Consider the following 288358-nt stretch of genomic DNA (forward strand, 5'->3'; position numbering starts at 1 on the left):
ATGTGGTCGTGTGATTGGAGGCCATGGTCACTCTGTAATGCCCTGGACGGGGGTTCTGTATATAGTTTGCTCAGTATCATATATACTAGTTTAGCTGTTAATAAACCTTATAGAGATATTCAAGGAACTGGAATCCACGTACCTCATTGTGTTGCTTAAGATAACACAAGGAAACTCATGATATGGTGAAAAGACAAAATATAAGCTTGAAGACCACGGGTAAAACAGCAAACTAAATTTAACAGCAGCACAGAAAACGGAAGGGAGAATTTGAAACAATAAGCGAAGAAATTTTAAAACAAGCACCTGAAAAGAGTGAAAGAAAGCTTCTTACCTTTGAAGGCCAAGAGTCATAGAACAGAAGCGTGGCTGAGGGGGTAAGCGAGGACTGGAGGAGATTACAGAAATAAGGAGGGTCCAGGCTATTGGAGTATCTTGAAAGCAAGGATGAGAATTTCCAAATTGGGGCTGGACTGATGCTCAATGGAGGTCAGAAAACACAGGGGCTGATGGGTGAACAAGTTAGGATACGGGCAGCAGAGATTTGGAAGAGCTCAAGTTTATGGAGAGTGGGAAATGGCAGGCTGGCCAGGAACAGTCAAGTCGAGAGGTAAGAAGGGCAGGCATAAGCTGAGGAAATGTGGAAATGGACATTGTCACACAACAGGTTAAGAATAGAACACCTGCTTCTTTGGACAGGAACAACTAGGTAAGTGGAGAAATACTGCAAGGCCCCTGCTTTTAGATATTGAAGGTAAAATTCATGCACTTGGTCAATATACAAGAGAAATCTGAGTCACAGTTTGTGGAGGCGTTGAATGAATCATCAATGTGCTTCATTCAAATTTGGCGAGTTAGTGCAAAACCTACTTCTAAATTCCAGGTCAACAGGTAATTAATACCTGAACAAACGTTAACATTGTGCTCATTCAGAAGCAAAAACCTACACATGAAACTCTTGCTATTCAAGAAAAAATGTCCTTAATAATTAAGCAATACCTGATCTCATTTAAGTTTGACGTTGACTCTCATGGAAAGACAGGCTAGCCAAGGTGTCCACAATCATTGTTGTCTTCTGCTGTTCACAAAACCCCATCCTCCCTTATCGTGGAGGAAGCTGAAGACAGACCCAGGCCATGAGACAGATTGGAACTCTGGGCAGGGGATGGGTGATCAAGTGAGTTGGCAGCGCATTCAACTCTTCAGAAACCAGGCTGAGGGATACTTAATCTCCTAGGCCTCATTAAGGAAAGAACTTGCATTTATGTAGCACCTTTCAGAAGTCCGAGTTAAGGCACTGTTGTAATGTCGGAAACACAGCAGGCAACTTATGCCCTGCAAGGTCCTACAATTAGCAATGTCACACCGCCCAGACAATTTGTTTTGGTGATGTTGTTTGATCGATAAATATTGACCAGGACACAGGGGAGAACTCCCATACTCATCTTCAAAATAGTGCCGTGGGATCTTTTAAGTCCTCCTGAGAGGACAGGCAGGGCCTCAGATAAATGAAGCATCCGAAAGGTGGCACCTACAATAGTGCAGCACTCCGGCAGTACTGTATTGAAGCATCAGTCTGGATTGGTGGTTAAGTCTCATACTATCAGTGCACTTTCTGCAGGTCCTAAGCGGGAAGAGAAGGAAACTTTCATGGCCAGTTAGCCACTTGTTGACACAAGGTTGTTACGTCCAAAAAAAACCCACCCAATTTGGTGTGATAATATTTTATTTTCAGACCCTCTAGCATATTGCATCAAAGATTAACAAAATAATTCAAGAAAAGACATTGGAATGTAATTGCGACAATGTTATCATTCCCATCGAGACACTATTTGGTGATAAATTAGCAAGATGGAATTACCATACATATTAGCGGTGGGATGGGTTGAGGGGAGAGTTATAGGGGGTCTTGTCTTTGGGAAGGAGGAATGTCCGGGGGGTGGGGTGCCTAAAATTTCCTTGTGAGCCTGGAGAAGCAAGCCTGCTTCTTTTGGCTTTCCAGAGGAAGGGAAAACTGTCCCCTTTTTTTTTTTGGCCTTTTCACATCCTCATCCTTTAATCACCAGCTTCAACTCGATAGGCAAACCGCAACGGATTCCCTGCTCAGATCAGAGTTAAAATTGCAGTGAGGTCCGAACGACGTCATCAGGACCCAACGCACATTTATAAAGAAGGAACTTGTTGGCTTTGGATGGGTGTCCCTGCTGCCTGTTCAGGAGAACAACTTAAAATTGTGGTCGGCGAGAATTGTGCATCGATGAGTCACAGAATCACAGAATTGTTACAGTGCAGAAGGAGGCCATTCGGCCCATCATGTCCGCACCGGCTCTCTGAAAGAGCAACTCCCTCAGTTCCATTCCCCTGCCTCCTCCCCGTAAGTCCCAATTTACACCGATGATTCCTGAATTACCTCCATGCGTTCATCAGTCTCAGCTAATCCTGGCAATAGCTTTGCCTTAGGTATTATTCTAATCCATCCCTGGTGTCTTGCAAGCATAAAACTGCAGCAGCCCATGCCAATTAAAATATATTTCAATTAGACACGTGGGATTGGTCAGGTGGATTACAGCAAGGATCAAATTCTGTTCGGCAGTTTGGGGAATTGACTTTTGGACAAGAAACTGTCCTCTGAAACTCACTTCTGACCCAAATTTCCATCCAGAAAGTGTGTTGTCCTGATTTCATGCTGGAGAACTGCCAAATATGGCATGGGATTTCAGGGCCAAGGTCTCAAGATTCTCAAGCATAGCGTTTGTCATGGAAGTTATGCCTGAGCTTGGACCTCTGCCAAGGAGCTCTCACAGCAGAGGGCCCTGGCATGGCCACTCACTATGGTAGTCTGTAACTCAGTTAGATGTCAGGTGTGGCACAGTAGCTCTCTCACCTCTGAATCAGAAGGCTATGGGTTCATTTGCATACTAAACTGAGGCCCTGTTTGCTCTCTCAGGTGGACATAAAAGATCCCCTGGCCCTCTTATGAAGTAAAGCAGTCACGTCCTAGCTAATAGTTTTCCTTCAACCAACATCACTAAAACAGATTATCTGGATATTATCTCATTCCTGTTTGTGGGAGCTTGCTGTGCACAAATTGGCTGCCTTGTTTCTTACATTACAGCAGTGACTCCATTTCAAGAGTTCTTCATTGACTATACACCTATTTCCTCCAAACATCATCCATGACAATGTCTCCACCTTTAACCGGAAGCCGATTTCTAAAACCTCCACTTATAGAGTGCCTTATCATGTCTCAGAAATATATTGAAGGGCTTTTTTACTTCAAATGTCCACAACTTGAAGAAACGCTGGTTTTCTCTTAGTTCTGTGATTAAAGTGTTTAAAGTTCGGGGAGTAGCACCTTATCTTTCCCATAGCCACGCTGACCATAACAATGACTTTAAAAACAAAGTCTTTTTTATAGCAGGGGTCACTGGGGGTGTGAAATGATTTTGGGGAGTGGGTAGAGGTGGGTGGGGAAGAAATGGTTGTGCTGGGAATTCTTTGTTGGACTGTTGATATTTCAATATTGAAATAAGGCTGGTGCTCATTTCAGGCGGTCACCAAGGATACCTATAAAAAGGGTCCTGACCGATGTAGCAGTGGCTGGGTGTTGGTCTCTGCCCTGGTAAATTGGTTATTGTTGGGCCTGTTTTGACCCATAAAATGGATCCTGTTGTGCTGGTGAGGAAGTTTGCACATTCTTCTACCCTACCCCGTCTCTCCTATATGTTCCTTTCTTCCGTCCCTCCCTTTGTTCTGTTTCTATTTAAATATGGTTCTATTTTTATGTTTTACAGTTCTGATAAAAGGTCCGCACCTGGACAGATAGTTATAGAACAATACAGCACAGAATGAGGCCATTTGGCCCATCGTGCCTGTGTTGGCTCTTTGAAAGTCATCCAATTAATCCCACTACCCCCTGCTCTTTCCCCATAGCCCAGGATTTAATTTTCTCCTTTTCAAGTACTTATCCAATTCCCTTTTGAAAGTTAGAATTGAATCTGCTTCCACAATCCTTTCAGGCAGTGCATTCCAGATAATAACAACTCACGGCATTTTCAATTTCTCCCTACTCCTTCGCTGGTTCTTTTGCCAATTATCTTAAATCTGTCTCCTCTGGTTAACGACCTTCCAGTGCAAATACTTTCTCTCTATCTACTCTATCAAAGATCTTCAGAATTTTGATACTCTCCATTAAATCTCCCCTGAACTTCCTCTGCTGTAAGGGAGAACAACCTCATTTTCTCCAATCTCTCCACATAACTGATCCTACATCCTTTGTACCATTCCAGTAAGTCTCCGTAGCAACCTCCCTCAGGCCTTGATATCCTTCCTAAAGTGTAGTGCCCAGAATTGGACACAATACTCTAGGTGAGGGCTAACCAATGACTTATATAGGTTTAAGGTAACTTCCTTGCCTTTGTACTCTTTGCCTCTATTTATAAAGTCCAGAAACCCATTCACTTTTTTTTAACAGGCTTCTCAACTTGTCCTGCTACCTTCAAAGATTAGAGCATGTACATCTTCAGGTCTCTCTGCATTAAGATTGCAGCATTCAATTAACATTGCCTCTCTTTGTCTTTCCTTCCAAAATAGATCGTTTCTCACTTCCCTGTGTTAAATTTCACCTACCACATGTCTGCCCGTTTCACCAGTCTGCTTTTTCTGTCCTGATGTTTGCTTCTACCCTCCTTAGGTCCAGCTGTTAAATTAACGAAGCTGTTCTTGCCACAGACGCTAAAGACATGTTTATAAATGATTGAAATTTAGAGCTTTGGATCAGAAATTGGCTAGCTGAAAGAAGACAGAGGGTGGTGGTTGATGGCAAATGTTCATCCTGGAGTTTAGTTACTAGTGGTGTACCGCAAGGATCTGTTTTGGGGCCACTGCTGTTTGTCATTTTTATAAATGACCTGGAAGAGGGTGTAGAAGGGTGGGTTAGTAAATTTGCGGATGACACGAAGGTCGGTGGAGTTGTGGATAGTGCCGAAGGATGTTGTAGGGTACAGAGGGACATAGATAGGCTGCAGAGCTGGGCTGAGAGATGGCAAATGGAGTTTAATGCGGAAAAGTGTGAGGTGATTCACTTTGGAAGGAGTAACAGGAATGCAGAGTACTGGGCTAATGGGAAGATTCTTGGTAGTGTAGATGAACAGAGAGATCTTGGTGTCCAGGTGCATAAATCCCTGAAGGTTGCTACCCAGGTTAATAGGGCTGTTAAGAAGACATATGGTGTGTTAGCTTTTATTAGTAGGGGGATCGAGTTTCGGAGCCACGAGGTCATGCTGCAGCTGTACAAAACTCAGGTGCGGCCGCACCTGGAGTATTGCGTGCAGTTCTGGTCACCGCATTATAGGAAGGATGTGGAAGCTATGGAAAGGGTGCAGAGGAGATTTACTAGGATGTTGCCTGGTATGGAGGGAAGGTCTTACGAGGAAAGGCTGAGGGACTTGAGGTTGTTTTCGTTAGAGAGAAGGAGGAGGAGAGGTGACTTAATAGAGACATATAAGATAATCAGAGGGTTAGATAGGGTGGATAGTGAGAGTCTTTTTCCTTGGATGGTGATGGCAAACACGAGGGGACATAGCTTTAAGTTGAGGGGTGATAGATATAGGACAGATATCAGAGGTAGTTTCTTTACTCAGAGAGTAGTAGGGGCGTGGAACGCCCTGCCTGCAACAGTAGTAGACTCTCCAACTTTAAGGGCATTTAAGTGGTCATTGGATAGACATATGGATGAAAATGGAATAGTGTAGGTCAGATGGTTTCACAGGTCGGCGCAACATCGATGGCCGAAGGGCCTGTACTGTGCTGTAATGTTCTAATTCTAATTCTAATTCTAAAAGAAAGCATGTTCTGCTTTTTGCTTAAGGGCTTGGCCGTATTACTGGGATATGGCCAAGAAATAGTTCCTGAATGACTCATCCTGAAAAACATTATGAGCCATCTGTCGCGTTGGTTTGGTGTACAATTACAGCTCCAAGCTTAAATTTGCTGTGTTAAAGTTGTTTTTCTTTCTCCTTTGAATCTTTTCAAGGGTCAAAATGATGCTGGGAGTTTCCCAGCCCAAATTGTAAGCGCTGCGTGGTGGAAAATTGGGTTCAGCATCGCTGTTTATTGGATGCGACAAGTGCCATTAGAATTCAGAAATGGTGCCCGTGGCATATTTGTGACGTGAAGGGCACCAGATGCCATTTTGTTGTAAGTTTTAGTGCGTGTGGATCATGACACCAAGCAGCAAAGCTTATTTGACTCCATTTTTGCAACTCAATGCTCCAGGCAACACCTCTTAAACCCACCAACCCTATTTAAAGGGATCAACAATGTCTTACAGGTTAGTTGCTGGTTGCTTTCTTCTGGATTTTGCTCCAATTCTACATGTGTTTGCTACTTTCTGTGATTGTTTCAAGATTCAAAAGTCTGGAGGATGTGGTGTGATACTCGCTGAAGGGCATTTTGCTGATCTCAAGGCTCCTGCACAAGACTTGCACAAGTTCTGATGAAAGATCACAGACCTGAAACGTTAACTCTGTTCCTCTCTCCACAGATGCTGCCAGACCTGCTGAGTATCACCAGCACTTTCTGTTTTTATTTCAGATTTCCAACATCTGCAGTTTTTTGCTTTTATTTCTGCAGAAGCCAGTTGCTCCAAGACATGGATGCACTCGTGGGCATTTCCCTTGCAATAGAGCATGACTGTGAATGTATAGAGGTCACACAGAGCAGGAGAAGTTGCTGGAAGAGGGAGGAGGAAGAAGGGGAAAAGGGCTCTCAGTAGGAGGCCATATGCACACAGGTGTTCAGGGATCAATTCTCCTACCTGAACATCAGCAAGGAACAATGTGTGAGATGTCTGCGCTTCGCTAAGGACATCCTCACTGAAATCAGCCACATTCTGTAGACACTACTGGAACCTCAGAGCAGGACAAGGACCGTGGCTGTGAATGTGACCATGGCGATGAACATTTATGCGTCTGACTCCTTCCCATCTGGTGCTGGAGATATTAACAGCATCTCACCATTTGCAGCCCACTTACATATGGGAGGTCACTGAGGGTCTCTGTTCAAAGAGCTTCATTTCACTCTCTCTTGGCAGAGCCAAGCAGTAGGAGCGAGCACGAGGGTTTGCTCGGCATGCAGGCTTCCCCATGGTGCAGGGTACTATTGATTGCACCCACAGTGCTTTGTGGGCTCTGCATGCCAACTCTACTCGACACTGAAACCAAAAGGGATTCCATTCGCTCGACCTCCAGCTGGTGTGTGACCATAGGCAGGTCAATGTCCGGTATCCTGGCAGCAGTCATGACGCCTTCATCCTGTGGCTGTATTTCAGCCGCAAAGGGAAACCAAAGGATGGTTAGTGGGCAACAAGAGCTATCTGCTGACAACGTGACTCATGACTCTGGTGTGCATCCACAGGTGCATAGCATGCATGCAATGAGAGCCAAGCTTCCACAAACAATGTGATAGAGCAGACCATTGGTGTACTGCAGCATTTTTTTCAATTCTTTCATGGGATTTGGGCATCGCTGGCAAGGCCAAATTTGTTGCCCAACCCTAACTGCCCTTGAGAAGGTGGTGGTGAGTTGCCTTCCTGAACCGCTGCAGTCCAGCTGGTGCCGGTACACCCACAGTGCTATTAGGGAGCAAGTTCCAGGATTTTGACCCAGCGACGGTGAAGGAACAGTGATAGATTTCCAAGTCAGAATGGTGTGTGACTTGGAGGGAAACTTATAGGTAGTGGTGTTCCCATGTGACTGCTGTCCTTGTCCTTCTAGGTGGCAGAGGTTTCAAAGGTGCTGTCGAAGGAGGCGTGGTGAGATGCTGCAGTGAATCTTGTAGATGGTGCACACTGCTGCTACTGTGCGGTGATGGTGGAGGGAGTAAATGGTTAAGGTGGTGGATGGGGTACCAATCAAGCGGACTGCTTTGTCCTGGATGGTGTCGAGTTTCCTGAGTGTTGTTGGAGCTGCACCATCCAGGCAAGTGGTGAGTATTTCATCACACTCCTGACGTGTCTTGTCGATGGTAGACAGGCTTTGGGGAGTAAGGAGGTGAGTTACTCGCTGTAGGATTCCCAGCCTCTGACCTGCTCTTGTAGCCACAGTACTTATGTGGCTGCTCCAGTTCAGTTTCTGGTCAATGGTAACCTCCAGGATGTTGACAGTGGGGGATTCAATGATCATAATGCCATTGAATGTCAAGGGGAGATGGTTAGATTCTCTCTTATTGGAGATCATCATTGCCTGGTACTTGTGTGGCGCGAATAATTCCGCTGCCTGAACCTACTGGTCTTCTGCATGCTGTACAACCTCACTATCATGAAGGGACAGCCGTTGCTACCACCTATCAAAATCAATCTATCAAGTAAGAAGCTGAGGTGCAGGAGGTTAGGAGAAGGAAGTAGAAGAGGAAGAAGAGGAGGTTAGGCGACGACCTAGTCAACCCCTTTCTGCCTGGGCTGCACATGAAGAACTAATTCAAATGCGGTACCAGTAATCTCAACCCCAATTCCCCATTCACCAATATTCCCTCACCTTGGGCTGAATTTTACAGACCCCCCCGATATTGGTGGTCTTTGCAAAGGGGGAGCCGGTAAATGCCTCTGGGAGAGGCCCGCCATGGCCCGATAGTGCTGGCGGCAGTGAGGCCTCGTGGTGACCCCACTCCGCTCGGCGACGGGAGCCCAATTTAAATCTTTAAATTAATTTAAATAAACAAATTAAATACCTTCTCGCTCCCGCTGTCTGTCCCGGTGCGATATTGGTGCCTGTGGCCGGCACTCCCCGTCCGGGGATCTGAGGCTGAACACCAGCCACTGGTGGGGAGTGGGGTGCAGGTAATTTTCTCTGTGCAGGGGGCAGGGGGAGTGGAGTCACAGTCATCTCATTGGTGTAGGGGATGGTGGGAAGGGATAAAGTGTACAGCTGATGCACTTTTTCGGGGGAAGGTCAGGTGCGCAAGGTGCTTGGGGGGGGGTGGGGGGGTGCAGGTAATTAACTCTATGGTTATTGGGGGGTCAGGTGGGAGTGGGCCAGGATCAATTTATTTAATTTTTAAAAAATCAACCTATTTTTAAATATTTAAATTGAAATGAAGGGTTCGAAGCCCATTAAAAATGGCATCAGCGCCTGCGCACAGGCAGCTGGTGTCAATGCCAGGGACGGACAGCACCACCCCCCCCCCCCCCAACGTCATCAGGGCACGCGGAATAACGTGGCAGCTCCACGACGTGCAGCCCGTGCGGGCGGACCCCCATTGTTTTCACCCACTGCCCATCTCAGCAGCGGGACTATAAATTTCAGCCCCTTATCTTCCCTCCGTCACTGACCATCGTAGCATCTGCTCGTCCACAAAGCAAAAATAAAAGACACCACTAAGAAAACATTCTGAAGCAAGTTTACAAATGAAATCATGCAATATTGCATACAAAAGTCAACTAATCACCCTTGTTTATTCTCTTAGTTCCTGTCTTCCGTGTGCCTTTGCCTGTCCTGACAGAGGACAGCAGGTTTGGGCTATCCCAGGGTGGCACCTCAGTAATGCTAGTAATCTGTTGGAGGACCGTGAGATCCTGCAAGCTGGTATCCAAGGCTGTGATGGCAGCAGTCTGAGCCTGCGTGACTTCAGTCTGAGCTTCCACTGCAGCACTCAGAGGATATGCAGCCATGCCTGTCCCTTCTGTTAGCTCCTGCTGCCTCCAGTAATGCGTCACCGTGTCCTCCAAGAGAGAGAGGGAAGCGTGCCGGTGAGCCCTGTGCAATCTGTTTGTTTGTCATGGTTGAATAGCTGTCAGTGTGTGCAAGCTGTGAGATGTGGGTGTGAGGTTTGCAGCAGTGCTAAGGTTAAGTGAAGCATAGGACTGTTCGGTATGTGTCCTGATTATAGAGATTGTGGGTCGGTGAGTGATGGGGGATGTAGTGAACTGAGCAGAGTGTGCGACTAATGGTACAGTTGGTAGGACATGACATTTGTGGATGCGTTCACTTGAGCACTCGTATGAGGTCATGGAACTTCTCACAGCACTGCATCCAGGTCCTTGGGGCTTGACTCCTGTATTGGCCTGCTCGGCTTTCTGCTCCCACTGCCTTTTCACCTGTGTCTGAAGGGCCTCCCTCACCCCTGCAGATACAGGACATCCCTCCTACTAAAACCTCCAATGCAGTTGGAAAACATGTGTGACCACGCTTTCCCAAGTTGAGTCATTTTTCTGCCTTTACCTGGTCAGATTCAGTTCACACAGTAGTGCCAACACATAGTCCAGCCGCAAAGTACCTTCCCTTTAAGAGATGCAGGCTAACTTTAAGTAGTTCCAGTAGGTATTGATTTTGGGTGCCAGTTGATGGACACAATGTGAATTCTATATTAATTGAGTGTTTGAATTGGATTCAGGAGGTGGGCATTAACTGGGGATTCACTTGTACTCCTATAAATAGGAGCAGAGTGAAACTGTGGGTGATGGATTAGGAGGTGCGTGTTTGTAATGTGTATCTTTGTAAATAAAAGGTTATAAAATGTGTAAAGATTAGGCTCCAGTTCTATCCACCTGGCTTCCTGGAATAGAATAAGCAGCCTATTTAAACAAAGCCTGACAGCAAAGTGTCTATTTAAACAGTGTCCTAAAGAAAATAGAGTCTCTTGAAACAGTGCCATGAGGAAAACAGAGTGCATTTAAACAAAGCCCTACAGCAAATAGTTTATTTAAAAAGTACCCTACAGTAAACACAGGCTCTTTAAACAGTATCCACATCTCTTTTCAGGGCTATCTAACTTAGCTCCAGTGAAATTTTTAAAAATACTGCCAGGAGTAATTTGCAGGTTAATTACTGATTACAATCAGTTGACACTTTGCTGTAGGGCTTTGTTTAAATAGGCTGCTTATTCTATTCCAGGAAGCCAGGCGCACTGACACGGAACACAAAAGTCCGAGTGTATCAAGCCTGTGTCCTCAGTACCTTGCTCTACGGCAGCGAGGCCTGGACAACGTACATCAGCCAAGAGCGACGTCTCAATTCATTCCATCTTCGCTGCCTCCGGAGAATCCTTGGCATCAGGTGGCAGAACCGCATCTCCAACACAGAAGTCCTCAAGGCGGCCAACATCCCCAGCTTATACATACTACTGAGTCAGCGGTGCTTGGGATGGCTTGGCCATGTGAGCTGCATGGAAGATGTCAGGATCTCCAAGGACACATTGTACAGCGAGCTCGCCACTGGTATCAGACCCACCGGCCGTCCATGTCTCCGCTTTAAAGACGTCTGCAAACGCGACATGATGTCCTGTGACATTGATCACAAGTCGTGGGAGTCAGTTGCCAGCGATCGCCAGAGCTGGCGGGCAGCCATAAAGGCGGGGCTAAAGTATGGCAAGTCGAAGAGACTTAGCAGTTGGCAGGAAAAAACAGAAGCGCAAGGGGAGAGCCAACTGTGTAACAGCCCCGACAACCAATTTTTCCTGCAGCACCTGTGGAAGAGTCTGTCACTCTAGTATTGTCCTTTATATCCACTCCAGGTGCTGCTCCACAAACCACTGACCACCTCCAGGTGCTTACCCATTGTCTCCCGAGACAAGGAGGCTAAAGAAGACCATAAGTTGAACTTGGCCTGGAGGTGCTGAAGCAGAAAGCTCCAGCACTCAAGTGCTAATCAGACACAATTTTTTGGTAGCAAGGATATGTGGGCTCTACAAATTCATTTCTGTTGAAGGTGTGGAGTGCTTTAGCTGGCACACATCACCAGGTTCCAACATGTCTCAGGGATCAGCACTGGAGGTCCTGGTGGAGGAGGCCCAGAGGAGGAGGAATGCCCTGTACCTGCCCTGTACTTACTGTTTTAGGAGAAACCTGCAGAGAATTTCCAGCATTGATGTTGCGCGAGTGTTGATGAACTCTTGACATGGAGCCCCAGAAAGTCTCCCCCTGATGTGTTTCAGAAGTCCTCTTCACACCTCCAGCAGCAATGCCCATGAAATGGTGAGTATCTCTTTAAGCAGTGCTTGAAATTTTTAAAAACTTCTTTCATGGGATGTGAATGTTGCTGGCACGGCCAGTATTTGTTGCCAGAATTCCTCCTCCTCCGGGATACCTCCAACAGGACCTCCATTGCCACATCCAAGAACCAGTGCACCCTATCCTTCCGTCTCTGAGACATGCTCAAAACTGGCAATGGTTTCTTGATTCTGCTAGTTACTGGTGCCCTCCCCATTCACCCAGTTATTGGTGCCCTCCCCTAATTCCCCCATTTACTGGTGCCCTCCTCAATTCCCCCATTTACTGGTGCCCTCCCTTATTCCCCCAGTATTGCTACACTCCTCAAATCTCCCTTTTAATGGTGCCCTCCCAAATTCCCCCATTAACTGGCCCTCTCCGGTTTCCCCAGTTACTGTTCCCTCCCCTAAACCCCCATTTACGGATTCCCTCTTCAAGCTCCCACAGTTACTGATGCCGTCCCCAATTTATTAGTGCCCTCCCCGAATTCTCCCAGTTACTGGTGCCCTCCCCAGTTCCCTTGGCTACTGATGCCCTCCCCCAATTGCATAAGTTACTGGTGCCCTCAGAATTCCACCATTTACCGGTGCCCTCACCAATTTGCTGAATTGCCCATTTGTTTCGGAGATGTCCTTCAGGCACAGAACCTACCAATCTACTAAGGGTTTGGCCTACATGTGACTCCAGGCCAGCAATATGTGATCAACTTCAATCCTCCCTGAAGTGGCCTATCCAGCCTCTCATTTGTAGACACAGCACATCCTGTTGTCTGCTGACCCATCGCACTTTAAGCATTGAAATGACGGCTGGCGTTTGGAAGCTGTGGCGTACATTCACCACTGGAGGATTGGGGACCACGGCAGTCTCGCTTATGGAGTCTGTCGCCAATATCACGATTGCAGCAAATTCAATTCTAGGAGGCAGGACAGAGTCGGAAAAGCCTCCCGGAGCCTCCAGCTCCATTTTACGCCACCATCCGGCTCGTTGGGGTGGCATAAAATTCCGGCCTTTGTGTCTGTCTTCACGGAAGACGATACAGAAAATCTCCCAGAAATACTGGACAACCAAGGGACTTGAGAAAATGATGAACTGAAAGAAATTAGTATTAATAAAGAGGCAGTACTTAAAAAATTAATGGATTGAGTGTTGATAAACCCCCTGGACCAGATGAGCTCCATCCCAGAGTGTTGAAGGAGATAGTGGATGCATTGGTAGTTCTCTTGCAAAATTCTATAGATTCTGGAAATGTTCCAGAACGGAAATTAGCAAATGTAACCCCACTATTTAAGAAAGTGAGAGAAAATGAGAAACTACAGTCTTGTTAGTTTGATGTCAGAAGTAGGGAAAATGTTAGAATCTATTATAAAGGATGTGAAAACTAGACACTTAGAAAATTATGATATGATTGGGCAGAGTCAACATGGATTTATGAAAGGGACATCATGTTTAACAAACCTGTTGGAGTTTTTTGAGGATGTTATTTGTAGCATAGATAAAGGAGAACCAGTGGATGTAGTGTATTTGGATCTTCAGAAGGCTTTTGATCAGGTCCCACACAGGAGGTTTAGTAAACAAAATTAGAGCCCATGGGATTGGTGGTAATGTACTGGTATCGATCAAGAATTGTTTAACAAACAGAAAACAGAGAGTAGTAATAAATGGGTCATTCTCAAAATGGCAGGCTGTTACTAGTGGGGTCCCAGCTGTTCACAATCTATATAAATGATTTGGATGTGGGGACCGAATGTAATATTTCCAAACTTGCTGATGACACAAAACAAGGTGGGAATGTCAGCTGTGATGCAAGGAAGCTTCAAGGGGACTTGGACAGGCTAAGTGAATGGGCAAGAACATGGCAGATGGAATATAATGTGAATTAATGTGAAGAGATCCACTTTGGTAGAAAAAAACAGCAAGGCAGAGTATTTCTTAAATGGTGAGAAGTTGGGAAGTGTTGATGTCCAAAGGGACATGGCTGTCCTTGTTCATGAGTCACTGAAAGCTAGCATGCAGGTGCAGGAAGCAATTAAGAAGGCAAACGGTATGTTGGCCTTCATCGCAAGGGGTTTTGAGTACGAGTAAAGAAGTCTTGCTGCAATTGTATAGTGCCTTGGTGGGACCGCACCTGAAGTATTGTGTACAGTTTTGGTCTCCTCAGCTAAGGAAGGATATACTTGCCATAGAGGGTGTGCAATGGAGGTTCACCAGACTAATCCCTGGGATGATGGGATTATTTTATGAGGAGAGATTGCTGAAACTGGGCTTGTATTCTGGAGAGTTTCGAAGAATAAGAAGTGAGCTCATTGAAACTTACAAAATTCTTAAGAGCCTGACAGGGTGGATGTGGATTGGATGGTTCCCCCTGGCTGGTGAGTCTAGAACCAGGGGACATAGTCTCAGAATAAGGGGTAGGCCATTTAAGACTGAGATGAGGAGGAATTTCTTCACAGAGGGTAGTGAATCTTTGGAATTCTCTACCCCAACGGGCTTTGGAAGCTCAATCATTGAGCATGTTCAAGACAAAATCGATAGATATCTGGAAACTAATGACTTCAAGAGATATGGGGCTAGCACGAGAAAGTGGCGTAGAGGTAGATGATCAGCCTTGATCTAATTGAATGGTGGGGCAGACTCGATGGGCTGAATGGCCTACTCCTGCACCTCTGTTCCTATGTTCCTAGATATCAGATGTCATTTGTGTGTTTTCACATCATGAGGTGCATAGATAGGGTAGATAGGTAGAAACGTTCTCGAAGTTCCGAAGAAGGGTCACTGACCCGAAACGTTAACTCTGCTTCTCTTTCCACAGATGCTGCCAGACCTGCTGAGTGATTCCAGCATTTCTTGTTTTTGTTTCAGATTTCCAGCATCCGCAGTATTTTGCTTTTATTATATAGAAACGTTCTCTTAGCGGAGGGGTCAATAACCAGGGGGCGTAGATTTAAGGTAAGGGGCAGGAGGTTTAGAGGAGATTTGAGGAAAAAAATTTTCACCCAGAGGGTAGTTGGAATCTGGAACACACTACCTGAAGGGGTGGTAGAGGCAGGAACCCTCAAAACATTTAAGAAGTATTTAGATGAGCACTTGAAATGCAATAGCATACAAGGCTATGGGCAAAGTGCTGGAAAATAGGATTGGAATAGATAGGTGCTTGATGGCTGGCAGGGACACGATGGGCTGAAGGGCCTGTTTCTGTGCTGTATAACTCTATGACTCTATTGAGCTGTTTAAGCTCTATTGAGGGTAGGCGGTGGTGTATTGGTATTATCACTGGACTAGTAACCCAGAGACCCAGGTATTTCTCTGGGGACATGGGTTCGAATCCCACCACAGCAGAAGGTGGAATTTGAATTTAATTAATAAATCTGGAATTAAAAGCTAGTCTAATGATGTCCATGAAACCTTTGTCGATTGTTGTAAAAACCCATCTGGTTCACTAATGTCCTTTAGGGAAGGAAATCTGCTGTCCTTACCTGGTCTGGCCTACATGTGACTCCAGACCCACAGCAATGTGGTTAACTCTTACATGCCCTCTGAAATGGCCTAGCAAGCCACTCAGTTGTACCTAACCACTTCGAAGTCAATAAAAAGGAATGAAACAGGACAGACCACCCAGCATCGACCTAGGCACCGGAAACGACAACGGCAAACCCAGCCCTGTCAACCCTGCAAGGTCCTCCTTACTAACATCTGGGGGCTTGTGCCAAAGTTGGGAGAGCTGTCCCACAGACTAGTCCAGTAACAGCCTGACATAGTCATACTCACGGAATCATACCTTACAGACAATGTCCCAGACACTGCCATCACCAGCCCCGGGTATGTCTTGTCCCACCGGCAGGACAGACCCACCGGCGTGGTGGCACAGTGGTATACAGTAGGGAGGGAGTTGCCCTGGGAGTCCTCAACATCGACTCCGGACCCCATGAAGTCTCATGGCATCAGGTCAAATATGGGCAAGGTAACCTCCTACTGATTACCACCTACTGCCCTCCCACAGCTGATGATTCAGTACTCCTCCATGTTGAACACCATTTGGAGGAAGCACTGAGGGTGACACTGGCACAAAATGTACTCTGGGTGGGGGACTTCAATGTCCATCACCGAGTGGCTCGGTAGCACCACTATTGACCGAGCTGGCCGAGTCCTAAAGGACATAGCTGCTAGACTGGGTCTGCGGCAGGTGGTGGGGGAACCAACACGAGGGAAAAACATACTTGACCTTGTCCTCACCAATCTGCCTGCCGCAGATGCTTCTGTCCATGACTGTATTGGTTGGAGTGACCACCGCACAGTCCTTGAGGAGACGATATCCCGCCTTCACATTGAGGATACCGTCCATCGTGTTGTGTGGCACTATCACCGTGCTGAATGGGATAGATTTTGAACAGATCTAGCAATGCAAAACTGGGCATCCATGAGGCGCTGTAAGCCATCAGCAGCAGCAGAATTCTACTCAACCACAATCTGTAACTCATGGACCGGCATATCCCCCACTCTACCATTACCATCAAGCCAGGAGACCAACCCTGGTTCAATGAAGAGTGGAGGGCATGCCAGGAGCAGCACTAGGCATACCTCAAAATGAGGTGTCAACCTGGTGAAGCTACAACACAGGACTATCTGCGTGCCAAACTGCGTAAGCAGCATGCGATAGACAGAGCTAAGCGATCCCATAACCAACCGATCAGATCTAAGCTCTGCAGTCCTACCACATCCAGCTGTAAGTGGTGGTGGACAATTAAACAACTAACTGGAGGAGGTGGCTCCACAAATATCCCCATCCTCAATGATGGGGGAGCCCAGCACATCAGTGCGAAAGGTAAGGCTGAAGCATTTGCAACAATCTTCAGCCAGAAGTGCTGAGTTGTTGATCCATCACGGACTCTTCCTGAAGTCCCCAGCATCACAGATGCCAAACTTCAGCCAATTCGATTCACTCCGTGAGATATCGAAACGACTGAAGGCACTGGATACTGCAAAAGCTATGGGCCCTGACAATATTCTGGCAATAGTACTGAAGACCTGTGCTCCAGAACTTGCCGCGCCCCTAGCCAAGCTGTTCCAGTGCAGCTACAACACTGGCATCTACCCTGCAATGTGGAGAACTGCCCAGGTATCCTGTACACAAAAAGCAGGACAAGTCCAACCCGGCCAATTACCGCCCCATCAGTCTACTCTCAATCATCAGTAAAGTGATGGAAGGTGTCATCAACAGTGCCATCAAGCGGCACTTGCTTAACAATAACCTGCTCAGTGACGCTCAATTTGGGTTCCGCCAGGGCCACTTAGCTCCTGACCTCATTACAGCCTTGGTTCAATCATGGACAAAAGAGCTGAACTCAAGAGGTGAGGTGAGAGTGACTGCCCTTGACATCAAGGCAGCATTTGACAGAGTATGGCATCAAGGAGCCCTAGCAAAACTGAGGTCAATGGAAAACCCTCCACTGGCTGGAATCATACCTAGCGCAAAGGAAGATGGTTAATTTTTTGGAGGTCAATCATCTGAACTACAGGACATCATTGCAGGAGTTCCTCAGGGTAGTGTCCTCGGCCCAAACATCTTCAGCTGCTTCATCAATGACCTTCCTTCAATCATAAGGTCAGAAGTGGGGATGTTCGCTGATGATTGCACGATGTTCAGCACCATTCGTGACTCCTCAGATACTGAAGCAGTCCATGTAGAAATGCAGCAAGACCTAGACAATATCCAGGCTTGGGCTGATAATTGGCAAGTAACATACGCGCCACACAAGTGCCAGGCAATGACCATCTCCAACAAGAGAGAATCTAACCATCTCGCCTTGACATTCAACAGCACTACCATCGCTGAATCCCCCACTATCAACATCCTGAGGGTTACCATTGACCAGAAACTGAACAGGAGTAGCCATATAAATACTACGGCTACAAGACCAGGTCAGAGGCTAGGAATCCTGAGGCGAGTAACTCACCTCCTGACTCCCCAAAGCCTGTCCACCACCTACAAGGCACAAGTCAGGAGTGTGATGGAATACTCTCCACTTGCCTGGATGGGTGCAGCTCCAACAACACTCAAGAAGCTCGACACCATCCAGGACAAAGCTGCCCGCTTGATTGGCACCCCATCCACAAACATTCACTCCCTCCACCACCGACGCACAGTGGCAGCAGTGTGTATCATCTACAAGATGCACGCCAGCAACACACCAAGGCTCCTCAGACAGCACCTTCCAAACCCACGACCTCTACCAACTAGAAGGACAAGGGCAGCAAATACAAGGGAACACCACCACCTGTAAGTTCCCCTCCAAGTCACACACCATCCTGACTTGGAACTATATCACCGTTCCTTCACTGTTGCTGGGTCAAAATCCTGGAACTCCCTTCCTAACAGCACTGTGGGTGTACCTACCTCACATGGACTGCAGCGGTTCAAGAAGGCAGCTCACCACCACCTTCTCAAGGGCAATTAGGGATGGGTAATAAATGCTGGCCTGGCCAGCGATGCCCACATCCCATGAATGAATGAAAAACAATATTGATACAATTGGGGTGAGCCATGAACTGTATCATTTCTTTGATGCACGATTCATCAGCATGCTCACTGTAGCCTGTTCAAATGACTGTTCCACGGGTTTTTGGAGTAGGTTCGTGACAGAATTGATGGCCGAAGCAACAGTCTTTGTTTTCTTCACGCCCTGTCGTGGAAGCTTTGATGCAGATGTAGGGGCCTCGAAACTCCGAGCTTCTTGTTTTCCTGGGGGGCAGGGAGGAAGAAAACAGAAAAGTGAAAAGCAAAAGGAACACTGGAGATGAATTTATTCAGAGGTTGTTCTGCTCACTTTGGCAAGAGTTGCAGGACGGAACTGGAGTATATCCAAGCAGATTCCTGGCAACAGTGTGAGTAATATTAAACAATGCCAAGAGAACGAATGAGTATTTGGAATAATTATTAATGTAAATGACTTCAATAGCCTATATGACATCATCCAATTCCTAGAAAATGGGCTGATGCATTTTCTTCACAGTCTGCTGCTGTGTTGCAATCGTGGGGAAATGCCCTGAAGATTCATAGTGATCTTACAGTCTAGCATGAGACAACCAAAACACAAGGGGGATTCAGTGCAATGCTGGATAATACCGGAAGCACTCGGCAGGTCAGGCAACATCAATGGAGAGAACAGAGTTAATGGGCAGGAATTGGCCTTTCGAGTTGGGATCCCGAGATCAGGGTCAAATGGGAGTTCCGACATTTTTGTCGGGAGCAGTCACACAGCAATGATGTTTCCCTGGATTGGCCAATTAGTGGCCAGAGGGCGCAGTCACCATCCAATTAATGGTGGCTTCTCGAAGCTGGGGGCCAATAGGAGAGCCCAGCTCACAAGGAGCTGCAGGTTAGTGTCTGGCCAGGTTAGGGGGGTGGGAGGGGCAGTGTGGAGGTGCCTGAAAGTCTTCCCCCTGTCTGTCGTCGAAAGGTCGCCTCCAAGCATCTGCCGTGTTCCCGACAAGCATGGGAACTTTCCAGTCGGCCTCTGATAATTGGCCTTAAACTTACCTTAACTGACTACCCACCACGTGTGGCTGGGTTGCCCTTCCACCCCGATCCCGCCTGCAGGAAGATAGCTCAGGGGCGGGATGGTGCTAACAAACTGGCATGGCGGCTGGCAGTGCTAAATTACACAGTGGGCGAAAGTTCTGCCCTATGTTTCAGGTTGATGACCTTTCGTCAGAGCTGGAAGAAGTTAGGGATTTAACAGTTTCTAAGCAACTAAAGAGCCAGTGAAAGAGAGAGAGAGGCGGTGTGGGGGTTGGAGTTTGAGGAGAGTGCAACGGTTGAGGGGGGAAGGAGGAACAAAGGGGAACGTCTGGGATAGGAGTTTGGGGTAGATAGCCTGCTGATCCAGAGTAACCCTGTTACCCCCTGTTTCTGCTGTTATTTTTGGGGATTGTGAAGGCCTCCGTCTGGAGTCATGATGGAAGATTAAGGTCATTATGGGGTTTTTCTTGCATCAAATTTCTCCCCTTCTTCTCCCGTAGGTCCCGATTCATGGACGGCCACATTCCACAGGCCTAGGGTTACATTCAGTGGTCATTGACCTCTTTGGTGTCCAGGATTTCCGTTGGAAAATGGGGACACAGAAGAATTCAATTACGATGCCCGTCAGCAGTTACATAACCTGACACTGGCAACGTAGGCTTCCACATTATGCCTGACCTACATTAGCTCTCAGTCAAGCAACACGTTGATTTTAAAATTCTCACCCTTGTTTACAAATCCCTCCATGGCCTTTCCGCTCCCTAATCTCTGTAATGTCCGACCCCACAGCTCTCTAAGATATATGCACTCCCCCAATCTTAGCCTCTTGGACTTCCCCAATTTTAATTGCTCCACCATTGGTGGCCGTGCCTTCAGCTGCCTGGGCCCGAAGCTCTGGAATTCCCTCCCTAAACTCTCCGCCTCTCTACCTGGCTTTTCTCCTTTAAGACGCTACTTAAAGCTCTCTGACCAAGGTCACCTTCCCCAATATCTCCTTATATGGCTCGGTGTCAAATTTTAATTTATAAATACCTCTGTGAATTGCCTCGGGATGTTTATGCTGCTATATAAATAGAATTTGTTGTTGTTTGCAATTTCAATAATATTTGAAACAACATGGCCTGGAAACTATGCTAAGCAAACAGCCTGCTAATCATTCGTCCAAGCGGCCAGTCCTAATCATTGGCTGCTGACCTATTCTGGGAAGCTGGGACAATATTGGGAATCCAGGACTCCAGTTAAAGGTAGCTAGTATCGCAAGCTCAGATAGCCGCCATCCAGGATTCGGGGAACATTGTTGAAAGGAACTTCCAGAGTGTCACCTGTTCTTTAGCAGAGCCCTAGGAGTGTTGAGGCTCAGACCCAGGAGAGTGGCCTTGTTTCCATAGAAGACTCACCAACTGTCCTCTCTGGGGACAACAACATGCCTATTGCCCTGCCACCCACTCCGCCAGTGCCCTTGTCAGTGGCACACCAGCAGCTAGCTCTGTTCTGCCCCAGCCTAGGCCAAGATACTGCAGCCTGCTGTTGGGTTCTTGAAGCTCGGAGTTGCTTGAGGTCAAAGTGTGTGTGATGGCAGCTCTGGAATCTTGCACCTCCTTAGTTGTAACCTCCAACTTTGCCCTGCAACCAATTCCACACATTTCCTGGATCTTCATTTCGACATACTTACCTCCAGCAGTGCAACCTCCGATGTCAATCCTTCAAATAGCTTCTGAACTCAACCACCTGCCATAGCTTTCTCCAAACCTGGACCTCAATTCATCCATGTTACATGCCGACTCTATCACGGGTTCTCTGACTCTAACTCTGAACTCTCTCCTATTGTTCTCTCTCCATTATCCATCCACAGACAGGATATATGTAGCTCACTATATAACTGGGACTATGAAATTTGAGTTTTCCCTGTGTCCATTCGCGTGCATGTTTTGACTCCTGCTCTGGATCTGCATGCATCATTTAATTCTTTTTTCTCTTGCTTTTAGTCTTCTATTTCTCCTTACCCTGCCTCGACCACTCTATTCATGTCTCCTTTCGTTGCTTTCCTGTGTACTCTGCCCTCCCAATTCGCTACTATAATCCTTCAGCACTCCTCAATCATCCTACTCTTCTGCCACTCTCCCAGATCTGACAACTCAGCTAAGCCTATAACTTCCCTCTGTGCCTCTCTTAGCATCCTGCAAGGGTGCATTGAGGCACTCATCATCGACTCTTTATGAGCCGCAACCAAATGTTCCCATTCTCGGCTCTTGCTGACCTTCCCACCAGCACACCCACAGGGGCCTAATTTTCCAACCTTCCATCTGTCCCATTCACCTTGTGGACCAGTGCTCATTGGTCCTGTCTGCATCTCTCTCCAGAATGTCTGTTCACCAATGTACTGCCATCCATGAGCAAGCAATTAGGAAAGCAAATGGCATGTTGAGATTTATATCAAAGGAGATTGGAGCACAAGAATAAAGACATCCTGCTACAATTGTACGGGGCTTTGGTGAGACCACACCTGGAATATTGTCCAATTTTTGGTCTCCATATTTAAGGAAGGATATACTCGCATTGAAGGCAGTACAGCGAAGGTTCATTAGATTGGTCCCTGGAATGAGAGGGTTGTTTTATGATAAGAGGCTGAATAAATTGGGTTTATACTCTCTGGAGTTTAGAGGAATGAGGGGTGATCTCATTAAAAGATTCAAGATTACTAAGGGGCCTGACTGGGTAGGTAGGGTAGAGGTTGTTTACCCTGGCTGGGGAGTCTAGAATAAGGGGGCACAGTTTGAGGATAAGAGGCAGATCATTTAGGACTGAGATGAGGTGAAATTACTTCACTCAAAGGGGTGTGAATCTTAGGAATTCTCTACCCCAGAGGGTTGTGGATGCTCCTTTGTTGAATATACCTAAGGCTGGGATAGACAGATTTTGGTCTCTCAGGGAATCAAGGGATATGGGGACCGGGCAGGAAAATGGAGTTGAAGCCCAAGGTTAGCCATGATCATATTGAATGGCGGAGCAGGCTCATTGGGCCGTATGGTCTACTCCTGCTCCTATATCTGATGCTCTTATTGTGGATGATTGCATTGAATGGAAACCTGGCCGAGGGGGGATGACACCTTCCTCTCACCTGATTATATCTTCCACCACTTACCCTGCTCAGACTGGCGTGGTGGCGGTGTGGTGCTTATCACCAAATCACCCCTTGGGCTGACCCGCTACTCCTCTGGCACTTTCTCCTCCTTTGAGCATCTCACCTTCCACTCCTCTCACCTCACATTAAAAATTCCTGTTCCCTACATTCTACAATCTACATTCCCACATTCTACACCATGTTTCTTACAAAGATATCTTCACTGTTTTCCTTCGTCACACTTTGCACTGAATGGCTTCTCATCCTCAGGCCCCGTTCTCATCTATTTGCTGCCCCTTGGCAACATCATCTGAAAATGCAATGTCAGGCCCCTCCTGTACACGGACGACACCCAGCTCACCACCAACCACCACCTCTCTTGACCCCTCCGCCATCTCTAAACTGTCAGACTGCTTGCCTGAAAACCAGTATTTGATGAGCAGAAATCCCCTGCAATTAAATATTGGAAAGACTAAAGCCAATGTCCTTGGTCCCAGCCACAAACTCCGCTCCCTAGCCACTGACTCCATCCCTCTCCCTGGCAACTGTCTGAGGCTGAACCAGACGTATTCGACAACAAAATGAACTTCCCATCACATATCTGTACCAACACTAAGACCTCCAATTTCCACCTCCATAACATCACCCAACTCTGCCCCTGCCTCAACTCTGCTGCTAAAATCCTCATCCATGCCTTTGTTACTTCTAGACTTGACTATTCCAAAGCACTCCTGCCCGTCTCCCATCTCCCATCATCCATAAACCTAAGGTCATCCAAACCTCTGCTGCCCTCATCCTAACTCATACCATGTCCTGTTCACCTATCACCTCTGTGCTCACTAACCTATATTGGCTCCCGTTTAAGCAACACTTCAATTTTTAAACTCTCATCCTACATTTCAAATTCCTCCATGGCGTCAACCCTCCCTATCTTAGTAACCTCCAGCCCTACAACCCTCCAAGATCTCTGTGCTCTTCCAATTCTGGCCTCTTGTGCTCCCTGATTTTAAGCGCTCCATCACTGGCAGCCGTGCCTTCAGCCAGATGTGCCCAAAGCTCTGGAATTATCTCTCTAAACCTTTCCGCCTCTACCTCTCTCTCCTCCTTTAAGATGCTCCTTAAAATCTACCACTTTGACCAAGCTTTTGGCCACCTGCCCTAATATCTTCTTGTGACTCTGTCACATTTTGTCCGATTGTGCTCCTGTGAAGTGCCATGGGGCATCTCACGATGTTAAAGATGCTATTTAAATACAAGTTGTTGTTGTTGTTGTAAGCTGCAGTCACTGCGAAAACACTTTGTAAGATGCCCTAGGGTTAGTAGACGTGCAAACGACACTAAGGGCACGAAGGGCTTGCCCAAGGGTAATTAGTCATTTTATTTTGTCAATGCCAACATGACTTGTTTGATAAATGTAATTTTTGTTCTGTATTTGTTTTGGTGAAAGACCAATAAGTTTGGAGTGAAGGAAGCTACTAAATGGCAGTTGCAAGGAGGGGTAAGGGTTGTGAGACTGTTGGAGAATGGGAGGGCTGATTTAGGTGATGCACTCCTTGCGGATTGCCTCTGAGATCTGAGCAGATAGAGGCTCCTGTGGTCACTGCCTACACCTCCTCCTCTTCTCCCTCATCTTCTTCTCCCACTTCCTCCTCCACTTCCTCCTCCCACTCTTGTTGCTAAGGTGGTCCTTCATGACTGTGAAGTTGTAGAGCATGAAGCAGACAATGGCAAAGATGGATACCAACTCGAGTGTGAACCTCCTCTGGAATGGTTGCTTGACCTCATCGACTGTCTTCTTGATAATGTTCCTTGTAACATCATGGCCCTCATAGGCCTGCTCGGTAGCTGTGCCTGGGTTCCCGTCTGGGTCATGAACCATGCCAGAGGGGATATCCCTTGCCACCCAACACCCTGCCCTTAGGTGGCATGGTTGAAATAATGGCAGCACCGCAGACTATCGCAGGATGGAAGAGTGATGACTGCTGCTAGGATACTAGGCGTAGACATTATGCCCTTCCCATGTTCACATTTCAGTTGTGCATTGAGGCAGTTGAATCACCAGCGCAATCTCCTGCACTTGTATGGCGGAAAATGTGCTTCTGACCTCCAGGCTCTTCCTGCCATTTTGGGGGCTAGGTAGACCACTTAGCACCTGAGATATGGGCAATACCAAACAGGATATTGAAAAGGTTAAGGAAGAGAATCGAACGCAAGGAGAAATCGACTGGTTACTGCAGGTCTGAAGATACCATGCAATCAGATGAATGTAAGACTCAGTGAAGGAGAGCCAGGCAATGTGTCCTCTAATTTCCCTCCACTGTGCATGTCCCTTTTGTTGCACTGTGCGTTTTCCTTTAAGATAGCAGTGCGGCCTCACTTGTGTGCATCTTAGAGGGACTGCTGTTTGTAAGTGGTCTGTTGTCCCCTGTGCAGTAAGTTCTGGATGATTTTGTGGCCTGCACCCGCACAGCTTAGAGGGAACATTGGAAATTTTCCCCAAAGAGAGACAGGTAAAGTGTTCCATTGTTTTGATGCGACCTCTACTGGTTGTGTATATAAAGGCAGGTATTGTGGGCTCCAGTATGTGAATGGTAGCGAAATCCATGTAAAATTTAACCTGGTGATACTATAACCTTTTTCATGAATCTAACATACTTTCAGGACCTACATCATTTAGCCCATACACCTTCCAGTTGCATATAGTCCATGGGTATGCTAGAATAGTCTTTATATAGCAGACTAGTAATCCAGAGGTGGACTAATAGTCAGAGACAAGAGTTCAAAACCCACCATGGCAGTTGGGGAATTTAAATTCAGTAAATTAAGCAAATCTGGAACAAAAAGCTAGTAATAGTAATATTGACCATGAAACTACTGATTGTCATTAAAATCCAACTGGTTTACTAATGTCCTTTAGCGAATAAAGTCTGCTGTCCTTACCCGATCTGGCCTATATGTGCCTCCAGCCCCACAGCAATGTGGTTGACTCTTAACTTCCCTCTGAAATGGCCAAGCAAGCCACTCAGTTGTATCAAAAGCTGCTATGACGGACTGCAGCAGTCCAAGAAAGTGGATCACCACCTCCACAAGGGAAATTAGGAATGAGCAATAAATGCTGACCCTTGCCACTGATGTCAGCATACCATGATTAAATACATAAAAAAAATTGATAATAGTCCTTGTCCCAAAGCAACAACAAAGCTACCAAGACCAATTGTATTGTTCCAAATGGTATCAACTAACTTGTTCAAGTGAGAAACGTCACTAGGCTTCAAGCACTCTCACTTGCTCAGGAAGCAGTCATTCCTGAACATCATGCTGTATCTCCTGTGTTACATCATGATGGCAGACACTGCATGTGCCGATTGACACGTTGGCAGTGCCAGTGCAATTCAGTCTGGGCTCCCTGTTAGCATCTTTGTGCTGCTTTCTTCTTCTAGAGAGGGCTTCTGGGACATTTGACGCCTGTGGAAACCGTAACCTTGGAAGAAGGCAACATCTGCCAGGTTGTGGCTGATGAGTCGTCTGATGCAACTCCTCAGGTCATTCCAAAGTAAGTCCTTTTATTTATTCCTGCCAATGTTTCTTGCTTCAGTGGAAAGTACGAGAGAGAGATCGAGTTTGACTTGCCCCACTCAATATTTCTTCTCCCCGTAAGCTGCCATTCCCAACAAGCCAGGGTAAGGTGGGGACACAACACTGTATAGATTGACGTCTGTGGATCTATCACATCTCCCAATACATTCAACATGTTGCAGCAGCATGGAAATGAATGCCCAGAACCACTAGGTCACCACATCCATCCCTTTCTCCATAACCTCCTCCAACCCTCTGATAACCCTCCATCACTCTGACGCTGGCTTCTTGACCATCATGGCCTTCCCTCATCCCACCATTGGTGGCTGTGCCTTCAGCTGTCTCAACTTGAAGCTCTGGAATTCCATCCCTACAATTTTGCTCTCCCAACTCTCCTAATGTCTCCTTTGGTTCAGTGTTAATTTTGCGATCCTGTGAAGCACCTTGGGACATTTCACTACATTAAAGGTGCTATATAAATGAAAGATGTTGTTGTTTCTTATCTGAACTCCACAGAAAACACTGTCCTTTCACCTCTGGGTTTGCATTTATATTGCAGATTAATAGGATGAGACCCTCAGTGTCTCTGCCGTTTTACAGGATCCTCAGTGCAATGGGTTTATATCGTCACAATCTCAGTAAGCAGCTTGGAACCAGCCGTTACAGATTGCCACTAGGCTGCTAATCTTACTCATGAAAACCCCAAAATCAGTAGGCAGCAGAAACCAAAATCTCTGGAGGTTCCTCCAGTACTGGATACTCCTTGAGACTGGGATCAAGGCACATTACAAGAGCAGTGTGGTGTGATCTTTACTTTACTGATAAGCTGTGGTCCAGCTAACCTTCAGTGTGTTTTACCACTGATATCCCTCACAATTCACTAACACTTGTAGGAATTAACAAACCACAAGAGCTAAGCTTGAACAAATACATGTACCACCTGAGCTTCAAGGTTAGAATATCACCCTGGAACCACAACATCACCTCCCTTAAAGTTAAATTTTACAAAGACATCCTCCCAAGGCAGAGCTTAGTTAACAACAACAACATGTGTTTGTATAGCACCTTTAACATAGTACAACAGCCCCCAGCTGCTGTTTGTGAGGTGATGGTGGCGTAAGTGGTAATATTGCAGTGGTCCAGGCTAAAATCCTGCAGATGTGGGTTCAAATCCCACCATGTGGTAGCAGTTTGGAAATATCTTCCACAGTGACAATTGATGCTAGGTCAATTGTTAATTTAAATATGGGGTTGGTTGATTTTTGTTCACGATAGGTATTAAGGAATATGGGTCAAAAACAGTTATGACGTTAGGCCACAGATCAGCCACGATCCTCATTGAATAGCGGAACGGGCTTTTACAGGCTTACTATTACAGTAACACCAGGTGAAGTATGAAAGGGAACCCTAGGCCTCTTTCTCACCTGGTCGTAACAGTAGCAGTCCTCTCAAAGGCAGAGCTCCCAAGTGTGATGACACTAAGCAAGCAGAGGCAGCTTTGGTGGATTGACCACATCCGCAGGATGGATGACAGTCGCATACCCAAGGACCTTCTGTATGGTGAGGTAGCCGGGGTCAGACGCTCAGTGGGGCACCCAAAGGTCCGCCTCAAGGATGCTTGCAAGTTTGACATGAAGTCTCTAAATGTTGATTGTCACACATGGGAGTCAATAGATGGCGGAAGAGGGAAATAGCAACACATCCTGTGGACTGGCGTGCACTACCACGATGACCAGTGACTACAGCAGCTTGGCAACAGGCGTCAACGCCGAAAACAACAACTCACAGCGTCACTTGGCAGCTTTAAGTGTGGCATTTGTGGCAGAACCTGCCTCTCAAGGATTGGCCTTCAAAGCCATCAGCACAGGGGCACCGAGAAGATACCCCATCTAAATGGATTGTTTGCTGCGTGTCCATCATAGATGGAAGGATGGCAACCAAGATATAAAGCCCAGTATACCAGTAGCCTTTTTAAATTTTTGTACCTCTCCATGCCTGTTTAATGATCTATGCACATGAACCCCCAAGTCTCTTTGGACTTGCACTTTTTTTTAATCTTTTCACTATTTAGAAAGTATTTTTCAGATCCAAAGTGGATGACCTCACACATTTTGCACAATTGCTCTTTGAAACTATTCAGATTCCAGCAGAGATCAGGAGAAAAGAGGTTGATTATTGTGACACTGGGGGGACAGGGACAATGACCAGATCTTGGTTTCCTATCCAACCGGGCATTTCACTCATATCGGGGCCGCATCAGAACAAAAATTGAATTTCTCGTTGATTGAGCAGATCCCAAATTTTATTCCTAGTCCATGGTGAGTTGGTTGATCTGAGCTGGACTGTCAGTGTCACTCCAGTTGGCTTCAGGAATGTGGACTATGGCGGGGAAGAGGGAGAAAAATGAATGGGAAGAGTTCCTGCTCCTTACCACGCTGCAGTGACCTTGTGGAAAGTCATTGTGTGGCTCAGGGGCAAGATGAGGATTGGGCCCTTTCTCGTGCCCTCTGCCCCCCATAGCTGAACAGTTTGACAACACTCACCTGCCACACTGTCATGTGACAAACAGCCATGTGACTGAGGAAGAGGAGGGCTGGAGTCATCCAAAATAAATCATTGCCTTTGGGAGAAAAAGGAGACAATTCATTATTCATTATGCAGTTTGAACAATTCAAAGTCTGAGACATCATCTGTTTACAATCCAATTAAGCACGGAGAGCAAAGCTGTAGCCTCCGTCCCAAAGAGGATACATAAGATTGATTTAACATAAGAACTGTGGGTGGACAAAAGCCTACTGAGACATCTATACAGGTTGTCAAAGACATGACAATAATACAGCGCTCACTAGTCGATGTAATTCTCTCGTTTAGTGCTTGCCATAGTGTGCAACTCCCTGCTGCACTCCTCTTCCTTGTAAGTCTATCCAGGGACATTCTTTTGCCCTTTTCCACCTATCTCCTCTCCTCCACCTCTTAACATGCCCTGCCCGAGGAGTCAGTTGGTGGATCTACAGGTTCAAGCTACACATTTAAAAGCCACCTATGTGGAGTACATTGTCTATCCCCCACCGTGGCTTGTTCTTTGGTGTTACTGTGCTCTTTCAATCCCACGGTTACCCTCTATGCCCCTCTCACTTGTTTCTGCCTCCATATCAGCAGCAGCCCCAAGCTGCCCATCTTCCTCTCTTATTATCCTTCCCTGCACACTCAGGGGGTGGGGCTAACAAGCCAACTTCCCTCCCAATCCCACTCACTCCACCCACTACTGTCTCCTCAGACTCTATCAGAAGATTAACAATCACTGCCCCGCTCTACATTTCCCTCCCTCATCACGGCGAAGGTCCCTCCCAACTATGGCCTGATAGTGGATCATTACATTGGCCATCTGGTTTTGCTTAAGACTTGACCCACAGCCTCCCCACCTGGAAAATCTGCCCACCGACTGCCCCACCTAAACCACCGTTGTTGATAATGTGGCACATCACCAAATCTACTCCAATGCTGTCCTGGGTGGCCTCACATCCTCCACTCTCCATCATCTTCAGCTCATCTGAAACTCTGTCCCTCATGTTCTCGTGTTCACACCAAGTCCCACTCACCTAGAAACATAAAACATGGAATATTTACGGCACAGAAGGAGGACATTTGGTCTATTATGTCTGTTTCTCAGTAAGTCCCACTTTCCAGCTTTTGGTCCACAGATCTGTAGCACATATCCAAGTGTTGTTTTCTAAAAAGGTGAGGGTTTCTGTCTCTACAACCCTTTCGGGCAGTAAGCTCCAGACCCCCACTACCTCTTGGTGAAAGACATTACTCTGTAACCCTCCTTTAATCCTTTTTCCAATTACTTTAAATCTATGGCCCTTGCTTTTTGATCTCTCTGCTAAGGCAAATAGGTCCTTCCTATCCACTCTATCTGGGGCTCTCATAATTTTATACACTTCAATTAAATCTCCCCTCCACTACCTTTGTTTCAACGAAAATAACCCCAGCCTATTCAATCTTTCCTCATAGCACCATTTCTCCATTCCTGGCACCATCATCGTGAACCTCCTCTGTACCCTCTCTAGTGTGACCACAGCCTCCCTTTTACCCATCAGCCCTGTTGACTCCAAGGTTTCACAGAGCCTCAAACTTAACATTCTCATTGTAATGCTGAAACTCCTTCATGGAATTGCCCATCTCTACCTCTGTCACCTCCTCCAGCCCTACAGTACCCCACACCCCCAACTACATTCTTTCTACTCATGCCTTTCTCCCCCTTTTCTCCCACTATTGGCAGCCCCTGATGTCAGAATTCACTTCTCTCACCCCTTCCTCTTACCCTTCAAGACCCTCTTGAATGCCCATCCCATTGACCATATTCCTATTCACCCCTTTTTGGCTCAATGCACCTTGTTTTTGATGACACTCCTGCAAAGTGTTTCGAGCAATCTTTCTATGTGAAAGTTGTGATGGAAATACTATTTGCTGTTGTGCAACGAGACAATTTAGATGTTAAATACCTTCAAAGGCAGTGAAGCAGTATATAATTAGGCAGAGACTATTACCTTGAGGTCAAAGTGTTGCATTAGCTTATCTCTTAGCATCTGCCAGCAGTGTAGTTTCTACCTCAGCCTGTGCAGCTGTTACACTGACATTCAATAACAACAACTTGCATTTATACAGTGCTATTAACATCGTAAAACATCCAATTCACCTGTCAGGAGCATTATCAACCAAATTTTGACACTGAGCCACTTAGGAGGTAATAGGACAGAGCTAGGTTTTAATGAGCTCTTAAAGGAGAAGAAAGAGTTAAAATGGAGATGTTTAGAGCAGGAATTTCAGAGCTTAGGGAGTATGCAGCTGAAGGCACAGATGCCAATGGGCAAGAGGTCAGAGTTCAGCAGGAAATATCTGTAGCCAGAATGGACAAAGTCACAAGCGCTCATCCCAGAGTTGCCATCGGACTCCAAGTTCACTCCAGGCTTTTAAATGGAACCAGTTCAGGTCTCAAGTAACCAAATCTGTTGTGTACACATTCTGAAATATAAAGGAGGTATGAAAGAGAGGCTGCAGCTTGGGAACTCAAACAAAGGCTACTGGGAAACAATGCCAACCCTTCTACAAATAAATACAGCGTAAGCAAAATATTTCCCTGCTCTGCTTCCGGCGATTTTTCAGCCACTCCTCACTGAGGACTCTGTCAACAAGACAAGGTCAGACACTGGAGTCCTCTGGATACAGGCAGGGAAAGTAGAAAAACAAGTCTGCTCCTGCCGTTTTGTCGAAGAAGTTACTTTAAAAAGTTGATAACCAGTCATTTATTTACAAACCATAAGCTAAAGTGAAAGCGTTAACTGCTGGAGCTTCTGAAAGGTTGAGAATGAAAAGCGTGGAACTATTGTTGGAGATGGCACCTTTTCGTTGGCTCCGGTACCTCGATCTACAAACCCTCCTGATTTTCTTGGCCGTGTTTTTAATGCTGACATTTGTGATAAAAATGAGGAGACCGAGTGGGCTTCCCCCGGGACCACCCATGTGGTCAATGTTTGGGAATATCTTCATCGGGAAACAAGCACCCCACCTTGCTCTAACTGAGGTAATGACTACAACAGCTCCAAAATTCCTCCCTCTGTGAATTGAATGAGGCCTAAGGAGCAGAAATCCATCTGGGACAGAGGTGCAGGACGGCCGTTGTGGGATTGGCTGCTCTTAACATGCAACTGCAGCCAAAACCCAGTCAGGCACTGTATATAACGAACAGCTGATCCTATATCAGACACTCTGCGCTGCCGTCCCAGATGAATTTCTACCCCAAGTCTTGATTTATAATTGTTTTGGTTGAATTCTGCTTTAAGCTTTGGCAGAAACTGAACTGGACCAGCCACATAAATACTGTCACAGGTCAGAGGCTGGAAATTCTGCAGCCAGAAACTCATCTCCTGACTCCCCAATGCCTGTCCAACATCTACAAGGCACAAGTCAGGAGTGTGATGGAATATTCTCCACTTGCCTGGATGATTTGAGCTCCAACAACATTCAAGAAGCTCGGCACCATCCAGAACAAAGCAGCCTGCTTGATCCCATCGACCAACTTAACATTCGCTCTTTCCACCAGTGACGCACAGTGGCAGCAGTGTGTACCATCTACAAGATGCACTGCAGCAACTCGTCAAGGCTCCTTCGACAGCACCTTCCAAACCCGTGACCTCTGCTACCTGGAAGGACAAGGACAGCAGATGCATGGGAACCCCACCACCTACAAGCTCCCCTCCAAGTCACACACTGACTTGGAACTATACTGCCATTCCTTCACTGTCATGGGATGAAAATCCTGGAACTCCGTCCCTAACAGCACTGTGGGTGTACCTACACTCCAAGAAATGCAGCAGCTAGAGAAGGCGGCTCACCACCACCTTCTCAAGGCCAATTCGGGATGATAAATGTTAGCTTTGCCAGTGACACTCACATTCCATAAATAAAGGTGAATAAAATGGATTTCTAAGACATGTCCTTTGCAAAGATAAATGTTACGCATCTGTCACTTTGTTGCTGCTTCTCATTGCTTGGTTTAGTGGGGGGTGTCAGTGATTTACTATTTTCACAGGGAATATACACACAGTATTAGATGAAGTACTTTAATCATGAGCAAAGATGAGAGGAACTAGGGTATTTTTTCCCATCTCGACAGTGTAGGCTAAGAGGAATTTTGACAGAGGTGATATGATGGGTTTTTGATAAGTGGTGAAAAGTGACGTAAATGCATAAATTAAGATCATCATTGAGGAGCAAAGGGAGAGTTCATTGTATGATAGCACAGCACAGAAGGCCACCATTCAGCCCATCGTGCCTGTGCTGGCTCTTTGGAAGATTTATCCAATTAGTCCCACTCCCCACGCACTTTTCCCACGGTAAATCTTTCTGCTTCAAGTATTTATCCAAATCTCGTTTAAAAGTTATTGTTGAATCCTCTTCCACCCCCCTTCAGGCAGTGAATTCCAGATCAGAACAACTCCCCGGGTAAATTTCTTTCCTCATGTTACCGTTGGTTCATTTGCCAATTTCCTTAAATCTGTGTACTCTTATTACTGACCCTCCCACCACTGGAAACAGTTTCTCTTCATTTACTTAATCAAAACTCTTCATAATTTGGAACTCCTCTATCATTTGTTAACCACAGAGGCTTAGAAATTGATTCCTGTTTGGAAATAGTAGGCCTGAGTCGCAACTGATATTGGACCTGGGCCTCATTTAAAGGAGGCCAGCGAGCAGCAGGTGCCTGTTGGACATCACCAGACAGCTCACTGGCAAAGAGGGTTTGCATCTCAGGGCCACTTACGTTTCTTGTGAGGATCGTTTCTGGGACAGGAGGCGGGAGTTCTCCGGATGCCACAGGGAAAATCCTTGGGCCATTCCAGACCCGGCAATCCCTTTCACTCCCAATGCCAGCAGCAGTTTGCAGAGCAACCACAACCCCCCACCCAATCCCCACCTCATCCTCCCAGGACTAACAATATCTTCTCTTTTCAATCTGGGCAGAGTTTTTGCACCACAGACCTTAGCCCTTTGGTTGAGTATTCCAATGGAAATTGGAATGTGTCTATCCGGTAATTAACCTTCCAACTACCTAACATGGCATAAAACGATGAATCAACCAGGACATGCAAGAAATATATAAAAGAATGTTCGGTTCTTTGAACAGAGATCTTTAAAACTATGAGGGGGTTTGATAGGGTAGATGTAGAGAAGATTTTTCACATGTGAGGGAGATTAAAACTGGGGCCATAAATATGAGATAGTGTCTCATAAATTCAATAAGGAATTCAGGACAAACTCATTTACTCAGAGACTGATGGGAACATGGAATTCCTTGGCACATTGAGACGAACAGCATAGAGTCATAGAGTTATACAGCACAGAAACAGGCCCTTCTGCTCATCATATTAAGGGCGGCACAGTGGCGCAGTGGTTAGCACCGCAGCCTCACAGCTCCAGGGACCCGGGTTCGATTCCAGGTACTGCCTGTGTGGAGTTTGCAAGTTCTCCCTGTGTCTGCGTGGGTTTTCTCCGGGTGCTCCGGTTTCCTCCCACAAGCCAAAAGACTTGCAGGTTGATAGGTAAATTGGCCATTATAAATTGTCACTAGTGTAGGTAGGTGGTAGGGAAATATAGGGACAGGTGGGGATGTTTTGTAGGAATATGGGATTAGTGTAGGATAAGTATAAATGGGTGGTTGATGTTCGGCACAGACTCGGTGGGCCGAAGGGCCTGTTTCAGTGCTGTATCTCTAATCTAATCATATCTGTGCCGGCCATCAAGCACCTAACTATTCTAATCCCATTTCTCCTCTGCACCCTTTCCAGTGCAATCACATCCTTCCTATAGTGTGGTGCCCACAACTGTACACAGTTGCATTGATGCATTTATAGGGAGAAAGCAATAGAAATATATTTTGATTGGGTTTGAAGAAGTAGGTTGGGAGGAGAATCATGTGGAGCATAAACACTGCCCCCAATGAGATGTTCTGAATTACCCTGTTTCTGTGTTGTGTAACTCTATGTAATTTTCGAATAAGTCAGACCCGAAAGCAGTCTGCTTTAGTTCATCATGTAGCAACTTTTGTTTTCAAACCGTTTCTGTTTTGGTCAATTGCAGAGAGTGGGACAAAAGTGTATATCATCTTTTTGTTTTCCTTTCCTGACCTTTCCAAAAAAAAAGCTTTCCAAGAAGTACGGGGACCTTTTTATGTTCTATGCATTCGGGATGCCTATCGTTGTCATCAGTGGGTTTCAGCTCGTTCAAGAGGCCCTCGTCCAACATGGTCGGGAATTTGCCGGACGACCATGTATTCCTCCACTTGATGAAATGACAAAAGGTCAAGGTATTAAATTTTTATCAGTTTATTTCATTTTCCTGGAAAGCTACTGTAACAACAACAATTTGCATCTATACAACACCATTAGCATAGTATAACATTAGAAAGAGATTGTGATATGATTAAGTGAATGGGCAAAACTGTGGCAAATGGATTTTGATGTTGGCAAATTTGAGGGCACCTACTTTGAATCTAAAAAGGATGGGATAGGGCACTTTCTGAATGGTGAAAAGCTAGAAACGCTGGAGGTCCAAAGAGAGCTGGGGCGGGTGGGGGTGTGGTGTTCAGGTACATAGAGGGTTAAAATTTCACAAACAGGTTCTGAAAATAATCAAAAAGACTGATGGAATGCTGGTCATTATATCCAGAGGACAAGAATACAAGGGGTTAAAAATCAGCTGGCGAGACCACACCTGGAGTACTACAAGCACCACACCTTCAGGTGGATGTATTGGCCTCAGAGGGAGTACAGCATAGATTTACCAGAATGATACCTGGACTCTAAGGGTGAAGCTATGAGGAGAGATTAAATAAAAGAGGGTTGTGATCTCTGGAATTTAGAAGATAAGGAGTGATTTGATCGAAGCTTTCAAGATATTAAAGGGAACAGATTGGGTAGAAGGGGAGAAAGTATTTGCAGTCTAGGGATAGGAGGCATTGTCTAAAAATGAGAGCCAGACCTGTCAGGAATGAAATTAGGAAGGTGACCACTGCTGGTACTGCAAGAGGCCTTGGACCCAGGCCCAGCACTGGAGCCCGTATCCAAGGAAGTGAGGCGAGGGTTACCGGGGTGTGGGGGGTGGAAGTTTAGTGCAGGGAGAGGGAGTTTCAGGGAGGTGCAGGTTTCCCTGTGGGTGTCTTTCATGGGCTACAAATTGCCCACAAAAGGGCCCCTCCAAGCCCGCAAGGAAGTCACCTCGATTTCCCAGTGGTAGCAGGAAGAGGCCCTTAAATGGCCTTAAGCAAATGGCAATTGATGCTAGATCAATTGTTAATTTTAAATCTCAGATTGATAAATTTTTGTTAATCAAGTCTAAGGGATCTGGGACAAAGGCTTTTGGATGGAATTAGGTCACAGATCAGCCATGATCTCGCTGAGCAGCAGAACAGACTCAAGGGCATAAATGGCCTCCTCCTTTTCCTATGTTCCTATAAATTAAACAGCTTTGCTATGAGGTCAAATTTGTGCTTTGAACTTTCTCACAGTCCTCAAAATAAAAGCTGGTTATTATTATTTATCCACTGTTTTCCCCCTTTCTGTTAGGCATTATCATGGCCCCCTATGGAAGGTCCTGGAAACAGCAACGGAGATTTACATTGACTGTTCTCAGAAACTTTGGTTTAGGCAAAATCACCTTTGAGGAGAAAATTCTGGAAGAAGCCCGATATTTGTCTGAAGTCTTTAGAGCATCAATTGGTAAGTTCTGTGTGTTCTCTGCGTAATTTGTTATGACACTGTTGCAATAGGGTTACCAAACCTCCAGGAGTGTCCTCAAATCTCCAGGAATTGAAGTTTAATAACTAGGACACTGCTGCAAAGCAACTCAGGAAGATAGAAAATGTCATAGTTGTATTGACATCAATTGTGTTTCTTTTTCATTTCCTTCAAACTGTCATTTGTTTGTTAGAAATATGTTTCACTAACAGCCAAGATTAATCCAACTGGGTAACAAAAGAGTTTGATCCCTTTCCAATTGACGTGGGAAGGCCGCACGCCTGGAGGATGAGCCTGTGGTTGGCGTTTGGGGGAGGGGTAGTTTGAGGTGGGAGGTCATGTAATGAAACCTCCAGGAATACACCCAGTTAGAGTTGGCAACACTACGTCACAAAGATATGACAGAACTCTGCTTTGGGATTCTTCTGTTGAATTTCCTACGTGTTTCCTCCTGAAGCCTCGCTGGGCATCAAGGATCTTCATATAATCCTAATCAAGAGTTACTCTTGAAACATGAACTAATCTTTTCTTCTTTCTGATGGTGATTCTGATTCTGTTGTGAATTTCCAGCATTTTCAGTGATTAGTTCTTCCCACAGTTAAAGAATTTTCCATTTTCAAAGGAAATGGTCCCTGGTGAATGTTTTGAAGAAATGCTGGAACTTTGCAAACAGAACCAGCAGAACCTTCAAACCTTTCTCAGCTTCTGATTTGTGGGTGAAGAGCTTTATCTCCTGGATAAGAGAGAGAAGCCTCCCACTTTACACCTTCTGTAAACTTGAGCTCGTTCAAAACTCTGCTGCCCGTGTCCTAATACGGACCAAGTCCCTTTCACCCATCACCCCTTATGCTCACTGACATACATTGGCTTCTGGTCCACCAACAACTCGATTTTTAAAATTCTCATGATTTTAAAATCACTTTATAGCCTTGCCCCTCCCTATCTCTGTAACCTCTCCAACCGCACAACCCTTTGAGATCTCTGCGTTCTTCCAACTTTGGCCTTTTGCACATCCTGATTCTCAATGCTCCCCCATTGGCAGCTGCACCTTCAGTTGCCAAGGCCCTAAGCTCTAGATTTCCCTCCCTAAATCCCTCTACTCTCCACCTTTAGGACACTTTTTGAAACTTCAAAAAGATCTTAAAAACTTATCTTTGGCCAAGCTTTCGGTCACCTGTCCCAATATCCCTTTACTTTACTCAGTGTCAAATCATTTTTTAGAACACTCCTGTAAAGCACCTTGGGATGTGTTACTATGTTAAAGGTGCTAGATGAATGCAAGTTGTTGTTCTTATTGTTGAGATGCCCAAGCTGACTTCTCCATAAACTTTAGTTCACAGCCATGAAGATTAGTGACCATCCTAAGCAACTCTCGGGATAACTGTCCATTTTTATGGGATTGCTTGATCAGTAAATATCTGGCAGATGTACCACTGATGAAGTGGATAGTTTGCTGCATTCCCAGTCTCCAGAGGCAAGCTCTACAGGGCAGGAAAGAATCCAATTTTCACGACCATTCTCTGCTGCTTCATGAATGGGCCAGAAGGTGCGAATCAATGATCGTGTCAAGGAGAACAAATAGTGTTCTCCAACAATTGCATTGTATCCTATATTTGGATTAAATCTGGATGAATTGTTAAACTAGCACAATGTGGTACTCACTAACATTTTGTTCCTAACTAATGACTTGCTTGAGGTCTACACTCAGGATTACAACATGTTTCGATGTGAATCATGAGATAGAGGACTATACCTGTGATTCTGTCGTCATGGTGAAGTTCTGATTTCACTTACTCCACTATGCACTGTTGCCAAGTCAATGGCAGCCACTCAAAGGAGGAGAAAAATCCACAGGACTAGTTTGGTTGGGGATCTCCCACTTCCTGTGTGGATAACTGAGATAACTAAGCCTCCAAGAGGCTCTTCCTCACTTTGTTAAACGGGAATGAAAAGTTAGGGGATGGAACAGCAATTAACCCCAATTCCGTTAACAACAAAGAACTGGACAGGCCAGAGGCGAGAACAGAAAAAAGAGTTTACATTTAGATAGCGCCTTTCACAACCTTGAGCACTTTGCAGCTAATGAAGTATGTTTGAAGTGCAGTCACTGTTGCAATGGAGGAAAGGCAGCAGCTAATTTGCGCACAGCAAGCTCACACAAACAGAAATGTGAAAATGACCAGATCATCTGTTTTAGTGATGTTGTTTGAGGGATAAATATTGTTAAGAGCGAGGTCACCTGTTCAGCAACCAATGAGCTCTTCTTCAAAGTGTGTGCCATTCTAAACACCTGCTGGTTATGAGTTAGAAACTGCTCCTAAATGATTGTGAGAGTAAAGCAACAAATGTCAAAACCCCTATTTCACCCAGGCCACCTCTTCAGAATGATGGAGTCTTGCTTTGCTCCTTCACATTCACAAAACTTCTTTTCCTTTTGCACAGGTCAACCCTTTAATCCCAATTCTAAAATCACCAGTGCTGTGTCCAACGTGATTTGTTCAGTAGTTTTGGGGAAGCGTTTCCATTATGAAGACAAGACTTTCACACGACTGACAGAACTGATTGATGAGAACTTGAAGATTCAGACAACAATATGGCCACAGGTAGAATAAAAAAGGAATTCCTTTCGTTCGGGACAAGAGAATATCCTTATTAAAACGGAGATTCAGATGTCAAAAATTTGGTTCACAGGGACTGGAACATAGGAACAGGATTAGGCCATTCAGCCCCTCAGGCCTGTTCAGCCAAACAATAGGATTACGGCTGATCTTTATTTTAACTCCATCAACTTGCTTGTGTTCCGCAACCCTTAAAAAATCTCTCAATCTCAGTTTTGAAATTTTCAATTGACCTAGCCTGGCACCTCACTAATAAATCACTGCTCACATACCTTGATAACTGCTTAGAGTCTGGAGAAGGGAGGAGGCAAGAATGTGAAGTAAAAGACTCCCCAGTGTCTAGAGTATCGATTACTATAAACACTCCTGTGTACCTGCGCATTGGAAAGATATATTATGGATGGACTTAAAAAATACTGAACTAAGACTCACAACCGTCCAATTTCTGTGTTAAATATTATTTGCAAACACACAGGTGTACTGTGACATGATGGTCCATATTTAAAAAGGGCAATAGAGCCTTCACTGGCTAAAACAGACCCATTAATTTGACCAAAATGACAAGAAATAAAACAGAAGACTACGGGTATAGAAATAACCAAATGAATGACAGCCAGCATGGCCCTAGCGATGGTGAGTCTTAAATGACCAATACCAGACTGTCTTGAGGCAACAAAATGCAAAATTGATGAGAAAGAAAGGCTTGTATTTATAAAGCATTTTTCATCTCTTCAGGGTGTCCCAAAGCACTTTACAGCTAGCAAAGTATTTTGATGTGTAGTCATGGTAGTAATTTACAAAATGTAGCAGTCAATTTGCACACAGCAAGATCCCACAAACAGCAATGTGATAATAACCAGAAAATCTGTTTTAGTGATGTTGGTCGAGGGATGAATATTGACATCCTGCAGATATTGTCACAGGATGTTTTACATAAACCTGAGAGACTAGATGGAGTCTTTGTTTAACAACTCATTTGAGAGAATGACAGTGCAGCACTCTCTCAGTATTGCACTGAAGTGTTAACTTGGATTATGTGCTGAAGTTCCTGGAGTGGGACTTGAACCCACACTTTTCTAATACTAGTAACAGGAGTGTGACCAACTGAGCAATAGGTGACATTGTCTTAAAATGATGTTTCTATGCTGGAAAGCTTTGTGACTGACTGTGTATTGGAGAACCAAAATCATACACGGTAATTCTCTTGTGCTTTCTGCTAGGTGTATTCCATAGCTCCCTTCATTCGCTATTTCCCAGGGCCTGCTCGGAGGATATTTGAAAACCAGGCTTTAATTGAAACTATGCTTCAGGAATTCATCAACCAGCACAAAGACACTCTGAACGGTGAAGAGATCCGCGATTTTATTGATGCCTATTTACTAGAAATGGAAAAGGTGAGCACAGCGCCTCATGAAATATTTTAGTTTCTTGGTGGGTCTCTGCATTGCAATATGCTAGAGCACTGTTATTTGACCTTTCACCTCAGATGATTGCAGTGGGATTGCCGGGCCCGATCTTCCTGGCGGCAGCTAGTCTCCGTGGCAATCCCTCCGTTGCTCGGCGATGAGGCCCAACTTTAAATATTTGAATAAACCTCATGAATACATTTACCTACAATTCCCTACGATCTTACCGGCAGTCCGGGATCTTCCTTGCAACAGGCGGCGCTCACATGCCTTCACTTTGCGCTTAGTGAAAGCTTGTGCCACCGAGGTGGGGACGGCGGGAACTTCGGACTTTTAGTGAAGTGGGCGGAGGGAAACGGGGTCAACTCTGTATTTCTAGTGTAGGGGGAGGGGAGGGGAAGGCGTGACCTCTGAACTTTGTGCAGTTGGTGGGGAGAGAGGTCGAACCTTCAATGTATGTGTTTTAGGCGGGGGATGATGGGTCAGAGATTTGTTTACAGTGTTGTGGGGAGGGGTGGGGGTACCGGGTCCATCTCTGTTTTCTCTGTGCTGGTCTGGCAGCCCTTTAAAAATGGCACCAGTGCCTGCGCAGAGGCAGCTGATGCTGTTCACGGTGTCACTGAGCCTGCCCTTGCCACAGAATTGGGCGGGGGGGGGGGGGCAGGGCAGCCCACCCTGTGTATTTAAATGAGTGGCCGCGCGCTAGATCACAGCGACGTGGTGGTGTGTGGCCCATGCGTGCGGGCTGCCATTTCTTCACCCTGACGCTCCTGGCAGCGGGTGAGCCCATTGGCTGCAGTAAGCAAGAAATTTAAAGAGACTCTGTTTTCGCTGGCCCATGTGAAAAGCGTCAGGGCAAAGGGCCAATTTGTATTTAGACAAGCTGTTGTGAGACCCAACTCTGGGCAGGACATAGCCTGAAATTACTTTGAGTTCACACCAGCTCCAATGTGACAGCAGCCACCGTGAAGCCTATTCTATAAGAGTACCGTAACTGATAACCTGAGCTCATGGAGCTGGCAGACAACACAGAGCAGGTCAACGGGAAGTCGGTCATCGTCTCCAACCCCTCCGACCACCCCTGCAATATATAAGGAGCTCAACAAGACAATGAATAGGTCAGGCAGACATTCTAGAGGACCCGGGGTCGGAGGCCGGCCCACAGCGGGGCTGCTATCGCATGAGTACAAGGTGTTCCCATTATAGAGGGTGAATTACACCTGTTGGCAAAACAGATCTTGGAATCATTTTGTACATAAACCAAATAATTTAGCAGATAAGGCAGTGTAGTCAAAGAGATTAGTGACAGAAGGGTCTGTAACCAAAGACAGAGCTTTTAGGTAATTGGCAAAAGAACCAGAGATGACATGAGGGAAAAAAAAAACCTTTACAGTGAGTTATGATCTGGAATGCACCATCTGAAAGGGCAACAAGAGGCAGATTCAGTCACAACTTTCAAAAGGGAATTGGATAAATACTTGAAAAGGAAAACTTCACAGGGCTATGGGGAAAGAGCAATGGGGAGAGGGATTAATTGGATAGCTCTTTCATGGGCTCAATGGCCTCCTTTTGTGCTGTATTATTCTATGATTCTATGACTCGTAGGACAAGCTTCAATAGGCTGAATTATCCTGGGCTTATTCTTACATTGTAACCCACTGCATCGGTGTCTCCCTTTGATGTGCAGCCAGTTCACCTGGGTGTGAGTGTTCACTGCTAGAGGACCGGTGATGTTAAGTATTTGAAAGAAGGTTAATCTTCATTTTGCAGGAACAGAACTCTCCTGACTCTTGCTTGACAGAGGGAAACCTGCTCCATAATGTTAACGATCTCTTTGTCGCTGGTACTGAAACCACAACAACTACTCTGCTATGGGGCATTCTATACATGATGGCTTATCCAGATATACAAGGTAAAGCCAGGCCTCCAACTTAAATGGGTGCCTGTACTTATGTTACGATCAGGTGAGAAGGGGTCGCAAGAAGCGGCACAGTGGCGCAGTGGTTAGCACCGCAGCCTCACAGCTCCAGGGACCCGGGTTCGATTCTGGGCGCTGCCTGTGTGGAGTTTGCAAGTTCTCCCTGTGTCTGCGTGGGTTTCCTCCGGGTGCTCCGGTTTCCTCCCACATACCAAAGACTTGCATGGTGATAGGTTAATTGGCCATTATAAATTGCCCCTAGTATAGGTAGGTGGTCGGAAAATATATAGGGACAGGTGGGGATGTGGTAGGAATATGGGATTAGTGTAGGATTAGTATAAATGGGTGGTTGATGGTCGGCACAGACTCGGTGGGCCGAAGGGCCTGTTTCAGTGCTGTATCTCTAAAAAACTCCCCTCTGGTCCTCTTCCTTGTTTGACTGCACAGGGTTTTTAAACAGTGGATATGCTTATCACTTCAGTGAGTGTTTACCTTTGTTGTGATCATAAAAGAACCAATTGGACAGGTTTCTTGACTTTAAACAAGAGGTCAGTTTATTGTACTTAACCAACAACCCAATCTAAGTAAAAAATATTAAACTACACTACACTTTCACACACCATGAGAATCCCACACACATATAGATTACAGAGTGGAGGAATAGTGGTTGGAATAGAGTTTGGTCAAATAAAAAGAATATACAGTCTGTGGTGTCTGTTAATTCAGTTGTCTTCCACTGACTCGGGAGTGCTGAAGTTCCTGGTTAGTTGTTCTTGGAGACAGTGAAGCAGGTAGTCTTCTTCCTGGGGGTGGTGGGGGGGGGGTCTTTGTCTTGGATCTTTTCCAGCCAGCAGGCAAGCTTTGAATGCCCCAAGGTCACCTGGAGGGAGTGACAGAGTGAGAGACAGAGGCACCCCTCTTTAGCTTCTGCACCTTCAAAGTCATAGAAGCTTGTCCCTTAGTAGCAAAAAGACTGTTAGTTTTTCACCGATGGGAAGGCTGATTGTCCAGTGTCCTTGTTTGCAATTTCATTAGATTCAAGTCTAGGAATTCTTTACCTCTCTCAGATCTCATTGTTTCAGTGTTTACCCCTGGAGAGAATTATCTTCAACTGTTAATGTTCCAGGATGGCTTTGAATGTTTTGCGATTAGAAGTGAAGCTGTTAGCTGATTCCAGATTCATGAGGCATAGTTCTAAGACCGCAATTGTTGACAACGCGATCGGTAGGTGGCGCTGTTTTGGCACATGCGCAAATACAGCATGTGCCACGAAAACGTCACAGCTTGCGACTGTAGCAGCTGCCAGGACTAAAGATGGCGCTGCTCAAAGAATCACAGAGATGAAACCTAACAAACACGTGGCAGAATACAATGGCCGGAGTGAGAGAGTGGAGCGGGCCGGGGAGAGCAGCGCGGGGGGGCGGGGAGAGCAGCGCGGGGAGACCAGCGGTAGCGGTGCCGGGGGGCGGGTGGGGGGAGAGAAAGAGTGGGGGAGAAAGAGGGAGAGGGAGCGAGGGAGAAAGAGGGAGAGGGAGCGAGGGAGAAAGAGGGAGAGGGAGGGGGGGAGAAAGAGGGAGAGGGGAGGGGGGGAGAAAGAGGGAGAGGGAGGGGGGAGAAAGAGGGAGAGGGAGGGGGGGAGAAAGAGGGAGGGGGGAGAAAGAGGAAGAGGGAGGGGGGGGAGAAAAGAGGGAGAGGGAGGGGGGAGAAAGAGGGAGGGGGGGGGAGAAAGAGGGAGAGGGAGGGGGGGAGAAAGAGGGGAGGGGGAAGGAGGGAAGGGTAAAGAAGGGGGGGAGGGGAGAGAGCTGGGGGAAGAGGGGGGGTGAGGGGGAGGGAGGAAGGGGAGAAAATTGGGGGGGGGGGGAGAGCAGAACGGAAGAGGAGTGCCTTTACTGTGCATGCGCCATAAACACAACAGCAAAAGACTTACTGGCCAGTCCCTGGACCCGGTGACACCAAGGTCTTCGCACGCTCACTCCCCGCGCTCTCTACGGCCTCTCGCTTCCGGCCCTCTCCATTCAGCCGTTCCCTCCAGCTGCGGATGCCCAATCCAGTTGCTTTCTCCCCTACCCAGTTGCTTTCTCTACTTCTCCACAGTACTTCAGGCATTGCAACTGTCTGGTCCCTGCATTTTGCATGCTCCCTCTCCCCACCCCTCCCCGCACTCCCCACCCCTCCCCCTCTTCACCCACCCCTCCCTCTACCCCCCTACCTCCACCCCTCCACCATAGTTGAATATCTGAAGTGCAGTTGCAAAGTCGGGGAAATAGCATGCAAAACAAAACCTCAACAATTCTGGGTTTAATTATTGAAAAGTTTTATTAAGTTCATTAAGTATCCGAGGAACTGCTGTGCATGGATACATGAGTGTTGTGTCCAGCATTCCCGTTAGACAGACAGGCCGAGTCTCTGCTATGCACAGCTAAAGAGATTGTTCCTGGAGAGCCTTGTGGTGAATGAACACTTGGCTCTCTATTCCACTACTGTATTGTCCATGTGAAGAAGGCAAAGTCACAAGAGTCTGAGCTCAGTCTATTCTTGGTGAATGTTCCCCAAGCGCATCCCAATGTGCATTCCCAATTCATCCATAAATGCAATGTTCCTTTCCACATCGTGATGAGCTCCGCAGCATGATCCAGTTGCCTTCGTTGCTTGAATGCTGACCGTAAGTCTCGAGGATTGTTTTCTCGACGGCATGTTTTACATGAAAAGAAGAAAAGCAAATCAGAGTCAGAGCTTGCCTCCCTCCATCCACTGAAATTACTGTTGCGCACACCTTTTTAAGTTCTGCAGTGAAGGCACCAATTGATAACGTCGCCAATGAAGCACTTATTACCCACCTCAGATGCAGGAATCATCACATCCTTGCGTCATCTCCTGCACTGCCTCCTTTGCTGGAATGCCGTCCTTAAGTGTCAAGGATTGTTTTCTCAAGGGCACATTTTACATGGAAGGAAATAATGAAAGAACATCAGTGTCAGAGCTTCCCTCCCTCCAATGAAATTACTGTTGCGCATGCTTTATGCTCTGCAGTATAGGCCAATGAATCACTTAGTACCCACCTCAGCTGTAGGAGTCAGGATGATGTAACTGCCCCTATCTCGTGATGGTTCAATGCTGCTCTCAGGGAAAACATGAATGATGTGAGGGTGCTGGAAAAAGAAGCACATTTCTTTTGGACTATGAACATAAAGCAGGCCATTTAGCCCAGCTGTTCCCTGCTAGTGGTTATGCTACTCGTGCGTCTTCCCATCCATTCCCATTTAATCCTGCCTACTACTATCAGCATCATCTTCCATTTCTTTCACTCTTATCTACCTTTGCCTTAAAGCAACACTGAGGATGGAGAATGGTGTGGCTGCACTCCCACCTCACCAGTTGTGTACGCAGCAAGAGCATTCACATTTGTGCTACCACTGGACACAGCATGCTTGTTTCTTTTAGTGCTCAGTCTCTTCTTGTTGAATGTTCCCCAAGTGCTTGACCCCTTTGGACACCTTCTCTGCTTGACAGGCAGCAGCTGGCAATTGCGGAGTCTCACAAGGCTCTGCATGGTTGTTTCAAGGGCGGATGGGGAAACATGTGGCTGTGTGTCCACGTGCACTGCTTGGATGGGTGCAGGAACAGTTGGCTGTGTGTCCATGTGCACTGCTTGGATGGGTGCAGGAACAGGTGACTGTGTAACTGAACAGCAAGGAGAGGGTACCGCAGGTGGGGGAAGTGGAGCTTTGAACAGGCAGGCGTATGTATGGTTCATCAGATCATTAGGCCAGGGGGTGAAACGCTCAGGATCCATGGATTGTGGCACGCGACTGATTTCCAGCGCATGGCCACCTCCATCCGAAGGTGCTTCCGGGCAATTGTTGGGCAAATTAATTGGCTCCATCTCATCAGCCAGTCCTTGTGTTTATGGCGCATGCACAGAAAAAGGCACTCCCCTTCCGCTCCGCTGCTCCCCCCTCCCCCCCCGACCTCCCTTCCCCCCGACCTCCCTTCCCCCCTCCCCACCGACCTCCCTTCCCCCCTCCCTCCCGACCTCCCTCCCTTCCCCCCTCCCTTCCCTCCTTCCCTCCCTCCCTTCCCCCCTCCCTTCCCTCCTTTCCCCCCTCCCTTTCCTCCTTTCTCCCCCCTCCCTTCCCTCCTTTCCCCCCTCCCTTCCCCCCTCCCTTTCCTCCTTTCTCCCCCCTCCCTTCCCTCCCTTCCCTCCTTTCCCCCCTCCTTTCCCCCCTCCCTTCTCCCCTCCCTTCTCCCCTCCCTTCTCCCCTCCCTTCCCCCCTCCCTTCCCCCCTCCCTTCCCTCCCTTGAAATGTTTTCAGACCAACAACAACAGGGACTGGAGCACATGCGTTGCCCCAGACAATGTAAATATTTTCAGAGCAACTTACCTTGAAACAATCTCCTCTGTCTAATAAAAATGAAGCAAATGTCCAAAATGACTAAATAATTGAGATAAAATGCCCGACGAAACCTCTCCTCCTTCCATTTTCAAAAACTCGCGCCGAAGCTTTCGGAAGATTGACGCACATGTGCACACGGGCTCCGGCCATCTGCGCATGCGCTGCGGTCCGGCTTGCCAGGACCAGTTTGCGCATGCGCAGAGGCCAACCCGGTGTGTTCCCCGAGGAAGATGACGTTACGCGATGCCGTCATCTGCGCATGCGCAAACTGGTCCTGGCAATCCAGACCACAGCGCATGCGCAGAGGGCCTGAGACCGTGTGCGCATGTGCGCACCGCGGCGCATCCTGATGACGTAGCGTTGTCATCAATCACTTTGTAGTTCTAATGTTGGCTAGCTCAGACATACGTCTCTCCTTTGATGTGTAAGGTATTCAGATGCAAATGGTGGTGGCCATTTCTAGCTGTTTAGCTATGACTTTTATCAGTGTCTTTCTGCCTCTTGTTTTTAAAAGATTAATCCAACTGATGGATTAAAAAGTCCCTATTCAGTATAGCATGTTTTGCCCCTGATAATAGGCATAATAAAGGAAGGCATTTCTGAACTCTCAGTCATCTCATGTTGCACTGTTTTATGCTTTAGATCTGTCAAAGAGCCAGCACTGGCACAATGGAACGAATAGCCTCCTTCTGTGTGTGTATGATTAGGATTCTAGGAAAATGTTTGCTTCTATAGATGTATGGAAATAAGATTAAAGATCCCAAATCTGCTGTCTGCTGGCTGTAAAAACTTAAAGTGAAATATGCATTTGAGCAGTTTCAGGGGTTGCGAATCTACAGAAAAAAAATCTTTCATAATTCAACCTAAGTTAGCATTATAATAAAAGCAAGATACTGCAGATGCTGGAAATCTGAAAAAAAAAAACAGGAAATGCTGGAAATACGCAGCAGGTCTGGCAGCATCTGTGGAGAGAGAAACACAGTTAACGTTTCAGGTCAGTGACCTAAGTTAGCATTAAATTGGCAATCTTAGTGAGAAATATCCAGAATTCCATTTTGGGAAGTGAAAATTTATGGCACTGTATATTCCCAACTAGTTTGAGACCATCCGATTGGATGGGCAATAAAACAGGAAAAACATCATCTAATTAAAAATATAAACATTTAAATAAGCCTTGAAATATCGGGGTTGATATTAACCCAGGACGGTTACCTCAATTTTAAAATTCTCATCCTCATTTTCAAATCCCTCCACAGCTTTGCCCCTCCCAATTTCTGTAACCTCCTCCAACCCTACAAGCCCTCAAGATCGCTGCGCTTCTCCAATTCTGGCCTCTTGTGCGTTCCTGATTTTAACCGCTCCACCATTGGCGGCTGTGCCTTCGGCTGCCTATGTCCTGGCTCTGGAATTCCCAACCTAAACATCTCCATCTCTCTCTCTTTCTTGAAGACGCTCCTTAAAACCTATCTGATTGATCAAGCTTTTGGTAACTTGTATTTATGTCCTAATGTCTCCTTATGTGACTCAGTGTCAAATTTTTGCCAGATGATTGCTCCTGTGAAGAGTCTTGGTATGCTCCGTTAAAGGTGCTATATAAATGCAAGTTGTTGTTAACTGATCACTGGTTTCACCTCTAAGATATACTGATGAATGTAAGTCTGCTTTGTATGCTGGTTGTTGAGGGTCCTTATCAGTTTGGGTGTCTAATTGCTGGGAAGCTTGAGTTCAGAGTCCAAACTAGCAGTAAATTGGTAATCTCACCAGGAGGAGTCCAAGAACATCCGATGTTGGAACTCAATAAAGTCATGTTGGTGCAGAAGGAGCTGCTCTTTTGAAAATTCACTGTTATTACATTGTTGGTTCAGGATAGAGGGAGAACGTGCATCTGAATAAAATATGCCAGGGAATGTATAATATTGATTCTTCAGTGTCGGAACGTGGGAACATAGGAACAGGATTAGGCCATTTAGCTCCTCAATCCTGTTCCACCATTCATATTGTGTTCAGGAAAGAAGCCATTTGGCCCATCGAGCCTGTGCCAGATGATTCAATGAGATCATTGCTGATCTGTGACCTAACTCCATATACCCCCCTTTGCCACATATCCCTTAACACCTTTGGCGAACAAAAATCTATCAACCTCAGTTTTAAGATTAATGATTGATCTCACATCAATTGCCATTGACGGAAGAGAGTTCCAAACTTCTACCACCCTTTGCAAGAAGACGTGTTTCCTAATTTCACTCCTGAAAGTTCCAACTTTAACTTTTAGACTATGTTCCAAGTCCAAGACCACCCAACTAGCAGAATTAGTTTCTCCCAATCGACCTTATCTGTTCCCCTTAATATGCTGAAAACTTTGTTTAAATCATCTAAACCTTCTAAATTCCAAGAAATACAACCCTAGTTTGTTTAATCTCTCCTGGTAGCTTAACCCTTGGAGTCCAGCTATCAGTCTAATAAACCTACACTGCGCTCCTTCCAAAGCCAGTATATACTTCCTAAGGTGTGATGCCCAGAATTGCTTGCAGTTCTCCAGATTTTCCGCTTTGGATACTGTTGGGGGAGATAGCTTCTCAGGGGGATGCAGCAACAGCCCAAGTCTGTGGCACCATGGGTGGCTCAGATGCACAGGAGGGGAGAAAAAAGAGTGGGAGAGCTATAGTGATAGGGGATTGTACCGTAAGTGGTTCAGATAGGCATTTCTGTGGCTGCAAATGTGACTCCAGGATGGTATGGTGTCTCCCTGGTGCTAGGGTCAAGGATGTCACGGATCGGCTGCAGGACATTCTGAAGGGGGAGGGTGAACATACAGAGGTCGTGGTTCACATTGGTACCAATGACATAGGTAGAAAGAGGGATGAGGTCCTGCAACAAGAACTTAGGGAGCTGGTTGGAGATTAAAAAGCAGGACCTCAAAGCTTGCAATCCCTGGATTACTCCCAGTGCCATATACTAGTGAGTATAGAAATAGGAGGATAGAGCAGATGAATGCATGGCTGAAGAGATGGGACGGCTTTAGATTCCTGGATCACTGGGTCTGTTTCTGGCTAAGGTGGGACCTGTATAAGTTGGATGGGTTGCACCTGAACCGGAACAGGACCAACATCCTTGCTGGGAGGTTTGCTAGTGTTGTTGAGGGGGTTGGGGGAGGGGTGTTTAAACTAATTTGGCAGGGGAATGGGATACAGAGTGGAGGTACAGAGGGGGTGATGCACAGTCAAATATAGAAGAGAAACTAGTCAGTCTGGAAGGTAGAGCAAATATAAACCTGTTAAGGCACAAGCAAATAATGCAAGGCTGGATTGCATCTATTTTAACGCAAGGAGTCATACTAGTAATGCAGATGAATTGAGGGCGTTGATTAACACATGGAAATATGCTATTATTGTTATCATAGAGACATGATTGCGGGAAGGGCAGGACTGGCAGCTCAATATTCCAGGGTATAGAATCTTCAGGCGTGACAGGGGAGGGTGTAAAAGAGGAAGGGCCATTGCACTGTTGATCAAGGAGTCAATTACTGCAGTAAGGAGGCTTGATATCTTAGATGGTTCCTCAAATGAGGCCATATGGGTAGAACTTAAAAACAAAAAGGGGCAATCACTTGGCTGGAAGTGTACTACAGGCCTCCAAACAGTCAGGGGGAGATAGAGGAGCAGATATGTAGGTAAATCTCAGAGAGGTGTAAAAATAATAGGGTAATAATAGTAGGAGATTTCAACTTCCCCAATATTAACTGGGATAATCTTATTGCGAAAGGCTTAAAGGGGGTGGAATACTTAAAGTGAATACAGGAGAGCTTTTTGAGCCAGCACGTAGAAAGTCCTACAAGAGAAGGGGCGGTACTGGACCTAATCTTAGGGAATGAAGTGGGACAAGTAGTAGAAGTGTCAGTGGGGGAGCATTTCAGGGATAGTAACCATAACTCTGTCAGATTTAAGGTAGTTATGGAAAAGGACAAAGATGGACCGGAAATAAAAGTACTGAATTGGGGGAAGGACGATTTCAATATGATCACACAGGATCTGGTCAAAATGGACTGGGAGCAGCTACTTGTAGGAAAGTCTACATCAGACCAGTGGGAGCCATTCAAAAAGGAAATAGTGAGAGTTCAGGGCCAACATGTTCCCGTAAAGGTGAAGGGTAGGACCAACAAGTCCAGGCAACCTTGGATGTCAAGGGATACCTGGATGTCAAGGGATATAGAGGATTAGATAAGGAAAAAGAAGGAGGCTTATGGAAGATTCAGAGCGCTGAAAACTGCGGAGGCGCTAGAGGAGTATAGTAAGTGTAGGTGGGTACTTAAAAAGTAATTAGGAGAGCGAAGAGGGGACATGAAAAAACACTGGCGGGCAAGATAAAGGAAAATGCTAAGGCATTTTACAAGTATATTAAGGGCAAGAGGATAATCAGGGAAAGAGTAGGGCCCATTAGGGACGAAAGTGGCAATCTGTGTGTGGAGCCGGAGGACGTAGGTGAGGTTTTAAATGATTACCTTTCATCTGTGTTCACTATGGAGAAGGACGATGTAGGTGTAGAGATCAGGGAGGGGGATTGTGATATACTTGAACATATTAGTATTGAAAGAGAGGAAGTATTAGATGTTTTAGTGGGCTTAGAAGTGGATAAATCCCCAGGCCCAGATGGGATGTATCCCAGGCTGTTATGTGAGGCAAGGCAGGAAATAGCAGGGGCTTTGACACAAATTTTCAAATCCTCTCTGGCCACAGGAGAGGTACCAGAGGACAGGAGGATACCAAATGTGGTACCATTATTCAAGAAGGGCAGCAGGGATAAACCAGGTAATTACAGGCCAGTGAGTCTAACATCAGTGGTAGGGACACTATTGGAAAAAATTCTGAGGGACAGGATTAATCTCCACGTGGAGAGGCAGGGATTAATCAAGGATAGTCAGCATGGTTTTGTCAGGGAAGATTGTGTCTAACAAACTTGATTGAATTTTTCGAGGAGGTGACTAGATGTGTAGATGAGGGTAAGGCAGTTGATGTAGTCTACATGGACTTCAGTAAGGCTTTTGATAAGGTCCCGCATGGGAGATTGGTTAAGAAGGTAAGAGCCCATCGGATCCAGGGCAATTTGGCGAATTGGATCCAAAACTGGCTTAGTGGCAGGAGGCAGAGGGTGATGGTCAAGGGTTGTTTTCACAATTGGAAGCCTGTGACCAGTGGTGTACCGCAGGGATCGGTGATGGGACCCGTGCTGTTTGTAGTGTAAATTAATGATTTGGACATGAATATAGGAAGTATGATCAGTAAGTTCGCAGATGACACGAAAATTGGTGATGTTGTAAATAGTGTGGAGGAAAGCCTTAGATTACAGGACGATATCAATGGACTGGTAAGATGGGCAGAGCAGTGGCAAATGGAATTTAATCCTGAGAGTGTGAAGTGATGCATTTTGGGAGGACTAACAAGGCAAGGGAATATACAATGGATGGTAGGACCCTAGGAAGTACAGAGGGTCAGAGGGGCCTTGGTGTATTTGTCCATAGATCACTGAAGGAAGCACAGGTAGATAAGGTGGTTAGGAAGTCATATGGGTTAGTTGCCTTTATTAGCCGAGGCATAGAATATAACATCAGGGAGGTTATGATGGAGCTGTATAAAACGCTAGTTAGGCCACAGCTGGAGTACTGTGTACAGTTCTGGGCACCACACTATCGGAAGGATGTGATTGCACTAGAGAGGGTGCAGAGGAGATTCACCAGGATGTTGCCTGGGCTGGAGCATTTCAGCTATGAAGAGAGACTGGATAGACTAGGGTTGTTTTCCTTAGAGCAGAGAAGGCTGAGGGGGGACCTGATTGAGGTATACAAAATTATGAGGGGCATAGATAGGGTAGATAGGAAGAAACTTTTTCCCTTAGCGGAGGGGTCAATAACCAGGTGGCATAGATTTAAGGTAAGGGGCAGGAGGTTTAGAGGGGATTTGAGGAAAAAAGAATTTCACCCAGTGGGTGGTTGGAATCTGGAACTCACTGCCTGAAGGGGTGGTAGAGGCAGGAACCCTCACAACATTTAAGAAGTATTTAGATGAGCACTTGAAACGCCAGAGCACACAAGGCTATGGGCCAAGTGATGGAAAATGGGATAAGAATGGATAGGTGCTTGATGGTTGGCACAGACACGATGGGCCGAAGGGCCTGTTTCTGTGCTGTATGACTCTATGACTATATGTATGGTCTAACCAGGGCTTTGTATAGCTGGTGTGACTTGTACCTCCTTGTATTCTCGTCCTGTAGACATCAAGGCCAGCATTCCATTAGCCTTTCTGATTATGTTCTGTACCTGTTCTTGACATTTTAATGATCTGTGTACCAGTCTCTTTGGACCTCCATTTTTCTAGTTATTCACCATTTAGAAAGTACCCTAGTCTATCCTTTTTTGGTCCAAAGTGGATGACTTCACATTTGCCAACATTAAATCCATTTGCCACAGCTTTACCCATTCACCTAATCTATCAGCATCTTTTAATCATTTTACACTTACAGCACTGCTTACAATACCGCCTATCTTTGTGTCATCGGCAAATTTGAATATGTAGCTTTCTAACCGATTATCTAAGTCATTGTTAAATATTGTGAATAGTTGAGGGCCCGACAGATCTTTATGTCTCCCATAACCTTTCCAGTTCTAACAATCCCAACTTTCCCAAGGGTTTGACTTAACAAACTATTGATGCATACATGGAGAATTCCAAATTGTAAAATGACTTGACAGGAGATGTAATTACCAATTTCAAAGCCATGTTGTGGGCCAGAATTTAACAGTTACTCTTTTAAATTTGTCTCCTTTGCTTTCCAGAAAAGTGCCAGAAGGAGATCGACAAGGTGATTGGCTGGTCCCGTGCCCCATCCATGGAGGATGTACCCAACATGCCGTATGTCAATGCTGTTGTTCACGAGATTCAAAGATACGGGAATGTAGCACCATTTGCTGTAGGACACGCAACAATGCAGGACACAAACTTCAAGGGATACACAATCAAAAAGGTGGCTCATTCTTTTCTGTCAGAGTGTTTTTCTATTTCCCCCTCAGAGCCTCACTCCATCCCTCAGCTGAGAGAACTGCCACTGATCGACTGCTTGGATCTAAGCAATGCTATCAGTGAATAGCTAAAGCACATAAAGGTCACATTTGGTAATATTATTTCCTTAGATCAGACATTACCTGAGAAGACAGAACTATTCAATTAGTCCTACTACCCTGCCCTTTGCCTATTACCCTGCAAATATTTCCTTTTCCAGTATTTATCCAATTCCCTTTTGGAAGTTACTATTGAATCTGCTTCCACTGCCCTTTCAGGCAGTGCATTCCAGATCACAACCACTCACTGTGGGAAAACAATCTTTTCATTTCCCTTCTGTTTCTTTTGCTAATTATCTTAAATCTGTGCCCTCTAGTTTCCAACCTGCCTACCAAAAGAAACAGTTTCTCCCTAACTGCTCTACAAAAACCCTTCATAATTTCAGAACACCTCCATTAAATCTTCCTTTAACCTTCTCTGCTCGAAGTAAGTCTCTCATCCCTGGTAACATTCTATTAATTTTCCACTGCACCCTCTCCAAGGCCTTAACATCCTTCCTAAAGCAAGATGCCAGAAAATTAACACAATATTCCAGCTGCCGTCAGACCAGTGATTTATAAAGGTTTAAAATAACGTTTTTGCTTTTGTACTCTATGGCTCTTTTTACGAAGCCCCTACAGCCTTATCAATTTCTTGACAGGAATGGAGGCAGGCGGGGATGAAAATACTGGTGTAGGCTGGTGTCCCGGATTACCAATGCACTTCCCAGCACTGGCAATTTTCACCGGGACAGGGGGAGGGTGGCTCCGAGATTGCGCCCAATCCATTAACCTCAGCGGTTAAGGTGGTTAAGGAGCTCATTGAGAGCTCATTTATGGGGCATGTTCAGATTTTGACAGGGGTGCACAGGCTGCATGCATTGTCTGGGATAGTCCAGGTGCAAGGAGGCAGGCACACAGCGGAGAACATGTCGTGGTTGGCCCAGGGAATTAGGTGGGCCCCATGAAAGGGTGAACGGTACAGAGGCCGACTCGGCCATTGGCATAGGTGCCATCGGGTCAGCACAGGTTGCGGGGAGAGTGACCAGTAATCGCTTGAGCAGTGTTGGGGGGGGAGTTGTCGCCCTGCTGGCATCGTGTGGCCATAAAAAGGAGGAGGCACGGACTGCCAAGAGCAAATCTGAAGGCAGCAGCTGGCAATGGGAGCATCACTCTCAGATTTTGGGCTCAGTGGCGATGAGGAGCAATATTCTCCTCAAGAAGACCAGAGCCACGGGTATCAGGGTGGCAGTGAAGAGGGTTGAGGGTAAGGCAGAACATGGAGGCCATCCCCTCAGCAAACAATCTCACGTCAAAGACAGAGCCACCTTGGTTCTCAGTCATCTCAGTGCCGCAGGAGACTGCGACACTCCAGACAGACAGTCACAGAGATCTGTGCCCTCGTTGCTGAAGACCTCACGCCCCGCAGCACTGCTCATCCTGAAACCATTAAAGTCACTGTGGCCTGGAACTTCTTTGCTTCTGGCTCCTTCCAAGGATCAGCTGCCGACCTCCATGGCGTGGATGAATTACAACAATTGTTCATTCCCGTCTGGTGCAAAAATACAACAGGAAGAGTGGCTCAACCGTGGCTTACAAAAGAAATTAGGAATAGTATTAGATCCAAAGGAGGAGAAACATAAAATGGCCAGAACAAGCAGCAAACCTGAGGATTGGGAGCAGTTTAGAATTCAGCAAAGGAGGACAAAGGGATTGACTAAGAAGGGGAAAATAGAGTATGAGAGTGAGCTTGCAGAGAGCATAAAAGCTCTGTAAAAGCTTCTATATATATGTGAAGTGAAAAAGATTAGTGAAGACAAATGTGGGTCTCTTACAGTCAGAAACAGGGGAATTTATAATGGGGAACAAAGACATGGCTGACCAATTAAATACATGCTTTGGTTTCGTCTTCACAAAGGAGGGCACAAATTACCTCCCAGAAATGTTGGGAAACATAGGGTCTAGTGAGAAGGAGGAACTGTATGAAATCAGTATTAGTAGGGAAATTGATGGGATTGAAGGCCGACAAATCCCCAGGGCCTGATAATCTACATTCCAGAGTACTTAAGGAAGTGGCCCGAGAAATAGTAGATGCATTGCTGGTCATTTTTCAAAATTCTATAGACTCTGGAACAGTTCCAATGGATTGAAGGGTAGCTAATGTAACCCCACTATTTAAAAAAGGAGGTAGAGAGAAAACAGGGAATTATAGACCGGTTAGCCTGACATCAGTCCTTCAATGGAGGTCTGACACCTGCAGCAAAAATCAGACACAATTTGCCTTTGATAAATCCATGTTTTACTCACTCATTTTTATCCAAGTGATAATTCAATTGGTGTCAGATTTGGCCTCCAGAAGCTTCCCCACTATTCACGTTTGACTGACTGGCCGATAGGCCTGATTTTCGCCGCAGGTGTCGGGCCTCCATTGAAGGACAGCGGAATGGCTCCGGATCCTGCCGGCCGAATCAGAGGGCTGGCAGCTCTGCAGCCTCACGAAAGATCTTGTAACAGTCTCTGTCACGAGGGACAAAGTATTTGACAAACCAAAGGGACAAAGGCAGACAAGTTGCCAGGACCTGATGGCCTGCATCCAAGGGTTTTAAAGGAAGTTGCTGCAGAGATAGTGGAGGCATTGATTGAAATATTCAGAACTCATGGATTCCGGAAAGGTTCCCAGCGTATTGAAAAACCACTAATGTGACGCCCCTGTTCAAGAAGGGAGGGAGACAAAAAGCAGGAAACTTTTGGCCAGTCAGCCTAACATAGGTCGTTGGGGAAATGCTAGAGTCCATTATTAAGGAAGAAATAGCAGGACATTTAGAAAAGCTTAACGCAATCAAACAGAGTCAACATGGTTTTATGAAAGGCAAATCATGTTTGACAAATTTGCTAGAGTTCTTTGAGGATGTAACAAGCAGAATTGATAAAGGGGAACTGGTAGATGTAGTGTATTTAGATTTCCAGAAGGCATTTGATAAGGTGCCACGTGAAAGATTATTGCACAAGATAGGAGCTCACGGTATTGGGGGTAATGTATTAGCATGGATTGAGGATTGGTTAACACACAGAAGACAGAGAGTCAGGATTAATGGGTCTTTTTCAGGTTGGAAAGACGTAACGAGGGGAGTGCCACAAGGATCAGTCCTAGGGCCTCAATTATTTACTATCTACATTAATGACTATATTATTTACTGATGATACAAAAATACGTGGGAGGGCATGTTGTGATGAGGACATAAGGAATCTGCATGGGATATTGATAGATTGAGTGAGTGGGCAAAAACTTGGCAGATGGAGTTTAATGTAGGAAAGTGTGAGGTCATGCACTTTGGTAGGAAGAATCAAAAGGCAGACTATTATTTAAATGAGAGAGACTCCAAAAAATGCAGTACAGAGGAATCTGGGTGTCCTTGTGCATGAAACACAAAAACTCAGCATGCAGGTGCAGCAAGTAATTAAGAAGGCAAATGGAATTTTGGCTTTTATTGCTCGGGGGTTGGAGTTTTAAAATAGGGAAGTCTTGTTACAACTGTACAGGGAGGCTGCACCTGGAGTACTGTGTACAGTTTTGGTCCCTGTATTTAAGAAAGGATATACTGGCATTGGAGGCAGTTCAAAAGAGATTCACTAGGCTGATTCCTGGGATGAAGGGGTTGACTTATCAAGAGTGGTTAAACAGGTTAGGCCTTTATTCATTAGAATTTAGATGGATGAGGGGTGATCTTATTGAAACGTATGAGATTCTGAGGGGGCTTGACAGGGTAGATGTTGAGAAGATGTTTCCACTAATGGGGGATTCTCAAACTAGGGAACATAGTTACAGGATAAGGGGACACTCATTTAAAACTGAGATGCAAAGGAATTTCTTCTCTCAGAGGGTAGTGAATGTCTGGAATTCTCTACCCCAAAGAGTTGTGGAGGCTAGATCACTGAAAGTATTTAAAGAGGAGGTAGACAGATTTTTGAAATATCGGGGAGTTGAGGGATATGAGGAGCTGGCACGAAAGAGGAGTTGAGGTCTGGGGCAGATCAGCCATGACCTTATTGAATGGCGGGGCAGGCTTGAGGGGCCGAATGGCCTACTCCTGCTCCTATTTCTTATGTTCTCAGCAATGGCACTGTGAGCGACGGTTGCTTCTGAGGCAGGCAGGAGATCTTGGGAGATCGGCCAGGTCAATTGTAAAAAAACAAAATATATCAGGGGGGTCAAGGATCGGAGGCCAACCCATGTGGGGAGATCGTTAGGGCCACAGAGGCCTCTTCCCTACTCATGTGTCCCTCTTTGGGCATCGACCCTCTAGCTCTGATTGCCCAACAGGCTGCTGCAAGGAGGCCACCTTCCCATGTGGCAATTGGTCACCCCGCTATTGGCAAAATGCCGATTGCCCCATAAAATAGCCCTTAATCGGCAAAATTAAAGACCCAATCGGATGCTCGCCTCCTTGGAGTGGGGAGCCAGTCTGCGTCTTCTCCTGCTGCTGGTAAAATGCCTGGCAGCTTGACCACATCAGGGAGCTGTCCTGAGGCGGCTCCCCATGATTATCAGCCACTGGCCTCCCAGCCTGCCTCCTGGGCGCTGGTAAAGTTTAGGCCACAGCTACTAGTTTGATCCGTCTCGTCCATTTTGAACAATTGCAACACTGCAGTCCCATATCCAAGAAGGACTGAAAGATTTTGGCCAGAGTTACAATATTGAAATCTGTTTCCAATTTTACTTCCCTGAGCATCCTAGTATTTCCTGACCCCCAATCTGACTAAACTGTTGACCACCCAACTTCCCTTCCCGGCCCTTATGCTATTGATACTGTAGATGTTCTTCTCCTCAGGTACGGTACCCCTCCCTTTCAGAACCACTGTCATGTGAAAGAGATGATGAGTGTAACCCTTTGCATTGTGTAACTCAATGCAGATATTTTGTTCTGTTTTTCCAGGGGACCTTTATCTTAATAAACATGGAGTCAATTTTGTCTGAGGAGACACAATGGAAGGACCCGAAACAATTTAATCCAGAGAATTTCCTGAATGAAAATGGGGAATTCGTTAAACCGGATGCATTTATTCCATTTTCATTGGGTGAGTAGACACTTCAGGCTGCCAGGAATCTTGTTTACAGTCAGTTCTAGATTAATTTAATCTTTCACCTATCAACAAGCAGGAACGCTATCCAAAACAACTGAAGTTTTACTCTTTCCTAAGGCAGAGGTGGAGTGTGCAGGCTTCACCAATTGCAAGTCTCTGACTTTATTTCTCCTTTATTTGTGGAAATCTTAGAAATTATCCAAAGCTCTAGTGCCCATTTCCTAATGCACACCAAGTCCCATTCACCCCATCACCCCTGTGCTCACTCACTGACATCGGCTCCCAGTCCAGCACTGTATCAATTTTAAAATTCTCATCCTTGTGTTCTAATCCCTCCAGAACCACGCTCCTTCCCTATCTCTGTGACCTCCTCCATACCTACATTCCTCGGATCACCGTGTTCCTCCAATTCTGATATCTTCTGCATTCCCATTTCCTTCACCCCAACACTGGCAGCCGGGAATTCAGGTGCCTCGGCCCAAAGCTGGGGATTTCCTCCCTAAACATCTCCATTTCTCCACCTCCCTCTCCTCCTTTAAGATGCTCCTTAAAACCTTCATCTTTGACCAAGCTTTTGGTCACCTGTCCCAATATCGTGTTATATGGCTCAGTGTCAAATTCTGCCTGATAGTGCTCCTGTGAAGCACCTTGGGACATTTACCATGTTAAAGGTGCTATATAAATGCAAATTGTTGTTGTTGCTGGAGGCCAACTAGAAGAGCATTGAGATAATCGGGAGGTAACAAAGGCATGGGTGAGGGTTTCAGCTGCAGATGAGTTGAGACAGGGCTGGAGACGGGCGATGTTAGAGGTGGAAGTAGTTGGACTTGGTGATGGAGAGGATATGGGAAATGAAACACAGCTTAGGATCAAACAGGATGCCAAAGCTGTGACTATGAATTGAGTACCGTATACTGCATAGTGTTTTACTAGCTGCTAACAGCATGATTTCAATGTTGTCTTAACACATAAACCACTCCAAATTGGTTCAAGCTAGCGTTATTTATCATCTTGTCTCATTAACGTGTTACATTGAATTTTCTAGGTCTGCGAGCATGCCCAGGAGAAAAACTGGCAAAAATGGAGCTCTTTCTGTTTTTCACTTCTCTCCTTCAGAATTTTGAGTTCTACTGGCCTGATAAAACCTCTACTCCAAACCTGCAAGGTGAATATAAATTGATGTTAGCACCACAGCCGTACAAGTTGGGGATAAGATGCAGAAAGGCGTCAGATGATGAACTGTGATCTCAGAGGCAATCCGCTTGATGGTGTTGGATAGTTTAGCTTGCTTCCAAGTAATTTGGAATTGCTTAATCGGAACAGTGGGATATCAAAATGACAACTCGTCTTTCCCGTGCTGTGACACTGATTGCCCAGGCACATCAACGAGTGTTTTATGAGATAGTGTCTGGATGTCCCGAGAAATTTGTCTTTATAGAAGACCTTGCCCTCGAAACTCAAGCAGGCTTCAATCCTGGCATGTGCCGGGATCCTACCCACCAGTGCCCCAGCACTGACCTCACCGGAGCATTAGGAAAAGGGCAACTAATTAGCATGGGGTCAAGGGGTTCCCTCACATCTCCAGCACCTGCCAGCCCCGAAATGCTGATATAGTCAACCTCGCTGCCAACCCCAGGGAAAATCAGGACCCTCCCTCCAAAAAAATAATCATAAAAGTGAGCCCTGAGCAGTCCTCTTTGTAAAGCGTCACCGCTTCGTAAATAGAAAAAATCTTCCATCTTTGGGTACAGGCCATGATCGCAGCCTAAATATCTCCCCCCAACAACATCCCCCTCCCGCCCACCCCTGCCACCACAATGGGGTCCTCTTCTGCACTCCGTAGACTAATGCTGGCCTGCAATCCTACACCAGATCCTTATGATGCCACGGGCGTGGGATCTCCCAATGCAGAGTGTCTGCATTCAGCCCACCCCCTCTGATACTGGTGCCCTCATAGTGGGTGGAGCTGTCCATCCCACAATAGACCCCACAGAGGCCCTCCACATACGCCCAGGGTATCAGGTCCAGGCACAGTTTCCAACCGTTCCAATGAAGTCTGACTGAATTTTGGCCTATGTTAGGCTGCAAACGCGAATGGTGCACTAATTGTTTCAAGACAGATTGCAAAGACTGGCACCAGCTGACAGAGAAAACAGTGGGGGTTGAGACCCAACGGTTTGAAAGGGACTAAGGGCAGTTCTGGTCGCTTTGCCATGTGCCCCTTAAATAAAAGCAAAATACGGCAGATGCTGGAAATCTGAAATAAAAACGAGAAATGCTGGAGATACTCAGCATCTGTGGAGAGAGAAGCAGAGTTAACGTTTCAGGTCAGTGACCCTTCATCAGTGACCCCTTCACTGTTAGACTGTTTGCCCACTGCTGCCAGATTCAATCAACCCCCAGTCCTACCAGACTTTCTTTTGGTAAAGTTACCTCCCCTGGCAATCTCTCGACATCCCCTATACTCCTAGATCCTGAGTCCATCTCAATGTTTCAAACCTCTAGACCACATTCCCAGTTCATCCTGATCCCACAACAGCCTGCAATTACTCCGAGCCCCTGGAAGCTCCCTCCCAATGCTCTTGTATTGCCCCTCTACAATGTTACCAGAACTGAGGACCCCACTTACAGCACTCCTAGATTCTCTCAAAATACTGCTAGACCATAAGGCCTGTAGAATATGGCCAAGAACAACTTTATTTTGATATTTTTACATTTTGGAAAAGGTAAGTATACCAGCATGTTGTCCCAAGAGGCCCTTGATGAGATCCAGCAAGCTATCAATCTCCCACAATGAGCAGCTATCAATCTCTCTCCCACAAAAGCCAGACAAGCGGGCTGCAAATAACAGGATGAGGGGGGTATTCCTTGATTGGATCTAGCAAGCTATCAATCTCCCACTATAGCTCGACTAAACGGGAATACGAACAAGGCAAGATATAAAATAGTACAAGAAGTTCCACATAAGAAAGACAGAGAAGAAAAAGAGACCTGATGACAAACGTCCTCCCAGTGGAACCTGGTAGTGTTGTGTCTCTTGTATTAATTGCTGTAATTTGAGTTTTGCTCGGGAGTCAGCTTGTTGATTCTGCGACTAAATCTATTGATAAAGTACAGCAGCTACACACCATATTGCCTCAATCTCCTTTGGAATCTCTTACAGACACAATCCCATTATTGCCAGACTCAATTACACCCCAATATGTATCAACTAGTGTTCTTTGTAATATTATTTTGCATAATATCACTGTTCTTATAAATATATCAAACTCAATGAGCAATGTTGCAGGAAATTTGTTTAAATGATTGCCTGTTTGTAAAGTAAGCTGTCTTCTTTCTTATGTGACTCGGTCTGTAGCACATCCTAGGGTTAGTTTTGGTCCTTTTCAAATTAGATTTGTCCAAGCTGGCACGGATGGCCCCAACCCCAGTTTACTGAGCTCCTCAACTCCTGAACTGCTCTGGGAGTGATGCGAATGGCTAGAGCCCATTTGGAGTCCACTCACAAGACTGAATTTGCTTCTCTTCAGGTAAAAACAACATTCAGTTTGCACACTAGCTTCCTGAATACCCTGACTGAATATTAAACACTGCATTCATTTGCATTAAAATAACTACAAAAACAAGGGTCTGTTCTATCCAACACACTGCTACTTAACCAGCTATTGTGCATGTAAGGTCATTGGGAATGAGGGCTCCCTTATTGGAGCATTCCCTGGTGCTGAGCTGAATATCTGGCCCACTGAAGCTCCATGGAGCTAAATCAAGGATTCCTCATGGCTCACCCATTATATGCCTCTATCACAAGTGCAACTCGCATTCATATAGCACCCACTGCAGAAAAATATCCCCAAGCACTTTACAGGGATGCTTACAAATGGTTAAAGCGGGGTACAAAAGAGATGAACGAAGAGATAAATTTGTCGAAGACTTTTCAGAAGACTGAGCAGTGCTCAGCAGTCCGAGAAGCAGAGAATGTGGCTGGAGAAGATTCCTGAGGTGATTCAAAAATGGAATTGGACTTGAAAAAAAAGGCTGAGGAGCTTGAATTTGAGACACCAGGGAACAGAGAGGGAGTGGGAGTTGGTGAGGACAATGTTCACAGCCAGCATGATAACTGGAATTATACGCCCAGTGCTTTATGGCTAGAGATTGCCAAATGTTATGTTAAGAGCATGTACCTAATTAGTTTAATTCTGTAATGCTGGAGTAATCAAACGCTGGCAAGGAGTTATTTTGTAACTGTGACAAGCAGTAAAATCACACACGCAGCAACTATATTCGAATTGAACTTTGACTGTAGACGTCACCCATTTATAAGCACTTTCTAGAACTTTTCAAGCATCCTGTACGTAATTATTCCTGCAGTACTTCACATCCCTCCCTTTATATACCGTTCCATCATCGGAACATCCTTGAAGTGACAAGGGAGCTTTTATGGCAGTGATCGTCTCCCCTCCGCACGAGACCCTTTCTGGCAACTCATTCTCCCCCCACCCCCAACTGACCTGGTCTCTCGACAGGACTCTCCTTTAATTCTTGACGGGAAGGCGTTTTATTTAAATTGATATTCTTTCGATCATAACTTATAAGGTTTTTGAAATGTTAGAGTCAGGTGTTCACAGAATTATTAAGTATTATGTAGAGTTACACAGAACGTACAGAATCAAACCCAGCTGGTCCACACTCTACACAACCCTTCTATCATCCTACTTCATCTCACCCGATCAGTATATCCTTCCATAGCTTTCTCCCTTGTGTTTATACAGTACATGGCACAATACTTAAACATATAATTAAAAGAGTACTGGAAACAACATCAGCAGATGAAAGAAGGGGAATCTAGCTCTGAGCTCAGTTTGAAGGTTGATTAAATCTTTGGTTCCAAATTCTCATTGCAATTTATCACTTTTATGCCTTTCTCTCACCCCTGGTGCATTTCACTATATTACAAGTTATATGGAAAGGTACCTCCCAATATTCATTCTTATCTTGTTGCACTTAATCACTGCTTCAGCATAACTGCAAATTATTAATCTAAATGTACTTTTGCATCTCCAAGTAGAATTTTGAAAGATGACCACCAATGCAGCCATTATTTCTAGGGCCACTTCCTTAAGTACACTGGGATGTATACCATCAGGCCCTGGGGATTTATCAGCCTCAATCCCATCAATTTCCCCAACACCATTTCTCTATTAATACTGATTTCCTTCAGTCCTCCCTCTCACTAAACCCTGTGTTCCCCAACAGTTCTGGTATGTTATTTCTATCCTCCTTTGAGAAGACAGAACCAAAGTATGGATTTATTTGGCCAGCCATTTCTTTATTCCCCATAATAAATTCCCCTGTTTCTGACTGTAAGGGACCTACATTTGTCTTCACCAATCTTTTTCTCTTCACATATCTATAGAAACTTTTACAGTCAGTTTTTATGTTGCCCGCAAGCTTACTCTCATACTCTATTTTTCCCTTCTTAATTAATCCCTTGGTCCTCCTTTGCTGAATTCCAAACTGCTCCCAATCCTCAAGTCTATTGTTTTTTCTAGCGAATTTGTATGCCTCTTCCTTGGATCTAATGCTATCTCTAATTTCCCTTGTAAGCCATGGTTTGGCTACCTTTCCCGTTTTACTTTTGCACCAGACAGGAATAAACAATTATTGCAGTTCATCCATGCGCTCTTTGAATGTTTGCCATTGCCCATCCACCATCATCCCTTTAAGTAACGCTTCCCAATCCATCATATCCAACTTGTGCTTCATACCATCGTAGTTTCCTTTATTAAGATTCAGGACCGTAGTCTCAGAATCAACTACGTCACTCTTCATCTTGATGAAGAATTCTATCATATTATGGTCGCTCATCCTCAAGGGGTCTCGCACAACTAGATTGTCAATTATTCCTCTCTCATTACACAATACCCAGTCTAGGATGGCCTGTTCTCTAGTTAGTTCCTCAGTGTATTTGTCCAGAAAACCATCCCGTATACACTCCATGAATTCCTCCTCTATGGTATTGTGACTAATTTGATTTGCCCAATCTATATGCAGATTAAAATCACCCATAATTACAAATGTTCCTTTATCGCATACATCACTAATTTCCTGTTTAATGCCATTCCCAACATCACCACGACAGTTCGGGGGTCGATATACAACCCCCACTGATGCTTTTTGCCCCTTAGTGTTTCTCATCTCTACCCCTACAGATTCCACATCGTGGAACTAATATCCTTCCTCACTATTGTGTTAATTTCCTCTTCAACCAGCAATGCAACTCCACCACCTTTTCTTTTTTGTCTGTCCTTCCTAAATACTGAGTACCCCTGGATGTTCATTTCCATCCCTGGTCACCCTGCAGCAATGTCTCCGTAATCCCGCCTATATCAGACCCGTTTACATCTATTTGCGCGATTAATTTGTCCACTTTATTGCGAATGCTACCCACGTTAAGGCGCAAAGCCCTAAGGCTTATCTTTTTAACATTACCTGTCCCCTTCCCACTATTGTTCACTGTGGCCCTGTTTGATTCTGGCCCTTGATTTCTCTGCCTATCACTTTTCTTATTCCCCTTACTGTCTTTTGTTCTTGTCTTTGATCCCCCCTCGTCTGACTCCTTGCAAAGGTTCCCATCCCCCTGCCATTTTAGGTTAAACCCTCCCCAACCACTCTAGCAAATACTCCCGCTAGGACATCAGTCCCGGTCCTGCCCAGGTGTAACCCATTTCAGTTTGTACGGGTCCCACCTCCCCCAGAACCAGTCCCAATGTCCCAGGAATCCAAAAGCCTCCCCCTCACACCATCTCTTCAGCCACGTATTCATCGGATATATCCTGCTATTTCTACTCTGACTAGCAAGTGGCACTGGTAGTAATCCTGAGATCACTACCTTTGAGGTCCTACTTTTCAACTTACTTCCTAATTCCCTATATTCTGCTTTTACGACCTCATCCCTTCTTTTACCTACGTCGTTTGTACCAATGTGTACCACGATCACTGACTGTTCACCGTCCCCCTTCGGAATGTCCTGTATCCGCTCTGAGACATCCTTGACCCTAGCACCAGGGAGGCAACATACCATCCTGAAGTCTCGTTTGCACCACAGAAACGCCTATCTATTCCCCTTACAATTGAATCCCCTTTAACTATTGCATTCCCACACTTTTTACTCCTCCCCTGGGTAGCAGAGCCAACCGTGGTGCAACGAATTGGGCTGTTGCTGCTTTCCCCTGAGAAGTCATTCTCCCCAACAGTATTCAAAGCAGTATATCTGTTTTGTAGGGGAATAGCCAAAGGAGATTCCTGCACTGCCTGCCTAGTCCTCTTGCTCTGCCTGGTGGGCACCCATTCCCTTCCTGCCTGTGGAGTCTGAGCTTATGGTGTGACCACCTCTCTATACGTGCTATCCCTGATACTCTCCACCTCACGGATGCTCCACAGTGTCCCCAGCCGCCGATCCAGCTCTGAAACCCGGGCTTCCAGGAGCTGCAGCTGGAGACACTTCCTGCACAGATGCTGGTCCCAGGCACTGGAATTGTTCCTGGCTTCCCACATAGAGCATGAGGAGCACACTGTGGCTTTGAGCTCTCCTGCCATGACATAACCCTTTAAATTAAACCTTTTGGAAGATGCTTAATATCAAATAATATCAATTACTCGGGGGCCCTTCTTCCCTGGTCCTCGTTACTACAGAACTCCCTAAAAAACACTACTTACTATATATGAAAATAAACTGTCGATCTTTCTTACCTTAGTTACTAAGCCAGCTATTTAGAGCTATTCCCAACAGCAGTTACTCATCAACCAACTACTCTTTCTGACAACTCATTCTCCCCCCACCCCCAAACTGACCTGGTCTCTCGACGGGACTCTCCTTTAATTCTTGACGGGAAGGCGTTTTATTTATAATTTGATATTCTTTCGATCATAACTTATAAGGTTTTTGAAATGTTAGAGTCAGGTGTTCACAGAATTATTAAGTATTATGTAGAGTTACACAGAACGTACAGAATCAAACCCAGCTGGTCCGCACTCTACACAACCCTCCTATCATCCTACTTCATCTCACCCGATCAGTATATCCTTCCATAGCTTTCTCCCTCGTGTGTTTATACAGTGCATGGCACAATACTTAAACATATAATTAAAAGAGTACTGGAAACGACATCAGCAGATGAAAGAAGGGGAATCTAGCTCTGAGCTCAGTTTGAAGGTTGATTAAATCTTTGGTTCCAAATTCTCGTTGCAATTTATCACTATTATGCCTTTCTCTCACCCCTGGTGCATGACAAATGACACTTTCACAATATTACAAGTTATATGGAAAGGTACCTCACTATATTCATTCTTATCTTGTTGTATTTAATCACAGTTTCAGCACTGCTGCAAATTATTAATCTAAATGTACTTTTGCATCTCCAAATTATGATATTATGCCCTTTATACACAATTCCAGGTCATTGAAATATATCTAAAAGAATTTTGGTCCTAATTGTGCACTTCTGGGGGACATCACTGTATACTACGCCACTCCCGTCTAAAAAAGCAACCTTTCCCCACAACTCTCTGTTTTCTGTCTCTTAGCCCCTGTAGGACGAGAGTTCTATATAAATGTGTTGTCTCCATCTGTGACACTGTGGGGGACTGAGAGACAGCAGCAAGTTTATGATTATCTCTGTTTTAAAACAGCCATGATCTAGTTGAATGGTGAAGCAGGCTTGAGGATCCAAATGGCCAACTCCTGCTCCTATTTCCTCCATCCTATGTTCCTAATAAAACGTTTAGCATCGAAGTTGCCCTTTTCTTACTGAATGCCTCCTTATTTTATGAAGCCATGGTACATTTGATTATATTAAACTTGCAGGAAAATCACATTCTTGTACTGAGGTATTTTGGCTTTGGTTATTCCTGTGCTGGGCGCAATGCAAGTTTAAGACTCGGAGTTTGCTCTCAGCCGGCATAGACACGATGGGTCGAAGGGCCTGTTTCTGTGCTGTATAACTCTATGGGCTGAATTTTACGCCACCCCAGCGTGTCGGACGGTGGCGTGGGGGCGGCGTAAAGTTGAGCAGGAGGCTCCGGGAGGCCTATCTGCCTCCGGTGAACCTTACGGCGGTTGGGTGGGGTGGGGGTGGTGGGGGAATGGCCCGTCCACCAGATGCCAGTCAAGGCCCTTAAGTGGCAAGTGGGCGGGCTGGGGATGTGAAAGGCCGCCCAGCGATAGCTGCCGGCCTTTCTGCGCCCTGGGGGTGGGGTGGGGGTGGGTGATGATTGAGTGCCGTCCCCACCTCCCAGCCAACCCCCGGGACCCAAGACACCCCCCACCCCCCAAACGACCACTCCAGCCACACCAGGGAGGGACCGATCCCCCTGGTGAGGCAAGTCCAACTTACCTCAGCTCCAGACTCCATGGTGTGAGCTGGGCTGCAGTCCCAGCAGTGGCCACCACTCCTGGTGGCGCTGCTGGGACTAAGAACTGCCGTCCCGCTGATTGGCGGGCAGTTCACTGAGGCGGGACCTCTTCCCTCAAGTGGGTGGAGGTCCCGCCTCGGGACAATTAAAGCCCGGGGACCCATAAAATACGTGACGGATGCCCGGGCTAGGTGGACGCGGGTTCGCCACCGACTTTTACGTCAGTGGTGAATTCCCGTCCGCCTAAGGTAAAATCCAGCCCTATGACTGTGAGTATCTGGGTTAATTTGGGTCAGTGGCTGGTTGAAGTACCACTGCGTTTCTGATGGTGGTGATGTTGAGCTGTTAAAACCCAATTATTCCAACAGTTCCAGGATGGGTTCTGCATCTGGCTTCACTGAAGAAACTGTATTGATCTAAAACACGTAAAAATTCTAGAAAGATAATGGTACTCTTGCAATTAGTGCGCCTTTGGTAGAGGATTTTTTTTGCTGGCGGTTTGTGCGCTCTTTATTTTCAATTCAACAACTTGCATTTATATAGCACCTTTAATCTAGTAAAGACATCCCAAGGCCCTTCACAGGAGCGTTAATGAACAGAATTTGACATCGAGCCACACAAGGAGATACTGAGACAGGCTTGGTCAAATAGGGATGTTTTTAAGAGTGTTTAAAGGTGGATAAAGAGGCGGAGAGGTTTGGAGAGGGAAATCCAGAGCTTAGGCCCTCGGCAACTGAAGACACAGTCACTACTGGTGGAGGAATGATGAGTTGATGCAGAAGGTCAGAATTAGAGGAATGCAGAGATCTCAGAGGGTTGTAGGGCTGGAGGAAGTTACAAAGATAGGGAGGGGTGAGGCCGTAGAGGGAATTGATAATAAGGATAAGAATTTTAAAATTCAGTTGTTGCTGCACCAAGAGCCAGTGTGTGTCAGCAAGCACAGGGGTGATGGGTGAAGAGGGCTTGGTGCAAGTTTTGAGTGACCTCAAGTTTACAGAGGGTGGAATGTGGAGGCTGGCCAGAGAGCATTGCAATTGTCGCATCTGGAGGTAAAAAAGTCATGGATGAGGGTTTGAGCAACTAATGACCTAAGGTAGGGAGAATAGGTAGTTCAAGTCATAAATTAGCATATATGTTATAACATAGTACCAGAGACTGACAGACACAGAATGAATCCCACACTCATGTATAGTAGCCCAGACAGATAAAAAATGCTTCCACACTCACATACTCACTTTCACACTGACAGGTACAGAATAACTTTAAATTCCTATAGAGTACTAGAGACTGACAAATACAGTGTTGATCCCACACTCACCACTGTACCAGTAAATGGCTGATAGACAACAAATTTCATTGACTGCAGACTGAGATAAATAACGATTCTCACTCTCGCAGACAAGTAAACAGGCTGGCTGATGTAACGCATTTATAACTCGTGTTCGTTTGAACAAAATATGGTCATAACTCGTCTCCAACGCGAGTATTTCTAAATCCCCCCTCTCCAATATCGTGTGAACAATTATAGTCTAATTGACTGCCTTTCAGAACTGCAACCTTGGCTGTACCACTGATTAGTGACGTCAACTGGCCAGAAGCGATAAATGCACCAAGAGTGACAAAAATTCATATCATGAGCTGAATTTTTCGCTTCAGAGGCGAGAAACAGGAGGCAGGACTGTTTCCGTGTCCCAAACCCACCCTTGGTGGGGAGGGGAGGGGGCGGTAAAATAGTCACTTTTGGGGTTTTGATTGGGGTGATTAATTTGCATGGAGACATCTTCCTTCTCCAATGAAGGGTGACAGGCAGGCTCTCGAAGCTGGAATAATGGAGGATCACACTGGGTGTAATGTCTTAACTGCCTTCTTGAATGGCATGGAGAACCATTCAGCGGTATCTTAAAGGCAATTAGGGATGGATAATAAATGCTGACCTTGCCAGCAGTGCTCATATCCCGTGAATGAATAAAAAAACAGACTAAAAGATAGCAGTATATATTCCATTACATTATATTACATTACAGACGCTAGGCTATTCCAACATACTCCTGGCTGGTCTCCCACATTCTACTCTCCGTAAATTTGAGGTCATCCAAATCTTTGCTGCCTGTGTCTTAACTTGCACCAAGTCCCGTTCCCCTATCACCCCTGTGCTCGCTGATCTACATTGGCTCCCAGTCAAGCAACATCTTGACTTTAAAATTCCCAGCCTTTTTTTCAGATCCCTCCAATGGCCTCACCCCTCCCAAACTCCGTAATCTCCGCCAGCCCCACAACCCTCTGAGATATCTGCACTAATCTAATTCTGGCCTCTTGAGCATCCTCGATTTTAATAGCTCTACCATTGGTGGCCACACCTTCAATTGCCTAGGCCCCAAGCTCTGGAATACCCTCCCTATACCTCTCCACCTCCACCTCACTTTCCTCCTTGAAGACACTCATTGAAACCTATCTCTTTGACCAAGCTTTTGGACATCTGACCTAATATTTCCCTACGTGGCTCAGTGTGATATAATGTTTGATAACGCTCCTGTGAAGTACCTTGGGATATTTTATTACATTAAAGGTGCTATATAAATGTAAGTTTTTGTTGTTGTTACAGAATGAAACCTACAGTCACACAGCACCAGAGACTGACAGATACAGATTTAATTCCACACTCGCATATGGTAACAGATTAGCAGAGACAGAATGAATCCCCTCACTCTTTTGCACAGTATCAGAGATTTTGAGTTACAGATTGAATTCCACACTCACATACAGTATCAGAGACTGACACATAATAAATCCAAGATTTACATACTATCCCAGAGGGTAAAAGATACAGAATGAATTCCAGTCACATACAGTACAAGAGACTGACATATACAGTATGATTCCTGCACTCCTATACAGTATGAAAGAGACTGACAGGTACAGGATGATTCCCACACTCACACACAGTACTTGAGACTGACAGAGACAGAACAAATCCCATAATCACATTCAAGGCTAGTTTTGACAATGACAGGTATTGACAAATCCCGCAATCACATACAATAACAGAGCTCAACAGAGAGAGAATTAAACTCACACTCAGCTGCTGCACCAGAGACTGCCAGATACAGATTGAATCCATCACTCACACAGTTCCCAAGAATGACAGATACAGAATGAATCCCACACTCATACACAGTACCAGAAACTGGCAGATAATAATGAATCTCACTCTCACGTAAGGACAACTGTTCGATAGATTTAGCACAACATTATAGCTAACGTTTGGTACAGCAAAATGTATGAACAGCTCATCTCCAAGACTAGTTTTTGTAAATCTCACTTGTCCATTATAATGCGAATAATTCTTGCCCGGTGTGTCCCTCTGATCTGTAAACTTCGCTCTATTGGAATGTGCTGACATCTCCTGGCCAGATATGAGAACTGCAACAGAGCAGAAGAAATTCACATCATCAGCGCAATAAGAAGATATAGTAAAGAGGATTAATATGGTAGACTAAAGGCCAGCTCGGGTCTACAAATGAAACCCGACCCGAGCCTGACAGAACTATATCCGACCCCGAGCCCAACCTGGCCCGAGTCTTTCCATTTTTTCCCACGCCCAACCCGTCCCGTCCCGACCATCAGTTAACCTACCTTCTGTTTTTCACTTTGTTGCCGATCTGCACAAGCTTAAAATAACTAATAAAACCACCTTTTTAGTTCAAAAATTACATTAACATTGGAGCCACGTACCTGAGGTTGTGATGGAGCGTGTCTGGCCTGGCCCGACCCGACCCGACCCGAGCCTGAATGCCGGACCCGGAAGTGCGAGCGAACCCGACAAATGTCGTCAGGTCCCCTCGGGTTCAGGTCGGGTAGCCGCCCTTTAGGGTACACCTAGAGATGGTTCAACTTGTGCAGGTGTGCAAAAACGAGTGGCCACCGATATAAAATAGTCACTGACAAATCCACTAAATATATAATTCTTTTCTTCCCCAGAAGTGTTAGGAATCTGAATAATGCCATCACATGGAAAAGTTGAGGTGAATCGCAGAGATGCATTTAAGGGAAAGCTAGATTTGTATATAAAGGAGGAAGGATTTCTAGGATACGCAAAGAGAGTTACCTGAAGTAGGGTGAGTGGAGGCTCTTGTGGAGCAATTGGGCCAAATCAAGGGTGGATATTCCATGTAGAATGAATCCAGACTTGCAAAATGAGACTGACAGATACAGAATGAATCCCACTGTACCAAAGAGGAGAAATACAGATTGAATTGTACAAACACACCACCAAAGACTGACAGATATAGAATGAACCTTACGCTCACATACAGGTAACAGAGACAGAGTGATACAGAATCAATTTCAATTCCGTATCACAGGGCACAGTGTCACAGAATAACATATACAAGATCAACTCCAAACACATAAACAACACCACAGCGCAATTCAAAATAAGTCCCTCACTCACATAATGGCTGGAATTTTATGCCCTCCCCCCTCCAACCCAGGAGCAGGCTAGGAGATGGGGGCAGGCGTAAAATCATGTAGGTTGTTGGGGTGCCTATGCGCCCCCAGTGTTATTTTATCAGCGGTTGTGGAGGAGGCAGGCAACCCACTGGCCCGTAGGCCAATTGAGGCCCGTAAGTGGCCTATTAATGGCCACTTAAGCGCCTCTTCCCCTCGCCACTGAGATTTAACCAGTGGCAGGGGGTGTCTACACCAAGAAGGGAGGTTGCCCAACAATACAAGGTGCCCTCCCTGCAGGCCTGGGGGGGGGGGTGTCCTCCTCCATGGGCAATCTATGACCCACAGAGAACCCCCGCCTGCAAAACCTTTACCTCCACAGACACCCCTCCCCTGGATGGCGCCCACCCTCCTACCCCCACCCACCCCTCTTGCCACAGGGCCTTCTGCACTGGCCCCGGTGACTATGCAGCAATTACCTGAGGTCTAGGGGTTCCAGCATTGGGCCTGGGTCCAAGGCCTCTGCAGTACTGACTTTAAAGAGGAGATGCTGGCGCTGGAAACTTCGCTTCTGGAATAACGGAGGATCATGCCGGGTGGGGAAGGGGTGGTGGTGCGAAAAGGCCAAGGTGGGGTATGCCCCACCTTTTCAGCCTGGCGCCGAAAGCCCCATGAGCTGCACAAAATCCAGCCCATATTGAATACCAGAGACCGACAGATCCAGAATGAATCCCACACTCATATATAGTGACAGAGACAGAGCGACACTGACTGAATCCTACACTCCATACCATACCACTGACTGACCACTGTAGAATGAATTCCAAACTCACACACAGTACCAGCAACTGAGAGATGCATTATGATTCCCACATTCATTAGCTATACCAGGGACATTCAGAATCAGAATGAATCCCACAGTACTAGAAGCTGGCATGCAGAATGATGAGTAATGTAAACTTAAATTGTTGGTTGGCTGCAGCGACAACTTCCATTTCTCACTGAGTCAGTTGCTTTCTGGATGAAGCCCTGCCCCGTGCTGATGTCATGAGGCGAAGGCACGCCCATTAAGTTCAGTCTTCAGCTGAAAGGCTGGTTTATAACGATTTTAAAAACTTTTAAACACTTTTAAAAGCTTTGAACCACTGTTATAAAGACACTTTTTAAAACTTTTGAATACTTTTATAATCTTTTACATACTTTAACAAACTTTGACTGCCCAGTGACTGTCCCTGGGGAGCATCTTGGACAAACTGCTTTGGTTTTCTACAGGAGCTGTACAGCCACAGTGGAGCTTAGAGCTTGAAAAACTTAAAACTATCAAAGAAAAGAGCAAATGGTGTTTCCTTAAAATAAATTCAGACCATCTCACAAGAGGAATACACAAATCTCCCTCTCTCTCTTAGACTGGAACTGCACTAAAACTGTCCAGAGTAATTCAAATGAAGTTTCTTCCCTTCTATCCCAATCCTCTAATTCTTCAAACATGCATTGAGAGCGGATGTGCAAAAACTAGGATTTATAATCCTTAATACACCACTAACACAAAGTCCTTTCAGAAGCCAGTGGAAAAATACAAATGCTTTGTTTATTTTTGTTTCAATGTCCTTTATTAAGGCCACAGTAACAGCCATGCTTGTCATCCCTTCCACTGACAGTTTTTCATATAATTCAATGGTTAACTAATGCTTATTAATGAGTGTAATGTGCTTTATTCATTTAAACTACTCCTAAGATCATATTGCCCAAACTGGATACATTATAAGCCCATATAGTTCAGATTCCCTTCTGCGCACTCTGTACCATCAAGTAAAGATACAAAAATCTTCCATCGAAGAATGTGACTTCAATCCATAATTCTGTGGCTTTTTTTTTGCCTTGTTCAGGATTCTGCGTCTTAGAAAGTCAGGTTTTATTTAATGATGCAGAAGGGAATACACCCTCAGCTGTAATAAGCCTGGAGGCAATCATTTTCACACAGGACGGGAAGTTATTTTGTGTGGAGGCGGCTGGATTGCCATGTGACGTTCAATGTTAATATGCTTGATGAACTTTAGACACTTTAACGTGAGCATTTCAAGCTGCCTAGAGATAATTTTGCATGCACTAATTTGAAAGGTATAATCTGCATTCTCATGCCTGCATCACTCTATGAGAAAACTGACGCTGCTCCTTCAGGCTCTGATAGTGCTAATTTTTCGAGAAGATGACTCAGTTCCTCACACTGACAAGTTGAGAAATGCTTTATTTTAATCTTCTTTTTGGACCTCACTCCTCAGCACCAGTGGGGCTCTCCGGATGACAATCTTCACTTTATAACGGCTCCCCGGATGAAAGTTTTTCTGCACTCACGCAAAAATGGCTGACTGCACCATTTGTCTGGAACGTAAGTCTGGTTAAAATTAGTTTCTACTGAATTTGTTCTTTGATTTTATTGCTAGGATATATAAAAAAGTAAAATTGGAGTAAAATCTTTTTGAAATCCAGTTTGCAACATGTTTGCAACACGGAATCTAAAGATTTTAACCAGTGACATTATTGTTGCAAATTTCAGTGGAAGTTTATAACTATGTTGACTTATTACAAAGAAGAGCTCCAATATGACAATCCAATTCATAAACACTGCTGCTGCCAGTGTCTTCCTAATGCTGCATGGGCTCCTGAGCAGACGCTGTGCCTGCTAATAGCTCGAAAAAAGTCTGAAAATGTGTGTAACTTCTGGGCAAATTGTCAAATTGCTTTACAAACTGGTCCAGTGAGACCATCAGCGTTCACAGTTTATTGGGACCGCAAAATCCGAGCCATTGTGAAATAAAATAGCTTAATGTTTCACGTCATACCTGTATGACACAGTGCTCCCTCAGTCCCCCGGTGACAATATTGAGGATCTTTGAATACATCTTCCAACCCCCACCCCCCACAATGGCAATTCCAGCCATTCCGTGCCCTTTCCCCACCCCCCCCCCCCCAGAATGCTAATAATGAGAATGTGCCCTTCTCCACCACCCCCCCCCCCCCCTCCAAACTTTGGTAACTTTTCCCTTTACCCCCTTCCCACCAGCACCCCCACCCCCCCCCCACCGACCAATCTGCAGCATTGTCACCCCACTCCCCTCCTGCCCAGAGAAATATCCTCCTTCCCCCACTCCCCACAGGTGTTGCACCACATTTCTTTGAACGGTGATTCGGAGGCACGACATTGTCAGCCGCCCGAATGAAGATCGGTGCAGCAATTTAGGAGGGGATGGGACCCTCATTAAATCAGGTATGTAAATTAGTTTACATATTGAAATAGGGGGTCCCGTCGCCGAGCGGCGGGGTGACCGCCACAAGGCCTTACCTTGCCGACGCCATGATCGGCACGGGGCCTGCTGACGGGGAATTTGTTGTGGGGGAGGAAGGATCCATGTGGGTAACAATGACATAGGTAGGACTAAGAAAGAGGGAGTATGAGTGGCTAGGGGCTAAATTAAAAAGCAGAACCACAAAGGTAATAATCTCTGGATTACTACCTGACCTATTGGCAAATAGGCATAGGGTAAATAAGATTCGAGAGTTGAATGCGTGGCTCAAAGTTTTTAAAATTTGTTTCATGGGATGTGGGCGTTGCTGGCTATGCCAGCATTTATTACCCATCCCTAATTGCCCATGAGAAGGTGGTGGTGAGCTGCCTTCTTGAACCGCTGCAGTCCAGTTGGGGTAGGTACACCCACAGTGCTGTTAGGAAGGGAGATCCATTATTTTGACCCAACAACAGTGAAGGAATGGCGATATAGTTCCAAGTCAGGATGGTGTGTGGCTTGGAGGGGAACTTGCAGGTGGTGGTGTTCCCATGCATCTGCTGCTCTTGTCCTTCTAGTTAGTAGAGGTCGCAGGTTTGGAAGGTGCTGTCGAAGTAGCCTTGGTGAGTTGCTGCAGCTCATTTTGTAGGTGGTACACACTGCTGCCACTGTGCGTCAGTGGTGAAGAGAGTGAATGTTGAAGGTGGTGGATAGGGTACCAATCAAGTGGGCTGCTTTGTCTTGGATGGTGTTGAGCTTCTTGAGTGTTGTTGGAGCTGCACCCATCCAGGCAAGTGGAGAGTATTCCATCACACTGCTGACTTGTGCCTTGTAGATGGTGGACACAAGAGGTGAGTTACCCATCACAGAATTCCCAGCCTCTGACCTGCTCTTGTAGCCACAGCATTTATATGACTGGTCCAGTTCAGTTTCCGGTCAATGGTGACCCCAAGATGTTGATAGTTGGGGATTCAGTGAATGTTATTTGCCACTTATCAGCCCAAGCCTGGATGTTGTCCAGGTCTTGCTGCATTTGGACACATGCTGCTTCAGTATCTGAGGAGTCACGAATGGTGCTGAACATTGTGCAATCATCAGCGATCATCCCCACTTCTGACCTTATGATGGAGGGAAGGCCATTGATGAAGCAGCTGAAGATGGTTGGACCTAGGACACTGCCCTGAGGAACTCCTGCAGTGATGTCCTGGAGCTCAGAATATTGACCTCCAACAACCACAACCATCTTCTTTTACGCTAGGTATGACTCCAACCAGTGGAGAGAGTTCCCGCGATTCCCATTGACTCCAGTTTTGCTCAGGCTCTTGATGCCATACTCGGTCAAATGCTGCCTTGATGTCAAGGGCAGTCACTTTCACCTCACCTCCGGAGTTCAGCTCTTTTGTCCATGTTTGGACCAAGGCTGTAATGAGGTCAGGAGCCAAATGGCCCTGGTGGAACCCAAACTGAGCGTCAGTGAGCAGGTTGTTGCTGAGCAAGTGCCGCTTGATAGCACTGACAACGACATCTTCCATCACTTGATTGAGAGTAGGCTGATGGCCGGGTCGGATTTGTCCTGCTTTTGTGCACAGGACATATCTGGGTAATTTTCCATATTGCCAGGTAGATGCCAGTGTTGTAGCTGTACTGGAATAGCTTGTCTAGGGGCACGGCAAGTTCTGGAGCACAAGTCTGCAATATTATTGCCGGAATGTTGTCAAGGCCCATAGCCTTTGTAGTATCCAGTGCCTTCAACCATTTCTTGATATCACGCGGAGTGAATTGAATTGGCTGAAGACAGGCATCTGTGATGCTAAGGACTTCAGGAGGAGGGCAAGATGAGTCATCAACTTGGCACTTCTGGCTGAAGATGAACGCAAATACTTCAGCCTTGTCTTTTGCACTGATTTGCTGGGTTCCCCTATCATTGAGGTTGGGGATATTTGTGAAGCCACCTCCTCCAGTTAGTTGTTTAATTGTCCACCTCCATTCACAGCTGGATGTGGCAGGACTGCAGACCATAGATTTGTCTATTGCATGCTGCTTCCCCTGTTTGGCATGCAAGTAGTCCTGTGTTGCAGCTTCACCAGGTTGACACCTCATTTTGAGGAATACCTGGTACTGCTCCTGGCATGCCCTCTTCATTGAATCAGGGTTGGTCTCCTGGCTTGTTGGTAATGGTAGAGTGGGAGATATGCCGGGCCATGAAGTTACAGATTGCGGTTGAGTACAGTTCTGCTGCTACTGATGGCCCACAGAACCTCATGGATGCCCAGTTTTGAGTTGCTAGATCTACTCAAAATCTATCCCATTTAGCACGGTGGTAGTGCCACACAACATGATGGTGAGTACCCTCAATGTGAAAACGGGACTTTGTCTTCTACCAATATTGTCATGGACAGATGCATCTGCGACAGGTAGATTGGTGTGAATGAGGTCAAGTAGATTTTTCCATTTTGTTGGTTCCCTCACCACCTACCGCAGACCCAGTCTAGCAGCTATGTTCTTTAGGATTTGGCCAGCTCAGTCAGTAGTGGTGCTACCGAGCCACTCTTGGTGACGGACGTTGAAGTCCCCTACCCAGAGTACATTTTGAGCCCTTGCCAATTGATGTTCAACATGGAGAAGCACTGATTCATCAGCTGGTAGAGTGGGGGATGGTAGGTGGTAATCAGGTTTCCTTGCCCACGTTTGACCTGATGCCATGAGACTTCATGGGGTCCAGAGTCACTGTTGAGGACTCCCAGGGCAACTCCCTCCCAACTATGCCTCCACCTCTGGTTGGTCTTTCCTGCTTGTGGGACAGCATTTACAGATGGATGGTAATGGTGGTGTCTGGGACATTGTCTGCAAGGTATGATTTCATAAGTATGACTATGTCAGGAACAGCTTTCCCAATATTTGGCATAAGCGCTCAGATGTAAGTAAGGAGGACTTTGCAGGGTCGACAGGGCTGGGTTTGCTGCTGTCGTTTCCAGTGCAAAGGTTGATGTTGGGTGGTCCGTCCAGTTTCGTTCCTCTTCTTAGGCTTCGTAGCGGTTTGATACAACTGAGTGACTTGCTAGGCCATTTCAGAGGACATTTAAGAGCCAACCACATTGCTGTGGGTCTGGAGGCACATGTAGGCCAGACCAGGTAAGGTCAGCAGATTTCCTTCCCTAAATGGCATTAGTGAACTTCCTATTATATATATGGTATATAAATATATATGTCTATAAAATGCCTATTATATTAGTGAACCAGATGCTTTTTTTTAAACAACATTCAACAACGGTTTCATGGTCACCACTTTTCAGTTCCAGATTTATTAATTGAATTCAAATTCCACCATCTGCTGTGATGGGATTCGAACCCCTGTGCCCAAATCATAAGCCTGGGGCTCTGAGTTACTAGTCTAGCTACCACACTACTCGAACTACCACACTACGCCACCGCATCCCCTCCAAGGGAAGGGAGGAAAAGAGAAGAGATACATTGGAGAGGAATCATAATTAAATAAATAAATAAAAATGAGTCCTCCACTGCCAAAATAGAGTGGTTAACCCGATGAAACAGATGATATGAAAATTCATGTCATATGTATCCTTCCTGAACTTTCAGGCTAATTCACAGTCCACTTCCTGGTAGCTGTTGCTATTTATGATGATTGGCAGGGTGTGGGTTAGCTCAGAGCTGAGTAATACAATATTACAGCAGCAGTAGCTCAAGACCTATGACAGGTCACAATGCAGGCTAATTGATAGGTTGACTCTAAGGCTGTCAGTCATGGTCTAGGCCGTTTCCTCACGAACCTGTTCAGCCATTCAAACATATCACAGCTGATCTGTACCTTAACCCCATCGACCCATCTTGGTTCCATATCTTTTGCGGCCTTTTCCAAACAAAAATCTATTGATTGCAGTTTTGAAGATATCGATTGACTCCCAGTGTCCACAGTGAGTTCCAGATTTGCAATAGCCTTTGTGTGAAAAAGTGCTTCCTGATTTCCCTCCTAAATGGTTAAGCTTCAACTTTAAGGCAATGGGCGGTATTTTATTGATGTGACGTGGGTCTCGGCCACCAACTGAAGAGCGAGCAAGAGAGCCCTGTGTCGTCTCTTTATGGGAAGGCCCCCCACATCACCAGTGACAGTGGGATGAGGCCCTTAATTGGGCATAAATTGCCCATTTAAGGACCTCAATTGGCAGCAGGGCAGGAAGGCCATCCATGGGCCTTCCCGCCACGGACTTAATTTATGGGTATTGTTGCCATTATTCTGATTGTGGGATCTATGAAGAAAGAGCATGGGAGTGGGACAAACTCGACAGCTCTTTCAAAGAGCTGCCACAGGCACGATGGGCCGAATGGTCTCCCACTGTGCAATATGAATCAATGACTCTATAAGACTGAATCTATATCCTGTGTCCTTAGTCTTGACCCATACCAAGTCTATAATCTTGGGTTTATAATTGAGAGTCGGAGGCCCTAAATCAGTTCCAAATCTGTAATCCTGAATTTATGCTGTGTCTTTAATCTTGAGCCTATACTCGATTTTATTCTGAGCCTATAGGCAGGAATCTATAATCCTAATCCTGTGTCTTGTCTATTGTCCTGAGTTTCTATTTTAAACTGTGTACATTCCCTTTTGGAAATGGGAGGTCCTCACTAGATAGCGAAGGCTAGGACACACCTTCAAATACCTTAATCAACTAGCTCAGCATTCTAAAGTACATAGGTCAGTGGCAGATTCAATGAGTAGCTCTTCAATTATTCACAAACTGCTTGTCCAGACAGGCTTCTCGACTTACAGAAAGAGAAAAGAGAGAATTGTCAGCAGCCGTCTACCTACATTAACCTTTATTATTTAAGCTTATCTTTATCCGAGCAGTAGATAAGAACTGGTCTGGCCTCTCGCTCATGCTCCCCGAGTTTAAAGGCAGAGATTGTTGCTACAGCTCTCCAGACGCATGAATGGTAAGTTAGAAAACTTTTTACAGCACTGTTTCATCCTGAGGTTTGAACGCCTTGAATAGTTTACGGTGCAGCTTGTGTTACAGGAGCTCCGGGAGGTGAGTAAGCTGCAGGCCAGCTTTAACAGAGAGAAATATGAGAGAAAAAGAGGTGTGTTTGTCTCGCAAGGAATTATCCATCCTGGGTCTCAAATACTATAACTATGTAAATCAGTACATCTTCTGCATCTGTCTCCCTATAAATTGGTACATGTTGTTAATAAATGTATTGTTGTTGAGTGATTCTATACAGGTTGTACTAGCACAAACTGGCTTATATTTAAGTACATATAACTTTTATCAAGCATGGCGCAACTCCTATATGTGGAGTATGGTAGCACAGTGGTTATGTTATTAGGCTAGTAATCCACAAATATGAGCTCAAATCCTACCACAGCAGCTGGAGAATTCAAAACAAAGTTAGTATCAGAAATTATGACCATAAAGCTACCAGATTGTTGTAAAAACTCATCTAGTTCAATAATGTCCTTCAGGGAAGAAAATCTGCTGCCCTTACCCAGTCTGGACTATATGTGACTCCAGCGCTATAGCAACATGGTTGACTCATAGAGTCATTTATGGCATAGAAGGAGGCCATTCAGCCCATCAAGTCCACGCTGGCTCTGCAGTCAGTCCCACTCTCCGGCTCGATCCCCATAACCCTCCAAGTCTATTTCTCTCAGGTGGCCATCCAACTTCCTCTTGAAGTTGTTGATTCTCTCCGCTTCCACCATCTTGTGGGCAGCAAGTTCCAGGTCATTACCACCCGCTGCGTAAAAGGGGTGCTCCCTCATATTCCCCTGCATCTTTTTCCCAAAACGTTCAATCTGTGTCCTCCTAGTCCTTGTGCCATTTGTTAAAGGAAACAGTTTTTCCTTGTCTAACTTAGCTAAGCCTCTGATAATCTTCCACATTTCTATTAAATCTCCCCTTAGCAAGCCATTCCGTTGCATCTAAATGATACAAAGAAAAATCTATCTGGATATATACAATCATTACAGACACAATGCAGCTTCATTTTTATTCCTTCATGGGATGTGCCTGTCAATGGCAAGGCCAGCATTTTTATCATCCATTCTTATTGCCCTTGAGAGGGTGGTGGTGAGATTTGGAACTTCAGGAGTCAGTGTGGTGAAGGTGCCCCCCATAGTGCTGACCGGGAGGAACTTCCAAGATTTTGACCCAGTGATGATGAAGAAACGTTGATATAGTTCCAAGTCAAGATGGTGTGTGGCTTGGAGGGGTACGTGCGGTACAGCTCCTGTATCGATACATACACCTCATTGCAAGCATTATAAAACAGGTAGAGCTCATGTGGACGAAAAGTACAGCACATATAAGTGTGTGAAGCTCATAAAGTGCTTGTAACAGCTTCAGTTTTTTAATGAATTGTCAATGCAATTCACAGAAGCCCTGTTTGCTCTCTTTTCCAGCTGTTATTCTGCAATTGCATGTTAGCAACAACATTTGGAGCTATTCTCCCAATATCCACTTTGCATTCTTCCAAATAGAATAGATCCAGTTTACAGCACAAAAACAATCGGCCCATCTGGTCAATGCTGGTGTTTATCTGCCACATGAGCCTCTTTTCATGGAATTCATCTCACCCTATCAGCTTATCCTTTTAGTCCTTTCTCCCTTGCTCTCATCTGGCATAAATTAACTAAATTAGCTCATTAACTCGAAGAGTCACAGCAATCAGAGTCCAATTGTTCTAACTACCTGGCCGGGCCTTGACCGCTTGACGCTTCTGCTTGTGGGGGTGGAGGGACGGGGGAGTCCAAAGCTAGCGGGCATAAATAGTCACTAATTAATCCAATACGGAAATTCAGGAGAACCTTCTTTACACACAGAGTAGTGAGAATGTGGAACTCACTACCACATTTTGTAGTTCAGGTGAATAGCAGAGATGCATTTAAGGAGAGGCTAGATAAGTACATGAGGGAGAAAGGAAGAGAAGGATATGTCAATCGGGTTAGATGAAGTAAATAGAATGGGAAGAGGTTTGTGTGGGTTTAGAAGGCTTGACAGAGTAGATGTTGAGAGGCTGTTTGCCTGGCTGGGGAATCTAGAACTAGGGTCTTTGCCTCAGGATAAGAGGTCGGCCATTTAGGACTGAGACTCAGACGGTTATGACAAACTCAAGACTGAAGCTTACAGACATTTCGATGCTAAGGGAATGAAGGGAAATGGAATTAGTGCCCTGGGAAGGTGGAAATGAGGTTCAAGATCTGACATGATCTTGTTGAATGGTGGAGCAGCTTCGAAGGGCAGAATGGAGGCTGACCAGGAATAGTAACTTCCTTCCGCCCTTCCACATCTCCCTCTTGTGATCCCCTCCCCCACAACATGTTGACTCTAAGTATGTGCAATTAGTGTGATCCATCAAATGCTGCTCTTCACTCTTCCACGGTAGCACACTTAACAGAATCAGCCGACTGATCTAACGGTAGCTAAGAAGAACACACTGCCCTTGGCACCAGCCAATACAAGTTCTGACATGCTGCAAGTCTTAATAAGGAGAAACTGGAGGCAAAAATCTACTGTTGGCAATGTCAGTGGAGCAACATTAAACGTGGTTCCTCCCAACCACCCGCCCCCCCCATTTTAACTGGGGTGTTAACCCGTTTATTATTTAAAGTAACAGCACTTCTACTGAAGTGGCAGAGGAACATCACACGATAGACCCCAGCTACTACAGACAAGTCATTTCTGGCCGCGGAGCCCCAAATTTTCACGGCTCCCTCAACGGAATGGAGCCTTCCATGCAACAGACCTGGGTTGTAAAATTGGCTTCACAACCTCACACACATTCGCACATCTTTACCCAGAGGGTGATGAGAATGTGGAACTCACTACCACAGGGAATGGTTGAGGCGAATAGCATAGATGCATTTAAGGGGAGGCTAGACAAGTACATGAGGGAGAAAGGAATATGCTGATTGGATTATGTGAAATAGTGTGGGAGGGAGTTCAAATGGCACATCAACACCATCACAGACTGGTGAGCCAAATGGCCTATTTTCATGTGTGCTTTCTGTGTAATTCTGTGCAATTGCAGAGCTAATTCTCCAATGGATCAATTTACCAGGGCTTTAATCAGGCCATGTGCATATATATATAATAATGAAGCAAATCAGGTCAGAGCTTGGTCAACATTCTGCCCACAGTGTTAGTCGTGCTAGTGAAAGCCGGTCGCATGAGCACTAGCATCCTGTTCAGTAGGCCTCTTAAAGTTGTTTTTCTCTCAGTTTGGCTGTATTTTCGAATCCATTTTCTTTTCCTCCAAGTATTCGGAAAGTTGGCACTGATATTTATTTAAATCTATGGTGCTGCCTTTTTGCACAATTATCAGCATTCTTGTGTCACATTTACATTTAAAATTGCAATTAGCTGCCGCTTTCTTGAACCGCTGCAGTCCATGTGGTTGTAGGTACACCCACAATGCTGCTAGCAAGGGGGTTCCAGGAATTTGACCCAGCGATAGTGAAGGGGGGAGATGGTGGCATAGTTAATAAGTTCAATTAATTAATTTTAAAAAAAATCTGGAATTGAAAGCTAGTCTCAGTAATGGTGCCATGAAACTATCATCGATTGTCGCAAAAACCCATCTGGTTCACTAATGTCCTTTAGGGAGGGAAGTCTGCCGCCCTTATGTGGTCTGGCCTACATGTATCTCCAGACCCACAGCAATGTGGTTGACTCATAACAGCCCTCTGAAATGGCCTAGCAAGCCACTCAGTTCAAGTGCAATTAGGAATGGGCAACAAATGCTGGCCTTACCAGCGAAACCTACATTCCATGAAAGAATAAAAAAAAGGGCGATATATTTTCAAGTTAATTTGGTGTGCGACTTAGGGGAACATGTAGGTGGTGCTGTTCCCGTATGTCTGTTGCCCTTGTCCTTCTAGGTGGTAGAGGTTGTGGGTTTGGAAGGTGTTGGATTTAGTTGTATTTGTATTATTAGTGTTGTGGGGTTCCAGAGAAAGTCTTAGATTCCGGTAAAGGTTAATTAACAGTTCTATTATTTACAGTTACTATATACACTTTCCACAAGCCTCCTAAGCTAACCTTCTTCATGCTGCTATACCTGCTCCTTCTCTAGCCTTTCTTATGCGACTGTTACAGTGGGAAGGGTCTCTCTCACTGCCTTCGGTATTAACCCTTTACAACCTTATACTACATCTCCCCCCAAGTCTTTATCCAACATTTTTCCAAACATATATACATTTATGACTTCTCCTACTCCATCACCCCTCAAGTCTCTGACTTTACAGATTCAGTCTCATCGGAGGTTTGACAACTCTCCCCGATCTGGTTGTAATCTGTCTGGGACGATCAGTAGTGCTCGTAGGAAGTCTGGGTTGCTGACTTGGTTTTTGTTCTACGGGTTGTAGCATTCCATTTGGTTTGGTGTTTGTTCATCTTCATCTGAATCTTGCAGATAGATTATTGGCTGTTGGTTTTGCGGAATAGGAATGATATTCCTCCGATTCCTTTGCATCTTCCCTTCATTCGTTCGTATACCATACCAATGCTGATAGTCCTCAGTTTATGGATTACTGTACTTTCCCGTTCCAGGTCACATATCCAAACTTTTTGACCATTGTTTAATTTGAGTAAACTCCTTGCTCGAAATCTCCTATTGTAATTCCGGGTTTGTTTCCTTCTCTAGGAGTTTTCTCTTTCTCAAACTTTCTTGTAGTCTTGAGTCTTCAATCCAGGCATGAATTGTTGAGGCAATATGGGAAGTTGTGTTCTTAACTTCCTTCCCCTGAGTAATTCTGGTGATAATTCACACAGCAGTGGTGTTGAATGATAAACTAGGTGTGAGATAGGAAGGTCTTCATTTTTTTCGAGTAAAGATTTTATGGCTCTCACATCTCATTCTGCCTCGCCATTGGACTATGGATACCTCAGTGAGTTCGTAAGATGCTGAAAGCCCATCTTCATGGCAAAATGGGTAAAACATATGTTTGTGAACTTCAGCCTGTCTTACAATTTGAACGACCTTTTCCAGTGTAAGGTCTTGAAATTTCAACAGATCTGGCAAGGATTCATCTGTTATGCCAATGACTATCCTGTCTGATTAGTTCTGCCTTTAACTTGCTGCATTTGCAACCTTCTGCCAATCTATACAGATCATTAATATAGGACTGTACGGATTCACCAATCATCTATGCCCGCTTATTAAATTTGGCTCTTTCCACGATGTTACTGGTATGGAGATTAAAATATTTGGAGTACCTCTTCAAATTTAACGATAGCCTCATTGATCCTTGTCGGCCAATTACATTGTCTGCAATTGCCCCTACTGAATATAGAAGGGTGTTCACTTGTTCCACCTCAGATTTTGTATGGAGTTGCAAAGTGATTCTAAACCTTAGGAACCTTTTTCTCCTTAATAACCAGTTTTGAATCTGATTGGGTCCCTCTTGATTCTGGAAACTCTCCGGCATTCCCAATTTTGGATCCCTATTGCTTTCTTCTCTATACTTTTTAGGGTCTTCCCCTTCTTTAAGAAATTCTACTTGTTTTTTTTTCAAGCTTGGCTACCTTAAAGGAGATGTCCCAGCTGCTTTCAGGAGTTCCCTGCTGTTTTTATAGGCTTTTTTAGGGTTTTCTCCTTTCTTTAATAAATTCACTTTGCTTTTTTTCAGGCTTGGTTGCCTTAATGGAGGTGTCCCCACTTTTTCGGGGGTTTCCCATGCTTATCAGGACGTCCTGCACTTTTTGGGGGTTTCCAGCTCTTTGCCCTTGCATTCAGCCTGAGTAAAGGATTGGGTTTTTGCCATTTTATTTTTCACTTTTTTGAGCACAATGCCTTTAGAAAATTACTTTAAGCTTTTCAAAGGGCTTTTAAATGATCCCAGACCATCGGTATCATGACTCACCCCATTGCTGGATTCTATTTGTAGGCCACCACAATTCAATGGTGCAGCCTGTATTTCAGTGCTCTACTCAGCACAGATGCTGAACTCCTCACAGCTTCTTCTGCAGGTAAGTAGCTTTCTTACTGTACCGGGCCAGTATTTCTCTTTAAATTTCTCCGTTGTCCACCAGGTGTTTCTTCCAAAGGTAAAGAGATTTTCAAATTCTCCTGGATGCTTTCACCACTTTTTTACCATTGTTTTATCACTGCCACCATAGTGGATTTAGCTGGATTTGTATTAATAGCATTGTAGGGCATTCTAGAGAAAGTCTTAGACTCCAGTAAAGGTTAACTAACAACACTATTCTTATTTACAGTTACTAAATACACTCTACCTAAGTTAGCATCCTTAGTGCTGCTATACTTTCTTCTTCTCAAGCCTATCTCATGTGACTGTTACATCAGTGCTCATACAGTGGGAGGGGTCTCTCTCACTGTCTTTGGCATTAACCCTTAACAACATAATTCTACAGAAGAGGCTGTCGAAGGAGCCTTAGTGAGTTGCTGCAGTGCATTTTTTAGATGGTACACACTGCTGCCACAGTGCGTCGGTGGTGTAGGGAGTGAATGTTGAAGGTGGTGGATGGGATACCGATCAAGTGGGCTGATTTGTCCTGGATGGTGTGGAGTTTCTTGAGTGTTGTTGGAGCTGCACCCATCCAGGCAAATGGAGAGTATTCCGTCACACTCCTGACTTGTGCCTTGTGGACAGACTTTGGGGAGTCAGGTGAGTCACTCTTGTAGCCACAGTACTTATATGACAGGTTCAGTTAAGTTTCTGGTCTATTGTGTCCACCAGAATGAATTATCATCTGCAGGTGTTAATACACATCAGGCACCATGTGTAAATCCATGGCACTCCAGTGTACAGAGGACACCTGTCCTCCCTGAGCTTGTCTGAGCGATGCCATCTTCTGTAGCCTGACTTACAGACAATGTCTAGAAACATAGAAAGACACAGCATAGAAGAAGGCCGTTTAGCCCATCGTGTCTGTGCTGGCTGAGAAAGAGCTGCCCAGTCTAATCCCACCTTCTAGCTCATAGCCCGTAGCCCTGTAGATCACAGCACTTTGTGCATATCCAAGTATTTTTTAATGTAATGAAGGTTTCTGCCTCTACCACCCTTTCAGGCAGTGAGTTCCAGACCCCCAGCATCCTACGGGTGAAAAAAAGTATTCCTAAACCTCCTCTTCTAATCTTTCCACCAATTATTTTAAATCTCTGCCCCTCGGTTATTGGCCTATCTGCTAAGGGAAATAGATCATTCCTAATCTCTCAAAATTTTATACGCATCAATTAAATCTCTCCTCAGCCTCCTCTGTTCCAAAGAAAACAACCCCAGCCTATCTAATCTTTCCTCATAGCTAAAATTCTTTAATCCTAGAACTGTACGCAGTACTTCAGCTACAGCCTAACTTGTGGTTGTACTGTTCTAGCATAACCTCCCTATTATCATATTCTAGGCCTCGGCCAATAAAGGAAGGTTTCCCATATGACTTCTTCACTACCTTATCTACCTGTCCTGCTGCGGACATGCTCTCCAAGGTCCCTCTGTTCTTCTACACTTTCCAGAATCTGACCATTTATTGCCTATTCCTTTGCTTTGCTTGCCCTCCTCAAATGCGTTACCTCACACTTCACCGGCTTGAGTTCCATTCACCACTTTTTTCCTCACCTGACCAGTTCATTGATATCTTCCTGCAGTCTACGGTTTTCTTCCTCACTATCAACCACACGGCCAATTTTCATATCATCTGCAAACTTCATGATCATTCCACCTACATTTAAGTCATTATTGATAGATACCACAAACAGCAAGGAGCGCCATGGAACCCACCGGAAACAGCCTCCAGACACAGACATCTTTGCTTCCTGCTGCTGAGCCAATTTTGGATCCAGCTTGCACTTTCCCTTGGATCCCATGTGATTTTAATTTACTAATGAGTCTGCCATTTGGGACCTTGTCAAAAGCCTTGCTAGAATCCATGTAGACTAAATCAAACCCACTACCCTCATCGACCCTCCTGTTACTTCTTCAAAAAATTCAATAAAGTTAGTTAGACATGACCTTCCCATAACAAATTTGACTGTCCTTGATTAATCCCTGCCTCTTTGAATGATGATTCAGGCCATCTGTCAGAATCCTTGACCATATCTTGCTTTGACACGAAACACATTCACCTTCGTCTTCTTGCCTCTTTGATCTGCTCCTCTTCTCCGGTGAGTATTGCTTCATCTAACGCCCCTTCCTCAAGCTCATGAATTGCCTCCTCTGGGATCCCACTGCCTGCCGGATGCAATGCCTTCGGGAAGGAAAGGAGGAAAACTGAAAAAAAAAACACGGGAAATATTTTGAATTTGACACTGCTAAGGTTCAATGCATAAATGTGCGAGTCTGAGGGGCAGTGGTCAACATTATATTTGAGCCAACAGAACAGCTGGGGTTGCTTTCAGGGAATGTAAAATTGACCTTATTGGCAGAGGAATGTGGTTTGAAAGCATTTCTACTTGTTTCTATGGAAACAATGACTAGCTGCCCACTGGTTCTTGTTGACTGGTACAAACTGATATTGCCATAGCAATAGACTGCATTATTCTAAATGCCTGAGGTCATTATAGATATCAGGAAGTCTATAGTACGCTGCTATGTTCCAGTATTTTTCAACTTTTACGTTTTTTACATAGACTGTACAGCACAGAAACAGGCCATTCGGCCCAACTGGTCCATGCTGGTGTTTATGCTCCACACAAGCCTCTTCCCACCCTACTTCATCTCACCCTATCGGCATATCCTTCTGTTCCTTTCTTCCTCATGTGTTTATCCAGCTTCCCCTTAAAGATTCTATGCTTTGACCTCAATCACTCCCTGTGGTAACAAGTTCCTCATTCTCACCCCTTTCCATGTAAAAAAGTTTCCCGTGAATTTCTTACTGAATTTATTGGTGATTTTCTTATATTTATGGCCCCTAGTTCTGGCCTCACCCACAAACGGAAACACCTTCTCTACGTCAAGGCAGCTCTGCCACATGTCGTCTTGTTAACTGAACCTCATGAAAGATGTACATGGAGTAGAGCTGGGAATGAGTTAAAATGGTTGGGCATTGTGTATCGAAACACTTGGATCATTGTACCGGACACATTTAACCACCGGCCCATCAGCGAATGAGGAATAGCAGTAAGTTGTTCAATAAATCTGTGTTTCATAAAAATTGCATACATGTAGTTAATGAATCAGTCACAGGTTTAAATAGAATTACAGGGCTGGGTTTTTAGCCCCGCTAGGGCTGGAAACAGAGGCTGTGGGCATGGGATTTTGTGCTGCCAGCCTCTGTACCGGTTCCCCAGCTCCATCCCACCCCCCGGGCCATGTTCCTGGAGGCTGGATGGGGAGGGCAGCAGGGCTACCCACCTGCAAGTGGTGGGAGCCAACTGAAGTAATTAAATGCCTATTGAGGGACTTTCTAGTCGGCCTCCAAGTCCCCGTAGGTGGCAGGAGACAGTTTAGCTGCCCCGGAGGTGACCTCCTGGCGGCAGACCGGATTGGGCCGGCACTCTAGGTAGGCTTAGAGGCCCTCCCTGCGGCAACGGCAGGCCGTCATATGGTCTATGCTGGTGTTTATGTGCTACACAAGCCTCCAACTACCTTTCTTCATCTAACCCCATAAATACATCCTTCTATTCCTTTCTCCCTCGTGTGTTTATCTAGCTTCCTCTTAAATCTATCTATGCTATTCACCTCAAATACTCTATGATTTACAAACCAATGGTGTGACCTATTATGGAGATCCTTTGCTGCTGGGCCAACTTGATCTAAAAGATGTAGATGTTACTTACAAACAGATGCAATCTATACACCAGGTTTTACAGCGAGCAATAATTATAAATCTTAATGCAAAAGCAAAACGTCGTGGATGCTGCGAGTCTGAAAGAAAAACTGAAAATGCTGGGAATACTCAGCAGTTTTCGTGGAGAGCGAAACAGAGTCAATGCTTCAGTTCTGCCCGAGAGGTCACTCATCTGGGAACGTTAACTCGGTTTCTCTCTCCATAGATGCTGCCTGACCTGTTGAGTATTCCCAGCATTTTCTGTTTTTATTACAAGTCTTAAGCCTGAGACTGTTCCTCACCAAATTAGTTACAGGTAAAGTAGATGTGCTCTTAACCACGTACAGGAAGTCAAGGCCATTGGGAAGAACCAAGGCCATCATTTTCAACTGGAGCTATTAATTCAGCCCCTATCAGACCACTGCTCAGATTCAACAGGTCTATTCCAATCCTTGGAGCCTCCAATTGTCTGGAGCTGAATTTCAAACTCAGTCATATTTTGTCAATTGTGGACATCGCACCTCAGAAAGGTTAGATTGGAGGAGGTGATGTGCAGTTTCACCAGAATAATATCGGGGGCTAACAGGGTTAAATTATGAAGACAAGATGCACAGACTAGGCTTATGTTCCCTTGAGCATTGACGATTAATGGGTGATCTGATTGAGGTGTTTAAGATAACTAAAGGAGTTAATAGGGCAGATAGAGAGGCACTATATTCCTCTAGTGGGGGGAGTCCAGAATAAGGGGCATAACCTTAAAATTAGAGCTAGACTGTTTAAGGGTGATGTCAGGGAGTACTTCTTCACACAAAGGGGAATGGAAATCTGGAACTCTCTCCCCCCCCCACAAAAAAAAAATCTGTTGAGCATAGAGGTCCTTTGAAATTGTCAAAACTGAGATTGAGAGATTGTTGTTAGGGAAGGGTATTAAGGTTTACGGAACCAATGCAGGTACATAGAGTTAAGATACAGATCAGTAATGATCTAACTAAATGGTGGAACAGGCTCGAGGGGCTGAATGGCCTCCTCCTGTTCCTGTGTTGCTACATTCATCACCAAGATTGTCTTATTTCCACCTGTGCAATAGTTCACCTCCTCTCATTCCTCAGCTCTCTGCAGCAGAAACCCTTATCCATGCTCTTGTCTCCTCTAAACTTCATTATTGTAATGCCCTCTTTTCCGTCTTCCCATTTCCACATTGCACAAGCCCCAACTTTTCCAAAATACAGCTGCCATGTCCTGTCCTGTACTGGCCTGACTGCTCACTACCCTCATCCTCACTGACCTACACTGGCATTCCATCTCCCCAAACATATTACATTTAAAACCCTAATCCTCACCTTTCAATCCTCCCGTGACTTTGCTCCAGCTTTAATCTGCCACAACTTTTGCATATCTTACTCTGACCTTTCCCATCTCTCTTCCCTATCATGAATGATCGAGCCTCCAGCCACCCTGAGCTTATTCATTGGAATTCCCTCCCTACCAAACTTCACCTCTCCATCCTCCTTTTAAAAACCTTCTCAAAATCTAGAAATGTGACCCAGGTTTCTGGCCTTGTCTTTCGCTCCTTCTTAATCTCTTTCTCCGTTTCCTTTCGATTTACACAGGTGAAGCACCTTAGGGCATGTTTGTTGATTAAATGTGCGATGTCAGTGCAAGTTACTACTGTTGGGAATGTTTTCACTGCCACTCCTGCCTTATTTTGGTTTCTTGCCCAAGGGAGCAGCTTTTTAAAGTTTATTCTTTGTTATCATCTGCAAAAGTAATTTGTTTTTTTTATAGAATGGGCATTGACTAGTTATCACAGGCAAGAATCATCCTGGCCTCACCTCCATCATAGGCACACGCACACACACAAATTCACACAAATATACACACAGATACTCACATTCACACAGATATACACAAGCACAGATACACACACTCATACACACATACACACAGAGATACGCAGATACACATACACACACACACAGATATATACATTCACACAGATATACACATGCACAGATACACACACATACAGCTACATACACACAGCTACACATACACACACAAACAGAGACACACAAAGAAATACAGAAACTCACAGTGGGGGACACTGTTATGCTCTCCCTGTAGTGACTTTGAAAGCGCTTGGCGTTTTAGCTGGTGGCTGAGACCCCCATTGCCCAGATAAAATCCCAACCAGAGATAAACACACACAGACACCACACAAAGATGCACACACACACATACATGCAAACAGACACACAGATTCACATACAGACACAGATATACACAAACACATGCGGATGCACGTATCTAGCCACATATGTAGATTCATACACACCTGCACACAAACTCATTCCACTGGAATTACTGAATAGCTCTCAGTGAAGCTGAATTGTTCAGAAATTATGATTCTGGACGAGCAATTTTTGAGGTTGTAAATGCAACTTCCCGCAAGGCACGCTACAAATCAGCTAATTCATGCCCCGATAGGTGCTGTTTCATTGTAAAAACCCAACTAGTTCACAAATGCCCTTCAGGAAGGGGAACCTGCCCCCATACTTGGTCTGGCCTCCATGTGACTCCAGTCCCAAACTATGGGTTTCACTCTAATGTGTTCAGGGCCTTTAGGGATGGGTAACGGATAATGCCTAGCAACAGAAGTGCCCAAGAGCACATTTTGAAAAACCCAGGTTGATATTATCACTCTGTGACTTGAGGTATTTGCCATGTTGGTTGGGACTAATTAGTTAATCAGCTGAGTTAAGATGAGGTATCGGGACTAATGTGTGAACTGAGTGCCAGCAAGCTTTCACATATAGAATCAACCTTATCCTCACCAAAAGCCCACGCAGCCAATTTACAGTGCCGATCATTGGGTAACAATTAGAAGGTGGAATTCTCACCTTTTCTGATCTATTGGAACACTCCTACTACTGGGCCAGGCAGAATCAGATGACTCAACACACCCCCTGGGTCAAATTTGGGACCTTCCTGGAAACTTTGGCTTAGCTAGTCACTGCAAACTCTCTGTAACCTCCTCCAGCCCGACAAACCTCTGAGATCTCTGTCCTCCTCTAATTCCGGCCTCTTGCACTTCCCCAATTTTCACTGCTCACCACTGGCGGCCGTGCCTTCAGCTGCCAAGGCCCTAGGCTCTGGAATTCCCTCCCTGAACCTCTCTGCCTCTCTATCTCTCTCTCCACCTTTATGACAGTCCCTAAAACCTACCTCTGTGACCAGGCTTTTGGTCACCATGTTCCATTACTTCCTTACGCAGCTATTGTCAAATTTTTTTTTTTAGAATTAGAATGAGAACATTACAGCGCAGTACAGGCCCTTCGGCCCTCGATGTTGCGCCGACCTGTGAAACCATCTGACCTACACTATTCCATTTTCATCCATATGTCTATCCAATGACCACTTAAATGCCCTTAGAGTTGGCGAGTCTACTACTGTTGCAGGCAGGGCGTTCCATGCCCCTACTACTCTGAGTAAAGAAACTACCTCTGACATCTGTCCTATATCTATCACCCCTCAACTTAAAGCTATGTCCCCTCGTGTTTGCCATCACCATCCGAGGAAAAAGACTCTCACTATCCACCCTATCTAACCCTCTGATTATCTTATATGTCTCTATTAAGTCACCTCTCCTCCTCCTTCTCTCCAACGAAAACAACCTCAAGTCCCTCAGCCTTTCCTCGTAAGACCATCCCTCCATACCAGGCAACATCCTAGTAAATCTCCTCTGCACCCTTTCCATAGCTTCCACATCCTTCCTATAATGCGGTGACCAGAACTGCACGCAATACTCCAGGTGCGGTCTCACCTGAGTTTTGTACAGCTGCAGCATGACCTCGTGGCTCCGAAACTTGATCCCCCTACTAATAAAAGCTAACACACCATATGCCTTCTTAACAGCCCTATTAACCTGGGTAGCAACCTTCAGGGATTTATGCACCTGGACACCAAGATCTCTCTGTTCATCTACACTACCAAGAATCTTCCCATTAGCCCAGTACTCTGCATTCCTGTTACTCCTTCCAAAGTGAATCACCTTGCACTTTTCCGCATTAAACTCCATTTGCCATCTCTCAGCCCAGCTCTGCAGCCTATCTATGTCCCTCTGTACCCTACAACATCCTTCGGCACTATCCACAACTTCACCGACCTTAGTGTCATCCGCAAATTTACTAACCCACCCTTCTACACCCTCTTCCAGGTCATTTATAAAAATGACAAACAGCAGTGGCCCCAAAACAGATCCTTGCGGTACACCACTAGTAACTAAACTCCAGGATGAACATTTGCCATCAACCACCACCCTCTGTCTTCTTTCAGCTAGCCAATTTCTGATCCAAAGCTCTAAATCACCTTCAACCCCATACTTCCGTATTTTCTGCAATAGCCTACCATGGGGAACCTTATCAAACGCCTTACTGAAATCCATATACACATCCACTGCTTTACCCTCATCCACCTGTTTGGTCACCTTCTCGAAAAACTCAATAAGGTTTGTGAGGCACGACCTACCCGTCACAAAACCGTGCTGACTATCGCTAATGAACTTATTCTTTTCAAGATGATTATAAATCCTGTCTCTTATAACCTTTTCCAACATTTTACCCACAACCGAAGTAAGGCTCACAGGTCTATAATTACCAGGGCTGCCTCTACTCCCCTTCTTGAACAAGGGGACAACATTTGCTATCCTCCAGTCTTCCGACACTATTCCTGTCGACAATGACGATATAAAGATCAAGGACAAAGGCTCTGCAATCTCCTCCCTGGCTTCCCAGAGAATCCTAGGATGAATCCCATCTGGCCCAGGGGACTTATCTATTTTCACACTTTCCAAAATTGCTGACACTTCCTCCTTGTGAACCTCAATCCCATCTAGCCTAATAGCCTGAATCTCAGTATTCTCCTCGACAACATTTTCTTTCTCTACTGTAAATACTGACGTGAAATTTAACACTTCCCCTACCTCCTCTGATTCCACACACAACTTCCCACTACTATCCTTGATTGGCCCTAATCTAACTCTAGTCATTCTTTTATTCCTGATATACCTATAGAAAGCCTTAGGGTTTTCCCTGATCCTATCCGCCAATGACTTCTCGTGTCCTCTCCTTGCTCTTCTTAGCTCTCCCTTTAGATCCTTCCTGGCTAGCTTGTAACTCTCAAGCGCCCTAACTGAGCCTTCACGTCTCATCCTAACATAAGCCTTCTTCTTCCTCTTGACAAGCGCTTCAACTTCTTTAGTAAACCATGGCTCCCTCGCTCGACAACTTCCTCCCTGCCTCACAGGTACATACTTATCAAGGACACGCAGTAGCTGCTCCTTGAATTAGCTCCACATTTCGATTGTTCCCATCCCCTGCAGTTTCCTTCCCCATCCTACGCATCCTAAATCTTGCCTAATCGCATCATAATTTCCTTTCCCCCAGCTATAATTCTTGCCCTGCGGTATATACCTGTCCCTACCCATCGCTAAGGTAAACCTAACCGAATTGTGATCACTATCACCAAAGTGCTCACCTACATCTAAATCTAACACCTGGCCGGGTTCATTACCCAGTACCAAATCCAATGTGGCATCGCCCCTGGTTGGCCTGTCTACATACTGTGTCAGAAAACCCTCCTGCACACACTGGACAAAAACTGACCCATCTAAAGTACTCGAACTATAGTATTTCCAGTCGATATTTGGAAAGTTAAAGTCCCCCATAACAACTACCCTGTTACTCTCGCCCCTGTCGAGAATCATCTTCGCTATCCTTTCCTCTACATCTCTGGAACTATTTGGAGGTCTATAAAAGACTCCCAACAGGGTGAACTCACCTCTCCTGTTTCTGACCTCGGCCCCTACTACCTCAGTAGACGAGTCCTCAAAAGTCCTTTCTGTCGCTGTAATACTCTCCTTGATTAACAATGCCACCCCCCCCCCCCCCCTCTTTTACCATCTTCTCTGTTCTTACTGAAACATCTAAATCCCGGAACCTGCAACATCCATTCCTGCCCCTGCTCTACCCATGTCTCCGAAATGGCCACTACATCGAGATCCCAGGTACCAACCCATGCTGCAAGCTCACCCACCTTATTCCGGATGCTCCTGGCGTTGAAGTAGACATACTTTAAACCAGGTTCTTGCTTGCCAGTGCCCTCTTGCGTCCTTGTAACCTTATCCCTGACCTCACTACTCTCGACATCCTGTACACTGGCACTACATTTTAGGTTCCCATTCCCCTGCTTTGTTTTCTAACGCTCCTCTAAAGCTTGTTGGGAGGCTCTGCTATGTTGAAAGTGCTATATAAATGCAAGTGTTGCTGAAGTAGGAGCTGGTGGTAGGCTTGTACTTCAGTAATATCCATAACTGAAACTGTTCTTTTCCAGTTACAAAGGAGGCAATGGACAATGATAATGGTCTGACCCTGGAGGAGGAAGATGCAGAGCAGGAGCAGCTGTGGGAGAAAATAGAAAGCAAGCGCCACATCCTGACAAGATCTATCAACCCCAGCAAGCTGACAGCCTATCTAAGACAGTGCAAAATCATCGATGAGGAGGATGAGGATGAGGTCCTGCGTTCCCACCTGCTGATATCCAGAAGGGCCCGTGCAAGTCAGCCACCTTAACTCTCTCTCTCTCATAAGTTGTCTCCTCTTGCCCCTTTCAATCGCTTTGGCTGCACCATGTACTGAGGTCCAATGGCTATTTTCCAACCTTTGATGTGGAAACTGCTTCTGGATCAATCGCTCTCGATTGCTGCTATTTCCCACTCTCTCTCCTCCAACAGCGGACAATCTTTCCACCGCAACACCTCTGCTCTCTGAATTCTCTCTCAAGGCCAGTAGGCTCGCTACCTCTCTGCCCAGCTTTGCCTTACCCTGTTGTATGTCTGTTTGGTACGCTGCCACTTTAATATGCTTAGTTAGTCTAGCTTAGAGAGTAATTAGTCTCGAGTAATTAGAATAATAACCTTTCTTACATTATAACTATGTACAAATGCATACTAGTCTGTGTGACTTCTCTAAAGCCAAGCTGCATCTATCTTTAAGTCTCTCTCACATGTGATCTCTTACATCATCATGGTAGGAGGTATTCTTTACACTCTCTCAACATTAAGTCTTTCAGACCCTTATACTACACACCCCACCCCTAAAATTTGTTTTGCACTCGTGTCTTTTCCCCTTTATACTAAAACACCCATCAGTGTGAGGTGCCCTGTACAAGTATCAAATTGGTGTTGAGTTTCTACCACTGGTGGGTGTTGAGTTAATGGATGGATGGAATGAGAGATCGTGGACTGATGGGAGCCAGCACCAATGGGACTGAACTGGATTATTCCAGGGCTGGGACACAGGAGGAAACTCCTACCCGTGTTTCAGGACAGTATCAACATGTGTGAGTAGAACCCAGATGAGCCAACATAAAGGCTGGATGAAGTGCTGAGCTAGATGCTGTTACTTAAACTGACAGAAACCTATCATTAGAACCCTTCTCAAAAGTCCGAGTTATAACAAATTGCGTTGAGTTACAAAGAATATTCAGCACAGAAGCAGGTCATTCAGTTCAACTGGTCTATGCTGGTGTTTATGCTCCAGATGAGCCTCCTCCCACCCTACTTCATCTAACCCTATCAGCATATCCTCTACTCCTTTCTCCCTCATGTGCTTATCTAGCTTCCTCTTATATGCATCTTTGTTCAACCACTCCATGTCGAAGCAAGTTCCACATTCTCACTTCTCTTTGGCCACAGAAATTTCTCCTGAATTCTCTATTTGATTTATTGGTGAGGATCTTATATTTATGAACCCTAGTTTCTCAAAAGTGGAAACATATCTGTATGTTTAACTGATCAAACCCCTTCATAATTTTAAAGACCTCTACTCGGTCACCCCTCAGCCTTCCCTTTTCCAAAGAAAAGAGCCCTATCCTGTTCACCCTTACCTGATAGAATCTCTCCGTTCTGATATCATCCCTTGTAAATCTTTCTTGCACCTTCTCCAGTGCCTCTGATTAAAGTTAGTAACTTTTTTCAATTCTTTCTCTCTACTGCTGATGATTGTTGAATATTTTGTTTTAATCAGTGAAGGTGAATGATATCAGGCACTGAGTGCAGGAATGTGACTTTGTTTGATGGGCACTAACGATAATCATTAGCCAACAGTCCTTTAAAGATTAGGTTGCTTCACTTATCTGTGTTAGTTCCGTTCACCCATTGGCGATTAGGTTAAGTAACTCCTGCCTTTCAATGTCATCATCCGCAATTAATCATTAAACTGGTTTAAAATGCGGAAAAATAGACCAACAGAATTTATGCTGTTTTTGTTGACAAGGAACTTAGCTCTCTGGTAATTTGTATAATAGTGACCACAATACTCCCTATCACTGACCCCCAACTGACCACAGCACTCCCCTGTCACTGAATGGTATTGACCACAATACTCCCTGTCACTGACCCCCAACTGACCACAGCACTCCCCCGTCACTGAATGGTATTGACCACAATACTCCCTATCACTGACCCCCAACTGACCACAGCACTCCCCCGTCACTGAATGGTATTGACCACAATACTCCCTGTCACTGACCCCCAACTGACCACAGCACTCCCCCATCACTGAATGGTATTGACCACAATACTCCCTATCACTGACCCCCAACTGACCACAGCACTCCCCTGTCACTGAATGGTATTGACCACAATACTCCCTATCACTGACCCCCAACTGACCACAGCACTCCCCCATCACTGAATGGTATTGACCACAATATTCCCTTATCACTGAATATGGTTCACTATCATACCAGCCAGTAACCTTAACCACCAGTGTATCGGAGAACATCATCAAATATTTCTGGTGATAAACGCATTCTTACATTTTATATAAATACAATATGACTTACCTTTGGGTGCCCAGGTGTAACTTTGAGCAATAACCTCAAACAGAGCTGAGCCCAGCCTGTTGAAATATATTCCAATATCTCTCAGTCTTTCAGATACTTGCACAAAATCCATCAAATGGCCACTGTGGGACCCCCCTTGTTTCACAAATTCACCAGAATGATGCCGGGGCCAAAAGGGTTAAATTATGTGGTTGCATTGACTAGGTTTTATCTCCCTTGATTATAGCAGATGAAGGGGTAATCTAATTGAGGTGTTTAAGTAGATTAAAAGATATGATAATATAGATAGAGAGAGAAAAACTATATCCTCTGGTGGAGGGAGTGACGATCAAGAGGGCATAACCTAACAATTAGAGCTCTTAATGTGGTCAAACTACGATAGAAAAGGAAACTCGAACTCCTAACCTCGCTTCAAAAGGGAGGGAAAGAAAAATGCTGAAACCGCCTGCTGGAATGGGAAAACAATGCTTGACTCTGGTGACAACAGCCACCTCCAATGACACTCAGCCCTGGTGGCACAGACTAGACATTGATATAGCGGCCCTGTGAGGTCCGCTTCTCAGAGGAAGGCAGCCTGACAGAACACAACACCAGCTACACCCTCTATTGGTCAGGTGGACCTCAAGGTGAACAATACCTCTTCGGTGTCGGCTTCATGGTGAAGAAGACTAAAGTCTGCCGATTGGCCACTCCGAATGCTTCATGTCCCTGTGCCTCTCCCTCCAAGTCCAGCAGCAGGCAACCCTCATCAGCGTTTATGCTCTAACCCTGAAGGCTAACGCAGCCTGACAAGGATAAGTTCTACACTGATCGCCATGAACTCATCCAGAATGCCCCTGCCAAGGACAGAATTGGCGTCCTTGGTGATTTCAGCGCCAGAGTGGGCTGTGACAGCCTGGCATGGAAAGGAGTGCTCAGAAACCATGGAGCTGGAAACTGTAATGAAAACGGACATTTACTCTTGGAACTCTGTGCAGAAAAGCAGCTGTCCATAACCAACACCTTCTTTCAACAAAAAGGTCGCTTCAAGACCACTTGGATGCATTCCCGCTCTAAACACTGGCATCTGATAGATTACATCTTGGTGCGCCAGTGCATACTAGAGTCATGCCCAGTGCTGAACTTCCACTTCAAGCCCTTCTTCAACACTTCTTCAGAACTTCCGAAGAAGGGTCACTGACCTGAAACGTTAACACTGCTTCCCTCTCTACAGATGCTGCCAGGCCTGCTGAGTATTTCCAGCATTTCTTGTTTTTTTTTACCTGCATCTACCCTGTCTATCCCTTTTAGTATTTTGTAGGTTTCAATGAGATCACCTCTCATTCTTCGAAACTCTAGAGAATACAGGCCTAGTTTCCCCAATCTCTCTTCATAGGATCCGCCAGCCCAGGAACAAGTCTGGTGAAACTTCGTTGCACTCCCTCTATGGCAATAATATCCTTCCTAAAGTAAGGGGAGCAAAACTGCACACAGTACTCCAGGTGCGATCTAAGCAAGATTTTATACAATTGAAGCAAGACTTCACTACTCCTTCCGATAAAGGCTAACATACCATTAGCCTTCTTAATTGCTTGCTGCATCTGTATGTTAGCTTTCAGTGACTTATTGACAAGGACTCCCAGGTCTCTTTTTAAGTCTTTACTTTCTCATCTCTTACCATTTAAGAAATACTCTACACATCTATTCCTCCTGCCAAAGTGGATAACCCCACATTTTTCCACATTATATTCCAACTACCACATTCTTGCCCACTCATTAAGTCTGTCCAAATCGCTTTGAAGCCGCTTTGCATCTTCCTCACAACACACATTCCCACCTAGTTTTGTGTCATCCGCGAACTTGGAAATATTACATTTGGTCTCCATTGATATATATTGTGAACAGCTGGGGCCCAAGTAGTGATCCTTGCGGTACCCCACTAGCCACAGCCTGCCAATGTGAGAATGATCCCTTTATTTCTACTCTCTGTTTTCTGCCTGTTAACCAATCCTTAATCCATGCCAGTATATTACTTCCTATCCCATGTGCTTTAATTTTGCGAACTACGTGGGGGGCTTTATCAAAAGCCTTCTGAAAATCCAAGTATACCACGTTCACCGACTCCCCTTTATTGATTGTTAGTCTCCAACAGGTTCGTCGAACATGATTTCCCACTAAAACATTTGGCACCGAGCCACTGAAGGAGATATCAGGGCAGATGACCAAAAGCTGGGTCAAAGAGGTAGATTTTAAGGAAGAAAGGTAGGTAGAGAAGCGGGGAGGTTTAGGGAGGGAATTCCAGAGCGTAGGGCCCAGAGACTGAAGGCACGGCCGCCGGTGGTGGAGTGATTAAAATCGGAGATGTTTCAGAGGCCAGAACTGGAGGAACACAGAGATCTTGAAGGCTTGAAGGGCTGGAGGAATTTACAGAAATAGTGAGGAATAATGCCATGGAGGGATTTGAAAACATGGAAGAGGATTTTAGAATTGAGGCACTGCCGGAATGGGCGTCAGCAAGGATGGGGTGAAAGGGAGTTAGTGCGAGTTAAGATGCGGCAGCAGAGTTTTGGATGAGTACAAGTTTATGTAGGTGACAGGTTGGATGCCAACCAAGAGCATATCAAAGCATTCAAGCCGAGAGGTAACAAAGGCATCAGTGAGGGTTTCAGCAGGAGATGATGTTATCTGCTTATTGATGGTTTATAAAATTCATGTTATGTACTTATTAATTTTGTGGTCATGATGTTGAATGGAACAAAAATGGACCTTGGACTGGGTTAGGTGGAGCCCAAGAAAGGGCAGAATGTTCTGGAAGTATTGAATGGCGCTTTGTATTTATGATATGCCTTTAATGTAATAAAACATCCCAAGGTGCTTCACAGGAGCACTATAAAGCAAACTTTGACACTGAGTCACATAAGTAAATATTAGGTCAGATGACTAAAAGCTTGGTCAGAGAGGTAGGTTTTAAGGAGTATCTTAAAGGAGGAAAGAGAGATAGAGAGGTTTAGGAAGGCAATTCCAGAGCTTAGGGCCTAGGCAAATGAAAGCATGGAGGATGCTCAAGAGGTCAGAATTAGAGGAGCGCCGATATCTCGGAGGGTTCTGGGGCTGCAGAAAGTTACAGAGATAGGGAAGGGTGAGGTCATGGAGAGATTTGAAAACAAAGAGGAAAATGTTAAAATCATGGCGTTGCTTAACCGGGAGCTAATGTAGGTCAGTGAGCACAGGGGTGATAGGTGAACGGGACATGGTATGAGTAAGGACATGGGCAGCAGAGTTTTGGAAGTTTACGGCGAATAGAACATGGGAGTCCTGCCAGGAATGTATTGGAATAGTGACATTTAGAGGCAAGGAAGACGCTGATGAAGATTTCAGCAGCAGATGACCTGAAGCAGGGGTGGAGTTGGATGATGTTCAGAAGGTGGAAGTAGGCAGTCTTAGGGATGATATGGATATGTGGTTGGATTCCAAATGAAATACTTTGGAAGTGTAGTCACTTGTAATGCAGGAGATTATGAGATATTATGAGGGAAAGAGCAAATCAATCTCCAAATCCACCATAATTAACAGAATAAAGGGCTATTTATTTACAGTGTACAGAGAAACAGGTTAAACTTTCAATTACCAAGTCTGAGAGAAAATCAGTGCGATTTCACACAGCATGGCTAGAAAACTTGGAACTTCACTCCTACTGCATTGTACATACTGACAGCAATCTGCATTTGCCTTTAACATGTTGCAACGATATTGAATTTTAATCAGATCTTAAACTCAGGCACATGGTCGGTGACCCTGATCATGTTACAAAATGGCCTTGCTTTTCTCTCCCCTGCCGCCTCCTGCACTCTGTGCAATCCAGTGTCTTGCCCAAGTGCCCACTCTTCAGCATTTGGACCCAGCCAAAGAGTGTTGACATGCTGTCATAGCCTGGCCATTCCTGTCCATCTGTGCATTATTACACACACACACACACAAACTCTGCCCACATGCCTGTTTCGGTTGGCTTGGTTGGGTAGCGAGCAGGGATCGCTTTTGCCTCACCAGTCCTTTGGGCATGGAGGCCCATTATGGCACCAGTGTTGGGATCGACCAGGTCAGCTTTGGAGCAGTGAACTGATCCAATCTTTTTCCTGACTTTTCCATCACTTTAACAACAGTATGTTCTTTCTGCAGGCCGTCTTCTGGACATTTTACGTTCACGAGGTAACCGTGGATACGAGGCCTTCCTAGAGAGCCTGGAACTCTACTACGCTGAACTCTACAAGTTAATAACGGGCAAGGAGCCAACCAGATGTTGTTCAGTGTTGGTTGGTGAGTAACCAGCTGTTTACTAATTATACTTCAATTAATGGATAGCCAGCCAATGGTTAAACTTACACATGACCTCATTCTGAAGCTGAAGGATTAACTTGACACATCCGTGGAGACATGTAGACTTATTTCAGGAAAATCTTGTCAGCTTTCACTGGACATAGAAGATTGGTTAAGGTTTGAGAGATGAAAGTTGAACTCAATTTCTAAGCAAGGTAATTTTGGGTTCATTTTAGTAGACCCAAATTTCACCCAATTCAGATTCATTACAGCTAATTTGGCAAAATTAGTTTAACATTGCAGAGTTTGCATTGGATCCTGAGTTGTAGTGGCATCTGATCCATGGCTGTGTAATGGTAATTCCTGGTTATGCAAGGTGTGGTGTCTGCTTTCTCACTGTGTCAACTCTGACCTGTCACTTTATTGAATTGAATGTTGTCTAGCAGTCTGCTGATATCTAGTCCCTGGCAGATACCCCATGAGCCTCTTCCCAACCATCTCCATCGCATCCTATCAACATATCCTTCTATTCCTTTCTCTATCATGCGCTGACCTAGCTTCCTTTTAAATGCTCTTCACCTCAACTACTCCTTGTGGCAGCGAGTTCCACATTCTAACCACTCTCTGAAGTTTCCCCTGAATTCCCTATTGGATTTATTATCTTATATTTATGGCCCCTAGTTCTGCCCCCCTAACAAGTGGAAACATCTTCTCTATGTCTACTCTATCAAGCATTTCATAATCTTAAAGTCCTCTATCAAGTCCTCCTCGAGAGAAAGGAACTCCAGCCCGTTCAATCCTTCCTGATATTGGTATAACCTCTCAGTTCGGGTAACATTCGAATACATCTTGTTTGCACCTTCCCCAGTGTCTCTACGTGCTTTTCATAAAATGCAGACCAGAACTGTTCACATTACTCCAAGTGTATGCAGGTGTTCCACAGCTGCAAGTGTGACCATAGCTTTTATGGGTATCCAACAAAGGCCTGCTTGGGCCTGCAACGTGAAAACTGCGTTTTGGGTCTGTATGGCTGAGCTGAGAACCCCTGTACCAGTGGGTCGCTCTGTCAGAGATGGTCAGTTATATTTGGCAACTTTCTGCCTCCAGAGACAGATGAGAGTGCTACCAACTGAGCCACAGCTGACACATAGGGTCGCTAGATAGAATAACAGACAAGGATATAGAAAGGAAAAGGAGCCAAGGCAGATTAATGGAGTTAAGATACAGATTGGCCATGATCTCACTGCTGGACACAAAAGATCCCATGACAGTATTCCGAAGAAGAGCAGGGGAGTTCTCCCTGGTGTCCCGGCCAATATATATCCCTCAATCAAGATCACTAAAAAAGACTAGCTGGTCATCATTACATTGCTGTTTGTGGGATCTTGCTGTGCACAAATTGGATGCGATGCTTCCGACATTACAACAGTAACTACACTTCAGAAAGTACTTTGTTGGCTGGGAATAGCCTGAGGTCGTGAAAGGCGCCACATAAATGCAAATCTCTTTCTTTCTAAAGCTTAAACATTTTCTGTCCTTCTTCCTCCATCGCCTCTGTACACAAGTTGATGAGAATAACATTTCCTATTTAAAGGAAATTTGGGGGGAATTGTAGCTATCACTGCACATAATATTTAATAAGGTTTAACATAGGTGTTCAAAACTATGAATGGTTTTGGTAGAGTAGATAGGGAGAAAACGTTTCCACTGGCAGGAGGGTCAGTAACCAGAGGACACAGTTTTAAGATAATCAGCCAGAGGGGAGATCTAGAGTGCGCTGCCTGAAAGGGCGGTGGAAGCAGATTCAACACCAACTTTCAAAAGGGAATTTGATAAATACTTGAAAAGGAGAAATTTGCTAGGGAAAGAGGAGGGGGAGTGAGACTAAATTGGCTAGCTCTTTAAAAGAGTCAGCACAGGCATGATGGGCCGAATGGCCTCCTTCTGTGCTGTAAGCGTCTATAATTCTATGCAGAGGTCACTTGAACTTTGATAATCCTGCTTTTTAGGTCCACGTTGAGATGTTGCCAGTAATCGCAGAAGGGGAAAGGCTGCTCCTGAAATCCAGTACAATTAGTGTTTCTGTTAATGCTGATATATCTCTGCAGGTCTTACTGTCTCAGAGAAATTGCGGCATGTTTGAACGAGCAGTCGTTTTGGGAGATAACAAGCTGGGGCAGAGTTGGAATGCCTATAATGCGACTCCTGCTGCATCTTGACACGAATAGCTTAGGTCAGGGAATTTTGATGTTACTGCTTCTCATTTCTTTTGCAGCTGTTGATTTTTTTTTTTAAGCCCAGTCTTCTACATAGAGTTACTTAGAAATTGCAGCACAAAAACCAGGCCATTTGACCCAACTGACTCATGCTGGAGTTCATGCTCCACACGAGCCTCGCCCACTCTCTCAGCCTGTCCCATCTATTCCTTTCTCCTTCGTGCTTCCCCTTAAATGAGTCTCTGCTATTTGCCTCAACTACGCCTTGTGGCAGCGAGTTCCACATTCTCACCACTCTCTGGGTAAAGAGACTTCTCCTGAATTCTCTATTGGATTTATTAGTGATTATCTTATATTGATGATATTTGTTTATCATTACAGGTAAAAGCCAAAGGATTTGTTTTGAATTCCATTGCGGAGCTGATACAGTCTGCGATGGTTCTCTATGCAAAAATCAAAGATTAGGTTCAGTTTTGGCTAATCCTCCCTTGTCATTCTCCAGGCTGCAAATGTAGCTGCATTGTGTAGAATAAAAGAAAGACTTGCACTTCTATAGCGCCTTTCACACCCTCAGTATATCCCAAAGTGCATTACAGCCAGTGAAGTTCTTTTAGAAGTGTTGGCACTGTTGTGATGTGGGAAGCACAGCAGCCAATTTGCACACAATTCCACAAACAGTAATGTGATAATGATCAGATTTACCCCTGGTTTCAATTTCACATCCAATTCTCTTATTATTGAATATGCCTCCACCACCCGTTCAGGCTGGCGTTCCAAATCATAACTCACTGCGTAAAAAAAAAATTCCTCCTCATCGCCCTCCTTTTATTTTGCGAATTACCTTAAATCTGTGCCCTCTGGTGACCGAGCCTCCTGTCATTGAAATGGTGGCAGGCAGAGTGGGCATGAGAACAATATGAGTCCCGTGGTCCCGATCTACTGGGTGCTATTGACCCAATCCCATTTAGCCCTCCGCCCTCCGAACCAGAGGCTTTCCCAGGATCTCAAACCGGTTGCATTTCTCGCTTCCCTCAGCCTTCCTTCCTCCTACTGTAACACTTTTATGAACATAAGAAATAAAAGCAGGTGTAGGCCATTCGGCCCCTCGAGCCTGTTCCACCATTCAGTAAGATCATAGCTGATCTTCTACCTCAGCTCCAATTTTCTGTCCCATCCCCATATCGCTTGATTTCTTTAGTGCCCAAAAGTCTATTGATCTCAGACATTGGTTGAGCATCTACTGCTCTCTGGGGTACAGAATTCCAAAGATTCACAACCCTCTGAGTGAAGAATGTTTCTCCTTATCTCAGTACTAATGGCGGACCTCTTATCCTGAAACTATGACCTCTAGTTGTTGACTCTCCAGCCAGGGGAAGCAGCCTCTTAGCATCTAAAACCCAAATGTTCTTATTATCACATACCTCAATTTTCTTTTCTACTCTGTTAAAGCTTTACTAGCCAGAGGGTGAATGATAGAATGGAGCTTAATCTTTACACACTTATAAGCTTTTATTTATGGAGACGCACGCTATAAACCTGCACCTCCAAACCCAACCACCTTAGCTCCATTTATAGGAGCACAAGTGAATCCCCAGTTAATTCCCCACATTTGAATACAATTCAATACTCAATTATTACACAATTAACACTCTGTTTGACCTTGGTGATTTCCTGTGCTATGCAGTTTTGCTTTCAGCTAAGTTTGGCAGGCTCGAAGGGCCGAGTGTCCTACTCCTGCTCCTAATTCATATGTTCATATAAGTTTAATCAAGAGAAAGACGCCTAAGTTTGGGGAAGGGTTGGTGCTCCAGTATTTGAAATACCACAGATCTAATTGCATCAGAAAGCTGGAGTTTCCTTGGCAGAATTATTGTGAATAGGGTTGCCAATCTTCCAGGAGTTTCCAGGATTTGAGGATTAATCTCCTGGACACTACTGTGAGCAACAGCTGGGAGAAATATCACTGTTATGGGCATTAATAAAGTAATACATTAGTTATAAAAATATTGGTGACAGGGAAAACATGTCTCCAAAGTGCAATTATTTGTTGTGCGTTTGGTCCACAATGGCACCACAGTGTTAATGTTATTCCACGTCTTGTGAGCACAGGTTAGTGTTCGAATCCTTCATAGGCTGCCTTAAGCTGCCTTTATTTACTGGCAGTTCTTTTAGTTCGTGTTCCAGGAGACCCAGAATCCAGTTCCCTGAATTTGCAATCGTGAACCTGCCTTCCTTATCCCAATTCCAGATCTGTGATTCAGCTGCGGAGGCTCTGGAATCTGCTCTGCGTGTCTCGGCGCTGATTTTTGGGGAAGTGGTAATTACAGACAAAGAGTTCAGTCACTACTACAGGGTTTGTTTCCTGGACAGCTGGACTAACAATACACCAATGGCCCATTCAATGACAGATTTGTCAGCCCATACATGTATTCGATTGTCAGGACGCGATTTGCACTGTTAACAATTTTACTGTACGCATTCTTACTCTGAAGGTGTTTTGGTCAAAATTGAGCAAGATTGACAGCACAGGTAATAGGATCTTGATTGGAATTCTGGCATTTGATTTTACGGCTGGAGAAAATGTTGTTGCAAATCTTTAATACAAAAATAAATTGTGCTCCAATTACCCACACTCCAAAGAGTGATATTTGCTTCCAACACTACAGGCACTTAAAAAAAAAAATTATTTCCTGGGTTGTGGGCATGACTGGCAAGGCCAGCATTTATTGCCCACCCCTAATTGCCCTTGACGACTGAGTGACCTGCTGGGGCCATTTCAGAAGGCAGTGCAGAGACAAAAACATTGCTGTGGGGCTGGAGTCACATGTAGGCCAGACCGGGTGAAGACAGCAGATTTCCTTCCCTGAAGGACATTAGTGAACCAGATGGGACAATCGATGATAGCTTCATGGCACCATTACTGAGACTATCACTCAATTTTTATTAATTAATTGAATTCAAATTCCACCAGCTGCCGTGGTGCGATTTGAACCTGCGTCCCCAGGGTGTTAGCCTGGACCTCTGGACTACCAGTGCTGTGACATTGCCACTATGCCATCGTTTCCCCTTGTAACAGAGGCCATGAGAGGAAAAGAAAGACTTGCATTTCTATAGTGCCTTTCACGACCACAGGGCATCCCAAAGCTCTTTACAGCTAATTGAAGTGTAGTCACCGTTATAATGTCGGAAACGCGGCAGCCAATTTGCACACAGCAAGCTCCCACAAACAGCAATGTGATAGTCACCAGATAATCTGTTTTTGTGATGTTGATTGAGGGATAAATATTGGCCGGGACACCGGGAAGAACTCTTCTGTTCTTCAAAATAGTGGCCAAGGGCTCTTTTACGTCCACCTGAGAGGGCAGACAAGGCCTCAGTTTAATGTCTCACCAGAAAGATGACACCACTGACCATGCAGAGCTCCTTCAGTACTTCACTGGGATTGTCAGTCTGGATTTTAGTGTCAAGTCTTTGGAGTGGAGTTTGAACCCACAGTTTTCTGACTCATGAGGTGAGAGTGCTACTAACTGACAGATAACCACAGGACCCAAACCTGCAATCTCGTGCTTATATCATGGTTAAAGGCCAAGTCAGCTGCTTTACTCATTAATGCATGGGGCTGAAAGGAGCTTTTACAAGATTAAGGTACTTAACCAGGGCTGTTATAACATTAGAAGCAGCATGATCGGGTTTTCCTTAAGGTTATCAGTGTTATTAAATTGTTTTTTCTGTCTATCCTCGCCCACGTGACTGTCTCCACAGTAGAAGAGGGTTACGAGGGGCTGACACAGTTCCTGATGAATGAGGCGGTGAAGGTGCAGAAACAGCTGAAGGACAAGGATTTGGAGATCCACAAGCTCTACGGCAAGTGCGAGGCACTACAGGAGAGTAACAAGCAACTCAACCACCACAACCAGGAGCTGAGAAGCTACCAGGAGCGCTACAGCAAGCTGAAGGAAGAATTCAACATCTACAACAATGAGCTGAACAAGGTCAAGGAGGACAGCTACTTGTTGGCAATGCGATACGCCCAGCTCAACGAGGAGAAGAACCTGGTGGTGATGAAGAGTCGGGACCTTCAGCTTGAGGTGAGATGTCAGAGCAGCAGAACCTTCTTCTAATGTGAGAACGTCAGAGTTTGCCCATTTGAACCTGAAAGTTGGTAATCGGGGTCCTATAACTGGCACAGGGAACTCAATTGGCATATTTAAGAAGCTGGTCCGCTTTGCGTAGGTGGGCTGCGCTCCCATTTGCAGGTGTTATGTGGGCCCTGGGCATCAATGAGGCAGCGCCCCCCACCGAATTTCAATTTCTGGCACTCCATTTTCAAGCAAGACCCGACAGAAAATTGCACCCCCCCCCACCATGAAACCGTCCCAGTACCCCTGAAGGCAGCCTTACGAATACTTACGGCAATGCATTATTTCTTTACTGTTTTGGTTCACCATTAATTTGTTTACCAGACTAATAATTCCACCATGGCAGTTTGAGAATTTGGATATAGAAAATAAAGAGCTGGCACAGTAACAGTTACCGTGAACTTGTCGGATTGTTGCAAAAACCCAACCGGCTCACAAATGTCTTTCGGGGAAGGAAATCTGCCTTCCTTACTCGGTCTGACCTATACATCACTCGAGTCCCGTGCCAATTTGTCCTCTGAAACGGCCTAGGCAAAGCCACTCACATGTACCAAATTCAGGGCAACTAATGGGTAGGCGGTAAATGCTGACCGAACTGGTGAGGCCCCCACCCTGAGTGTGAATGTTAAGAAATATTGTTCTTCTGAGCTGTGTAGAGTGCATAATAAATGCAGGATGGAAGGCATAGAGAGACTTGTTTGCTGGCAAATTCCTTTCAGATTTTCAACTCAAAGAGATAAAGAATTTGCATTTATATAGCGCCTTTCATGACCTCAGAACATCCCAAAGTGCTTCACAGCCAATGGCGCACGGTCACTATTGTAATGCAGGAAACACGGCAGCCTATTGGCGCACAGCAAGCTCCCACAAACAGCAATGTGGTAACAACCAGATAAACTTTTCTTTTAGTGATGTTGATTGAGGAATAAATATCGGCCGGGGGACCGGAGAGATCTCCCCTCCTCTTCGAAATAGTGCTGTCGTATTTTTTTTTACATCCATCTGAGAGAGCTGATGGTGTATCTTGAGATGTTAAACCAACTTGTGTGCCTTCTCAGAGCTGATCCAATCTATTTGGATGATTCTCTACTTTTCCTGTGGATCAGATGACGAGGCCCCTTCAGCTATGTGAAACTAGGATTGATATTAGAATTGATTTCTCGTATTTTATCTCATATTTGGTGCAATATCAGCAACAAAGTTGGAAACTGATCAAATTCTGAGGCTATTTTAAACCTTTCCATTATATATACCTTTAGCTGTTCCATTTTTTTCCTGTTTGTTAACACATTTGTGAAGACATCCTGTGAATTAGCACCTTGACTAAGGTAGCCTGAGGAATTTCCTACAAATGTGTCAACCCAACAAACTGCAGTATAAACACATATTGAAAGGTGTTGACTGAATGAACAGATCCAGTCGACTTTAAGCAGGCGAATGGTTTGATGTGGTGAGATTTGGCTCTGTTTTGGGCCCCTGTGAGGATCTGGGAAGATAAAATGTCATGTGTGAAAGAATAATGATTAAATGAAGGAGAGATACCAGACTGGTTTGAATTAAATGGGTAGGAATTGGACTGTGTTGCGCCTATTTTGTTATATGCTAAAGATGGGCCGAAAGGCAGTTTTAGGATCACCTCAGGGAGATAGAGATTGGGCATCTCTGAGCAGAGTTGGTGTCCGGCCTACTCCCTCTTAGGTGTTCCTAGGGGTGGATGCGGCCTAATAGGTGGCTGCCGCCAAAACCGCACAATTTATTTCGGTATGATGTGGAACAATGATTCTAGAGCACAAGTTCTGGCCTACGATTGGCTCCCTCCCATTCTCCTCTGCAACCCACCTCCCCCCACCCCCAACTGGAATTATTCTGACATTAATCTTTCAGAAATAGACGTGCTGTCTGCAGAATGGAGGCAAGCAATGTTAACTCATCCAAATAGTGACAATGAGGCCCAAAGCCTAACTTTGGGCCTACGGGCTGGGGTCTGAAATTCGGCCTATGGGAAAGTCCCAAGGACTTCAAGTCCATCAGGAATACACCTTGTTGCCTATTTGTTCAATATTCTCCTGAGTGAGGCACTGGTACATTGAGATACAATTGAGCCTAAAGGTGTAAGGACAGGCTAAGAGGGCTGAAGAGGACCATGAATAAGTGGGTGGCTATAGGCTTGATTGTTATTATCATAATGATTAAGGAGGTGGGGCAAGCCTTGACCTCTGCATCCTGAACACCATTACTAATTCTGTGCTACATGGAAGAGAATACAAGCATGAAAGTAGATGGAAGGAAGGAGAAATTGATAATGAAAAGGTGGAAGCGTTGGTCGAGATATTATGGCCGGGAATAGCATCATTTGTACTCTCGTTCTGGGCAGCTCTTTAATTCTGCGATTGGTTTGCTGTTAAGGAATACAACAGTTGAATTGGGGGTCACAGAGGATTTGGCACCACCTGGTGTATGTTCTGGGCAATGCTACTCATCCAAGCTAAACAAAGAATGTCTTTTTTAACATGGAAACCTAAAGGAGCAAATTTCTCAAACTTAAAGCTTCTTTCAACGAGGAACAAAGTCAATTCCTGGTCAGCTTGGAAACAGATCAATGAATACAGGCCGGATGGGTCAGCAGCAATGGCCCTGAGCTATGTCCTTGATGTGGGGGTGACCGGGAGAAGGGAGCCGTCAGGCAAATAGCGACAGAGGGGAGGGTTTAGGTCATGATCTGGGGAGGAGCACAGTCAGCAGCCCGGGTGTGCAGTCTGAAAGAGATTCTATAGACTCTGGAACAGTTCTTACAGATTAGAGGGTAGCCAATGTAACCCCACAATTTAAAAAGGGAGCTAGAGAGAAAGCAGGGAATTATAGACCAGTCAGCCTGACGTCAGTAGTGGGGAAAATTCTAGAGTCCATCATCAAAGATTTTATAGCAGAGCACTTGGAGAACAGTGGTAGAATCAGACAGAGTCAGCATGGATTTACGAAAGGGAAATCATGCTTGACAAATCTACAAGAATACTTCAAGGATGTAACTAGTAGAGTTGATGAGGGGGAGCCAGTGGATGTGGTTTATTTGGACTCTCAGAAGGCTTTCGACAAAGTCCCACATAAGAGATTAGCGTGTAAAATTAAAGCGCATGGGATTGAGGGTAGTGTATTGCAATGGATAGAAAACTGGTTGGCGGACAGGAAACAAAGAGTAGGGATAAATGGGTCTTTTTCCGAATGGCAGGCAGTGACTAGTGGGGTACCGCAGGGATCGGTGCTAGGACCCCAGATATTCACAATATATATTAATGATTTAGATGAGGTTAGATGAGGGAACTAAATGTAATATCTCCAAATTTGCAGATGACACAAAACTGGGTGGAAGGGTGAGTTGTGAGGAGGATGCAGAGAGGCTTCAGGGTGATTTGGACAAGTTGAGTGAGTTGGCAAATGCATGGCAGATGCAGTATAATGTGGATAAATGTGAGGTTATCCACTTTGGTAGCAAAAACAGGAAGGCAGATTATTATCTGAATGGCTATTAACTGAGAGAGGGGAATATGCAGCGAGACCTGGGTGTTCTCGTACACTGGTCGCTGAAGGTAAGCATGCAGGTCCAACAGGCGGTAAAAAAGGCAAATGGTATGTTGGCCTTCATAGCGGGAGGATTCGAGTACAGGAGCAGGGATGTCTTGCTGCAGTTATGCAGGGCATGGTGAGGCACACCTGGAATACTGTGTGCAGTTTTGGTCTCCTTATCTGAGGAAGGATATTCTTGCTATAGAGGGAGTGCAGCGAAGGTTTACCAGACTGATTCCTGGGATGGCGGGACTGACATATTAGGAAAGATCGAGTCGGTTAGGATTATATTCGCTGGAGTTCAGAAGAGAAACCTATAAAATTTTAACAGGACTTGACAGGGTAGATGCAGGAAGGATGTTCCCGATGGTGAGGGAGTCCAGAACCAGGGGTCATAGTCTAAGGATACGGGGTAAACCTTTCAGGACTGAGATGAGGAGAAATGTCTTCACCCAGAAAGTGGTGAGCCTGTGGAATTCGCCACCACAGAAAGCAGTTGAGGCCAAAACATTGAATGTTTTCAAAAAGGAGTTAGATATAGCTCTTGGGTCTAAAGGGATCAAACGGTATGGGGCGAAAGACAGAACAGGTTACTGAGTTGGATGATCAGCCATGATCATAATGAATGGCGGAGCAGGCTCGAAGGGCCAAATGGCCTCCGCCTGCTCCTATTTTCTATGTTTTAATGTTTACTGCTGCCTCTCCAGGCTCTACATTCAGCTCAGGTGACTCAGAAGTCACTTACCTTGTTGGTTGTGGCTTGCAGTGGCCCCTTTAAGGACTGTCTGATAGGCCCCATGTAGACCTGGTTCCCTTAATACAGCTGGCCTAGTGCCAACTGCAAGGGGGCTTCAACAGGTGCTGGGCCTCTTTGAACATGGAAAGGGCCGAACACCTGTTTCAGGCGTGGATGCCTATTATTTTTGCCGACATCAATGTGGCAGACAGTGCACTTGCAGCTCAAAATGAGCGCACATTTCCCACCTGCCATATTTGAGGGCTTAGGTGCCTGTTTAGGTGCCTGTTTAGCGCCTGTAACATGGACATGGTGCCATCCAAATTCTAAGTCCTGGCATTGCAATTGGTAAGGGCAGACTGTACACCATGCCATTGTTTCAGTCTTCCCAATATTTAATTGGAAGGAATTTCTAAAGTTGGAGGTCGGACAAGCAGTGTGAAAAAATCAGCGGCAAATTGAGGGATTTTGAGAGGTGATGGTGAGCTCGAGCTGGGTTCCGTCAGCGTACATATGGAAACCGATATTGTGCATCTGGATGATGTCACCAAGAGGCAGAATGTAGTCGAGAAATAGGAGGGGGAATAACGATAGATGGTTGGGACACCAGAGTAATGGCGTGAGAGTGGAAAGAGAAGCCATTGCAGGTGATTCCCTGGATAAGAATGGGACCAGTCCCTTGCAGCTGGAGGACAGGTATTAACACAAAGCGTTGCTGGTGTTTGAGTAAGAACCAGGCCAGGGATGATTTCACTCTTCTGCAACGCTTGTTCTCTTTCAGAATGACCAGATGAAATGCAGACTGCACAGCATCGAGGAGGAGTGCCTGATGGCACGGAAACTATCCAGCAAGCTGAAGAAGGACATCGAGAACATGCCGAGCAAGCAAAGCATTAACAAGCTGCAGCTCGACAAAGAACAGTTACAGACCACAATTCAGGAGCTGCAACAGGTCGTGAAGGTATTTAGTATCTGCCACCTTCTCAGCTCTGCTGAGTAACAGAGTTTAAAACACCATCTTGTTTTGCTGCAACCTCAGGAAAAAGCACCCCCTGTGGCAGCAGATTGTACACGAGACATCCTATGGGTCAAAGAGACAAATTGCTAATTTAGCGTCATTACTTATTGGCCTGGATAAGCTACCTCGAGGTGATAGTAACTCTAAGATCGTAGTGTAGATATGACTTCAAAGCATAATAAAGCCTAGAAAGCCACTTGCCCCCTCAACGCCTCTCCATCCAAAGTCTAGGTTTATTTATTCAGTCATGTATTTAACCCACTCTCAGAGAAACCAAATACCTTCTCATTAATGACAATGCATAATACACAGAGCAGCAAGGCTAATATTTCAATGGTTATACATTGGAAGAATTCCTCGAAGGCACAGTGGGCAATGCACAGCATCAAAAAAAACCTTACATTTATATAGTGCCTTTCATGACCACAGGGCATCCCAAAGCGCTTTACAGCCAATCAAGCACTTTTAAAGTGTAGGCACTGTTGCAATGTAGGAAATGTAGTCGCCAATTTGTGCACAGCAAGCTCCCACAAACAGCAATGTGATAAGGACCAGATAATCTGTTCTTGTGAGGGATAAAAATTGGCCCAGGACACGAGGGATAACTCTTCCGTACAACTGCGCCACGGGATAATTTATATCTACCTGAGAGAACAGACAGGGTCTCAGTTTAACATTAAACCTGATGGTGCAGCACTCCCTCAGTACTGCATTGGAGTGTCAGCCTAGATTGTTGTGCTTATGTCACTGGAGTGGGAGTTAAACCCAAAGTCTTCTGATGCAGAGAGTGCTACTCACTGAGCCATATGCTTTGCGACCTCATACTAGTCAGTAGATCTCACGCTTACTCCAAATGTTAACTGATCTCAGTGGGGATAACAGTCACTTCAATGCTCGTGCATTAGTGAGAAGGACCTCAACCAAATTGCCCATTCCTTGTCACTATCGAGTGACCTTGATGGAAAGTGCATCTGTGGCGATGTTGATTGGGGACGTGATGAGCCTGCACTGTGATGATTTCCACAGTCGAATAGTCCGCCTAGTATTCAAGACTATCTCACACAATTGTACGTGCATCTGGCAGGGTGAGCCTCTTCCTGAAGATATTAGATTTAGATTTAGAGATACAGCACTGAAACAGGCCCTTCGGCCCACCGAGTCTGTGCCAACCATTAACCACCCATTTATACTAATCCTACACTAATCCCATATTCCTTCCACATCCTCACCTGTCCCTATATTCCCCTACCACATACCTATACTAGTGGCAATTCATAATGGCCAATTCACCTATCACCCTGCAAGTCTTTGGCATGTGGGAGGAAACCGGAGCACCCGGATGAAACCCACGCAGACACAGGGAGAACTTTCAAACTCCACACAGGCAGTACCCAGAATTGAACCCGGGTCGCTGGAGCTGTGAGGCTGCGGTGCTAACCATTGCGCCACTGTGCCGTCCTTTTGTATTTGGCATGCTCCTTACCTTAGGGTTGGAAGCCAAGACTTAAAATCCAATTTACCACATTGACATAAACCGGAAATGGACATCACTGTGCTGAAGGTATCTCTTCAAACATTTTTTAGAATCTCTGTTGTATATCCTCCTGACAGGTAACGAACAGCCTCCCCTCCACGGAGAAGGTGCTTCTGGATATCATGGATCATGATCGGAAAGAAGCTCTTGAAGACAGACAGGAATTGGTTGAGAGGTTCCATAAGACTAACATGGAACTCCAGCAAGCAGAGGAACTCCGTGATAAGGTTATTAAATCTGCTTTGGATAATTTTGATAGGAGTTCCGATATTTATCACAATGACTTAGAAGCTGTTCGTTTAATATTCTTTTAGCCGCTGTTTTAAGTTAGCTTTAGAAGCCGTTCTTTCACTTGTGGGTCCTGAGAGGTGGCGAAGGGATTAAACATCTTGGGGGCTGCATGCCATGAGAGATGTAACCCTGGTCCATGCCTGATCACAGAATCATATTGTACTGAAAGAATGCGATTGCTGTCCAGTATATTAGAGATCTCTGGAAAGAAAGACTTATAAATATAAATCACCTTTCACAATCTCAGAATGCTCCAAAGGACATTCCAGCCAATGAAATTGTAGTCACTGTTGTAATGTAGGGAATGTAGCAATCAATTTGCACACAGCAAGATCCCACAAATAGCAATATGATAATGACCAGATAATTTGTTTAAGTGATGCTAGTGTTTGCATGTTGCTTGAACCTTTGTGTACTATAGAATGCACATAAAGACTGATCACTCAAACTGGGATCAGTAAAGCAATCTTGTGGGTTCTTTATTGATTACTGAGCGAACAGCTATTACATTGATATAAAAGCAAAATACTGCAGAGGCTGGAAATCTGAAATAAAAACAAGAAATGCTGGAAATACTCAGCGGGTCTGGCAGCATCTGTGGAGAGAGAAGCAGAGTTAACATTTCAGGTCAGTGACCCTTCTTCGGAACTGACAAATATTAGAAATGTAAAAGGTTTTAAGCAAGTAAAGCGGGGGTGGGGCAAGAGATAGCAAAAGAGGTGTTGATAGGACAAGGTCACAGAGAATAACTGACCAGAAGGTCATGGAACAAAGGCAAACAGTATGTTAATGGTGTGCTGAAAGACAAAGCGATAGTACAGAGAGGGTGTGAATTGACTGTAAAGCACAAAGCACTCCAAGCACAAACATTAATTTTTTTTTAATTTAAAAAATTAGTGGGTAGGCACAGTAGAAACAAATTAACCAACTAAAAAAAAATAAAATAAAATAACCAAATAAAAAAGAAAAAAAACTAAACATAAAAAAGGGGGCCCATCATGCTTCTGCTTTTCAAACACTCAGTAGAAAGTTCAAAATTCAAACAACTCCCACAGTCAGCCAGCCATGTGATCAAACCGATCCGACTACGTCTGTTTGCGTATTCGGCCATCTTAGCAGTTAACCTAGAATGCTAGCCTTTTCACCTTCAATGTCTGGTAATCAAAAGTCCATTGTGGATTAAATTGGAGCAGGGAATAGCTCCTTTATTCTTTGAACTACTGTCTGTGGATCTTCTAATGTCTTTCTCCAGCTAAAGTTTCCAATTGTTTTTTTAAAGCAAGTTCTTTCTTCACCATCAGCAGTTTAAAATCAATGTTCATGTGGCAAAATTAATTTTCCTCATTCTTGGCTGGTGGGGGTGGGGGGGGGGGGTTGCCTGTCAATCACATATAAAAGATTCACCCTCCAACAGTGCTGCACTCACTCAGCACCACACTGGAGTGTCAGCCTAGCTTGTGTGCACAACCCTCCGGAATTGGGATGTAAATCCACTGAGCCACAACGGGCAGCTTTAATGAAAGGAATTTGGAAATCTTAGTGCAGATCTCAACGCATTTAGAATTTACAGTCTAATACAGCCCAGAATTTGACATGGCTTCCACTTTGGTAGGAAAAATAGAAAAGCAGAGTATTTTTTAAATGGTGAGAGATTGGGAAATGTTGATATTCAGAAGGACCTGGGAATCACGGGAAGTTAACATGTAGGCGCAGCAATTGATATGGTAGACCTTATTACAAGGGGATTACAGCATAAGACTGAAGAAGTCATACTGAAATTTTATAAGGCCGTGGTGAGACCACACTTGGAATATTGGCTTGAATTTTGAAAGGTCAATCTTCCAAGATGGCGCACGCACCACAGAGCCACTGCAATATTTCACATGGCAACTCATTAACATGGAGGGGGCAGACCACCCACTCCCGATGATGTAGGCGCAGGCGCTGACGCCATTTTTAAGGGGCTTCATGCCCGTACAGGTCATTACCATTTTTAAAGAGGAATGGGTGGTACAGTTAGATGAAAAAAAACCTAACAAAAGATCGGAGCCCCTATCCCACCCCCCACAATGACCATGCAATTTATTTATGGCCCTCTCCCTCCAAATAAAACTTTTCTTCGCAACCCGAACTTTTTCCCTAGAACTTCATCACCTTTGCCCTTTGACCCCTTCCCAACATCCCCTCAGCCAATAGTAAGAGTTTTCCACGCTCCCCCCCACTCCCCCCTGAAAATTTTACTGCTCTCCCCTCCCCACCAGTGTTAAGCCTCGGATCTCCAAACAGAGATCCGAAGACGCAGGACTTCCGGCCACCGGCTGGAATATCGGCATGGGACGGCCATCGCTGCAAGGTAAGTAATTATTCATTCATTAAACTTTATTAACATATTTAAATTAAGGTTTTCTCACTGTGCAGTGCCCCGAGGTCTCACCGCCGCCAGTAAAACGGTGCGGGGCCTTCCCGGCAATGAGGCCCGTGGCGGGCATCTCCCGGTCGTATTTTCAGGGCCCCCCCCCCACCATGACTCCCGATGACGGAGGTCTGGTAAAATTCAGTCCACTGTGTATTGTTTTGGTCTCCTTACCTAAGGAAGGACATACTTGCCTTTGAGGGAGCACAACAAAGGCTCACTAGACTGATTCCTGGGACGAGTGGATTGTCATATGAGGAGAGATTGAGTAGACTGGGCTTATATTACCTAGACTATAGAGGAATGAGAGGTGATCTCATTGAAACATATAAAATTCTTAAAGGGCTTGACAGGGTAGATGCTGGGGAATCTCGAACTAGGGATTACAATCTCAGAATAAGGGTTTCGTCATTTAGAACTGAGATGAGGAGAGATTTCTTCACTCAAAGGGTTGCAGATCTTTGGAATTCTCCACTCCAGAGGGCTCTGGATGCTCAGTCATTGAGTATATACAAGTCAGAGATTTTTGGATACTAAGGTAATTAAGAGATATAGGGATAGTACAGGAAAGTGGAGGTGAGATAGAAAATCAGCCATGATTGTACTGAATGGCGGAGCAGGCTTGAGGGGCCAAATGGCCTACTGTTGCCCCTATTTCTTCTTCATCTTAGCTAAGAAGGTCATAAGAATGACCTATTCTGGAAATGTAATGCTGCAAAATCAGGCTTAACCTTCCATCCCTTCACAAGAAAGACTTAATATCAGTCCCACTGTCAAAAATCAAACGGAGAGAAGATCTGTCTCCGCTTTCAATTTTCACCCTTCTGGACTGAAGTTGCTGGCTCATATTTGCTTATCAGCCTTGTCTCTGTGGGATTACCCTTGCCTCAGAGTCGGGGGTGGCGTCTTTGCCTTTCATGTGCAACCCAATGGCTTCACAAGCCAGTCGTGATACTGTTCCCACTCAACGTTCGTGGAGACACAACACTTTGAGCAGATGTCACGTGGAGAATGATCAGGAGCAGACGGTCCTCCACTACCCAGTGAGTTGAGGTCAATTGTAGCCCCACCCCTCCCCCAAATGACACTGAGGCCAGCTAACTGAGCACGGTCCAGGAATTTAACCTGCCATGTAGCCCAGTCTGGCGTCACAAATGCCTTTTATGCACCCTGCCACCTAGGGAGCTGGCCTATTTTGTATTATAAGAATCCCATTGTAATTGTATATTACCAATTACTGAAAGAATCTTTTCTAATTCCAGTACCTGAGAGAGAAGGAAGAACTCGGACTCCAGCTTTCACGGATCTTGAAAGAGTGCCAAATGCACAAGCGCAGGGTGGGTACCATATTAAAACAACTGGAAGAAGTGGAAAAAGAACGAGACCAGGTAAAGCCTATCCTTAGCACTACAATCCCATATCCACTAACCATTCAAACTGGGTGATTGGGTTAACCTACTGGCCTTGCCTTCTAGGAACACATCCAGCACTGACGAGAGGGATGATCACTTTCTCCTTCTGTTAGTCATAATTATCTCGTAAAATGAAGTTGGATAGTTCCTCATGAAATTGGGCCCTAACATAATATGAATGCGAAATTGGCAAATCGCTCTCAGACCCAGAGATGATGACTGTACAATCTGCTACAGTGGGGATGCTTTTTTTATCAGAGTTTGCTGCAGAACAGGTGGAGATTTAAATGTTGCCCATTATTTATCAGCCCCGAGAAGGCTTGAAAATGTCGCATTGACCAGTACTAAAACTCTCTGCCTTGGTCAACACAAAATGCACACAAAAGTTAACTATTTCAAAATAAAACTTCTGCCAGGAGCATGCCCGTAACAACTGAAGCAAGCAGGAGAGATTTAATGTCATCTTTGTGCTCATATTTCTTACTTGCACTGAAGTGAATTGGTGGTACAGAGGTGAGTTAGTACTCAGTGTTAGAAAGATGAATTAATACTCTGTTATAGATCTGAATTAATACTCTATTATTGAGGTGAGTTAATACTTTGTGTTATAGATGCAAATTAATACTTTGTGTTATAGAGATGAAGTAATACTGTGTTATAGAGGTGTATTAATACTCTATTAGTTGGGTGAATTAATAATCTATGTTAATAAGTGAATTCATACTTGGTGTTATAGGGGTGAATTAATACTCCATTTTACAGAGGTGAATTAATACTCCATTTTATGGAGGTGAATTCATACTCTGTTATGGGCTGAATTAATATTCTGTTACAGATGTGAATTAATACTCTGCATTATAGATATGAATTAATACTCCATTTTATAGAGGTGAATTAGCACTCTGTGTTATGCGGTGAATTAATACTTTGTGTTATAGAGGTGAATTAATACTCTGCATTATAGATGTGAATTAATGCTCTGTGTTATAGATGTGAATTAGTACTCCATTTTATAGAGCTGAATTAGTACTCTGTGTTATGGGGTGAATTAATACTCTGTGTTATAGAGGTGAATTAATACTCTGCATTATAGATGTGAATTAATGCTCTGTGTTATAGATGTGAATTAGTACTCCATTTTATAGAGCTGAATTAGTACTCTGTGTTATGGGGTGAATTAATACTCTGTGTTATAGAGGTGAATTAATACTCTGCATTATAGATGTGAATTAATGCTCTGTGTTATAGATGTGAATTAGTACTCCATTTTATAGAGCTGAATTAGTACTCTGTGTTATGGGGTGAATTAATACTCTGTGTTATAGAGGTGAATTAATACTCTGCATTATAGATGTGAATTAATGCTCTGTGTTATAGATGTGAATTAGTACTCCATTTTATAGAGCTGAATTAGTACTCTGTTATGGGGTGAATTAATACTCTGTGTTATAGAGGTGAATTAATACTCTGCATTATAGATGTGAATTAATGCTCTGTGTTATAGATGTGAATTAGTACTCCATTTTATAGAGCTGAATTAGTACTCTGTGTTATGCGGTGAATTAATACTTTGTGTTATAGAGGTGAATTAATACTCTGCATTATAGATGTGAATTAATGCTCTGTGTTATAGATGTGAATTAGTACTCCATTTTATAGAGCTGAATTAGTACTCTGTGTTATAGAGGTGCATTAGTACTCTCTGGGAGTAGGGTGATGCTGGATTTCACCAGGCTTCAAGTATCCCTCAGGCTCATCTTTATAACGTATGATTGCAAAACCATTTTAATTTCCTAAACATCTCTATTTAACAGGCACTGAAGGTTCGTGATGAGGCCCAGACTGCTTATGCTCAAATCATGCTTGATAATAGCAGGTATCGGAGGCAGATTTGGGCAGTGGAAGAGAAGTTGGACAGCCTTCAAATGGAGCTGACAAAGAGAGAAGGGGAGATTGCTGCTCTCCAATCCCAGTTACACCAACTGAAAGAGAGCAACTGTTCTGTGGTCGATTTGGATTTCTGTGTAAATCTCATACCTCAATCTTTAAAGAAAGAACTTGTATTTTTATCGTGCCTTTCATGTCCTCAGGATGCTTCACAGCTGATTAATTACTTTTGAAGTGCAGTGAGATGTGGTTACTATTTTACACTTAGCAAGCCCCGTTAAACAGAAATGAGATCAATGACCAGTTACATAGAATTACATAATGGAGAAACAAGCCATTTTGCCCAACTGGTCCATATAAGTGTTATGCTCCACACAAGCCTCCTCCCAACCAGCTTCACCTAATCCTATTGGCATATCCTCTTATTTCTTTCTCCCTCATATCTTTATCTAGCTCTCCCTTAATACATCTATGCTATTTGCCTCAACTACTCCCTGTAGTAGTAAGTTCCCACATTTTAACCAGTTAGAACAGTTAATCTGTTTCTAGTGATATTGGGTAAAGGATACATATTGTCCAGCACACCAGAAGACTTCCCTGCTCTGCTTCTTGTTCTGTGCTATCTTTTACTTCCACTTAAATGGGCAGGCTGTTTCCAATGGCTGAACGGTTGATAACAAGAGGGCACAGATTGAAGGTAATTGGCAAAAGAACCAGAGGTGACATGAGGAAAAACTTTTTTGCGTCACAAAATGGCCACTTTCTATGCTGTACTATTCTATGGCCAGGATTTTGTGGAGGAGGCAGGCCAAAGAAGGTGGGAGTAACCCCGCCTTGGCCTGTTCGCACTCACCAGCTCCCCCACCTCCCCCAACATGATCCGCCGTTGTTCCAGAGGCGCAGTTTCTGGCGCCGTAGTCTCCGTCCCTTTAAAGACGGGGATCCCGCCTCCAAGAGCTGCTGGCCAATCACAGCTCATCAGTATCAGCATCGCCTCCACGGGCAGTGGCCACTGTTGGTACTGCAGAGGCGTTGGACCCAGACCCAGCGCTGGAACCCTGGACCTCATGGGGGTTACCGGGGCCAGTCCGGAAGGCCCCGGCGAGGGGGTGTGGGTGGGTGGGGGTGAAGTCTAGGGGGAATAGGGTCCGTGAAGGTGTGGGTTTTGCCGACAGGGGTCCTCTGTGGGCCACAGATTGCCCACCGAGGAGGGACCCCTCCATCCCAAGCCCACAGCGAGTGTACCTCGTTTTACAAGGTGTCCTCCCTGTGTGGCAGAGAGCAGCAGTGGGAAGAGGCCCTTAAGTGGCTATTAATAGGCCACTAAGGGCCTCAATTGACCTCTGGGGAGGCCGTCGTTGGCCTATCGCACCCCCTGGCAAAATCATTTGGTGACAGGGCAGCAACTGGCCCTCTGTGCGGCGACAGGCCCTCCGCACACCGCCGCCCATCGCGATTCTATGGCCATCCCCGCCTCTGACCCTGCCTCGGGGGCCCATAACATCCAGCCCTATTTTTCCAGGAGAGCTTTGTTTATAATATCATCCAGAAGGTGGTATCTCAAAAATGTACCACTCCCTGGGTACTGCACGAAAGGGTCCGCTTTGACTTGGGTGCTCGTATTCTTGAGTGGGATTCATGCTTACAACTTTCTAATCCGAGAGGCAAGAGTGTTACCCTCTGAGCTACAACTTACAGCAGCCTCACAGCTCCAGCGACCCGGGTTCAATTCTGGGTACTGCCTGTGTGGAGTTTGCAAGTTCTCCCTGTGTCTGCATGGGTTTCCTCCGGGTGCTCCGGTTTCCTCCCACATGCCAAAGACTTGCTGGCTGATGGGTTGATTGGCCATTATAAATTGCCCCTAGTGTAGGTGGGTGGTAGGGAAATGTAGGGACAGGTGGGGATGTGGTAGGAATATGGAATTAGTGTGGGATTAGTATAGATGGGTGGTTGATGGTCGGCACAGACTCGGTGGGCCGAAGGGCCTGTTTCAGTGCTGTATCTCTAAACTAAACTGAAGACTGAATCGTAGGCTTGCTTAGTGCAGGAATTAAAGTCTGGACATTCAAATCAGGGTGGACCATCACCAACCCACATGGTGCATTTAACCACTTGGGATTAGCCTACTGGACGATGTTTGATCAGAGTGTAGTCGAGGACAGCAAGGTGACTAACCAGTCTTCTTTGATTCCTCAGGGCTCACTGAGCAGCCATTTGAATTTTATTGGCTGCCCCGAGGACTGGAACAGTGAAGATCAGGAACAAGACACATTTCCAATATTCAGCAGACAAGATTGCGTGAAGGTATGTATTTTCGGATCTGGGTACATTGCCTGGATATTCAATACTCAAGAGTGCTTCACTCTCCTCTCCCCGTACTATGCCCCATCCCCCTCTTCTGCCATCAAGGATTGGATGTCTGGTTGACGCCATGGGTGGAGAAGACCTTCTGAAGCCCAAACAAAAGTTGTAAACACAAACAGATGGATGATCCCACTGTTGGCCGAAAGAACAAATGCACTTTTTACATTGTTGGTATCAGGCTGTGGAATTTGTCTCTGAATTAGCACCGAGTTAGCTGACACCAGACCACCAGCTTGGTCAAGTAATGATAGAAACAAAACAGCCAGAATTTCACTCCTGATCACTATCCGGTGACCCCTGCTTGTAAATGCATACATATGTTTGTGTGTGTGGCAATTGAGTGAGAACTAGGTTGGCAAGAGTTGTTGTACTGAGAGCCTCAAAATTCCTCAATAACGTCTCCATCACTCTGCTGGCAACCTGGTGAAGCTATTCTATTTTATCCCCAAGTCTCTTCCCATCTCCTGATGGAAGTCACTCATTCTGGAGCTACAATTCCTGTCAGCTGTCTAACATTTCACACGATTGGCTCCAAGTCCCAGTACATTAGTCATGTGTCCATTCCTAATGTGTGGACCTACCGCCACATTAATTTACAGAATGATACAGTTTTGAAGGAGGCCATTCGGCCCAACATGCCTGAGCTGGCCCTTTGAAAGAGCTATCCAATTAGTCCCACTCCCCTTCTCTTTCCTCATAGCCCTGCAAATTGCTCCTTTTCAAGTGTTTATCCAATTCCCTTTTGAAAGTTACTATTGAATCTGCTTCCACCATCTTTTCAGGCAGTGCATTCCAGATCATAACAACTCACTGCGTAAACAAAATGTCTCCTTGTTTCCCCTACTGGATTTTTTTTGCCGATTATCTTAAATCCATGCAGGAAGGATGTTCTCGACGGTGGGGGAGTCCAGGACCAGGGGTCACAGTCTAATGATAAAGGGTAAGCCATTTAGGACGGAGATGAGGAGAGATTTCTTCACCCAGAGAGTGGCGAATCCATGGAATTCTCTACCACAGAAAGCAGTTGAGGCCAAATCATTAAATATATTCAAGAAAGAGTTATAGTTCTTAGGGCTAATGGGATCAAGGGGTACGGGGAGAAAGCAGGAACAGGTTACTGAGTTTGGATGATCAGCCATGATCATATTGAATGGCGCAGCAGGCTCGAAGGGCCGAATGGCCTACTCCTGCTCCTATTTTTCTATGTTTCTATGCCCTCTGGTTACTGACCTTACTGCTGAGCAAAATAGTTTCTCCCTATCTACTTGATCAAATTTTGCACATCTCTATGAAATCTACCCTTAATTTTCTCTGCTCTAAGGAGAACAATCTCAGCTTCTCCAGTATCTCCACATAACTAAAGCCCCTCATCCCTGGCACCGATGATAGGTCCTGAGGAAGCTTTTGAAGGTGGGGAAGAAAGGGAGAGGTGTTTCGGGAGGGAATTCCTGACTGTGGGTCTATGATGATTGAAGATAAGAAGTGGGCTGCTCGAGAGACCAGAGTCAGATGATTGTAAGACACGTGATGTGGTGTTGGGGCTGGGGGAAGTTGCAGAAGTAAAGAGGGGGGAAGGTCTTGGAGGCAATTGTAAATGAGGAAGAGTGTTTTGAATTCATTGCATTGGGGAACAGTGGAAACAAAGTTAGGAGCGTAGGAAGATAGGAGCAGGAGTAGGTCATTCAGCCCATCGAGCCTGCCCTGCCATTCAATATGATCATGGCTGATCATCCACTTCAATACCTTTTCCCCCCACACTTTCCCCATATCCCCTCATGTCATTTGTATTTAGAAACCTGTCAATCTCTGCTTTAAACATACTCCATAACTGAGCTTCCACAGCCATCTGGGGTAGAGAATTCCAAAGATTCATAACCCTCTGAGTAAAGAAATTTCTCCTCATCTCTGTCCTAAGTGGCTTCCCCCTTATTTTGAAATTGTGTCCCCTGGTTCCAGACTCCCCAACCAGGAGAAACATCTTACCTGCATCTACCCTGTCGCCTTTAAGAATTTTTTAGCTTTCATTGAGATCATCTCTTAATCTTCTAAACACTAGAGAATAGAGAGCCAGTTTCCCCTGTTCCTCTTCATAGGACAGTCTTACCATCCCGGGAACAAGTCTGGTAAACCTTGGTTGCACTCCCTCAATGACAATAATATCCTTCCTAAGGCAAGGGGACCAAAACTGCACACAGTACTCCAGATGCGATCTATTTATTTATACTTATTTTATTTAGAGATACAGCACTGAAACAGGCCCTTCGGCCCACCAAGTCTGTGCCAACCAACAATCACCCATTTACACTAACCCTACAGTAATCCCATATTCCCTACCACCTACCTACACTAGGGGCAATTTACAACAGTCAATTTACCTATCACCTGCAAGTCTTCGGCTGTGAGAGGAAACCAGAAACCCAGATGGTCACAGGGAGAACTTACAAACTCCCCACAGGCAGTGGGCAGAATCAAACCTGGATCCCTGGAGCTGTGAGGCTGCGGTGCTAACCACTGCACCACTGTGCCGCCCATAAACCAAGGCTCTATACAATTGAAGCAAGACTTCACTACTCCTGTACTTAAATTCTCTTGCGATAAAGGCTAACATACCATTAGCCTTCCTAACTGCTTGCTGCACCTGCATTGTTAGCATTGTCAGTGACTTATTGACAAGGACATCCAGGTCCCTGAAGACGTACAGTCTGAAGGTCACAACAGCATAGGTAAAAGTTTCAGCAGAGCACAACATTGTGAAGGTGGAAGTGAATGAAATTAATGATGAACAGGACATGAGGCTTAAAGCTGAGTTCAGAACCTTTCGACCTGAATCAGCAGCTGTACGAAGGATGGAGTTAAGGGCAAGAATATGGAGTCTTAAACAGCAATAATGCTTCTAGCTTGGGAAGCAGAGAGTAACCACCCAACTAGCCTTGTATCAAAACCCAGTAAGGAGATATAAAGAGAAAACAGAGCATTCACATTCTCAGTGTCTAAATTCTATTTGCTTCTTCTTCTTCCAGAAAATGAAATCCTCTTCAATCCAAAGCGGGGAGCTTCCAGGTAAGGCTGACGATCCACACTAACTACAGTTAGTGACACTCATGTTTAGATGTCAATAGATGAAGACCAGCACAATGAAAGATATGTTTATATAAGTATATTCAGAGATTTGAGCACCAGTGTCAGAGGTGCCATATTTCAGATGAGATGTTAAACCGAGGTGCCATCTGCCCTCTCAGGTGGACGTAGATTCCCTCAGCACTATTTCAAAGAAACAGCTGGCGTGTTCTCCCCCTGTTCTGGCCAATACTCATCCCTCAACCAACATCTCTGATTTGGTTATTATCACATTGCTGTTTGTGGGAGCTTGCTGTGTGCAAATTGGCTGCTGCGTTTCCTCATTATAACAGTGACGACACTTCAAAAAGTACTTCATTGGCTGTAAAGTGCTTTGGGGTAGTGAAAGGCGCTATAAAAATGAACGTTTTTATTTCTTCACCCTTGGGTGTGTTTATAAACATATGCAGTTCCAATATCCTGTGCCAAGTAAGGGTAGGATGTGGGTTGGATATGGAGATGGGAAAAGGTTGTGGATAGGATGCAGTAAGAATGTGGGAAGGTTAAGCTTATTATGGAGGAAAGCTGTTGGGGTGGGGGGGAGGGGCAGCATGTGGGAGGGAAATTCTGGTAGGTTGAGGCTTTCTCCCAAAAATATCCATTCCGCATTGTCTACTTGGCTTATTACATATAAACAAAAACAATAAACAAAAACTCAGCTAATTACATGCTTTAGTAATTACCTACCTTCAGGCGTCTAATAGCTGTTCATCCCAATGCAGTATACACAAAATGGGCAGTATAAAAGGGGCACAATTTTTGATTACCCTACACTTAAAACCATTTGGCACTGGCTATTGCAGAAAATACGCAAGTATGGGGTTGAAGGTGATTTAGAGCTTTGGATCAGAAATTGGCTAGCTGAAAGAAGACAGAGGGTGGTGGTTGATGGCAAATGTTCATCCTGGAGTTTAGTTACTAGTGGTGTACCGCAAGGTTCTGTTTTGGGGCCACTGCTGTTTGTCATTTTTATAAACGACCTGGATGAGGGTGTAGAAGGGTGGGTTAGTAAATTTGCGGATGACACGAAGGTCGGTGGAGTTGTGGATAGTGTCGAAGGGTGTTGTAGGGTACAGAGGGACATAGATAGGCTGCAGAGCTGGGCTGAGAGATGGCAAATGGAGTTTAATGCGGAGAAGTGTGAGGTGATTCACTTTGGAAGGAGTAACAGCAATGCAGAGTACTGGGCTAATGGGAAGATTCTTGGTAGTGTAGATGAGCAGAGAGATCTTGGTATCCAGGTACATAAATCCCTGAAAGTTGCTACCCAGGTTAATAGGGCTGTTAAGAAGGCATATGGTGTGTTAGCTTTTATTAGTAGGGGGATCGAGTTTCAGAGCCACGGGGTCATGATGCAGCTGTACAAAACTCTGGTGAGGCCGCACCTGGAGTATTGCGTGCAGTTCTGGTCACCGCATTATAGGAAGGATGTCGAAGCTTTGGAAAGGGTGCAGAGGAGATTTACTAGGATGTTGCCTGGTATGGAAGGAAGGTCTTACGAGGAAAGGCTGAGGGACTTGGGGTTGTTTTCGTTAGAGAGAAGGAGGAGGAGAGGTGACTTAATAGAGACATACAAGATAATCAGAGGGTTAGATAGGGTGGATAGTGAGAGTCTTTTTCCTCGGATGAGGATGGCAAACACGAGGGGACATAGCTTTAAGTTGAGGGGTGAAAGATATAGGACAGATGTCAGAGGTAGTTTCTTTACGCAGAGAGTAGTAGGGGCGTGGAACGCCCTGCCTGCAACAGTAGTAGACTCGCCAACTTTAAGGGCATTTAAGTGGTCATTGGATAGACATATGGATGTAAATGGAATAGTGTAGGTCAGATGATCGGCGCAACATCGAGGGCCGAAGGGCCTGTACTGCGCTGTAATATTCTAATTCTAATTCTAATTCTATTGAGCTCCAGGTGGAGTGGGTGGGGTATCACTCCCCCACTGGAAGAGGGAGAAAACTGGCCAGAACTTGCCTCCACTCACTTATCAGTGGCAATGAGAAGAGTATTGTCCACACTTCTGGGCTCCAGATTACAAAACAGATGCAGAGGTGTTGGAGAAAGTGCAAGAATTTACAAGAACGATGCCAGAACTTAGAGGTTAAACCTATCAGTGAAGATTGAACAGGCTGTGGCTCTTTTCCTTAGAAAAGAGAAGGCTATGAGATACATGTAGAGAAGACGTTTCCACTGGTGTGGCAGTTCAAAACTAGAGGCCATAAATATAAGATAGTCATCATTAAATGCAGTAGTGAATTCAGGAGAAACTTCTTTAACGAGAGAGTAATTGGAACATGGAATTCGCTACCAGAAAGAGTAGTTGAGGCAACTAGCACAGATGCATTTAAGGGGCAGCTAGATAAGCGCATGAGGGAGTAAGGATTAGGAGGATATATTGATCAGGTGAGATGATAAGGCTGGTGTGCAGCATGGAGCAGTCGGGCTGAATGGCCTGTTACGGTGCTGTCCATTCTATGTAAAGTGTGGTGTTGGTATGAGCCTTTGAGAATGGTTGCCTACTCTTCATTGCCATGGGCAACTCAAATGGCAGGGTGGGAAAGGGAGGGGTGGGTGCAGGCCAAGTGGAAAAATGTGAGAGAAAGCCAAAGCTGAATTGCCTCTTGGTTACTTTGTACCAGACACTTCCTCAAGAAAAAGGAGAGAAATATGATAGGTTCTTCCCTTCTAATAGGGCTGTTGCTGTGATTGAGAAAATCCTGGCTCCTCGTGACGCTCTCTTGCCTTCTGCTGTAAGGAACCAGCACTCAATTCTAGCTTTCTCAGTATCCTGTAGGCGGGCGGGCTGTGAATGGAAGCTGAGGCACGAGTGGAGAGGCAGGTCTGGCAGGTGAATGGGTCGTAAGTGGGCCTCGGGAAACGAATGCTAGCAGCAGCCCCTGCTTGACTTGCTCGCAGATGTTTCCTCCTCACCGCAGTGAGCCTGTGAATGACTCAGTTTACAGCGTACAGACAGCTGGAACCAAGCCAAGTATGGGCAATTGTTTTTATTTAGTCAGTCTGTACCATTTATACACAGAGGTTTGATGCTGAGGTGTACATTAGTAGCAGATAGGTTGCCTTTTGCTCAGTGTGCACTCTAACCTGTTTACACAGCTGGTGGGAATTCTCTCTCCCACTCAGTCATGTGCATTGAGATTTGCTGCTGCAAATTAATTCCTCTGACTTTAACTAGGCAGAGAGACTGCGTCTGCAATCTGCACCAGACAATGTTTATCTTGCTGATGTCCTGAATCAGGCTCAAAACTTTTCAAATATGCTTGTGCAGCCAGAAAACAGAAGCCGAGAAATGACGTGGTGAGCATCTGTTCATGTGCTGTTTCTTGGTCCGTCATTCAATGGACGAGTTAACCCATTTAAAATAAAGCATGCCGCACAACTGTGTTAAGCATTTTTCGTAGGAGTTTTTACGACCATGGGAACAAGGTGGGTAAATGCAATTAGAACTATTTGCGGGTGGACAGTAAACGCCAACATAGATTGGTTGGGTGGAATGGCCTGTTCCCGTGTATAACGTCTATGTATTTCTTGGTGATAGGGTAGTGTATGTTGTGACATATCCAAGTGTTAGAATGGGGGAAATTGAAATATGATGCAGTGTATGATTTTTGTAACAGGGAGTTATTGGCAGTCCGTAATATGGCAAAAGCTGTGCTAGATAATGCTTTCTATTTCGTAGTCACTACGTGAGGAGTCAGGGTACCAGGTGGCCACTTAATTGTGGAGGGGGTAGGAAAAGGGTCAGCGTTAAAGTCACAATCTTGGACAAATGGGGTCCATTTAATCCTAACCCGCGAGTCAGGAAGTGACAGGATCAAGTGCAATGTTGGTTATACATCCTGCTCCATTTTACTCCCCATCCAACCTGGTGTAAATCGGGTATTCCAACCCATCCCACAGAATTCCTGCCCGCTGAGTTAGGCTAAAATTGAGCCCAAATTTGTCCGACTTCCGAGTTGGTAATGCCAACAAAGCCCACTACAGCATGTTTAAAAACCAACATGCAGTTTCATCTAATCGGAGATAGAAATGCAGTGAATTGCTTTGCAAACAGGGTAATAACTAAGCTATTGAGAAAGCTATTGAGAGAGAACAATTGCATTCTCACTGCCAACAACCATCTGTACTTTTCCTTTCATTTTATAGAGAGTGAATTTGGTGAAGAGCTATCTCCAACGGTAAGTCTCCACAGTTTTAGTGCATGTGTCATCATTGCATGGCAGTAATCCATTGGTTGAACTGCTGACCATTTCAATTTGGTCCTAATTTTCTCCCCTCCATACCTGAAGGCACCAAAGTACCTTGAGGTACAGGTCATGGGCACCTGCTTCTCGTCCAGCTCCAGGCTTCATGTGCGACCTCATCCCTCAGTGTTGCCCATTCCACCTTTGCCTCAGCTCACTGCTGTTAAAACACCCATCCATGTCTTTGTTACCAGTAGTTTTGACCACTCCAGTTTTAAAATTCTCATTCTTGTTTTCAAATCCCTCATGGCCTCACCCCCTGCCTACCTCTGTAAACTCCTCGAGCCCCACAACCCTCTGAGATCTCTGCATTTCTCCAGTCTGGCCTCTTGAGCATTCCCGATTTTAATCGCTCCACCATTGGCAGCCGTTTCCCTCAGCTGCCTGGGCCCTAAGCTCTGGAATTCTCTCCCTCCACCTCTCCGCCTCTCTACCTTCTTCAAGACACTCCTTAAAATCTTACATTTTGACCAAGCTTTTGGCCCTCTGCACTAATATCTCTTTATGTGGCTCAGTGTCAAATTTTGCTTTATAACACTCCTGTGAAGCTCCTTGGGACATTCTATTACGTTAAAGATGCTAGGAAGCCTATTCAACCATGACAGGCATTAGAGTTGAACCTATTCTTCTGAAGTACATAGAAACACACATATACTCACTAAAATACAGGCATGGTCTCTGAGGCCCAACCATCTTCAGCTGCTTCATCAATGATCTCCCCTCCAACATAAGGTCAGAAGTGGGGATGTTCACTGATGATTGCAGAATGTTCAGTACCATTCACGATCCCTCAGATACTGAAGCAATCCATGTCCATATGCAGCAATTGGACAATGTTCAGGCTTGGTCTGATCAGTGGCAAATAAAATTCACACCACACAAGTGCCAGGCAATGACCATCTCCAACAATAAAGAATCTAACCATCTCCCCTTGATATTCAACAGCATTATCATCACTGAATCCCCCACCATCAACATCCTGGGGGTTACCACTGACCAGCAACCTAACTGGAACAGCCCTAAAAATACCGTGGCTACAGGAACAGGTCAGAGGCTGGGAATTCTGCTGCCAGAAAATCACCTCCTGACTCCTCAAAGCCTGTCCACCATCTACAAGGCACAAGTCAGGAGTGTGATGGAATACTCTCCACTTTCTAGAATGAGTGCAGCTCCAACAACACACAAGAAGGTTGCCACCAACCAGGACAAAGCAGCCCGCTTAATCAGCACCCCATCCACTACCCTAAACATTCACTCCCTCCACCATAGGTGCACAGTGGCAGCAGTGTGTACCATCTACAAGCAGCAACTCATCAAGGCTCGACAGCACCTTCCAAAGCCACGATCTCAACCATCTAGAAGGACAAGGGCAGCAGATGCATGGGAACACCACCAGTTGCAAGTTCCCCTCCAAGTCACACACCATTCTGCCTTGCAACTATATCTCCGTTCCTTCACCATCACTGGGTCAAAATCCTGGAACTCCCTCCCTAACAGTACTGTGGGTGTACTTACACTACCTGGACTGCAGCGGTTCAAAAAGGAGGCTCACCACCACCTTCCCAAGGGCAATTAGGGATGGACAATAAATGCTGGCCTGGACAGCGATGCGCACACCCCAAGAAAGAATTAAAAAACCAATCAACCGCACACAACCTTACACAGATACACATGTACTAGACACCCACACCCACAGACATATATACACACTAAAATACACACACATTCTTGCATGACCACCTGAGCGTGCTCATAATCAGGAACCCTGACTGCTTTTGAATCTCCCTCACCCAGGAGCACTTTTGCTGCTCTTTGAGCAGAAAGCAGGATAATCCTAGGTGATTTCAATGAAAGCAGCAACAGAGGAATGACAAGCATCTCAACTCCCTTATGAGTTTATCAAAAATGTTTGTAATTAGGACTTGAACGATTCATAGGGAGGGGAGAGATCCCCCTTTGCCTGTCTAATTAATAAATTGTCAGCTGAATTGGCACTGGTGGCAGTAGATGTATAACGCCAATTTATACCTGCTTTCTCTATTTTAGGAGCTACTCTGGACCGACATTGAATATGAGCGGGAGATGAATAGGTTCTCAATGATACCATTTCCACCTTGCAAAGAATCATTGATGCGGCGGGTTAAGCAGGAGGAATCAGCCAGCGGGTAACATATCAGGAGGGCAGATATTAGAACAATTTCCTTTCTCCTCTGAGACTTGTGTCCAAATGTGCAGCAATTGGATCAAGCTCTGTTCTGAACCCAGCTCAAAAAGTCCTGAGGATTTGCCATTAAATTGGGAATCGTCTTCAATGAACCATCCAAGAAGCATAAAAATATTCACCAAAAAACCTAAAACAGGTTTGGTGCCAAAGGATTGGTTTATTTTATTGGCTGACTTCATTCTTAATGGATCATATTTATATTCATTGTATGATGTAGATAATATTGAGTGCCTTACTTAAGTTACATGCGGGAATTTTGCCTTCGGAACGTGCAAAGTTCTCCAGGAAATATTTACTTTTTTAAGGAGGAAGAGCGAGAGAGCCAGAGAGACGAAGAGCAAGAGAGAGAGAAGGGTAAAGAAGGAGAGAGAGAAAGAGACAAAGAGTGCCAAGGAGGGAAGAGAGAGCGAGAGAGAAAGTTGAGTGTGGGATTTACATTCCTGTTGAGTGACTGTTTCACAAGGTGATCCATATTGTGGTTGTGGGCGGTTGGGGAAGGGATGACAGATGACGTGTTGTCCCCCTGGCATCGGGTTCCCTATGGTGGGTAGGCCTGAAGATGGGTCCGAATGAGGCCCGCCACGGACCGCGACACTTGGAGGGCCCCGTCTGATCGTCCCAGCGGCGGCAATTAAAATATTCAAATGAATAAAATGAACGAATTAACATAGACTTACCTGCAATCTTAAGAGCCCGCCGTGATTTTTGGCACGACGGCCGGCACTCCCGCGCCTTCAAATCCCCATCCGGGGAACGGCGGCACCCCACTGGTGAGGAGGGGGGAGGAGATAAGATTTTCAGCGGGGGGAGGGTTGGAAAAGGGTCAAATGCACATAATGGGTGTAGTGGGTGGTGGGAAGGGTTGAACAAACTTTGTGCAGTTTGGAGAGGGAGGGTCAGATGTAAAAGGTAAGTGTTTTGGGGGGGAAGGCAACTAGTTAATGTAATCATTATTTTGGGGGGGGGGGTTGGGGAAAGGGACATAAGAAATTTATTCATTTAATTTTGGGGGGGTATGTGCTTAAAAATGTAAATTAGGCGGCAGGGCTGACTAGCCTTTAAAAACGGCCCCAGCGCCTGAGGAAGGGCAGCTGCCACCATTGCCAGGTATGAACAGCCCGCCCTCTCCATGTGATTCGGAGGTGGGGTGCGGGCTGCCCCGGATATTTAAATGAGCTGCCGCGCTTGAGGTTGCGGCGGCTCTTTGGCGTGTGGCTCGCCCATGCGGGTCGCCATTTTTTTGAGCTCGCCACCGAGATTGGCGGTGGGCTGTTAAAATCCAGCCCAATGTGTGGGAGATGGAATGGGACAGTTGAGGGCCGTGTCAAGCAGGGTGTAGGGAAATCTCCCATTGAGGAAAAAGGAAGGCATATCGGAAGCAATGCGATGGAAGGTGGAATCTTTGGAACAGATGTGATGAAGACAGAAAAACTGGGAGAATGGAATAAAGTTGTTATAGGAAGCAGGGTGGGAGGAAGTATAATCAAGATAGTCTGAAATAAAAACAGGAAATGCTCAAAATACTCTGCAGATGAGGCAGCATTTGCGGAGAGAAACAAAGTTAATGTCTCACGTTGATGGCCTTTTGTTAGAACTGAGACACTAATTCTGTTTCTTTCTCTCCCCAGAGGCTGCCAGACCGTGCTGGGTTTTTCCAGCATTTTCTGTTTTTATTTCAGATTTCCAACAGTGTTTTGCGATTGCATTACTGTGGATTTACACACCTCCCTCCGTCTTCTCTTCCTCCTACGGGTTTTTCAAAATCTAGGCTTGCTGCCATCTAAATATTATTTCCTGATTTGCTTTACTTCTTTGATTCTTCTCAACCTTGGCGATATCTCACACTTTGGAGTCTTGGATCTTCACTTGGGTGTCTCAAGAAAAGCCTGTTAATAATCTACATTTTTTTCTCCTTGTCCAGATTTGAAATCTGGTCGACAGATAATGAGGACAACAGCCCAGGTACTTGTGCATCGCTTTGAGTGTTTTGGGGACAAGCTTTGAGCATGTTGGGCTAAATGGCTTGTTTCTGTGCTGTAAATTCAATATAATTCTATGTAATGATTGGTATAAACGTGACTTCTGGCATGAGAGAAAGTCCAGATACATGATCGAAAATCAAGATTAGTCCCAAACTCATAATTCTACACCAACTGGGGGGCACAGTGGCGCAGTGGTTAGCACCTCAGCCTCACAGCTCCAGCGACCTGGGTTCGATTCTGGGTACTGCCTGTGCGGAGTTTGCAAGTTCTCCCTGTGACCGTGTGGGTTTTTGCCGGGTGCTCCAAATTCCTCCCACAGTCAAAGACTTGCAGGTTAATAGGTAAATTGGCCATTATAAATTGCCCCTAGTGTAGGTAGGTGGTAGGGGAATTGAGGGAAGGTGGGGATGTGGTAGGAATATGGGATTAATGTAGGATTAGTATAAATGGGTGGTTGATGGTCGGCACAGACTCGGTGGGCCGAAGGGCCTGTTTCAGTGCTGTATCTCTAAAAAAAAACCTGCTATTTCCCACCAAAGATCACACATCAACCAAAGCCACTGGATTACGTACAAAAGGATACAGACCATTTATTAACTATATCTTGTGAAGCAGTCAGCACTTTGAAACAATGAGGGAAGGAAAGACACAGTTGGGAAAAGAATATTTCAAATAATTCCTTCCCGATTGTTCTGTTGTAACCTGCTCTTATTGATTAGCAAGCTTCACTCGGATCATAAACATAGTTCCACATAGCTAAGTAATGAATATCCTGTCTGTATCTAACTTATTGTGCAGAAACAGTGACAGAATACAATGTACATCTACGTATAAAGATATCAGTTTGTACACAGAGAGTAAAGTAGCCTCTCATCCTTATTTTCCAGTACTGCCAAAGTCTCACCCCTCCTCATCTCCAGACTCCTCCGATTCTGGCCTCTTACACATCCAATTTTTATTGCTCTACCATCTGCAGCCATGTCTTCAGCTGCCGAGGCCCCAAGTTCTGGAATTCCCTTCCTAAAACTCCACTCCTCTCTTTTCCTTTAACACCCTACTTAAAATGTACCTCTTTGACCAAACCTTCGCCCATTTTTCTTAATATCTCCCCATGTGGCTCACAGTCAAATTTCTCTGCTAACACTCCTGCGAAGCACCATGGTGCATTTTTGCCATGTTAACGGCGCTATACAAATGCAAGTTCGTTGCTTTACAGATGAAGGTCAGATACTGAGCTTATCGCTGACCGCTGATTTGGCTAGGCCCAGCTTCCACCCGGAGTCTGAAGATACCAGCCTGGCAAGTAACAATAGCAGGTAATTCATCTTCTGCTTCTCTCAAATTCCTTCAATTTTATAGTTTCAGGGAGATGATTTTTTTTAAAAAGCAGAAGCCATGGCACAGCAAGGAACAGTGTTTTAACCAGCTTCTCTGTGCGGTTTCCCTCCTGCTGCAGGCCTCAATATCAGTAGCCAAGTTTCTGTCGCAAGCCTCTAGTGTTTGAACAGTGTCCCAAAATGCTGCTTCTTTCAAAGCTTTTTATAAACCTGTCTCTGACTGTGCCTTTCTGACACTAGCACCCCATAATATTCCATCCATCTCCGGCTCTGTCCCTTTAGAACCTGCTTTAAGATTCTCTTCAATGTGTACATAAAAGTTGCTCTGTCTACGATGGGCTTGGTTGTTTGTGGTGTGTGGGAGGATCTGACTTACACAAATAGCCTTTTCCCAATTTTGTTCCTTATTTTGTTCAGGCCTTTGCATCTCCCCCTTCCTTTCCTGAAGGTCCCGACTCATATTGGGGACAATACCACAAGAGCCAGCAGCACTCACCCACCTCGCCCAACTTGTCATACATCACATGGGCACCTTTACACTGGGGCGTTGGCGCACTATTCAACAATCTGGGGCCTCACAGCTGAGCCTGATCCTGTCTTACAGCAAATTCCGCTTCTCTGGTAGAGGTCAGTAGACAGCCGAGCAATCCAGGGTGGGGGAAGCCTGGCCGATCTATCGAATGGTGGAGCAGGCTCGAGGGGCCGAGTGGCCTGCTCCTAATTCGTATGTTCGTATTTCCGTTTCAGTCTCAGGGTAGCAAGGTTGGTTAAGATACCCATGCTGACGGTGGCCACCACCAGGATTGCACCTGGAAGAGAGGATCCTATGGGAATAGGCCGCCCTTGCAACCAGGCAAGTGCGGTCAGGGGGCACCAGGGCCAGTCGGGCAGGCCTTGGTGAGGTGGGATGGCAATTGTTGAGGGCAGTGGGGTGGGGGTTTGCCATGGGGGTGGCCATTGCCACCGGAGGGACCTTCTGTTGGGCACTGAGTGCCCGAATTGTAGCCTCCCCCCCACCCCACCCCAATCCAAAGCTGCAGGGAAGCCACCAGCATTCACCAGGCGGTCTCCCTACAGGGCGGAGGGCCAACCCATCGCTCGTAAAATGCCAACGGTGGTGGGAAGCGGCCCTTAATTGGCCACTTAAATGGCTCAGTTGGCCTCTGGGCAGGAGGGCTGTCATCCAGCTTCACTGCCACTGGTAAAAAGGCAATGGCAGCAGGAGGGCAATGCGCACTAGACCCTCCTCCGGCCTTCCCTTGCCATTTTACAGCCCCTCCCGCCTCCCGGTGTGCCTACCAACTAAAGGCATCAGGGCAGCCACAAAATGAACTTGCTCTGTGATATCATTGGCAGAACTGGCAAATCCTCAGCTGAGAAAAAACAGTAAAATACATCTCAGCTCTCTGCAGTGAGAGGAGTAACTTTGCACCATTTTGTGTGTGCTGTAAAATTGAAGGGGCCTCGTCTCCTTCTCTACCTCTGTAACATCCTCCAGTCTTGCAACCCTCCGAGATCTCTACATTTCTCCAGTTCTGTTCCCTTATGCATCTTTGATTTCCTTCACCCACCATTGGCGCCCATGCCTTCAGCTCGGTTCTAAGCTCTGCAATTCCCTCCTTACTCCTATGTGCCTTCCCTCTTCTCCTCTTGTAAAACCCACCTCTTTGACCAAGCTTTTGGTCACCTTATTCGAATATCCTTATGTGACTCTGTGTCGAATTTCTGTCCAATCACAGTCCTGTGCTTGAGATGTATTTACTTTGTTAAAAGCGTTATGTAAATGCAAGTTGTTGTTATTGTAGGACACTTTCTCCATCCTTGTCGCTACCTGATCTGACGAGCATCAACATCAGTGTCAAACACGACCATAATGATATCACCACCATTGGGGGCAGTGAGAATGCTCTCTTGGTCAAGTCTGTGCAGCAGGGGTCAGAGGTGGAAAAGGTCGGACTACAGGTAGGGTGTTAATTAGATGCATTAACTCAGAGCCCAGGCCTCTCAGGCTGACCTGTCTTTCCATTAGTGACTCCTTTCCTGCTTGTTATTCATCCAAGCCTGTTAACCTTCTTGATTCTTTTTAACTGAGATGTGTCAGTGAAGGGCCTAGGTACATAACCTTGGACAGTGGTTCTCAAACATTTTGGTTGAAGGACTCCTTTTCAAATGACTTGATAATCATGCACCCCACATCTAATTTATAATAGTCATGATATGAAACTGCTGCATGTAAGGAGTGTTTTAATAATGCTTTGAAGAACATAGGTAATTACTTACAGATTACTCACACAGAAAGCGATCTTTGTGCTGCTCTCGCTGTCCCTTTATGCATGCTCCCCTCCGAGGTGAGACGGCCGGCCCAGTCTGCGCTGCATGTGTGGCGGCCACACTCTGCTCCTGTTTCCCGGTTCACACCAAGACAGCCTCCGTAAGCACTTTCACATTATTTCGCTGACTCTCTGGAAAGTCTGTACGGACTGTCAGAGGTCCGTGGACCCCAATTTGACAACCACTGGCCTAGGGGCCACCAGGGTTGGTATAAAGCTCTGGTCAGACCCCCATCTGGAGTAGCTGTGTTCAATTCTGGGCACCAGCAAGGCTTTGGAGAGGGTGCAGCTCAAATTCACCAGAATGATACCTGTGCTAAAATGGTTACATTATGAGGAGAGGTTGCATTGATTAGGCTTGCATTCCCCCCAGTATAGAAGATTAAGGGATGATCTAATTGAAGTGTTTCAGGTGCTTAAAGAAGTTGATCGAGTAGATAGAGAGAAATGAATTCCTCTGGTGGGAAAGTCCAGAACAAGGTGGCATAACTTTAACATTCGAGCTGGGCCATTCAGGTATGATGTTAGGAAGCACTTCTTCACACAAAGGGTAGTGGAAATCTGGAACTCTCTCCCTCAAGAAGGTTTTGCGATTCTGCGTTTCTGTTACAGAACCAGTGCAGGCAAATGGAGTTAAGATACAGATTAGCCATGATCTAGTTGAATGTAGCAACGAGCTGGAGGGGCTCAATGGCCGCCTCCTCTCCCTACAATTCTTCTTATGATTGCAAAGAGTAAAAGTGATTGCATACTGCTTAGGTGATGTCTAGGTTACATTTTAAATGGTCAAGAACAGCAATTTCCAGGAGGATTCTCCCGATCGGGCACTGCAGTGTATAGGAGCCACGGAAGGATGGCGGAGGTGAGGAATACCACACAAAATTGGGAAAGAATACGGCTGTGTAGGCTGCAGTGGATCTCAATGCTCAGCCTAGTGTGGGATAGGAGAAACAGTGTGTAGGGTGGCATGGCTGGAGTTTAAGAGGAGTAGGAGAGAAAATTCAGAGAAGCACTGGACATTGTTGTAAATAGCATATAGAGAAAGGAATCAAAAAAACACTTGCATTTATATAGCACCTTTTACGATCTCAGGAATTCCCAAAGCGCTTTACAACCAATTAAGTACTTTTTGAAGTGTAGTCACTTTTATAATGTAGGAAACACAGCAGCTAATTTGCATACACTCCCACAAATTGTAAGCAGATAATGACCAGATTTTCCCCGTCAATTATACATCCAATTCCCTTACGATTGAATGGGCTTCCACCATCCTTTCAGGCATTACAATGCAGACCATAACAACTTGCTGCATAAATAAATTTTCTCCTCATTTTCAACCACCTCACTTTTTTTGCCGATTACTTTAAATATGTGCCCTCTAGTGACCGACCCTCCTGTGGGTGAAATGGTGGCAGTTGGAATGGGAGCGGGCAGTTCTTATCCAGGAGCTCAAACCTGTCGCGTTCCTCACTTCCCTCAGCTTTCCTTCCTTCTACAATAAAACTCTTAAGAACATAAGAAATAGGAGCAGGAGTAGGCCACAAACTCTCTGAGACAATGACCAGTTTTAGGGATGTTGGTTGAGGGATAAATATTGACCTAGGACACTGAGGCCAACTCCCCTGCTCTTCTTTGAAATAGCAATGTGGGATCTTTTACGTCCACTTGAGAGAGTAGATGGGGCCTCGGTTTCGCATCTCATCCAAAAGATGGATCCGCAAATCCCATCTCCAAGCAAGACCACAACAAATGTCAGAAGAATACCCACTGCACCACTGTGGCATTTCTACTCCAAGACCTGCCATATCATTAGGAACATTGGAAAATGAGTAGGCCATTCAGCCCCTCAAGCCTTCACCACCATACAATTAGATCATGGCTGATCTGCATCTTAATTCCATTGACCCACCTTGGTCCCCTAAGGTCACTTTGAATGCTTCTATTACGTAGTATCGATCCGCTAGGTTCTTGCAGTGGAATCCTGCCCAGCGGGCATTCAGATCAGACTGTCCCACCTCCACTTCATGTAGGGCCATGGCAACAGGCAGAGGGAAGAGACGTTTCGACCAAACCAGTTGGGCTGAGCTGAAGCAGGAATCGGAGGTGAAAGGGTGAATTGCTGACCCATAAGACTGCTCGATCCCTTAGTCTCAAGTGCATTTGAATCTTCTTTTCAGCTGGAAGAAGGGACGAGTCAGAAAATATTGCTACAGAACGGCACAGAAAAGGATGCCCATTGGGCCTTGGACATGTGCTCATTAGCAGGTTCCCTCCAACTTCAGAAGAATGAAGCAGGTAGGTAGGAAGACACTAAGGGACAGCTCAAAACATGTTCCAATGTGATTTATCTTTAGTTGATGAAAAAAATTGATGTGCTTCCTTGAGGAGGACTCTTGCAAATCCCCCAATCTCCGTTGCTCCATTGGCGGCCATGCTTTTAGCTGTCTGCGTGCTAAGCTCTGGAATTCCCTCCTTAAACCTCTCCGCCACTCTATCTCACTCTCTTCTCCCTTAAGATGCTCTTTAAATCCCTCCTCTTTGACCAAGCTTTTCTCTTTACATGGCTCAGTGTCAAATTTTATCATGCACTTTGGAACGTCTATGTTAAAAGGCACTACAAAAATCCAAGTTGTTGTTGGAGAGTGGTGCACATATGCAAGAGAATGGAGTCACAAAAAGTACATCCCTTTAACAGCGCTTGGAGGAGCATGAGTCACCTATTTTCCTCGGGCAGCGGCAGAACGTCTGCACGAGTGTGCGGCACACACGTGTACATGTCCATGTTTGTGTGCAATTCTGTGTGCATGTATCTGTGCTTGCACTTGCCTGTCCAAAAGCATGCACGTGTAGCCAGTGTGCAAGTGGGGTGTGCGGAAGTGTACCTCCCTCCAATGTCTGTCTGATTGTACCTGCCTCCACCCATGTGCAATGATGCTTCTGTCACACGAGTGTTAATATATGGACCTCTAGGTTACAGGAAGCTTGAGAGAGTCTTTGAAGATGAGGAGCCAATGGTTCAAGATTCCTTCTACATCCGAGTGAACCTGAACATTCTGGGTCAAGTGGACAGTTGCTCCCTCCAAGTGAAGTGTGATGAAATTCTACACGTGTTGGACACCATCTACCAAACAAAATGCGAGTGGTTGTGTGCCCGAGTCGACCCGTTTACTATGAAGGACCTGGAGCAGGGAATCATCCCCAGCTACAGCAGGTACGGTACAGGTTATTCAATAACGATAGGCTTACAGAGCAATGAAAGGGAAATCGTGTTTGACACATTTATTAGAGCTCTTTGAGGATGTAACAAGCAGGGTGGATCAAGGAGAACCAGTAGATGTATTGTATTTGGATTTCCTAAAGGCATTTGATAAGGTGCCACATAAAAGGTTACTACACAAGATAAGAGCTCATGGTATCGTGGGTAATATATTAGCATGGACAGAGGATTGGATAACTGACAGAAAACAGAGAGTTGGGATAAATGGGTCATTTTCAGATTGGCAAACTGTAACTAGTGGAGTGCCACAGAGATCAGTGCTGGGACCTCAACTATTTATGATCTATATTAATGACTCGGATGAAGGGACCAAGTGTATTGTAGTCAAATTTGCTGCTGACACAAAGATAAGTAAAGCAAGTAGTGAGAAGGACACAAAGAGTGTGCAAAGGGATATAGATAAGTTAAGTGAGTAGGCAAAAATTTGGCAGATGGCATATAATGTGGGAAAATGTGAGGTTGTCCACTTTGGCAGGAAGAATAGAAAAGCAGAATATTATTTGCATGGACAGAGACTCAAATACAAAATGCTGCAATACAAAGGGATCTGGGTGTCCTGGTATGTGAATCACAAAAAGGCTTAACTATGTTAGACAAGGAAAAACTGTTCCTATTAACAAATGGTACAAGGACTAGGGGACACAGGTTGAAAGTTTTGGGGGAATATGAGGAAGCAGTTTTTTACGCAGCGGGTGTTAATGACCTGGAACTCGCTGCCCACAAGGGTGGTGGAAACGAAGTTGATCAGCGACTTCAAGAGGAAGTTGGATGGCCACCTGAGAGAAATAGACCTGCAGGGCCTTGGGGATCGAGCCAGGGAGTAGGACTGACAGCGTAGCTCTGTGGAGAGCTGGCATGGACACGATGGGCTGAATGGCCTCCTTCTGTGCTGTAAATGAATCTATTACTCTAAGTTAGCATGCTGGTAGAGCAAGTAATTAGAAAGGTAAATGGAATGTTGGCACTTATTGCAAGGGGGGATGGAGTATAAAAGTAGGGAAGTCTTGCTAAACTGTACAGGATATTGGTGATACAGTTTTGGTCTCCTTACTTAAGGAGGGATGTACTTGCATTGGAAGCAATTCAGAGAAGGTTCAATAGGCTGATTCCTGGGATGAAAGGGTTGTTTTGTGAGGAAAGGTTGAGCAGGTTGGGCCTATATTTATTGGAGTTTAGAAGAATGAGAGATATTATTGAAACATACAAGATTCCGTGGGGACTGACAAATATTAGAAATATTTGTCAGTTCCGAAGAAGGGTCACTGACCCGAAACGTTAACTCTGCTTCTCTTTCCACAGATGCTGCCAGACCTGCTGAGTGAATCCAGCATTTCTTGTTTTTGTGTCAGATTTCCAGCATCCGCAGTATTTTGCTTTTAAGATTCCGTGGGGGCTTGACAGGGTAGATGTTGAGACGATATTTCCCCTTTCGGGGGAATCTAGAACTAGGGGGCACAGTTTCAAAATAAGGGGTCTCCCATTTAAGATCGAGACGAGTAAGAATTTCTTCTGTCAGCATGGTTGTTAATCTTTGGAATTCTCTTCCTCAGAGAGTGGTGGAGGCTGGGTCATTGAATATATTCAAGGCTGAGTTAGACAGATTTTTGATCTACAAGGGACTCAAGTGTTATGGGGGACAGGCAGGAAAGTGGAGTTAAGGCAACTATCCGATCAGCCATGATCTTGTTGAATGGCGGGTCAGGCTCAGGGGGCAAAATGACATAGTCCTGTTGCTATTTCTTATGATCAATCTAGCAATGGGTGAGGTGGTTCATTTTTGTAGGAACAATAAGGAGGGCATGTATTCCTGGGGATGCAAGAAACTAAATGGGATAGAGGAGAAAAGAGACCTTGTAATAGATACATAAATGGCTAAAAGTAGCAACACAAGGCCACACAAGTGCAGAGAAAATACTGGGGTTCATTTGTAGAGAAATAGAATACAAAAATAAGGAGGTAATGTTCAACTAATATCAAGTCCCGTTGTCCTATCACCCCTGTGCTCGCCGACCTACATTGGCTTCCGGTCAAGCTCTTGACCGGAACTCTCTAACTCCCTAACTCTGTAACCTCCTCCAGCCCCACAACCCTCCAAGGTATCTGCACTCCTCTAATTCTGGCCTCTTATGCATCCCTGATTTTAGTGACTCCACCATTGGTGGCCACACCTTCAGTTGCCGAGGCCCCAAGCTTTGGAGTTCCCTCCCTAAACCTCTCCGACTGTCCACCTCGCTTTCCTCCTTTAAGACACTCCTTAAAACCTACCTCTTTGACCAAGCTTTTGGTCATCTGACCTAATATCTCCTTTTGTGACTCGGTGTCAGACTTTGTTTTATAATGCTCCAGTGAAGCACCTTGGGATGGTTTATGACATTCAAGGAGAGAGAAAAGAATAGAGGGATACAGGGTGAAGAGTGGGAAGAGGTAATTGGAGTGGAAGGAGGCTTGTGTAGACTATAAAAACTGGTTATTGACTACTTGGGCTGAATGATATATGTAGTTACCTTTAGCTGCTTTGAGACTGATTCTTAATTGCCAAGAAACTGAGAAGACTTTGACTTGATCAGTGTGATGTGCTTGGGACTGGAGTGAGGTTTAGCCAAGTTTAATAAGAGATATCAGACAGATACAGCATGCTGTTGAAACAATGGACTCTTCTTTATTCTTTTTTACTTTCTCTTTTCCGACTCATGTGTGTTGTACAGCAGCCTTAAGTGTATAAAATGTACAATGCAAATCTCAAAACAATACAATCAGACTGGCGATGGTGAGGTGAAAGTGGGGCTGCTTTTAATAACATTTCTCTCTCTCTATCTTCCTCTTTTTCAGAGCTCACCAGCTCCTCTTGCTTAAAATCTACGCATTGACAGGAAACGTCTGGAAGAATGAGAGGGAGAAAAAGGTAAAATGTCAAAGAACCTGTTCATTGTACTCGGACCGTGTCACCAGTTCTAGATTCTCATTACTCAAATGTTCCCATGTATATCAAGTAATCAGACATTAATCCAACCAATGGACCTTAGTTGTGGTGGTGATATTATCCCTCATTTGGAAAAAAATAATGACCGTTGAATGAGTATTGAAGAGGTTGTGGTCCTTATTTCCTGATTGTAATTTTAGACATGCTGACGACGAATTGTAGGAATACTCTTCTCACTGTTTTGGTTCTTCACTCTTGTGTTTTATGAAGTTTATGAAGATGAGGAAGTTATGTCCGGATCAAGTGAGAATAGTGCCTGCCAAGCTTCCGAGGCATCTGCCTAGTGCCAATAGTCCTTCTCCCAGATGTTGGCATGAAGGTGAGTCAATTTTACTGAACGCTTCTTCCATATAAAGATTAAGAAGTAAATCCTGCCCACTTTAGTCGAGGAATTGTGACCATTTGGCCTCCATGGACAAAGGAGGTCATAGTCAAATGGCTAGATCATTGTGACAAAGGGGATTCATTTTTAACAGTGGTCCTGGAGGTGATAGTCCCCCTTCTAAATGGTCCTCATAGCAGGAGCCAATTAAATATTGGGAAGACTGCAGTCATTGTGTTTGATCCCCCTGACAAATTCCGTCCTCTAGCCATCGACACCATCCCTCTTCCTGGCAACTGTCTGAGACTGAACTAGACTGCTCACAACTTTGGTGCTGTATTTGACCCTGAGATGCTTCTCACCACATAATTGCACCATGACTTAGACTGGCTATTTCCACCTCTATGGTATCATCTGACTCTGTCCTTGCCTCTTCCCATCTGCTGCTAAAACCCTCATCCATGCCTTTGTTGCCTCTAGACTTAACTATTCTAACTCCTGGCTGGCCTCCCATACCCTACCCTCTGTAAACTTGAGGTCATCCAAACCTCTGCTGCCCGTTTCCTAGCTTGCAGCAAGTTCCGATCACCTATCACCCCTCTGTCTGTTCTCCTGGTTAAGCAATGCCTCAATTTTAAAATTCTCATCTTGCTTCCAAATCCCTACATGGCCTCACTCCTCTATATCTCTGCAATCTCCTCCAGCCCCACAGCACTCTGAGCTATCTGCTTTCCTCTAATTCTGGCCTCTTGTACATCCCTGATTTTAATCGCTCCACCATTGGTGGCCGTGCCTTCAGCAGTCTGGGCTCCAAGCTCTGGAGTTCCCTCTCCAAACCTCTCCAATTCTCTACCTTTCTTTCCTCCTTTAAGATGCTCCTTAAAACCTAACTCTTTGACTTTGGGTCACCTGTCCTAATGCCTCCTTATGTGGCTCGGTGTCAAATTTTGCTTTATAATGCTCCTGTGAAGCAGCTTGGGAATATTATGTTCCATTAAATATACTACATAAATACAAGTTTCTGTTGCTGTTTATGGAACCGTAGAAGTTTACTGCACAGAGGAGACTGTTCAGCCCATCATGTGTGTTCTGGCTCAGTGCTAGAGCAATCCAAAATTAATTCCATTGCACCGCTCTTTCTCCATAGCCTTGTAGCTTCCTCTGCTTTAATTATTTATCCAATTTTTCCTTAAAAGGTGCAATGCTCCATGCCAAAGTATTTCCCATGAAGACATTTCTCCTAATCCCTCTCCTCCCTCCCTCGTTGACAATTTTAAACTGATGACTGTAAGTTGCTGACTCCCCAGTCAGAGGAAATAGTTTTCCCCCACCAAAACCTTGCATCATCCTAAAACCCTCGACTAAATCACCTCTTAGCCTTTCCTGCTCAAGTGAAAACAGTCTCAGTGTCTCAGGACTCTCAGCGCTATTAATTCCCATTCCTGACATTATCTCCAAGTACATGCTCCATGTCGATAATGGGGTACCAAAACTTCACATGGTACTCGAACTATGGCCGAACCAATGTTATGTATAAATTTATCTTATATTCCTGAACTATAAACCCCAAATGCCACTGGCCTTTTATTAAATGGCTTTATCTGCCACGCTCTTTGGGAATAATAGATTTGAACGCAAAGGTCTCTCGATTCATCGATATTTTTCAAGCAGCCCCTCTGACCATGCAGCACTTCCTTATTGCAGTACTCTAATGTCAGCCTAGATTTTTGTGACTAGACTGGGACCTGAACCCATAATCTTCTGACACTGGAGAGGCAATGCACTGAAGCAGAAAACATAGAGCACTTTGCGGAAGATCCAACTTTTCGGAAAACATTTAATAGAAAAATCGGATGCCCTTTATAGCCAAGGCATCCTGAAAAAGTTAATGTAGAAAAAAATTAACCTGAGATTGCCTTCTGCGTTGCTGACGCCAGGTTCACAGATGAACAGTGGTCATTCATGCAAGGCACTGGGTAGGTGGGTATGTGTTAGCCAGTACCCATAGAACCATACCTGCATTGGAAAGCAAAATCGGGCAGGGTGTAAAAGGGTGACCCATCTGCTCTCATCAGTTTACCACTCGGTGCGTTAGGTTAAAATTACCTCTCCCCTCCCAAATATTTTAGGGAGGGGGATGAAAGCAGAACTATAAAAATAGTGATGTGTGCTTGAATTGCAGATAAGGATGAAAAGATCGTGCCCTACAGCTTGGTTCAGCCAATCACCGTTCAGCAAAAACGGCCAGTGATCATCATGCCAACGTTATTAGCTAAAGCTTTGATGCAGCGCCTCCTTCAGCTACCATCTGCGTCAGAGTTCAGTGTGGTGCAGCCAGGTATGTACAACCTCTTCACATAGAATGACACAGCACTGAAGGTGGCCATTTGGCCCATCGTGCCTGTGCCAGCTCCTTGAAAGAGCTGTCAAGTTAGTCCCACTCCCCTGCCCTTTCCCCATAGCCCTGCAAACTTTTCCTTTTCAACTATATATCCAATTTCCTTTCAAAAGTTACTGTTGAATCTGTCTTTTGGGCTATGCATTCCAGATCATAACAACTGGCTGCGTAAACAAAAAAGTCCTCATTTGCTCCTGGATTTTGTTTGCCAGTTATCTTAAATCTGTGTCCTCTGGTTACTGACCCTAACTGCCAGTGGAAACAGTTTCTCCCATGTACCTTTATAATTTTGAACAGCTCTATCAAATCCTCCTTTAAGCTTCTCTGCTCTAATGGGAACAACCACAGTTTCTCCAAGTCTCTCCACATAACTGAAGTTCCTCATCCCTGGTACCATTCTGGTAAATCTCCTCTGCTCCCTCTCCAAGACTTTGACATCCTTGGTTTATTTCCTGATACTTAATCGTGTTTCTCCAAAGTTGGGGGCTGTTTGGTCATGGACCAGGAAATGTAATAGAGACAGAATCTGGAATAGCTTTCAAAAGGGAAATGTGTAAAGGTTCGAAAGAGAAGTTTTTAAAGGTTTGGGGAAAGGGCGTTTAGTGGAGAGCATTTTCAGAGAGCAACGCAGGGGCAGTGCACTGAATTTCCAACTTTGCCACTGTGAAAAGAGAGATACTTGCATTTCTTGATTTTAGGATGTCCCAACGTGCTTTACAGCCAATTACTTGTGAAGTGCTGTCACTGTTGTAACGTAGGAAATGTGGCAGCCAAATTGCACACAGCAAGATCCCGCAAACAGCAATGAGATAATGACTAGATATTCTGTTTTTAGATGTTGGTTGAGTGATAAATATTGACCAGGACAGCAGGAAGAATAATCTTGCTCTTCATTGAAATAGTGCCAGTTGGATCTTTTATGCCCACCTGAGGGGGCAGACAGGGCCTCAGTTTAACCTGTCAGCTGAAAGACAGCACCTCTGACAGTGCAGCACTCCCTCAGTACTTAAGTGCCGAGATTGGAACTTAAATCCAAAGGAGAGCAGCTTAATTTACTGGACTCCAAGGAGGAGCAATTAAACAAACTAGGTTTGTATTCACAGGAATTTAGAAGATTGAGGAGATTTGATAGAGGTGTTCAAAATCATGAGGGGTCTGAACAGAGTAAATAGGGAGAAACTGTTCCCATTGGCCAAAGGATCCAGAACCAGAGGACACTGATTTAAGGTGATTGGCAAAAGAAGCAACAGTGACATGAGGAAAACCTTCTTTTACACTAGGATCTGGAATGCACTGCCTGAGAGTGTGGTGGAGGCAGATTCAATTAAGGCCTTCAAAAAAAATGGATAATTATCTGAAGAGAAAAATAGTTCAGGGCTACGGGGAAAAGGCGGGGGAGTGGGATTCGGGAGTTGCTCTTGCAGAGAGTTGGAATGGACCTGATGGGCTGAATGGCCTCCTGCTGTGCTCTAAACCATTCTATGATTCTTTTTGATTGAACAGATAGGGTAGATAGAGGGAAATTAATTCTGCTACTTGACAGTCTAGGCCTATGTGCCATAGTCAAGAAATTAGAGCCAGACCTTTCAAGAGTGAAGTTAGGAAACACTTCTACACACTTCTTGATAGAAGTTTGGAACTCTTTTTCTCAAACAGTAATTGATGCAGGAGCAATTGCTAATTTTAACTCTGAGATTGATAGATTTTTGTTAGCCAAAGATATTAAGGGATATGGAGCAATGTTGGGTATATGGAGGTAGATTGCAGATCAGCCATTATCTCATCGAATGGGAGAACAGGCTCAATGGGCTAAATGTTCCTGTGTCCTGACTCAGAGCAGATAGTGCCATGGCTGAACTGAAGTATGTGATTCTGTACAGCTTCAAAGGGAGTGGATCAATGTGAAGGCTTCTGTCGTGTTTGATTGATAAGCCTCCAGGTGGAGCTAGAGAGCAGGGGTAGAACTGTGGGAGATTTCTGGAAGCTTCTGAAAATCACACAGCTTGACCTTCCACACAGAACATATGGCTCTCAAGACAAGTACTTAAATCGTGTAAGAACATCTTAAGTTAAAGTTTTGTAAATAAACCAGTTGGTTATTTAACACAGTGTGGCTCAGAGTTAAATCGGATATCAAAATTAAACCCAATAACCCAGTGTAAATGTAACAGCTCTTTTTCGTCATTCTGCGATAAATAGTAGAAGTAGCAATGACTGTTTCTTTTCTAGAAATTGTTACTGAAGAGCAGTTGAAGACAAAGACACGATACTCTTTGCACAAAATTATGAATCAGGACAAGTATGAATGCATTACACTTGAATCTATCAGGGACGTTATCGCCAAGGTACAGATTTTATTTAACATTGGGGGTGGGTGTGAGGGGACTGATCGTTGCAGAGCCGCTAGGGGTGGCAGCGAATGGTTCTGTTGCACTGTCACAAACTCCACACGATTCTGTGTCTTTTAAAAATTGGACGCCGTGTTTGGAATTAGCTTTGGGAGCCCAATGGAGCTCACGTTCTTTTTGAACAGAAAACGTGACAGGCTGTGAAATTGTCATTAACAGTGATGGATTTTGAATGTGTTCCTGCAGGAGTACATGCTCTTTCTTCTCTCTCAAGTGGAGATGAGAAGGATGGAGGATTATCCTGGAGTTTTGCTTTACGACCTTTGGGGATCAGTGAGTTTATACGTAGAGCCTGTCCTCAAGGGTTTCAATGCGTTGGGTAGAATCCATAGTAAGGCAGATTGCCCTTGGTCTGTGGGAAGGCATGGGTTTGATGTCTGCATAGTCTTTCATTGTTTCATGTTTTCCTTTCATTATACACTTTTTATTTAAAAAAGTAAAACTTACTTCTGCGCCTGTACGTATTATCTCCTGTAAATCTGCAATAGAAAGAAACAAAAGCTTGCATATACGTGTATAACACCTCTCATGACCTCACACCTCTCCAAGCACTTTACAACCAATGAAGTATGATTCAACTGTGGTCACTGTTGTACTGTAGGAAACGTAGCAGTCAATTTGCGCACAGAATACTCCCACAAACAACACTGGACAAACTGACCAAATCATCTTTTTTTAGGTATTGCTTGAGGGATAAATATAGGCCAAGATACTGCGGAGAACTACCCTGCTCTTCTTCAAAATAGTGCCATGGGATCTTTAACGTTCACAGGGAAATATCTTAATCTGAAAGATAGCACAGCACTCCCTCAGTCCTGCACTAGGAATGTCATCCTAGATTTTGTGCTCAAGCCTCTGAAGTGGGATTATGAAACCACAACCTTCTAACTCAGAGGCAAGTGTGCTACCCACAGAGCGACGGCCACAAGATACGCTAATGCTGATCCATACCCGTCTCAGTGTTGTCTCCTATGTATGTACAGGATACACTAGCGTTCTGTACTCCTAGCCTCCTATGTACAGTTTACACTAGTGAGAGTGCTTGATCTGCAAACATCTCAACACCATCCATTCGTAACGTGGAGCACTACAAACTGATGCTGTTTGCCTGGAATATTTGAGGGGAGGACAGGTTGTTTTGGAGGTAGAAGTGTGAGTGTAAGCTGGCCCTTTTCTTATTGAGAAACCTCAGTAAAAAGAGTAAAGGTTCGTTATGGAGGACACCAACAAGGTTGAAAAGAGTACGAGACAAGCCAGGACAATATTTGCACAAATATTTAAAAAAGAAAAAACTATAAAAGCTGTGAGGAAAGGGCAGAGCATTGGACTAATTGGACAACATTTTCGGAGAGCTCACACAGACGTGAAGGGCTGAATGGCCTCAATTTTCTGATTCAGAAGCAAGACGCAGTATTAGGGTTGGATTTGAAGAGTCTTGCTTCTCAAACAGATACAGCAGTAAACCAATCCTTACTTAAGTATTTTATTTCCTTTTTAGGACAAACATGGTCTACTGCCAATAGGAGTGCACTCTGCCAAGGATTTAATCACCGAGAAGATTTACACTATCATCATTCATATCAAAGTGACCACAAAAAACATTAAGAAATTAAGGTAACATTCGGAGGGGAGACAGAAGAGATCAGATATCAGCAGGGCTCACTGGACCAACAGAGGGTCTACACGACTCCTGGTCACTCGATTACTAATTACACTTCCTAGTCTTGCACTGGCCCACTGGAATCAGATAAATCCGCAGGGTGGACCCCTGGTCGGTGCTGAGGTATCTGATCTGATCTGACCTCTGGTGCTGCAGTGGCCTCCACTTCATGTGATCGCAATGAATATTTTGACCCAAATGATATGGTTAATCCTTAGTAAGGTTTTGGGGCCTCAACCCATTTCCATGGGAGACTGACCATTGTCAACTTTCTCTTAGTGACAATGGTCTTTGCACTTTCTGTTGCTCGATGTAGTCATTCATGTCCTTCAGGCTGCTTTAAGCAAAACTACAAAGCATTTTGGGAAGGGGAGGCCTTTCTATGTTGGTCAATGATGGGTCTTGAGTCACAATATTTAAACCGACTTAACGACCACTTGGGTGAGCCGTTGGAGGACTGCAGGACCTGTGCCCCAGTACTGACCTTGGGAGAGGAGAGGGGAGCATTCAGGGGAAAGGTCTAGTGCGCTCCAATGTCTCCGTGGAGCCTCTTTTCAATCTGCCTCAGTGCCCCAGGCAAAGGAGAGTTGAAAAAATGTCAGCTCCAATCAGTCACTGCAAAGTTTTTTTCTAATTCTTTCCTGGGCCAGCACTTTGTTGCCCATCCATAATTGTCCTTGAACTGAATGGCTTGCTAGGCCATTTCAGAGGGCAGTTAAGCGTCAACCACATTGCTCTGTGTCTGGAGTCACACGTAGGCCAGACCAGGTAAGGATGGCAGATTTCCTTCCCTAAAGGACATTAGTGAACCAAATTTTTTTTAATGACAATTAATGATAGTTTCATGGCACCATTGCTGAGACAAACTTTCAATTCCAGATTTCTATTAATTAATTGAATTTTTATTAATTACATTTAAACTCCACCAGCTACTGTGGTGGGATCCAAATCCATGTCCCCAGACCATTTGTCTAGGTCTAGCACTGGATTCTCAAGTCGAAGAGACTTAGCAGTTGGCAGGAAAAAAGACAAAAGCACAAGGGGAGAGCCAACTGTGTAACAGCCCCGACAAACAAATTTTTCTGCAGTACCTGTGGAAGAGCCTGTCACTCTAGAATTGGCCTTTATAGCCACTCCAGGCACTGCTCCACACACCATTGACCACCTCCAGGCGCTTACCCATTGTCTCTCGAGATAAGGAGGCCAAAGAAGAAGCACTGGATTATTAGTCCAATGACATTACCACTCTACCACCCTATAGTATGCAGCTGGTTAAGGTTCTGATCAGCTGTGATGCTTGTAAAGTAGAATACGCTGCCAACAGTCAATGCCTAGACCCCCATGTGGAGATTGACCACCTGGGTGAGGTTCTGGAGGGCTCCTGGTGCAGATAGCACCATGTTCCAAAGAGGGACAACTGACTTTATGAGGTGCAGGGGGGAAACTGGGAGGATACCGGAATGGGTAAAAAGTGACTCCTACTGGGGGACATTTCAGTAGGTTTGGGAGGCATCTCCCGGTGCCTCTCCCAAGTGACTGATCATCATGTTTCAATGTTTGGCAACCTGGGGCTTAAGGATCTCACCGTTGTGTCCATCCCTATCTTCATCCAATGCTCGCACTCTTCAGATGTAGCTAGACATTGGCCAAAAGCAGGAACTTTGGCTCATTCACCACCTCCTTCTCTCCCTGAACACTAGCACATTGAGGCCCACTATAGACATCCTGGTCAGCTACCTCAGCACAAACCAGAGATCTTTTCCTCACTCAGTCGGCCTTTTATCAATCAGCCCCCATCTGCCAGACAGGCCTGAATGCAGCAAACTGAAAGACATTCAGACCAGTGCAAGGAATGAATGGAAACTCTTGTGTCTTCTCTTCCCTTCAGGAAATTAGCTCCAAAGTCCTGCAGCAGCGACAATGAGTTCCTGAAGTTGCACCGGATCGAACAGAAGCACCTCGAGTCAGTGCCGTGTCTCTCCGCCACTGTGGAGCCCAACATGTGGAGCAGCATCGAGGAGCTGATCAAGGCGGTGAAAGAAAACATCTTCCAGGAACAGAAGAAGATTGTCTGGATCGAGCAGAACAAACTGTCGCAGGGCTGTGAAAGCTCGTCAGCCATCCTGCACAGCCGGCCGAACATTTGAACATGTCTATAGTGGGGCATGGCCGGACTAGGGGTTGGACAAGGCTTCTCACAGTGCAGACAGGTGCTTAAATCCAGCCCAGTCTGAATGGACAGAAGTTTCCTCTGTGTCGTACTGCCTTGCATGGAAAAGAAAAATCACTCTTGACTGATCTCAACTCAGTTACATATCCAAATCCACAAGAGAAAGCAGCCCACAATTATAATTATAACTAATCTGGCAGTATTACATCAAACTTGCTGTTTTAGGAATTGCAAAATTGTACAGTAAGGACAGGGTTTTTTTGGGCAGTGTAAAGGGAATCCTGGCTCGTGAATGTCCCTGGGAGCCCCTTTGATCACCCTGTAACACTGGTGAATAGTGTATCAGGCAGAATTTATATTATGGTCAGACAGAGGTAAGGCCCCAAGGTGAACCCTGTATGTAACCATTACTACTAATAACAGATTATTGGGTTACGGACAGCAAATTCAAACCTCACTTTAAAAGTTTGATATGAATTTTATGCTGCAGTATTCTTTCATATAATACTAATCGACCTGCACTGTTACATGAGGAGTCAAAACCCAATGTTTCAGATGAAGTGGAGTTAGAACACAGGGTTAATTGGACCAAGATGCACAGATGTAATTCAGTGCCCTGTTTAAAGTCACACATATTGTGCTTATTTTAATATAATATTTTGAATTTATAATTTGAAATTCTAAAGATAGAGTGATAGCAATTTGGAACGCAGAGTGTTACGGAACGTAGGAGTTTTCCTCCACTACAGGCTGAGGGGGTTCAAACCTATGGTGCTACAGTGCCACCACAGGTGGGAAGTTGCCATTACAGTGTGACAATGTTTACATTGGCAGTTTCTGTTGTAAGTGTAGAATTTATAATAGGAAAAGTTGACAGAGAGCTGTGACAAAAACTTGGCAACAGAAAGCAAGATGTAAGAATTTTTTATATATTGTAGATAGATCTTATTTTTCTTTGAGTGTCATTCCATTCCAATATTTATCCTATTTTGTATGTACTGACAGTGTTACTGGACTCATATCTGATTATTTCCAGGTAATCAGCTGCTTCTATAAGTTTGTACGGATTACGGGGTTGAAACTTTGCACCATCGATACCCACCATGGAATTTGATGTTGGCCAGGAAACATGCCGCTTAACCAGCAGTAAAATTGCTGCCTTGCACTCCATAGTACCCTTCGTTTTTGGCTTCCCCTCTAAACCTTTCTATCGCTTCTTGGGGTTTTGGTCCCAAAGCTTTTCTGTAATGCACTTGAGCACCTATTCCTCATAGGCGAGCTTAGATGGTCAGTGGGTTATTTAGCTGTGGTAGGCATCACAGCGGAGCCTGATCCCATCCTCATCAAATGAGCCCTGGGAATAATTAGATAATATCCATGACCAGCAGTTCAGCTGAATACGTGACGTCACCCCACCTACCTACCTACCCACCTTAGCTCAGGGCGAGGGGGGAGGCTGCTGAAGCTGATTTGAACACCCCAATTATTGGCCCAAATGAGAACAACTACACCAAAACAGACCAAGGATCACGATTGGGACTCAGTACCGCACTAGGCATTGCATTTGCCCTTTGCAGCAACGGAATGAGTACACAGTATGCGAACTATAAAATAAATGTAGATTGAAGTGATTATAACACGACTGAAATGTCACAGATAGACTTTATTCTGTGGGTTTATAAGTCATCCAACTCCCCCAGTTAAACCTTGATTACAAGGGAAAAATATACATTTTTACAATAAAATAAATATCTTTTGTGAATTGATTGATTGTGATGTTTTATTAGGAGCATTTTCTTCAACACTGCTCCTTTCACCCGATTCTTTATTTGACTGTGGCTTCCTTGCACACTGCAAGAGATTTATGTTACATCTTCACATAGTAACTCTCTCAGTATCTGAAGTAGAATACAGATACTCACTCACTCCTCCATCACTGATCAGTCCACCCTATGTTGGACATTCTGGAGAGTTATATGTCGGAGAGTTAAGGGTTAATTAATGAACTGCCTTGTATCTTGGAGTAACAGGCTTTCTGAAATAGACAGGATAGTAATGGGTGACTTAAAAAGACACTTCTGGTTATCTTATGTATTTAGCGTCTCAGCATTATCTATGAGAAATGCTTGCGCAAGGAAATAAGTGACGGGAATGACATTAACCATGGGTGATTAAAGTATAACTTTAGTGGCTAGTTTAAGAGGGATTTGTGAACTATAGAATAGAGATAAATGGTGAATAAACTTACTGCTCAAACAATTTGAGAACAGTTAAGTCAGGAAGTCTTATTTGAGGGAAGTATCTCTGACATAAAGAATTAGGACTGTTTATGTAAAACCCTGTCCTTACTGTTTATGTTTATCAACAGATTCAGGACCAGATACATCATGAGGCATGCAACTTTGATGTAGGCAAAATAAGGTGTATCAAAGATCCTTTAGAATAGTTGGAGATCTCGGAAGAAACAGAAACGGAAAAGCTGCTCTCTCTGGGCGGAATCTTCTGCTCTTAGAATGTGAGCATGAGTCAGGACTATTTCCAGGAAGCAAACCCACTCTGAAGGTCCAGGCAACTGCACTCTGACGGTCAAGGCAACCACACTCTGCGGTCAAGGCATCCCCACTCTGACTGTCAAGGCATCCGCCCGGCTGGGAGATCTTCCTAAAGACGGCCAATTAAGAGGTTGCCTCAGGGTCTGCTGTCCAGTTATGGATAGTGGGCAGGTCCCCGAGGCTGCAGGCCCAATCAGAGGGCCTGGAAGGACAGCAGCCACACCACCAGAGGTAGGCTCTGCCACGGCAGGATGGGCTCTGCACGGCAGGGTAGGCTCTGCCACTGCAGGGTGGTCTCTGCCATGGCAGGGTGGGCTCTGCCACTGCAGGGTGGGCTCCGCCACTGCAGGGTGGGCTCCGCCATGGTAGGATGGGCTCTGCCACTGCAGGGTGGTCTCTGCCACTGCAGGGTGGGCTCCGCCATGGCAGGGTGGGCTCTGCCATGGCAGGATGGGCTCTGCCACGGCAGGATAGGCTCTGCCATTCCATGTTCAGGCACAATCTGAGGAGGATTCGATTTCTTTTAAAAATAAAACTGTCCACAGCTGCGAGGCCACCCCTGTGGAGGGAAACCCCTCTGATGTCCATGGGTGCAGTGGGGTATGATTGTAGGAGGCCTCGCGGGACCCCCAGCCCAGCCACGGGCAAACCGCCACCAGGCACCTGCCCGCCTCGGCCCTCAGTGGGGTCCCGTCCACCGTCAGGAAGATCCTGGCCCCAATCAGCCCACAAATGGGCAGTTAATTATGCTGATTGCCTACATACCTCTGCAGGTAATGACCTGCTTCTGGGAAGATCAACTGGAGGCAGGAACATGTTGGCCGACTGAACCAATGCCAACCTCTGTGAAAATCCTCCTGACCCCACCTTAAAGCCACTCTCTGTATACAGTTAGATTGATCACCTGTGCTGTATGTGAATAAAGTGTGTTCCATATACACCACCATTTAGTGCTTCCTCAAAACCGGTCAATGTGGACACGAGAAAGAAGGAGGCAGACTAACAGTTGATGCTTAAAAACCTTTGGAGCTCCTCCATCACTGACCCATTGAGCTCCTCCATCACTGACCCGTAGACCTCCTCGATCACTGACCCATTGAGCTCCTCCATCATTGACCTGCACTGACCCGTAGACCTCCTCCATCACTGACCCATAAAGCTCCTCCATCACTGACCCATAGAGCTCCTCCATTACTGACACATAGAGCTCCTCTATCACTGACACATAGAGCTTTTCTATCACTGACTGGCACTGAACCATAGAGTTCCTCCATCATTGACTGGCACTACCCCATAGAACTCCTCCATCACTGGCTGGCACTAACCCATAGAGCTCCTCCATCACTGACTGGCACTGACTCATAGAGCTCCTCCATCACTAACACATAGAGGTCCTCTATCACTGACTGGCACTAACCCATAGAGATCCTCCATCACTAACCCATAGAGATCCTCCATCACTAACCCATAGAGCTCCTCCATCACTGACTGGCACTGACTCATAGAGTTCCTCTATCACTAACCCATAGAGTTCCTCGATCACTGACCCATTGAGCTCCTCCATCATTGACCTGCACTAACCCCTAGACCTTCTCCATCACTGACCCATAAAGCTCCTCCATTACTGACACATAGAGCTCCTCTATCACTGACACATAGAGCTTTTCTATCACTGACTGGCACTGAACCATAGAGTTCCTCCATCATTGACTGGCACTACCCCATAGAACTCCTCCCTCACTGACTGGCACTGACTCATAGAGATCCTCCATCATTGACTGGCACTACCCCATAGAGCTCCTCCATCACTGACTGGCACTGACTCATAGAGAGCCTCCATCATTGACTGGCACTACCCCATAGAGCTCCTCCATCACTGACTGGCACTGACCCATAGAGCTCCTCTATCACTGACTGGCACTACCCCATAGAACTCCTCCATCACTGACTGGCACTGACTCATAGAGATCCTCCATCATTGACTGGCACTACCCCATAGAGCTCCTCCATCATTGACTGGCACTGACTCATATAGATCCTCCATCATTGACTGGCACTACCCCATAGAGCTCCTCGATCACTGACTGGCACTAACCCATAGAACTCCTTGCTCACTGACTGGCACTGACTCATAGAGATCCTCCATCACTGACTGGCACTAACCCATAGAACTCCTCCATCATTGACTGGCACTACCCCATAGAGCTCCTCCATCACTGACTGGCACTGAACCATAGAGTTCCTCCATCATTGACTGGCACTACCCCATAGAACTCCTCCCTCACTGACTGGCACTGACATAGATATCCTCCATCACTGACTGGCACTGACCCATAGAGCTCCTCCATCACTGACTGGCACTGACCCATAGAGCTCCTCCATCACTGACCAGCACTAACCCATAGAGCTCCTCCATCACTGACTGGCACTGACCCATAGAGCTCCTCCATCACTGACTGGCACTACCCCATAGAGCTCCTCCATCACTGACTGGCACTGAACCATAGAGTTCCTCCATCATTGACTGGCACTACCCCATAGAACTCCTCCCTCACTGACTGGCACTGACATAGATATCCTCCATCACTGACTGGCACTGACCCATAGAGCTCCTCTATCACTGACACATAGAGCTTTTCTATCTGACTGGCACAGAACCATAGAGTTCCTCCATCATTGACTGGCACTACCCCATAGAACTCCTCCATCACTGACTGGCACTGACCCATAGAACTCCCCTATCACTGACTGGCACTAACCCATAGAGATCCTCCATCACTAACCCATAGAGGTCCTCTATCACTGACTGGCACTGACCCATAGAGATCCTCCATCACTAACCCATAGAGGTCCTCTATCACTGACTGGCACTGACCCATAGAGCTCCTCCATCACTGACCAGCACTAACCCCTAGACATCCTCCATCACTGACTGGCACTGACCCATAGAGGTCCTCCATCACTGACTGGCACTGACCCATAGAGGTCCTCCATCACTGACTGGCACTGACCCATAGAGCTCCTCCATCACTGACCAGCACTAACCCATAGAGCTCCTCCATCACTGAGTGGCACTGACCCATAGAGCTCCTCCATCACTGACTGGCACTGACCCATAGAGGTACTCCATCACTGACTGGCACTGACCCATAGAGCTCCTCCATCACTGACTGGCACTGACCCATAGAGCTCCTCCATCACTGACCAGCACTAACCCATAGAGCTCCTCCATCACTGACTGGCACTGACCCATAGAGCTCCTCCATCACTGACTGGCACTGACCCATAGAGCTCCTCTATCACTGACTGGCACTGACCCATAGAGCTCCTCCATCACTGACCAGCACTAACCCCTAGACCGCCTCCATCACTGACTGGCACTGACCCATAGAGCTCCTCTATGACTGGCACTGACCCCTAGACCTCCTCCATCACTGACTGGCACTGACTCATAGAGCTCCTCCATCACTAACACATAGAGGTCTATCACTGACTGGCACTAACCCATAGAGATCCTCCATCACTAACCCATAGAACTCCTCCATCACTGACTGGCACTAACCCATAGAGCTCCTCCATCACTGACTGGCACTGACTCATAGAGGTCCTCCATCACTGACCCATAGAGTTCCTCTATCATGAACTCATAGAGTTCCTCGATCACTGACCCATTGAGCTCCTCCATCATTGACCTGCACTAACCCCTAGACCTCCTCCATCACTGACCCATAAAGCTCCTCCATTACTGACACATAGAGCTCCTCTATCACTGACACATAGAGCTTTTCTATCACTGACTGGCACTGACTCATAGAGATCCTCCATCATTGACTGGCACTACCCCATAGAGCTCCTCCATCACTGACTGGCACTGACCCATAGAGCTCCTCTATCACTGACTGGCACTAACCCATAGAACTCCTCCCTCACTGACTGGCACTGACTCATAGAGATCCTCCATCACTGACTGGCACTAACCCATAGAACTCCTCCATCATTGACTGGCACTACCCCATAGAACTCCTCCCTCACTGACTGGCACTGACTCATAGAGATCCTCCATCACTGACTGGCACTAACCCATAGAACTCCTCCATCATTGACTGGCACTACCCCATAGAGCTCCTCCATCACTAACCCATAGAGGTCCTCTATCACTGACTGGCACTGACCAATAGAGATCCTCTATCACTGACCCATAGAGGTCCTCTATCACTGACTGGCACTGACCCATAGAGATCCTCCATCACTGACCAGCACTAACCCCTAGACCTCCTCCATCACTGACTGGCACTGACCCATAGAGCTCCTCTATCACTGACCAGCACTAACCCATAGAGCTCCTCCATCACTGACTGGCACTGACCCATAGAGCTCCTCCATCACTGACTGGCACTGACCCATAGAGCTCCTCCATCACTGACCAGCACTGACCCATAGAGCTCCTCCATCACTGACCAGCACTGACCCATAGAGCTCCTCCATCACTGACTGGCACTAACCCATAGAGCTCCTCCATCACTGACCAGCACTGACCCATAGAGCTCCTCCATCACTGACTGGCACTGACCCATAGAGCTCCTCCATCACTGACTGGCACTAACCCATAGAGCTCCTCCATCACTGACCAGCACTGACCCATAGAGCTCCTCCATCACTGACCAGCACTGACCCATAGAGCTCCTCCATCACTGACTGGCACTAACCCATAGAGCTCCTCCATCACTGACCAGCACTAACCCCTAGACCTCCTCCATCACTGACTGGCACTGACCCATAGAGCTCCTCCATCACTGACTGGCACTGACCCATAGACCTCCTCCATCACTGACTGGCACTGACCCATAGAGCTCCTCCATCACTGACTGGCACTAACCCATAGAGCTCCTCTATCACTAACCCATGGAGCTCATCCATAAAGTGGGAAATCTCTATGAGGAAGCAAAGGGATATTTGGAATATGTAGAGAGAAGAATTGTGTGTGACCTCTGGACTGATACAAGTCTTTTGGCAAGTGGATATTGCATGGAAGAACTCTGAACATCCTGAGGTATGTGTGTAAAATATTCTTTAATTTCTTTATTGATGTAAGGGTGGGTGTCTGTAGCTGGACAAATACTCAATGATGAGCTCATTGTAAGTCTCCAGTTCATGTCATTCTGTGTAATGTTACTATTGGTGTTTGTGGGGGATTTAGCCCTTGGTGACAATGGGTATTATACTGATGAACATTCTTGATAATGAATTGAGTGATAGGAACTAAATTGATACCGACTGGCAGCTATGATAAGTGGCCATGAAGGAGTTGTCACATCACTTGGTTGATGGATGAGCATGAGGTTCTACCCAGCCCAACTCCTGAAATCCTGGAGCGGTTAAAATTGTGATTTGCGATATTAGTGATAAACAGTGTGCCTGCTATTTTAACAATGCTTTATTTTCAATGGATTAATTGTTTCCTTAAGGGTGCATTTACTCACCAGCTTTAGCATCACAGCTAAGAGGCTCCCTGAACACATTGCAAACGCAATCTTCTGTAATCCCAAAGTGTATGGTTGAGATGGAATACATTGTGGACTAGTAATCAACTTGTTAAATTTCTCCCAACTCATACCCAATCCTGGTCATTTAGTCAGTAATCTACAGATTCCCATCAGATGGAAATTTACTGACTCCCAGCCATTTGTACAATTATTTGCCCTAGCAATTTCCAAGGAGTTGCCTTGTAAGATTGACAGGAAGGTTTTAAGTGCAGACTCTGTATTGCTGAATTGCACTCAGTGTCAACCGGGGGGGGGGGTGGGTGGATCGGGGCACGACTGGAAACTGGAAATCAAGATCAACTTTGGGGCAAATCATCTGTCCAAATCCCAAGGGAACTTCAGAGCCAGTTTGTACTAGAAATGCACTCTAAGCTCGCAGAGGAATCTCATACTAACTCACTGCACTGCAGAATGACTCAAATTTGAGTCAAAGATGCAAAGATGCATTTCCAGTGTGCAGCCAGGAAACGTTTGAGCCTTTAAAAGGGTGGCCGTTTCAGTGAATTCATTACTTTGTGCTGCTTTTCTGGGAGGAGAACCTGCACTCACTCAGACTGTTTCTTCCCAAAGTCGATCTTCTAGTTCCGAAGAAGGGTCACTGACCCGAAACGTTAACTCTGCTTCTCTTTCCACAGATGCTGCCAGACCTGCTGAGTGAATCCAGCATTTCTTGTTTTTGTTTCAGATTTCCAGCATCCGCAGTATTTTGCTTTTATTTTGATCTTCTAGCTTGCTGTGTGTGCAATGCCCCCAGTTGATGTGATCCCCTGACCGTTGATAGACATGACCTGTGCAACTCACTATGTTCGTTATTCATTATCACTCGGCACTTCCAGCTAAAGCCTGGCTACCCGAACCGAACCCGACTGGACCCCACTGCACGTGTCGGATCAGGTTTTAATTTTATACCCGAGCCAGACTTTAGTTCCAAACCCCAAAGGTTTTTCTCTCTCTCTATGTAACTTTTGGAACCATCTCCTCACATGCACTGTAAAATTTTGATTAGCTAGGACTGAGGCGTGCATTTCTGTTGATTTTTCGACCATCCTGTTTTCCCCTGGATTCTTAAAAGATGCAGAAAGTATTTTCTGTGAGGAGGGGAGGAAATGGCAAAGATGCATTTCCAGTGTGCAGCCAGGAAACCTTTGAGCCTTTAAAAGGGTGGCCGTTTCAGTGAATTCATTACTTTGTGCTGCTTTTCTGGGAGGAGAGCCTGCACTCACTCAGACTGGCAGCTGTTTTAGCTCCCTCTTTCTCCCAAATGTCATTCCTCGACCATTCACTCGGCTGGACATTACATACAGAGGGAGGCGACAAGCAAAAAAAAAAGCCCCTTGAAGAAGAATTGAGCCTGGTGTGTTTACTGAAATAGCACAGCACAGCAGAAATGCAGATAGATTAGTTTCAGTCCACTCTCTCTCTCTGGGGCGCCGGAAACTTTTTCTCTGAAACTTTGAAAAACTTTTCTGAAACTTTTTTTTTGCCCCCCCCCCCCCCTCCTTGTCGCCGGCGGACGCATTATGGCTGGGTTGGAGGATGCCTGGGCGAACGGTTGCCTCCCGAACTGTTTCGGGTCGGAGGACGAGATCGAGATGAAGAGAAGAACCAAAAGTATTGATCAGATGCTGGCGAAGGAGAGACCTTACTTGAGGAGAATGGTGAAAATCCTGCTGCTGGGAGCCGGCGAGAGTGGCAAGAGTACATTCCTGAAACAGATGAGGATTATCCATGGGCAGGACTTCGATCGAAAAACCCTGGAGGAATTCAGGGACACGATTTATGGGAATATTATAACAGGAATGCGTGTGCTGGTGGATGCCAGGGAGAAGCTGGGACTTCCTTGGGGGAATTGGGAGAATGAGAAGCATGGGCTTTTCCTGATGGCCTTTGAGCACAGTTGTATTGGAGTTGGGAAAGAATATTTCCAAAGGGTTTTCCCAGCCATTAGAGTCTTATGGCAAGACCAGAGCATCAAAGAGGCCTTCAGTAGAAGGAATGAGTTCCAGCTGGTAAGTGATTTGATGGTGGGGTAGAGCCGGGGGAGGGTGTGTGGAGGGGGGAGGTTAGCAATGTTAATGTCAAGGAACAGGCCACCCTGACCTCCAAGTTCTTCCATTTAAATGTTGATGGATGCAGGCTAAGCAGGCTTAATAATCTAACTGGTCGCCACAGAAAATTTCCACAGAAATGGATGGTAACTCATGTTAAATTAATTCATGGGATCTGAGTGTCACTGGCAAGTCCAGTATTTATTGCCCATCCATAATTGTCCTTAAGGTGGTGGTGAGCTGCCTTCTTGAAGTGTTGCAGTCCATGTGGGGTAGGTACACCCACAGTGCTGTTAGGAAGGGAGTTCCAGGATTTTGACCCAGCGACAGTGAAGGAACGGCGATATAGTTCCAAGTCAGGATGGTGTGTGGCTTGGAGGGGATCTTGCAGGTGGTGGTGTTCCCATATGTCTGCTGTCCTTGTCCTTCTAGGTGGTAGAGGTCGCGGGATTGGAAGGTGCTGTTGAAGGAGGTTTGGTGAGTTGCTGCAGTGCATCTTGTAGACGGTACACACTGTTGCCAGTGTGAGTCGGTGATGGAGGGAGTGAATGTTTAAGGTGGTGGATGGGGTGCCGATCAAGTGGATTTGCTTTGGCCTGGATGGTGTTGAACTTGAGTGTAGTTGGAGCTGCACCCATCCAGACAAGTGGAGACATTCAATCACTCTCCTGTCTTGTGCCTTGTAGATGGTGGACAGGCTTTGGGGAGTCAGGAGGCGAGTTATTCATCACAGAATTCCCTGCCTCTGACCTGCTCTTATAGCCACAGCATTTATATGGCTGGTCCAGTTCAGTTTCTGGTCAATGGTAACCCCCAGGATGTTGATAGTGGGGGATTCAGTGATGGTGATGCCATTGAATGTCAAGGGGGGATGGTTAGATTCTCTCTCCTTAGAGATGGTCATTGTTTGGTACTTGTGTGGTGTGAAAGTTACTTGCCATTGATCAGCCCAAGCCTAAATGTTGACCAGGTCTTGCTGCGTATGGATACGGACTGCTTCAGTGTCTGAGGAGTTGCAAATGGGGCTGGACATTGTGTAATCATCAGTGAACATCCTCAATTCTGACCATATGATGGAGGGAAGGTCATTGATGAAGTTGTTGAAGATGGTTTGGCCTAGGACACTACCCCGAGGAACTCCTGCAGCGATGTCCTGAGGCTTAGATGATTGGTCTCCAACAACCATTGGTGTGAGCTGCAGCTCACTACCATATCCAAATGGATATGTGTACACAATATCTTCTGGGAAGCTATTCATTTGGGGGCACAGGGAGGTCAAAGTGTCTGATTCTCTCCTCATGTGACAGACAGGTAAACTGGCTGCTGGAACTCCATTCAGCTTGCTTCCTGGCTGATTACCTCCCAGCCCAAGGACATCAAGACCATTGTTTCCCACCTATTGTTATGGCCTGGTGATACCATTGCCAAATCTGGTTGGACATATTCCTATCAGTCAGACTTTTATCCCATGCCCAATAATTTTATTCCACTAGTAAACAAGAGTTCAAAGAAAATAAGAACATAAGAAATAGGAGCAGGAGTAGGCCATTTGGCCCCTCAAGCCTGCCCTGCCATTCAATAAGATCATGGCTGATCTGCTCCAGACCTCAACTCTGCTTTTGTGCCAGCTCCTCATAGCCCTCAACTCCCCGATATTTCAAAAATCTATCTACCTCCTCTTTAATTACTTTCAGTGACCTAGCCTCCACAACTCTCTGGGATAGAGAATTCCAGACATTCACTACCCTCTGAGAGAAGAAATTCCTTTGCATCTCAGTTTTAAATGAGTGTCCCCTTATTCTGTAATTATGTCCCCTAGTTCAAGATTCTCCCACTAGTGGAAACATCTCAACATCCACCATGTCAAGCCCCCTCAGAATCTTGTACATTTCAATAAGATCACCCCTCATTCTTCTAAACTCTAATGAATAAAGGCCTAACCTGTTTAGCCATTCCTGGTAAGTCAACCCCTTCATCCCCCAACAAGGTCTCCCCTGTGTTTCACGTAGCAATCTCCAGGAGATTAGTTTCTTGAGATTCCAGGGCAATCCTGGAAAGTTGGAAACTGTACATGGCTACGATTAGAAGAAAGCAAACCTGCCTGGTGTGGATCACTCAGTAGCACACAGGAGGTATATTAACCCACAGAGCTGTCAGCAAAGCCTCTGCATCCATGTTAATAAAGGCATAAAATTGACACATGAAAGTCACGTCATAATAGTTTGCAATGCTTCAGATATTATGTCTACAGCTTTGTAAATGTATGCAGACGAGACAGAATGACAAGGCTTACAGTGAGCCTTTGGAAAAGTTACCCCCCTCCCGCCCCCCACTGCCCCCACAATGTCAAAACAGTGCCCCTTTAAATTTAAAGACACATCACCCTCAAGCTGGAGGTTAGAGGAGATTTACTAGAATGGTCAAGGGCTTGAGGAGCTTTTGTTATGTGGCAAGTCTAGAGACGCTGGGATTGTTCTCCATGGAACTTTGGAGGTTATGGGGAGATTTAATAGAGGTGTTCAAAATTATGAAGGGTTTTGAGAGAGTAGATAAACAGAAACTGTGTTCGGTTTGCAAGTCCGAGGACACAGATTTAAGATCAATTGGCAAAAGAACCAGAGGGGAGGTGAGAAGTTTTTTTCATGCAGTGAGCTATGATCTGGAATGCGCTGCATGAAAGGCTGGTGGAAACAGATTCAATAGTAACTTTCAAATGGAATTAAATATATACTTGAAAATGAGAAATTTGCAGGGATGTGGGGGAAAGAGCAGGGAAGTGAGATTAATTGGACAGCTCCTTTAAAGAGCCAGCAAAGGCATGATGGGCTGAAGGGCCTCCTGTGCTATATGATTCTATGATCCTGCCACTGTAGAAACTGCAGATACAGTGTAGAACAGCATGGATTCTGTATTGGACCATGTGCTGAGAAAGTGGACAAAACAGAAAGGAAACTCTTGCATTTATATTGGGCAAGATCACATTGAAGGGGCTCAGTATTTCTGCTAATTAATTACTTTCTGAGTGCAGTGCTATGTACGCAACAGCAGCAGCTTGCATTTATATAGCGCCTTTAACATAGTAAAATGTCCCAAGGTGCTTCACAGGTATGTAATCAGACAAAATATAAATATAAACAGATGTTAGGACAGGTGACCAAAAGCTTGGTCAAAGAGGTAGGTTTGAAGGAGTGTCTTAAAGGAGGAGAGAGAGGTGGAGAGGCTTGGGAAGGATATTGCAGAGCTTCCGTGTCTAGGAGCTGAAGGCACGGCCGCCAGTGGTGGAGCGATTAAAATTGAGGATGCTCAAGAGGCCATATTTGGAGAGATGCAACCTTGGAGGGTTCTTGGACTAAAGGAAATCAGGAGGGTGAAGCCCTGGAGTGATTTGAAAGGAAGGAGAATTTTAAATTCGTGGCATTGCCGCACTGAGAACTAAACAACTTCACAAGAAGGGATGAGATTTCTTCTGAGTAAATTTTTCAAAAGTGGATTCAGCATCTTCCCTAGGCTGTATGCTTTAACTGCTGTAGCAGAGGGGCATTTACAAACGCCATGTTGTAGTGAGAGACAGATCCAGTCAATGTTTGTGCTTAGAACGGGATTACAGCTGCTCCATTATATCCACGTTGCCTTGGGGCTTGGCTGAGGGGATGGCGGGGGTTTGGTGAATGAATGTTAATTAATTTGATGTGCATCATGCTGGATGTCAATTTTTTCTTTTCAGAAGATGAATGGTTTAAGGATTTAAGAATTTTAGAATTAAAACTTGCTCTGCACGCTAACTTTTTCTGTGTTTGAAGATCTGTTTTACTCGCGGGCCCAGATGAAGAAAGAAGTATTGTTTGTTCAGAAACTAGCTAGACATGGGAAGAGTCAGACACAACACTCTTTCGATAGCTCGATGGGTAAATGCTCAGTCTGCAGTGGCACTGAGCTCCGGCTGAAGAAAGAAGTTTTGTTGTCTTGAAACTAGCTCCAGTCTCGGGTTTGATCCTAGATCTGTGTTGGAGAGATGGTGAGGGTTGTGGGAGTGGAGGGGATTGCCCCAACTATTCGCAGTGCAGCTGAGCTATGGAGCAGAAAAATTAGCTGATTTTTCATTCCTAATCATTATCTGGTGATGACGGACAACACTAGCTTGCATTTACATAGTGTCCTTCAGGTAGTGAATAAAGCCCTAAGGTGCTTCCCAAGGAGTGCTATCAGAGAAGATATCTGGACAGGTAATTGAAAGCATGGTCAGAGATGAGCTTTGTGTGGTTGGCTTCCTTCCACCTACGAAAGATGATGGACATGCAACAAACAATCCATTTAGGTGGGGCGTCTTCTCGTTGCTGATGACTGTGAAGGACAATCCTCGAGAAGCAGGTTCTGCTACGGGTTCCGCACGTCTAGCTGCCAAGTGACGCTGTGAGTTGGTGTTTTCGGCATCGGCACATGTTGCCAAGCTGCTGTAGCCACTTGTCGTCGTGGTAGTGCACGTCAGTCCACAGGATGTATCGCCATTTCCCTCTTCCGCCAGCTAGTGACTCCCCGGTGTGATAGTCGACATTTCGGGTTTTGGGTGCCCCATTTGTCGTCTGACCCCGGCTATCTCACCATACAGAACGTCCTTGGGTATGCCACTGTCTTCCATCTTGTGGACGTGTTCGATCCACCAAAGCCGCCTCTGTTTGATTAGTGTCAACACACTTGGGAGCGCTGCCGCATTTGTGATTTTTGTCCTGACAGGATATACCCATAATGTGCTGCAGATGGTGAAGATGGAAATTATTGAGCTTTAATGATCAAAATTAAAGGCAGAGAGGTTTGGGGAGGGAATTCCAGAGCCTAGGGCCCAGGGAGCTGTAAGCACAGCTGCCAATGCTGGGGCTTTGGAAATTGGGGATATGCAAGAAGCCAGAATTAGAGGAGTGCAGAGATCGTGGAGGGTTGGGGGAGGTTGCAGAGACCCATCCCTGGTAGCTCGCCAGCGGCTCCGGCTGGAAGGTGTGGGTATCAGGTGAAGACAGGATGTGGCTTGGCCGAGCTCATTCCATGTTCAAATAGCTCGTTGGCACTCCTTGTATAACCTTGTGTATAAGGCTGCCAGTACTCATGGAACTGGAAGCTCCAGCAGGGACTAACTTAGCTCAGCAGAGGAGAGAAGGGAAGGAATGGGGAATACATGTGAAGGAAAGTCAGGTCCTGAAACTGACGACAGGCCTGCAATATGACATCAGATCTGGGAAGTAACTGCATACAGACATTGTAACGTTCTTGCACAACATATAGTCTTGCTGTTGTTTTCTGAGCAATAATTAAACTTGAACTTCCAGTTCTTGCCATTTCTTTCCATCCTACATCTGATGTGTAACAATCTGCACATTTTCCTTCTGAAACGATTGTAGCTCTGAGACTACTTCCTTCAGTATGAGCTGGAATATGGGTTTAAAAAGCTATAATTTTAAAATATTCAGTTGGAATTTTTTTTATTCATTCATGGGATGTGGGCGTCACTGGCTATGCCAGCATTTATTGCCCATCCCAGTTGGAAATGTTGATACTAAAGGTGCTCACAATTTAAAATATTCTATCAGTGTACGGTGAGATGAAGATGAAGGATTTTCACTACACGTGAGTCAGAATTCTCTTAATCAGAAACGTTAGATTTTACAGCTAGAGTTCAGTATTTCCACTATCAATGTAGCTTTTCCTAGGTGTCAGCATTAGCTCTTGCTGTTTCTGAGTTTGCTGATGACACAAAACTAGGCGGGAATGTGAGTTGTGAGGAGGATGCAAAGAGGCTTCAAGGGGATTTAGACAGGTGGCAAGAACATGGCAGCTGGAATATAATGTGGAAAAATGTGAAGTTTTCCACTCTGGTAGGAAAAACAGAAATACAGAGTATTTCTTAAACGGTGAGAGATTGGGAAATCTTGATGTCCATCCTTGATGGGACATGATGGGCATCCTTGTTAATGAGTCACGGAAAGCTAATCCGCAGGGACGGCAAATGGCATGTTGGCCTTTATTGCAAGAGAATCTGAGTACGGGGGTAAAGAAGTCTCGCTGCAATTGTATAGAGCCTTGGTGAGACCGCACCTGGACAATTTTAGTCTCCTTACCTGAGGAAGGATATACTTGCCATAGAGGGAGTGCAATGAAGGTTCACCAAACTAATTCTTGGGATTGTCCTATAGGGGAGATTGAGGAGACTGGACCTGTATTCTTTAGAGTTTAGAAGAATGAGAAGTGGTCTCACTGAAATATACAAAATTCTTACAGGGCTCGACAGGGTAGATGCAGGAAGGCTGTTTTCCCTGACTGGGGGGGGGGTCTAGAACCAGGGGACCCAGTTTCAGAATAAGAGGTAGGCCATTTAGGACTGAGACGAGGAATTTCTTCACAGAGGGTGATGAATCTTTGGAATTCTCTAGTCCATAGGGCTATGGAGGCTCAGTCATTGTATGTTCAAGACAGAGAGCGATAGACTTCTGGATATTAAAGATATCAAGGGATACGGAGATAATGAGGGAAAATGGCATTGACGTAGAAGATCAGCCATGATCTGATTGAATGGCGAAGCAGCCTCGATTTGGCCTACTCCTGCTCCTATTTCCTGTATTGGGTCCAAAGGTAATGGGTTCATGCCCTATTCCAGAGACTTGAGCACTTACTGTTTGCTGACTCTCCAGTACAGTAGTGAGGGAGTGCTGCACTGTCAGAGGTGCTCTCTCTCAAATGCGATGCTAAACTTAGGCCCTATCTGACCTCGCAGTTGGACATAAAAAGATCCCATGGCACTACTTAGAGAAGAGCAGGGAAGTTCTCCCTGCTGTCTTGTTCAGTGTTTACCCTTCAACTGACATCACTTAACAACAAAATACTTGCTCATTTATCTCATTGCTGTTTGTGGAAGCTTGCTGTGCACAAATTGCTAGCCACGTTTCCTACATCACAACAGTAACTACACTTCAAAAGTACTTAATTGGCTGTAATGTACTTTGGGACATGAAAGGTGCTATATAAATACAAATCTTTTTTCTTTATAAGCAGGCTGTGCTGAGTTACTTGAGAATTCAAGATCTTAAGAAAGATGGTTACACTTTTACTTTGAATTTAACTGAGCAGACTATAACAAAAGACAACTGGAATGAGGTGCTATATAAATGCAAGTTGTTGTTGCTGCTCTCTATCTCTGCTCTCTCCTCACTTGCTTTCCCCTCACGTTCTCACTGTTGTAGTCTCTCTCCTTTTCATTTCTTTCTCCTTCATTAATTTCACTGACAATTTTATTCTCTTTCTTCCTTCATTACCCCTCTCTATTTTTCCTTTGCCCTCACAAGATAAATACGGAGAAGTGGCGCAGTGGTTAGCACCGCAGCCTCACAGCTCCAGCGACCCAGGTTCAATTCTGGGTACTGCCTGTGTGGAGTTTGCAAGTTCTCCCTGTGTCTGCGTGGGTTTTCTCCGGGTGCTCCGGTTTCCTCCCACTAGCCAAAAGACTTGCAGGTTGGTAGGTAAATTGGACATTATAAATTGCCACTAGTATAGGTAGGTGGTAGGGAAATGTAGGGACAGGTGGGGATGTGGTAGGAATATGGGATTAGTGTAGGATTAGTATAAATGGGTGGTTGATGGTCGGCACAGACTCGGTGGGCCGAAGGGCCTGTTTCAGTGCTGTATCTCTAAAACTAAAACTAAACTAAAACTCACCTACACTTCCTCCAGGACAACATTCAATTGTTTGTTCAATTGATAGGTCATTGATTTCTCTGTCTCGCCCACACATCCTTCATGTGTTCTGATTACTCTGGGGCTGGATTTTGTGGCAATGGCCGGGCTCCCGGTGCCGGGCCTAAAAGGCAGGAAGAAATTCGCCTCAGTCTTTCTGAGCTCCCCCAGCGTGATCTTGCGTTGTTCTGGCACTTAAGTGGCTGGCGTGGGGATCCCCGTCCCTTTAAAGATGGGGATCTCACCTTCAAGAGCTGCTGGCCAATCATAGGGAGCGGTGGCCACTGCTGGTACCACAGAGGCCTTGGACCCAGGCCCAGAGCTGGAGACCCGCGCCTTCAGTAAGTAAGGTGGGATTGCCGGGGCCAGAACGGAAGGCCTGGCGAGGGGGTGTGATAGGGTGGGGGGTGGGGGTTCCAGGGAGGTGGGGTTTTCCCGGCGGGGGTCCTGCATGGACCACAGATTGCCACTGAGGAAGGAACCCCACCCCAAGCCCGCAGGAAGGGCACCTTGTATTACTGGGGAACCTCCCCGCGTGGAGGAGACACCTCCCGCTGCTGGTTAAATCTCAGTGGTGGGGATAAGTTGTCCTTAAGTGGCCGTTAAAAGGCCACTTAAGGGCTTCATTTGGCATCTGGGCAGGAAGGCCGTCGTCAGCCTATCCCGCCCCTACAAGATTGCTTGGCCATAGGCCCTCCATTCCCTGCCTGCTGTCGCAATTCTATGGGCGCCTCCGACCCCACCTCGGAGCAGGGGGGGAGGGGCCATAAAATCCAGCCCTTTGTCTGAAGAATGAGGGGTCATAATCTAAGGATACGGGGTAAACCTTTCAGGACTGAGATGAGGAGAAATGTCTTCACCCAGAGAGTGGTGAGCTTCTGGAATTCGCTACCACAGAAAGCAATTGAGGCCAAAACATTGTGTGTTTCCAAGAAGGAGTTAGATATAGTTCTTGGGGCGAAAGGGGTTAAAGGATATGGGGGGAAAGCGGGAACAGGTTACTGAGTTGGATGATCAGCCATGATCATAATGAATGGCACGGAACAGGCTCAAAGGGCTGAATGGCCTCCTACTGCTCCTATTTTCTACGTGTCTGTGAACCTAGTGATATTTGTCCTAAATTTGCTTTTGGTCAATTTTTCTTTCTCTTTCTAATAGCTTTTGAAAATTAACATTTGATAAGCTAGAGATACAAAAGATGTTTCCACATGTGGGGAAGTCCAGAACTAGGGGTCATAAATATAAAATAGTCATTAATAAATCCAAGAGCAAATTCAGGAGGAGCTTCTATAGCCAGGAAATGTGGAACTCAATACCACAGGGAGTACTTGAGACGATTAAACATAGCTGCATTTTAAAGGGAAGCTGGATAAACACATGAGGGAGAAAGGAATAGAAGGATATGATGATGGGGTTCGATGAAGAGGGATGTGAGGTGTGGAGTATAAACACTAACATAGACTAGTTGGGCTGAATGGCCTGTTTATTTGCTGCAAATTCTGTGGAAATTTATGTTCTACTGTCATGGCTTAACTTGAAATGATTTTCTAGATTTATCCTCTGTACTCATTGCTATCTTACATCCCTCTGTGAGGTATCTGTCTGCTGACTTCCTTTCAAGGCTAATTAGCGCAGCTCTTTTCAGTCCTTTCTCGTAACTCAGACCCTGATCGAACACCTGTCATGGCTCTTGCTCTGCACTGTCTTCAGATTTATTGCTGTTGTGTCCTCTCTCTGACTTTCCCCCTCCATTTACGAGCTTTTCCTCAATCTGTTCTTCTCCGGTCTTGTCACTTTACTTCACGCTCAGTCAGTCAGTTTGTTGTGTCTTTTGCTGCAGTTTGCATCCTGTTTTCCTCCTTTTTTCCTGTTTGTCTCTAACCTCACGTCCACCCTTTTCCATCTCTTTTTAGACTGTCTAGTTAATTTGTGCACTGCCTCCTCGGCCTTCCCCGTGGCTTGGCAGCCAAAGCCTCCGGTCCGATCTGGAAATCCCCTTCATCAAGTTTGACATTTTGCAACCTTCTGCCCTAACTTTTACTTGAAACGACGAATGAGAACCATGAATTTTAACACAGACATGGTTACATCATTGCCTCCTCCTCTGCACACAATCGGGGTAAAGTGCCGGACAGGTTGCCATGGTGACGTGACCTTTTACATAGATGATGATTCTTCTTCTCAAGACTGAGGGCCCTGTGCTAAACAACAGACACAGACATGACTGCGAGAATGAAAAGATGGGAGGAGGAGGAGGACGGTACAAAATGAAATCAAATTGGACATGAAGATAGGCTGATCCTTCATCTGTATATTTGCCTTAGAGGGTGGTCCAATGAAGGGTTCAATAGATTGATTCCTGGGATGAAAGGGTTGCCCTGTGAGGATACATTTAATAGAATAGGCTTATACTATCTGGAGTTGAGAAGAATGGGTCAAAATCCTGGAACTCCTAAAGGAATGTGGGAGCACTTTCACCACATGGACAATAGTGAATTAAGAAGAAGACTCACCAGAACCACCTCAAAGGGCAACTATGCATGGACAATAAGTGCAGGCTTTGTTACAATGCCCATTTCTCAATGAGGAAATAAACACAAACAGCTCTCGTGATGTGTTCGGGGTCCGATGCATTGATTAATGTGGTAGCAAGCCATAAGCACACAAGAAATAGGAGCAGGAGTAGGCCATTCGGCCCCTCAGACTTGTTCAATAAGATCATGCCTGATATTCTACTTCAATTCCACTTTCCCGCCCTATCCCCATATCCCTTGATTCCCAAAAATCGATGGCCCATCTTGAACTCCATGATCAGGCATTCTTAGCCCGCTGGTGTTAAGAATTCTGAAGATACACAAGCCTATGAGCGAAGAAATTTCTCCTCATCTCAGTCCTAAATCTGCGACCTCTTATCCTGAGACTGTGACCCCCCCCCCCCCCAACCTCCCTATTTCTAAACACTCCCAGCCCAGGAGAAACAGCCTCTCCTCATCTACCCTATCAAGCCCACCAAGAACTTCAGACATTTCGATGCGATCGCCTCTCGTTCCTCAGGATGGGAGGATGGACAAAATAAGGAAGGACTTGCATTTATATAGCGCCTTTCACGACATCGCAAAGCGCTTTACAGCGAATGAAGTACTTTCGAAGGGTAGTTTACCCCTTGTTGTAATGTGGGAAACGCAGCAGCCAATTTGCGCACAGCAAGCTCCCACAAACAGCAATGTGATGATGACCAGCAAAACTCTTTTCATTTTAATGTTGAGGGATAATTATTGGCCAGGAAAGTTGGCGAAATCTTCCCCCGCCCGCCCGCCCCGCTCTTATTTAAATATTTTCATGAGATCTTTTACGACCATGAGAGGGCGGACAGGGCTGTGGTTTAACGTCTCATCCGAAAGACAACCCTGCTGATAGTACAGCTCTCCCTCAAGTGCTGCACTCAGAGGCTCAGCTTAGATTTATGCTGAAACCTCTGGAGTCTACAACCTTCTGTTTCGGAGGATGACTCACTGAGCCACAGCTCACACTAAATAGGCAAGCCATTCAGAAAGGAGTACTGGAAGGGACAAACAATTGGCTGCATGTAACTGTCTTCTTGGATCCTGTCCATCAGAACCCAACTCTGGCAGGGCCTCCTGCAGGGGGAAGGGCACAGCCTTGGCTGCTTGGTTTAGATAAACAGAAGTGCTTCCGTCCCCCGGAATATTATTTATATTTTTGCCATGTTTGTACAAGCACTTGGAAAGCAAACAACTCATTCTGATCACAAGGTACTGTAAAATCAAGTTGCTTTTTCATGCCCCAGATCAGCAGTGTGGCACCAGCCCAGAAACTCTGGAAGCCTCTTTACCATCAGCTTTCATTCCAAAGACTTAAGGCAAATTCTTTGAAATGCAAGGCGGTATTTTTGTACCGACATCTCCTCTGACTCTCCGCCCGCATTTCTCAAGAAACGGTGGACAAGTGCAGCCTGTACCCCTAAACCACAGTTATGGGGTCTGTGCCCCTATCTCTCAGCAATGGGGTCTGTACCCTTGTCCCTCAGTAATGGGGTCTGTGCCCCTATCCCTCAGTAATGGGGTCTGTGCCCCTATCCCTCAGTCATGGGGTCTGTGCCCATATCCCTCAGTATTGCGGTCTGTGCCCCTATCCCTCAGTAATGGGGGCTCTGCCCCTATCCCTCAGTAATGGGGGTCTGTGCCCCTTGCCCTCAGTAATGGGGGTCTGTGCCCCTATCCCTCAGTATTGCGGTCTGTGCCCCTTGCCCTCAGTAATGGGGTCTGTGCCCCTATCCCTCAGTAATGGGGGTCTGTGCCCCTATCCCTCAGCAATGGGGGTCTGTATCCCTACCCCTCAGTAGTGGGGTCTGTGTCCCTATCCCTCAGTAACGGGGTCTGTACCCCTATTCCTCAGTAACGGGGTCTGTACCCCTATCCCTCAGTAACGGGGGTCTGTACCCCCTATCCCTCAGTAATGGGGTCTGTGTCCCTATCCCTCAGTAATGGGGTCTGTGTCCCTATCTCTCAGTAATGGGGTCTGTACCCCTATCCCTCAGTAACGGGGATCTGTACCCCTATCCCTCAGTAACGGGGGTCTGTACCCCTATCCCTCAGTAATGGGGTCTGTGCCCCTGTCCCTTAGTAATGGGGTCTGTACCCCTATCCCTCAGTAACGGGGGTCTGTTCCCCTATCCCTCAGTAATGGGATCTGTGCCTCTGTCCCTTAGTAATGGGGTCTGTACCCCTATTCCTCAGTAATAGGGTCTGTACCCCTATCCCTCAGTAACGGGGGTCTGTACCCCTATCCCTCAGTAACGGGGGTCTGTACCTCTATCCCTCAGTAACAGGGGTCTGTACCCCTATCCCTTTGTGAAATTCACCTGAATACATAACTCCTGTTTAATATTGACTTTGACTTTAATTAGAGTAGCAGTTAGGACTGTTTGATTGTTATCTAGATATTCTTATTCGTCATTAGATTGTTCTACACCTGGAGAATTGCTGTTGTGATCTGTGAATGTTGTGACCTGATTGCTCCTGAGATTTGATGGGCCTCCCAACTTAAAAAAAAAAGTTCTTCCTTGCATTTCTACCTTCTGGAGCCACTGTAACTATTTATTTAGTGGCCTTTACAGTTTGAGTCAGTATAGTTCCCGGCTGCTACCTCTGGCTGATGTCTGCTTCACATCTGTAGATGCTAAGGCAGAGATGAGGTCAGATCCCTGTCAGGTCAGAGCCGAGCTGTGAATGTTAACATGGCCTCGCCAGCTGTCCCCGAGTGATAGTTCCGCAGTTTACTGCGAGTCTTGGCAGTACTGTGCTGTCTTTCAGTGTCCTTGGATACAGACAGGCTGTTAACACGTCAACATCAGGAGGGAGACGTGTTGACAGGAGCAAACTGGGAAAGACTCTGATCAATTTCAAGAATAGAAAAGAAACAATTTGCACCGCAGACACACACACAGCCAGACACACACACACAGAGCCAGACACACACACACACACACACAGCCAGACACACACACACAGAGCCAGACACACACACACACACACACACACACACAGCCAGACACACACACAGCCAGACACACACACAGCCAGACACACACACACACAGCCAGACACACACACACAGAGCCAGACACACACACACACACACAGCCAGACACACACACACAGAGCCAGACACACACACACACACACAGCCAGACACACACACACAGAGCCAGACACACACACACACACACACAGCCAGACACACACACACAGAGCCAGACACACACACACACACACACAGCCAGACACACACACACAGAGCCAGACACACACACACACACACACAGCCAGACACACACACAGCCAGACACACACACAGCCAGACACACACACACACAGCCAGACACACACACACACAGAGCCAGACACACACACACACAGAGCCAGACACACACGCACGCACACATAGCCAGACACACACACACACACACACACACACACACACACACACACAGCCAGACACACACACACACAGCCAGACACACACGCACGCACACATAGCCAGACGCGCACACACACACACACACACAGAGCCAGACACACACATAGCCAGACACACACATAGCCAGACGCGCACGCACACACACAAACGCACGCGCACACGTGCGCAGAGACAGAAAGACACACACGTGCACACACACGCAGAGAGACAGATAGTCACGCACGCACACAGAGACACACACACACACACAGAGCCAGACACATGCACACACAGATACACACACACAGAGCCAAACACACACACATGCATAACCAGGCGCACACGCGTGCGCACACAGCTAGACGCAAGTGCACGTGCATGCACGCACACGCTCACCCGCGTGCACGCACAAGCCACCCGTGGCTTGAGAGATGGTGCAGGAGGGAGGGGTTCAGATTTTTGGGACATTGGGACCGGTTCTGGGGGAGGTGGGACTATTACAAATTGGACGGTCCACACCTGGGCCGGACTGGAACCAATGTCCTTGGGGGTGCTTTTGCTAACGCTGTTGGGGAGGGTTTAAACTAATGTGGCAGGGGGATGGGAACCAAATGAGGTCAGTGGACAGTAAGGATGTAGTAACTAAAGCCTGTAAGGAACTAGATAATGAAGTCAGCGTGACTAAGGGAAAGAGTAGGCAGGGAGCAGATGATGAAAGCAAAGGGACTGGTGGTCTGAGGTGCATTTGTTTTAATGCAAGAAGTGTAGTAGGTAAGGCAGATGAACTTAGGGCTTGGATTAGTACCTGGGAGTATGATGTTATTGCTATTACTGAGACTTGGTTGAGGGAAGGGCATGATTGGCAACTAAATATCCCAGGATACCGATGCTTCAGGCGGGATAGAGAGGGAGGTAAAAGAGCTGGAGGAGTTGCATTACTGGTCAAAGAGGATATCACAGCTGTGCTGAAGGAAGGCACTATGGAGGACTCGGGCAATGAGGCAATATGGGCAGAACTGAGAAATAGGAAGAGTACGGTAACAATGTTGGGGCTGTACTACAGGCCTCCCAACAGCGAGCGTGAGATAGAGGTACAAATATGTAAACAGATTATGGAAAGATGTAGGAGCAACAGGGTGGTGGTGATAGGAGATTTTAATTTTCCCAACATTGACTGGGATTCACTTAGTGTTAGAGGTCTAGATGGAGCAGAATTTGTAAGGAGCATCCAGGAGGGTTTTCCAGAGCAGTATGTAAATAGTCCAACTCGGGAAGGGGCCATACTGGACCTGGTGTTGGGAAATGAGCCGGGCCAGGTGGTTGACGTTTCAGTAGGGGACTACTTTGGGAATAGTGATCACAATTCCGTAAGTTTTAGAATACTCATGGACAAAGACGAGAGTGGTCCTAAAGGAAGAGTGCTAAATTGGGGGAAGGCCAGCTATACCAAAATTCGGCAGGAGCTGGGGAATGTAGATTGGGAGCAGCTGTTTGAAGGTAAACCACTTTTGATATGTGGGAGGCTTTTAAAGAGAGGTTGATTAGCGTGCAGGAGAGACATGTTCCTGTGAAAATGAGGGATAGAAATGGCAAGATTAGGGAACCATGGATGACAGGTGAAATTGTGAGACTAGCTAAGAGGAAAAAGGAAGCACACATAAGGTCTAGGCGGCTGAAGAAAGACGAAGCTTTGAAAGAATATCGGGATTGTAGGCGCAATCTGAAACGAGGAATTAAGAGGGCTAAAAGGGGTCATGAAATATCTTTAGCAAACAGGGTTAAGGAAAATCCCAAAGCCTTTTATTCATATATAAGGAGCAAGAGGGTAACTAGAGAAAGGATTGGCCCACTCAAGGACAAAGGAGGAAAGTTATGTGTGGAGTCAGAGAAAATGGGTGAGATTCTAAACGAGTACTTTGCATCGGTATTCACCGAGGAGAGGGACATGACGGATGTTGAGGTTAGGGACAGATGTTTGATTACTCTAGGTCAAGTCGGCATAAGGAGGGAGGAAGTGTTGGGTATTCTAAAAGGCATTAAGGTGGACAAGTCCCCAGGTCCGGATGGGATCTATCCCAGGTTACTGTGGGAAGCGAGAGAGGAAATAGTTGGGGCCTTAACAGATATCTTTGCAACATCCTTAAACACGGGTGAGGTCACGGAGGACTGCAGAATTGCTAATGTCCCCTTGCTTAAGAAGGGTAGCAGGGAAAATCCAGGTAATTATAGACCGGTGAGCCTGACATCAGTGGTAGGGAAGCTGCTGGAGAAGATACTGAGGGATAGGATCTATTCCCATCTGGAAGAAAATGGGCTTATCAGTGATAGGCAACATGGTTTTGTGCAGGGAAGGTCATGTCTTACCAACTTAATAGAATTCTTTGAGGAAGTGACAAAGTTGATTGATGAGGGAAGGGCTGTAGATGTCATATACATGGACTTCAGTAAAGCGTTTGATAAGGTTCCCCATGGTAGGCTGATGGAGAAAGTGAAGGCGCATGGGGTCCAAGGTGTACTAGCTAGATGGATAAAGAACTGGCTGGGCAACAGGAGACAGAGAGTAGCAGTGGAAGGGAGTTTCTCAAAATGGAGACGTGTGACCAGTGGTGTTCCACAGGGATCCGTGCTGGGACCACTGTTGTTTGTGATATACATAAATGATTTGGAGGAAAGTATAGGTGGTCTGATTAGCAAGTTTGCAGACGACACTAAGATTGGTGGAGTAGCAGATAGTGAAGGGGACTGTCAGAGAATACAGCAGAATATAGATAGACTGGAGAGTTGGGCAGAGAAATGGCAGATGGAGTTCAATCAGGGCAAATGCGAGGTGATGCATTTTGGAAGATCCAATTCAAGAGTGAACTATACAGTAAATGGAAAAGTCCTGGGGAAAATTGATGTACAGAGAGATTTGGGTGTTCAGGTCCATTGTTCCCTGAAGGTGGCAACGCAGGTCAATAGAGTGGTCAAGAAGGCATACGGCATGCTTTCCTTCATCGGACGGGGTATTGAGTACAAGAGTTGGCAGGTCATGTTACAGTTGTATAGGACTTTGGTTCGGCCACATTTGGAATACTGCGTGCAGTTCTGGTCGCCACATTACCAAAAGGATGTGGATGCTTTGGAGAGGGTGCAGAGGAGGTTCACCAGGATGTTGCCTGGTATGGAGGGCGCTAGCTATGAAGCGAGGTTGTGTAGATTAGGATTATTTTCATTAGAAAGACGGAGGTTGAGGGGGGACCTGATTGAGGTGTACAAAATCATGAGAGGTATAGACAGGGTGGATAGCAAGAAGCTTTTTCCCAGAGTGGGGGATTCAATTACAAGGGGACATGAGTTCAATGTGAAAGGGGAAAAGTTTAGGGGGGATATGCGTGGAAAGTTCTTTACGCAGAGGGTGGTGGGTGCATGGAACGCGTTGCCAGCAGAGGTGGTAGACGCGGGCACGATAGCGTCTTTTAAGATGTATCTAGACAGATACATGAATGGGCAGGAAGTAAAGAGATACAGACGAAAATAGGCGACAGGTTTAGATAGAGGATTCGGATCGGCGTAGGCTTGGAGGGCCGAAGGGCCTGTTCCTGTGCTGTAATTTTCTTTGTTCTTTGTGCACATGTGCACGCACACACACACAGACAGGCGCACACACACACAAACAGACACACACACACACACACACAACCCGACGCATGCACACCCGCACACACAGACAGGCACGCATGCACACACAAACGCAGACAGACACGCACACAGATACACACACAGGCGGACAGATACACACACACACAGAGACAGGCACACACACACACACTTATTGACACACAGACAGAGAGACACACGCACACGCACACACACACACAGAAAGGTGCGCGCGCGCACACACATAGCCAGACACACGCACACATAGCCAGACACACACACACACAGCCAGACACACACACACACACAGCCAGACACACACACACACACACACACACACACACACACACACACAGAGCCAGACACACACACACACACAGAGCCAGACACACACACACACAGCCAGACACACACACACACACACACACACACACACACACACACACACACACACAGCCAGACACACACACACACACACACAGAGCCAGACACACACGCATGCACACATAGCCAGACGCGCACAGGCGCACGCACGCACGCACACACACACACACACACAAATGCACGCGCATACAGACAGAAAGACACATGCATGTGCACACACACGCAGAGGGACAGATAGTCACGCACGCACACGCACACAGAGCCACACACACACACACAGAGCCAGACACATGCACACACAGATACACACACACAGAGCCAAACACACACATATGCATAACCAGGCACACTCGCGTGCGCACACAGCCAGACGCAAGCGCACGTGCATGCACGCACATGCTCACCCGCGTGCACATGTGCACGCACACACACACAGACAGGCGCACACACACACACACACAAAACCAGACGCATACACACCCACACACACGCATCCGCGTGCACACACAGACAGGCACTCATGCACACACATACGCAGACAGACACGCACACAGATACACACACAGGCGGACAGACACACGCACACACACACACAGCCAGGTGCGTGCGCGCACATACAGAGCCAGGCACGCGCGCACCCACACACATGCATGCATTTGCACATACACAGACAGACACGCATGCACACACATACGCACGCACACAGGCGCACACGCACACAGACAGACGGACAGACACACGCGCACACATATAGAAAGATACACACACACATGCACACAGACAGACACGCACACACACAGACGGACAGACACGCGCACACACACAGACAGATACGCAAGCACGCAAACACAGAGCCAGGCACGCACGCACAGAGCCAGGCACGCGCGCACCCACACACACACGCATGCATTTGCACATACACAGACAGACACGCATGCACGCGCGCACACAGGCGCACACGCACACAGACAGACGGACAGACACGCGCATACATATAGAAAGATACACACACACATGCACACAGATAGACATGCACACACACAGACGGGAAGACACGCGCACACAGACAGATACGCAAGCATGTACACACGCATGCAGACAGACAGACACGCACACAGACACGCACACACAAACAGACACACGCACAGACGGAAGCGTGTGCGCGCACACACAGACAGGCACGTACGCACACAGACAGACATGCATGCACACAGACAGACGCACACAGAGACACACAAAACAGAAAGACACGCACAGATACGCACACAGACAGACACACACACAGGCACACACACACATGTACACACACACACAGCCAGGCGCGCATGCACAGACAGCCAGGTACGCACGCACACACACACACACACACAGACAGGCACACACAGAGAGAGACACAAAACAGAAAGACATGCACGCACAGATACGCACACAGACAGACACAGATACGCACACAGACACACACACACACACACAGCCCGGCGCGCGCATGCACAGACAGCCAGGTGCACACATACATACACATACACACTAAACACACAAAGATAGACACACATGCATGCACACATATACAGTTACATATAGATAGACACGCACATACGGACACTTGTGCATGTACCCATACGCACAGATATATAAGCACGCATACATGAACTGATGCACGCATGCACACACAAACAGGGGGAGGTCATTTAGTTCGTCACGTCTGTTCCACTATTGAATGGGATCTGTGACCTAACTCCATATCCCTTAATACCTTTGGTTAACAAAAATCTATCAATCTCAGATTTAAAATTAACAACTGGTCCAGTATCAATTGCTATTTACGGAAGAGAGTTTCAAACTTCTGCCACCCTTTCCAATTAGAAGCGTTTCCTAATTTCATTCCTGAAAGGTCTGGCTCTAATGTTTATGCTATGCCCCCTAGTCCTAGACTTCCCAAATAGCAGAAGTAATTTCTCTCTACATGCACTTTAATTGATCTTTTCTCACTCCCTCAGTCAGAGGGACTGCACTGTTACAGCTAGTTACCGTTAGCTGATTCCCAATCAATATGTAAAGCTGCTGATTTCATGCTTTGTAAATACCCACGGCTCTAATCAGCTGAGATGTGGTAAGGGTACTTGTACCTCAGCGGGTAAAGTGTACTGATGTGTTGTGCTCATCGCTGACCATTTTTCTCTGATGTCCTTCTGCATTCGACTTTGCTACTCCTGTTGCCTTTCCCCTGGTTTGTGACCTAAAACTAGATGGGGGAAACGACCTGAAGCCCAGTCATAGGAACGTTCGTGCACAGTGCACACTCTTGCTACGTGTTCAATCTATGGGTCTTTAACAAAACAGAGTACATCAATTTTCTGTAAGTATTGGCTTGGCTAACAGCATTGTTGGATTTTGAAGATTGTGGCCTCCATTGCTGTCCCTGTCAACACCACTCGGGTAACCTAACCTTTGTAGCTATATTGGGTACCTGCGTGAGGAACCGGGAATGAATATTTTGCATCGGGTTTCACTACAAGAAAGAAAGCACTTACATTTATATAGCACCTTTCACAACCTCAGGATGTCGCAAAGCCCTTTACAGCCAATGAAATACGTTTTGAAGTGCAGTCACTGTTGCAATGTGGGAAACGCAGCAATTTGTGCACAGCAAGCTCCCAATGTGATAATGATTAGATCATCTGATTTTCTAAGTGATGTTGGTTGAGGGATAAATATTGGCCAGGACCTCAGGGAGAACTCTCATGCTCTTCTTTGAAGTAGTACCATGGGATTTTTTTACATTACCCTGAAAGATGACCTTCTGACAGTGTCGCACTCTCTCAGTACTGGCACTGGGATTTTGTCCTCACGTTTCTTGAGTGGGGTCTTGAAACCAGAGCCTTGAGACTCAAAGGGCCAATTACAGTGTTGTGCCTGGGTGTGGCTCAGAAAGTGACCTCCAAAGAGCTAAAAGTTTGACAATGCTTTTGGAGTTTGGATGCAAAGAAATGGAATGGGATGAAAGGATAGTTTTGGATTTTTGTTTATTCATTCATGGGATCTGGGCATCGCTGGCAAGGCCAGCATTTATTGCTCATCCCTAATTTCCCTTAAGAAGGTGGTGATGAGCTGCCTTGAACTGCTGCGGTCCATCTGGTGCGGGTACAGCCACAGTGCTGTTAGGGAGGGAGTTCCAGGATTTTGATCCTGCGACAGTGAAGGTGATATATTTTGAAGTTAGGACGGTGTGTGACTTGGAGGAGAACTGGTAGGTGGTGGTGTTCCCATGCATCTGCTGTCATTGTCCTTCTAGAGTGGTAGAGGTCGTGGGTTCGGAAGGTGCTGTCGAAGGAGCCTTGGTGAGTTGCTGCAGTGCATCAGTGGTGGAGGGAGTGAATGTTTAAGGTGGTGGATGGGGTGCCAATCACATGGGGTGCTTTGTCCTGGATGGTGTCGAGCTTCTTGAGTGTTTTTGGAGCTGCACTCATCCAGGCAAGTGGAGAGTATTCCATCATGCTCCTGACTTGTGCCTTGTAGATGGCTTTGGGAGTCAGGAGGTGAGTTACTTGCCACAGAATTCCCAGCCTCTGATCTGCTCTTGTAGCCACAGTATTTATATGAGTTGTCCAGTTTCTGGTCAATGGTAAGCCCCCAGAATGTTAATGGTGGGAGATTCAATGATGGTAATGCCATTGAACGGCAAGGGGAGATGGTCATTGCCTGGCACTTGTGTGGTGTGAATGATACTCGTCACTTATCAGCCTAAGTCTGAATGTTGTCCAGGTCTTGCTGCATGTAGGCATGGTCTGCTTCAGTATCAGAGGAGTTGTGAATGAAACTGAGCATTGTGCAATCATCAATGAACATCCCCATTTCTGACCTAATGATGGAAGGAAGGTCATTGATGAAGCAGCTGGAGATGGTTGGGACTAGAACACTAACCTGAGGAACTCCTGCAGTGATGTCCTGGGGCTGAAATGATTGACTTCCAACAACCACAACCATCTTCCTTTATGCTAGGTTTGGAGAGATCTGCCTGGTCTCTCTTCTCTGGAATGTCACTTCATGTGGGATTGTTGGAGATTACCACTTCACTGTAAGTTCTCTGCTGTTTCTTCAGCACAGGAGGACTCTTACTGTGCTGCAATGTGAGTTTTTACTGTGCACTGTTCAAACTAGAAAAGAATTAATACATCTCTAGTGGCAGGTGCAGTTGGCAACTCAATGACATAATTGTGTCACTGTTTATAAATATAGAAAAGGGACTGAACTTTCCCAATGGCTTGTCTATTGACCTTTCACCCTTCCAGAGATTTGGGTCAAGATCCGGCCAAAACTGATAAGTTTGAAAACTTCTTGGTCTTGAAATTAAATACAGGCAAAAAAGGGCAGCTGAAGGTCCAACATGGCAGGCAGCACATGTGCGTCATATTGGTTAAGATTCCAGGCAACCAGTGCGCCAGCCTGAAACAGGAGTTGCATCTTTTTTGCACATGCAAGTGGAGGGCTTAATGTCTTTTTGAAGCTCCCTTTGCAAAATTGCACTTTCATATCACTGAACCTAACCAAATGAGCATTTCGAATAGAAATCCTGCATGTAAACAGCTGCCGGTAACAGTGCAGTTGCAGGCTCTGGCCAGTAAGGGGCACTGTGAAGCGAGCTTCTGAATTCTCATGGGCATTTTCAAACCCTGATTGGATGAATGCAGGATGGCGCCTGGCAGCTCCCCGCCCCATTCAGTTTAAAGTCAGTATCTTTTCAATGTTATCCCGTGCTCTGTTATTCCATCCAGGGGAGTTGGGAGAGGGAAGGGGAGCACCCCGCTCCGTCTGACCCACTCCGCTGAGCAATTACATCGGTGAGGCCTGCAGACAAGCCAGCCGCAGAGATCCCCAGTGAGGGAGAGGAGAGGAGGCAAGCAAATTAAAGCATGAAAGAAGGCAATGATAAACAAAGTGCAGCTTCAGAAACTTGCAGCAGTTTAAACTCCTTATCCTGAAAGTTGCTGTAATCTTGCTGTCCTGCAGGGAATAGTCTGGAATCTATTTTGGAAAAGGCGGGTCATGTGACTGGAACAGGAGGCCACGAACCTTTTATAATCAGTTGGTCATCACAGACTGCTAGCACCATACAGTTGGAAACTGTGAAAGGCGTCTCATTTGCGTAAAGCCTCCTTCACCTCCTTAAAACAGTACTGTGCCACAACCACCTCCTCAGTTTAAACGGGCACTGCTTTCATGAGAATCCAATACACAATGACATTGCACTATTTGTATCATTTACACAGGATGTGACGGTGACAATAATGATACATGCCTTTCCTCCATCTCCACATAACTTTGCCAAGTACTACAGCTCCCCTTTAAGTGTAGAGCTCCAGGGTTCCTATTCCCATGGCAACATCTGTAATTATCAGCAAATCCTGCCCTGTTTACAGTTGTCAGTACATCTGCGAAATTAAAGGGAAATGGGGGAGAGGACAAGAGCCCTTCCCGATATCTGTTAACAGCCTGTGGATTCTGAACTGGATCATTGCTGCGAAGCAAAATAAGTCAGAATTGTATGGAAGCCCCTTTGAAGCAGAGCGAGCACCTCCCTCTCTGATTCGTCGTCACTTCAACCGGGGTTGCCAACTCTGGTTGGATGCATTCCTGGAGGTTACGTCATGTACCTCTTCCTGCTAATCATTCCACCCTGCCCCCACACTGCCGCCATTGGTCGCCTGACACGTCCATCAACACGGTGCCCCGCCTTCCCAGGCCATTTTGGAGTGGGATCAGGCTCTTCATAACTCAATTCTTGAATATCAGCCTTTTATTCCCATTTCCAACATTTTTACAATTAATAAATAAAAATTTTCAAAGAAAAGTAAAAAAAAACTTTTCTTCATGCCCCTATGATTTTTTTGTGCTGGATTTACTCCCATCACTGTTGTGGAGATGAATCTTTAATTCCCACGGCATTGCTGGGAGCAACACACAGGAGAAAAATCATTGGCATTAAAAAGAATTGTTTTTTCTAAAAAAAAAAGTAGTCTTTAAAGTTATTAGTAACAAAAATATTTGAGTCGATGGCAGAAAGACTAGACACACCGCTTTGTCGCATGGTGATATTGGGGTCTTGTCTCCTGTCAAAATCAATCTAAAACACCTCCCCTCCTTCGCCCTATAAAGGGGACCACGAGGATATTTCCCCTCATGGGGGATTTAGAACTAGGGGCACAGTTTCAGAATTAGTGTTCTCATTTAAGACAGACATGAGGAGGAATTTCTTCTCTCAGAGGGTCATTAATCGAGTCATAGCCATTTACGGTGCAGATTGAGGCCATTCGGCCCATCGGGTGCATACCGGCTCTCAGCGGATCAATCCAGTCAGTCCCACTTCCCCGCTCGATCCCTGTGGCCCTGCAAGTTCATTTCCTTCAAGTGGCCATCCAATTTCCTTTTGAAGTCATTGATTGTCTCCGCTTCCACCACCCTTGTGGGCAGTGAGTTCCAGGTCATTACCACACGCTGTGTAAAAAAAAATTGCTTCCTCACATTCCTCCTGCATCTCTTGCCCAAAACCTTCAGTCTGTGTTCCCTATGTACCATGTAACTACAGAGAATCCAGGACCTAACAATTTTAGTGACAATCACATATTTGGCAACGTAACTGAAGCTGCATCTTGACATCAAGAAATAGCATATAAAGGAAGATATTTTTGGCAAACTGTCAGGGTATGTTAGTCAAAAGGCTTTTCTTTACCTCTTCCTACACAGAGGAAAATATTGTAAAACAACACAACACACATAGGCCATTCGGCCCATCTTGTTTGTGCCGCCTCTCTGAAGGAGCAACCGGTTAGTCCCATGATCCTCCTCTTTTCCCCATAGCTATGCATATATTTTTTCCATTTTATATATCTAAAAGTTTGCAAATATCAATGCTAACAAATTACATTACATTCCTGCACCACAACAGTGAATGCACCTTCTTAAAAAAAGAAGTACTTAATTGGCTGTAATAACATAGAAACAGAAAAATTTACGAGACTGAAGGAGGCCATTCGGCCCAGCATGTTTGTGCCAGCAGAAAAAGAGCTATGCAGCTAACCCTCACTTTCCAGCTCTTGGTTCATAGCCCTGTAGGTTACGGCACTTCAAGTGCATATCAAAGTGCTTTTTTAAAATGCTGTGAGGGTTTCTGCCTCTCCCATTTTTGAGGCAATGAGTTCCAGATCCTCACCACCCTCTGGGTGAAAATAAATTACTCCTCAACTCTCCTCTCATCACCGTACCAATTACTTTAAATCTATGTACCTTGGTTATTGATTCTCTGCTAAGGGAAATAGGGCCCTCCTATCCACTCTATCTAGGCCCCTCATAATTTTGCACAATTAAATCTCCCCTCTGCCTCCTGAGTAAAGTAGTTGTGAAAGGCGCTATATAAAGGTAAGTTTTATTTTTCTTTCAAAGAGTTTTTAAAAAAATGAGCAATAAAGGACTCGAGAGAGAGTAAAGGAAACAGACCATGGAAGGGAAAATAGGGTGGTTCTTCTTGACCTGCCCATCTGAACAGTAAGCGTGATGCAGCAAAGTGGACAAGGCCATAGGGTGAGTAGAGGAACTCCCATAAGCAGCATTGCCAGAGGCCACTTCAACCCATTAGGCCTACTGTGAGTGAATGGGGCCTATTTTCAGGGTTTGATACTTATTCAATTTTTGACCAAAGAATCCAATTTTTGGCTGGGTGTTCCAGAAAACTGTAAGAGATAAATAGTACATTAAAAAGGAGAGGTTCCTTAAGTGGGAGCTCCATGACTAGGAGCAGGAAGCTTCTTCCATCATTCATTTCAAAATAGGTCCAGATTTTCCCAATTCATGATTTGGAAACGTTTGTTTTCTTTGTCACTTTTCTCTCCTCATCCTTTCCTAAATGCAGTTGGGGAGATTTTCCTCTGGGAAAACCTGGTTTGCCAGCTCTGGTTGGATGTATTCCATCATATGGCTTCCTGCCTATGACCAGCATTGGTCGCCAGACATGTCCATCAACCTCCTTCACACATCAATTGGGAAACGAAAAGATTCTTTGTTACCAAATTGGATGGTTCTTGACTCCGCCAAACAGTCTTCCTCCATTTCCCTTTTTTCACATTAATAAATTAAAGAGTTCAAAGAATATTGGAAAACAATTTTTTTAATGTCTCGTCTTAAAGACTTTCATTTATATATCCCCTTTCATGACTAACAGAATGTCCCAAAGTGCTTTACAACCAATGAGGTACTTTTGAAGTATAGCAACTGGTGTGGGAAACACGGCAGCCAATTTACGCACAGCAAGCTCCCACAAACAGCAATGTGATAATGACCAGCTAGTCTGTTTTTGCGACGTTGGTTGAGGGATAAATATTGGCCAAGACAGCGGGGATAACTCCCCTGCTCCTCTTCAAAATAGTGTCATGGGATCTTTTGCTTCCACCTAAGGGAACAGATGGGGCCTCAGTTAACGTCCTAGCTGACAGTTCACTCAACTGCTTCCTGGGATGAAGGGGGTTATCTTATGAGGAAAGGTTGAACAGGTTGGGCTTGTATCCATTGGAGTTTAGAAAAAATTTAGGTGATCTTCTTGAAATATATAAGATCTTAAGGGAATTTGACAGGGTGGATGTTGAGAGGATGTTTCCCCCTATGGGAGAGACTAGAACCAGGGGACACAGTTTAAAAATAAGGGGTCTCCCATTTAAGACAGTGATGAGGAGAAATTTATTCTCTGAGGGTTGTTAGTCTGTGGAATTTTCTTTCACAGGGAGTAGCGGAGGCAGGGCCACTGAATATTTTTAAGGCTGAGTTAGATAGATTCTTGATTGATAAGGGATTTCAAGGTTATAGCAGGTTAACAGGAAAGTCGAGTTGAGGCCACAATCAGATCTTATAAATGGCAGAGCAGGCTCGAGGGGCCAAATGGCCTACTCCTGCTCCTAATTCATATGTAGTGCTCCAGTCCCTCACAAACTGCACTGGAGAGTCAGCCTTGATCTTTGTGCTCAAGTCCTGGAGTGGGACTTGAACCCACAACCTTTTAACTCAGGTGGGAGTGCTACACACTGAGCCATGGCTGATACATTGGATGAATTTTCCCCCAGGTGTTGTTCACAGCAATGCCCTGGACATTAGTCTTCAAATCCTGGAGGGTTGGCAACCCTGCAGCAAAGTGAAGAGGGAACAAGGGAGAGACCTGAGATACCTCCAAACATGCGTCCCATGAAGTGGGGGAGTGACTTGTGATGGGATACTCCCCCGCCCCCCCGGCTTCCTGGACTGTTTTAGATGGTCTGTACTTGTGTTGCCAACCCTCCAGGATTGCTCTGGAGTCTCCAGGAGTTGAAGACAGATCTCTATAACAGTTCTTACAGGATTTCAGTACGTCTCCTCATAGCAGTCAGTGTATTTTCTGTGGAAGATCCTTGCTGTGTCTTTTACTTTTCCTTTTAACTCTTAAGCTTCACCCAAAGGCTTAAGCAATCAAACACAGTGAACACAGATAAATGGACAGACTAATACAATCAAACTCAGATCTATCAAACACTACAATAAGCCCATATAAATGTAAGTGTTCTTTATATTACTTCGCAGATGGACTTTTGGTATCTATTTACTGTTTATAGGGATAAGAGGAGGCCATTTAATCCCTCGAGTCTGTCCTACCAGCCAATGAGATCATGGCTGACCTGTGCCCTAACTCCATATACCCACCTTTGCACCATTTCCCTTAATTAAACAAACAAGCTTAACAAAAATCTATCAATCTCAGATATAAAATTAACAATTGATTCAGCATCAATTGCCATTTGTGGAAGGGAGTGCCAAACTTCTACGTCCCTTTGTTTCCTACTTTCACCCCGAAAAGGTCTGGCTCTAATTTTTGTGTTATGTTTCCTCATCCTAGGCTCCCCAACCAGCAGAAATAGTTTCTCTCTATCGACTCTATCAGTTTCCGTTAAAACTTCAAACAAATCATCCCTAAATCTTCTAAATGTCAGGGAAAACAACCTTAGTTTGTGTAATCTCTCCTCATAAATTCTCCTCGTGTATTGGCATGGATTGGGGTTTGGTTAATGGACAGAAAACATAAAGTACGAATAAATGGAACATTTTCAGGTTGGCAGGCTGTAACTAGCAGGCTATTGCAAGGATCAGTACTTGGGCCTCAGCTATTTACAATCAAAATTATTGACTTAGATGAGGGGACTGAGTTCAAGTTTGATGATGATACAAAGGTAGATGAGAAAGTAAGCAGTGAGCAGGATACAGAGTGGCTGTAGAGGGATATGAACAGGTTGGGTGAATAGGCAGATGGAATACAATGTGGAGAAGTGTGAAGTTATCCACTTTGGTAGGAAAAATAGAAAAGCAGAATATATTTAGAATTTTTAAAAATTTGTTATTTGTGGAATGTATTGCCCATCCCTAATTACCCTTGAACTGAGTGGCTTGCTAGGCCACTTCAGAGGCTTTTTTTTTTATAAGACTCAACCACATTGCTGTGGGTCTGGAGTCACATGTAGGCCAGACCAGGTAAAGACGGCAGATTTCCTTCCCTAAAGGACATTAGGGAACCAGATGGTAAGAGACTGGGAAATGATTTCATTCAGAGGGACCTGGGTGTCCTTGTTCATGAAACACAGAAAGTTAACAGGCAGGTACAGCAAATGGTATGTTAGCTTTTGTTATAAAGGGATTGGAGTATAAGAGTAAAGAATTCTTACTGCTGTTATACAGGGTGTTGGTGAGGCCGTACCTGGAATGCTGTGTGTAGTTTTGGTCTCCTCACTTGCCCGAGAGGGAGTACAACAAAGCTTCACTAGACTGGTCCCTGGGATGAGGGGATTGTTTGATGAAGAGAGATTGAGTAGATTAGGCCTAAATTTCAGTGATTTACGACTGAGATGAGGAGAAGTTTCTTTACTCAAAGGGTTGTGAATCTTTGGAATTGTCTACCCCAGAGAGCTGTGAATATTCAGTCGTTGAGTATATTCAAAACAGAGGTTAATAGATTTTTGGGTATGAAGGGAATTAAGAGATATGGGCATGGTGTGGGAAGGTGGAATTGAGGTAGAAGATCAGTCATGATCGTATTGAATGGCAGAGCAGGCTCGAAGGGCCAAATGGCCTACTCCTGCTCCTACTTCTTATTTTCTTATAACTCATACTTTCCTAAATTGAAATCCAATTGCCACAGATTTTTTTTCCATTCACTTAATCTATTAATATCACTTTGTACTTTTATGATTCCCAATATACTGTTTTCAGTGCCAGCTATTTTTGTGTCATTGGCAAGCACTTGAATATTTTATTTTTAATTTTATTTAGAGATACAGCACTGAAACAGGCCCTTCGGCCCACCGAGTCTGTGCCGACCAACCCATTTATACTAACCCTACAGTAATCCCATATTCCCTATCACCTACCTACACTAGGGACAATTTACAACGGCCAATTTACCCATCACCTGCAAGTCTTTGGATGTGGGAGGAAACCGGAGCACCCGGCGAAAACCCACGCAGACACAGGGAGAACTTGCAAACTCCACACAGGCAGTACCCAGAATCGAACCCGGGTCCCTGGAGCTGTGAGGCTGCGGTGCTAACCACTGCGTCACTGTGCCTTCCCATTGTGTAAGTCATGAATAAATGCAGTGAATAGTTGAGGCCCTAACACAGATCTCTGCATGGTGCCACTAGTCACATCCTGCCATTTAGACTACTTGCCTGTTATCCCTATTCTCTCTCTCCTGCTGCTCAGTCGATCTCCTAACTAAGCGAACAATTTGCCCTCAATTGTATGAGCTTCAACGTTAGCTAACAGTCTCTTATGAGGGACTTCAGCGAATGCCTTCTGGAAATCGTATAAATAGCATTTGTAGACATTCCTCTGCCAACCACTTTAGTCACCTCTTCAATCATTCAGTTCAGTTCCTGGCAGTTTCCCATTTCCATCTTTTCTTGGCTCCATTTTACACTTGGGATCACAAAAGATCAAAACATAGGAAACCCATATGAGAAATATCAGAGAGTCATGATTGTGATCTGATCAAACTACAGAACCAGAACCAAAATAATTGGCTTGTACAAGTTGGAAATTGAATGTTTTATTTTCTATTTGTTGATCTGCTGGTCATTCTTACAAATATCGGTGGAAAGAGAAGCAGAGTTAACGTTTCAGGTCAGTGACCTCTCGTCAGGAATGGATGAAGAGAAGGTTGAGAGGAGATTTGATTGAGGTGTTCAAAATCATGAGGGGTCTGGACCGAGCAGATAGAGAGAAACTGTTCCCATTGACAGAAAGGTGGAGAACCAGACGGTGCCGATTTAAGGTAAATGACAAAAGAACCAAAGGTGACATGAAGTAAAATGTTTTTACGAAGAGAGTGGTTAGGATCTGCAATGCACTACCTGAGAATGTGGTGGAGGCAGGTTCAATCGTGCCTTTCAAAGAGAACTGGATAAGCATCCGGAGAGAAAATGTTTGCAGGGCTACGGGGAAAGGGCGTGGGACCATCTGAGTTGTTCTTGGAGAGGGCTGACACAGACATGATGGGCTGAATGGCTGTAACCATTCTATGATTCCGTGATACAGATAGAGATGTAACAGGTTTTAAGCAAGTACAGAAGCAGGGAAAGGTGAGGGAAAGATCAAAAGGGAAGGCCTGGGAAAGGCAGGAGAGATTAAATGACAAAAGAGATGATGGTGCAAGGCAAAAGGGACAAGTGAAGTAAGTGTTACATCTCGAACTTTTTTCTAGTTTTGAGGAAAGGTCAGCGAACTGTAATGTTAGCTCTGCTTCTGCCTCCGTAGATGCTGCCAGGCCTGCTGAGTATTTCCACATTTTGTGTTTTTATTGCCAGTTACTTATGATCTGTCGCTTAGGCCAAAGGTCACAATTGACCAGAGAGAGCCTTAGACATGCAGTCATGCGCCACAGAGTGAGCATTAAGAAAAAAGAAACTTCAGATTATAGCAGTGGCTTCCCTGGTAAGTCTGTGTTCAATGCAACAGTCAGTGTAGTGCTGCCCTGTGGCAAGTCCCTTGCTCGATCCTGATCTGTGCTGAGTTTGCCAATCGTACTCCAGAGATGAACTATAGGAACAGGAGGAGACCATTCAGCCCCTCGAGCCTGCTCTGCCATTCAATTCGATTACGGCTGATCTGTATTTTCACTCCATCTACCCACCTTGGTTCCATAACCCTGAATACTCTTATCTAACAAAAATCGATCAATCTCAGTTTTGAAACTCCCCCTCCACCAGTCTCCCAACTTCAGCAGCTTTTTGGGGAAGAGAGTTCCAGATTTCCATGACCTTTTGTGTGAAGAAATGTTTCCTGACATCACTCCTGAATGGCCTAGCTCTAACTTTAAGGTTATGCCCCCCTTGTTCTGGACTCCTCTGACCAGAGGAAATAGTTTCAATCTATCTACCCTATCAAATACTTTAATCATCTTAAACACCTCAGTTAGGTCACCTTACATCTTTATTCAACACTCAGTGGTTGTTCTCATTATTTCCTGAGTAAGGAATGGGAAATATCATCTAAGGATTTTGGGATGAGATTAATTTAGGATCTTCACAGCTAAAAGAGAAAGTTTGATCATGCAAATTGTGCTGGATTCAGATCTCCGATCTCAGAGGTGAAAGGTCAGTGCGCTGATGGATCAACCCAGAGCTTCCTTGGGTTTAATAACTCTGGCAGACACGGCAGTAAAGTACCAGGAGAGTGCTACGTGATCAGAAGTGTTGTCCTTCAGTGAGACATTTGCTTGTTCCTATGATCTAGATGGACTTTGACAGTTCCATGGCACCATTGGGCAAAGGGCAGGGAGCTCTCTATGTCCTGAGAAAACATCCACCCTCAACTAGCACCACAAAAAGCAGTTCAAATGCCATTTAGCACATGGCTATTTGTAGGATCTTGATGTATAGGAAATTGCTGTTGTGTGTTTGCTTTAGGGTTGCCATTTCCGGTTGGATGTATTCCTGGAGATTTCATCATATCTCCAGACAAACCCTGCCTAGTCAAAAAGTCTTTCTGTCCCAACTCCAGTATTTTTATAACTAATCATCAAAAATGGTTCTGAAAAAATGAAACACACAATTTTTCGAAACCCCCATGAGTAATTTTCTGAGTATTGCTCACAGGAGATTAATCTTTAATTCCTGGAGACTCCAAGGCATTCCTGGAGGGATGGCGATCATAGTTTGCCGATATAACATGGTGGTTCAATGTAATTATTTGTACGCATCATGCTTTGAGATCATTCTGAGAGATATGATTATTAGGCACTACATAAATGCAAGACTTTCTAATGTTTAAAGTCAAAACAGTTTTCAATTTTCATTGCATTAAATGTGCTTCATACGTTCCTGAAATCTGTTATGCAAATTTGGGAGTAGTTGTTAATAGTTACAAGCCTAAGAACCCTGAAAGTGGCTGGCTTATTAAGGCATACAGGATACTTTTGTTTGTTAGCCGAGGCACAGAATATAATAGTGGAGGGGAGAGCTAGAACGATATGAAACACTAGTTAGGCCACAGCTAGAGTACTGTGTACAGTTCTGAACATCACATTACAGGAAGGGTGTGATCGCACCAGAGAAGATATTTGAGGATGTTGGCCAGGAATGGAGAATTTTTGCTATGAGGAAAATTGGATAGGCTGGGGTTGTTTTCTTTGGAACAGAGGAGATTGAGGGGAGATTTAATTGAGTTGTATAAAATAACAAGGGGGCTAGGTAGAGTGGATAGGAAGGATCTATTTCCCATAGCATAGAGGTCAAAAACCAGGGGCCATAGATATAAAGTAATTGGTAGAAGGATTAGTTTTTGACCCAGAGGCTGGTGGGGATCTGGAACGTATTGACTGGAGGGGTGGTAGAGGCAGAAACCCTCATCATTTAAAGACATACTTCGATATGCACTTGGTGATGTAACCTACAAGGCTACGGGCTAAGAGCTGGAAAGTGGGATTAGGTTGGGTAGCTCTTTTTACGGCCAGCACTGATACTGTGGGCTGAATGGCCTCCTCCTGTGCTGTAAATTTGGATGATTCTATGAAGTGTTCAGCCAACCATTCCCAAGTGTTTATAGAAGGGGCCTTTATTGCTAATGAGAGGAGAACAGGAAAGGGCCTGTCTAATCACTTCCAATTGGTGTGATAACATCAACTGCTGATTGGAGTCTCCTTTGCCAAAATAGCATTTTATCTAAAGAATGCTGTAAACTGACTTTGTTATTTCTGCTCGAGATTAAAATTATATTTCAGTTCCAAAAAAAAAATTACCTCAAATTTATCTGCTTGTTATGAAGGCTGGGATCTGTTGTCCAATTACCCTCAGAATCCTGTGTGGCCAGACAACTGCCCCTAAATGAACAGCATGGCCTCCTAAACAAGTGGAGGAATGTGAAGAATACTGAGATAGCTTCTCATTACTGTCACAACGATCATCTGCCATTTCTGGCCAGGCTGACAGAAACGTGACGAGCCAGCACTGGCTCAATGGGCCAAATGGCCTACATTCTGTGCTGTATCTTTCTATAATTCTATTTTCTGCTGATGTTGGTTGAGGGATGAATGTTGGCCAGGACACCAGGAGGAGGCAAATGCTCTATGTTGAAGTAGCTCAAAGATTGTTGGTTCCTCAGACTTGACGCAAATCAGTATCGAGGTGTTTCCACTTTAATTTCCGTTTTGATTGATTTAAGAAAACGTGCTTCAGTGAATCTCAGCCGAGGTATCAGATGCTGGGGATAACCCGAGCCTCGGAGCTTAATGGCCCCCTGATGGAATGTAAGTCTGGTGAGGATGGGGTTGTGCCCCATTGTGTGCACTTTGCCCATGGATACTGTTACGGGAGAGCCAGCGCCTTCAGGAGAGGAAGGGAATAAACAGGTTAAGGATGAGGAGGGAATATTAACTTGCTGTTGAGTCACATCATGAATGGTTCTACTAACAAGGGCTCCAAATTAAGCTCGGCACTCCTTCGAATAACCGTGGGAGTTTATAAGTTGACATCGACAATGGGCTCACTTTAAGAATCAAGGCCATATGGTACACAGGTGTACTTTTGTCCTGCATTAGAGTGGGCTTCCTGTTTAAAGAGAGAGCCCCTGATGCGGTGGCTGTTTTGTTTGTTTTATCCAGAATTCCCTCCGCCTCGCAGGAAGTGAGCTTTTAGTTCAGACGGGGTGGCCCAGCGGCGCTGAGAGATTTTTATCCTCTCTGCGTTCACAATCGCCTCTGCTGCTTGGCCTGTGAACCAAGTGTGATATCTGTGCCTGTCGAGACATGGACCAGTAAAACAAACTGCACGGAGACTGCAAGTTGCGGTGCTAATTACTTGGAAAGCAAGACTTGCGTTCATGTAGCGTCTTTCAGAAGCTCAGGATGTCCCAAAGAACTTTACAGTCAATGAACTACCTTTGAAGTGTAGTCACAGTTGTAATGCTGGAAACGCAGGCGCATATTTGTGCATTGCAAGATCCCACAAACAGCAGTGTGATAATGACCAGATAATGTGTTTTTGTTCTGTATATCAGTTGAGGGATAAATATATGCTCAGGACACTGGGCGGAACTCACCTCTTCTTTGCAATAATGCCGTGGGATCTTTTACGTCCACCTGAGAGGTTTGACAGGACCTCGACTTAATGTCAGGATATTACCCTTTGCTGAAGAATTTACAGGCCATGTAGATCGCGAGACAACCTTAGACAGGAGATGAAGGAGTGCTCTTCAGCAAAGAGGCAGTGAAAGAAATAAAGATGCACATTTCATGACCTCAGTATGTGCTTCACAGTCAATGAAGTACTTTTGAAGTGTAGCCATAGTTCTAATATTGGAAATGCAGGCACCAATTTGAGCATAGCAAGATCCCACAAGCAGTAGTGTGATAAGGACCAGATTATCGATCTGTGTGATGTTGATTGAGAGATAAATATTGGTCAGGACACCAGGGATAACTCCTCTTTGAAGAGTGAATCTGTTATATCGTTTGCTGACACTTGAGAGGGCAGGCGGAGTCTCAGTTTAACATCTCATCTGAGGCACTGCACCTCCAACAGTGTAGCACTCCCTCTCTGCTGCACTGGAGCATCAGCCTAGATTATGTGCTCAAGTCTTTGGAGTGGGACTTGAACCCACAACCTTTAAACTCAGAGACAAGAGTGCTCCCCACTGAGCCGTGGCTGGCATCTTTGTCTGGGTTATTTTATTAAACAGTTTGTTCTCTGAATTCACTAGTTTGAACTTCTTAGGTATCTAGGAAAACATATAGATTGCTAATTGAACTTTTTCTTCGATCAGTCAAAACAGGAATGAGAAAAGAAATGCCTTAAGAGATTAATTTGCACAAAGTCTGAGGAACGAACAATCTTCGAGCTATTTCAACATAGAGCATTTATTGCCCCCTGGTGTCCTGGCTCAACAAGATGTCACAATCCCAGAACACTCTCAAAGTGAATATATCAGTAATACTGAACATTACAAGTGCCGATTGAGTTGGTTTTGCTTTAAATTGCCACAGAGTGGAGAGCGTGGCCCTTGTGCACTCACACTGTGGGAAGCTTATTCATGGAGAGGGGACAAGGTGATAGCAGAAGCCCCCATCCCTTCAGCATTCTGTTGTGCTGACCATTTTCAGCAGAGATGCACTGGGCCACTGCGTGGACAAGAGCGGCTCCTGTGGACTCTCTCACCTGAACTGAGTGGCTCTGGAAATGTTGCATTGACAATATGCGCATGTATGCATGCCAGCGTGTCTGTGTGTGTGTGCACACTTCTTGTCAGGCTGTGTGCCAGTCTGCTTGTGTGCCAATCTGTTTGTGTGCACGTGTCCGGCTGTCCGTGTCTGCTTGTGTGCGTGTGTCCATGCACACATGCGTGTGTTTGTGTGTCTGCGCACATTCGTGTGTGTGTTGATTTGCGTCCATTGTTGAAATCTTTTCTGTTTCTCTGATAGGCTGAATCAGTGCGGTACTTCCTGGATAATCTGGATCGTGTTGGCCAGCTGGTGAGTTTTTAAAAAAAATCATTCCGGGGATGTGGGCATCGCTGGAAAGGCCGGCATTTGTTGCCCATCCATAATTGCCCTTGAAATGGTGGTGGTCACATTTTAGTGTGTCTAAATGAGTAGCAATAATGGTTGAAATCATTAAAACATTAGGAAGTATCAACGCAATCTGTATTATTAATTTAGAGTTAGAAAAGCAATGTATTGATCTGTTTTCACTGACAGGGCTACCCTTTGGGATGAGGATTGGAAGTGGCTTCACCTCCTTCCATCACGCTACGTTATGGTATATTTTACACATTTTTCCAGTCATCTCGCTGCCTGAAGGTAGACAAGTATCAGCCATGGTTCAGTGGGGAGCACTCTCGCCTCTGAGTTGGAAGGTTGCAGGTTCGAGCCCTACTCTGTGGGGGGGAGGGAGGGGAGTTTGAGTGTGAGGTCTTGGGGAGGGGTAACAGACACTTGGCTGATTTGCTGCCACTGAGGCTTCAACCAGTGCAAGGAAAAATATTGATGCAGGGGCTGCTGATTCTTCAGTGCTGGGGAAATGATACTTTCACAGTGTGTTACTAAAAGCTTAAACAGCACTGCACAGTTAACAGGCAGAGAGAAGTTATAGCTAGCTGTGAAAAGTGAGTAAATGTCAAAAATATCTCAGGCTGGCAAAGTGGGAAGAGTAGTGGACTAAGGGAGGCAGGGCTAGGTTGTCCAGTGGGATTACTTGCTCTGAGTCTTGGTGTTGACACTGCTGTCTGCCAGACCCCCACTGAACAGCCAGAACACTGACAGAAGCTCATTTACAACGGCACTACTGGGAGATGGGTTGCCAACTCTGTTTGCATGTAGGCCTGGAGGCTTTGTCACATGACTGCCTCCCACCAATGGCCCCAGCCCATGCTCTCACCATTGGTTACCTGACATGTCCATTGTCATGGCACACCGGCCAATTGGAAAGCAAACAGACTTTTGGTTACCCGATTGGGTGATTCTTGAGTGTCAGTTGAACAGCCTGTTGATAACCAGTAAACAAGCATTAACAGATTCTGATTTTTTTTAAATGCCCCTTTGATTTGATTTTGCTTACGAACATACAAATTAGGAGTAGAAGTAGGCCCCTCAGCCCCTCGAGCCTGCTCCGCCATTCAACAAGATCATGGCTGATTTGATTGTAACCTCGACTTCCCATTCCTGCATATTCCCGATAACCTTTCACCACCCCCCCCCCCCCTTGCTTATCAAGAATCTATCTACCTCTGCCTTAGAAATATTAAAGACTCTGCTTCCACCGCCATTTGAGGAAGAGACGTCCAAAGACTCACGACCCTCTGAGAGAAAAATATTCTCCTCATCTCTGTCTTAAATGGACAACCCCTTATTTTTAAACAGTGTCCCCTAGTTCTAGATTCTCCCACAAGAGGAAACATCCTTTCCACATCCACCCTGTTAAGACCCCTCAGGATCTGATATGTTTCAATCAAGTCACCTCTAACTCTCTTAAACTCCAGCAGATGCAATGGTCCAACCTTTCCTCATAAGTCAACCCGCTCATTCCAGGTATTAGTCTAGTAAACCTTCTCTGAACTGCTTCCAATGCATTTATATCCTTCCTTAGATAAGGAGACCAATACTGTACACAGTACTCTAGATGTGGTCTCACCGATGCCCTGTATAACTGAAGCATAACCTCCCTAAGTTTGGATTCAATTCTCCTCGCAATAAATGATAACATTCTATGAGCTTTCCTAATTACTTGCTGAACCTGCATACTAACCTTTTGTGATTCATGCACTCAGACACCCAGATCCCTCTGCATCTCCGAGCTCTGCAATCTCTCACCATTTAGATAATATGTTTCTTTTTTATTCTTCCTGACAAAATGGACAATTTCACATTTTCCCACATTATACTCCATTTGCCCACTCACTTAACTTATCTATATCCCTTTGTAACCTTCTTATGTCCTCTTCACAACTTACTTTCCTACCTATCTTGTGTCATCAGTAAATTTAGCAACCATACCTTCGGTCTCTTCATCCAAGTAATTTATATAAATTGTAAAAAGTTGAGGCCACAGCACTGATCCCTGTGGCACACCACTCGTTACATCTTGCCAACCAGAAAATTACCCATTTATGCCGACTCTCTGTTTCCTGTTAGCTAGCCAATCTTCTATCCATGCCAATGTGTTACCCCCTACACCATGAGCTTTTATTTTCCGCAATAATCTTTGATGTGGCACCTTATCAAATGCCTTCTGGAAATCTAAGTACAGTATATCCACCAGTTCCCCTTTATCCACAGCACATGTTACTTCTTCAAAGAACTCCAATAAATTGGTTAAACATGATTTCCCTTTCACAAAATCAGGAATTTTTCTAACTTGTTCTGGAGAGTCCAGGACATTCCTGGAGGTTTGGCAACCTTAGCGAAAGAAAATAATGTGATTTTGGGCCTAGCAAACATCGAGACCTCTGGGAGTAGTTGGGCAGGTGCAGGACCTTGGATTTGCTGCTGATTTATGCTGTGCAGAGGAGTGAGGGCAAAGAAATCCCCGAAATATTTTGAAAGCAAGACAACACCTGTGGCCCAGATTTCAAGGCTCTGTTTATTTACTATCTACTTGTAAACGAGAATGAACTACACCGTGTTTTGCGAGGCAGGCCCTTCCCATTATACTTATTGAATGACAGAGCAGGCTCAAGAAGCCAAACGGCCTCCTCCTGCTTCTTATATTCTCTTGCTGCTTAGTGCCAATGGGGATCAGTTTGAGTCCGATTCCATTTGGACCGGATTCCATGTTGGGTCTTCATTTCAAAGCCCTATTCTAATGCAAAGTTGACGGTGATGCCTTTTTTGTGGGCGCATCAAGCTGGACCCCAATAACCTCCTTCCCCAACCCCCTCCCACCATCCGGGCCCTTCCCCACCAGAGCTAATAGTTTCTCTCTCTCCCTACCATATCAAATCCTTTATTCATCTTAAACACCTCAAATGTCAGACAAAAACAGAAAGTGCTGGAAATACTCAGCAGTTCAGGCAGCATCAGTGGAGAGAAAAACAGAGTTAACATTACAGGTCTGCATGACCTTTCATCAGAAACCACAACCTTCAGACTCCGAAGTGAGAGTGCTACCTGTAGGATAAGGGTCTGAAAGGGTTAATGTTGAGAGAGTCAAGAATACTTCCCACCGTGATGATGTAAGCGATCACATGTGAGAGAGACTTGGAGGGAGATGCAGCACGGCTTCAGAGGAGTCACACAGACTGGTGCGGAGCTGTACATAGCTATAATGTAATAAAGAGTTAATGTTCAAAGATTCAGCTCTCTAAGCTAGACTAACTAAGCATATTAAGGTGGCAACGTAAAAACCAAACATATAACACTACTAACGGATGAAAGGGTTCTGATGAAGGGTCACAGAGACCTGAAACATTAACTCTGTTTCTCTCTCCACAGATGCTGCCTGACCTGCTGAGTATTTCCAGCGCTTTCTGTTTTTGGTTCAGATTTCCAGCATCCGCAGCATTATTCTTTTATATCTCAAATATAAGTCCCCGTTTTGAAATTTGCAATCGACCACAGTCGCGACAGTTTTTTGGTGGGAGGGAGAGAGTTCCAGATTTCCATTACCCTTTGTGTGAAGAAGTGCTTTCTGACATCATCCTGGCTCTAATTATAAGGTTATGCCCCTTTGTTATGAACCCCCCCACTGGACAAAATTAGTTCTTTCTATCTACCGTGTAAAATTATCTAAACACCTCAATTAGGTCATCCCTTAATCAACTATAGTCGAGGGATTGCAAGCCTAGTCTATGCAATCTGTCCTCATAATTTAATCTTTTTAGTTTTGGTATCATTCTGGTGTCTCTGCACTGCATTCCCTCCGAGGCCAATGTATCCTTGCTGAGATGCGGTGCCCAGAACAGAATGCAGATACTCCAGATACAGTCTGACCAGAGGTTGATGTAACGGTAACATAACTTCTGTATCTTTGTATTCTAGCCCCCTTCAGATAAGTGGCCAACTTTCCTTTTAAATTATTTTTTGTGCGTGTCCAGTGACTTTTAAGTGCTGAGTGCTTTTCGAGTGGGGCCTGCAGTTGTGATCCATCAAACAGTCTCACAGGCTCTTCACATTTCACAGCTGCTCAGTGGACATTTGAGCCCTTGCCAGTTCTCAGCCATCGAGCAGGACTGTGTTGCTGCAGTGCACCATTTACACCAGGCGGTGGGGGTAGGATACTTTGTAAGTCCCGTCGTTCTGCACTGCCCACTCTACACACAATACGACGAGAGGAGAATTATCCGCTAAACCTGTCACTTCTCTCCCCGAAGGATTCCCTCGCAGGTATAGATGCACGCTGACTAATGACTAACGCTGAATCTGCTGCAAGAAACACCTCCAAATATGCAATAACTATGTCTGTCCATTTAATGTTTATTGGTTTATTTTGACTGCATCTGATAACAAAAGAATTTCAGTGTGTCTCACAGCCTGTACCCCTCAATGTTTGGTGTCTCGCGCGCTCTACCTTGGTGTCTGCACGTCTCGAGCTCTGTGGTCTGTGCTAAGTGTCTCTTATGCTGCATCTCTCCATCTCTGTGCCTCTCACAGATGGAAAGGCACTGGGGATGCAAGATAATTGGGGGTAGGTGGAAATGTGGAGTAATCAGTTCAGCCATGAACTTATTGAATGGCGGAGCAGGCTCAAAGGGCCAAGTGGCCTACTCCTCCTAATTCGCATGTTCGTATGTAATAACTAGTTAACAAACAGCTGATCCTTCTCTGGCTGCCAATCTCTGTCTCCATTGCAGCCTTTTTGTTTCGCTTTCATTGCTGTTACTATGGCTACTGCTTCTCTGAATTTTCTCTTCTTGTTTGTCCTAAACTCTAAATTCATCAAACTACAGGATTTCCCCCTCCCTGCAAATCGAACTAATCCCCACCTTCTACTCTACTCATTCTTTCCCAGGACTTCAGATCTGTAACGCTGCTTAATCTCCAATTCTCCTACTTTCACAATGGAGGAGTTTTCACAACCCAAGATTGGATTCATAGATTCAAAATAATACAACACAAAAGGAGGCCATTCAGCCCACCGTGCCTGTTCCAGCTCTTTTAAAGAGTTAGTCTCACTGCCCTACACTTTCCCCATAGCCCTTCAAACATTTCACCCTTGAGCATTTATGCAATTCCCCTTTTGAAAGTTATTATTGAACCTGTTTCCGTCACCCGCAGTGCATTACAGATCATAACTCGCTGCGTAGAAGAAAATAATTCTGCTCATCTCCCCTCGGGCTCTTGTGCCAATTTTCTTAAATCTGTGTCCGCTAGTTACCAACCCTTCTACCAGTGGAAACAGTTTCTCCTGATTTACAAAGCTGGTGGAGCCTTGCCCAATGGGGCTGAGCTTGCTCTTGAGTTTCTCTTTGACAACACTCGGAGTACTATGCACAGTTCGGGTCTGCATATTATATCAAGGATATAGAGTCACTGGAGAAGGTGCAAAAAAGGATTCACCAAGTCTGTTACCAGAGCTGAGAGGATACACTTACCAGGAAAGGCTGAGGCTCTTTTCCCAGAAAAGAGGAGGCTGAGGGATGACCTGATGGAGGCCTTTATAGGGTAGACAAAGAGGAGATGTTTCCACTTGTGGGGGAAGACCAGAACTAGAGACCATAAATATAAGATAGTCACTAATAAATCCAATAGGGAATTCAGGAGAAACTTCTTCACATAGAGAGCGGTGAGAATATGGAACTTAATAGCACATGGATGGAACACAGTACCACGTGGAGCATAACACCAGCATAGACCTGTTGGGCCGAATGGCCTGTTTCTGTGGTTTGTGTGAAATGTAACTCTTCCTCAGGTTGATCACAAGTGTGTGTCTTGTTTTCTTTCCAGAATTATCTTCCGACCAAACAGGACATCCTTCTGGCCAGGAGGGCAACCAAGGGGATTGTCGAGTATGACTTCATCATCAAGGGAATCCCCTTCAGAATGATGGATGTGGGCGGGCAGCGCTCACAGAGGCAAAAGTGGTTCCTGTGCTTTGAAGGGATCACCTCCATCCTCTTCATGGTGTCGTCCAGCGAGTTTGACCAGGTCCTGATGGAGGACCGTCGAACAAACCGCCTGGTGGAGTCGATGAACATCTTCGAGACGATCGTGAATAACAAGCTCTTCACCCGGGTCTCCATCATCCTCTTCCTGAACAAGACGGACCTGCTGGAAGCCAAGGTGAAAACGGTCAACATTGAGAAGCACTTCCCTGACTTTGAAGGCAGGCCACACCATCTGGAGGACGTGCAGAAGTATCTCCTGGCGTGCTTCAACCGTAAGCGACGAGATCGCAGCCGGCCCCTCTTTCACCATTTCACCACCGCCATCGACACGGAGAACATCCGCTTTGTCTTCCACGCTGTGAAGGACACGGTTCTCCAGGAGAACCTGAATGACATCATGCTGCAGTGAGGCGAGAGACCGTCTGCAGTCCTTTGTGTGCCGAGGTCACATCAAGGTCAACAGGACGTGACATTATGCTTGTATTTGTTGAGGCAAATGACAATGCAAGGTAAAGAAAGGGATAAATAAACGCATATTTAATATTTAAGAGATTTCACTTTCCAACGTTCAAACGTGTGTTGAAAATTCAGATTGACATTACCGTCGTTAATCCCGTCTGGTCCTGGTGATTATTTTTTATTCCTTTTTGATTTCCCCCTTCACTCCAGACAACGTTGACTCATTTTGGGAAATGCTTCAGCCACACGGGCAGTAAGTGGTCTTTCTGTGAAACTGGATGTCGGTGGGCTATTAAGCCAAGGGGAGCATCACCTGACTTCCATAAACCTGCACCTTCTAGTAAGGGATTACTAGACAGCAACGAAGTCCAGGAACCCCGACAGATTATTTTTCTAGCCTCCTACCCAACTATAGCATATGGGCTAACTAAGTCTTGAGCAGGATTGGACGTGGGCCCTTCTGGTTCGCTAATTGGTCGTTTAATTTAGGCTAAATTACCGTTTGCTTTTAAATGCTGATGTCGCTGTGATGGGAACAGGCTGGCAGAGGGTCCCGTGTCTTCCGCTGTTTCTCATATTCGCTGTTCGAAGAAAAATATTCAAAGAAAATTCTTTTTAAAAAAAAAAAGTAGTTGGAAAAGTATATTGCTGATGCTAATTAGTTGCAACTATTTAGGAGAGGAATCCTGAGGGTGAGATCTGCCTTTTAAGTCATTCCCTCTTTTATCTTTTCCATATGTTTATCCCCCTCAGGCTTCAGGTCTTTCTATGTAGCTTCTGGCTCTTACACCTCCTATTTCAGCTGGCAGGATAGGAGGACTGTCTAAAAGCCTACATGGCTCAGTTGGTAGCACCCTTTGCCTGGAAGCCTGAAGGTTCTGGGTTGAAGTTGCACAATAGGATGTAAGTGCAAAAAATCAAGATTGATACAGGAGTGCAGTAGTGAGGGAATGTTGCAGCACTGGGTATGTTAAGCTGTGGCTTCACTTGCCCTCTTAGGTGAATGCAAAAGATCCCATGCAGCTATTTTGAAGAACTAGGGGTGTTATCTCTGGTGTCCTGGGCCAATATTTATGCCTCAACTGACATCACAAAAACAGATTATCTGGCTATTATTACATTGCTGTTTGTGGGAGCTTCCTGTTTGCAGATTGGCTGCCATGTTTGTTACATTACAGCAGCGACTACACTTTAAACATGAAAAGCGCTTCATTGACTGTAAAGCGCTTTGAGACATCCGGGTGGGTGTGAAAGGTGCAAGAGAGATGCTAGTCTTTATTTTAATCACATTTGTCACCAGTGTATTGCGACCAGGTGAGAAAAGGGTCTAGGGGTCCCTCTCACCCTTCACCTGCTCTTACCGTAACAGGGTTTAATATTTTACACACCGTGTTTTTAGCTCCCCCTTGGTGAATCCTTGTTCACTGCTTTCCAATGTAAGGCAAAGAAACCAGCACAAACAGGTTTTCTTAGGTTTAAAGAAGATAGGTTGAAATTTATTAAACTTAAACTCTAATTTGGTTAACGCCTACGGATACATGATGCGCCCACGCTAGCATGCATACGCGATAAACACACATGCAGATAGAGACAGCAAAGAGCAGAAGAGGCAATATCTGCAGATGGTTTTGGTTGCTGTTCTTCGAGCTCGTTGTAGAGTCCTTGATTGTAGGTAGGTCCGGCTTTTCGTTGGGGCCCAGTATTATTCTTAAACCTTGTTCGCTGTAGGAGGTTTTTCTCTCTTGATGTTCACGTATCTTCAGTGGGTCCAGAGGCTTGTGAGAAAGAAATGGGAGCAGACAGGAGAGGTCTTCTCAGTCCAGGAGCAAACAATCCCTCCCAGATCAAACTGTCTGTGCACAATTCAAAAACTCCCAAGTTGGCCAGCCAGGTAGTCACGTGACCAACTGGTTCCACCACTTCTGTGTTTGTGGATTCTATGGTCCTAGCAGACCCTGAAATGTCTCCTCTTATACAACAATATCTGGAGATCAGAGTCCATCTTAGGTTAAGTGGATAAGGGAAGTAACCGCTCTAGTCTCCATAAGCCATCTTTCTTTGGTATGCAAAATATCCTCCAGCCCAGTGTCTGGCAGTCCCTTGTAACAGGTCTTCTCTTCTTCCCAGCAACAGTTTCAAAATTATTGTCCACATGGTGAAATTAATATGCCTCATTCTTGGCAGGTGGGGGCCCAGCTTGACAAGTGGCACCACCTTGTAAACTGGCAAGGAAAAGGTGAACAGCCCGAATGTCTCACTGAACTGCAACAGGCAACACTGTTTGGGGGTGCTGCACTTGCAAGGGCAGTGCATGTAACCCCACACTGGCATCTACTTGACAATGTGGAAAATTGCCCAGGCATATCCTGTCCACAAAAAGCAGGATATTTCCAATCTGGCCAATTCCCGCTGCATCAGTCTATACTCTATCATCAGCAAGGTGATGGAAGGTGTCATCGACAGTGCTATCAAGCAACACTTACGCAGCAACAGCCTGCTCACTGACACTCAGTTTGGGGTCCGCCTGGGCGACTCAGCTCCAGACCTCATTACAGCCTTGGTCCAAACATGGACAAAAGAGCTGAATTCCTGAGGTGATCAATTCTCCACACAATAATCAGCCGTGAATGTACACACAGCATGCAGAATAATGGATACCTAGAAGCGAGTTACAGGAAGGAGTCTGATCGAGGGGTTCAGTGGATGTGCTGTGTTGTTAGAGGGTGACCCCATCCAGATGTGAGTGTTACTGCTCGTAATGGCACTACTGATAATCACAACTTAAAAGAATCAGATAATCATGAGGAATTCTCACCCTGTCAGATAATACCCATCATCACACAGCAGGATTTCAGTGCGATATGATCTGACAGCAAGTTACAATGGGGAAGGCTTTAACTTGAGTATTGTTTCAGTGAGGCTCCTGTCCAAGTGCTTGGAACATGCCAAGCTAGAAGAAGCCGTGGTCACGATTACTATAAGTTTTTCGACCAGTATGGTGATTGGGGGGGGGGGGGGGTGGGCAGAAGGAGTGTGAAGCGGGTTTCTGTGTGACTGGGTGAGGGGTCTCTGTGTGATGAGGGGGTGCTCTGTGTGAGTGGGGTTGTGGGGGGGGGCTCCATGAAGGATAGCATCATGGCAGCGAGCTCTATTACAGGGTACCCCATGTCCTAAAGGCCGAGAGCTGCATCTAGAATGCGCTGAAATGATCTGCCTGCTTTACTTCCATCCTTCTGAGGAGCTAATATATACAATTTATACTGTGACGGGTTTTAAGCATGTGTTTACAGTGGACTGTGTCCAGGACAGTGGAGGGCATAGAGAGGCAAGTGTGTGAAAGAGATGGAGTGAGGATAGAGAAAGAGAAAGGGAGAAGTGACTGCAGGAATTAACGGTGAGGGGAGAGACAGGGAGGATTGGTATAAAAACAATTGAGAGAGCAAAGTCAGTAGAGATACTGAAACCCAGAAATTAAGTAAAAGGGATTGAGAAGGGGATTATCCACAGATAGAGCATGACAATGAGTAAAGAAGGAAGAGTGAGGTAAAAATGGAGGAAAAGAAGTGCAGACTTTAAAACTTCATTCTGAGGCCGAAACCCCAAATTTTAACATTACTGAGTTTACTGGCATAGTTATACACAACAGAAGACATGAAGTGTTTGTGACAGCCCTAAGGCCTCTTGGGGTGTAAAGCAAGGGCCGAATTTTTAGCAGATGGCACTCGCTTTGGGCACTTGTTTGTATCTACACCCTGGTAAAATCATCCTGAGGGTCAGGTAGATGGAGAGAGTGTGAGGAAAGAGAGGAGCCCACCTTTAATCTGCAATCGCAATTCATCAAGGTCTTGACCACTGCGAGGTATTTGAAGAGCTCTTTCAGTGTCCCAGTTGAGCGCCTCCTTTAGAGAAAGGTAAAGCATTTAAAAAAATCTGCTCTAAATGTTTCTGGCTAAACGTATAACTAGAAAAATGCAAAGAACATTTAATTGTAGTATTCCTGGAATATGCAACAAGAGAAAAATTTGAATCTTGACAGTTTGTGGCTGCAATGCTTACTGAAATTCTCCGAAGCTAGCGATCTAGTTCTTGTAGTGCCCGTGTGTTTATCGATAATCATTATTGATGTCAGCCATGTAGTACCTCAGCTAGTCTCGAAGCGTTTCAAAAAAATTAACCTCAAAGGATTAATTACTTTGGAAATTTCAGAGTATATTTCTTTTGGAAACTGCTAACCACATTTGTGAGGCCTGTGAGCAACTTAGGCCTCACTACTACAAAGAGCCAAGGCCTAGCAATAATCTGGAATACCACCAAGCCTGTTGGTAGTGATGGTCACTCACTGTGGTTTAAAAATGTAATCCATTTCGATCTGTATTGTCCTTAAGGAAAATAAAACATCTCTAAACATTCAATTGGGTTTGTTATCTGTGTCAGACTTGTCAATCGCAAATGTTTTATTTTTTAAAAATGGCAGCGTGTTTGCATGAGGCCACATATCCAATCAATTGGGCTAGGTATCTGTTGTACAAGGCCCCATGGCCACCTTCCTCGGACTGCCATCTTGGACGTATTCTTGGAGGTGTCTTCATGGGACCTCTTGACCACAACCGCTCCGCCCCCGCATTCCTGCCGTTGGTTGCCCGATACATCCGTCGTCATGGTGCCCTACCATCCCATGTTACGCGGAAAGTGAACAGACTGTTATCTGATTGGATGACTGCTGACTATCAGATAAACATACTTTGTTTCTCTGTCTGATATTTTTACAATCAATAAGCAAAGAAACTTAAAAAGAAACCACAATTTTTAATGCACCTGTGATATTTCTTCTGACTGTAGCTGCTGGGTCCCTTTAGTTATCTACCATAGCTCAGTCTTTAGCAGTTTTGCCTCTTGACTAAGAAGCCCATGGGCTCAAGTCCCACAGCTTGAGCATAAAATCTAGGCTGACATTCCCAGTGTGGTAGCGAGGGAGTGCTGCACTGTCAGAGGTGCCATCTTTTGGATGAGACTTTACACTGAGGCTCTGTCTGCTTTCTCAAGTGGTCATAAAAGATCCCATAGACCTAATTCAAAGAGGAGGAGGGGAGTTCTCTCTGGCCAATATTTCTCTCTCAACAGCACTGGGGACAGTGACGTAATGGTAATATTACTGGCCTAGCAATCTAGAGGCCTGGACTGATGCTCTGGAAATGTGAGTTCAAATCCCACGACAGCAGCTGGGAAATTTAAGTTCAACTGATTAATAAATCTAGAATAAAAAGCTTGTCTCACTGTTATAAAAACTCATCTGGTTCACTCATGTCCTTCAGGGGAGGAAATCAGCCATCCCAACATGGGCGGCGCAGTGGTTAGCACCGCAGCCTCACAGCTCCAGTGACCCGGGTTCAGTTCTGGGTACTGCCTGTGCAGAGTTTGCAAGTTCTCCCTGTGACCACGTGGGTTTCCGCCGGGTGCTCCGGTTTCCTCCCACAGCCAAAGACTTGCAGGTTGATGGGTAAATTGGCCATTGTAAATTGCCCCTAGTGGAGGTAAGTGGTAGGAGAATGGTGGGGATGTGGTAGAGAATATGGGGTTAATGTAGGATTAGTATAAATGGGTGGTTGTTGGTCGGCACAGACTCGGTGGGCCGAAGGGCCTGTTTCAGTGCTGTATCTCTAAATAAATAAAACAATAACCTTGTCTGGCCTACTCCAGGCCCATAACATAGTGTTTGACTCTTAACTGAAATGGCCTAGGAAGACACTCAGTTCAAGCACAATTAGGGATGGGCAATAAATGCTGGCCTTGCCAACAATGTTCACATCCAAAGAATGAATAATAAAAAAAAAACTATTACAGACTATCTGGTCATCATCACATTGCTATTTATGGGATCTTGCTGTGCATGAATTGGTTGCTTCATTTCCCACATTACAACAGTGACTGCACTTCAAAAGTATACCATTGGCTGCAAAGCACTTTGGGACATTCTGAGGCTGGGAAAGGTGCTATATAAATGCTAAAGTCTTGCTTTCTTTCTCTTTCTTTTGTGGCATCCATCATGCCCATAAGCAGTCAGACCTTGACAGTTGGGTGGAGAGCAACGAGTGCACACAGGAGTTGGTAGGGGACCCAACCCACACTCCAGTTTGCCCTCATTTTCCTGCAGTAGCAGAACATGAAAGTTGCTCGCCAATTAGGAGGCAGGAAATGGAGCTACTCGACAGATTCTTGGAGACATGAAGTAGCTCGAAATAAATCAGGAACATGATGGGGGCCACAGGAAGATGTCCAGGGACAAGAATGAGTTTCAATAGGGCCTGAGCTTTTCAGATACAGCCATGGAGATGCTGGTGGAAAAAGTTCATGAGATGGGAGAGGTCCACTTCCCATTGTCTAAGTGGTGTGTGCCAAGACAATTTGGTTGAATGGGCATGCCAAGAAGGGTGGCATTTGTGAATGTAAGCAGCCTTTTCTCCAGTGCTGGAGGAAATTTAATGATCTCACCAGGAGTGCCAAGGTAAGACTCCCCAACACAAAGAATCACAGAATGATACAGTGCAGAGGAAGGGCATTCAGCCTGTCATGCCTATGCTGGTTCTTTGAAAGAGCTGTCCAATTAGTTCCATTCTCTTTGCTCTTTCCTCTTCGAGTATTAGTTACTAGTGGTGTACCGCAAGGATCTGTTTTGGGGCCACTGCTGTTTGTCATTTTTATAAATGACCTGGAAGAGGGTGTAGAAGGGTGGGTTAGTAAATTTGCGGATGACACGAAGGTCGGTGGAGTTGTGGATAGTGCCGAAGGATGTTGTAGGGTACAGAGGGACATAGATAGGCTGCAGAGCTGGGCTGAGAGATGGCAAATGGAGTTTAATGCGGAAAAGTGTGAGGTGATTCACTTTGGAAGGAGTAACAGGAATGCAGAGTACTGGGCTAATGGGAAGATTCTTGGTAGTGTAGATGAACAGAGAGATCTTGGTGTCCAGGTGCATAAATCCCTGAAAGTTGCTACCCAGGTTAATAGGGCTGTTAAGAAGGCATATGGTGTGTTAGCCTTTATTAGTAGGGGGATCGAGTTTCAGAGCCACGGGGTCATGATGCAGCTGTACAAAACTCTGGTGAGGCCGCACCTGGAGTATTGCGTGCAGTTCTGGTCACCGCATTATAGGAAGGATGTGGAAGCTTTGGATAGGGTGCAGAGGAGATTTACTAGGATGTTGCCTGGTATGGAGGGAAGGTCTTACGAGGAAAGGCTGAGGGACTTGAGGTTATTTTCGTTAAAGAGAAGGAGGAGGAGAGGTGACTTAATAGAGACATATAAGATAATCAGAGGGTTAGAAAGGGTGGATAGTGAGAGTCTTTTTCCTCGGATGGTGATGGCAAACACGAGGGGACATAGCTTTAAGTTGAGGGGTGATAGATATAGGACAGATGTGAGAGGTAGTTTCTTTACTCAGAGAGTAGTAGGGGCGTGGAACGCCCTGCCTGCAACAGTAGTAGACTCGCCAACTTTAAGGGCATTTAAGTGGTCATTGGATAGACATATGGATGAAAATGGAATAGTGTAGGTCAGATGGTTTCACAGGTCGGCGCAACATCGAGGGCCGAAGGGCCTGTACTGCGCTGTAATGTTCTAATTCTAATTTATCTAATCACCTTTTGAATGTTGCTATTGATAACACTCAAGTGCCTTGGAAGGTTTTGCTACATTAAAAGTGTTACATAAATGCAAACTTTTGTTGGGATGTCTCTCTCTCTCTCCCTCCCTCTATTTGTCTCTCCCAGTCTCTCTCTCTCCCTCTCTCTGTGGGGGGGGGGGGGGGGGGAGGAGTTTTCCTAGGCTGTGGGAGGGGGGCTGGGAAACCGCAAGAAAATAGGGCATAGTGTACAAGCGAAGTTTATTTTAGTTCAGTCTCGGCTGGAGTATTGCGTCCAATTCTGGGCACCGCACTTTGGGAATGATGTGAAGGCGTTGGAGAGAGTACAGAAAAGATTCACGCAAATGGTTCCAGGGATGAGGAACTTCAGTTATGAAGACTGATTGGAGAAGTTGGAACGCAAACAAGGAATGCTGGAAATACTCAGCAGGTCTGGCAGCATTCGTGGAGAGAGAAGCAGAGTTAACGTTTCTGCACTGTAACAATTCTGTGGGTCAGGTCTCTTTGCCTCTGGCTGCTTGCCCCGGGGCAGGCTGCGTGTGATATCGGGAATCCACACGCCAGCGGCAGGAAGGCAATTGCACTCGCTAATGAGGCAATTATCAAACATTTTTCCCAGGAGAATCGAAATTTTTCAGAGGCGAACCGGACCTGGAGCTCATCAGCCTACAGGAGGCGATGACACAATGGGAGGTCGGCGCGGCGTAACAGTTCCAGACGATCCGAACGTTGAATGGGGAAAACGGCAAGCCTGCGGTTTTCCGAGAGCTATGACAATTAGCCTCTCAAGGAGACTGCTATCACAGCGAGTGCTCGGGGTGCAGGAATGCCTTCTGGCACCTTCAGCCTGCTCTCGCATTCATTTAGTCGTGCCATTCACTCCCGCAGCACTCTCACTGCAGCGACAGCGAAGGCTGCCAGCCTCCCTTTACATCGTGCCCAATGCTTCACCCTCCCGTCTTTCCAGGACGCACGCCATCCCGAATTGGACGGCAATCTCGGAGGTGGGTTTTAGATTGGACGAGTAGGCGCGCCACTCCTGCCTCCAGGTTACGGGCCTGAAAATCAAGCCCTTTAAAACTAAGGTCGCAAAATACAGCCCTCTGCCTCTATTTCTATCTCTCGTTCTCTCTATCTATGTCTCCACCTGTCTCTCTCTCTCTGTCACACTTACACACACATTACCGAATTCATTCCCCGTTCGCCTGCCATCTGTAGCTCTGGAAACAATGAGGATTGCTGCTCAATAGCAGGAGAGGGCACACCCTCTCTCACAGGCTCCGATTGCTTTCAGTTGAACAGAGAGATCCTTTCTGCAGCAAGATATTCAGCCGTGGAGCTCAAACAATGCCTGGCTGAAACAGGAGACAGCTCCCATTGGCGTGCTAACTCCCTGCAGAGCAGGAGCTGAACAAAGGCTGGGTTTGCAGGTCTCGGCTGGCTTTGTGCTCGCTTGCAGAATGGACAATGAAGTACACGCAAAAAGGCTTTCCACAGGAAGGACAGGTAGATTTAGATTTTAAACCAACTGGAAATAAAAGGTATTCTGTGGTCCCACTTATTCCAATTTAATTAACTTTCTAGGCAGAATGAGTTGTCTACATTTGCACCACATGCTGAGGAAAGGGGATACATTTTCCAGTGGATGTTACTAACTGCGCCTGGCAGGCGCTGTGTGAAGTGGAATCTGAGCAACAATCTTTGTTTCCTTGTTTTGCTGCATATTCTGCACACATGCACCCTTCAGTGTGGATCACTGAATTACAGTCAGGAGCAAGAATCTTGGGTGATATTTCATCCTGCAACCCAGGGATCCCAATGCAAGTGTAGCACTTCAATTGCAGCAATCTCAGTGACTATTGTAGAACCTCGGTGACTATTGAGAATCTCGGTGACCATTGAGAATCTCAGTGACTATTGAAGAACCTCGGTGACTATTGAGAATCTCGGTGACTATTGAGAATCTCAGTGACTATTGTAGAACCTCAATGACTATTGTAGCATCTCAGTGACTATTGTAGCATCTCAGTGACTATTGTAGCATCTCAGTGACTACTGAAAATCTCGGTGACTATTGTAGAACCTCAATGACTATTGTAGCATCTCAGTGACTATTGTAGCATCTCAGTGACTACTGAAAATCTCGGTGACTATTGTAGAATCTCGGTGACTATTGAAGAATCTCGGTGACTATTGAAGAATCTTGGTGACTATTGTAGAACCTCAGTGACGATTGTAGAATCTCGGTGACTAATGAAGAATCTCGGTGACTATTCAAGAATCTTGGTGACTATTGTAGAATCTCGGTGACTATTGAAGAATCTCGGTGACTATTGTAGAATCTTGGTGACTATTGTAGAATCTCGGTGACTATTGAAGAATCTCGGTGACTATTGTAGAATCTTGGTGACTATTGAGAATCTCGGTGACTATTGAAGAATCTTGGTGACTATTGTAGAATCTCGGTGATTATTGTAGAATCTCGGTGACTATTGAGAATCTCAGTGACTATTGAGAATATTGGTGACTATTGTAGAATCTCGGTGACTATTTAGAATCTCAGTGACTATTGTAGAACCTCAGTGACTATTGAGAATCTCAGTGACTATTGAGAATATTGGTGACTATTGTAGAATCTCGGTGACTATTGTAGAATCTCAGTGACTATTGAAGAATCCTGGTGACTATTGTAGAATCTTGGTGACTATTGTAGAATCTCGGTGACTATTGTAGAATCTCGGTGACTATTGTAGAACCTCAGTGACTATTGTAGAATCTCAGTGACTATTGAAGAATCCTGGTGACTATTGTAGAATCTTGGTGACTATTGTAGAATCTCGGTGACTATTGTAGAATCTCGGTGACTATTGAAGAATCTCAGTGACTATTGTAGAACCTCGGTGACTAACGTAGCATCTCAGTGACTATTGAAGAATCTCGGTGTCTATTGTAGAAACTCAGTGACTATTGTAGCATCTCAGTGACTATTGAGAATCTCGGTGACTATTGAGAATCTCGGTGACTATTGTAGAATCTCGGTGACTATTGAAGAATCTCGGTGACTATTGTAGAATCTTGGTGACTATTGAAGAATCTCGGTGACTATTGTAGAAACTCAGTGACTATTGTAGAACCTCAGTGACTATTGTAGCATCTCAGTGACTATTGAAGAATCTCGGTGACTATTGTAGAACCTCAGTGACTATTGTAGCATCTCAGTGACTATTGTAGAACCTCGGTGACTATTGAGAATCTCGGTGACCATTGAGAATCTCAGTGACTATTGAAGAACCTCGGTGACTATTGAGAATCTCGGTGACTATTGAGAATCTCGGTGACTATTGTAGAACCTCGGTGACTATTGAGAATCTCGGTGACTATTGAGAATCTCAGTGACTATTGTAGAACCTCAATGACTATTGTAGCATCTCAGTGACTATTGTAGCATCTCAGTGACTACTGAAAATCTCGGTGACTATTGTAGAATCTCGGTGACTATTGAAGAATCTCGGTGACTATTGAAGAATCTTGGTGACTATTGTAGAATCTCAGTGACTATTGAGAATCTCAGTGACTATTGAGAATCTCAGTGACTATTGAGAATCTCGGTGACTATTGAAGAATCTAGGTGACTATTGAAGAATCTTGGTGACTATTGTAGAATCTCAGTGACTATTGAGAATCTCAGTGACTATTGAGAATCTCGGTGACTATTGAGAATCTCAGTGACTATTGTAGAACCTCGGTGACTATTGAGAATCTCGGTGACTATTGAGAATCTCAGTGACTATTGTAGAACCTCAATGACTATTGTAGCATCTCAGTGACTATTGTAGCATCTCAGTGACTACTGAAAATCTCGGTGACTATTGTAGAATCTCGGTGACTATTGAAGAATCTCGGTGACTATTGAAGAATCTTGGTGACTATTGTAGAACCTCAGTGACGATTGTAGAATCTCGGTGACTAATGAAGAATCTCGGTGACTATTCAAGAATCTTGGTGACTATTGTAGAATCTCGGTGACTATTGAAGAATCTCGGTGACTATTGTAGAATCTCAGTGACTATTGTAGAATCTCGGTGACTATTGAAGAATCTCGGTGACTATTGTAGAATCTTGGTGACTATTGAGAATCTCGGTGACTATTGAAGAATCTTGGTGACTATTGTAGAATCTCGGTGATTATTGTAGAATCTCGGTGACTATTGAGAATCTCAGTGACTATTGAGAATATTGGTGACTATTGTAGAATCTCGGTGACTATTTAGAATCTCAGTGACTATTGTAGAACCTCAGTGACTATTGAGAATCTCAGTGACTATTGAGAATATTGGTGACTATTGTAGAATCTCGGTGACTATTGTAGAATCTCAGTGACTATTGAAGAATCCTGGTGACTATTGTAGAATCTTGGTGACTATTGTAGAATCTCGGTGACTATTGTAGAATCTCGGTGACTATTGTAGAACCTCAGTGACTATTGTAGAATCTCAGTGACTATTGAAGAATCCTGGTGACTATTGTAGAATCTTGGTGACTATTGTAGAATCTCGGTGACTATTGTAGAATCTCGGTGACTATTGAAGAATCTCAGTGACTATTGTAGAACCTCGGTGACTAACGTAGCATCTCAGTGACTATTGAAGAATCTCGGTGTCTATTGTAGAAACTCAGTGACTATTGTAGCATCTCAGTGACTATTGAGAATCTCGGTGACTATTGAGAATCTCGGTGACTATTGTAGAATCTCGGTGACTATTGAAGAATCTCGGTGACTATTGTAGAATCTTGGTGACTATTGAAGAATCTCGGTGACTATTGTAGAAACTCAGTGACTATTGTAGAACCTCAGTGACTATTGTAGCATCTCAGTGACTATTGAAGAATCTCGGTGACTATTGTAGAACCTCAGTGACTATTGTAGCATCTCAGTGACTATTGAGAATCTCGGTGACTATTGAGAATCTCGGTGACAATTGTAGAATCTCGGTGACTATTGTAGAATCTCGGTGACTATTGAGAATCTCGGTGACTATTGTAGAATCCTGGTGACTATTGAGAATCTCGGTGACGATTGTAGCATCTCAGTGACTATTGTAGCACCTCAGTGACTATTGAGAATCTCGGTGACTATTGAGAATCTCGGTGACTATTGTAGAATCTCGGTGACTATTGAAGAATCTTGGTGACTATTGTAGAATCTCGGTGACTATTGTAGAATCTCGGTGACTATTGAAGAATCTTGGTGACTATTGTAGAATCTCGGTGACTATTGAAGAATCTCGGTGATTATTGTAGAACCTCAGTGACTATTGTAGAACCTCAGTCACTATTGTAGCATCTCAGTGACTATTGAGAATCTCGGTGACTATTGAGAATCTCGGTGACTATTGTAGAATCTCGGTGACTATTGTAGCATCTCAGTGACTATTGTAGCATCTCGGTGACTATTGAGAATCTCGGTGACTATTGTAGAATCTCGGTGACTATTGAAGAATCTCGGTGACTATTGTAGAATCTCGGTGACTATTGAAGAATCTCGGTGACTATTGAAGAATCTTGGTGACTGTTGTAGAATCTCGGTGATTATTGTAGAATCTCGGTGACTATTTAGAATCTCAGTGACTATTGTAGAACCTCGGTGACTATTGAGAATCTCAGTGACTATTGAGAATATTGGTGACTATTGAAGAACCTCGGTGACTATTGAGAATCTCGGTGACTATTGAGAATCTCGGTGACTATTGAGAATCTCAGTGCCTATTGAGAATCTCAGTGACTATTGTAGAACCTCGGTGTCTATTGAGAATCTCGGTGACTATTGAGAATCTCAGTGACTATTGTAGAACCTCAATGACTATTGTAGCATCTCAGTGACTATTGTAGCATCTCAGTGACTACTGAAAATCTCAGTGACTATTGAAGAACCTCGGTGACTATTTTAGATCTTCAGTGACTATTGTAGCATCTCAGTGACTATTGAGAATCTCGGTGACTATTGAGAATCTCGGTGACTATTGTAGAATCTCGGTGAATATTGAAGAATCTCGGTGACTATTGAAGAATCTTGGTGACTATTGTAGAATCTCGGTGACTATTGTCGAATCTCGGTGACTAATGAAGAATCTTGGTGACTATTCAAGAATCTTGGTGACTATTGTAGAATCTCGGTGACTATTGAAGAATCTCGGTGACTATTGTAGAATCTTGGTGACTATTGTAGAATCTCGGTGACTATTGAAGAATCTCGGTGACTATTGTAGAATCTTGGTGACTATTGAGAATCTCGGTGACTATTGAAGAATCTTGGTGACTATTGCAGAATTTCGGTGATTATTGTAGAATCTCGGTGACTATTGAGAATCTCAGTGACTATTGAGAATATTGGTGACTATTGTAGAATCTCGGTGACTATTTAGAATCTCAGTGACTATCGTAGAACCTCAGTGACTATTGAGAATCTCAGTGACTATTGAGAATATTGGTGACTATTGTAGAATCTCGGTGACTATTGCAGAACCTCAGTGACTATTGTAGAATCTCAGTGACTATTGAAGAATCCTGGTGACTATTGTAGAATCTTGGTGACTATTGTAGAATCTCGGTGACTATTGTAGAATCTCAGTGACTATTGTAGAACCTCGGTGACTAACGTAGCATCCCAGTGACTATTGAAGAATCTCGGTGTCTATTGTAGAAATTCAGTGACTATTGTAGCATCAGTGACTATTGAGAATCTCGGTGACTATTGAGAATCTCGGTGACTATTGAAGAATCTCGGTGACTATTGTAGAATCTTGGTGACTATTGAAGAATCTCGGTGACTATTGTAGAAACCCAGTGACTATTGTAGAACCTCAGTGACTATTGTAGCATCTCAGTGACTATTGAAGAATCTCGGTGACTATTGTAGAACCTCAGTGACTATTGTAGCATCTCAGTGACTATTGAGAATCTCGGTGACTACTGAGAATCTCGGTGACAATTGTAGAATCTCGTTGACTATTGTAGAATCTCGGTGACTATTGAGAATCTCGGTGACTATTGTAGAATCCTGGTGACTATTGAGAATCTAGGTGACGATTGTAGCATCTCAGTGACTATTGTAGCACCTCAGTGACTATTGAGAATCTCGGTGACTATTGAGAATCTCGGTGACTATTGTAGAATCTCGGTGACTATTGTTGAATCTCGGTGACTATTGTCGAATCTCGGTGACTATTGAAGAATCTTGGTGACTATTGTAGAAATTCAGTGACTATTGTAGCATCAGTGACTATTGAGAATCTCGGTGACTATTGAGAATCTCGGTGACTATTGAAGAATCTCGGTGACTATTGTAGAATCTTGGTGACTATTGAAGAATCTCGGTGACTATTGTAGAAACTCAGTGACTATTGTAGAACCTCAGTGACTATTGTAGCATCTCAGTGACTATTGAAGAATCTCGGTGACTATTGTAGAACCTCAGTGACTATTGTAGCATCTCAGTGACTATTGAGAATCTCGGTGACTATTGAGAATCTCGGTGACAATTGTAGAATCTCGGTGACTATTGTAGAATCTCGGTGACTATTGAGAATCTCGGTGACTATTGTAGAATCCTGGTGACTATTGAGAATCTAGGTGACGATTGTAGCATCTCAGTGACTATTGTAGCACCTCAGTGACTATTGAGAATCTCGGTGACTATTGAGAATCTCGGTGACTATTGTAGAATCTCGGTGACTATTGTTGAATCTCGGTGACTATTGTAGAATCTCGGTGACTATTGAAGAATCTTGGTGACTATTGTAGAATCTCGGTGACTATTGTAGAATCTCGGTGACTATTGAAGAATCTTGGTGACTATTGTAGAATCTCGGTGACTATTGAAGAATCTCGGTGACTATTGTAGAACCTCAGTGACTATTGTAGAACCTCAGTGACTATTGTAGCATCTCAGTGACTATTGAGAATCTCGGTGACTATTGAGAATCTCGGTGACTATTGTAGAATCTCGGTGACTAATGTAGCATCTCAGTGACTATTGTAGCATCTCGGTGACTATTGAGAATCTCGGTGACTATTGTAGAATCTCGGTGACTATTGAAGAATCTCGGTGACTATTGTAGAATCTTGGTGACTATTGAGAATCTCGGTGACTATTGTAGCATCTCAGTGACTATTGAAGAATCTCGGTGACTATTGTAGAACCTCAGTGACTATTGTAGCATCTCAGTGACTATTGAGAATCTCGGTGACTATTGAGAATCTCGGTGACTATTGAAGAATCTCAGTGACTATTGTAGAATCTCAGTGACTATTTAGAATCTCAGTGACTATTGAGAATCTCAGTGACTATTGAGAATCTCGGTGACTATTGTAGAATCTCGTTGACTATTGTAGAACCTCGGTGACGATATTAGAACCTCAGTGACTATTGTAGAACCTCGGTGACTATTGAGAATCTCAGTGACTATTGTGAATATCGGTGACTATTGTAGAATCTTGGTGACTATTGTAGAATCTCGGTGACTATTGAAGAATCTTGGTGACTATTGAAGAATCTCGGTGACTATTGTAGAATCTCAGTGACTATTGTAGAATCTCAGTGATTATTGAGAATCTCAGTGACGATTGTAGAATCTCAGTGATTATTGAGAATCTCAGTGACTATTGTCGAATCTCAGTGACTATTGTAGAATCTCAGTGACTATTGCAGAATCTCAGTGATTGTGGTAGAATCTCAGTGATTATTGAGAATCTCAGTGACTATTGTAGAATCTCGGTGACTATTGTAGAATCTCAGTGACTATTGTAGATCCTCAGTGACTATTGAAGAATCTTGGTGACTATTGTAGAATCTCGGTGACTATTGAAGAATCTTGGTGACTATTGTAGAATCTCGGTGACTATTGTAGAATCTCAGTGACTATTTAGAATCTCAGTGACGATTGTAGAACCTCGGTGATTATTGAGAATCTCAGTGACGATTGAGAATATTGGTGACTATTGTAGAATCTCGGTGACTATTGTAGAACCTCGGTGACTATTGTAGAACCTCAGTGACTACTGAGAATCTCAGTGACTAATGTAGAACTTCGGTGACTATTGAGAATCTCAGTGACTATTGAGAATCTCAGTGACTATTGTAGAACCTCAGTGACTACTGAGAATATTGGTGACTATTGTAGAATCTCGGTGACTATTGAAGAATCTTGGTGACTATTGTAGAATCTCGGTGATTATTGTAGAATCTCAGTGACTATTGAGAATCTCAGTGACTATTGAGAATATTGGTGACTATTGTAGAATCTCGGTGACTATTTAGAATCTCAGTGACTATTGTAGAACCTCGGTGACTATTGAGAATCTCAGTGACTATTGAGAATATTGGTGACTATTGTAGAATCTCGGTGACTATTGTAGAACCTCGGTGACTATTGAGAATCTCAGTGACTATTGAGAATCTCAGTGACTATTGTAGAACCTCGGTGACTACTGAGAATCTTTGTGACTATTGAGAATCTCAGTGACTATTGTAGAATCTCGGTGACTATTGTAGAACGTCAGTGACTATTGTAGAATCTCGGTGACTATTGTCGAATCTCGGTGACTATTGAGAATCTCAGTGACTATTGAGAATATTGGTGACTATTGTAGAATCTCGGTGACTATTGAAGAATCTCGGTGACTATTGTAGAATCTCGGTGACTATTGTCGAATCTCGGTGACTATTGAGAATCTCAGTGACTATTGAGAATATTGGTGACTATTGTAGAATCTCGGTGACTATTGAAGAATCTCGGTGACTATTGTCGAATCTCGGTGACTATTGAGAATCTCAGTGACTATTGAGAATATTGGTGACTATTGTAGAATCTCGGTGACTATTGAAGAATCTCGGTGACTATTGTAGAACCTCGGTGACTATTGTCGAATCTCAGTGACTATTGCAGAATCTCGGTGACTATTGAAGAATCTTGGTGACTATTGTAGAATCTTGGTGACTATTGTAGAATCTCGGTGACTATTGAAGAATCTTGGTGAATATTGAGAATCTCGGTGACTATTGTAGAACCTCGGTGACTATTGAGAATCTCAGTGACTATTGTAGCATCTCAGTGACTATTGAAGAATCTCGGTGACTATTGTAGAACCTCAGTGACTATTGTAGCATCTCAGTGACTATTGAGAATCTCGGTGACTATTGAGAATCTCGGTGACTATTGTAGAATCTCGGTGACTATTGTTGAATCTCGGTGACTATTGTAGAATCTCGGTGACTATTGAGAATCTCGCTGACTATTGTAGAATCTTGGTGACTATTGTAGAATCTCGGTGACTATTGTAGCATCTCAGTGACTATTGTAGCATCTCGGTGACTATTGAGAATCTCGGTGACTATTGTAGATTCTCGGTGACTATTGAATAATCTTGGTGACTATTGTAGAATCTCCGTGACTATTGAGAATCTCCGTGACTATTGAGAATCTCGGTGACTATTGTAGAATCTCGGTGACTAGTGAAGAATCTGGGTGACTATTGTAGAATCTCGGTGACTATTGTAGAATCTCGGTGACTATTGAAGAATCTTGGTGACTATTGTAGAATCTCGGTGACTATTGTAGAACCTCAGTGATTATTGTAGCATCTCAGTGACTATTGTAGAACCTCAGTGACTATTGTAGAATCTCAGTGACTATTGCAGAATCTCGGTGACTATTGAAGAATCTTGGTGACTATTGTAGAATCTTGGTGACTATTGTAGAATCTCAGTGACTATTGTAGCATCTCAGTGACTATTGAAGGATCTCGGTGACTATTGTAGAACCTCAGTGACTATTGTAGCATCTCAGTGACTATTGAGAATCTCGGTGACTATTGTAGAATCTCGGTGACTATTGTTGAATCTCGGTGACTATTGTAGAATCTAGGTGACTATTGAGAATCTCGCTGACTATTGTAGAATCCTGGTGACTATTGTAGAATCTCAGTGACTATTGTAGCAGCTCGGTGACTATTGAGAATCTCGGTGACTATTGAGAATCTCGGTGACTATTGTAGAATCTCAGTGACTATTGAAGCATCTCAGTGACTATTGAAGAATCTCAGTGACTATTGTAGAATCTCAGTGACTATTTAGAATCTCAGTGACTATTGTAGAATCTCAGTGACTATTTAGAATCCCAGTGACTATTGTAGAATCTCTGACTATTGTAGAATCTAAGTGACTATTGTAGAATCTCAGTGACTATTGTAGAATCTCAGTGACTATTTAGAATCCCAGTGACTATTGTAGAATCTCTGACTATTGTAGAATCTAAGTGACTATTGTCGAATCTCAGTGACTATTGAAGAATCTCAGTGACTATTGTAGAATCTCAGTGACTATTGCAGAATCTCAGTGACTATTGTAGAATCTCAGTGACTATTGCAGAATCTCAGTGACTATTGTAGAATCTCTGACTATTGAAGAATCTCAGTGACTATTGTAGAATCTCAGTGACTATTGAAGAATCTCAGTGACTATTGTAGAATCTCAGTGACTATTGCAGAATCTCAGTGACTATTGTAGAATCTCTGACTATTGTAGAATCTAAGTGACTATTGTAGAATCTCAGTGACTATTGTAGAATCTCTGACTATTGTAGAATCTAAGTGACTATTGTAGAATCTCAGTGACTATTGTAGAATCTCAGTGACTATTGTAGAATCTCAGTGACTATTTAGAATCTCAGTGACTATTGTAGAATCTCAGTGACTATTTAGAATCCCAGTGACTATTGGAGAATCTCTGACTATTGTAGAATCTAAGTGACTATTGTAGAATCTCAGTGACTATTGAAGAATCTCAGTGACTATTGTAGAATCTCAGTGACTATTGTAGAATCTCAGTGACTATTGAAGAATCTCAGTGACTATTGTAGAATCTCAGTGACTATTGTAGAATCTCAGTGAATATTGAAGAATCTCAGTGACTATTGAAGAATCTCAGTGACTATTGTAGAATCTCAGTGACTATTGTAGAATCTCTGACTATTGTAGGATCTAAGTGACTATTGTAGAATCTCAGTGACTATTGAAGAATCTCAGTGACTATTGTAGAATCTCAGTGACTATTGTAGAATCTCTGACTATTGCAGAATCTAAGTGACTATTGAAGAATCTCAGTGACTATTGTAGAATCTCAGTGACTATTGTAGAATCTCAGTGACTATTGTAGAATCTAAGTGACTATTGAAGAATCTCAGTGACTATTGTAGAATCTCAGTGACTATTGAAGAATCTCAGTGACTATTGTAGAATCTCAGTGACTATTGTAGAATCTCAGTGACTATTTAGAATCTCAGTGACTATTGAAGAAACTCAGTGACTATTGTAGAATCTCAGTGACTATTGCAGAATCTCAGTGACTATTTAGAATCTCAGTGACTATTGAGAATCTCAGTGACTATTGAGAATCTCAGTGACTATTGTTGAATCTTGGTGACTATTGTAGAATCTCGGTGACTATTGAGAATCTCGCTGACTATTGTAGAATCTTGGTGACTATTGTAGAATCTCGGTGACTATTGAAGAATCTCGGTGACTATTGTAGAACCTCAGTGACTATTGTAGAACCTCGGTGACTATTGAGAATCTCAGTGATTATTGTAGAATCTCGGTGACTATTTAGAATCTCAGTGACTATTGTAGAACCTCGGTGAGTATTGAGAATATCAGTGACTATTGAGAATATCGGTGACTACTGTAGAATCTCGGTGACTATTGAAGAATCTCGGTGACTATTGTAGATCCTCAGTGACTATTGAGAATCTCGGTGACTATTGTAGAACCTCAGTGAATACTGAGAATCTCAGTGACTATTGTAGAACCTCAGAGACTATTGAGAATCTCGGTGACTATTGTAGAACCTCAGTGAATACTGAGAATCTCAGTGACTATTGTAGAACCTCGGTGACTATTGAGAATCTCAGTGACTATTGAGAATCTCAGTGACTATTGTAGAACCTCGGTGACTACTGAGAATCTTTGTGACTATTGAGAATCTCAGTGACTATTGTAGAATCTCGGTGACTATTGTAGAACGTCAGTGATTATTGAGAATCTCCGTGACTATTGTCGAATCTCAGTGACTATTGTAGAATCTCGGTGACTATTGTCGAATCTCGGTGACTATTGAGAATCTCAGTGACTATTGAGAATATTGGTGACTATTGTAGAATCTCGGTGACTATTGAAGAATCTCGGTGACTATTGTAGAACCTCGGTGACTATTGTCGAATCTCAGTGACTATTGCAGAATCTCGGTGACTATTGAAGAATCTTGGTGACTATTGTAGAATCTTGGTGACTATTGTAGAATCTCGGTGACTATTGAAGAATCTTGGTGAATATTGAGAATCTCGGTGACTATTGTAGAACCTCGGTGACTATTGAGAATCTCAGTGACTATTGTAGCATCTCAGTGACTATTGAAGAATCTCGGTGACTATTGTAGAACCTCAGTGACTATTGTAGCATCTCAGTGACTATTGAGAATCTCGGTGACTATTGAGAATCTCGGTGACTATTGTAGAATCTCGGTGACTATTGTTGAATCTCGGTGACTATTGTAGAATCTCGGTGACTATTGAGAATCTCGCTGACTATTGTAGAATCTTGGTGACTATTGTAGAATCTCGGTGACTATTGTAGCATCTCAGTGACTATTGTAGCATCTCGGTGACTATTGAGAATCTCGGTGACTATTGTAGAATCTCGGTGACTATTGAAGAATCTTGGTGACTATTGTAGAATCTCAGTGACTATTGAGAATCTCGGTGACTATTGTAGAATCTCGGTGACTAGTGAAGAATCTTGGTGACTATTGTAGAATCTCGGTGACTATTGTAGAATCTCGGTGACTATTGAAGAATCTTGGTGACTATTGTAGAATCTCGGTGACTATTGTAGAACCTCAGTGATTATTGTAGCATCTCAGTGACTATTGTAGAACCTCAGTGACTATTGTAGAATCTCAGTGACTATTGCAGAATCTCGGTGACTATTGAAGAATCTTGGTGACTATTGTAGAATCTTGGTGACTATTGTAGAATCTTGGTGACTATTGTAGAATCTCGGTGACTATTGAAGAATCTTGGTGACTATTGTAGAACCTCGGTGACTATTGAGAATCTCAGTGACTATTGTAGCATCAGTGACTATTGAAGGATCTCGGTGACTATTGTAGAACCTCAGTGACTATTGTAGCATCTCAGTGACTATTGAGAATCTCGGTGACTATTGTAGAATCTCGGTGACTATTGTTGAATCTCGGTGACTATTGTAGAATCTAGGTGACTATTGAGAATCTCGCTGACTATTGTAGAATCCTGGTGACTATTGTAGAATCTCAGTGACTATTGTAGCATCTCAGTGACTATTGTAGCAGCTCGGTGACTATTGAGAATCTCGGTGACTATTGAGAATCTCGGTGACTATTGTAGAATCTCAGTGACTATTGAAGAATCTCAGTGACTATTGAAGAATCTCAGTGACTATTGTAGAATCTCAGTGACTATTTAGAATCTCAGTGACTATTGTAGAATCTCAGTGACTATTTAGAATCCCAGTGACTATTGTAGAATCTCTGACTATTGTAGAATCTAAGTGACTATTGTAGAATCTCAGTGACTATTGAAGAATCTCAGTGACTATTGTAGAATCTCAGTGACTATTGTAGAATCTCAGTGACTATTGTAGAATCTCAGTGACTATTGTAGAATCTCAGTGACTATTGAAGAATCTCAGTGACTATTGAAGAATCTCAGTGACTATTGTAGAATCTCTGACTATTGTAGAATCTAAGTGACTATTGTAGAATCTCAGTGACTATTGAAGAATCTCAGTGACTATTGTAGAATCTCAGTGACTATTGTAGAATCTCTGACTATTGTAGAATCTAAGTGACTATTGAAGAATCTCAGTGACTATTGTAGAATCTCAGTGACTATTGCAGAATCTCAGTGACTATTGTAGAATCTCTGACTATTGTAGAATCTAAGTGACTATTGTAGAATCTCAGTGACTATTGTAGAATCTCAGTGACTATTGTAGAATCTCTGACTATTGTAGAATCTAAGTGACTATTGTAGAATCGCAGTGACTATTGTAGAATCTCAGTGACTATTGAAGAATCTCAGTGACTATTGTAGAATCTCAGTGACTATTTAGAATCTCAGTGACTATTGTAGAATCTCAGTGACTATTTAGAATCCCAGTGACTATTGGAGAATCTCTGACTATTGTAGAATCTAAGTGACTATTGTAGAATCTCAGTGACTATTGAAGAATCTCAGTGACTATTGTAGAATCTCAGTGACTATTGTAGAATCTCAGTGACTATTGAAGAATCTCAGTGACTATTGTAGAATCTCAGTGACTATTGAAGAATCTCAGTGACTATTGTAGAATCTCAGTGACTATTGTAGAATCTCAGTGACTATTGTAGAATCTCAGTGACTATTGAAGAATCTCAGTGACTATTGAAGAATCTCAGTGACTATTGTAGAATCTCAGTGACTATTGTAGAATCTCTGACTATTGTAGGATCTAAGTGACTATTGTAGAATCTCAGTGACTATTGTAGAATCTCAGTGACTATTGTAGAATCTCTGACTATTGCAGAATCTAAGTGACTATTGAAGAATCTCAGTGACTATTGTAGAATCTCAGTGACTATTGTAGAATCTCAGTGACTATTGTAGAATCTAAGTGACTATTGAAGAATCTCAGTGACTATTGTAGAATCTCAGTGACTATTGTAGAATCTCAGTGACTATTGAAGAATCTCAGTGACTATTGTAGAATCTCAGTGACTATTGTAGAATCTCAGTGACTATTTAGAATCTCAGTGACTATTGAAGAAACTCAGTGACTATTGTAGAATCTCAGTGACTATTGCAGAATCTCAGTGACTATTTAGAATCTCAGTGACTATTGAGAATCTCAGTGACTATTGAGAATCTCAGTGACTATTGTAGAATCTCAGTGACTATTTAGAATCTCAGTGACTATTGAGAATCTCAGTGACTATTGTAGAATCTCAGTGACTATTTAGAATCTCAGTGACTATTGAGAATCTCAGTGACTATTGAGAATCTCAGTGACTATTGTAGAATCTCAGTGACTATTGTAGAATCTCAGTGACTATTTAGAATCTCAGTGACTATTGAGAATCTCAGTGACTATTGAGAATCTCAGTGACTATTGTAGAATCTCAGTGACTATTGAGAATCTCAGTGACTATTGTAGAATCTCAGTGACTATTGAAGAATCTCAGTGACTATTGTAGAATCTCAGTGACTATTTAGAATCTCAGTGACTATTGAGAATCTCAGTGACTATTGAGAATCTCGGTGACTATTGTAGAATCTCGTTGACTATTGTAGAACCTCGGTGACGATATTAGAACCTCAGTGACTATTGTAGAACCTCGGTGACTATTGAGAATCTCAGTGACTATTGAGAATATCGGTGACTATTGTAGAATCTTGGTGACTATTGTAGAATCTCGGTGACTATTGAAGAATCTTGGTGACTATTGAAGAATCTCGGTGACTATTGTAGAATCTCAGTGACTATTGTAGAATCTCAGTGATTATTGAGAATCTCAGTGACGATTGTAGAATCTCAGTGACTATTTAGAATCCCAGTGACTATTGTAGAATCTCTGACTATTGTAGAATCTAAGTGACTATTGTAGAATCTCAGTGACTATTGAAGAATCTCAGTGACTATTGTAGAATCTCAGTGACTATTGTAGAATCTCAGTGACTATTGAAGAATCTCAGTGACTATTGTAGAATCTCAGTGACTATTGTAGAATCTCAGTGACTATTGAAGAATCTCAGTGACTATTGAAGAATCTCAGTGACTATTGTAGAATCTCTGACTATTGAAGAATCTCAGTGACTATTGTAGAATCTAAGTGACTATTGTAGAATCTCAGTGACTATTGTAGAATCTCAGTGACTATTGAAGAATCTCAGTGACTATTGTAGAATCTCAGTGACTATTTAGAATCTCAGTGACTATTGTAGAATCTCAGTGACTATTTAGAATCCCAGTGACTATTGGAGAATCTCTGACTATTGTAGAATCTAAGTGACTATTGTAGAATCTCAGTGACTATTGAAGAATCTCAGTGACTATTGTAGAATCTCAGTGACTATTGTAGAATCTCAGTGACTATTGAAGAATCTCAGTGACTATTGTAGAATCTCAGTGACTATTGTAGAATCTCAGTGACTATTGAAGAATCTCAGTGACTATTGTAGAATCTCAGTGACTATTGTAGAATCTCAGTGACTATTGTAGAATCTCAGTGACTATTGAAGAATCTCAGTGACTATTGAAGAATCTCAGTGACTATTGTAGAATCTCAGTGACTATTGTAGAATCTCTGACTATTGTAGGATCTAAGTGACTATTGTAGAATCTCAGTGACTATTGAAGAATCTCAGTGACTATTGTAGAATCTCAGTGACTATTGTAGAATCTCTGACTATTGCAGAATCTAAGTGACTATTGAAGAATCTCAGTGACTATTGTAGAATCTCAGTGACTATTGTAGAATCTCAGTGACTATTGTAGAATCTAAGTGACTATTGAAGAATCTCAGTGACTATTGTAGAATCTCAGTGACTATTGTAGAATCTCAGTGACTATTGAAGAATCTCAGTGACTATTGTAGAATCTCAGTGACTATTGTAGAATCTCAGTGACTATTTAGAATCTCAGTGACTATTGAAGAAACTCAGTGACTATTGTAGAATCTCAGTGACTATTGCAGAATCTCAGTGACTATTTAGAATCTCAGTGACTATTGAGAATCTCAGTGACTATTGAGAATCTCAGTGACTATTGTAGAATCTCAGTGACTATTTAGAATCTCAGTGACTATTGAGAATCTCAGTGACTATTGTAGAATCTCAGTGACTATTTAGAATCTCAGTGACTATTGAGAATCTCAGTGACTATTGAGAATCTCAGTGACTATTGTAGAATCTCAGTGACTATTGTAGAATCTCAGTGACTATTTAGAATCTCAGTGACTATTGAGAATCTCAGTGACTATTGAGAATCTCAGTGACTATTGTAGAATCTCAGTGACTATTGAGAATCTCAGTGACTATTGTAGAATCTCAGTGACTATTGAAGAATCTCAGTGACTATTGTAGAATCTCAGTGACTATTTAGAATCTCAGTGACTATTGAGAATCTCAGTGACTATTGAGAATCTCGGTGACTATTGTAGAATCTCGTTGACTATTGTAGAACCTCGGTGACGATATTAGAACCTCAGTGACTATTGTAGAACCTCGGTGACTATTGAGAATCTCAGTGACTATTGAGAATATCGGTGACTATTGTAGAATCTTGGTGACTATTGTAGAATCTCGGTGACTATTGAAGAATCTTGGTGACTATTGAAGAATCTCGGTGACTATTGTAGAATCTCAGTGACTATTGTAGAATCTCAGTGATTATTGAGAATCTCAGTGACGATTGTAGAATCTCAGTGATTATTGAGAATCTCAGTGACTATTGTCGAATCTCAGTGACTATTGTAGAATCTCAGTGACTATTGCAGAATCTCAGTGATTGTGGTAGAATCTCAGTGATTATTGAGAATCTCAGTGACTATTGTAGAATCTCGGTGACTATTGTAGAATCTCAGTGACTATTGTAGATCCTCAGTGACTATTGAAGAATCTTGGTGACTATTGTAGAATCTCGGTGACTATTGAAGAATCTTGGTGACTATTGTAGAATCTCGGTGACTATTGTAGAATCTCAGTGACTATTTAGAATCTCAGTGACGATTGTAGAACCTCGGTGATTATTGAGAATCTCAGTGACGATTGAGAATATTGGTGACTATTGTAGAATCTCGGTGACTATTGTAGAACCTCGGTGACTATTGTAGAACCTCAGTGACTACTGAGAATCTCAGTGACTAATGTAGAACTTCGGTGACTATTGAGAATCTCAGTGACTATTGAGAATCTCAGTGACTATTGTAGAACCTCAGTGACTACTGAGAATATTGGTGACTATTGTAGAATCTCGGTGACTATTGAAGAATCTTGGTGACTATTGTAGAATCTCGGTGATTATTGTAGAATCTCAGTGACTATTGAGAATCTCAGTGACTATTGAGAATATTGGTGACTATTGTAGAATCTCGGTGACTATTTAGAATCTCAGTGACTATTGTAGAACCTCGGTGACTATTGAGAATCTCAGTGACTATTGAGAATATTGGTGACTATTGTAGAATCTCGGTGACTATTGTAGAATCTCGGTGACTATTGAAGAATCTCGGTGAGTATTGTAGAACCTCAGTGACTATTGTAGAATCTCAGTGACTATTGAAGAATCTTGGTGACTATTGTAGAATGTTGGTGACTATTGTAGAATCTTGGTGACTATTGTAGAATCTCGGTGACTATTGTAGAATCTCGGTGACTATTGAAGAATCTCGGTGACTATTGTAGAACCTCAGTGACTATTGTAGAATCTCAGTGACTATTGTAGAATCTCGGTGACTATTGAAGAATCTTGGTGACGATTGAGAATCTCGGTGACTATTGTAGAACCTCGGTGACTATTGAGAATCTCAGTGACTATTGAGAATATCGGTGACTATTGTAGAATCTTGGTGACTATTGTAGAATCTCGGTGACTATTGAAGAATCTTGGTGACTATTGAAGAATCTCGGTGACTATTGTAGAATCTCAGTGACTATTGTAGAATCACAGTGATTATTGAGAATCTCAGTGACGATTGTAGAATCTCAGTGATTATTGAGAATCTCAGTGCCTGTTGTCGAATCTCAGTGACTATTGTAGAATCTCAGTGACTATTGTAGAATCTCAGTGATTGTGGTAGAATCAGTGATTATTGAGAATCTCAGTGACTATTGTAGAATCTCGGTGACTATTGAAGAATCTCGGTGACTATTGTAGATCCTCAGTGACTATTGTAGAACCTCGGTGACTACTGAGAATCTTAGTGACTATTGTAGAACCTCAGAGACTATTGAGAATCTCAGTGACTATTGTAGAATCACGGTGACTATTGTAGAACCTCAGTGACTATTGTAGAACCTCAGTGACCACTGAGATTCTCAGTGACTATTGTAGAATCTCAGTGACTATTGTAGAATCTCGGTGACTATTGTCGAATCTTAGTGACTATTGAGAATCTCAGTGACTATTGTAGAATCTTAGTGACTATTGTAGAATGTCAGTGACTATTGTAGAATCTCAGTGACTATTTAGAATCTCAGTGACTATTGTAGAATCTCAGTGACTATTGAGAATCTCAGTGACTATTTAGAATCTCAGTGACTATTGAGAATCTCAGTGACTATTGTAGAATCTCAGTGACTATTGAAGAATCTCAGTGACTATTGTAGAATCTCAGTGACTATTGTAGAATCTAAGTGACTATTGAGAATCTCAGTGACTATTGTAGAATCTCAGTGACTATTGAGAATCTCAGTGACTATTGTAGAATCTCAGTGACTATTGAGAATCTCAGTGACTATTTAGAATCTCAGTGACTATTGAGAATCTCAGTGTCTATTGTAGAATCTCAGTGACTATTGAGAATCTCAGTGACTATTGTAGAATCTCAGTGACTATTGAAGAATCTCAGTGACTATTGTAGAATCTCAGTGACTATTGTAGAATCTTAGTGACTATTGTAGAATGTCAGTGACTATTGTAGAATCTCAGTGACTATTTAGAATCTCAGTGACTATTGTAGAATCTCAGTGACTATTGAGAATCTCTGTGACTATTTAGAATCTCAGTGACTATTGAGAATCTCAGTGACTATTGTAGAATCTCAGTGACTATTGTAGAATCTCAGTGACTATTGTAGAATCTAAGTGACTATTGTAGAATCTCAGTGACTATTGAGAATCTCAGTGACTATTTAGAATCTCAGTGACTATTGAGAATCTCAGTGACTATTGTAGAATCTCAGTGACTATTGAGAATCTCAGTGACTATTTAGAATCTCAGTGACTATTGTAGAATCTCAGTGACTATTGTAGAATCTAAGTGACTATTGAAGAATCTCAGTGACTATTGTAGAATCTCAGTGACTATTGTAGAATCTAAGTGACTATTGTAGAATCTCAGTGACTATTGTAGAATCTCAGTGACTATTGTAGAATCTCAGTGACTATTGTAGAATCTAAGTGACTATTTAGAATCTCAGTGACTATTTAGAATCTCAGTGACTATTGTAGAATCTCTGACTATTGTAGAATCTAAGTGACTATTGAAGAATCTCAGTGACTATTGTAGAATCTCAGTGACTATTGTAGAATCTAAGTGACTATTGAAGAATCTCAGTGACTATTGTAGAATCTCAGTGACTATTTAGAATCTCAGTGACTATTGTAGAATCTCAGTGACTATTGAAGAATCCCAGTGACTATTTAGAATCTCAGTGACTATTGTAGAACCTCGGTGACTATTGAGAATCTCAGTGACTATTGAGAATATTGGTGACTATTGTAGAATCTCGGTGACTATTGAAGAATCTTGGTGACTATTGTAGAATCTCGGTGATTATTGTAGAATCTCAGTGACTATTGAGAATCTCAGTGACTATTGAGAATATTGGTGACTATTGTAGAATCTCGGTGACTATTTAGAATCTCAGTGACTATTGTAGAACCTCGGTGACTATTGAGAATCTCAGTGACTATTGAGAATATTGGTGACTATTGTAGAATCTCGGTGACTATTGTAGAATCTCGGTGACTATTGAAGAATCTCGGTGAGTATTGTAGAACCTCAGTGACTATTGTAGAATCTCAGTGACTATTGAAGAATCTTGGTGACTATTGTAGAATGTTGGTGACTATTGTAGAATCTAGGTGACTATTGTAGAATCTCGGTGACTATTGAAGAATCTCGGTGACTATTGTAGAACCTCAGTGACTATTGTAGAACCTCAGTGACTATTGTAGAATCTCAGTGACTATTGAGAATATTGGTGACTATTGTAGAATCTCGGTGACTATTTAGAATCTCAGTGACTATTGTAGAACCTCGGTGACTATTGAGAATCTCAGTGACTATTGAGAATATTGGTGACTATTGTAGAATCTCGGTGACTATTGTAGAACCTCAGTGACTACTGAGAATCTCAGTGACTCTTGTAGAACCTCGGTGACTATTGAGAATCTCAGTGACTATTGAGAATCTCGGTGACTATTGAGAATTTCGGTGACTATTGTAGAATCTCGGTGACTATTGAGAATCTCAGTGATTATTGTAGAATCTCGGTGACTATTTAGAATCTCAGTGACTATTGCAGAACCTCGGTGACTATTGAGAATCTCAGTGACTATTGAGAATATTGGTGACTATTGTAGAATCTCGGTGACTATTGAAGAATCTCGGTGACTATTGTAGATCCTCAGTGACTATTGTAGAACCTCGGTGACTACTGAGAATCTTAGTGACTATTGTAGAACCTCAGAGACTATTGAGAATCTCAGTGACTATTGTAGAATCACGGTGACTATTGTAGAACCTCAGTGACTATTGTAGAACCTCAGTGACCACTGAGAATCTCAGTGACTATTGTAGAATCTCAGTGACTATTGTAGAATCTCGGTGACTATTGTCGAATCTTAGTGACTATTGAGAATCTCAGTGACTATTGTAGAATCTTAGTGACTATTGTAGAATGTCAGTGACTATTGTAGAATCTCAGTGACTATTTAGAATCTCAGTGACTATTGTAGAATCTAAGTGACTATTGTAGAATCTAAGTGACTATTGAAGAATCTCAGTGACTATTGTAGAATCTCAGTGACTATTGTAGAATCTAAGTGACTATTGTAGAATCTCAGTGACTATTGTAGAATCTAAGTGACTATTGTAGAATCTCAGTGACTATTGTAGAATCTCAGTGACTATTGTAGAATCTAAGTGACTATTGTAGAATCTAAGTGACTATTTAGAATCTCAGTGACTATTTAGAATCTCAGTGACTATTGTAGAATCTCTGACTATTGTGGAATCTAAGTGACTATTGAAGAATCTCAGTGACTATTGTAGAATCTCAGTGACTATTGTAGAATCTAAGTGACTATTGAAGAATCTCAGTGACTATTGTAGAATCTCAGTGACTATTGTAGAATCTCAGTGACTATTTAGAATCTCAGTGACTATTGTAGAATCTCAGTGACTATTGAAGAATCCCAGTGACTATTTAGAATCTCAGTGACTATTGTAGAACCTCGGTGACTATTGAGAATCTCAGTGACTATTGAGAATATTGGTGACTATTGTAGAATCTCGGTGACTATTGAAGAATCTTGGTGACTATTGTAGAATCTCGGTGATTATTGTAGAATCTCAGTGACTATTGAGAATCTCAGTGACTATTGAGAATATTGGTGACTATTGTAGAATCTCGGAGACTATTTAGAATCTCAGTGACTATTGTAGAACCTCGGTGACTATTGAGAATCTCAGTGACTATTGAGAATATTGGTGACTATTGTAGAATCTCGGTGACTATTGAAGAATCTCGGTGACTATTGTAGAACCTCAGTGACTATTGTAGAATCTCAGTGACTATTGAAGAATCTTGGTGACTATTGTAGAATGTTGGTGACTATTGTAGAATCTTGGTGACTATTGTAGAATCTCGGTGACTATTGTAGAATCTCGGTGACTATTGAAGAATCTCGGTGACTATTGTAGAACCTCAGTGACTATTGTAGAATCTCAGTGACTATTGTAGAATCTCGGTGACTATTGAAGAATCTTGGTGACGATTGAGAATCTCGGTGACTATTGTAGAACCTCGGTGACTATTGAGAATCTCAGTGACTATTGAGAATATCGGTGACTATTGTAGAATCTTGGTGACTATTGTAGAATCTCGGTGACTATTGAAGAATCTTGGTGACTATTGAAGAATCTCGGTGACTATTGTAGAATCTCAGTGACTATTGTAGAATCTCAGTGATTATTGAGAATCTCAGTGACGATTGTAGAATCTCAGTGATTATTGAGAATCTCAGTGACTGTTGTCGAATCTCGGTGACTATTGTAGAATCTCAGTGACTATTGTAGAATCTCAGTGATTGTGGTAGAATCAGTGATTATTGAGAATCTCAGTGACTATTGTAGAATCTCGGTGACTATTGAAGAATCTCGGTGACTATTGTAGATCCTCAGTGACTATTGTAGAACCTCGGTGACTACTGAGAATCTTAGTGACTATTGTAGAACCTCAGAGACTATTGAGAATCTCAGTGACTATTGTAGAATCACAGTGACTATTGTAGAACCTCAGTGACTATTGTAGAACCTCAGTGACCACTGAGAATCTCAGTGACTATTGTAGAATCTCAGTGACTATTGTAGAATCTCAGTGACTATTGTCGAATCTTAGTGACTATTGAGAATCTCAGTGACTATTGTAGAATCTTAGTGAGTATTGTAGAATGTCAGTGACTATTGTAGAATCTCAGTGACTATTTAGAATCTCAGTGACTATTGTAGAATCTCAGTGACTATTGAGAATCTCAGTGACTATTTAGAATCTCAGTGACTATTGAGAATCTCAGTGACTATTGTAGAATCTCAGTGACTATTGTAGAATCTCAGTGACTATTGTAGAATCTAAGTGACTATTGTAGAATCTCAGTGACTATTGAGAATATCAGTGACTATTTAGAATCTCAGTGACTATTGAGAATCTCAGTGACTATTTAGAATCTCAGTGACTATTGCAGAATCTCAGTGACTATTGTAGAATCTAAGTGACTATTGTAGAATCTCAGTGACTATTGAAGAATCTCAGTGACTATTGTAGAATCTCAGTGACTATTGTAGAATCTAAGTGACTATTGAAGAATCTCAGTGACTATTGTAGAATCTAAGTGACTATTGTAGAATCTAAGTGACTATTGTAGAATCTCAGTGACTATTGTAGAATCTCAGTGACTATTGAAGAATCTCAGTGACTATTGTAGAATCTCAGTGACTATTGTAGAATCTCAGTGACTATTGTAGAATCTAAGTGACTATTGTAGAATCTAAGTGACTATTGTAGAATCTAAGTGACTATTGAAGAATCTCAGTGACTATTGTAGAATCTAAGTGACTATTGTAGAATCTAAGTGACTATTGAAGAATCTCAGTGACTATTGTAGAATCTCAGTGACTATTGTAGAATCTAAGTGACTATTGTAGAATCTCAGTGACTATTGTAGAATCTAAGTGACTATTGTAGAATCTCAGTGACTATTGTAGAATCTCAGTGACTATTGTAGAATCTAAGTGACTATTGTAGAATCTAAGTGACTATTTAGAATCTCAGTGACTATTTAGAATCTCAGTGACTATTGTAGAATCTCTGACTATTGTGGAATCTAAGTGACTATTGAAGAATCTCAGTGACTATTGTAGAATCTCAGTGACTATTGTAGAATCTAAGTGACTATTGAACAATCTCAGTGACTATTGTAGAATCTCAGTGACTATTGTAGAATCTCAGTGACTATTTAGAATCTCAGTGACTATTGTAGAATCTCAGTGACTATTGAAGAATCCCAGTGACTATTTAGAATCTCAGTGACTATTGTAGAACCTCGGTGACTATTGAGAATATCAGTGACTATTGAGAATATTGGTGACTATTGTAGAATATCGGTGACTATTGAAGAATCTTGGTGACTATTGTAGAATCACGGTGATTATTGTAGAATCTCAGTGACTATTGAGAATCTCAGTGACTATTGAGAATATTGGTGACTATTGTAGAATCTCGGTGACTATTTAGAATCTCAGTGACTATTGTAGAACCTCGGTGACTATTGAGAATCTCAGTGACTATTGAGAATATTGGTGACTATTGTAGAATCTCGGTGACTATTGAAGAATCTCGGTGACTATTGTAGAACCTCAGTGACTATTGTAGAATCTCAGTGACTATTGAAGAATCTTGGTGACTATTGTAGAATGTTGGTGACTATTGTAGAATCTTGGTGACTATTGTAGAATCTCGGTGACTATTGTAGAATCTCGGTGACTATTGAAGAATCTCGGTGACTATTGTAGAACCTCAGTGACTATTGTAGAATCTCAGTGACGATTGTAGAATCTCGGTGACTATTGAAGAATCTTGGTGACGATTGAGAATCTCGGTGACTATTGTAGAACCTCGGTGACTATTGAGAATCTCAGTGACTATTGAGAATATCGGTGACTATTGTAGAATCTTGGTGACTATTGTAGAATCTCGGTGACTATTGAAGAATCTTGGTGACTATTGAAGAATCTCGGTGACTATTGTAGAATCTCAGTGACTATTGTAGAATCTCAGTGATTATTGAGAATCTCAGTGACGATTGTAGAATCTCAGTGATTATTGAGAATCTCAGTGACTGTTGTCGAATCTCAGTGACTATTGTAGAATCTCAGTGACTATTGTAGATCCTCAGTGACTATTGAAGAATCTTGGTGACTATTGTAGAATCTCGGTGACTATTGTAGAATCTCAGTGACTATTTAGAATCTCAGTGACGATTGTAGAACCTCGGTGATTATTGAGAATCTCAGTGACTATTGAGAATATTGGTGACTATTGTCGAATCTCGGTGACTATTGTAGAACCTCAGTGACTAACGTAGAACTTCGGTGACTATTGAGAATCTCAGTGACTATTGAGAATCTCAGTGACTATTGTGGAACCTCAGTGACTACTGAGAATCTCAGTGACTATTGTAGAACCTCGGTGACTACTGAGAATCTTAGTGACTATTGTCGAACCTCAGAGACTATTGAGAATCTCAGTGACTATTGGAGAATCACGGTGACTATTGTCGAACCTCAGTGACTATTGTAGAACCTCAGTGACTACTGAGAATCTCAGTGACTATTGGAGAACCTCGGTGACTATTGCAGAACCTCAGTGACTACTGAGAATCTCAGTGACTCTTGTAGAACCTCGGTGACTATTGAGAATCTCAGTGACTATTGAGAATCTCGGTGACTATTGAGAATTTCGGTGACTATTGTAGAATCTCGGTGACTATTGAGAATCTCAGTGATTATTGTAGAATCTCGGTGACTATTTAGAATCTCAGTGACTATTGCAGAACCTCGGTGACTATTGAGAATCTCAGTGACTATTGAGAATATTGGTGACTATTGTAGAATCTCGGTGACTATTGAAGAATCTCGGTGACTATTGTAGATCCTCAGTGACTATTGTAGAACCTCGGTGACTACTGAGAATCTTAGTGACTATTGTAGAACCTCAGAGACTATTGAGAATCTCAGTGACTATTGTAGAATCACGGTGACTATTGTAGAACCTCAGTGACTATTGTAGAACCTCAGTGACCACTGAGAATCTCAGTGACTATTGTAGAATCTCAGTGACTATTGTAGAATCTCGGTGACTATTGTCGAATCTTAGTGACTATTGAGAATCTCAGTGACTATTGTAGAATCTTAGTGACTATTGTAGAATGTCAGTGACTATTGTAGAATCTCAGTGACTATTTAGAATCTCAGTGACTATTGTAGAATCTAAGTGACTATTGTAGAATCTAAGTGACTATTGAAGAATCTCAGTGACTATTGTAGAATCTCAGTGACTATTGTAGAATCTAAGTGACTATTGTAGAATCTCAGTGACTATTGTAGAATCTCAGTGACTATTGTAGAATCTAAGTGACTATTGTAGAATCTCAGTGACTATTGTAGAATCTAAGTGACTATTGTAGAATCTCAGTGACTATTGTAGAATCTCAGTGACTATTGTAGAATCTAAGTGACTATTGTAGAATCTAAGTGACTATTTAGAATCTCAGTGACTATTTAGAATCTCAGTGACTATTGTAGAATCTCTGACTATTGTGGAATCTAAGTGACTATTGAAGAATCTCAGTGACTATTGTAGAATCTCAGTGACTATTGTAGAATCTAAGTGACTATTGAAGAATCTCAGTGACTATTGTAGAATCTCAGTGACTATTGTAGAATCTCAGTGACTATTTAGAATCTCAGTGACTATTGTAGAATCTCAGTGACTATTGAAGAATCCCAGTGACTATTTAGAATCTCAGTGACTATTGTAGAACCTCGGTGACTATTGAGAATCTCAGTGACTATTGAGAATATTGGTGACTATTGTAGAATCTCGGTGACTATTGAAGAATCTTGGTGACTATTGTAGAATCTCGGTGAATATTGTAGAATCTCAGTGACTATTGAGAATCTCAGTGACTATTGAGAATATTGGTGACTATTGTAGAATCTCGGTGACTATTTAGAATCTCAGTGACTATTGTAGAACCTCGGTGACTATTGAGAATCTCAGTGACTATTGAGAATATTGGTGACTATTGTAGAATCTCGGTGACTATTGAAGAATCTCGGTGACTATTGTAGAACCTCAGTGACTATTGTAGAATCTCAGTGACTATTGAAGAATCTTGGTGACTATTGTAGAATGTTGGTGACTATTGTAGAATCTTGGTGACTATTGTAGAATCTCGGTGACTATTGTAGAATCTCGGTGACTATTGAAGAATCTCGGTGACTATTGTAGAACCTCAGTGACTATTGTAGAATCTCAGTGACTATTGTAGAATCTCGGTGACTATTGAAGAATCTTGGTGACGATTGAGAATCTCGGTGACTATTGTAGAACCTCGGTGACTATTGAGAATCTCAGTGACTATTGAGAATATCGGTGACTATTGTAGAATCTTGGTGACTATTGTAGAATCTCGGTGACTATTGAAGAATCTTGGTGACTATTGAAGAATCTCGGTGACTATTGTAGAATCTCAGTGACTATTGTAGAATCTCAGTGATTATTGAGAATCTCAGTGACGATTGTAGAATCTCAGTGATTATTGAGAATCTCAGTGACTGTTGTCGAATCTCAGTGACTATTGTAGAATCTCAGTGACTATTGTAGATCCTCAGTGACTATTGAAGAATCTTGGTGACTATTGTAGAATCTCGGTGACTATTGTAGAATCTCAGTGACTATTTAGAATCTCAGTGACGATTGTAGAACCTCGGTGATTATTGAGAATCTCAGTGACTATTGAGAATATTGGTGACTATTGTCGAATCTCGGTGACTATTGTAGAACCTCAGTGACTAACGTAGAACTTCGGTGACTATTGAGAATCTCAGTGACTATTGAGAATCTCAGTGACTATTGTGGAACCTCAGTGACTACTGAGAATCTCAGTGACTATTGTAGAACCTCGGTGACTACTGAGAATCTTAGTGACTATTGTCGAACCTCAGAGACTATTGAGAATCTCAGTGACTATTGGAGAATCACGGTGACTATTGTCGAACCTCAGTGACTATTGTAGAACCTCAGTGACTACTGAGAATCTCAGTGACTATTGGAGAACCTCGGTGACTATTGCAGAACCTCAGTGACTACTGAGAATCTCAGTGACTCTTGTAGAACCTCGGTGACTATTGAGAATCTCAGTGACTATTGAGAATCTCGGTGACTATTGAGAATTTCGGTGACTATTGTAGAATCTCGGTGACTATTGAGAATCTCAGTGATTATTGTAGAATCTCGGTGACTATTTAGAATCTCAGTGACTATTGCAGAACCTCGGTGACTATTGAGAATCTCAGTGACTATTGAGAATATTGGTGACTATTGTAGAATCTCGGTGACTATTGAAGAATCTCGGTGACTATTGTAGATCCTCAGTGACTATTGTAGAACCTCGGTGACTACTGAGAATCTTAGTGACTATTGTAGAACCTCAGAGACTATTGAGAATCTCAGTGACTATTGTAGAATCACGGTGACTATTGTAGAACCTCAGTGACTATTGTAGAACCTCAGTGACCACTGAGAATCTCAGTGACTATTGTAGAATCTCAGTGACTATTGTAGAATCTCGGTGACTATTGTCGAATCTTAGTGACTATTGAGAATCTCAGTGACTATTGTAGAATCTTAGTGACTATTGTAGAATGTCAGTGACTATTGTAGAATCTCAGTGACTATTTAGAATCTCAGTGACTATTGTAGAATCTAAGTGACTATTGTAGAATCTAAGTGACTATTGAAGAATCTCAGTGACTATTGTAGAATCTCAGTGACTATTGTAGAATCTAAGTGACTATTGTAGAATCTCAGTGACTATTGTAGAATCTAAGTGACTATTGTAGAATCTCAGTGACTATTGTAGAATCTCAGTGACTATTGTAGAATCTAAGTGACTATTGTAGAATCTAAGTGACTATTTAGAATCTCAGTGACTATTTAGAATCTCAGTGACTATTGTAGAATCTCTGACTATTGTGGAATCTAAGTGACTATTGAAGAATCTCAGTGACTATTGTAGAATCTCAGTGACTATTGTAGAATCTAAGTGACTATTGAAGAATCTCAGTGACTATTGTAGAATCTCAGTGACTATTGTAGAATCTCAGTGACTATTTAGAATCTCAGTGACTATTGTAGAATCTCAGTGACTATTGAAGAATCCCAGTGACTATTTAGAATCTCAGTGACTATTGTAGAACCTCGGTGACTATTGAGAATCTCAGTGACTATTGAGAATATTGGTGACTATTGTAGAATCTCGGTGACTATTGAAGAATCTTGGTGACTATTGTAGAATCTCGGTGATTATTGTAGAATCTCAGTGACTATTGAGAATCTCAGTGACTATTGAGAATATTGGTGACTATTGTAGAATCTCGGAGACTATTTAGAATCTCAGTGACTATTGTAGAACCTCGGTGACTATTGAGAATCTCAGTGACTATTGAGAATATTGGTGACTATTGTAGAATCTCGGTGACTATTGAAGAATCTCGGTGACTATTGTAGAACCTCAGTGACTATTGTAGAATCTCAGTGACTATTGAAGAATCTTGGTGACTATTGTAGAATGTTGGTGACTATTGTAGAATCTTGGTGACTATTGTAGAATCTCGGTGACTATTGTAGAATCTCGGTGACTATTGAAGAATCTCGGTGACTATTGTAGAACCTCAGTGACTATTGTAGAATCTCAGTGACTATTGTAGAATCTCGGTGACTATTGAAGAATCTTGGTGACGATTGAGAATCTCGGTGACTATTGTAGAACCTCGGTGACTATTGAGAATCTCAGTGACTATTGAGAATATCGGTGACTATTGTAGAATCTTGGTGACTATTGTAGAATCTCGGTGACTATTGAAGAATCTTGGTGACTATTGAAGAATCTCGGTGACTATTGTAGAATCTCAGTGACTATTGTAGAATCTCAGTGATTATTGAGAATCTCAGTGACGATTGTAGAATCTCAGTGATTATTGAGAATCTCAGTGACTGTTGTCGAATCTCAGTGACTATTGTAGAATCTCAGTGACTATTGTAGATCCTCAGTGACTATTGAAGAATCTTGGTGACTATTGTAGAATCTCGGTGACTATTGTAGAATCTCAGTGACTATTTAGAATCTCAGTGACGATTGTAGAACCTCGGTGATTATTGAGAATCTCACTGACTATTGAGAATATTGGTGACTATTGTCGAATCTCGGTGACTATTGTAGAACCTCAGTGACTAACGTAGAACTTCGGTGACTATTGAGAATCTCAGTGACTATTGAGAATCTCAGTGACTATTGTGGAACCTCAGTGACTACTGAGAATCTCAGTGACTATTGTAGAACCTCGGTGACTACTGAGAATCTTAGTGACTATTGTCGAACCTCAGAGACTATTGAGAATCTCAGTGACTATTGGAGAATCACGGTGACTATTGTCGAACCTCAGTGACTATTGTAGAACCTCAGTGACTACTGAGAATCTCAGTGACTATTGGAGAACCTCGGTGACTATTGCAGAACCTCAGTGACTACTGAGAATCTCAGTGACTCTTGTAGAACCTCGGTGACTATTGAGAATCTCAGTGACTATTGAGAATCTCGGTGACTATTGAGAATTTCGGTGACTATTGTAGAATCTCGGTGACTATTGAGAATCTCAGTGATTATTGTAGAATCTCGGTGACTATTTAGAATCTCAGTGACTATTGCAGAACCTCGGTGACTATTGAGAATCTCAGTGACTATTGAGAATATTGGTGACTATTGTAGAATCTCGGTGACTATTGAAGAATCTCGGTGACTATTGTAGATCCTCAGTGACTATTGTAGAACCTCGGTGACTACTGAGAATCTTAGTGACTATTGTAGAACCTCAGAGACTATTGAGAATCTCAGTGACTATTGTAGAATCACGGTGACTATTGTAGAACCTCAGTGACTATTGTAGAACCTCAGTGACCACTGAGAATCTCAGTGACTATTGTAGAATCTCAGTGACTATTGTAGAATCTCGGTGACTATTGTCGAATCTTAGTGACTATTGAGAATCTCAGTGACTATTGTAGAATCTTAGTGACTATTGTAGAATGTCAGTGACTATTGTAGAATCTCAGTGACTATTTAGAATCTCAGTGACTATTGTAGAATCTCAGTGACTATTGAGAATCTCAGTGACTATTTAGAATCTCAGTGACTATTGAGAATCTCAGTGACTATTGTAGAATCTCAGTGACTATTGTAGAATCTAAGTGACTATTGTAGAATCTCAGTGACTATTGAGAATCTCAGTGACTATTTAGAATCTCAGTGACTATTGAGAATCTCAGTGACTATTGTAGAATCTCAGTGACTATTTAGAATCTCAGTGACTATTGAGAATCTCAGTGACTATTGTAGAATCTCAGTGACTATTGTAGAATCTCGGTGACTATTGTCGAATCTTAGTGACTATTGAGAATCTCAGTGACTATTGTAGAATCTCAGTGACTATTGAGAATCTCAGTGACTATTTAGAATCTCAGTGACTATTGAGAATCTCAGTGACTATTGTAGAATCTCAGTGACTATTTAGAATCTCAGTGACTATTGTAGAATCTCAGTGACTATTGTAGAATCTAAGTGACTATTGAAGAATCTCAGTGACTATTGTATAATCTCAGTGACTATTGTAGAATCTAAGTGACTATTGTAGAATCTCAGTGACTATTGTAGAATCTCAGTGACTATTGAAGAATCTCAGTGACTATTGTAGAATCTCAGTGACTATTGTAGAATCTAAGTGACTATTGTAGAATCTAAGTGACTATTTAGAATCTCAGTGACTATTGTAGAATCTCTGACTATTGTAGAATCTAAGTGACTATTGAAGAATCTCAGTGACTATTGTAGAATCTCAGTGACTATTGTAGAATCTAAGTGACTATTGAAGAATCTCAGTGACTATTGTAGAATCTCAGTGACTATTTAGAATCTCAGTGACTATTGTAGAATCTCAGTGACTATTGTAGAATCTCAGTGACTATTTAGAATCTCAGTGACTATTGTAGAATCTCAGTGACTATTTAGAATCTCAGTGACTATTGTAGAATCTCAGTGACTATTGTAGAATCTAAGTGACTATTGAAGAATCTCAGTGACTATTGTAGAATCTCAGTGACTATTTAGAATCTCAGTGACTATTGTAGAATCTCAGTGACTATTGTAGAATCTCTGACTATTGTAGAATCTAAGTGACTATTGAAGAATCTCAGTGACTATTGTAGAATCTCAGTGACTATTGTAGAATCTAAGTGACTATTGAAGAATCTCAGTGACTATTGTAGAATCTCAGTGACTATTGTAGAATCTCAGTGACTATTGTAGAATCTAAGTGACTATTGTAGAATCTCAGTGACTATTGTAGAATCTCAGTGACTATTGAAGAATCTCAGTGACTATTGTAGAATCTCAGTGACTATTGTAGAATCTAAGTGACTATTGTAGAATCTAAGTGACTATTTAGAATCTCAGTGACTATTGTAGAATCTCTGACTATTGTACAATCTAAGTGACTATTGAAGAATCTCAGTGACTATTGTAGAATCTCAGTGACTATTGTAGAATCTAAGTGACTATTGAAGAATCTCAGTGACTATTGTAGAATCTCAGTGACTATTTAGAATCTCAGTGACTATTGTAGAATCTCAGTGACTATTGAAGAATCCCAGTGACTATTTAGAATCTCAGTGACTATTGTAGAACCTCGGTGACTATTGAGAATCTCAGTGACTATTGAGAATATTGGTGACTATTGTAGAATCTCGGTGACTATTGAAGAATCTTGGTGACTATTGTAGAATCTCGGTGATTATTGTAGAATCTCAGTGACTATTGAGAATCTCAGTGACTATTGAGAATATTGGTGACTATTGTAGAATCTCGGTGACTATTTAGAATCTCAGTGACTATTGTAGAACCTCGGTGACTATTGAGAATCTCAGTGACTATTGAGAATATTGGTGACTATTGTAGAATCTCGGTGACTATTGTAGAATCTCGGTGACTATTGAAGAATCTCGGTGACTATTGTAGAACCTCAGTGACTATTGTAGAATCTCAGTGACTATTGAAGAATCTTGGTGACTATTGTAGAATGTTGGTGACTATTGTAGAATCTTGGTGACTATTGTAGAATCTCGGTGACTATTGAAGAATCTCGGTGACTATTGTAGCACCTCCGTGACTATTGTAGAACCTCAGTGACTATTGTAGAATCTCAGTGACTATTGAGAATATTGGTGACTATTGTAGAATCTCGGTGACTATTTAGAATCTCAGTGACTATTGTAGAACCTCGGTGACTATTGAGAATCTCAGTGACTATTGAGAATATTGGTGACTATTGTAGAATCTCGGTGACTATTGTAGAATCTCGGTGACTATTGAAGAATCTCGGTGACTATTGTAGAACCTCAGTGACTATTGTAGAATCTCAGTGACTATTGTAGAATCTCGGTGACTATTGAAGAATCTTGGTGACGATTGAGAATCTCGGTGACTATTGTGGAACCTCGGTGACTGTTGAGAATCTCAGTGACTATTGAGAATATCGGTGACTATTGTAGAATCTTGGTGACTATTGTAGAATCTCGGTGACTATTGAAGAATCTTGGTGACTATTGAAGAATCTCGGTGACTATTGTAGAATCTCAGTGACTATTGTAGAATCTCAGTGATTATTGAGAATCTCAGTGACTATTGAGAATATTGGTGACTATTGTCGAATCTCGGTGACTATTGTAGAACCTCAGTGACTAACGTAGAACTTCGGTGACTATTGAGAATCTCAGTGACTATTGAGAATCTCAGTGACTATTGTGGAACCTCAGTGACTACTGAGAATCTCAGTGACTATTGTAGAACCTCGGTGACTACTGAGAATCTTAGTGACTATTGTCGAACCTCAGAGACTATTGAGAATCTCAGTGACTATTGTAGAATCACGGTGACTATTGTCGAACCTCAGTGACTATTGTAGAACCTCAGTAACTACTGAGAATCTCAGTGACTATTGGAGAACCTCGGTGACTATTGCAGAACCTCAGTGACTACTGAGAATCTCAGTGACTCTTGTAGAACCTCGGTGACTATTGAGAATCTCAGTGACTATTGAGAATCTCGGTGACTATTGAGAATTTCGGTGACTATTGTAGAATCTCGGTGACTATTGAGAATCTCAGTGATTATTGTAGAATCTCGGTGACTATTTAGAATCTCAGTGACTATTGCAGAACCTCGATGACTATTGAGAATCTCAGTGACTATTGAGAATATTGGTGACTATTGTAGAATCTCGGTGACTATTGAAGAATCTCGGTGACTATTGTAGATCCTCAGTGACTATTGTAGAACCTCGGTGACTACTGAGAATCTTAGTGACTATTGTAGAACCTCAGAGACTATTGAGAATCTCAGTGACTATTGTAGAATCACGGTGACTATTGTAGAACCTCAGTGACTATTGTAGAACCTCAGTGACCACTGAGAATCTCAGTGACTATTGTAGAATCTCAGTGACTATTGTAGAATCTCGGTGACTATTGTCGAATCTTAGTGACTATTGAGAATCTCAGTGACAATTGTAGAATCTTAGTGACTATTGTAGAATGTCAGTGACTATTGTAGAATCTCAGTGACTATTTAGAATCTCAGTGACTATTGTAGAATCTCAGTGACTATTGAGAATCTCAGTGACTATTTAGAATCTCAGTGACTATTGAGAATCTCAGTGACTATTGTAGAATCTCAGTGACTATTGTAGAATCTCAGTGACTATTGTAGAATCTAAGTGACTATTGTAGAATCTCAGTGACTATTGAGAATCTCAGTGACTATTTAGAATCTCAGTGACTATTGAGAATCTCAGTGACTATTGTAGAATCTCAGTGACTATTTAGAATCTCAGTGACTATTGAGAATCTCAGTGACTATTGTAGAATCTCAGTGACTATTGTAGAATCTCGGTGACTATTGTCGAATCTTAGTGACTATTGAGAATCTCAGTGACTATTGTAGAATCTCAGTGACTATTGAGAATCTCAGTGACTATTTAGAATCTCAGTGACTATTGAGAATCTCAGTGACTATTGTAGAATATCAGTGACTATTTAGAATCTCAGTGACTATTGTAGAATCTCAGTGACTATTGTAGAATCTAAGTGACTATTGAAGAATCTCAGTGACTATTGTATAATCTCAGTGACTATTGTAGAATCTAAGTGACTATTGTAGAATCTCAGTGACTATTGTAGAATCTCAGTGACTATTGAAGAATCTCAGTGACTATTGTAGAATCTCAGTGACTATTGTAGAATCTAAGTGACTATTGTAGAATCTAAGTGACTATTTAGAATCTCAGTGACTATTGTAGAATCTCTGACTATTGTAGAATCTAAGTGACTATTGAAGAATCTCAGTGACTATTGTAGAATCTCAGTGACTATTGTAGAATCTAAGTGACTATTGAAGAATCTCAGTGACTATTGTAGAATCTCAGTGACTATTTAGAATCTCAGTGACTATTGTAGAATCTCAGTGACTATTGTAGAATCTCAGTGACTATTTAGAATCTCAGTGACTATTGTAGAATCTCAGTGACTATTTAGAATCTCAGTGACTATTGTAGAATCTCAGTGACTATTGTAGAATCTAAGTGACTATTGAAGAATCTCAGTGACTATTGTAGAATCTCAGTGACTATTTAGAATCTCAGTGACTATTGTAGAATCTCAGTGACTATTGTAGAATCTCTGACTATTGTAGAATCTAAGTGACTATTGAAGAATCTCAGTGACTATTGTAGAATCTCAGTGACTATTGTAGAATCTAAGTGACTATTGAAGAATCTCAGTGACTATTGTAGAATCTCAGTGACTATTGTAGAATCTCAGTGACTATTGTAGAATCTAAGTGACTATTGTAGAATCTCAGTGACTATTGTAGAATCTCAGTGACTATTGAAGAATCTCAGTGACTATTGTAGAATCTCAGTGACTATTGTAGAATCTAAGTGACTATTGTAGAATCTAAGTGACTATTTAGAATCTCAGTGACTATTGTAGAATCTCTGACTATTGTAGAATCTAAGTGACTATTGAAGAATCTCAGTGACTATTGTAGAATCTCAGTGACTATTGTAGAATCTAAGTGACTATTGAAGAATCTCAGTGACTATTGTAGAATCTCAGTGACTATTTAGAATCTCAGTGACTATTGTAGAATCTCAGTGACTATTGAAGAATCCCAGTGACTATTTAGAATCTCAGTGACTATTGTAGAACCTCGGTGACTATTGAGAATCTCAGTGACTATTGAGAATATTGGTGACTATTGTAGAATCTCGGTGACTATTGAAGAATCTTGGTGACTATTGTAGAATCTCGGTGATTATTGTAGAATCTCAGTGACTATTGAGAATCTCAGTGACTATTGAGAATATTGGTGACTATTGTAGAATCTCGGTGACTATTTAGAATCTCAGTGACTATTGTAGAACCTCGGTGACTATTGAGAATCTCAGTGACTATTGAGAATATTGGTGACTATTGTAGAATCTCGGTGACTATTGTAGAATCTCGGTGACTATTGAAGAATCTCGGTGACTATTGTAGAACCTCAGTGACTATTGTAGAATCTCAGTGACTATTGAAGAATCTTGGTGACTATTGTAGAATGTTGGTGACTATTGTAGAATCTTGGTGACTATTGTAGAATCTCGGTGACTATTGAAGAATCTCGGTGACTATTGTAGCACCTCAGTGACTATTGTAGAACCTCAGTGACTATTGTAGAATCTCAGTGACTATTGAGAATATTGGTGACTATTGTAGAATCTCGGTGACTATTTAGAATCTCAGTGACTATTGTAGAACCTCGGTGACTATTGAGAATCTCAGTGACTATTGAGAATATTGGTGACTATTGTAGAATCTCGGTGACTATTGTAGAATCTCGGTGACTATTGAAGAATCTCGGTGACTATTGTAGAACCTCAGTGACTATTGTAGAATCTCAGTGACTATTGTAGAATCTCGGTGACTATTGAAGAATCTTGGTGACGATTGAGAATCTCGGTGACTATTGTGGAACCTCGGTGACTGTTGAGAATCTCAGTAACTATTGAGAATATCGGTGACTATTGTAGAATCTTGGTGACTATTGTAGAATCTCGGTGACTATTGAAGAATCTTGGTGACTATTGAAGAATCTCGGTGACTATTGTAGAATCTCAGTGACTATTGTAGAATCTCAGTGATTATTGAGAATCTCAGTGACGATTGTAGAATCTCAGTGATTCTTGAGAATCTCAGTGACTGTTGTCGAATCTCGGTGACTATTGTAGAATCTCAGTGACTATTGTAGAATCTCAGTGATTGTGGTAGAATCAGTGATTATTGAGAATCTCAGTGACTATTGTAGAATCTCGGTGACTATTGAAGAATCTCGGTGACTATTGTAGATCCTCAGTGACTATTGTAGAACCTCGGTGACTACTGAGAATCTTAGTGACTATTGTAGAACCTCAGAGACTATTGAGAATCTCAGTGACTATTGTAGAATCACGGTGACTATTGTAGAACCTCAGTGACTATTGTAGAACCTCAGTGACCACTGAGAATCTCAGTGACTATTGTAGAATCTCAGTTACTATTGTAGAATCTCAGTGACTATTGTCGAATCTTAGTGACTATTGAGAATCTCAGTGACTATTGTAGAATCTTAGTGACTATTGTAGAATGTCAGTGACTATTGTAGAATCTCAGTGACTATTTAGAATCTCAGTGACTATTGTAGAATCTCAGTGACTATTGAGAATCTCAGTGACTATTTAGAATCTCAGTGACTATTGAGAATCTCAGTGACTATTGTAGAATCTCAGTGACTATTGTAGAATCTCAGTGACTATTGTAGAATCTAAGTGACTATTGTAGAATCTCAGTGACTATTGAGAATCTCAGTGACTATTTAGAATCTCAGTGACTATTTAGAATCTCAGTGACTATTGAGAATCTCAGTGACTATTGTAGAATCTCAGTGACTATTGAGAATATCAGTGACTATTTAGAATCTCAGTGACTATTGTAGAATCTCAGTGACTATTGTAGAATCTAAGTGACTATTGAAGAATCTCAGTGACTATTGTAGAATCTCAGTGACTATTGTAGAATCTAAGTGACTATTGTAGAATCTCAGTGACTATTGTAGAATCTCAGTGACTATTGAAGAATCTCAGTGACTATTGTAGAATCTCAGTGACTATTGTAGAATCTAAGTGACTATTGTAGAATCTCAGTGACTATTTAGAATCTCAGTGACTATTTAGAATCTCAGTGACTATTGTAGAATCTCTGACTATTGTGGAATCTAAGTGACTATTGAAGAATCTCAGTGACTATTGTAGAATCTCAGTGACTATTGTAGAATCTCAGTGACTATTGAGAATATTGGTGACTATTGTAGAATCTCGGTGACTATTTAGAATCTCAGTGACTATTGTAGAACCTCGGTGACTATTGAGAATCTCAGTGACTATTGAGAATATTGGTGACTATTGTAGAATCTCGGTGACTATTGTAGAATCTCGGTGACTATTGAAGAATCTCGGTGACTATTGTAGAACCTCAGTGACAATTGTAGAATCTCAGTGACTATTGTAGAATCTCGGTGACTATTGAAGAATCTTGGTGACGATTGAGAATCTCGGTGACTATTGTGGAACCTCGGTGACTATTGAGAATCTCAGTGACTATTGAGAATATCGGTGACTATTGTAGAATCTTGGTGACTATTGTAGAATCTCGGTGACTATTGAAGAATCTTGGTGACTATTGAAGAATCTCGGTGACTATTGTAGAATCTCAGTGACTATTGTAGAATCTCAGTGATTATTGAGAATCTCAGTGACGATTGTAGAATCTCAGTGATTCTTGAGAATCTCAGTGACTGTTGTCGAATCTCGGTGACTATTGTAGAATCTCAGTGACTATTGTAGAATCTCAGTGATTGTGGTAGAATCAGTGATTATTGAGAATCTCAGTGACTATTGTAGAATCTCGGTGACTATTGAAGAATCTCGGTGACTATTGTAGATCCTCAGTGACTATTGTAGAACCTCGGTGACTACTGAGAATCTTAGTGACTATTGTAGAACCTCAGAGACTATTGAGAATCTCAGTGACTATTGTAGAATCACGGTGACTATTGTAGAACCTCAGTGACTATTGTAGAACCTCAGTGACCACTGAGAATCTCAGTGACTATTGTAGAATCTCAGTGACTATTGTAGAATCTCAGTGACTATTGTCGAATCTTAGTGACTATTGAGAATCTCAGTGACTATTGTAGAATCTTAGTGACTATTGTAGAATGTCAGTGACTATTGTAGAATCTCAGTGACTATTTAGAATCTCAGTGACTATTGTAGAATCTCAGTGACTATTGAGAATCTCAGTGACTATTTAGAATCTCAGTGACTATTGAGAATCTCAGTGACTATTGTAGAATCTCAGTGACTATTGTAGAATCTCAGTGACTATTGTAGAATCTAAGTGACTATTGTAGAATCTCAGTGACTATTGAGAATCTCAGTGACTATTTAGAATCTCAGTGACTATTGAGAATCTCAGTGACTATTGTAGAATCTCAGTGACTATTGAGAATATCAGTGACTATTTAGAATCTCAGTGACTATTGTAGAATCTCAGTGACTATTGTAGAATCTAAGTGACTATTGAAGAATCTCAGTGACTATTGTAGAATCTCAGTGACTATTGTAGAATCTAAGTGACTATTGTAGAATCTCAGTGACTATTGTAGAATCTCAGTGACTATTGAAGAATCTCAGTGACTATTGTAGAATCTCAGTGACTATTGTAGAATCTAAGTGACTATTGTAGAATCTCAGTGACTATTTAGAATCTCAGTGACTATTTAGAATCTCAGTGACTATTGTAGAATCTCTGACTATTGTGGAATCTAAGTGACTATTGAAGAATCTCAGTGACTATTGTAGAATCTCAGTGACTATTGTAGAATCTAAGTGACTATTGAAGAATCTCAGTGACTATTGTAGAATCTCAGTGACTGTTGTAGAATCTCAGTGACTATTTAGAATCTCAGTGACTATTGTAGAATCTCAGTGACTATTGAAGAATCCCAGTGACTATTTAGAATCTCAGTGACTATTGTAGAACCTCGGTGACTATTGAGAATCTCAGTGACTATTGAGAATATTGGTGACTATTGTAGAATCTCGGTGACTATTGAAGAATCTTGGTGACTATTGAGAATCTCAGTGACTATTGAGAATTTCGGTGACTATTGTAGAATCTCGGTGACTATTGAGAATCTCAGTGATTATTGTAGAATCTCGGTGACTATTTAGAATCTCAGTGACTATTGCAGAACCTCGGTGACTATTGAGAATCTCAGTGACTATTGAGAATATTGGTGACTATTGTAGAATCTCGGTGACTATTGAAGAATCTCGGTGACTATTGTAGATCCTCAGTGACTATTGTAGAACCTCGGTGACTACTGAGAATCTTAGTGACTATTGTAGAACCTCAGAGACTATTGAGAATCTCAGTGACTATTGTAGAATCACGGTGACTATTGTAGAACCTCAGTGACTATTGTAGAACCTCAGTGACCACTGAGAATCTCAGTGACTATTGTAGAATCTCAGTGACTATTGTAGAATCTCGGTGACTATTGTCGAATCTTAGTGACTATTGAGAATCTCAGTGACTATTGTAGAATCTTAGTGACTATTGTAGAATGTCAGTGACTATTGTAGAATCTCAGTGACTATTTAGAATCTCAGTGACTATTGTAGAATCTCAGTGACTATTGAGAATCTCAGTGACTATTTAGAATCTCAGTGATTATTGAGAATCTCAGTGACTATTGTAGAATCTCAGTGACTATTGTAGAATCTCAGTGACTATTGTAGAATCTAAGTGACTATTGTAGAATCTCAGTGACTATTGAGAATCTCAGTGACTATTTAGAATCTCAGTGACTATTGAGAATCTCAGTGACTATTGTAGAATCTCAGTGACTATTTAGAATCTCAGTGACTATTGAGAATCTCAGTGACTATTGTAGAATCTCAGTGACTATTGTAGAATCTCGGTGACTATTGTCGAATCTTAGTGACTATTGAGAATCTCAGTGACTATTGTAGAATCTCAGTGACTATTGAGAATCTCAGTGACTATTGTAGAATCTCAGTGACTATTGTAGAATCTAAGTGACTATTGTAGAATCTCAGTGACTATTGAGAATCTCAGTGACTATTTAGAATCTCAGTGACTATTGAGAATCTCAGTGACTATTGTAGAATCTCAGTGACTATTGAGAATATCAGTGACTATTTAGAATCTCAGTGACTATTGTAGAATCTCAGTGACTATTGTAGAATCTAAGTGACTATTGAAGAATCTCAGTGACTATTGTAGAATCTCAGTGACTATTGTAGAATCTAAGTGACTATTGTAGAATCTCAGTGACTATTGTAGAATCTCAGTGACTATTGAAGAATCTCAGTGACTATTGTAGAATCTCAGTGACTATTGTAGAATCTAAGTGACTATTGTAGAATCTCAGTGACTATTTAGAATCTCAGTGACTATTTAGAATCTCAGTGACTATTGTAGAATCTCTGACTATTGTGGAATCTAAGTGACTATTGAAGAATCTCAGTGACTATTGTAGAATCTCAGTGACTATTGTAGAATCTCAGTGACTATTGAGAATATTGGTGACTATTGTAGAATCTCGGTGACTATTTAGAATCTCAGTGACTATTGTAGAACCTCGGTGACTATTGAGAATCTCAGTGACTATTGAGAATATTGGTGACTATTGTAGAATCTCGGTGACTATTGTAGAATCTCGGTGACTATTGTAGAATCTCGGTGACTATTGAAGAATCTCGGTGACTATTGTAGAACCTCAGTGACAATTGTAGAATCTCAGTGACTATTGTAGAATCTCGGTGACTATTGAAGAATCTTGGTGACGATTGAGAATCTCGGTGACTATTGTGGAACCTCGGTGACTATTGAGAATCTCAGTGACTATTGAGAATATCGGTGACTATTGTAGAATCTTGGTGACTATTGTAGAATCTCGGTGACTATTGAAGAATCTTGGTGACTATTGAAGAATCTCGGTGACTATTGTAGAATCTCAGTGACTATTGTAGAATCTCAGTGATTATTGAGAATCTCAGTGACGATTGTAGAATCTCAGTGATTCTTGAGAATCTCAGTGACTGTTGTCGAATCTCGGTGACTATTGTAGAATCTCAGTGACTATTGTAGAATCTCAGTGATTGTGGTAGAATCAGTGATTATTGAGAATCTCAGTGACTATTGTAGAATCTCGGTGACTATTGAAGAATCTCGGTGACTATTGTAGATCCTCAGTGACTATTGTAGAACCTCGGTGACTACTGAGAATCTTAGTGACTATTGTAGAACCTCAGAGACTATTGAGAATCTCAGTGACTATTGTAGAATCACGGTGACTATTGTAGAACCTCAGTGACTATTGTAGAACCTCAGTGACCACTGAGAATCTCAGTGACTATTGTAGAATCTCAGTGACTATTGTAGAATCTCAGTGACTATTGTCGAATCTTAGTGACTATTGAGAATCTCAGTGACTATTGTAGAATCTTAGTGACTATTGTAGAATGTCAGTGACTATTGTAGAATCTCAGTGACTATTTAGAATCTCAGTGACTATTGTAGAATCTCAGTGACTATTGAGAATCTCAGTGACTATTTAGAATCTCAGTGACTATTGAGAATCTCAGTGACTATTGTAGAATCTCAGTGACTATTGTAGAATCTCAGTGACTATTGTAGAATCTAAGTGACTATTGTAGAATCTCAGTGACTATTGAGAATCTCAGTGACTATTTAGAATCTCAGTGACTATTGAGAATCTCAGTGACTATTGTAGAATCTCAGTGACTATTGAGAATATCAGTGACTATTTAGAATCTCAGTGACTATTGTAGAATCTCAGTGACTATTGTAGAATCTAAGTGACTATTGAAGAATCTCAGTGACTATTGTAGAATCTCAGTGACTATTGTAGAATCTAAGTGACTATTGTAGAATCTCAGTGACTATTGTAGAATCTCAGTGACTATTGAAGAATCTCAGTGACTATTGTAGAATCTCAGTGACTATTGTAGAATCTAAGTGACTATTGTAGAATCTCAGTGACTATTTAGAATCTCAGTGACTATTTAGAATCTCAGTGACTATTGTAGAATCTCTGACTATTGTGGAATCTAAGTGACTATTGAAGAATCTCAGTGACTATTGTAGAATCTCAGTGACTATTGTAGAATCTAAGTGACTATTGAAGAATCTCAGTGACTATTGTAGAATCTCAGTGACTGTTGTAGAATCTCAGTGACTATTTAGAATCTCAGTGACTATTGTAGAATCTCAGTGACTATTGAAGAATCCCAGTGACTATTTAGAATCTCAGTGACTATTGTAGAACCTCGGTGACTATTGAGAATCTCAGTGACTATTGAGAATATTGGTGACTATTGTAGAATCTCGGTGACTATTGAAGAATCTTGGTGACTATTGAGAATCTCAGTGACTATTGAGAATTTCGGTGACTATTGTAGAATCTCGGTGACTATTGAGAATCTCAGTGATTATTGTAGAATCTCGGTGACTATTTAGAATCTCAGTGACTATTGCAGAACCTCGGTGACTATTGAGAATCTCAGTGACTATTGAGAATATTGGTGACTATTGTAGAATCTCGGTGACTATTGAAGAATCTCGGTGACTATTGTAGATCCTCAGTGACTATTGTAGAACCTCGGTGACTACTGAGAATCTTAGTGACTATTGTAGAACCTCAGAGACTATTGAGAATCTCAGTGACTATTGTAGAATCACGGTGACTATTGTAGAACCTCAGTGACTATTGTAGAACCTCAGTGACCACTGAGAATCTCAGTGACTATTGTAGAATCTCAGTGACTATTGTAGAATCTCGGTGACTATTGTCGAATCTTAGTGACTATTGAGAATCTCAGTGACTATTGTAGAATCTTAGTGACTATTGTAGAATGTCAGTGACTATTGTAGAATCTCAGTGACTATTTAGAATCTCAGTGACTATTGTAGAATCTCAGTGACTATTGAGAATCTCAGTGACTATTTAGAATCTCAGTGATTATTGAGAATCTCAGTGACTATTGTAGAATCTCAGTGACTATTGTAGAATCTCAGTGACTATTGTAGAATCTAAGTGACTATTGTAGAATCTCAGTGACTATTGAGAATCTCAGTGACTATTTAGAATCTCAGTGACTATTGAGAATCTCAGTGACTATTGTAGAATCTCAGTGACTATTTAGAATCTCAGTGACTATTGAGAATCTCAGTGACTATTGTAGAATCTCAGTGACTATTGTAGAATCTCGGTGACTATTGTCGAATCTTAGTGACTATTGAGAATCTCAGTGACTATTGTAGAATCTCAGTGACTATTGAGAATCTCAGTGACTATTGTAGAATCTCAGTGACTATTGTAGAATCTAAGTGACTATTGTAGAATCTCAGTGACTATTGAGAATCTCAGTGACTATTTAGAATCTCAGTGACTATTGAGAATCTCAGTGACTATTGTAGAATCTCAGTGACTATTGAGAATATCAGTGACTATTTAGAATCTCAGTGACTATTGTAGAATCTCAGTGACTATTGTAGAATCTAAGTGACTATTGAAGAATCTCAGTGACTATTGTAGAATCTCAGTGACTATTGTAGAATCTAAGTGACTATTGTAGAATCTCAGTGACTATTGTAGAATCTCAGTGACTATTGAAGAATCTCAGTGACTATTGTAGAATCTCAGTGACTATTGTAGAATCTAAGTGACTATTGTAGAATCTCAGTGACTATTTAGAATCTCAGTGACTATTTAGAATCTCAGTGACTATTGTAGAATCTCTGACTATTGTGGAATCTAAGTGACTATTGAAGAATCTCAGTGACTATTGTAGAATCTCAGTGACTATTGTAGAATCTCAGTGACTATTGAGAATATTGGTGACTATTGTAGAATCTCGGTGACTATTTAGAATCTCAGTGACTATTGTAGAACCTCGGTGACTATTGAGAATCTCAGTGACTATTGAGAATATTGGTGACTATTGTAGAATCTCGGTGACTATTGTAGAATCTCGGTGACTATTGTAGAATCTCGGTGACTATTGAAGAATCTCGGTGACTATTGTAGAACCTCAGTGACAATTGTAGAATCTCAGTGACTATTGTAGAATCTCGGTGACTATTGAAGAATCTTGGTGACGATTGAGAATCTCGGTGACTATTGTGGAACCTCGGTGACTATTGAGAATCTCAGTGACTATTGAGAATATCGGTGACTATTGTAGAATCTTGGTGACTATTGTAGAATCTCGGTGACTATTGAAGAATCTTGGTGACTATTGAAGAATCTCGGTGACTATTGTAGAATCTCAGTGACTATTGTAGAATCTCAGTGATTATTGAGAATCTCAGTGACGATTGTAGAATCTCAGTGATTCTTGAGAATCTCAGTGACTGTTGTCGAATCTCGGTGACTATTGTAGAATCTCAGTGACTATTGTAGAATCTCAGTGATTGTGGTAGAATCAGTGATTATTGAGAATCTCAGTGACTATTGTAGAATCTCGGTGACTATTGAAGAATCTCGGTGACTATTGTAGATCCTCAGTGACTATTGTAGAACCTCGGTGACTACTGAGAATCTTAGTGACTATTGTAGAACCTCAGAGACTATTGAGAATCTCAGTGACTATTGTAGAATCACGGTGACTATTGTAGAACCTCAGTGACTATTGTAGAACCTCAGTGACCACTGAGAATCTCAGTGACTATTGTAGAATCTCAGTGACTATTGTAGAATCTCAGTGACTATTGTCGAATCTTAGTGACTATTGAGAATCTCAGTGACTATTGTAGAATCTTAGTGACTATTGTAGAATGTCAGTGACTATTGTAGAATCTCAGTGACTATTTAGAATCTCAGTGACTATTGTAGAATCTCAGTGACTATTGAGAATCTCAGTGACTATTTAGAATCTCAGTGACTATTGAGAATCTCAGTGACTATTGTAGAATCTCAGTGACTATTGTAGAATCTCAGTGACTATTGTAGAATCTAAGTGACTATTGTAGAATCTCAGTGACTATTGAGAATCTCAGTGACTATTTAGAATCTCAGTGACTATTGAGAATCTCAGTGACTATTGTAGAATCTCAGTGACTATTGAGAATATCAGTGACTATTTAGAATCTCAGTGACTATTGTAGAATCTCAGTGACTATTGTAGAATCTAAGTGACTATTGAAGAATCTCAGTGACTATTGTAGAATCTCAGTGACTATTGTAGAATCTAAGTGACTATTGTAGAATCTCAGTGACTATTGTAGAATCTCAGTGACTATTGAAGAATCTCAGTGACTATTGTAGAATCTCAGTGACTATTGTAGAATCTAAGTGACTATTGTAGAATCTCAGTGACTATTTAGAATCTCAGTGACTATTTAGAATCTCAGTGACTATTGTAGAATCTCTGACTATTGTGGAATCTAAGTGACTATTGAAGAATCTCAGTGACTATTGTAGAATCTCAGTGACTATTGTAGAATCTAAGTGACTATTGAAGAATCTCAGTGACTATTGTAGAATCTCAGTGACTGTTGTAGAATCTCAGTGACTATTTAGAATCTCAGTGACTATTGTAGAATCTCAGTGACTATTGAAGAATCCCAGTGACTATTTAGAATCTCAGTGACTATTGTAGAACCTCGGTGACTATTGAGAATCTCAGTGACTATTGAGAATATTGGTGACTATTGTAGAATCTCGGTGACTATTGAAGAATCTTGGTGACTATTGAGAATCTCAGTGACTATTGAGAATTTCGGTGACTATTGTAGAATCTCGGTGACTATTGAGAATCTCAGTGATTATTGTAGAATCTCGGTGACTATTTAGAATCTCAGTGACTATTGCAGAACCTCGGTGACTATTGAGAATCTCAGTGACTATTGAGAATATTGGTGACTATTGTAGAATCTCGGTGACTATTGAAGAATCTCGGTGACTATTGTAGATCCTCAGTGACTATTGTAGAACCTCGGTGACTACTGAGAATCTTAGTGACTATTGTAGAACCTCAGAGACTATTGAGAATCTCAGTGACTATTGTAGAATCACGGTGACTATTGTAGAACCTCAGTGACTATTGTAGAACCTCAGTGACCACTGAGAATCTCAGTGACTATTGTAGAATCTCAGTGACTATTGTAGAATCTCGGTGACTATTGTCGAATCTTAGTGACTATTGAGAATCTCAGTGACTATTGTAGAATCTTAGTGACTATTGTAGAATGTCAGTGACTATTGTAGAATCTCAGTGACTATTTAGAATCTCAGTGACTATTGTAGAATCTCAGTGACTATTGAGAATCTCAGTGACTATTTAGAATCTCAGTGATTATTGAGAATCTCAGTGACTATTGTAGAATCTCAGTGACTATTGTAGAATCTCAGTGACTATTGTAGAATCTAAGTGACTATTGTAGAATCTCAGTGACTATTGAGAATCTCAGTGACTATTTAGAATCTCAGTGACTATTGAGAATCTCAGTGACTATTGTAGAATCTCAGTGACTATTTAGAATCTCAGTGACTATTGAGAATCTCAGTGACTATTGTAGAATCTCAGTGACTATTGTAGAATCTCGGTGACTATTGTCGAATCTTAGTGACTATTGAGAATCTCAGTGACTATTGTAGAATCTCAGTGACTATTGAGAATCTCAGTGACTATTTAGAATCTCAGTGACTATTGAGAATCTCAGTGACTATTGTAGAATCTCAGTGACTATTTAGAATCTCAGTGACTATTGTAGAATCTCAGTGACTATTGTAGAATCTAAGTGACTATTGAAGAATCTCAGTGACTATTGTATAATCTCAGTGACTATTGTAGAATCTAAGTGACTATTGTAGAATCTCAGTGACTATTGTAGAATCTCAGTGACTATTGAAGAATCTCAGTGACTATTGTAGAATCTCAGTGACTATTGTAGAATCTAAGTGACTATTGTAGAATCTAAGTGACTATTTAGAATCTCAGTGACTATTGTAGAATCTCTGACTATTGTAGAATCTAAGTGACTATTGAAGAATCTCAGTGACTATTGTAGAATCTCAGTGACTATTGCAGAATCTAAGTGACTATTGAAGAATCTCAGTGACTATTGTAGAATCTCAGTGACTATTTAGAATCTCAGTGACTATTGTAGAATCTCAGTGACTATTGTAGAATCTCAGTGACTATTGTAGAATCTCAGTGACTATTTAGAATCTCAGTGACTATTGTAGAATCTCAGTGACTATTTAGAATCTCAGTGACTATTGTAGAATCTCAGTGACTATTGTAGAATCTAAGTGACTATTGAAGAATCTCAGTGACTATTGTAGAATCTCAGTGACTATTTAGAATCTCAGTGACTATTGTAGAATCTCAGTGACTATTGTAGAATCTCTGACTATTGTAGAATCTAAGTGACTATTGAAGAATCTCAGTGACTATTGTAGAATCTCAGTGACTATTGTAGAATCTAAGTGACTATTGAAGAATCTCAGTGACTATTGTAGAATCTCAGTGACTATTGTAGAATCTCAGTGACTATTGTAGAATCTAAGTGACTATTGTAGAATCTCAGTGACTATTGTAGAATCTCAGTGACTATTGAAGAATCTCAGTGACTATTGTAGAATCTCAGTGACTATTGTAGAATCTAAGTGACTATTGTAGAATCTAAGTGACTATTTAGAATCTCAGTGACTATTGTAGAATCTCTGACTATTGTAGAATCTAAGTGACTATTGAAGAATCTCAGTGACTATTGTAGAATCTCAGTGACTATTGTAGAATCTAAGTGACTATTGAAGAATCTCAGTGACTATTGTAGAATCTCAGTGACTATTTAGAATCTCAGTGACTATTGTAGAATCTCAGTGACTATTGAAGAATCCCAGTGACTATTGAGAATCTCAGTGACTATTGTAGAATCTTAGTGACTATTGTAGAATGTCAGTGACTATTGTAGAATCTCAGTGACTATTTAGAATCTCAGTGACTATTGTAGAATCTCAGTGACTATTGAGAATCTCAGTGACTATTTAGAATCTCAGTGATTATTGAGAATCTCAGTGACTATTGTAGAATCTCAGTGACTATTGTAGAATCTCAGTGACTATTGTAGAATCTAAGTGACTATTGTAGAATCTCAGTGACTATTGAGAATCTCAGTGACTATTTAGAATCTCAGTGACTATTGAGAATCTCAGTGACTATTGTAGAATCTCAGTGACTATTTAGAATCTCAGTGACTATTGAGAATCTCAGTGACTATTGTAGAATCTCAGTGACTATTGTAGAATCTCGGTGACTATTGTCGAATCTTAGTGACTATTGAGAATCTCAGTGACTATTGTAGAATCTCAGTGACTATTGAGAATCTCAGTGACTATTTAGAATCTCAGTGACTATTGAGAATCTCAGTGACTATTGTAGAATCTCAGTGACTATTTAGAATCTCAGTGACTATTGTAGAATCTCAGTGACTATTGTAGAATCTAAGTGACTATTGAAGAATCTCAGTGACTATTGTATAATCTCAGTGACTATTGTAGAATCTAAGTGACTATTGTAGAATCTCAGTGACTATTGTAGAATCTCAGTGACTATTGAAGAATCTCAGTGACTATTGTAGAATCTCAGTGACTATTGTAGAATCTAAGTGACTATTGTAGAATCTAAGTGACTATTTAGAATCTCAGTGACTATTGTAGAATCTCTGACTATTGTAGAATCTAAGTGACTATTGAAGAATCTCAGTGACTATTGTAGAATCTCAGTGACTATTGCAGAATCTAAGTGACTATTGAAGAATCTCAGTGACTATTGTAGAATCTCAGTGACTATTTAGAATCTCAGTGACTATTGTAGAATCTCAGTGACTATTGTAGAATCTCAGTGACTATTGTAGAATCTCAGTGACTATTTAGAATCTCAGTGACTATTGTAGAATCTCAGTGACTATTTAGAATCTCAGTGACTATTGTAGAATCTCAGTGACTATTGTAGAATCTAAGTGACTATTGAAGAATCTCAGTGACTATTGTAGAATCTCAGTGACTATTTAGAATCTCAGTGACTATTGTAGAATCTCAGTGACTATTGTAGAATCTCTGACTATTGTAGAATCTAAGTGACTATTGAAGAATCTCAGTGACTATTGTAGAATCTCAGTGACTATTGTAGAATCTAAGTGACTATTGAAGAATCTCAGTGACTATTGTAGAATCTCAGTGACTATTGTAGAATCTCAGTGACTATTGTAGAATCTAAGTGACTATTGTAGAATCTCAGTGACTATTGTAGAATCTCAGTGACTATTGAAGAATCTCAGTGACTATTGTAGAATCTCAGTGACTATTGTAGAATCTAAGTGACTATTGTAGAATCTAAGTGACTATTTAGAATCTCAGTGACTATTGTAGAATCTCTGACTATTGTAGAATCTAAGTGACTATTGAAGAATCTCAGTGACTATTGTAGAATCTCAGTGACTATTGTAGAATCTAAGTGACTATTGAAGAATCTCAGTGACTATTGTAGAATCTCAGTGACTATTTAGAATCTCAGTGACTATTGTAGAATCTCAGTGACTATTGAAGAATCCCAGTGACTATTTAGAATCTCAGTGACTATTGTAGAACCTCGGTGACTATTGAGAATCTCAGTGACTATTGAGAATATTGGTGACTATTGTAGAATCTCGGTGACTATTGAAGAATCTTGGTGACTATTGTAGAATCTCGGTGATTATTGTAGAATCTCAGTGACTATTGAGAATCTCAGTGACTATTGAGAATATTGGTGACTATTGTAGAATCTCGGTGACTATTTAGAATCTCAGTGACTATTGAGAATCTCAGTGACTATTTAGAATCTCAGTGACTATTGAGAATCTCAGTGACTATTGTAGAATCTCAGTGACTATTGTAGAATCTCAGTGACTATTGTAGAATCTAAGTGACTATTGTAGAATCTCAGTGACTATTGAGAATCTCAGTGACTATTTAGAATCTCAGTGACTATTGAGAATCTCAGTGACTATTGTAGAATCTCAGTGACTATTGAGAATATCAGTGACTATTTAGAATCTCAGTGACTATTGTAGAATCTCAGTGACTATTGTAGAATCTAAGTGACTATTGAAGAATCTCAGTGACTATTGTAGAATCTCAGTGACTATTGTAGAATCTAAGTGACTATTGTAGAATCTCAGTGACTATTGTAGAATCTAAGTGACTATTGAAGAATCTCAGTGACTATTGTAGAATCTCAGTGACTGTTGTAGAATCTCAGTGACTATTTAGAATCTCAGTGACTATTGTAGAATCTCAGTGACTATTGAAGAATCCCAGTGACTATTTAGAATCTCAGTGACTATTGTAGAACCTCGGTGACTATTGAGAATCTCAGTGACTATTGAGAATATTGGTGACTATTGTAGAATCTCGGTGACTATTGAAGAATCTTGGTGACTATTGAGAATCTCAGTGACTATTGAGAATTTCGGTGACTATTGTAGAATCTCGGTGACTATTGAGAATCTCAGTGATTATTGTAGAATCTCGGTGACTATTTAGAATCTCAGTGACTATTGCAGAACCTCGGTGACTATTGAGAATCTCAGTGACTATTGAGAATATTGGTGACTATTGTAGAATCTCGGTGACTATTGAAGAATCTCGGTGACTATTGTAGATCCTCAGTGACTATTGTAGAACCTCGGTGACTACTGAGAATCTTAGTGACTATTGTAGAACCTCAGAGACTATTGAGAATCTCAGTGACTATTGTAGAATCACGGTGACTATTGTAGAACCTCAGTGACTATTGTAGAACCTCAGTGACCACTGAGAATCTCAGTGACTATTGTAGAATCTCAGTGACTATTGTAGAATCTCGGTGACTATTGTCGAATCTTAGTGACTATTGAGAATCTCAGTGACTATTGTAGAATCTTAGTGACTATTGTAGAATGTCAGTGACTATTGTAGAATCTCAGTGACTATTTAGAATCTCAGTGACTATTGTAGAATCTCAGTGACTATTGAGAATCTCAGTGACTATTTAGAATCTCAGTGATTATTGAGAATCTCAGTGACTATTGTAGAATCTCAGTGACTATTGTAGAATCTCAGTGACTATTGTAGAATCTAAGTGACTATTGTAGAATCTCAGTGACTATTGAGAATCTCAGTGACTATTTAGAATCTCAGTGACTATTGAGAATCTCAGTGACTATTGTAGAATCTCAGTGACTATTTAGAATCTCAGTGACTATTGAGAATCTCAGTGACTATTGTAGAATCTCAGTGACTATTGTAGAATCTCGGTGACTATTGTCGAATCTTAGTGACTATTGAGAATCTCAGTGACTATTGTAGAATCTCAGTGACTATTGAGAATCTCAGTGACTATTTAGAATCTCAGTGACTATTGAGAATCTCAGTGACTATTGTAGAATCTCAGTGACTATTTAGAATCTCAGTGACTATTGTAGAATCTCAGTGACTATTGTAGAATCTAAGTGACTATTGAAGAATCTCAGTGACTATTGTATAATCTCAGTGACTATTGTAGAATCTAAGTGACTATTGTAGAATCTCAGTGACTATTGTAGAATCTCAGTGACTATTGAAGAATCTCAGTGACTATTGTAGAATCTCAGTGACTATTGTAGAATCTAAGTGACTATTGTAGAATCTAAGTGACTATTTAGAATCTCAGTGACTATTGTAGAATCTCTGACTATTGTAGAATCTAAGTGACTATTGAAGAATCTCAGTGACTATTGTAGAATCTCAGTGACTATTGCAGAATCTAAGTGACTATTGAAGAATCTCAGTGACTATTGTAGAATCTCAGTGACTATTTAGAATCTCAGTGACTATTGTAGAATCTCAGTGACTATTGTAGAATCTCAGTGACTATTGTAGAATCTCAGTGACTATTTAGAATCTCAGTGACTATTGTAGAATCTCAGTGACTATTTAGAATCTCAGTGACTATTGTAGAATCTCAGTGACTATTGTAGAATCTAAGTGACTATTGAAGAATCTCAGTGACTATTGTAGAATCTCAGTGACTATTTAGAATCTCAGTGACTATTGTAGAATCTCAGTGACTATTGTAGAATCTCTGACTATTGTAGAATCTAAGTGACTATTGAAGAATCTCAGTGACTATTGTAGAATCTCAGTGACTATTGTAGAATCTAAGTGACTATTGAAGAATCTCAGTGACTATTGTAGAATCTCAGTGACTATTGTAGAATCTCAGTGACTATTGTAGAATCTAAGTGACTATTGTAGAATCTCAGTGACTATTGTAGAATCTCAGTGACTATTGAAGAATCTCAGTGACTATTGTAGAATCTCAGTGACTATTGTAGAATCTAAGTGACTATTGTAGAATCTAAGTGACTATTTAGAATCTCAGTGACTATTGTAGAATCTCTGACTATTGTAGAATCTAAGTGACTATTGAAGAATCTCAGTGACTATTGTAGAATCTCAGTGACTATTGTAGAATCTAAGTGACTATTGAAGAATCTCAGTGACTATTGTAGAATCTCAGTGACTATTTAGAATCTCAGTGACTATTGTAGAATCTCAGTGACTATTGAAGAATCCCAGTGACTATTTAGAATCTCAGTGACTATTGTAGAACCTCGGTGACTATTGAGAATCTCAGTGACTATTGAGAATATTGGTGACTATTGTAGAATCTCGGTGACTATTGAAGAATCTTGGTGACTATTGTAGAATCTCGGTGATTATTGTAGAATCTCAGTGACTATTGAGAATCTCAGTGACTATTGAGAATATTGGTGACTATTGTAGAATCTCGGTGACTATTTAGAATCTCAGTGACTATTGAGAATCTCAGTGACTATTTAGAATCTCAGTGACTATTGAGAATCTCAGTGACTATTGTAGAATCTCAGTGACTATTGTAGAATCTCAGTGACTATTGTAGAATCTAAGTGACTATTGTAGAATCTCAGTGACTATTGAGAATCTCAGTGACTATTTAGAATCTCAGTGACTATTGAGAATCTCAGTGACTATTGTAGAATCTCAGTGACTATTGAGAATATCAGTGACTATTTAGAATCTCAGTGACTATTGTAGAATCTCAGTGACTATTGTAGAATCTAAGTGACTATTGAAGAATCTCAGTGACTATTGTAGAATCTCAGTGACTATTGTAGAATCTAAGTGACTATTGTAGAATCTCAGTGACTATTGTAGAATCTCAGTGACTATTGAAGAATCTCAGTGACTATTGTAGAATCTCAGTGACTATTGTAGAATCTAAGTGACTATTGTAGAATCTCAGTGACTATTTAGAATCTCAGTGACTATTTAGAATCTCAGTGACTATTGTAGAATCTCTGACTATTGTGGAATCTAAGTGACTATTGAAGAATCTCAGTGACTATTGTAGAATCTCAGTGACTATTGTAGAATCTAAGTGACTATTGAAGAATCTCAGTGACTATTGTAGAATCTCAGTGACTGTTGTAGAATCTCAGTGACTATTTAGAATCTCAGTGACTATTGTAGAATCTCAGTGACTATTGAAGAATCCCAGTGACTATTTAGAATCTCAGTGACTATTGTAGAACCTCGGTGACTATTGAGAATCTCAGTGACTATTGAGAATATTGGTGACTATTGTAGAATCTCGGTGACTATTGAAGAATCTTGGTGACTATTGAGAATCTCAGTGACTATTGAGAATCTCAGTGACTATTGAGAATTTCGGTGACTATTGTAGAATCTCGGTGACTATTGAGAATCTCAGTGATTATTGTTGAATCTCGGTGACTATTTAGAATCTCAGTGACTATTGCAGAACCTCGGTGACTATTGAGAATCTCAGTGACTATTGAGAATATTGGTGACTATTGTAGAATCTCGGTGACTATTGAAGAATCTCGGTGACTATTGTAGATCCTCAGTGACTATTGTAGAACCTCGGTGACTATTGTAGATCCTCAGTGACTATTGTAGAACCTCGGTGACTACTGAGAATCTTAGTGACTATTGTAGAACCTCAGAGACTATTGAGAATCTCAGTGACTATTGTAGAATCACGGTGACTATTGTAGAACCTCAGTGACTATTGTAGAACCTCAGTGACCACTGAGAATCTCAGTGACTATTGTAGAATCTCAGTGACTATTGTAGAATCTCGGTGACTATTGTCGAATCTTAGTGACTATTGAGAATCTCAGTGACTATTGTAGAATCTTAGTGACTATTGTAGAATGTCAGTGACTATTGTAGAATCTCAGTGACTATTTAGAATCTCAGTGACTATTGTAGAATCTCAGTGACTATTGAGAATCTCAGTGACTATTTAGAATCTCAGTGACTATTGAGAATCTCAGTGACTATTGTAGAATCTCAGTGACTATTGTAGAATCTCAGTGACTATTGTAGAATCTAAGTGACTATTGTAGAATCTCAGTGACTATTGAGAATCTCAGTGACTATTTAGAATCTCAGTGACTATTGAGAATCTCAGTGACTATTGTAGAATCTCAGTGACTATTTAGAATCTCAGTGACTATTGAGAATCTCAGTGACTATTGTAGAATCTCAGTGACTATTGTAGAATCTCGGTGACTATTGTCGAATCTTAGTGACTATTGAGAATCTCAGTGACTATTGTAGAATCTCAGTGACTATTGAGAATCTCAGTGACTATTTAGAATCTCAGTGACTATTGAGAATCTCAGTGACTATTGTAGAATCTCAGTGACTATTTAGAATCTCAGTGACTATTGTAGAATCTCAGTGACTATTGTAGAATCTAAGTGACTATTGAAGAATCTCAGTGACTATTGTATAATCTCAGTGACTATTGTAGAATCTAAGTGACTATTGTAGAATCTCAGTGACTATTGAAGAATCTCAGTGACTATTGTAGAATCTCAGTGACTATTGTAGAATCTAAGTGACTATTGTAGAATCTAAGTGACTATTTAGAATCTCAGTGACTATTGTAGAATCTCTGACTATTGTAGAATCTAAGTGACTATTGAAGAATCTCAGTGACTATTGTAGAATCTCAGTGACTATTGCAGAATCTAAGTGACTATTGAAGAATCTCAGTGACTATTGTAGAATCTCAGTGACTATTTAGAATCTCAGTGACTATTGTAGAATCTCAGTGACTATTGTAGAATCTCAGTGACTATTGTAGAATCTCAGTGACTATTTAGAATCTCAGTGACTATTGTAGAATCTCAGTGACTATTGTAGAATCTAAGTGACTATTGAAGAATCTCAGTGACTATTGTAGAATCTCAGTGACTATTTAGAATCTCAGTGACTATTGTAGAATCTCAGTGACTATTGTAGAATCTCTGACTATTGTAGAATCTAAGTGACTATTGAAGAATCTCAGTGACTATTGTAGAATCTCAGTGACTATTGTAGAATCTAAGTGACTATTGAAGAATCTCAGTGACTATTGTAGAATCTCAGTGACTATTGTAGAATCTCAGTGACTATTGTAGAATCTAAGTGACTATTGTAGAATCTCAGTGACTATTGTAGAATCTCAGTGACTATTGAAGAATCTCAGTGACTATTGTAGAATCTCAGTGACTATTGTAGAATCTAAGTGACTATTGTAGAATCTAAGTGACTATTTAGAATCTCAGTGACTATTGTAGAATCTCTGACTATTGTAGAATCTAAGTGACTATTGAACAATCTCAGTGACTATTGTAGAATCTCAGTGACTATTGTAGAATCTAAGTGACTATTGAAGAATCTCAGTGACTATTGTAGAATCTCAGTGACTATTTAGAATCTCAGTGACTATTGTAGAATCTCAGTGACTATTGAAGAATCCCAGTGACTATTTAGAATCTCAGTGACTATTGTAGAACCTCGGTGACTATTGAGAATCTCAGTGACTATTGAGAATATTGGTGACTATTGTAGAATCTCGGTGACTATTGAAGAATCTTGGTGACTATTGTAGAATCTCGGTGATTATTGTAGAATCTCAGTGACTATTGAGAATCTCAGTGACTATTGAGAATATTGGTGACTATTGTAGAATCTCGGTGACTATTTAGAATCTCAGTGACTATTGTAGAACCTCGGTGACTATTGAGAATCTCAGTGACTATTGAGAATATTGGTGACTATTGTAGAATCTCGGTGACTATTGTAGAATCTCGGTGACTATTGAAGAATCTCGGTGACTATTGTAGAACCTCAGTGACTATTGTAGAATCTCGGTGACTATTGTAGAATCTCGCTGACTATTGAAGAATCTTTGTGACTATTGTAGAATCTTGGTGACTATTGTAGAATCTTGGTGACTATTGTAGAATCTCGGTGACTATTGAAGAATCTCGGTGACTATTGTAGAATCTTGGTGACTATTGTAGAATCTTGGTGACTATTGTAGAATCTCGGTGACTATTGAAGAATCTCGGTGACTATTGTAGGACCTCAGTGACTATTGTAGAACCTCAGTGACTATTGTAGAATCTCAGTGACTATTGAGAATATTGGTGACTATTGTAGAATCTCGGTGACTATTTAGAATCTCAGTGACTATTGTAGAACCTCGGTGACTATTGAGAATCTCAGTGACTATTGAGAATATTGGTGACTATTGTAGAATCTCGGTGACTATTGTAGAATCTCGGTGACTATTGAAGAATCTCGGTGACTATTGTAGAACCTCAGTGACTATTGTAGAATCTCAGTGACTATTGTAGAATCTCGGTGACTATTGAAGAATCTTGGTGACGATTGAGAATCTCGGTGACTATTGTGGAACCTCGGTGACTATTGAGAATCTCAGTGACTATTGAGAATATCGGTGACTATTGTAGAATCTTGGTGACTATTGTAGAATCTCGGTGACTATTGAAGAATCTTGGTGACTATTGAAGAATCTCGGTGACTATTGTAGAATCTCAGTGACTATTGTAGAATCTCAGTGATTATTGAGAATCTCAGTGACGATTGTAGAATCTCAGTGATTCTTGAGAATCTCAGTGACTGTTGTCGAATCTCGGTGACTATTGTAGAATCTCAGTGACTATTGTAGAATCTCAGTGATTGTGGTAGAATCAGTGATTATTGAGAATCTCAGTGACTATTGTAGAATCTCGGTGACTATTGAAGAATCTCGGTGACTATTGTAGATCCTCAGTGACTATTGTAGAACCTCGGTGACTACTGAGAATCTTAGTGACTATTGTAGAACCTCAGAGACTATTGAGAATCTCAGTGACTATTGTAGAATCACGGTGACTATTGTAGAACCTCAGTGACTATTGTAGAACCTCAGTGACCACTGAGAATCTCAGTGACTATTGTAGAATCTCAGTGACTATTGTAGAATCTCAGTGACTATTGTCGAATCTTAGTGACTATTGAGAATCTCAGTGACTATTGTAGAATCTTAGTGACTATTGTAGAATGTCAGTGACTATTGTAGAATCTCAGTGACTATTTAGAATCTCAGTGACTATTGTAGAATCTCAGTGACTATTGAGAATCTCAGTGACTATTTAGAATCTCAGTGACTATTGAGAATCTCAGTGACTATTGTAGAATCTCAGTGACTATTGTAGAATCTCAGTGACTATTGTAGAATCTAAGTGACTATTGTAGAATCTCAGTGACTATTGAGAATCTCAGTGACTATTTAGAATCTCAGTGACTATTGAGAATCTCAGTGACTATTGTAGAATCTCAGTGACTATTGAGAATATCAGTGACTATTTAGAATCTCAGTGACTATTGTAGAATCTCAGTGACTATTGTAGAATCTAAGTGACTATTGAAGAATCTCAGTGACTATTGTAGAATCTCAGTGACTATTGTAGAATCTAAGTGACTATTGTAGAATCTCAGTGACTATTGTAGAATCTCAGTGACTATTGAAGAACCTCAGTGACTATTGTAGAATCTCAGTGACTATTGTAGAATCTAAGTGACTATTGTAGAATCTCAGTGACTATTTCGAATCTCAGTGACTATTTAGAATCTCAGTGACTATTGTAGAATCTCTGACTATTGTGGAATCTAAGTGACTATTGAAGAATCTCAGTGACTATTGTAGAATCTCAGTGACTATTGTAGAATCTAAGTGACTATTGAAGAATCTCAGTGATTATTGTAGAATCTCAGTGACTGTTGTAGAATCTCAGTGACTATTTAGAATCTCAGTGACTATTGTAGAATCTCAGTGACTATTGAAGAATCCCAGTGACTATTTAGAATCTCAGTGACTATTGTAGAACCTCGGTGACTATTGAGAATCTCAGTGACTATTGAGAATATTGGTGACTATTGTAGAATCTCGGTGACTATTGAAGAATCTTGGTGACTATTGTAGAATCTCGGTGATTATTGTAGAATCTCAGTGACTATTGAGAATCTCAGTGACTATTGAGAATATTGGTGACTATTGTAGAATCTCGGTGACTATTTAGAATCTCAGTGACTATTGTAGAACCTCGGTGACTATTGAGAATCTCAGTGACTATTGAGAATATTGGTGACTATTGTAGAATCTCGGTGACTATTGTAGAATCTCGGTGACTATTGAAGAATCTCGGTGACTATTGTAGAACCTCAGTGACTATTGTAGAATCTCAGTGACTATTGAAGAATCTTGGTGACTATTGTAGAATGTTGGTGACTATTGTAGAATCTTGGTGACTATTGTAGAATCTCGGTGACTATTGTAGAATCTCGGTGACTATTGAAGAATCTCGGTGACTATTGTCGAACCTCAGTGACTATTGTAGAATCTCAGTGACTATTGTAGAATCTCGGTGACTATTGAAGAATCTTGGTGACGATTGAGAATCTCGGTGACTATTGTAGAACCTCGGTGACTATTGAGAATCTCAGTGACTATTGAGAATATCGGTGACTATTGTAGAATCTTGGTGACTATTGTAGAATCTCGGTGACTATTGAAGAATCTTGGTGACTATTGAAGAATCTCGGTGACTATTGTAGAATCTCAGTGACTATTGTAGAATCTCAGTGATTATTGAGAATCTCAGTGACGATTGTAGAATCTCAGTGATTATTGAGAATCTCAGTGACTGTTGTCGAATCTCAGTGACTATTGTAGAATCTCAGTGACTATTGTAGATCCTCAGTGACTATTGAAGAATCTTGGTGACTATTGTAGAATCTCGGTGACTATTGTAGAATCTCAGTGACTATTTAGAATCTCAGTGACGATTGTCGAACCTCGGTGATTATTGAGAATCTCAGTGACTATTGAGAATATTGGTGACTATTGTCGAATCTCGGTGACTATTGTAGAACCTCGGTGACTATTGTAGAACCTCAGTGACTAACGTAGAACTTCGGTGACTATTGAGAATCTCAGTGACTATTGAGAATCTCAGTGACTATTGTGGAACCTCAGTGACTACTGAGAATCTCAGTGACTATTGTAGAACCTCGGTGACTACTGAGAATCTTAGTGACTATTGTCGAACCTCAGAGACTATTGAGAATCTCAGTGACTATTGTAGAATCACGGTGACTATTGTCGAACCTCAGTGACTATTGTAGAACCTCAGTGACTACTGAGAATCTCAGTGACTATTGGAGAACCTCGGTGACTATTGCAGAACCTCAGTGACTACTGAGAATCTCAGTGACTCTTGTAGAACCTCGGTGACTATTGAGAATCTCAGTGACTATTGAGAATCTCGGTGACTATTGAGAATTTCGGTGACTATTGTAGAATCTCGGTGACTATTGAGAATCTCGGTGACTATTGTAGAATCTCGGTGACTATTGAAGAATCTCGGTGACTATTGAAGAATCTTGGTGACTATTGTAGAATATTGGTGACTATTGTAGAACCTCGGTGACTATTGAAGAATCTCGGTGACTATTGTGAAACCTCAGTAACTATTGTAGAACCTCGGTGACTATTGAGAATCTCAGTGATTATTGTAGAATCTCGGTGACTATTTAGAATCTCAGTGACTATTGCAGAACCTCGGTGACTATTGAGAATCTCAGTGACTATTGAGAATATTGGTGACTATTGTAGAATCTCGGTGACTATTGAAGAATCTCGGTGACTATTGTAGATCCTCAGTGACTATTGTAGAACCTCGGTGACTATTCAGAATCTCAGGGACTATTGTAGAACCTCGGTGACTACTGAGAATCTGAGTGACTATTGTAGAACCTCAGAGACTATTGAGAATCTCAGTGACTATTGTAGAATCACGGTGACTATTGTAGAGCCTCAGTGACTATTGTAGAACCTCTGACTATTGTAGAATCTCAGTGACTATTGTCGAATCTTAGTGACTATTGAGAATCTCAGTGACTATTGTAGAATCTTAGTGACTATTGTAGAATGTCAGTGACTATTGTAGAATCTCAGTGACTATTTAGAATCTCAGTGACTATTGTAGAATCTCAGTGACTATTTAGAATCTCAGTGACTATTGAGAATCTCAGTGACTATTGTAGAATCTCAGTGACTATTGTAGAATCTCAGTGACTATTGTAGAATCTAAGTGACTATTGTAGAATCTCAGTGACTTTTGAGAATCTCGGTGACTATTGAGAATCTCAGTGACTATTGAGAATCTCAGTGACTATTGTAGAATCTCAGTGACTATTGAGAATCTCAGTGACTATTTAGAATCTCAGTGACTATTGTAGAATCTCAGTGACTATTGTAGAATCTAAGTGACTATTGAAGAATCTCAGTGACTATTGTAGAATCTCAGTGACTATTGTAGAATCTCAGTGACAATTGAAGAATCTCAGTGACTATTGTAGAATCTCAGTGACTATTGTAGAATCTAAGTGACTATTGTAGAATCTCAGTGACTATTTAGAATCTCAGTGACTATTGAGAATCTCAGTGACTATTGTAGAATCTCAGTGACTATTGAAGAATCTCAGTGACTATTGCAGAATCTCAGTGACTATTGTAGAATCTCAGTGACTATTTAGAATCTCAGTGACTATTGTAGAATCTCAGTGACTATTGAAGAATCCCAGTGACTATTTAGAATCTCAGTGACTATTGTAGAACCTCGGTGACTATTGAGAATCTCAGTGACTATTGAGAATCTCAGTGACTATTGTAGAATCTCAGTGACTATTGTAGAATCTCAGTGACTATTGAAGAATCTTGGTGACTATTGTAGAATGTTGGTGACTATTGTAGAATGTTGGTGACTATTGTAGAATCTTGGTGACTATTGTAGAATCTCGGTGACTATTGTAGAATCTCGGTGACTATTGAAGAATCTCGGTGACTATTGTCGAACCTCAGTGACTATTGTAGAATCTCAGTGACTATTGTAGAATCTCGGTGACTATTGAAGAATCTTGGTGACGATTGAGAATCTCGGTGACTATTGTAGAACCTCGGTGACTATTGAGAATCTCAGTGACTATTGAGAATATCGGTGACTATTGTAGAATCTTGGTGACTATTGTAGAATCTCGGTGACTATTGAAGAATCTTGGTGACTATTGAAGAATCTCGGTGACTATTGTAGAATCTCAGTGACTATTGTAGAATCTCAGTGATTATTGAGAATCTCAGTGACGATTGTAGAATCTCAGTGATTATTGAGAATCTCAGTGACTGTTGTCGAATCTCAGTGACTATTGTAGAATCTCAGTGACTATTGTAGATCCTCAGTGACTATTGAAGAATCTTGGTGACTATTGTAGAATCTCGGTGACTATTGTAGAATCTCAGTGACTATTTAGAATCTCAGTGACGATTGTCGAACCTCGGTGATTATTGAGAATCTCAGTGACTATTGAGAATATTGGTGACTATTGTCGAATCTCGGTGACTATTGTAGAACCTCGGTGACTATTGTAGAACCTCAGTGACTAACGTAGAACTTCGGTGACTATTGAGAATCTCAGTGACTATTGAGAATCTCAGTGACTATTGTGGAACCTCAGTGACTACTGAGAATCTCAGTGACTATTGTAGAACCTCGGTGACTACTGAGAATCTTAGTGACTATTGTCGAACCTCAGAGACTATTGAGAATCTCAGTGACTATTGTAGAATCACGGTGACTATTGTCGAACCTCAGTGACTATTGTAGAACCTCAGTGACTACTGAGAATCTCAGTGACTATTGGAGAACCTCGGTGACTATTGCAGAACCTCAGTGACTACTGAGAATCTCAGTGACTCTTGTAGAACCTCGGTGACTATTGAGAATCTCAGTGACTATTGAGAATCTCGGTGACTATTGAGAATTTCGGTGACTATTGTAGAATCTCGGTGACTATTGAGAATCTCGGTGACTATTGTAGAATCTCGGTGACTATTGAAGAATCTCGGTGACTATTGAAGAATCTTGGTGACTATTGTAGAATATTGGTGACTATTGTAGAACCTCGGTGACTATTGAAGAATCTCGGTGACTATTGTGAAACCTCAGTAACTGTTGTAGAACCTCGGTGACTATTGAGAATCTCAGTGATTATTGTAGAATCTCGGTGACTATTTAGAATCTCAGTGACTATTGCAGAACCTCGGTGACTATTGAGAATCTCAGTGACTATTGAGAATATTGGTGACTATTGTAGAATCTCGGTGACTATTGAAGAATCTCGGTGACTATTGTAGATCCTCAGTGACTATTGTAGAACCTCGGTGACTATTCAGAATCTCAGGGACTATTGTAGAACCTCGGTGACTACTGAGAATCTGAGTGACTATTGTAGAACCTCAGAGACTATTGAGAATCTCAGTGACTATTGTAGAATCACGGTGACTATTGTAGAGCCTCAGTGACTATTGTAGAACCTCTGACTATTGTAGAATCTCAGTGACTATTGTCGAATCTTAGTGACTATTGAGAATCTCAGTGACTATTGTAGAATCTTAGTGACTATTGTAGAATGTCAGTGACTATTGTAGAATCTCAGTGACTATTTAGAATCTCAGTGACTATTGTAGAATCTCAGTGACTATTTAGAATCTCAGTGACTATTGAGAATCTCAGTGACTATTGTAGAATCTCAGTGACTATTGTAGAATCTCAGTGACTATTGTAGAAATCTAAGTGACTATTGTAGAATCTCAGTGACTATTGAGAATCTCGGTGACTATTGAGAATCTCAGTGACTATTGAGAATCTCAGTGACTATTGTAGAATCTCAGTGACTATTGAGAATCTCAGTGACTATTTAGAATCTCAGTGACTATTGTAGAATCTCAGTGACTATTGTAGAATCTAAGTGACTATTGAAGAATCTCAGTGACTATTGTAGAATCTCAGTGACTATTGTAGAATCTCAGTGACAATTGAAGAATCTCAGTGACTATTGTAGAATCTCAGTGACTATTGTAGAATCTAAGTGACTATTGTAGAATCTCAGTGACTATTTAGAATCTCAGTGACTATTGAGAATCTCAGTGACTATTGTAGAATCTCAGTGACTATTGAAGAATCTCAGTGACTATTGCAGAATCTCAGTGACTATTGTAGAATCTCAGTGACTATTTAGAATCTCAGTGACTATTGTAGAATCTCAGTGACTATTGAAGAATCCCAGTGACTATTTAGAATCTCAGTGACTATTGTAGAACCTCGGTGACTATTGAGAATCTCAGTGACTATTGAGAATCTCAGTGACTATTGTAGAATCTCAGTGACTATTGTAGAATCTCAGTGACTATTGTAGAATCTAAGTGACTATTGTAGAATCTCAGTGACTATTGAGAATCTCGGTGACTATTGAGAATCTCAGTGACTATTGAGAATCTCAGTGACTATTGTAGAATCTCAGTGACTATTGAGAATCTCAGTGACTATTTAGAATCTCAGTGACTATTGTAGAATCTCAGTGACTATTGTAGAATCTAAGTGACTATTGAAGAATCTCAGTGACTATTGTAGAATCTCAGTGACTATTGTAGAATCTCAGTGACAATTGAAGAATCTCAGTGACTATTGTAGAATCTCAGTGACTATTGTAGAATCTAAGTGACTATTGTAGAATCTCAGTGACTATTTAGAATCTCAGTGACTATTGAGAATCTCAGTGACTATTGTAGAATCTCAGTGACTATTGAAGAATCTCAGTGACTATTGCAGAATCTCAGTGACTATTGTAGAATCTCAGTGACTATTTAGAATCTCAGTGACTATTGTAGAATCTCAGTGACTATTGAAGAATCCCAGTGACTATTTAGAATCTCAGTGACTATTGTAGAACCTCGGTGACTATTGAGAATCTCAGTGACTATTGAGAATATTGGTGACTATTGAAGAATCTTGGTGACTATTGTAGAATCTCGGTGACTATTTAGAATCTCAGTGACTATTGAGAATCTCAGTGACTATTGAGAATATTGGTGACTATTGTAGAATCTCGGTGACTATTTAGAATCTCAGTGACTATTGAGAATATTGGTGACTATTGTAGAATCTCGGTGACTATTGTAGAATCTCGGTGACTATTGAAGAATCTCGGTGACTATTGTAGAATCTCGGTGACTATTGAAGAATCTCGGTGACTATTGTAGAACCTCAGTGACTATTGTAGAATCTCAGTGACTATTGAAGAATCTTGGTGACTATTGTAGAATGTTGGTGACTATTGTAGAATCTCGGTGACTATTGTAGAATCTCGGTGACTATTGAAGAATCTCGGTGACTATTGTAGAACCTCAGTGACTATTGTAGAATCTCAGTGACTATTGTAGAATCTCAGTGACTATTGTAGAATCTAAGTGACTATTGTAGAATCTCAGTGACTATTTAGAATCTCAGTGACTATTGAGAATCTCAGTGACTATTGTAGAATCTCAGTGACTATTGAAGAATCTCAGTGACTATTGCAGAATCTCAGTGACTATTGTAGAATCTCAGTGACTATTTAGAATCTCAGTGACTATTGTAGAATCTCAGTGACTATTGAAGAATCCCAGTGACTATTTAGAATCTCAGTGACTATTGTAGAACCTCGGTGACTATTGAGAATCTCAGTGACTATTGAGAATCTCAGTGACTATTGTAGAATCTCAGTGACTATTGTAGAATCTCAGTGACTATTGTAGAATCTAAGTGACTATTGTAGAATCTCAGTGACTATTGAGAATCTCGGTGACTATTGAGAATCTCAGTGACTATTGAGAATCTCAGTGACTATTGTAGAATCTCAGTGACTATTGAGAATCTCAGTGACTATTTAGAATCTCAGTGACTATTGTAGAATCTCAGTGACTATTGTAGAATCTAAGTGACTATTGAAGAATCTCAGTGACTATTGTAGAATCTCAGTGACTATTGTAGAATCTCAGTGACAATTGAAGAATCTCAGTGACTATTGTAGAATCTCAGTGACTATTGTAGAATCTAAGTGACTATTGTAGAATCTCAGTGACTATTTAGAATCTCAGTGACTATTGAGAATCTCAGTGACTATTGTAGAATCTCAGTGACTATTGAAGAATCTCAGTGACTATTGCAGAATCTCAGTGACTATTGTAGAATCTCAGTGACTATTTAGAATCTCAGTGACTATTGTAGAATCTCAGTGACTATTGTAGAATCTCAGTGACTATTGAGAATATTGGTGACTATTGAAGAATCCCAGTGACTATTTAGAATCTCAGTGACTATTGTAGAACCTCGGTGACTATTGAGAATCTCAGTGACTATTGAGAATATTGGTGACTATTGAAGAATCTTGGTGACTAATGTAGAATCTCGGTGATTATTGTAGAACCTCGGTGACTATTGAGAATCTCAGTGACTATTGAGAATATTGGTGACTATTGTAGAATCTCGGTGACTATTGAAGAATCTCGGTGACTATTGAAGAATCTTGGTGACTATTGTAGAATCTCGGTGATTATTGTAGAGTCTCAGTGACTATTGAGAATCTCAGTGACTATTGAGAATATTGGTGACTATTGTAGAATCTCGGTGACTATTGAAGAATCTTGGTGACTATTGCAGAATCTCGGTGATTATTGTAGAATCTCAGTGACTATTGAGAATCTCAGTGACTATTGAGAATATTGGTGACTATTGTAGAATCTCGGTGACTATTTAGAATCTCAGTGACTATTGAGAATATTGGTGACTATTGTAGAATCTCGGTGACTATTGTAGAATCTCGGTGACTATTGAAGAATCTCGGTGACTATTGTAGAATCTCGGTGACTATTGAAGAATCTCGGTGACTATTGTAGAACCTCAGTGACTATTGTAGAATCTCAGTGACTATTGAAGAATCTTGGTGACTATTGTAGAATGTTGGTGACTATTGTAGAATCTCGGTGACTATTGTAGAATCTCGGTGACTATTGAAGAATCTCGGTGACTATTGTAGAACCTCAGTGACTATTGTAGAATCTCAGTGACTATTGAAGAATCTTGGTGACTATTGTAGAATGTTGGTGACTATTGTAGAATCTTGGTGACTATTGTAGAATCTCGGTGACTATTGTAGAATCTCGGTGACTATTGAAGAATCTCGGTGACTATTGTAGAATCTCAGTGACTATTGTAGAATCTCAGTGACTATTGTAGAATCTCGGTGACTATTGAAGAATCTTGGTGACGATTGAGAATCTCGGTGACTATTGTAGAACCTCGGTGACTATTGAAGAATCTTGGTGACTATTGAAGAATCTCGGTGACTATTGTAGAATCTCGGTGACTATTGTAGAATCTCAGTGACTATTGTAGAATCTCAGTGATTATTGAGAATCTCAGTGACGATTGTAGAATCTCGGTGACTATTGTAGAATCTCAGTGACTATTGTAGAATCTCAGTGAGTATTGAGAATATCGGTGACTATTGTAGAATCTCGGTGACTATTGTAGAATCTCGGTGACTATTGTAGAATCTCAGTGACTATTGTAGAATCTCAGTGATTATTGAGAATCTCAGTGACGATTGTAGAATCTCGGTGACTATTGTAGAATCTCAGTGACTATTGTAGAATCTCAGTGAGTATTGAGAATATCGGTGACTATTGTAGAATCTCGGTGACTATTGTAGAATCTCGGTGACTATTGAAGAATCTTGGTGACTATTGAAGAATCTCGGTGACTATTGTAGAATCTCGGTGACTATTGTAGAATCTCAGTGACTATTGTAGAATCTCAGTGATTATTGAGAATCTCAGTGACGATTGTAGAATCTCAGTGATTATTGATAATCTCAGTGACTCTTGTCGAATCTCAGTGACTATTGTAGAATCTCAGTGACTATTGTAGAATCTCAGTGATTGTGGTAGAATCAGTGATTATTGAGAATCTCAGTGACTATTGTAGAATCTCGGTGACTATTGTAGATCCTCAGTGACTATTGAAGAATCTTGGTGACTATTGTAGAATCTCGGTGACTATTGAAGAATCTCAGTGACTATTTAGAATCTCAGTGACGATTGTAGAACCTCGGTGATTATTGAGAATCTCAGTGACTATTGAGAATATTGGTGACTATTGTCGAATCTCGGTGACTATTGTAGAATCTCAGTGACTATTTAGAATCTCAGTGACGATTGTAGAACCTCGGTGATTATTGAGAATCTCAGTGACTATTGAGAATATTGGTGACTATTGTAGAATCTCGGTGACTATTGTAGAATCTCAGTGACTATTTAGAATCTCAGTGACGATTGTAGAACCTCGGTGATTATTGAGAATCTCAGTGACTATTGAGAATATTGGTAACTATTGTCGAATCTCGGTGACTATTGTAGAACCTCGGTGACTATTGTAGAACCTCAGTGACTAACGTAGAACTTCGGTGACTATTGTCGAACCTCAGTGACTATTGTAGAACCTCAGTGACTATTGAGAATCTCAGTGATTATTGTAGAATCTCGGTGACTATTGAAGAATCTCGGTGACTATTGTGGAACCTCAGTAACTATTGTAGAACCTCAGTGACTATTGAGAATCTCAGTGATTATTGTAGAATCTCGGTGACTATTTAGAATCTTAGTGACTATTGTAGAACCTCAGAGACTATTGAGAATCTCAGTGACTATTGTAGAATCACGGTGACTATTGTAGAACCTCAGTGACTATTGTAGAACCTCAGTGACCACTGAGAATATCAGTGACTATTGTAGAATCTCAGTGACTATTGTAGAATCTCAGTGACTATTGTCGAATCTTAGTGACTATTGAGAATCTCAGTGACTATTGTAGAATCTTAGTGACTATTGTAGAATGTCAGTGACTATTGTAGAATCTCAGTGACTATTTAGAATCTCAGTGACTATTGTAGAATCTCAGTGACTATTGAGAATCTCAGTGACTATTTAGAATCTCAGTGACTATTGAGAATCTCAGTGACTATTGTAGAATCTCAGTGACTATTGTAGATCCTCAGTGACTATTGTAGAACCTCGGTGACTATTCAGAATCTCAGGGACTATTGTAGAACCTCGGTGACTACTGAGAATCTTAGTGACTATTGTAGAACCTCAGAGACTATTGAGAATCTCAGTGACTATTGTAGAATCACGGTGACTATTGTAGAACCTCAGTGACTATTGTAGAACCTCAGTGACCACTGAGAATCTCAGTGACTATTGTAGAATCTCAGTGACTATTGTAGAATCTCAGTGACTATTGTCGAATCTTAGTGACTATTGAGAATCTCAGTGACTATTGTAGAATCTTAGTGACTATTGTAGAATGTCAGTGACTATTGTAGAATCTCAGTGACTATTTAGAATCTCAGTGACTATTGTAGAATCTCAGTGACTATTGAGAATCTCAGTGACTATTTAGAATCTCAGTGACTATTGAGAATCTCAGTGACTATTGTAGAATCTCAGTGACTATTGTAGAATCTAAGTGACTATTGTAGAATCTCAGTGACTATTGAGAATCTCAGTGACTATTTAGAATCTCAGTGACTATTGAGAATCTCAGTGACTATTGTAGAATCTCAGTGACTATTGAGAATCTCAGTGACTATTTAGAATCTCAGTGACTATTGTAGAATCTCAGTGACTATTGTAGAATCTAAGTGACTATTGAAGAATCTCAGTGACTATTGTAGAATCTCAGTGACTATTGTAGAATCTAAGTGACTATTGTAGAATCTCAGTGACTATTGTGGAATCTCAGTGACTATTGAAGAATCTCAGTGACTATTGTCGAATCTCAATGACTATTGTAGAATCTAAGTGACTATTGTAGAATCTAAGTGACTATTTAGAATCTCAGTGACTATTTAGAATCTCAGTGACTATTGTAGAATCTAAGTGACCACTGAGAATCTCAGTGACTATTGTAGAATCTCAGTGACTATTGTAGAATCTCAGTGACTATTGTCGAATCTTAGTGACTATTGAGAATCTCAGTGACTATTGTAGAATCTTAGTGACTATTGTAGAATGTCAGTGACTATTGTAGAATCTCAGTGACTATTTAGAATCTCAGTGACTATTGTAGAATCTCAGTGACTATTGAGAATATCAGTGACTATTTAGAATCTCAGTGACTATTGAGAATCTCAGT

General features: G+C 43.3%; 3 protein-coding genes and 1 long non-coding RNA gene across 11 annotated transcripts; 3 read left to right on the forward strand and 1 right to left on the reverse strand.

The window, feature by feature from the left end:
- The first annotated feature begins 5993 nt into the window (after positions 1-5993).
- LOC137353362 (cytochrome P450 2J2-like) lies at positions 5994-62279 on the forward strand. Of its 3 annotated transcripts, none has more exons than XM_068019537.1 (9): positions 5994-6331; positions 34900-35062; positions 36321-36473; positions 38934-39094; positions 40330-40503; positions 42286-42427; positions 53654-53841; positions 58849-58990; positions 60042-62279. In XM_068019537.1, the coding sequence occupies exons 2-9, from the start codon at positions 34927-34929 to the stop codon at positions 60239-60241; spliced, it is 1296 nt and encodes a 431-aa protein (XP_067875638.1). In that variant the 5' UTR covers positions 5994-6331; positions 34900-34926; the 3' UTR covers positions 60242-62279. The 3 variants fall into 3 exon arrangements, with proteins under 3 accessions (XP_067875638.1, XP_067875639.1, XP_067875637.1); XM_068019538.1 differs by lacking the exon at positions 5994-6331 and adding an exon at positions 26066-26173; XM_068019536.1 differs by lacking the exon at positions 5994-6331 and adding an exon at positions 31384-31780.
- An 8631-nt stretch (positions 62280-70910) lies between these two features.
- On the reverse strand, positions 70911-98968 carry LOC137353364 (uncharacterized). The gene is made up of 3 exons (XR_010969844.1): positions 98820-98968; positions 89233-89377; positions 70911-71827 (listed from the first exon to the last, which is right to left on the reverse strand). It is a non-coding gene; the product is annotated as an uncharacterized lncRNA (long non-coding RNA).
- On the forward strand, positions 74922-157831 carry LOC137353363 (caspase recruitment domain-containing protein 11-like). Of its 6 annotated transcripts, none has more exons than XM_068019541.1 (23): positions 74922-75239; positions 97266-97490; positions 103935-104072; positions 110054-110376; positions 115506-115685; positions 117354-117503; positions 121243-121368; positions 123207-123416; positions 125476-125583; positions 128664-128703; positions 132922-132953; positions 135066-135184; positions 137165-137205; positions 138442-138541; positions 140368-140524; positions 143070-143187; positions 143863-144103; positions 146999-147071; positions 147360-147468; positions 149654-149809; positions 152099-152214; positions 153776-153891; positions 155826-157831. In XM_068019541.1, exons 1-23 carry the CDS (start codon positions 75212-75214, stop codon positions 156082-156084), a joined length of 3165 nt encoding a protein of 1054 aa, XP_067875642.1. In that variant the 5' UTR covers positions 74922-75211; the 3' UTR covers positions 156085-157831. The 6 variants fall into 6 exon arrangements, with proteins under 6 accessions (XP_067875642.1, XP_067875646.1, XP_067875641.1 ...); XM_068019540.1 differs by having other exon boundaries at positions 74923-75239; positions 110051-110376; XM_068019543.1 differs by lacking the exon at positions 74922-75239 and adding an exon at positions 80850-81084 and having other exon boundaries at positions 110051-110376.
- Positions 157832-164781: 6950 nt separating this feature from the next.
- LOC137353365 (guanine nucleotide-binding protein subunit alpha-12-like) lies at positions 164782-211517 on the forward strand. Its single transcript, XM_068019546.1, has 3 exons — positions 164782-166211; positions 201943-201993; positions 207901-211517. Exons 1-3 carry the CDS (start codon positions 165723-165725, stop codon positions 208468-208470), a joined length of 1110 nt encoding a protein of 369 aa, XP_067875647.1. The 5' UTR covers positions 164782-165722; the 3' UTR covers positions 208471-211517.
- Positions 211518-288358: the final 76841 nt, after the last annotated feature.

The sequence above is a fragment of the Heterodontus francisci genome, chromosome 41, assembly GCF_036365525.1.
Source record: "Heterodontus francisci isolate sHetFra1 chromosome 41, sHetFra1.hap1, whole genome shotgun sequence".
Taxonomy (NCBI): Eukaryota; Metazoa; Chordata; class Chondrichthyes; order Heterodontiformes; family Heterodontidae; genus Heterodontus; species Heterodontus francisci.

Excerpts from the sequence above, each read along its gene's own strand:
- LOC137353365 (XM_068019546.1), top strand. The coding sequence starts at position 165,723 with ATGGCTGGGTTGGAGGATGCCTGGGCGAACGGTTGCCTCCCGAACTGT. Across the intron at positions 166,212-201,942 it reads GAAGGAATGAGTTCCAGCTG|GCTGAATCAGTGCGGTACTT; the intron begins GTAAGTGATTTG and ends TTTCTCTGATAG. Across the intron at positions 201,994-207,900 it reads TGGATCGTGTTGGCCAGCTG|AATTATCTTCCGACCAAACA; the intron begins GTGAGTTTTTAA and ends TTTTCTTTCCAG.
- LOC137353363 (XM_068019540.1), top strand. The coding sequence starts at position 75,212 with ATGGCTGACTGCACCATTTGTCTGGAAC. Across the intron at positions 135,185-137,164 it reads CAGGAGGAATCAGCCAGCGG|ATTTGAAATCTGGTCGACAG; the intron begins GTAACATATCAG and ends CTCCTTGTCCAG. Across the intron at positions 143,188-143,862 it reads ACTTCAGAAGAATGAAGCAG|GTTACAGGAAGCTTGAGAGA; the intron begins GTAGGTAGGAAG and ends ATGGACCTCTAG.
- LOC137353362 (XM_068019536.1), top strand. The coding sequence starts at position 31,565 with ATGAAAAGCGTGGAACTATTGTTGGAGATGGCACCTTTTCGTTGGCTC. Across the intron at positions 35,063-36,320 it reads TGAAATGACAAAAGGTCAAG|GCATTATCATGGCCCCCTAT; the intron begins GTATTAAATTTT and ends CCTTTCTGTTAG. Across the intron at positions 53,842-58,848 it reads AGGGATACACAATCAAAAAG|GGGACCTTTATCTTAATAAA; the intron begins GTGGCTCATTCT and ends CTGTTTTTCCAG.